This window comes from Platalea leucorodia (genome assembly GCF_965183815.1).
Source record: "Platalea leucorodia genome assembly, chromosome: 4".
Classification (NCBI taxonomy): Eukaryota; Metazoa; Chordata; class Aves; order Pelecaniformes; family Threskiornithidae; genus Platalea; species Platalea leucorodia.
Window position 1 is genome coordinate 23,513,872 of NC_138826.1, and position 238,614 is coordinate 23,752,485.

At 43.5% G+C, this 238,614-nt stretch overlaps 3 protein-coding genes across 3 annotated transcripts; 1 reads left to right on the plus strand and 2 right to left on the minus strand.

Moving 5' to 3' along the window:
• The first annotated feature begins 533 nt into the window (after positions 1-533).
• HELLS (helicase, lymphoid specific) lies at positions 534-26,108 on the plus strand. The gene is made up of 22 exons (XM_082308452.1): positions 534-725; positions 811-932; positions 4,488-4,610; positions 5,984-6,043; positions 7,003-7,039; positions 7,133-7,197; positions 7,681-7,722; positions 8,519-8,743; positions 10,176-10,358; positions 10,620-10,763; positions 11,376-11,572; positions 12,261-12,357; positions 13,331-13,492; positions 13,993-14,135; positions 15,714-15,852; positions 17,293-17,376; positions 17,474-17,593; positions 19,395-19,511; positions 20,451-20,610; positions 23,759-23,855; positions 24,072-24,148; positions 25,796-26,108. The coding sequence occupies exons 1-22, from the start codon at positions 695-697 to the stop codon at positions 25,891-25,893; spliced, it is 2,523 nt and encodes an 840-aa protein (XP_082164578.1). The 5' UTR covers positions 534-694; the 3' UTR covers positions 25,894-26,108.
• Positions 26,109-31,804: 5,696 nt separating this feature from the next.
• On the minus strand, positions 31,805-77,251 carry PDLIM1 (PDZ and LIM domain 1). Its single transcript, XM_082308806.1, has 7 exons — positions 77,107-77,251; positions 65,186-65,337; positions 54,977-55,061; positions 44,052-44,242; positions 37,254-37,408; positions 34,013-34,130; positions 31,805-32,351 (listed from the first exon to the last, which is right to left on the minus strand). The coding sequence occupies exons 1-7, from the start codon at positions 77,200-77,202 to the stop codon at positions 32,165-32,167; spliced, it is 984 nt and encodes a 327-aa protein (XP_082164932.1). The 5' UTR covers positions 77,203-77,251; the 3' UTR covers positions 31,805-32,164.
• Positions 77,252-79,679: 2,428 nt separating this feature from the next.
• Positions 79,680-160,292, minus strand: SORBS1 (sorbin and SH3 domain containing 1). Its single transcript, XM_082310113.1, has 35 exons — positions 160,189-160,292; positions 151,332-151,387; positions 150,019-150,084; positions 147,837-147,932; positions 144,700-144,819; positions 142,842-142,957; positions 138,684-139,055; positions 135,663-135,810; positions 130,485-130,514; positions 126,489-126,664; positions 125,628-125,691; positions 124,410-124,484; positions 124,012-124,074; positions 119,925-119,972; positions 119,685-119,814; positions 117,540-117,654; positions 114,246-114,329; positions 110,807-110,821; positions 110,242-110,307; positions 109,565-109,666; positions 108,177-108,226; positions 105,117-105,292; positions 102,001-103,521; positions 101,182-101,267; positions 99,488-99,655; positions 97,996-98,042; positions 96,150-96,264; positions 95,917-96,042; positions 94,660-94,854; positions 92,009-92,737; positions 90,568-90,684; positions 84,870-84,929; positions 84,056-84,246; positions 82,647-82,759; positions 79,680-81,838 (listed from the first exon to the last, which is right to left on the minus strand). Exons 1-35 carry the CDS (start codon positions 160,218-160,220, stop codon positions 81,771-81,773), a joined length of 5,736 nt encoding a protein of 1,911 aa, XP_082166239.1. The 5' UTR covers positions 160,221-160,292; the 3' UTR covers positions 79,680-81,770.
• Between the last annotated feature and the right edge of the window lie 78,322 nt (positions 160,293-238,614).

Genomic DNA, 238,614 nt, shown 5'->3' on the forward strand with positions numbered 1-238,614 from the left:
AGACTTATGTTTCGGGAAAGAGGTTTTCCCGTCGGCTGAGGGAAGCACCGCTCCCGTTCGGGTTTTAAGCGTTCCCCTGCCCTCTCGAGGCACGAACGGGAACTGCTCCAGCAAACACGTAGGGCCTGCACTAACGGGCATCATCAGCCCTTGCCACGTCCGTGCTCCCAGGGGGATCCAGAGACGCGCACCGGTGCCGCTCCTGCTGGCAGAGGGACGCAGGGCGATGGAGCCCGGGCGGCTTCATTACGCCGTGCCCGCCCGGCGGCTGCCTCCGGCCGGGCTGCACAGCGCCGGGCGGGAAGCAGGCGTTCGCTGAAGCGCCACCGCCGGCACGGCCGAGGCCCCGAGGGCCCAGGGCTCCCTGCAGCCTGTGCGGCCCCCGCGCTGGGCAGGGAGGCCCGAGAGCGCTTCAGCCCTGGGGCCCGAGGCGGGCAGGGGAGCGGAAGGACGCCCGGACGTGCGCGTCGCCTGCCAGGAGCCAAGATGGCCTCCGGGCGGGGGGCGGGGCGAGCGGCCTCGCGAGAGCGCCGCTGCCTCTCGCGCGGCTTGGGCAGCGCGCGGTTTTTGGTCTCGCGAGGCGGGCGGGCGGCGCGCGGCGAGACAGCGAGCGCGGGAGTTCGGCGGGGCGCGCGGGACGGCGGTGGCTGCGCGTGCCGCACCGCCTGCCGCCCAACGGCCGCGGCGCGCGGCCATGCCGGCCCAGAACACGGCGAGCAGCGGCGGTGAGGGCGCGGGGCGGCGGCGGGCGGGGGGCGGGCCGGGCCGGGCCGGGCCGGGCCCCCGTGGGTAACCGTGCGCTCGTTGCAGAACCGCTGGGAGCGGAGATGGGGGAGCAGGCGGAGGCGGCGGTGATCACGCCGGCCATGCTGAAGGAGGAGGAGCAGCTGGAGGCGGCGGGGCTGGAGAAGGAGCGGCAGATGCTGGAGAAGGTGAGGGGCGGCCCGGGGGCGGCCGGGCCCCGCACGGCAGCTGGGGCTGCCCCGCGGCTGGGGGGGTTCCCCGGGCGGTTGGGTTTGCCCGGGCCCGAGCGCCGCGCCCCCGCGGCGCTGGTCCGCTCGGCCGTGGCTTGTGGGCCGGGGCCGCGCGTCTGCAGCTCCTTTGATTTCAAAACAAACAAACGTGAGAGGCTGTGAAAGTTCCGGGCGGCGGCTGTGATTCACGGGCGCCTTTGATCAACCGCCGGAGGCTTCTTTTTTTTATTTTGAAGGCTAACGGTGGACTCTTGCAGTCAGCAAGAAGCTTATTGCATTTTATACTCATTTAAGTTTGCAATGAGAAGATTGTACCTCTTTGCTTCTGTCGTTCCGAGCCTAGAAATGTAAGAGATCGTGCCTTTAAAGTAAGGTGATTTCAGAAAGGGTAGTAAGTTCACATTCTTCTGAATTTCTGTCTGAAATATTAAAGGCAAGATCTTTTTGTTTGTGTTTTCTGCATGTGTACATAACGCTTCTTTTCCTCTTTTTGCTCCTTACGTTATTAAAAATACCCACCAAACAAACGACCTGATTAGAGCTCTGCAGGACACTTTATGTAAATACCATTTATCCTTTCCAGAAATAAGCCCGGTTATGCGTTTCTTTTGGTAGCAGGTATAGTTTAGGCAGCTGCTGTCACTGGCAGCTCATTCTCTTTGCAGTGGTGTTTGAAGGCCGCAACTGAACTGCATCAAGGAAGCAGCCTAACTTAAAAAGCCTAGCCAAAAAGGATCGGGTTTATGCCAGTCGCTTTCCTGGTCTGCTCTCCTGCACTTCCCTGCACGCAGTTGTGCAGGCACCCCTAAGTTGCGGGGAGCAGGAGCTGCTTGAGCTGGCATTGCTACCAGGACAAATGTACATGTAATCATCCTGAGAGCTGATGTTTGGTTTATGTACTTGTGTTAGCTTATGTTGTGGGAAATGTAGAATGCTTCAAGGAAATGATACATCCCTAACACAAATGACATAATCGCTACTACATTTCACTTCTCTCTTGCTGTGAATGTTTTCAAATGTTGATATTAAGCAATCTGTTTTGGAGAGAAAACATGAAAACATGATGTTGAAAACCTATGCTGATACAAATTATTAAGGTATCAGAATGCTATATAAGGTATTGTATTTCAGGCATAAGGAAATATAAGTTTGAAAGAACTCTTCTCTTAAATGCTTTTTTGGGAATTGTATTCTAAAGAACTAATGCTATTACTCAAAATACTTGAGAAATCAGTGTTTGGGTTTTTCCGTCTTTCAAAGTCCTCTCATTTTCCCCTTTCCTGTTAATTGTGTAGCTTTGTATTCAGCCCACAGGAGACTGATGTCTTAAAAATTGAAGCATTATTCTAAGGGCATAAAAATACAATTTCTAAGGCCTGGAACTAATCTTAGTTACTCTTTTCACTAAGAAAAGTTGTGATTTATAAAGGTATGTTTTTAGGCTGCAGCATTTTGTGATACTGTAGTTAGAAAATAATACTTTATTCTCCCAGAAGTCTCATAATCTTCTTTCTTGCAAACAATAAGTCATGACAGAGCCTGTCTGAACTCTTCAGGTGTTCTTTGATCAGACTTGGAACTAAAAATTTGGAGGCAATGCTTTTGGAGAGTACAGAGGAAACCCCTGTAGAGCAAATTATCTCATTGCACAGGAAGTATTGAGAAAAGGACTTAGAATTTAATTCCTTTCACAACCAACCACTTCTGTAACAATTCTATAATGTGATAGGGCTGCGTTTCTTCTGTGTTCTCTCCATTTCTTGAGAATCCACAGAGCTTACCTCTAGCAAGGGTATCCCTCCATTGTCGTGTGTGCTTCTGTCATGCTTTCTCTGTGCAACCTGGGGCCAGTCAGACCAAGGGAAATTATTCGTGTCGTTAAACCCAGGCTTACCGACATCTTGGGGGCAGTTGATGTTCTTGAAGCTTCTGGGGTTTTTATGCTTGTCACTTCAGCAAACCCCCTGCCAGGTGATTTGTACAGCAGTTCAACAACAGTCACTTGTTCTTTCTGTGGGCTGATGGCAAAATACCACTATGCAAATATATAAGAAGGTAGAGTGATGAAAGAATGGCAATTTTTTTACCTTTTCAGTCAAAAAGGGACACCCCCCCACACACACACGTTGTTACGCTTGAAGATTGAGTCAAAGGACAGTGGAGAAATCGTAAGAGTTCAATGCTGTTCATCACCTTTGAGGTTTTTTTTTTTCCTTGAAATTTTCGCAGTTGGTCAAGGCAAGAGTTCTTCAGATTGACCAGTTAATGGAAAGATGCTGTGTTCACTCCAATAAAAAGTGAGCAATAGCAATTTGCTAATGAAGTAGTTTAGTTTTAATTATATTCTCTCTTGGCATTGCCATCAAGGGTTGATCTTTCTGAGCTCAGCTACTTTTCATCTGAAGGAAAAAACCTGGATTGAGGAGAGCAGAAGCGAATGAAAACTGAGAATCACAAGAAGGCAACCTCTTTCCCCAAAGTACTTGTCGAGGTCAATCTTCCTCTCAAAGAATACGGTGATAGCTACCTGATACTGTTTGGAAAACAAAGGTGTGAGTTTTGGGGGAGAGAAACATGCTCCCCTGTTTCTGTGTCACGCAGTTTGTTCCAGGATTCAGCTAATATCCTTTTTCCCTGCCTGTTGGTCTGTTTAGTTTCAGAAGATTCCCTTGCCTTTCTGTCTCAGCGTGCCCTTCCCCCAGTGTTTCTTCTGGAGGCAATTGCATAGATAAGCATCTTGTAAAGCTCTGCATCTTGGCTTTCTGGGGTTTCTCTTGGAGATGCTAATTTTACTTTTTTACTTGTTTGATATCTCAATCTAACAGGCAGTGTTAGATGAATGCAGAGGGGTGAATGCTTTTTTACTTTTTGAGGAGTCTTGATCTGAGCTTTAAAGAGTAATTTGCAAACTTCTAAATGCACAGCCTTGACTAATTCAACAGAAGTTAACTTTTAAAAGCATGTGTGGATTTTGTAAGCAAAGCAAGGAGAAGTTACTGTTTTCACACTGGGAATTGACTTGACCTCTGTAAATTAGGCATGATGTTTTTTTAGCTGTCTGACTATCTTGTTCCTAATGAGAAACTGTACCTTTGTGCAAATGGCATGTGGAGGAGTCCTAACTAATCCTTGGGAAACTGCTGAATTTTGCCAGGTACGGTTGTTTTTTCCTCCCAGATATTGCAGGCTGCAAATAAACCTTTGCTCTAAATCTATAAATTGGAGTTGGGACACCTTTGGGCCCTGAATGCCTTGTGCTACTGCACTGGAAGCATGTGTGTTGCAGAGCTCTGTTTACATATGCAAGTGAATGCAACCCTCAGTTACTTTGATCTTACAGCACTTCATAGGTACATGTGAGTCCATATGCTTGTGAATCATAATGTATAATGACTACAAGGGAAAGGTTTTGTGTGTGTGAGACAATTGTAGTTATCCTGTAACCCTTCATTATATTAAAAGCATTAACTCTGAAGCATCTATAAATACTTGATATCTCTCTGTGTTGGCCAGGCTCGCACTTCTTGGGACAGGGAGTCAAGTGAAATGCGCTATAAGAGGCTTCAACATTTGCTTGAAAAAAGCAACATCTATTCCAAATTCTTGCTAACCAAAATGGAACAGCAGCAACTGGAGGTAGGTCTATTCTTGTCTGCAGTGGGGATTCTCAAGATGGACTGCCATCTGTTTGGGGTTTTTTTTTTTTGCCATCCAGCTGTTTGAACTGAAGTAAAAATGCTGTTAAGATTGCAATAATAACATGAAAATCTACTGGAACTACTGCCCAGGAACAAAGTGGTGTTTTACATTGTTTTCAGAATTTGTTCTACAAATTAATAGATAAATCAGACTGGAAAGAGCATGAATTATAATTTGAAATCACAGTGTAAAGGTGCACTGATATCTTTAGAATTCTTCTGTTGGCCTGAGTGCTAGGAAAAGAAAATAAATATTTGAAATAAGAAACAAAGTTTAAGGGAGCTAGAAAAACTGGAGGGAGGATAGAAGATGCAAAGAATTGACAAGTAGGAAGTTGTGCACCCTATTTGTGTTAGTTACTGAAGGCTGAGGATGAGGTGTGTTTTCAGGATGCTAATGCAGGCCTCTCTCAAACAGACTTGTAAATTACAGTGATTTGAGGCCATGGTGTTCCCAAACAAGAGCTGCCATAAAATGATTTGATGTATTTTCTTTTTTTTAATCCATGGGCTGCTGAGTTCGTATCTAGCTTTATCTTGACTTCCTTAACTGTACTGTTATGGACAATCTTGTAAAAGTTTATGCTTGAGAGAGAGGGAGAATCTTAGGAAAAGATTCAGGGCAACAATGTTCTCAGAAAAGTGACACTGTCAGACTGCAGGAACCTCCTTCTAAAATACGTTTCTAGTTTAACTGTCAGCTTGAATTCATGGTTACTGCATTGAAAGAATGCGTGTTTCAGTACTAAGTCTTGCTCCATCTGATAAATACTGAAGTTTTTTTTCCAGGGTCCTTTTGCTTTCAGCAAGTAGAAATAGTAGATGAAATGAAAATCTTAAATTCTTCAAGACATGAAAGCACTTCTTCCTTAAAGGCATTGTAGGCTACTGACATTGCTTTCTGTTTTGCAACAAACACAAGTGGCAATACATAGAAGTTAAAGGGGGGCTGCATACATGGAAAACTTACTGCAATAGATGTGATCTTAAGGAGTTTGCGATTGGGAATGTTTTTGTTGGAGTGTTTCTGAATTACTGTATTTAAGTGTTTAAAGTATTCACTGACAAGCAATTCAGAGCAGTTGCACTTTCTTGTCCACGTTTTGCCTTATCATTATTATCATTATTGCATATATCAACTATGTTAGAATAGAGGCTTTTAGTGAGATTGCAAAAACAAAGCCTGTAGAGTACACAGAACTCTACATTACCAATGTAATCTGTGCTTGTTATCACTTCTGTAATGGATAGTTCTCTTCTGGATGTTATTGAAAGATAAGAAATGTGTGTGGTTTTGGGTTTTTTTTTTAGGAACAGAGGAGGAAAGAGAAGTTAGAAAAAAAGAGAGAGATGATGTTAAAATCTGCCAAGGTAAGATTAACTAGCTATTTTATGCAACTTTCTGAATAAAAGTCTGACAAATTACAATGTAAATTTTGATCAAGGTAGGTAAACTAAATAAGTTAGATTAGCCAGTATTTGACTTGCAAGATCTATCTAGTATACCATATTGGTTTTTTAACCATAATCTGATCTGAATTCTCTCAGTGCCAGGAGGCACACAAGGCACGAACATCATTCTTCCACTTCGATCGGTCTGCGGCTGCGTGCTCTGGAGTCCCAAGGCCACAGCGCAGTCTTCTGTTGGTTTTTTCCTCAAGACATGACCGATCCAGTTCCATCTCCTCCTCCTCACTTCATTACTGATTTTCTCCATCTCCGCCATTTCGTTTTTTTTTGAAAGTTGATGCTCGTCGTTTCTGTAACTTTTTTTTTATTTTTTTTTTCCGGGAGGAGGTAGTTGGCCTCCTGCCCAACCCCCACGACTTGGAGGGCCAGTGGTTTTTCTGTCAGGGTGGCCTTCCCTTAGGCTGCGTTGGTTCGCGGCACCTTCTTCAATTTTATCTGGTGCACCCTCCAGAGAGGGATCCCCTATCCACCACCCAGGGGACGCGCCTTCTAGCCGTGCAGCCCCAGCCGAAGGTTTTAACCATAATAAGACTGTTTAAAAGTGCTTAAAAATTGCATACCGTGACAGTCATTTTAAGGAGATGTTTCTGAATAATTTATACTAAAAAAATGGTTTGCATTTGTCTTGAGGAAGTTTTTAGTTTTAGCAATGATTGTTTATTCAGCCAAGATGCTGAATAAGTAATAAAAAAGATAAGCAGGAACTTTTTTTTGCTGTATTTTTAAAAACTGCTTAATAGTAAATGTGTTTCAAGAAGCTTTCAAAGGCAATGGTTTGAGGCTGATTACATCTGTTTATCTGTGTCATGATAGTTAGAGATGCATAAGATGATGAACCTCTTCCTACGTTTATTTTCTAGGGTCAAAATCCAGTTGACGGCAAAGAGGAGAAATCAGGTAATGTATTAGGCTTTGCCTTTTGTCAGTACTGGTGGTTTTAGTTTTTTTTAATATTTGATGTGTTGTATAAACTCAAATGTTGTCTTATAGGTGCAAAAAAGAAGAGAGGGAGAGAAGATGGGACATACAACATCTCAGAAATTATGTCTAAAGAGGTAGGCCATAACTATAAATAGGCTTGTCTGGATTTTTGTAGCACAAATTTTAACTGGTGCGGCAATTGCTGTATGACATCTGCATTTTAGAGCAATGCATTCTCGTACATTGCCATCAGAGATTACCAACCAACGGCCAACAGTAGTCTGTCTGTAACATATGACTCATCCAACAAAGATCTATGTAACAAGCAGTGTTGTCAGAACTGTAGAATTCAGATGTCTTTTTTTTTTTTTAAGTCTTTGGGGAGGCCAGCTGTGACGAGACTACATTGCCAGTTGAATTTTCAGTTACCCTTTGTAATTAGAATGCATTCTCTGATGTGTGGCCTTGTTTAGAGTCACTTGTATGATTAATGATGTTGTATGGAAAGCTTTTTAAAGTATGTCCAGATTCTTCAATTAAAAGATCTCATGAAATAAAAATTGTAGTAGCCTTTAAAGTTGAAAAGTGTATAAGCATAGTTTTTTCTTTGTTCCCAGGAAATATTATCAGTGGCAAAAAAAAGTAAAGTGGAAAATCAGGTACGTTGGCACATGTTATTGCAGTTTAAGTGTGTTAAGCCCAAAGGGAGGGAGGGCTTTTTATACTTTATAGCATATCTTTAAACATCTCTCTGCTAGATATTAAAGTCCTGAATTAGAAGTTTAAAAAAGTTGTGCAAGCGAATGCATATAAATACTTATTTTCAGAAATCTGAGATGAAAACTTCTAGTTGATTTTTTTTTTTTTAACATGTAATTTGAATGTATTTATACTTTATAGAATGCCTGTAGTTTCAAAAATAAAGGAAATAGGAATCTACTAAGAAGTATTTGTGCTGGTGCATAAGACCTTAAGGCATAGTCATTTTTAAGCATTCAAGCATGGAGATAACAGGTGTGGTCTCTTCCGCTTCTGTTGTAGTTTAAAAGCTACACGCACAGTATGAATTTCTTTACAATGTTTTCTAGAATCCACTTACAGAAGGGAGATAGCTGCATTAAATGCCAGCTGCTGTGAGGAAGATTTTAAGTCTGCATGCTTTTAAGGGTAGAAAATTACAAGCCCAATCACTTCAGTAGCTATCACTGCTCTTCAATTCTAAAGTAAAGAATGCATATAAGGCATTGAAATTTTGCATGTTGACCTCTACCTACATAGTAATATTAATCATAAAAATAAATTATACTCTTGAGTTGACAGTTACTCTAAGTATTTGTCAGGAGGTAGCTTACTTCACTGCACATTAAGACTGGTGTACACTGGGCAAAAGTATGTCTTAGCTGGCCTTTGATGTGCATTCCACTTGTCACGTGTTCCTTGAACTTTCCTCTGTAGGATGAAAGCTCTTCTGACAACCTGTGTCCAGAAGACCTGCAGAAAAACGGAGACTCAAATAGCGTCATTAAGGATAGATTGTGTCAAGCTGTACGACACAGTGCCAAGCAATTCCTTGATCCAGTACGGAAATTTAATGGACAACCAGTACCTTTTCAGCAGCCAAAGATTTTTACTGGAGGTGTGATGAGGTGGTACCAAGTGGAAGGCATGGAGTGGCTAAGGGTATGGAGTGATTGTTGAAATTCAGTATGTTGCTCATGGGAAACAGAGAAATGGAGGGGACAAGACAGTAGAAGTCTGTCATCATAGTTGGTGCAGGGAAGGTGAAGAAGACAGACAGTTCTTTATGATTTCTCATGACACAGGAATCTGATGTTATCATAAGTTGTCAAGCAGCAGATAGAATGTTTCGGCGTGGGGAGGATATTTGTCTTTGTAAATGTTTCTTTAGACTTTCTGGTTGGTGTTCTCCGTCTTCCATTTCTTCATCTGTTTTCTTGTTCAACTCAAAACAGAAGGGCTATGCATACTACTAAGGGACAGTCTTACTATTTTTCTCTCTCACGGGCTTCAATACCTACCCCATAGGTGTTTAAAGACCCACTACCTTGCAGGCCTGACACAGATGAGTTTTCCATTCTCTGCATCTTGCAGTCTAACTAGTAATATTAACATAGCATTTTAAAAATGTTTTGTCTTTAGCCTTTGAAATCAAAAACTAAAGAAACTTGCCATAAGAATTGCCTGCATACATATTTAGCTTGTACCCATTTTTGCTTGCAAGCCAAATCAGAACAAGTTTGCTTTTTAATTATCAGAGCCAGACAGAACCAATTTTCATTCTGCTACTGATCTCATATTTCCTTTAGATTTTTTTTTTTTTTTTTCTTCCCTACAAGCCTATATATCTTGTTTTAACAGGCTTAGACTGGTCTCATAAGTGGGTGCCACTAAACTCACTTTGTTCTGTCACTGGGAAGTACGTAGGGAAGACAGGCCTGCTCTGGGAGGGGAAGAACAGCTTCCTTGAGCCCTTAGTTTTCATAACCTTCTTTATGAATCTTTATGAAGAGTAGATAGAGTAGCCAAAGAACAGTTTTGTGTCTGTCTTTCTGTTCTTTTGTGAGAGGTCGCTCAGTCACTTGTCAGAATAGGCAGTGTCTGCGCAAAGAACTTCTGCTGGACCAGCTGACTGTTGGTCAGGAATTGCACCTTTTTCCTATGGTGAATTAGCTGTGCCTATAGAAGCTACTTGAACAGATAAAACTGAAACATCAGCACAACAACTTGGTCTTTTGGGGGGGGGCTAAGGGAATTCTTTAGAGCTGGGATGAGTAAAAATTTGGGTAGTGTGAGCTGTACTTGCAGTTGGAAGTGCTTTTTGATATAACACTACATCCTTTCCTTTGATACTGTTCTGGTTTTTGCCTCCTAGTCAGGCACTTAATTAACTAGAAGCATGTACACCTATGTATGAATGTTTGGGGTTTACGGGATGGTTGTATTGATTTTCATCATGGAGAAACGTTATTTGTCTGTGATACAAAATGTGCCTAGTAGAGAGTTTCTACAGGTGTTACATTCCTAAAGATGTCTATTGTTCTTAAGTTGTGTTGGCTATTTTGCATTTAAATTTCTTTTTCTGTGCATGCAGATGCTTTGGGAAAATGGTATCAATGGCATTTTAGCTGATGAAATGGGGTTGGGGAAGACAATCCAGTGTATTGCAACAATAGCACTGATGGTGGAGCGAGGAGTCCCTGGTCCATTCTTAGTATGTGGTCCTTTGTCTACTCTTCCAAATTGGATGTCTGAATTCAAGAGGTTTACTCCAGAGGTAAAAGAAATGGAAGATTTTTCTTTTTCTTCTTAAGGTGTAAAAGAACAAATTATTTAATTCTTATTCTAATTATTTGCCTTGAAACTTTCTCTATGGAGAACATTAGTTTAATTGTAGTTGTTTATGTGGTTACTACACATTGTGCCATGACTTGCTACGCACTCACAGCCTTCTTGTGACAGAGCTAATTATCTCTACTATCTTCTGTTTAGGTTTAAATGAGCTTAGTTCACCTGACTTGTAAACCTCTTTTTTCAGATTCCACTAATGCTCTATCATGGAGCTCAGCAGGAACGTCGTAAACTGGTTCGTAAAATTCATGGGCGACAAGGATCACTGCAAATCCATCCTGTGGTCATTACTTCCTTTGAAATAGCAATGCGAGACAGAAATGCCCTGCAGGTATGAAAGTTCTCCTGAAAGCCCTAGGACTGGTGGAATGCTTCATCACTAATAGCAATGCTTTTGAATATAGTAAAAAAAACCAACCAAACAAACAAACAAAAAAAACCCGCATGCTGCCTGTACAATGAGTGTCATACTGTAGCATTTATATTGGCATTCACTTCTGTTTCCTTGGTAGCAGTGGCTCTGGAATTTTATGCTTAAGAAGTTCTTCAAACAGAACACTATCCAAAAAGTGAAGTAAGCAGATAGTTACAGCATACGTACACTTTTCATTACCTCTCTGTAGGTGATGGTGAGGGGGACTTGGAGTAAAACTATGCTTAGTGTATAAATATCATGGTTAACATCATAATGGTGTTTTCAGCAAGATGAGTTTCTTGTAGATGTTTTATTGTAATCACCTGAGCTTTCTAAATGCAGTCACCGTGAGGCACATGTATGGCATTAACTGTTTGGACTCAGCTCTTCTAGTCTGGCAAAGTGAGAAACAACAGTAAAAAATCTTTGTAATGGGCAGCATGAGTCAGTCTTATTAGTGCTGCTTATTTCATCTGGCACATGTTTTGATGGAGTAAAGCTAAGATTTTCTGAAATATCTTTTTGTAGCACTGCTTCTGGAAATACCTGATAGTAGATGAAGGTCACAGGATTAAAAATATGAACTGCCGCCTTATCAGAGAATTGAAACGATTTAATGCGGACAATAAACTCCTGTTGACTGGTACTCCCCTGCAAAACAACTTGGCAGAGCTTTGGTCCTTGCTTAACTTCCTGTTGCCAGATGTGTTTGATGATTTGAAAAGGTAGGTTGCGATCTGATGGTGAAAACTATTCCCGTTTGTTCTGTTTAGGCATTATTGTGACTCTTTAATTATTAAACTTGCATCAGCATGTGAAGAGCTATTTTATGGTATGGTTGTAATTTGGTATGATTATTTGGTGGTAAAGGCTTTGAAATGTGTCTTGCCTTCGCACTTAGTTTTTTCAGAAAGTAAGGAAGTAATTGTCGGCTCTGTGGGTAGTGGAAGCTCAATTCTGAGCTAAGACATGAGCATTTGGGGGGAGAGATGTTTGTCTAATTGTAAGTGCCTGGTGCTGCTTGAGATTCTCCGAGGTGCTGGAGAAAGCTGTGTGAGGCTGGCAGACATGGGACCCATGGGAGACTGATCCTTTTCTGAAGCAGTAGGGTGGAAGCACATTGCCAAAACAGTCTAGACTAATTTTGGAAAAAGTTACAGAGTAGATAGAATATAATAGATCATAGTGAATATTCCAACTAATACAAGTATTTTTAGCAATCACTTAAAACTTTAAGCATCTGAATTGGCAGGTATATTTCACAAATACCTCCTGTTCACCCTTTGTTTAAGATGGATGTTAGCACTTTGTTTTTCTTAAATTGCAGGATAAGAGAAGAATAGTATACTTAAATAATGAAGAATAATAGCTATGAAGTAAGCTATTCCTCTTTTTTTTTCTTTGTTTTTATAGCTTTGAATCCTGGTTTGATATTACCAGCATTACAGAAACTGCCGAAGATATTATTGCTAAAGAAAGGGAGCAAAACATCTTGCATATGCTGCATCAGGTTTTCACTTATTCTTTGTGTTGGTTTTTTTTTTTTCATGGTTTATTTCTAACATTGACCGTTACTATGATGTATGTCAAAATCTTGTTTGTGGAGCTGAATTCTGGGCCTGAGGCTTTTATTGTGCGACTCCTGGACTTCCTTAGACTTGCTGGGTTTTTTCCAATCTTTGCGGCACTTATAAATGTTGAAAGGAACAATATACCTCTTTGATAATGACTCATTTTTATTCTTGGAACTGAACTGAGTTTAGTCAAGCTTAATTGCAGTTCCTTTCTTCTGTTTGCCAAAAGATTTAATTGGTATATTTATTTTGTTGAAAGATAACTTTGAGGGAATTTATGTAACTTTTAGGTGTTGAACAGAATACCTTTTGACAAATTAGTTGTATAATGTGCCTGTCTTCAAAACCAAACTAACACTCAAAACTTTTTTTTTTTTTAAGGGGGTGTGTGGAAATAAATGCTTACAGAACTATCATTTTGCCATCATAAGCTGATGGTGAGAGATATAAATTGTATCTTCTAGATATAATTGTCAATGACAATTTATTATTTGTTATTTGGGGCTTTCCTGGAATAACTTGATTTAAGAAATATAACAATCAAAATGAGCTGTTTCATAATAAAATTATTTTCAGTTAATTAAAATTATTTGAAAGGTCTGTAATGTAGTTACTACTGCACCCTTATTAAACCCTTCAAAATTTTTCAAATGTCAAGGGATGTGTTGTTTGTTTTACCAGCAAAAAGTTTTGGAGTAGGCATCCATATTAAAATATGAAATGTGAAACTCTGCAAATTAACTCCCTTGCTTTAAATTGTCAAAACAACATTATATCAGTAGACCTGTGTGTGTTACGTGGTTTTGGGTTTGGTGTTTTTTTGTTGTTTTTTGGGTTTTTTGTTTTTTTTTTTTAAACTAGCCACGTTGAGAGCTTTGAGAACTGTAACACTTCTGCTCAACATTTCAGATTCTGACACCTTTCTTACTGAGAAGACTGAAATCCGATGTTGCTCTTGAGGTTCCTCCTAAACGAGAAGTTGTGGTATATGCACCACTGGCAAAGAAGCAAGAAACTTTCTATACTGCTATTGTAAATCGCACCATTAGGAAACTGCTTGGAAATAATGAGGTATCTACTGATATGGATGTTAGAAATGTGCTTTCTGTTAATGGTTTGTAGGCAAGAACACATCGGTATTGCTCCATTGTAACTGAACGCACTTTTTGCTTAAATTTTTAGTCTGGTCCTTTTGTTGTCTATTTCAATGGCAGTTATTGTGACTGGCCTCAGTGGGCACAGAACTAATACTATATGAGTGTAAATATGTTCTTGATTACTTGTAGCTTGGGGGAAAAAGAAGACAGTTTTCATAGTGTTGACAGTTTCTGCTGTAAAGGCACTAATGCAGCTTTTAAAAATCAAGGAGAAGCTTTCAAAATATACGCTTATAGACCTGTAAAATTTGGGCTGCATTTTCTACTTACTTAGACTCACCAGCTGTAAGTTTTGCTAAGTATTGCATGATGCATAGCACTGAGACCTCTTCAGTATTGAGAATTCTTGGGTCAGCATAGGCCTTTGAATCTGAAGCTATCTGCTGTTCATGGCAATGTTACAATTTCCCACAGGAAGAAGTAGTTGAGTTGAGCCCTACAGGCCGACCAAAACGCCGCAGTCGAAAACTGGTTGATTATTGTGAAGAACATAATGGTTCACCTGATGACTTGGAAAAATTGATCAGCAAAATGCAAGAGGAAGTAGAAAAAGAGAGGTGCCTGCCCTAAAAGATTAATTGTTTTTTATTATACTGAATATCTCCCTCTTAGTTTGCTTCCAGAGCTTTGCTTATTCAAATTGATCAAGAAGAATGTCATTTCATAATTCACTATCCTTTTTAGCTTTATGATTTGTTTTTTGCTTTTACATAATATTCGGTGGGCCATGAGCGCAATGATTAGGTTGTACCATCACTCACTGACTCATTAGAGTTATAGTTAACTACAAGGCATTTACTCCTAGACTTGTGGCCTTTGCAGGATCTGGTGATAAAATTGCTTCTTGAGTCCCTGTTTTCATTAGTCGCAGTCTAGGTAGGTCCTGTGACGATAGTGCTATTGATAATCCATAAAGAGCTAAAATGGTCTAGTGTGAAATGCAATTCCTTTGGGCGGTCAAAACATTTTGTTAGTGAAGAACTGTGGTTTCACCAGAGACTCAAGGTCTAAGGTGGTGTTGGGTGCCAGCCAGGGAAGAACTGCTTCATCTTAGTTATTTGGTAGTTGAAATTTCATTGTAATAACTTAGGTCCTGGCTAAAGCTAGTAATGAGGGCAAAGAGCTGAAGAGCTTGGTTTATTGCTAGGTTTTGCAGGCTTTGCAAGGTTCAGGTAAACCTTTTGTCTCCAATGTCCAATTACGTTCACAGGTGTATCTTTCATTGGCTCAAAGACAGGACAAGGGATAGTGGTGGTGTGCTAACTACATTTAACTCCTAGGTTTTTGTGGAATTACTCAGGAATACTTGAAGCAAAGTTTGGCCTCAAGATTGGAGAAAAGGGAGGAGTAGTTTCCTTGCTAAATTTTGTAAAATATGTAGGCTTAAGCTGAGGCCTGGAACCCAAATGGCCAGCATGGTTATTGCTGTTTTGGTGATTAAGATCACAGTTGAGGTTCAGGACTGAGGGAGCTGAGGAATCGTGTTCCTTCCTGGGTTTGGCAAGGTCTGTTGGTTGCTCTAAATTGGTTGGAAGTCCTTTGGGCATAGGGAAAACCAGGTTAGTCTTCAGAGTTTAAATTTATTTATATTGCTAGATTTTTATTGTAGTCCAGCGTACTTTGCAAGAACAGACACTTATATATATGTTTGTATTAGTTTTATGGTATGCATGGATCCCTTTTGTTGGAGATGGTACTTAAACGTGAAAGAGCTAAATAGCTGTTCTCGTTGTGAATCCTGCAAAGTGTATGTGTGGCAGAGAGCTGATTTTGGAATAGCTTATGTATTGTTCCATGGGAGATCTGACCATTTGTTCTAGAGAGGGCTTGCCTCTGTTCCCTTTTCTGATGGGTGACTTGCACGAGTTTTTTTTTCTGCTTCTGATTACTACTGACTGCCCTTTTGTATTTTAAACCAATAATGGCAAACCCTTGCACCTTCGATGCCAAGTGTGGCGCTAAAAGAAGTTTTGTCTGGTAATAGCTTTACTAACTATGAGGGATTCTGAGGACACTTGACACAGCATGTGAATCCATTGCTTGATTTTGGTTTTATTATTTTGTTTTTCTCTTCGGTATCTGTAGCATCATAAGGTGACACTTTCTGTACTAATAAGATGACGTATCTTTTCAAGGCCAGTGGTAGAAGTGAGTATTCCCATGGATTCAGAGGTGAACCTTAAACTGCAGAATATTATGATGTTACTGAGGAAATGTTGTAATCACCCCTATCTTATTGAATATCCATTGGACCCTGCTACACAACAATTCAAGGTACATATTTTAAAAGGATTATGAGAAAAATTATTCCAGGCATTAAAAAGCAATAGACTGTGAGCTGACAGGAGTAAAAAATGACCTTTTCAATGTATTTGGCATATGCCTCCCCATTGAATTCCAGCAGTGTACTGAATCATTATTTGAAGCTTCCTGCAGTAGCAGTTGCAGAGACCAGTTCAGCCTCTGTGCCTAATTAGCCTTTGCATAGTGATGCCGTAGTGTTCTTCATTATGGCAATGCTCATCTGCTGGGAGCAAAGTTATTGAATTCAAACAGTAGCTGGGTTCCGTTGACTCAGGGTGTTTTAGGATCTGCCTCAAGTTCTCCTCACAAAGGTTAATTTTCAAAACAAAAAATGCTGACCTTGGTTAACTGTTCATGACATAGATTGTACACACTGCAGGAGGTGTGGTGGTAACTTTTAAGTGTGAGGTGTTGAAGGGCTGAACCAAGTACAACAGAGTTGTCTGCTCAGAGAATACAGCGTCCTTTCTCTTCCTCAAAAGGGAAAAAATCCAAATTATATCACAAAGGCCAGCTGGTAGTTTAATTGCACAAAGCAGTTGGCAATATAGGAAAGTATGAAGTAATTTGAATTGAAAAAATCTTGAAGAACTGGAAGTTGCTTGCACATTTTAAGTGTAGGTTTGTGGACGTGTGTAGTCATGTTTCCTGTTCAGTGAGTGGTAACAGATTCAGCTGCGCTTGGGAGCAAGCTGTTGAAGTTTATCAATGTAAAGTCAGTGCGTAAAAAGCAGATAGCCCAGTCTGCGTGATGAGGGAAAATTAGTTAATGTGTAGAAAACGAAGACTCTCTGACAGTTGACACCACTTGCAGGAGCTAGTACCGGCTCAGGAAAATGGATTAGGAATTATCGAGGTGCCTGCTGTATGGCTCAGACCTGAGAAGTTTCTACATCCCTGCTCTAAGCCCATAGCAAGAATTAGATCTAACAAATTCTCTTGAGCAAAAGAGGAGTCTAAGGTAGCAGTGTGAAAACTTGTTCTGTGAACTTTTGTCACTTGGCTGAGGTGTAGGAACTTGTTCAGCAGTGCTTCGTTATATCCAGTAGGTGGAAGCCTTGTGCATTAGTTACAAGCTGGGAAAGAAACAGCAGTGCTTTTCCACTTTGAAAAATTGAAAACCATCAGGGTTTCTTCCTCCAGAAAAGGGATGAAAACTAATTAGTCTTTTTAAAAATTATTTGGGCATATGAAATAGTGGGGTTTGATTTAGTTTCATCATGATTTAACTGATTCAATGTAGTTTGCTAAAATTAGTGTTGCTTCCAGTCTTAGGGCTTTTAGTTAAAAAGATGGTATAAGCTTGTTTCTGTGAGAAGCTTTCAGACAGCTTTTGTTGGTGCTTCTGAGTTGGGGAAACGTTTGGTATCCTTCCTTCCTAATATATGATCCCCTCTCCCTTGTTCCAAGGTTGATGAAGACCTAGTAAAGAATTCAGGCAAGTTTCTACTCTTGGACCGAATGCTTCCAGAACTGAAAAAGAGAGGACATAAGGTAAAGCTAATGATTCGGGGGGGGGGTGGGGGCGCACGGGCATAGTTGTCGCCTTATGACCAAAAAATGGCATTAAGGAATCTTCCTGGTTTTGTAGGTCTTGTTGTTCTCGCAAATGACTATGATGCTTGACATTTTGATGGATTACTGCTATCTGAGAGACTTCAAATTTAGTCGATTGGATGGGTCTATGTCCTACTCGGACAGAGAAGAAAATGTAAGTAGATGTACATGCCCTTTGAGCCTGTTCGCAAATTCTGCTTGTTCCTGTGACACTGGAATACGATTTTGCACAGCATTTAGCCTTTAATAGGCAGAAGGCATCTATGGTGAAAACTGACATCCTTGCTGCTGCTTTAATATCCGCAGCTCAGAAATACTGAAGCAATGAAATGTGTTACTAGCCAATATCTTGGGATATGCCTAGAATGATGAGTGCTCACGTACTCTGTTGCCCAAATGTGAAGTATGTAATATGTCTAGATTGGGGCAGATGCTAATCCCAGTTTTACCCCTGCATGTATTGTTTCCTAGCACCCAGGATGTGATGCCAGCATCTATGGGAACGTACTGCAAGTCTAAAGCCAAATAAAGTAGATTTCCAAGAAATGAGTTTTTGTACCTAGTGGGACACCTGTAACTTCAGCCTGAAATTGTACATGGATTTGTTCCAGCATAATCCTTTGTTCCTGCATGCTGGTAATGGTTTCAGATAACCACAGATTGCCTTACCACTGAGGTATATATTTATCCTGAAGAGCAGCCACGCAGGGTGGTTCTGGAAAACCACCTCTCTCAGGGTTTGCAGGGATGTAAAAGAGCAAGACATATATGGAGGAAGCACACAGGATGTATCTAGGGGATGTGCTGCAATTGCCATCTGTTCTCCAAAGTATGCACTAGTGTTTATGAAGATAGGGAAAAACAGTGGCAGATGACAGATCTAGCTCAAATTGTGCTTCCCTTTGGCCCATTTTATTTTTCTTTGCTACAGTGTGGCTGAGGAAAACCAAACCCCTAAACACTTATATTATTACTGTTAGAGCTGATTCATAAAGAGGAAAGGCTAACTAGCAACAGGTCAGCAAACTATAGCGACTTCTTTTAAGCTGGTAAAATTTTGTACTGCTGTATGGGAAATTTTAGGAATTGATTCTGTGCCTACCACAGTGTGGTATGGGTGCAGAATGAGAGAAATCTTCTAGGTCACCAGTCGAAGTTCAGCAAGGCTGTTCCCAGCTCTGTGATTTGCTGCTGCTGCTGCTGCTGTAGATGCTGATGTCCAGGAGAGCCCAGAGGATATGGGGCTTCCAGAGAGCTTGGGTAGCTGTCTCCACCTGGCAGTGGAATGATGGTTTCTTTTTCTCTGCTTTGATCAAAGTCCTGAAAATTACTATACACTTCCAGTTTTCTACCAGCACGTGGGTGGTCAGACTAAGTAGACTAGGTTTTGACTGGTATTGCAGACCTGGTAGGAGCTGTGCTGACACTTGGAAACATCTTGGAGGGAAAGTAGGCTAGATGCTGAGTAGCAGGCCAGAAAATTACTTTTAGTTTTGAAGTAAGAGGAGGAGGTATACAGGGTGGTTGGAAGTTACAGTCAAGTTGGCATCGGTATTTTAAATTGTTGCTTGTGTCAAGAAGTAGGCATGGTTTTAGGCTCTGCCAGCTTGGACTGTGCTCACTTTGCTCATCACTGGGTGGTAGGTTACGTGGAGGGAATGTGATTTGGACCATACCTCTCTATAGTCATCTCCACTCTCTGTGTTAGACAGCTCGTTGACTGGAACCATCAGATAAGAAAATACAGTTGCTTCACTTCTTGGTCTTGTCCTGTCCCAAATGCAAGCAATGTTTCTTAAAGCCTTAGTTTGGCCTCTGGCAGTGTGTGGCCTCTGACAGTGTGTGGTATATTCTGTCTGTGTTCATCTTTTTAAACACAGGTGTCTCAAAATAAAACATTAGCTATGTTGTCTTTGATCCATCTGCTGTTTTTTAATAGACAAATTCTCTTCCAGATGCGTCAATTTAATACTGACCCTGAAGTCTTCCTGTTCTTAGTGAGTACAAGAGCTGGAGGCTTGGGCATTAACTTAACTGCGGCAGACACAGTTATCATATACGATAGTGACTGGGTATGTTGACAGATCGTTAACCTAGTGATATGTGTCATAAAATGCTTTCTCTATTGCTGCTTTTGATAATCATTTACTAATCTATTATGGTATAGACCATTTCTGTAACTTTAATGAGGTGTTACATGAAGATAACAGTAAGTAGTGTATGCAAACATGTTGTATATGAAATGTGCAGCCCCATTTGAAAAGTCCTAGCTTATCAAATACAACATTAGAGTTGGTTTCCAAAACTAGCCTGTTTGCCCCTGAGTTAAACCAAAAGGAGGGTTTTTTCTGTTACTGTTGAAGATTCATTTCCTTCTTTCGATCTATTATTTGTCTGAATGTAGCCAGACCTTCCACAGGTTCCTTGTTTCCAACAGCTGCCATGTTAGTACCAGCCCTTTGAATTTCCTTCTGTGACTTGCCACATGTGTTTTAGCCAGCTAGGATTCTGCTGCTCCTGTGAGTCTGGAGGCTGGGAAGAAGAGAGGCATGGAAGGAAATGACTGAGGACCCCTGCATCTTCACTTTGTTTTAATAGACAGCTCTGCTGTTTGCATGACTATTCAGCTTCAGGAGAGCTCAAGCAGCTTCAGAAATGGCTGAAAACTTTTAAAATCCCTTTTCTTATCCCCCAACGAAAACCCCCACGAACCTATAACTAACACACTCAGCTGAATTTGTGATACAAAACATGTCCCTCTATTGAAAACTGCAGGACATAGTGCAGGAGCAGTCTGAGCTAGTTGGGTTACTCTGGCTGTGCAGCTACAGCAGCAGAGCTTGTCATGGACGAGTTTAAGAGTAAAGAGATGTAGAGTTGTGTTATACCATGGCTGCCCTGCTTATTTCTTCCACTCTGACTCTTAGAGCTCACTATTGAAAACGCTGCCTGTGGTAAATCTTCTAAAAAAAGGTTAATGATGTAGCTAACTTGTTCCTTTATCTGCTCAGAACCCCCAGTCAGACTTGCAGGCCCAAGACAGGTGTCACAGAATTGGCCAGACAAAGCCAGTGGTTGTTTATCGTCTTGTGACAGCAAATACTATTGACCAGAAGATTGTGGAGAGAGCTGCTGCCAAGAGGAAGCTGGAGAAGCTGATTATCCACAAAAGTTAGTATCTTCCTCTTATGCCTTCCTGTAGCATGTGTTGCTTCTTTAAATCTCAAGAGAGAACTCTTACTGCTCTGTTTTGTGGCTGCTTAGTATTTTTTTCTTAAATGCAAAAAGCTTCATCCTCCCAACAAGTATGACTTTTCAAAATGTATTCTTAGACACATTGTAGATAACTTCTGCAGCAAATTAAAGGAAAGCACTTCTAGTATTTCTGGAATCACCATGTTATGACTACTCTTTTGCTAGTAGGTAAGGAAAAAAAGAAGGGTGATGGGACAGCAAGCCTACCTGGAAGAAATATAGGTAAAACCAGGCAATAAGAGTAGAGCTCTGGGCTTGTTGGCAGCTTGTCAGCAAGATGATGGTTTGTTCAACCCAAATGTTTTTGGACTTTTAGCATCAAAAATGCTAGGGGTAGATGACAAGTCTGAGTTGATTATCCTTTTAAAATCAAATTAAATGAACCCAGAATATAAATGGAAAAGCAAATAAAAACATTCTTGCTGCTTGCAGTAATTTATAAAAATTATTCATTTGGAGCAATATGCCTACCTAATGACATCTAGAGCAGTGTTTCATGATGTGAAGTTTTGCAATAGATTTTTCCAGTTGCACTGGCAAACTTGCTTGAGTAGGGAGTGTTCCTATTAAAATTGGTAAAAAGAGTAGAGACTATAGAAGGTTGGTTTCTGGGGGGTTTCCTACTAAACTTGGTTGAGACTGCAAATCCTAGAGCTGTAAAATCACTGTAAAAAATTTCAGCATCCTGTTTGCATCTATCCTTCTGAATTTAAGAACAGTATAACCACAGTAAAATAGTCCTGTTTGAACAATTAACCAGTGCTGAATAAAACAATAGTCCTTGATTTTATGTGCAGAACAATGGTGATTCTTGTTGTGTTCTTGATTATATAGCTGGTCATACTCAAAAGTCTTTAGAAAGTGGTTGGGTTGAAGTGTCTCTTTTGGGGGTAAATTTTCTTGTTTGGGTCCTGTAGGAATCCTGCTTTGCTTCTGTAGCTTATACTGTTTGTGATATTTGGACAATTGCTTCCTATAGCGTGTTCAAAACACTAAGCTCGCTTAAAAATACAATTATTGTAACTTGGTATGGGCTTCTAACAATACATAGCCTTATATTAAATTTTAAAGGAGGAACTTCTCATAGTAAATTAATGGGGAAAAAAAAGGTGTTTTTAGAGGGCATAAAGGGGCAGAAAGGCCACACCTGTAACTGTCTACTGCACAGTTAACTGCTTGTCAAGCCTAAGCTGTGGTTTACCTCTGGTTTTGGATGATGTTAGCTAATCTTTGTTAGATGCTTTCTTTATCCTAGCTTTAGCCTTTCCCTTTGTAATCTGTTTGCCACTGCAGTCTTGGTGTGACTGCCAGGACTGCCGTTTGACTCTTTGTAGGCGTGTTAATGACCAATTTCAGTAAGAAAAAATTGGTTTTTAATGATTTGATTGTGGTCCAACCTGAAGTTAAAACCAAAGTAGCAAGATGAGCGCACAAAACAGAATGGGCTCTCATAGTAGATGACTGCCATATACTAAAGTACCAATGGGAACTGGGACTGGTTGTGCTGGAAGGAAGCAAAGTGTCAAGTTGGATCATGCCTTAAGTTTTGCAATAAGTTGAATATTTATCTTGGTAACTGTTGGTGAATCATATCTAAATCTTGCAGCTTAGGTAGGGGTGTCCCCTCCAGGAACCTTTGGATCCACTGTGTAGATGTAAAGGTGATGTAATGAATCCTGTAACTTTGAATATCTAAAAAAGTGTTGGAACTTTGGAGGAGTGAACGAGGAAGGGATATCACACAGCTTACTTAAGTCAGGCCTTTCAGTGGTGTCTAACCATGTAGGGTGTGTGGAGTACTGGAGCTTAAGAACTGGAATTTGTTGCAAAACAGAATGCTTTTTTGGCCTCAGCACCAGGTTACTCTTTCTGTCTTGTGCTTCTGTTTTATTGAAGAAAGTTGCCTAGGAAACTGTATGAGAACCAGCATGATTTTAGTTAAATTAGTAGATGTCAGACTAAGAGGAAGTGATGGGCATAAACTTCTATTTAAAGTGTTAAGTGCTTGATAGGGTTTCTCTGTGTCACTATTCTTGCAACCCAAGACCTGTACAGCACTAATTCAATGCCATGTATTTTGTGAAACTCTGAAAACTAAAAGGGAAAGATGGCATCACTAATAATGCATGACAGGACCTGGATCCTGTGTGTCACAGCAGGAGATATTAATGGGGGAGAGAATCCTATAGCTCAGACCCCTCTAGAACTTGCATCTGATTTGCGCTTCACAGAGAAACAGGCAGTCCTTGGAGGGAGATGGGAAAAGGTGTGGGGAGGACTGCTGAAACCAAGATATAGGAAAGAACAGCAGTGAGTGTGATGAAAGGGATCGATGAAGACTCATTAATAAAATGGGTACATGTGTTGATAAAAACTGAGGAGACTTGGCACAGAACAATAAGCCTTGCCTGTCTCCTTGAAATGTGCAAGACTGAGCTTGACTTCATCCGTGCTCAGCTTTAATCAAGTAAGAATCTTGTATAATTTTTTTGGATATTTGGGCTGACATCCAGATTTGTGTGTAGATAGGCATTAGCATAGTCTCTTCAAGAAACCAACCTGTCAGGTGTATTGTTTTGTCATCTCTGTCTAGTCCATTAAACTGAGGGATGTTCTCTCTGCAAACCACATCTTTCACGTATTTCCTGTCTTGTGGTTAATACTGCTTACTTTGTTTCAACCAGCTTACAATACAAAGGGAACAAACTTCACCATCCACCATCTAACTTTATTTACAGTGTTTTTACTGTAAGTAGAACTAATGGCTTTTCTGCTCTGTGTGTGCGTGTGTGCATGTCGAATTGGCGTTTCAATCAGTTCTTCTGCATACTACAGCTAGAAGGTGAAAGGCCTGCATGTAAACTCTTCATGTACCTCTGACTTTTTTCACCAGTTAGGCTATTAGCATAAGGTGTGTTTACCTGAGGGCTGAAACAATGAAACATAGCATTAGTTTTGATGTGCAAGAGTAATTTGTTTGATATGTGCATCCAGCATTGATTTAACAATTTACAGAATTTGTTCCTGTCTCTATGTACTTTCTTAAAATTTCTCATTTCTACAGATCAGTTTAAAGGTGGCAAATCTGGTCTAGCACAGTCAAAGAGCTGCCTGGACCCTCAGGAATTAATAGAATTGTTGAAATCCAGAGACTATGAGAGGTATGCAGATTTCATATTTTTCTTGGACCATGAGTTTGTAACTTGCAGCTTGCAAGCAGCTGTCAATAGCTTTCATGTCTTATGAAGTGGTATGTGGATCTTCATAGTGGAAAGAATGTCCTAGGGATTCTGCTATGTGGGAAAACTGACTTCTATGCAATACTAACTGTAACATGCTTTTATCTGTATTAAGAGAGATTATTTCTTCTTCAACAGGGAGGTTAAAGGATCTAAAGAAAAAGTAATCAGTGATAAAGATCTAGAGTTACTCTTGGATAGAAGTGATCTTATTGGTAAGTCAGAGTTTTCATCTGGTTTTGTTCGTGTTTTTTTTTTTTTTTTTTTTCCCTGTTCAACAGTAAATTCATATTTTGTAAGAGGCTTTATATGTAGAAAGTTGCCATAGCTTCACTTCCCTACAACTGTGTTGTACATCTGAAGAAGGACCCTTTGGCTCCTTTGCTGACATTTCCAATAGGATTTGCTGAAGAAGAAATAACAGAACTTAAACAAAAGTATTCCAGAAACCCGTATTCGTGCATAGTGTGCCCTGAGCATACTGTGAATGAAAAGCATAGATTAGGAGGTGTTCTGCAAAGCAGCTTTCCCTGTAAGTTGCTGTAATTGATCAAAATAGAAATTATTCTCAGAAAAGATTTATGTCAGCGAACTTGCTTAAAAACGTATTTTGATACTATCATAATTCAAAATATAGTCTCACATTTTTTGGGGAAAAAAAATTGAGCTTTTCAGAGTTACCATGGCTTGTCAGTGGATCAAATATTTAAAAAAAAATAAATTTTTGAGGTTGTCTGCAAATTCTGTGCTTGACATGGCCAAGGCATTATAAAAAAAACCCCTTAAGTTTTCTGAGAAAGGAAAAAATTCTTGCCCAATTCGTCTAAACAGTAGATTTAGTATGCTTTGTTTCCTTCAGCATCTTCAGGAGAGAGAAGCCTCAAAGCATCATAGATACAGGAAAAAATCAGTCATTACAGAATTTGGAAGTAAAAGTGATAGCTAGCCTTAAATAAGTGTGTTATGTATAGTTTGAGTAAAATAACTGCCATAGGAGAACTGTTGCTATACTTAAAATTTTTTTCCTAGATTGTCTAAAGAAATTGTTTTATAAAACTGCTTAGTCAGTTAACTGACTGCTGATATAGAAAATTATTCTGGATGCCCTGATAGTATGGTCTATCTCTATCTTTACAAGTTCAGGCTGTGAAATAATCTGATTTCTGCTTGCATGTTGGAAAAGGTGCTATTTATTTTGTTATTAATATGCATCATGTTTATAATGGTTGCTTTTTTTCCTTGGCTATACTAAGCAAAATTAGTATATTAACATTATCGAAAAATGTTTATACAAAGATATTAGTCTAGCAATATGTACTGAATATTTACTACAGCTAATTGCAATTAATGCTTTAGAAACTGAAATGGCACCTCCTACCCCTGTAAGCCATAATTATTAAATTTGATATAAAGACAATACTTTTTCATTAGCTTTATATTCACTGGAACGGCAACATAGTGATTGCAAGTGCTAGGAAAACAAGATGTAGTTCTTTGAATATTGCTTAGCAGAGTCGTACCTTTCTGTGTTTCTCCTAGTAACGTCACTAAATAGGTTTACTGCATTCTGTTTTCTTCTCGGGAAAATGAGACTAGTTCAGGCAGATTTTAAAACTGCTTATCTCCATTCAGATTTAGCCAGAGGTGCTGGATTTTTTTTTGTTGTTGTTGTTAAAGTACATGACTTAAAAATATTTTCAAGCACAAACTTCAGTAGCAAACTGTTGATGAAGGGAACAAAATGTTTTTATTGACTTGCTTTCCAAACCCAAACAAAAATACATACAACTTTTATGTCTGCAATAGTAAGGTTGCAGACACTTCACCTATTATTGTTGATCTTTGTTTTGTTTTAATTCTAGATCAAATGAAGACCTCTGAAAAAATGAAAAAGGAAAAAATGGGTGTCTTCAAGGTCCTAGAAGAATCGTCAGATTCCAATGCAGAATGTGTGTTTTAATGCGCAAATGTGGCCTGTAGTCTTACAGGAGAAACGTATGACTGACCTAAGATCTTCCAGAGATGTCACTTACACGTACTGATCCTTTACACTGACTTTCTTTAAGGCCTTGTTCAAATCCCTCGTTTTCTTTCAGTGAATTTTAACATGTTCTACAGTATAATGCAGGTGATAGTTTCATGTTGTAGCTTTGGTAGGCTCTCATAAAGAATTAAAAAAATGAGCGTGTTTCACATTTGCAGCTAGCTCTTGTGATCAGTGGTAAAAACTGGCAAATTTGTTTAAAAAAAAAAAAAAAGCTTCCTGTGGAAGTCCTGCACCACTTTTTTTAATATGGTGTCAATTATGGTTTTATTTAGAAGGGAGAGAACATGTGCCTTTGTTACAGCCAATTGTGTAGCTTCTGTTTTTAACTTCTGTGAGTATTTTGATTAAATAAATGTCTGGTTTGTCCCAAAAGTGTAGGGTTTTTAGCATAGCTTCTTAAATAAGCAAAGCATATGTTGTGTCCATTCACTCTTTCCCTACTCATTTAGCACAGTAGCCAATCTCACACATTTAAAAAAAAAAAAAAAAAACCAAAAACAAAACAACCCTAAAACAACCCCACAAAACAGGCAGCTTGAATGAGCCCCAAAACCCCTGAGTTTTTCTGGTGCAGACATTATTTCTGTATTGACTGGCTTGTCAGCTTGCACAGCTAAGGTGCCTGTTTGAAGCATGTGGAGGGAGCTAAGGGTACTGGAAGGGGAAAGTGCAGAATGTCTCTGTGAGTTTGTGGGTGACCGAGGAGTACTTTCTGGGAAGGGAGGGTTTGAGACTACAGTGGAGCAGAAAAGACAGGTGAAGGATATTACTTGCATATGTAGCCTCTAAGAGCCAGCTGTAAGCAATGATTTTCAACTTGGGCATTAAGTGGCTTTTAAACTTTCAATTCTGCTTTGTGAAAATGTCATCTACGTGCAATTAGAAGCTGCAGTCATGGAATTGCAGTTGGAGCTGTCACAGTTGCAGTTGTGCTAGTTATGCCAAGGCATAGGTAACTTGGAATAAAATAAAATCCTACCTAATGTATCAGACTTTGGAAACTAGTTTCCAGTCACTTTATGATCATTCTTACTCTCCATAGAGAGTAATGTTAGCCTGATTTAGAGAAAGTTATTTTATATTAGTGAGAGATGTTTATCCGTACCTCTATAAGGGAACAAATAAATCTGTTAATGAGTAGGCTGGCTTTGACCTTTGCCTGTTGAAAGCCCTGTCTTGTTTCTAATTGCTGGAGACAAAAGTTTCTAAGTTTTCTGCCCAGTTACTTATTAGCCTGAATAATGCAAAGTCCAACATGTGCTGTCTCCACGTGTTACTTATATTTGCTGGGCTACTATGCTAGTCTCCTTCGTGCATTGTTTTATGCTAGCGAAGACCTACTACAAGATTTAAGAGTAAATGATGTATCTACAAAAGTATCTAAGTGGAATAATTGTAAAAGTTTTAATAATAACTGACATAACTGCTTCCATGCGGGCTTACCTAACTTCTGAAGACTGATTTACCCTGCTCAGCCTGCACAGCTACCTGAATGTCACTGCAGAGCAATATGGTGGAAAATAAAAATGAACAAGAGTTTCTATCCCATAGCCAGCACAGCTAGGATTTAATAATAATTTAATAATAATTACTGCCTTCCTAAAAATGCATAAACTGGCACTAATACTAATGGTAGCATTAGTGAAAAGTGGTCACTGTTTAGCAATGTGTGGAGCTTGATGTTATTTAGAGAGACTGCAGATCTGTAGCTGTTTTTCTAGCCTACCTTCAAAAAGTGAAAGCAATGCATTTTTTGCTTGCTGCCAGAGGAGCCCATCTCTCTGTCCCCCCCCCCCTTTTTTTTTTGGCTCCCAAAGTACTGTGAATGTTGTTGATCAAAGCAAGCCCAGTACCTTCTTGGCATGACCTTGCATGTCTTATTCCTGCAGTTGAGAGTAATGTTCACGCTTGCTATCCGCCTGAACTATGAAGGGGCAGTCCAGTATTTGTGCCCTTAATGCCCAGGGGCAAAGCCTGGGGCACGCTGTGAGGGATGCTGGTGTTTGTTTCAAAAAGCCATCTTCCTTTGTACAGATGGGGGGAGATCAGAAGCAAATGCAGTAATGACAACGTGAGGAGGGTTGGGGTGAGGGGGGTGACTGGTGCTAACATTTTTAAATTGTTCTAGGTGAAATAACATCCCCTTGATATTGTCCATTAAAGGGAAAAAATATTTCAGTAGATAGAAGACAAATCCTTGAAGCATAGATTTGTCGTGGTGACTTGGAAGCGGTGCTCTTGCCCCATGCTGCACCCAGGTATGCTCAGTTGTTGTTCCTCCTGTTGGGGGTGTCTGTGGATGTTTGAGTTGTTGAGACCAAATGTATGGACAGAAAGATGGGGTCTCAGCTTGCTTGTGTGTTGCTACTGTGTGTCTATATGCACGTTTCTCTTTTTTTTCTTTTTTAAATCTGGCAAGCAACTCATATTCTTTGCCAGGGAGAGCTGGGGAGAGGCTGCTCATGGTTTTTCCAGGGATGACAAGAAAATGTGTGGTAAACCTATCTCACATGTTAGAATCTATTCAATGGCATTTCACCAGTACTCGAATGCACTCCGCACATACCATCATTCAGGTATTTTTACTTACCTGCCTAGCAAAGATGATGTTTGAGCTGCCAAGACCCCACCTTGACAACAGTCACAGGGTTGCCATTAGCAAATGAAACTTAAATGTGCAAGCCGGAGCAACTGCCCATGCTGCTCAGTGCTGAGGGGAGTGTGGTGGTGATGGGGTGGGGTGGGGTGGGAGGAGGAGACAATGAGAGGTCTGTCTTGATGATGCTGTTTGTTTGTTTTTAACCCTTTTCTATCTGCTTTATCTCCTGGGGGCCAGCTCTGTTGAGTCACTGCCAGCAGTGGGGTCTTTTCAGCTGTGTAAAAACTGTGGTTTTTAAAAGTAGTGATTTGTGTTCTCGGCTTGGAAGGGAGGTGTGCTCCTTCATCCCACGCAAGCTCTCCTCTCCAGCCTGCCGTGGCCCATGGCTCATGCTGTGCTCCCCGGCTTTCCACTCCAGGCTGAGCTTGGCACCCCGTGCCGCCGGGCTCCCACAAGCCAACAGGGAGCAGCAGTACACAACCCCCGTCTGCTGCACAAGGAGGAATGGGAGATGTGGGGTGGCAGGGAGAGGCCACAGCCAGAAACCCAAGTAATCTGTATTAAAAATGACAGGTTGTGCTTTGTGCTGTGCTGCACACCTACGTGAGACGGTCGCTCTTTGGCAGGATGCTAGCTCACTTAAAAACTGCCTGACACTCTCCAATAGGAACCTTTTACACATTATCTTACATTATTGCTAACTTCTGGAGCAGGCGGCTCAGTGTGGTTGCAGGCGTGACCCCATTTAACCTATTTTGTTATTGTTGACAAACTCCAGATGCCAACTGTTAAACTCCAGAGGAATTTGGAAAGTCAGACTACAGTGAACACTGCAGTTGCCAAATATTTTGTCCTACATTCTTTTTTCAGCAAGCTACAGCAGAGAGTGATGGAAGTCCTCCCCAAGTAACGATGTGAATTGCCTCGCTAGCCTGTTCTCATAGTAATAAATTGGATCAACACTGGTATCTGCATTAGAAGCCTACACCTCCAGAGCTATCCCACAAACGTTTTGTAGTTCCCGGCACCCCGCACAATCAGTGTTTTCCCAGCAGTGCTGCCAGGCTTCACTGCAGGGGCTCGGCCTGGGCGATAAAGCACACAGCCCTGGACAAAGCAGAGCTTGTGGTCTGTTTGCAGCGCGGGGCCGGGGTGGGGAGGGCAGGGGAAATGCCAGGCATGGTTCAGGCTCTTCCGTCCTGACCCCCTGACGCAAGAGCAAGCTCGTGAGGTTATCTGGAATGAGCCACGTTTTGGTGATGGACGTTTGTACAGTATGAAAACAGTTGGTGACTTTGCACACGCTGGAGGGCTCAGCCCACACCCTGGCGTTGGGGTGCAGCACACTAGATGGCCCCAGCGGCCAGCATTTTCTTCCCACAAGGCAAGCAGCCAGCCAGGGGTGGCGGGCAGCCAGGAGCCCCCAGCCTGCTGAGAAAGTGTGCAGCACGGAGCGTGCAGTGCTGGGAGCAGCCATGGTTCCACACCAGGGCAGGGCCTGAGCACCGATCTGAGATGCGGCCAGAGCAATCTGTTCCTACGGGTTTACTCCTTCAGCCCTTTTTGGCTTTTTGTCCAGTGCAGCCTGCCTGCACCTGCCAGCGCTGCAGCACAGAGGGAAATGCGCTGCGGAGGGGAAAGAATTAACCCCCATTAGCAGCAGCGAGGGGAGATGCCACCCCAGCAGGCCAAAAAACCCACTCTCACCCTGAAAAATAAAGCTGCTTGTGCTAGCATCTGGAGTTTGCGCAGGTCGGTGTGCAGGCATGTGCCGGCAGCACAGAGAAGGCAGGCTTTTCCCAGGGATGAGCTGGACAAGGAGTTTGCTGGTTGAGCTATGCCATCCTAGCTTGCCACTGCCCATAGAAGGAGCCTGAGGGGATGAGCTAAAATTAGCTGGGTCGGTGAATTAGTCCCCTCCCAAACCTGCCAAAAAGCTGTACAGTTGAGCTGGACAGTGGGAGGCTTATAATCTTGGTGCCAGGTCAGCTTTACCTTAGATAAGGATTTGGTTTTGGGTTGTGTTTTGGTTTGGTTTTGTTGGGTCTTTTGGCTTTTTTTTTTTTGCAAGGCAGCTGTGCTGTGGTGTGATTCATCGTGAAGGAGAGGAAACATGGGGCGCAGCAGTAAAGCGTTGCTGGAGATGGCCAGGACTTTCCAGGACAGGCGCATGACCCTGTCCATAGCTGTTGCAGATGCACCCACTAATCCCAGGGGTGGAGGCGGCCCTGTGCCTGCCAGAGAGAGACTGTATGCAGCTACAAACCCTTCTGTTTTCAACCTCCGGCAATTTGTTTTAAAGCAAAGATGACACTACATCTTAGAAACCATTTATTTTTACACCAGAAGAACAGCCATTATCTCATTCAGAAGTGTGAGCAGAGAAGTAACTTCACCGCAGACCAGCTTTTTGCTATACATGGGTGGAGGCACCGTTGCTCGGGCACCATCAGCCCCTCATCCAGTGCACATGGGGCATGTGCCCCCCTCCCCACACCAACCCCAAAGGCACCCTCCAGCAGCCATGCATGTCTGGTGGCACGGGGAGCCGGGCGACGCCTCTGGCAGCCACACGGGGCCTTGCACAGGGACTGTCCCAAATGTCTGCAGACAGAAACAACCATGGCCATGGGGTCTGCCCTGGGTTGGAGCAGGGGTGTGTGGTGGTGAGACTCACCCTGACCAACCTATACCCAGCCCCGAGCCTGCGGTGCGGGGGCGGGAGCCGGCACAGAATGGACAGGGACAGATGGAACAGGGACAGGGACTATGGCCACTCAAACCTTTCCCTCTTTGCTCCAGGACTCCCTGGTTTCCAGCAAGCATCAAGTGGACATTTTTTCATAGAGCTCAGTTTGTGACTGTGGGGAACGGAGGGGCGCCTGCGTGATGCAGTAACGGAAAGCATTGATGTGCCCAGTCCCGTCATCGTGAAGCAGTGCTGGACCCAGAGGATCCAGCTATCAGCTGCCTTGCACCAGGGACAGGCCACCAGTGCCAGCTATGGTCTGTGGCTTGGCTGTGCCCACCTGGCCCTTGCTGGATGCCAGCAGGCATCTGCTAACAGCAGCTGGGCAGCATGCGAGACTAGTTTGACTCAATTTTGTAATTCCCTCCCACTGTTCTCCAGGGTAAACACAGCCATGCACACTGGGCACCTATTCTGCTGCCCCGGGAACTCTGGTCCAGTGCAGAGGGATACCAGGAGAAAGCAGACACATCTGCCTTGTGGATTCACCCCGTTTATTGAATGCAAGCAGAAGGCAAATAACTGGGACACAGAAGAGTTGTAATCTGACTTTGGCCTCGGATTTTTCTGTGCAATTGACAGCACAAAGGAGGAGAAAAAAAAATAATTCTGTGTATTAAAAAAACCCAAACAGTGAAAGAGGAGACGAAAAGAATGTTGAACAATTAGTGACATCTCATGTGAACAGATGGAGGATTAATAATGGCAAGGAAATTCAAAGCCATGCCTAGCATTCCTTATTGCAAACAAGATTCAGCAGGGGGGCAGGGACAATGCTTTCCAAGGAAAAGCAGCAGAGGAGAAACCATCCACACTGGCTTTGTGAGCAGCGCAGTTTACTTTGGGAAGACGGTGACCACCTCATAGCCCTCTGGGGGAACCACCCGCTCCCGGGCGTGCTTCTCGCAGTAGATTTGGTCTTCCACAAAGAAGTGTCCTTTCTGCTTGAGGTTGGTGCCGCAGTCACTGCACACATAGCACTCGGGGTGACGCTGTTTGTCCCGGATCTTCACAAACACCCCTCTGGGGAAGGAACCAGCACCTCTCAGCGCCAGGCACCCACTGCTGCCTCCCTCTTTCCCAGCCACCTCCCACCCAGCCCAGACCCACACCAGCGCTGAAGGTGGACAATTTTCTCCTGCTCCCAACAAGTCAAAATATGGGCCCTACCTCTGGTCAGGCAGATGTTAACAGCACTTTTAGAGTCCAACATGTGCCAGCATGGGAGCCCTCCTCTGCAGAGTGTTTCCTAGCATTGGCCTGCCTAAGTTTCACGGGGACTTTCCTATCACCTGTGGTGGCAAGAATCACTGTGATGGCATCTTCGGCTGATGGCTGGAGACAGCGCAACAGCCTTCAAATGCCCAGGATCGAATGACAGGCATTGGCTTGACCATCTGGGGGAGCAAAATCCAGGTCCAAACCAACTGGATTGCAGAACAAATCCAGAAATGACTGCCACCACCAACTGAGGGGGATGAAGGCTGCACAGCCAGCCACTGCCCTTTTTTGCTAGTGATGGATGTGCCAGGTATATATGGGAGAAGCACAGAGACAAGATCCTGGCTCTGATCTCAGACGCTGCTGCTCGGGAGCTTCAGTGAATGGATACAGCCAAATGTGGGCCAGCTCTTACTGGAAAATTTCATAGCTTAGCCTGGCAGATGAGGAGGAGAACTACATAGCAACTCGTTAACTACCACCAGCAGCAACACAACAATTTGCCAGGAGTATCATTTTGTTCCAGCAGCCATCTATATTTTCCATAATTCATTAGCTTTTAGTGCTATTCATAGCCTTGTGCTTTCTCTCTAGAGCTACCCAGCTGGTAGAATAATTGTAGGGTTTGTCTTTGATTCATATTTTACAGGCTAGGATTGCCTCTGTAATGACTCTGCCAGTCCTTAGTGCTCCAGGCATGCCAGGACCATGCAATCACAGTGTACTTCGTCTCAGCAACAATCTGATAGCCTGGGAGAAATCTGAATTCTTCCATGACAATGCAGGTGGGCTACTAGCACTTGCCTGCTGGAGTCAACTGGTAAGCTAAGGGGGTTGTAGGGAAGAATTTGTGGTTGAGAAACTGAATGGTGAATCAAAGGTGTGGGTTGGGTCCCCTGTGCTGTCACACTTATGGTACAGCAGCTCTGTATCAAACTCATGCCCCTGCTGTGCTGGAAGTTGGATATACCCACATGAAGACAACTAAATTATGTCTGCGTAGACACAGCAGAGGTGTGTGATCTTAGAGCAGAGTGGGGAGGGGAATGCAGCTTTCCCAGTCCACATTGCCTCTGACCACCAGGGCAAGTCCCCACTCCACGGCTGGGAGTGCCAAGATATGAGTATCATTAAATACACTGGCCCTGAATGGAAAGGTAATTTGGTTTCTGGGTGCTGTAAACAGATTTCAGGTAGGAAGCAAAACACTGCAGCAACTGTCTCACAGGGACTTGCTTTGGTTTCTATCGATATGGATCTGCAGAGGGAAACCCAACTCCTCCCTCACTGCAGGGAACTGCAGAATTAGCATTATCAAAGCTGGTGAGAATAAACGTGCCCTGAGCTGGCTCCTGGATGCACTGGATGTGGGTAGGTGGTGTTTCGGGTGCAGCGCCTCAGCCCCTTGCACAGGCATGGGATGCTCAGCCACGGCCTGCAACCCCAGGTACAGGCTTACTTACACAATGCCAGATCCACACTTCTCACACATGGGCAGCTTCTGGGCATTCCCAATCGACGAGGCCACCTTTGTGGTGGGGGCTTTGACACTCCTAAATCCAGATGGTTTGGTAGGGTCTCCTGGGGGGTGGAAGGAGAGTGCTTCAGAGCATGTGAGATGCGTGGCTCTAGGCTCTTCCTCCCAAGCAGATGCTCTGCTAGGGAGGGGTGATGTTCTTTAACCCCAGATCTGAGGCAGGGATACATGCATGGAAAGTGGGGGGGGGATTTAGGGTGTGTGGTGAGGAGAGAGAGAAGGGACACAGCTGAACCTGGCCCTGGAAACCTGAGGGCCTGAAGACTGTGGGCAGTCAGACGAGACGATACTGTCTCTTCTCATCTTGAAAGCCTATCAGACTTTAGCTGCTGTGTCTCGCATGCACAGATGCACAAAGCAAAGCAAAGCCTCAGCCCCAGCCTTGGCAGCACCAGAGTCTGCCTGTTGTGTCCTGATCACACACACAGGGTCAAGCTGATCGCCGGATTTGGGCTCAGAAAGAGGAGGTGGGTGTCCTGGCAGACTAGGGAGGACTGTCAAAGTCCTTTTCCAGTCTGCTGTCTGGTGTACAGTGGGACTGGCTCCCCCAAGACTCCTGGAAGAGTTGGTTAACAAACTCCTTGCTGTGGCAGGACCCTGGGACACTGGGGATAACCTTGTGCTCTCCTGCCGCTGCGTAGCATGCTCCAGGGACAGCATCTCCCTAGTGCAACCTCTCTGGGGCAGGGATGTCCTGCAGGTCCTTCACAGGAGACATCTGCTGACCTGGATGCCTACAACAGCAGTGGATCCTAGATGCAGGATACACAGCAAGTCTTTCTTTACATATCTGCAGTGAAAAAGGAGCCTCTTCTTACAAAATGGCACCATTGATATGACTAGTCCTATCTATATGACTTTTGCAAGAGGTTCAATAGCAGGCAACAAGGGAAAGACGGCTGCAGAGACTCTCACAATGTTTCACCAGAAACAGAGGGGGGTCGATGGGCAGACCCGTGCCACCTCGGACTAGGAGGGATGCTGATAAAACCCTTCTGACTAATGTCAAGCCAAGAGCACACTGCACCGGTTGTTCCTGGTGTAAGGGAAGGACAAACTCTCCAAAGGCACACCCTGGTGACCAGCAAGGTCAGGCACATGTCACAGTCCAGGGCAGCACCACTGACAGAAGAGCTGAGGGGAAAAGCTGGGGAACTGCCCACTGCACCTCCCTGTCACCCAGCCAAGCACAGAGAACAGCCCAAGTGCCACTGCTCACCCGTGGGGCGGGTGACACTGCGCTGCTTTGCCTCTGGGGCAGCCTTCAGCTCAGAGGTTTGTACCCAGCTCTGTGCAGAGATGCTGGTCCCTCCAAACACAGCAGGAAGCACCTGGCCTCTGACAGAATACCGCAAGTGACCCTTGCTGGGAAGGAACCGGCAGCAACCACATTTTCAGGCTCTTCTCTATCACTGCTGCTCATTCCCTCTGCCTCAAACAGCACTTCGCTCACATCAAAAACATCATTGACAGCATGTTTTTAAATCTCTCTAAAGGAATGAGCTTAATCAAATACCCACAGGAAACATAACCTGTTCTGCCCTGCAAAACACCCTCCACCTAAGAGCGCAGGGTCAGGTCTAAACACAGACCAGCCGTGGTGCTTCCACACACCAGCACCCACACACAGACCCCGTGTCCGGGGCCAGGCTCTCAGCTGGTGTAAGCCAGCACAGCCGATGCAGTCAGCGATGCCCTGAGGGACTTGTCCCAGCTGAGGAGATAGCTCCCTGCTGCTACTCACAAGCCACTGCCTGAAGGCAGGCTTGGAGAAGCAGCCAACAAACATGCTATTTATCTGCTGTTTATCGCTGCAGACATGAGCTGACTCAGCAGCAGTGGTGTTTGAGCCCGGCCGAGCAGCGCGGCAGGCCGGGGCACTGTCTCCTCGGGGACAGACATTCCTTTGGGGCTGCATAACCTCCGAGCCCTGCTCTGCATGGGTGATTATCAGCTCACGGTGGAGCAATGCCAAAGCCTATCCTGGCCTGTGATCGGGCAGGCAAACCTTGTGCCAGAGAATCCCAATAATGCTGCAAATAAATCTTCAAAGAAAAAGATAAAATAGAGTGGGTTTTGCTTCTTATCTTCTTCAGCACTACTAAGCACAGAGGAGGACCTTGGATGCGAGAGAAGTCACGGTTACTCCAGTCCCTTCCATGCAGGAGCTGAACCCTGAAGGGCAAGTTGCAAACACTCAATATTTAAGAGATGCTTTCAGGTAGGTATTTTAACAGCATATTAAAGACTACAAAATCCTGGTTTCTTTCTTCCTATTGTTTCCTTATTTCCTTCATTTTGCTCTTTCCTTACAGATCCCTCAGACTTACCAGCACTTGGCTGATCTGTTTCCCTTTGTGGCAAATATCTCAGCAACAGGCTTTTGTTGGATGAAACTGAATGTTCCACTGCCAAGCTAATAACACAAAAGACAAAGTCTCAACTGGCCTAAGGAAAAAAAAGTCATTCTTGGAATTCTTTTCCTATTTATTTGTTTAATTTATTTTATTCAAGGGGAGAAGAGCGTATGATTTGGCCCCCACCTAAGTTAACTGGCTTTTTTATCTTAAAGTCTATAGCCCTGAACCACACAAGTCCAGATGTCAGCTCAAGAATGCCAAGCAGAGCGAAGTTTCAGAGATTAAAAGCTATGAACTGCTCACTGTAACCCAGCCTCCATATTTTTACATTCAGCTGCAAAAGTGGATCCTTTTTCTTGTGTAGAGGGATGGAGATCAGAACCTTTAAGACTCACTGAAGAGTGCTGTATCTTGTGGTACCATTCAAAGTCTTGAATCTAAGATGGTCTTTAATCAGTGAATATTATCTTAAAGGGCAAAACCTTAGAAAGTAGAGTTTTTGCAACTTTTAAAATTCCTTCTTGACAACTGAATGGTGTAGGGATTTATTTCTTGAGCACTCACTCAATGAGTAAGCAACAATACGGGCCCATAGACACTGAAACTAATCAAGGAGAGGAAATTTAGGAGTAAAGCTAGTGAAAGGGTCTGTTTCTGTGGAAGCCATCTACACACGCTACCTTGAACAATCACCAGCTAAGGAAGAAGGAAAACAAAGTTTTAGATGTTACTCTTAAACACTGTACACAGCCCAAGGAATGGCAAAAGGGAAAACACACTCAAATTAGGCGTGTAGTGAGTGCTTACCTTTCTCTTCTGACTCCAAAATCTCTTGCAACACGAGGAAGGAAGCAGATTGTCTGGGTGGCTCATTTGACTCTTGATTCTCCTGGAGCATCTTGTAAACCTCAGATTCTCTGTCGATGACAATGCCGCCTGGGGGCTGGTTATGCTGAGCTAAACTGTGGAAGGAACAGAGAATACGCTTGTTGAATTGCTGAAAACTAAAGCCAGGTCCTTCAGCAAAATTGTCACAATGCATCATATGAACATGAAGAATGAACATGCAAAACAAACATAAAACAGGACGCCATAGAACACAGAGGTGCTAGATGTGCTCGCACAAAACAGCTGCAGCCCGGGCGGGATCCAAATGCTGGGCTATCCGTGTACGCCACTGTCAACAGGTTCTCACCGACCACCTCCAGCCAGTCCCCAAGTGTTCTTCCTGCATCGCAAGTACTATATACTCCAGAAACTAAAACTTTCTGCCCAGGAAATCACTGCTCTGTTCTTCCTGCATCGCAAGTACTATATACTCCAGAAACTAAAACTTTCTGCCCAGGAAATCACTGCTCTGTTAATAGGAAAATAAAGAACTCGTACTGGGATAGGGATCCCACATGGTAGCTGTGCCATCTATGCATTTTCCTTGCATGCATAAATTACCTTAGACTGCTACCTTACACCACTGTGAATCTCAAATTAAGTAAAGTTTATTCCATTAAAATGAAATCTTTGCAAATACACTACAAATTGGTCCTAAAGGCCACCTTCACAAAGTAACAGCTGTAGGATCTAACTAAAAGATCCTCTGATTGCAATAATTTAATTTGGTTTTCAAGTGAGTGTTATTTCCATTTTATAGGTGGAGACTCTGAGCCACAGCCCATTTACAGCATTTAACTAAGGTTAATGAGCAGGTTAAGGGCGGAGGACATTTCTGCCTGCTGAGACTAAGCCTTTCTTTCAGCTGCCTCCTGAGGCACTGCGGCTGCCACTCACATCACCAGGGACTTGCACCTCAGCCTAGAGCCCGAGGTGCTTCAGGGGCAGCTTTTCACAGTGCACGGTGGCTGAAAGGGTGGTCATCATTGTGCCACTGGAAGGGTCTTTAGGGGGAAAAAAAAGAGGCTGGAAGCAGTACCTAGGATGTTCTCCACATCCACTGGGTACAGGGTAAACTATGGGCTTAAAACTGCAGGAGGATATTCGGAATATCCCTTGGGAAAAGCCTTCCAAAAGACAGATGCTGAAATACCAGAGGAGATTGACGTGGACTGGTGAGCAACCTCCATACGAAAGGATTTAAAAAGAGTCTGGGCAAATATCCACTGGGAATGATTTAAATCAATGGTTTAAATTGACCAAATGCTGGGCTAGGTGATGGACTAAATGACACAGGACGTTCCTGCCTGCCTTGTATTCTGTGGCTGGAATAAAACATCTCTGGAAAAATGACACAACTGACAAGTCTCCTCTGAGCTCAATTACATAACGCAGCCTTATAAATGTAAATGGTCTATTAGGTTTCACCATCCCTGCACCCTGTGATTGCCTGAAAAGTACATAAACATCCTGAAGTTCAGACTAAATTGCAGAGGGAAATCTTCTTCTTGAGGAGGCAACTGCATGCTTTCCATGCCAATGTGCAATTGAGTCATCTGGGAGTTACTCTACATAATAAACTCTTCAAGCATCAGAGGCAAAATCATAGCACGTGTTATAAAATGCTATTTCCATAGAAAGAATTTAATAAAATGTTTCCATCTTTAGTAATTTTCAGTGGAGCAGGAAGCACATTAGACTTGCAAGCAGTTGAACCCTTGAAGCCTGAATCTCATTTACTGAAGCCTCTCATTGAAAATCAAATAACGATGTGCCTTCTATTACACAGAAAATGTCCTAGGTTATCCCAAATGAATCCATGCTCCACATTACATTCATCTTATCTAAATTCATATACTCCCACCACTCTATCCACCCATAAAAACATTAGGCGAGAAGCCTGTCATTCATTGCAGTTTGCATACCAAGAATGTTTCACTAACATGCATTCAAAAACCAAAGGCTAAATCATCTTAAAGCGCGCTACAGTCAAACAACGCCATCACATTTCAACCATGCATTGTGACAGTGTGCAAAACATACAGCTCAGCTCTCCCAAGGTATGCACCCTGTAGATATACTTGCATACACAAGACTTCCAAAAGACTATAAAAAAACCCAACTCCTAGAATTTGTCCCAGCATAGTGAAATACTCAACTTGTCAGGACAGAAGGCTATGCTGCTTAAAGAAAAAAAAAACACCAAAAAGCACATGCATCTTTTGAATGGGCAAGGCCACAGGCATTGGAATTGTGCCTGCAGGATAATGAGTCTCCGTATGTCAGCTGATTTATGGCACCTCCTGTTACACAGGTACTTTATCTGCAGTAATCACCAGCAACTGGTGTCCTTTTCCACACACAGGAGTTCCCCGATGCAGAAACTTTGTAAGGGACAACTCCAACAACCTTTACTGGATTTCAGACTCACACAACCGTTAGTGGATTTCACTGCTTCTACGACGGGCAACTTGCAATGCTGGCTGAATAAGACTCGATCACTGAGCTTTGAAAATCGGCAAGAAAATGGTAATAAAAACCATAAAGACACAGCCTTGTACAGTGTCTTCAGAAAAAGCACAGTTTATTCTTTAGTAACGTCATTTTACTATTTTATGCTAGCACAGTTTGTAAAGTCTACAAGGACTTCAAAGCTGGGCTACAGGAAGGCCCAGTACTTGGAGCGCTCGCTTTTGCCATGAAACAATTGCTGACGCCTGGGGCTCCTTTGTCAATGTTATCAGCTGTCCGGACAGCACAGCCAGCCAGCAGAGCGTGACCGCTCCTGGCGTGCATGCTATCTACGAGCCAGAGCGGTGACTTACAGCAAGTAACTGTACTGACTAACAAGGCAGGGGTAAATCCACAGCCTCCCATTATCTGTTGGCTGCTGGCACACTGCAAAACTTGGCTGTGTGGGTCCATGGGTGAGGACGCCAACTTTTCTTCTTTGAAGCACGTTGTGCTCAGCCCAGGAGGAGACTGTGAGCAACCGAGGAGCTATGAGATCTGGCTGTGCCCTTTTGCTCTGTCCCACAGAGGCCATGGGACTGACCACCTCCCTGGACCACACGTCACACAGCTGCAAGCTGCTTGGACACATAGTGGGGTAACTCTGCTGAAGGTTCACATCTACTGAAACAACTCAGCCTTGATTGGAGCCCTCCTGTGAGATGGCTAAATGTGCTTTCTGCTTCACCCATCTCGATACTGAAGTCCTCCCTGTAAAACCCTGTGGGCTGTCATTTAGAGGCACAGGCCAGCTGGTTTCCAACTGCCACAAAGCAAACGCCAAAGAGCACCCAGGCCTTGTGATGCTGAGGCTCTCCACAGCTCCTGCAGACTTCAGAGCATGTTGAGCACCCTCTGCTCCTACAGGCAAAGAAGCAGTCCCAAGAGCAGCAACTTGTGCAGACAAGTGGGCAGGGGAGGGAACACAGACTGGGTCCTCCATGTGCCTGGTGCCTGCTCAGGCTGCTCCAAACTCATGAGTGTTATCAGCCAAAGATGGAGACCCATGGGGACCTGCTTCAGCCTGAAATAAAACACGCCCAGCACACGTCCATGGCCCAGCCCACAGCCAGTGAAACAAAAGCACAAGGACACGTGCGGCAGCACCTTCCAGTCGCAAACAACAACAGTTGCTTCAGTGCAGGAGAAACACCAGCTTTCAGGATAAAGCATCCTCCTGCCCTCAGCAAATCCATCTGCTGCAGGTGGCTCCTCCAGGAAAGCCACCGGCTGCTGTCAAGGCCCTGCTGCGCAGGTGCGCAGGGGGCAATGGACACACTGACAGGCTGAAATGATGTTTTGGTGCTTCCTGTGGTGTCGGACACAGACACAATGCAGAGAAAGCTCCTGTGAAAAGTCATGCACTAATGTCAGAAAGGTGAAATGTAAAAGCTGTTTCCTTGTGACCAGCCAATGGCATGAGCCACAGACAGGGACGAGGCATTCGTGTACACCGAGATGCGGATGAACGGATGCGCCGAGCCGGCCGCAGAGGCAGCAGGCCGGTTACCTGGGGAAATCGGGGCTAATGGAAGAGATCTGCCCCTGCAGGGAATCCATGATGTTGCTCTGCGAATAGAGCTGCAGGGGAGAATTGAACTGCACATGCAGCACTTTGAGTCCCGGCACCTCCACTTCCACGGGGCTGTTGGGGCAGACCTGGGCCACGTGCTTCAGCTGCTCTGGCCCCACTCGAACTTGGCTGGGGACGGAGGAGGTGCTGTGCCTCCGCTGCGGCAGCTCGGAGCTCTGCGCCTGCAGAGGGTTATAGACGGAGGCGAAGGGAGCCTGCATTGCGCTCGATGGCGATGGGCGCCTATGGGCCCATGCATTCACATGGGCAGTTTGAGTTGTGGTTGTTTGGGGGGTTCATTTGGGTTTTAGATTGTGGAATTGAGGGAAAAATGCAGAGGAGGAAGAAAGGAAAGAAGGAAGAAATTAATGAAGGGCTAAACCAAATACTCCAAGCGACACAAACAGTTGCAGAATACTGTCTGTTCCTTGTGCCGGAGGGACACACCACTGAATACATGACTTTATATTAAACGCTTTTGGCTAATGCTGTGGCTCTGGTCTCACATTCCAGGTGTGTCCATACAAAAACTAAAATGCATTCGCTCTACTGATGAGCAAATGCAGGGGTTGTAAAAGCAACGAAGACATGGCACAGCAGGGGTTTCACTATGAACGAGCTACCTGAGCACACACACATGGCCCCACTGTCCAGCCAAGGAATGCCACCTTCACTGCTGCCCTTCCCAAAGCTAGCCTGGGCACGCTACTGAGGGGCAATCTCACCTCTGATCCCAAAACAGATGTGCTTAGCAGTGGGGCTTCTCCCTGCCCTCCCTGCCTGCTTTGCGACACCAAATCCAGTGAAGATGTTCGCTGGTGTTTCTGTCTGTACCACAGCCCTGCATTTACATCACGCACCCTCTAAGGATGGACCATGAACCACGTCCCCACATCACCATGTGCAGTGGCAGGATCAGGCTGCTGGGTTCAGATAGGCTCTGTGTCTGCTGGGTGCAGGATGGGGATGCAGATAAATGCCAGGTAAACCCAGAGCAAGATTGGCCATGTACAAATAATTCGGCAAAACAGACAGCCAAGAATTTAAAGGCAGCTGGAAGGCTGTGTGAAGGGAGAACCTATACATCCTGTGCTTGTGCACTGGGGAGACCACAGTGGGTTTTTAATGGCAGGGTGAGGCCCCCCGGCTCCCACTGAAAAGCAGCAGCAATTCATTTGCTTTTGATGACTCTGTAAACAAAAGTGTATTAGCATCAAAGGTCTCATCCACAGTCCCCCCAGCATTCCTTTGCAACTTGCTGTATTTCAGCAAGAGAAGGACGAAAGTGATGCCATCTACTCCACAGGCAGCAGGGCTGGCAATGGACCTTCCTGCTAGGAGGTGAGCCACAGCACTAGAAGAAACCCACCTCTTTGCTGATCCCTGCAAGAAAAAGGGATCACCCACAAGTTTCCAGCCAAATATACCTGGCTTCCAGGGAGTGCTCTCACCTGGAGAGGACTCCAGACTAGACCAGAGGTGGTATCTGACTGCCAAATGGTCCCATCGGGTTAACACAAAGTCAGATTTCCCTTGTCCTTGCTCTGCCTTTGCTCAGCCCCTGAATGAGGCTGCTGCAGTCTACCAGAAGCAAATGAGGAACAAACATCTGTCACTTCATCTGCCAGCTGCAGCACTGTAACTCTGCCTAGAAGGGCCCATGCTGCAGATGGGGCTGCCAGTGCAAGAAGCCAGTTTCAGTCAGGGGCAAGTTTTCAGCCTTGTGTTAAACCACAATCTCAGGTCTTTGTGCCCTGCAAAAGCAGAGGCTGAAGTTACTTTTGTCTCCCCATTCACAAGTCAGGAATTTAGCAGAGTATCACCTAAAGCATTGGTCTTGCATCTTTCGTTGTAAAAGCGGCCAAAGTCTTCCCGGCAGTTTGGTACTGCTATACAGACACTTAGGGCAGTTAAACAGCTTGACCAACACAGCCGGAAAGATTTCAGAAAGCTCCTGGTTTATGCTTCCAATGAAAAAAAGAGGAACTTTGGACTTCTGGGATAAAGTAATGTCTCTGGTGAAGCTCAGATGCAACCACAAAAATCAATAGGCCCTTTTAAGGTTGGGACCTCTTCCAATCCCATACGCAAAATCACTCACACAGGTATGAATGTTTCAGCTACTTTTTAAAACTCCTGTGAAAAGCAAGGTTCAATAATAAAAAATAGAAAGATCCAAACTTAGGCAGAGCCTGTCAATGAATCCCAGGACAGCCAGGAACGGGGACGTGTGTGCTTCCTGCGCTAGCTGGTACCCTTCCTGCCCAGCATTGCCCGCAAAGCCAGCACAAAACGCTATCTCTACAAAGTGCTCGTAACAAGCTATCATCAGGCACCTGTTCAGACCAGCAGGCTGGTATGTCATGCTGAACGCACGCGGAAACTGCGTCGGTCTCTGCTAAACAAAGAAACACAATAGCATTAATTTCATTTCTGCATCTCATGAAATGTTCCCCACTCCATCCGAGCCCTGCCCCTGGGAACCACATCCATGCTCGTGCCTCTGCTCCTTCCCTTGCCCTGAAAGAGAGCTTTTCTGGGTTAACAAATTGGTACCCTCGCAGCGAACTCACGTCTCCTGGAGCCCTGCCCTGCGGGCACGGGCAGGGAGAGGAGACGAGGAAGATACTTACGGCTTGGTAGGCTCCAGGGCCCCAGGTGATGTCTTTGACTCCACTGCACTGTTGAAGGTCTGGATGTTCTCTGAGGAGTAGAGGCCTGCTGGGCTGTTGTACTGAGCAGTGATCACTCTGGGGGCAGAAGCCGTGGCAGCAGTGAAGGGCACCGCGCTCCGGTTGTGTGCACTTCCTATGTGCCTTATTTCCTGCATGCAAAGGAGCAGAGGCAAAAATCAGAGGTGCTCAGGCGTGCAGGTGGGATGTGATGGGGCAGCTTGGAGCGAGCAGCTGCTGCAATGGTGGCCTTTGCATGTGGTGTCAGCTGAGGAGCACGCAAACATGACCACCAAAGCAGGTGAGTGTTCTCCACACATCATGAGGGCCTCCGGCCCCGTCCTGGATGGCTTCAGGCTGACCTTCAGGGCATTTCAGAGTTGAGATGCTGGAAACTTAAGAGCTCAGAAACACTGCCAGAGCTATTAGCTCAAGCTGCCACATGCCTGGGAGCTCCTGCAAGCCTACAGTAAGCCACAGGACCCACCTTCTCATGCAAGACTACAAATTTCAAGCATTCCTTGCAATTCCTGAAAGCAGGACTGATTTCTATGGAGAAGTGAAGATGAGAGGCAGAAAGAGAAGCACTCTTCAACGACATCTGAAAGCTTGGCTTTCCTTAGTTAAGGGGAACCCAGAAAGAATGGCTTTGGCATTGCTACAAATGCTCTGGAGCATGTCTGCTCCTTCAGCCAGGACTGAGGTTCACAGCTGCCTTTGACAAACAACTTTGGCCTTTCTGGACAAGAAATTCCCACAATAAAGGTGGGAAGATGATTCTTGTTAATACAAAAGACTGTCCACAGACAAGTGACAGCTAAATGCCAGAGATCTCTTCAGTGCCAGAAGTATGAGACATCACCCAGACGTTCTGGGTTTGCTGCATACTGGAGCCTTCCAGAGGTACTAGTGGATACTTAGAAACACTGGTTAGAATTTAATAAGAAAGGGGCCAAACCCAATTTAAATAAGACATGAGGTAAGACTCTTCTGAATCACAGGCAGTGCTAACAAAAATGGGGAAAATTGTAAGCCACATCACCAGTTCAGCAGGCTGGGAATTAGCAGCCTTGGGGCAGACATAACAACATCCAGGGCTTATTTCTCCCGAGAGAAGATGCTTGACCAAAGCAACGAGTAAGCACAGCGGGACCTCACTAGAGCAGGCAGAAGAAAGGACTAACATTCACAGAGGTGGCTGAAATATCCAGGGCTAAAAGACGGCACCAAAGTGCGTTTTGAAATGTTTCAGCCAGCTGTAGAGATTGGGAATGGCTTCACTACAGGGCTAACACCCAATGGCACAGGATGAAACAGGGCCCTTCTTAACAGGCTGGGCCCACGGTTCCCAGCTCTAATTAATACAACCAGTTCCCCCTCCCACTCCATACAGGCACTGACTTCTACAGTAACGAAGTGAGCCTTCACCACCCTTTGAACATCTCATGGCATTTGTTTGATAAAGCTATAGTTACAGCATAAACACTCACTAGAAACAAGGATGACTAAATTCCCCTATAGATTTTTTTTCGTTAAATCACTTTTATGTCCCCAGACTTCCTTAAGCAGCTGGCTAGCGTTCCCAGACTGACAGATGGGAGTCATCTCGCTTCATGGCACTCAAATGCTATTTATGGCATCAACCACAGCATAGGATCCCTCAGACAAGAGCGGCGTGGATCCAAACGCACTCATGAGTTACAAGTCATTTGAAATCAGTGGGGTAGCTCAACATGTTCAGGTGTGGGGTGGCAGGACTGCTCCCCACGGCTTTCTGGCCGATGCGTATGGCTATCAGCCATGAAACTTTCCCACACACCAAAGGAAGAAAGACCCTGGAGTAATTAGCTAATCTCCCTTTGTTGCAATCTCATTCAGAGCACATAATAGTGCTCATAAAAATAAGTCTTTCCCATGGCAGAAACTGTGGGTTTTAGCAAAAAAAAAAAAAATTACTTCAGCCTGTATATCACACCGTGGGGAAAAGTATCAGTGATCTTATATCAGCATTAAATACACATGTTAGCTCACCATTCAGAGGCCACAAGTAGGAGAGGCTTTCAGATGTGCACATAAATAGTCAGTTTAATGAAAGACAGAGGCAGAAGTTTTAGGCTAAAGGGGTTATACTCTTAGGTCAAATAGGCTCAAAGTTGAAAACATGTCACAACCTGTATTGTAGAAATGTTTAAGTATTAACCAAGAATTAGAGAAAGGGAAGTAATTTAGAGTATTTTTTTAAATTCTGATTTCCTAAGGAAGTAAGGTGTCTCAGTTACGTACTCCACATGCACGTGGGCATGTTCCCACCCCCCACCAAGGACCTTCGAATCTGTCAGCCAAGACCAAATCAGTTTGACAGTGATGGAGGCCTCAAGGATGTTTAAGTTCCTACAAGTGCTGAGAACATAGACAGCCAGATGGAGGAGAGAGACTGAAATCACATTAGTGCCTTGACTCCAAGAAGAACTGCAATGTGCACTCAGGCACAGAATCCACATAGGAGATTTTGGCCTACTTTTGGCCACCAGCTGGGTTTTCTGCTGTGTAGTAACATCCAAGACCATAAATGAAGCTTTCAAAAGTGTCAGGACATCTGTAGTAGCTCTCGTGGATAAAGTCCGCTGACTATAAGGGAGTTTATAACAGGTTAAATAGAGATATCGGTGCAGAAGGTGGTATCTGAAGATTAGATTAGAAAAATTCCATCTGGAGAACAGCACAGGTGTATAACCCGAGAGTCTACAGACAAGTATTACAAGGGCAGTAACATTATAAAAGGCATTTGGATAATCCAAGTTCTCCAGCACTTCCTGTCACACCGTGCTGCTCTTCCTGCTCGAGCTGTGGAAGGAATCTGCAAAGAACAAGTGCTTTCATGATCCCAAGATCAAAAGATAACGTGTTCTCACTGTCAAATGTATTTACCTAGGGATTTGCCAGAACTGCCAATCCAGGCCCTGTGCTGTGCAGCAGTTTTGTTAAAGCCCCAGCTCCTGGAATCATGTGTTTATGCGAGAGCCTCTGACTTAATACTGTAAAAAAAAATCAGAAATGTGACACTCCCAAAAACCTGTCAACCAGGAGGCAAATGAAAAATGTTAGTACAAAAAACACTGCTATGCTGTGTACATGTGTGGGGGCAGTGCCTGGTTTATGCAGTTGAGATGCCTGGGGTTTGCAGCATCTCTAAGGCTGTGGCGTTCCCAGGACAAACGCAAGGAAAATGGGGCAAGCAGCATTAAACAGCATCCCTGGCTGGGGCACAGACTGCAAGAGCAGTAAGCAATGGTCTGTTTGCAAGGGAAGAACTTGCAGTCAGACACAAGGACATGCTCTTATCCAGTCAGAGCATGACCTGCTCTTTCTTTGTCAGTAGTACGGAGGAGTGTGACTAATATTAGATCTTTTCGGAGACATCTTCAGTGGGCATCTGCAGGCAGATCCGGAAGCGCTTGCCTCACCCTTCCTGCAAGTCATGGCGATGCCTCAGTCCCCTGGCGCCGGCCCTGTCTGCAGTGGGCTGCAGTCAGCAGCGAGCAGGGGTACTGGCAGCGGTTATTTTGGTCTGAAGCTGGGGTATGGAAGCTCCCAAGCCTCCAGGTAGGATATTCAAGAGCAATATTTTACTACTATACTGTGATAGTTAAAACACTTTGTCTGCACAGATACCAGTCTCCTTCCTTTGCTGAGGTATGTCTTCAGAGGGGCTGGTGGAGTGGCTAGCCCAAGCTACAATGGGTTAGCCCAGATTTCTCTGCCAGGGTGCGGCTTCTGAACTCAGAGAGGTCTCATCTTGCTTCACTTTCAAAATGAAGTGGATTTCCAAGGAGGAAAATAAGCCACTTAACATGAGGACATTGTAAACCAGAAGACAACGGGTTGAGTACAAAGAGGATTGCGGCAGTTCCACTAATCCACTTGCAGTTTACACACTTAGTTCAATAGATCGATCTTCTGCAAGTCCCCTGTTGGGCAGAAACTGACTTCCAACATGAGCAGGGCCACTCAGGGAAGCACTGCTGGAGGAGCCATTCCTCCAATAGCCTCCTCCCTACCAGAAACTAACTCCTCTATGCCAACAAGCTCCAAGTGTCTTTGAAGCATGATCCTGTGTGCTGCCAAGTCCTCCAGGCACCAGGGCAAATCCCCCCATCCAAGAGAAAAAAAAAAAAAAAAAACAAAAACCTCCCACTCCCAAGGACAAACAAGGTTTTTAGTACCCCAGCTTCAGGTCAAACACACAGGTCTCCTGCCAGATGGGTTTTCTGGTGCCAGCTGTTGGTGGCAGGACACCCCCATGCACTGCAGGTGTTGCACCACAGTCCTTCCAGCTGGGTGCCAAGGGGCTTCCCCTGCCACCCCAGCCCTCCTGGCAGGGAGCTGCCAGCCACAGTGCCAGGCTGCTGGGATGGGGAAAACGTCCCTGTGCCGGGGCAGGAAGCGGATCAGCATTTCCTACCGCACCGGCTGCAGGCTGCGTCATGGGGAATTATCTGGGAAAACAATGGCCCCTTCCTCCCTCTCGTCCCGCTTGCGCCAGGCCATGCTCAGCGACGCTGAAGCCCAGCCTGTGAAATCCCCACAGCTGTGCCAGCCATCACCTCCATGCCTGGGGCCGGCCAGTGGCTGGCAGCATGGGCGGCTGCTTCCTCCTCACTGTGCACCAGAGATGGATGTGGTTGCCACTGTAGGGCCTGCTTTTCCCAGGAATCGCAGCACAGGGCTCCAGGGAAATTCCCAGCTGTCAGTGAAGCAGACGGATGGACAGCCCAGAATGAGGCCCCTCCAGCAGCTGAGCTGGGACACATCCCATGCACCAGGGGCATAAAGCCACCTGGACGCCTCCATGGCCCCAGTTGCCCTCGGGCAGGTTGGGGGCAGTCTGGGGTGAGGGTGGGCTCTTGGGTCCCATCCGCTGCGCAGTGACGTGGCCAAGGCCACCCCAGCTGCACTGACCTCACCGCCACCAGAAACAGGAAAAACCTGGAGGCTTTTTGTACTTGCTAAATAAACTCAACCGAGACGTGAGGGGTCAGGCAGCCTGTCCCTGAAGCGGGTTTTTCTTCTCCCCACAGCACAGTCTGAAGGCAGCCGGCAGGGCTGGGGCCTCAGAGGTGCTGGATACTGCCCGCTGCCACAGCACCCGCAGCACACCCGCTCCCCTGCCTGCCCCCTGCCCCTTCCCAGGCCACCTCACTGCAGCCCCTGGAGGAAAGGCAGGTCGAGTACGACGTGGGGGGCTGCTTGAAGCCACCAAAAACTAGTTTCAGGTGAGAAGTCGTGATTTAGAAACTGGCCAGTGTAGTTATTTCCTGACGCTCCAACTCTCGAGTCAGGGGATTCACTCCAACCTCATGTTACAAATTAAAAAAAATTAGTACCCAGGCTCTGCAGTTGCTGGGAGAAGCGAAAGCCCCCACGGCCCCACAGGCCCCCAAAGCAGCTGAGTGAGCCGGCAGAACCTGCTGCTCCACCAGGCCCCATAAACGCGGGATGTTTTTGCGTCCCAAGTCAGAGCCCGGAGGCTCGGGGCGGGCAATCCTGGATTGCACACCTCAAGAGCCACGCCAAGAGGAAACAAGATTAAACATTTCTCAGTATAAATGTTTACTCAGCTCTAAGAAAACGGGCCCCTGACCAAACCTCAGCGAACGAGAGCACTCCGGTCCTGCGGGCAGGGAAGGAGAGCAGATATTGGCAGCCAAACTCCCTGGCTCCATCCTCACCCTTGCGAAGCCGCCCGGGGAGCTCTGGCCGTGCTCGTGCCCAGCCGGCGTGCCGGGGGGAGGCTGTTCACACCAAACATGCAGCAATAGCTCAGAAGAGGACGTCTTCATGGCAAACTCTACCCCACGCTATGTTTCATCAGCTGCAATCACAAGTATTTAGAAGTGCCTTTACTTTCACCTCTCCCTCTGTTATTTTTTGGGGTTTTTCAGCTATGGAAAGATCTTTTGCAATGCTTTGAAATCCGATTAGAAATTAGGAAGGGTTTGGGGTTTTGCTATTGTAGGGGGGTAAAACAACAAGGCTGGCTTCCCACATCCTCTCCCTCTGCGTCCCCGACACATTCCACATCCATGCGGTAACGCCTTTTAACCAAAAACAGCAGGTCGCGATACGCCAGCGAGGTTCCCTCGTCCGAAACACCATGTTGTTACTTTATATGCCTATTGATTCATGCATTGCCCACACACGCACAGCCTTATCAAAGGCCAAGCCAGCCACACACCCAGTTTCTATAGCCCCTGCCTTTGCCGTATCCAAGGAGACAGAATACACAAGACGGAAACAATGACATCACTCTGCGAGGACGAGGAGGACAGGGCAGGCACTCTCAAGAAACCTTGGGAAGACAGAAGTGGCTGTCTGTCATTGTCATCCCACAAATACCACGATTCACTTCCAGAGCTCCTCCGGCTGCATGTCTGGAGGTTATTTCTCATTTAAAAAAAAAAAAAAAAAAACCTAAACAAAACATCCTCACGTTTGAAAGCCCGTATCTACTGTGGTTAAGAAGAGCTGATCTATCCATCTCAAACCAAGAGTTTTCACTGACATTCTTGAGGGGTGACGTTAATGCTTGTGCCTTGCTGCAAATGGGGTATGTGGCCTTCAGGGAGATGGACAAGCTTTTTTGGAGACAGTCCTGGTGCTGACTGCCCTCAAAGCTAGTCTCTCAGCTCATTCCCTACATAAGCTCACTCAGTGCAAACAGAGAGCTAGGCCCCATTGACCTCAGTATCCTACAAATACAATACAAAAAAAAAAAAGACAAACCTTCTCCCACAGAGCCCAGGTCTGACAAGACATGGCACAGTCTGAGGGATAAAGACTTTTATTGCTCATTTTACCAAGAGGCAATACAGCCACGCACACCAGCGCATGGGTCCGGAGCTTAATGCCTGGCCCACGGTCACCAGAGAGCATGGCAGAGTCTGAAAGTTATGCTCGTCTCGGGTCAGTGTCACAAGCATTAAAATTACCTTAGTCACCAAGTAACTTGTTCTTTCTTGCTGTGACCACTTTTGTCAAGAAAAGTTAAGCAGAGGGGAGAGGCAGATGTGTTATTTTAATCTTTCCCACTGCAGTGAGGAAAAACTCTTGATGGGAAAATGACACTGAGTGATCGCCCTTAGGATCTGGGTGAGAAGTGCAAGTGAAATAATTGAGTAAATATACTAAGACGACTCCATCATTTCCTTCCCCTAATGTTGCCATGGTCACACCCAAAACAAAGCTGGTTCAGCCGCTGAGCCATCACCACCGATGGGCTGCTGCACCTTTTGATGAAATGTAATTTTGTCATCACTCTTGCCTCAGTTTAAATTAATTTAGAAGAATAAAGATAATGGTAATCAAATAATAACAAGGCTGTAGCTCTTTCATGGGCAAAGGTCAGCTTAGACAATGAAGTCAGTCTTGGGATTCAGGACTTTGGGGAATGCATGGGAGGTTGTGGAATGCCTTTTTATTTTCCAAAGGCAGATAAAAGTATCTTGAGCTTGCATTCCAAGTAAGGGAAAACACTTCCACAGGATGATACAGCATTTCACCAAGTATCAGCCTCCACAAGTAAGCAAAAAGTCAATTTCAAATGGGGTAAAAAATGCGTAAGCGGCGATCTTAAAATATGGATTTAGTCATACAGTTCTTGAGACAAACTGAAAATTAATTTCTCTTCCAATAAAATGGGAAGAAGAAAAGAAGGTGGACAAGTGTGAGAAATTTCAGTTAAGATACTGAAGGTAGGAGAGGCAACATCAAACTACCCAATTTTAAGAAAGGTGGAAACTTATTTGAATAAGTGCAGTCCAATTCTACAGCAAAGGTTTTAAAGCTTTTTTTTTTTGAGCCTGAAGTACGTCTATTCACATGTATGATTATATTTCTGCATTCAAAAGTCTGTGTGCAAAACCAGTGAGAAACATCTTCAGAGGACCCTGGATCAGGACTTAAATGAACCACTTGGACGCAGTATGTCGTATTTTCTTTGGTAAGTGAATTAATAAGCATTCTGTGCAAGACTATTGCCAAGGAAAGCAAACATATTGTTTTCACTGGCGAGCGAGTTAAAAAAACCTGAACAGCTCAGACAGCGCTGCCTTCAAAGATTGAGCTCTACTCACAACTTCTACCAATCCTGTTGGAAAAATGAGATCAGCATCTTTGTGGTAAAATTCATAGCAGTTTGCCATGCCAGTATATATATACACAGCATCTTCTGCACTCTGCTGCTGCTGATTTGCAGCAGGCCTGGCTGAAATCTCTGGTGATGCTGCGAAGACACAGCCCCAGAGTGACTTGGCCGATGCCTGCCACGGCTCTGGCAGGAGTCAGCACGCTCCGCTGACATCACGCTCCAAGCAGACAGACCTCGCCACAACCCTCCCTTGCTGCAGTCAGCTACTGAAAAAGGAAACGGGTGTGTATTTAAAAAAAAAAAAAAACAACACCAAAAACAAACTTAAAACTTGATGGTGTTCATGACACTTTTCCTTGGCACAGTGGACTAGGATGTTCAGGCACTGTTAAGCAGGAAAGGTAAATGGGAGCTTGTGGTTTGGAGACATGAGACCTATATCGTCCCTCATGCTGCTAAATTCCTCTGCTTGAATATGCAGCAGGCAAAGCCCTTTAAAGGAAAGCCCCATGCTCTGAAAAACAGCAAGCACCATTCATGTAGACAACTGCAAATGACTTAACTGGCTTTTTAAGGAAGGGAAGAAGAAAGGCAAGACTTCTGTGAGAGCTTGAATGTTCTTTTACACCAGGAAATAAAACTCTTCTAGTATCAGCCATCACAAGGGGTCAAAAGCCTAATTTTCAGGCAACAGTTGGTTCCTAGTGCAAGATGAAGACAAGGGTCACTGCTCAGAGATAAGGTTTGTAACAGGAATCTCTCCACAGTCAGTTTCCCACCAAATTCCCCTGCTCAAGTCAGTTACATGCTGGTATCAACAAAATCAACAAAGTGTGTGGCACCACACTTACAAACTGGAAGCATCGGGATATCCATATAATGGCCAGAGCTAGAACCAGGATTAGGACTAAGGTTAGGGTTTAGGAGGGGATATGCTCCACCATCAGAATTATTGCCGAGTCCTGCACAGTCTGACCTTTGTGATGCCGTTTATTTGGACTTCAGAAAGCAAGAGATGACTTGTAAGTCAAAGACTAGAGTTAAGGTTAGTCACTCTCACCCATGTTTCTTATTGAGTTGCAGGAGGCTCCCTGAAACAGCCCAGAGCTGACTTATACGCAAACACTCCACCCAGGGGACAGCTGATTAAAGGGGAGCCATTGATTACGGTTAAAACTGCCAGAGCAAATGAGTTTAAGTAAGAGGTGGCATCAGTTAATTAAAAAAGCCTATATGTTTAGTACTTGACCAGCAGTGGGTATCTATTCCGTCACCCAGGCTGGACCGGGGGGAAAAGTGTCGTGGTGCAGCTAGTGCCAGGGGGGCTGCAGCTGCAGGTTACTTGCTTCGGTTAACTAAGCTTAGTGAGCTACGTTAAACTCCTTCCTGGCACGCGTAGTGCCCTGTGTTTAATTCAGGGCATTTAGCTAAATTCCGGTTAATGGCTGGGTTCGGGACTTGGACTCCAGGATCAGGTCTTCTGCTGAATTAAACAATAGCCCTCTGCAGCCTTGCAGCAAAGCCTCAGTGCAGACTCTGTCCCACTCCCTGGGCAAGAGATAGCCCCCAAGGCACAAGGTTTGCAGCAGCACACTTCCAGAGCTTGGGCAGCAGAAGACACGGACCAGATCTCAACTCAACAGTGTCACAGGCAGGTGTCACTGCACGGCCCCGGCCCAACGTAAGTCCAAATGGCTCAGTCTCATGCTGTGCCTTGGCTGAGTTGTGACATACCTGGAGAATGCTGCCTCGCATTCTCGGGCCAAGCAACACACAGCAGCTTGGCATGAGAGGGAGCACGGACAGATCCCAGGCCAAGGTCTGGGCAGGGTGTTGCTGCACATGTGCTACTTTAGGTTCAGATCCTTTCCAACCCAAACAGACATATTAGCACTTAATTAACTGCAGAGTCAAACTAGTTTTATCTCTACTTATTTTGCAAAATGACTTACATGGGATGTGTGCTAGGGCCAGAATCCACATCACTGCCTCAGTGAAAATCAAGAGACATGCCATTGATTTTAGTGCAGTTATTGTAGATTTGTGCAGCGTAATCCTCTAAACCTAGCCCAGGCAACGTCCTCGCACAGGTCACTGTTATTACTACATTTACTTGACAGAGGCAGCAGACCGATGAAGCAAGGCTGCCAAAAGCTTACAAAACCAACCTCCTAGACAGAGGCTGCAAGATCTGCCCCACAGATACAAATATGAAAGGCTGGTGTGTTTCTCTTCCACTGTCTTCACGGCTAGACTGCTAGTAAGAACCTGCTAATAGGAGGAAAAAACGAAAAACACCTCCCCCCCCCCCCCAAAAAAAAAACACAACAGAAAACACTAAGAATGGATCATTTTCCTCCCCTCTTATCTATGAAAATCAACAGGCTTAGCAACAGCAGCGACGATTTATTGAGCCACACCTCTGCACTGCCTTCTGTGCCCTATGGTAGGTGCGAGCATGCAGATGGCAGGAGACAACTCCTCTGATCCAGGCAGCTTACCCTTGGCAAGGTATCCGACTAGCTCTCGCAGCAGCAGGCTTCTGACCACGAGGGAGGGAGTCTGCCTCTGAAGGTTTCCAAGGGCCACATGATTTCTAGGAGGTACGGGGCACATGCTATCCCCAGTGCGACCAACGGAGTGACACACGCTCAGCTCCTTGGAGGACCAGGCCAGAAACTGCTCCGAAGTCAGACAGGAGTAAGCGGGAACAAGAGCATGCAGATACTCCATTACTTACCTGCGGCTGAGAGGCCAGATTCATCTTATAAGGATGTGTCTTTCCCTCCTCATTTACAAGCGGTGACCAGACTTTTGACTCCGTTCTGCAACACAGATTTTTAATAGTTAATCTACTTTCATCACTGAGCATCATTACTGTTATTAAAAAACATTTCCCCAGTCTTTTGTATACAGCACTATCCACACCAGGAGGAATCTAGACAGCCTCATTTTAGGCACGTAACTTGGATGACTTAGTTACGTTGTATGAGGTCCTTGGAGAAAGACAGGATCTCAGCAGCGACTGCCCCGGCTTATCCTTTGGGACTCCACTGGCAACACAACAAGCATGGGCTCCAACCCAGGCAGCAGAGTTGGGGGTCACCCAAACAGCAGAAGCTGGAGATATGCCTTAGATGCAGATCCTTTATTTAAGTGGGACAATTCAGATTACTGTGTGTTTCAGCTTTTATGGGTAGCCAGGAAGAGGAACGATTCTTGTCTGTATTGACTATACAGAGAACATTTTGTTCTTGAAGTTGCGCTGCCTTGGATAAGCTAGAAATATTTTTTGGTTTGAGTCTCTGGAATTTTCTTCTTATTTATACAGTGGTATCCATGCTGAACAAACAGAGGCTTTTGGGAATTATGAAAAAAAAATGGGTCCAAGTCTGCAATGGGACTAAGAACTGAGATGACATAATGTATCCAAGAGAAAGTCTGCATAACCTTTGCTGGTCTGTGGTCTGACCCAATTACTGACAGAAGCCTGAAACACAAATCTGTGACCAAAACCAACCACTTTTACCAGCATCATTCTGCAGTTTTGCTATGTCCCAAAGAACAACAGTCAAACAAGCGGTGGGAAAGAAGTGCTTAGATTTGCTTGAGATACTTGATGGGAAACATGCTACCTACTTTTCTCAGAAGTACAGACAGTAGTTAGCATCTCAGATGGACTAAACAATGCCGCTTTTCCCAAACTTTTTAATAGTAGGGAATGAGTGACTGCAGTACTACTGAATGAAAACTGTTGTTCAATGCTAAACATTGCATAATGCAGCAACCAGATGGCTGATAAACTCTTAGGATGAGTTTTGAAAAACCATGTCCTGTTTTGACAGGAGCCCTTTGTAGAATCTGCAACTGCAGATAGATGTACTTCCTAGATATTTGTGGGCCCCAGGGCCAGCTACAATTTGAGTACTTAGTTAGCAAAACAGGAATGCTTCCACTGAGAATTAACTGGATAACTGGAAGGACACTTTAAACAGAAAAGGCTTATAAAACTGGCAAGGATAGAGAAACAGGGTGTAGAGCTACCCACGATAAATTCAATCCGTTCTACACCATTCCTCTAGAAGCCCTCCAATGTCAGGACATTTTTTAAGCAGCCCAAACTTCACTGTGATGCACATGTATATCCCAGACATTTCCTGCAAAAATAGTATTTTAAGACTCACATCCAGAGGGCAGGTCAGTGGGAGGAGACAGGAAGCAGCATTCTCACCCAGGGAAGAGGAGAAATTTTATTGACCAGCTATTGCATCTATTGCACTCTGGACTTTACACAGAAAAAACCTGAAGTCTGCTGTGCTGTACCTCCTTTCACAGGAAAGTACAAAGGCACAGGTCACACCAGATATCATCCTTTACAAGCATTCAGGCACAGCAAACCTTTGACTCCAGGCTATTGCACCCTGTGGGCTCAGCTGCAGGGCTGATACCTGACAACCTGTGGCACCCAAATCCTGGCGTCTGGCGAGCTGGGGCACACACAGGCTAACAAAGATGAATTTAACAGCTAATTGGGATCAGATCTATGCCAATCTGATCACTACCTTGTCTCAACAGCTGCTGTTACTGGATGCACAACATACCCCAGATGAGTATAAAAAACCATTCCCTCCTTGCTCCTGGCAACCCATGCTTTAAGGTGCCTAAGGAACCAGACAGTTTACCCAGATTATGGCTGTCAAGCCTGACAAAGTCACAGCCATCTTTAGGATGGTTGCATTTTGCACTTGAAGACTGTGTTCGCAGAGGAGAGCAGCCCATTGACCAAGGCAAAGCCTTATTCCTTAAAAGTATTTGGAGATTATGTGTGGAAAAGTTTCATCTCCTCTGGAAAAACAGGGGACACAAAGTATATGGAAATCCAATACCTTGTGTAAGCAAGTGGACATTGGCTGGAGATGAAAGAACAGTTCAGAAAGCATTAACACTTCAGCTGATTTCTAGCATGAGGCATCCCCATACCAATTCTCACTAGCAGTGATCTAAGTACTTTTGAGGTAAAATTTTCGTTTGCAGCAGCTTAATATCATCAGATTTCAGAAGCCCCCAAAGGCCTTATTCAGACTGCAAATTTAAGCTTAGAGCAGGCCAATATATGAACACAGAACAGAAACCTCCTGCTGCCCCGGGCACTCACTTTCGTCCCACTGCCCCTCACTCGATGCATTTGAGGTGAGGCAGCACGTTGGTCTTCAGCGTAGGGGAGGCAGCTATGGCCAACTACTGCAGCCAATGGGTTTTTTTTGGACCTGATTTTTCTCCCTTATTTATTAGCAAGGCAAAAAGCACAAGTTTGTTTCCCAGCCTGCTGCCATTCTGATCTGTCACTGGATATAAATGGAAGCAGCAAGGTCACTCCAGGCTTTAGTTTCAATCCAGTTTAAAAGCTATCCAAACAGAAAGGTTAAATAGCCCACGCGGTTGTCCGTCTAAGGCTGGGAGGATAAAGCTTCCCTTTGTCTTCACAACAGCTGCAGCAGAGCCCTTCAGCCACTCTCAACAGCCCATTTATGGCCCCAGCAAAGCCACAAAGAGGAGACAGCTTTGCTCTCCCTGGCTTTGCCTAGCAGGGCTTTCAAGGCGCATGCCCTATCCCACCGCACTGCCTGTGGAGACCACGATCTGCGGGTCATCGGTAGGACTGCTATGGTCCCAGCTCTCAGCAAGGGTTTCCTGGCTCTGCTCCTGGTGTCACTGCCTGCACTTTTACTGAAGTGTAGCAGGAGAAAGGTCCTACTGCTGGACCAGGACTTATTTTCTGAAAGACTGGGAAGTGTGGGCACAATGCACGGACAGTAGGGTGGATTGGTTAGATTCATCATGTTTGTATCTTACCTATATGTTTTCATATCTTATTTAGATGAAGCAGGGAACAGGCGGCAGAGTAGATAGCTCAAACCCAGCCTTGGCAACGGTGCCTTCCGTTCACAGCAGGCTGCCACAGGTAGGACGGTTGTGGCTTTCTGGAGGAATTTTTTCAAATTTGGGGGAGAGGACCCCCAGCCACAAAATCACCTCCACGCTCCCCTCGGAGAGGCTGTACCCCTACCACAGAGCATGGCCACGCTAGCAGGGCTGCCAGACCTGCCACCCACTGGTGGTGGGGCTAGATGTCCAACAGTCTGCTGGGGAATCGCACCCTGTCTTCAGTGAAAGCCAGCAGGCTTCGGCATCCCCAGCAGATCTCACAGACTCGTGCTTAAATTGACAAATATTTATTTTAGAATATGGCTTCTAACACATTCTTTCAAATGAGACTCCAGCAGAGAGCAACACTCAAACAGTGCAGAAAGAGAAGACAAAGCCATGACACTAACAAGCCTGGGAACAAGTGCCAGACAAATTAATTGTAGGCACATGGATATACAAACTTCGTCACGTTTGCAGTTTACATTTCCATGCTATTTCCTTACTACAGGAGAGAGCGCAACCAAGACAGGGCCAGGGAATGAGCCATGCATTTGCTGTTTCATCTAGGCAGAAAACAAGACCCAAGATTAGAAAGTAATTTCTCTGATGCTGGTTTGGATGGGGAGGTGCTGGTAGGTAGGGGAGGAAGGAAACTGCATGCAAGTCAAGGCAGGAATCTGGAGAGGTATTTATTAAATACAACATTTTTCAAGAAGCTTGGCTTGAACATGGTGTAATATAAACATTACAAGAGCCTAGATTTTGCTATCAATGCTTTGCGTGCAAACTGGGCCATAGCTTCAAGGGAAAAATTGAGAGCCGGAAAATGAGGATCTAATTCTGTGTGTCAGGAGCTGCGTAAGTTGTGTAAAGGAGAGAGGCACACTTACATTCCCATTTCAAACACTGGGATGGACACAACTAAAACACCAAAGTAGCAACTAAATCCGTAAAGACAGAAAAGTTCCTTGCGCAACACAAAGTTTACTAGCTGAAAAATGAGGAAAGACCAAAAGAATTCCTCTTTCAACCCTCCCCAGAGTTTTCAATAGGCATTTTAATAATGTTTAGAGACTAACTACAAGAGCTTTCAGGCTAGCAGGAAGATACCTTTTAATCAGCCTTTTAGCTACAATAGCTGCAAAGTACATGCCCTTGGATTTAAACACGAGCAGTCACTCTTAGCAGCCATCCATTAAAGGACATACTCACTTTCGTAAGCAAAACTGTACTTGGGCTGCATGCAGCCTATTGCCAATTCAAACAGCACTGCTAGTCACAACTTCCTCGAGACAAGAGGCCCCAAGGCCACTTCTTCATGCATGGCCCTCTGCTCCGTGCATTTCAGGTGTCTCTTCACACTGGCCCTCTGCTCCGTGCATTTCAGGTGTCTCTTCACACAACCACTAAAACCAAAAGGGATACTCCGGCTACACAGAAGCAGCAACAGAGGTGCATCACAAGCAGTTTCATTGCAGAGTTACGAAGGATAAAACACACCTGACTGCTCAGACTCACAGTTCTTCCACCAGCCAGCTACAGAGCTAACTACTTCTGCCTTGCCAAAGAGGCTATAAAAACATGACAAATGCCAGGCTTGACTTGCCAAAATTACTTTGAACGTGCCAATCATTAGTAAAAGCTTCTGGCATGCACTCAGGAGGGCTGGGGAGCACCACACCAGCCATGGAGAGGTTGTGAGCTGCCGTGGAGGGCCAAGCAATCTCCATGCCCTTATATAGCTGCACACAGAGCATCAGGCTTTTCCCAGGGCCAAAAGAATTATTAGAAGATGACAGAGCTGGAAAACTCTGGTTGGCAGGGAAGCAAAAAGCAAACCTAAGTGAGTCAATGGATTCCACCGACTTCCTAGAACACAAATTCGAGCCTATTGTGGCTTTGTGCAACTAGTCCCCACGGCTGAGAACTAGGAGCACGCGGAGCAGGCAAGAGTGCAACCGAACCTTCCGAATAAAATGCAGATGACAGTGCACACATGCTCGCTTCTTCTTCATAAGCATCTACACATGATCCCTTCTGAACAATGCATTTCACGTGTGCTGGTAGCAGATCCGACTTCCCTGATCCTAGCACTTTTCAAAGAACAAATACATGGCTTCATTCCTTGGCATCATTTTTAGCAGAGTAACAGACTGTTTTGCAAACAAAAAAAGGTACATTCATATATGCTGGCAGCGGAGCTGCAGAAAAGCAGCTTGAAATTTGAAGAGAAGGACAGTAGCAGCAGAACAAGAGATTACATGTTCGCAATCCCTTTTCACAAATATTCTTCTCTTATTACCACCCACAACCTGCCTCCGGACATAGAGGGAAAGGCAGGCTCACTGTAGAAACACTTCTTTTCTGCTAAAAAAACCCATAAATACACACTTTAACTTTGAGTTGCTCAGGTCTTCATATGAGCACAGCTCTACCACCCATTGGGTGACTACAACCACAGGCAAAGAGCCATTTGTTTTAGAAACAATTTTTACCTGTGCTGCAATGAGCATTTGTCTGCTTTTGTACATAGAATACAATGAGCATTTATCTGCTTTTGTATATCTGCAGCTACAGCTACACAGAGCTGTCTGCAAATTCATCATAAGCATTACCAGTGACACCAGTGATGCCTGGAACTTTTGCCTATCAGGTGAAATTTGTGGTAGGAGAACTTGTTTCTCTTGAGCCTTCTCTTCTTTGAGTGCTCTTTGTCAGAGCAAGTGCTTTTCCCAAAATACACTAAGTTGCCAAAGGAAGTTGATAGCTTTCTCCAGTCTGTTGGACACGTCTTGCTGCTTACCCCCATTAAAGGAAAATCAGAGGTGTGCTTGGAAGGGGTGCAGCCTGGCAGGAGATTTTGCTCAACCCTAGAATGTCAGTGCTACGATGTACACACCCTAACTGAAGAAGGGGAAAAAGAAAAAAGAAAGGCAGCTCTTCTCAAAGGCTCAAGATCCAAAGCTTCCTTTTTCCTGTGAATGGGAGAGGCTTGAAACTCTGCCTGTGAAATTTCTCAGTTTAGCAACCAGGTGGTTTTGAGTTGCCTGAAGTACACGGTCTGCTGTAGGTCAGTCTTTCTGCACACACCATACAAAGCCATGGTGCTAGGCTTGATTTTACACCACTGAAGGCAATAATGGAACCTTTACTTTGGTTTCTTGGGCACTACATTTCTAAAAGCACTCTCTAGCCTGAAACAAAAAGTAAAATGAATGAACAAACACAGGCTCAGAAGAGAGCAGTGAGCTGCTAGACATGCTAAGTTCAGCAGGAATTTGGTGTATGCGCCAACATTGTTGAACACTCACTTTTGAGGCAGAAAACAGACCTTTCCAACTCTGTTCACATGTCAAACAGCAAAGCACCTGGCAGTGCCGCTTAGAAAAGCATTTTCAGAGAAAGCAATTTGTGGCTGGTTTTAAATCCTAGGAAATTAACAGATTTGCACCTTTGGGCGAAAAAGCAGACCAGGCATGTTTTCTTCAGCTAGTAATTTGATCCATTTTTAACGGTGACATGTGTTAGACTAGATTTCCTGCCTACAACCTGATCCGAAATATTTTTGGACTGTTACCATCGTTAAGGAAAATACCGAAACAGGAAACATTGGAATGCTGTTGATATTCACAATCAAGTACACAGTGCAAACAGCATTTCCTTTACCAGAAGTGTTTAAGTCCTTTCAATTATCTACATTTACACTTCTCTTAAGTAATCATTAGTACAGCCAAACATGAAGACATTTTAATTGCTCAGCTACCATTAAAAGAGAAGAGGGTTGCATAGATGCAAAACACACACATATAAGGTTTGTTTTGGTCCACAGAAAACTACGAGAAAACAAGCATAGCGCAATACTTCCCTAAAACACTCTTCCAGCCTCCAGCTCCTTGCAGTTTAAGGGCTTTCTGCAGTAGAGATACTGCCATATAATATCTTTTATAGATTTGTCTTCCCTGAATTCATCCAGTCTCTTCTTGAACCCACATGCACTTTTAGCATTCACAGCACAGTCACAAATGAAGTCCCCACTGTCACAACAGTGTTGACCCTTTGGTGGAACTGAAATGCCTGATGTGAGCTCAGACCCATGTCTGTAAAATCCTGCCTGGCACAACCCTGCTGCCACCCCAAATGCAGGTCAGAGAGCATTTTGCACATGAAATCATTTAAATGAGTAATCATTTAAAATTCATCAGATATGAAATTAAAAATCGCTAAGGATTTATGCTTTCACAAGACATGTCTGTGACAGTGAGTAGAAAAGAAGGACTGGAAGATGTCCTGCTCCAGAAAACCTGCTGCAGCTGTGCACACCCTCAGTACCGGCTGTGTGTGATGCTCCAGCCCATGGAGCTCCTGCCCTGTCAGACCAGTGGTCCTTGCCAGCATGGCTACTTTGTAGAACCAATTCAGCTAACGAGCTATGACTGCAGAGCATGGAGATCAGACCCAAGAGTTGGTGGTGCTGAAGTGCAAATGATATACTTACCTTTTTGTACTTGGCCAACTACTTACAGAGCCACTTCAGAGAAAAAACCTCCAGCTCTGACCTGATTGTACTGTCAGCCTTCCCGACTGACTGACTGTCTTACTGACAGAGTTTGGCCCACCAACGTTCAGGAAGCCTAGGCCATACCACTTGGCCAGGTGGCACTCATTTTCCCAAATGCCTTCCACCCTCTCCACCTCCATAGCAACGCTCTTCCCTTCTTCACAGAGGAGGGCTGACCACGGACCCATAGTCTGCCTTCCCCACCTATTTCCTCTGCCCTAAGTTGAACAGGAAGATGAAGCATGGGCTCCAACTGATACAAAATGCCTTCTCTGTCACCCCTCAAGGCCTCCTCTCAAGATCTACCATTTTAAGGTCTTGGCCTTAGACTGCAAAGTAAATAAGGGCTCCAGCCTCAGCAACAAAGACTACGCTGCGTTTCTGACCACTGAGTCCAGCTGCATTTGGGACAACACAGTTATGGGGGCCCAGGAGACAGCTGGGTGCTAGGGATAAAAATATTCTCAACAGAGTACAACCAGGAAAGACCAGATGATGATACACACAACTGTCTCTTGGCATTAAGAGAGAGCTATCTCCTCTGAGAAAGTGCTCTGCAGTATCATATTCCCCAATACAAACACACCTCTAGCAGCTATCAAATCTCCAAACAAGTAAGCAATTCTTCCCTAAGCAGAACTTTACTCCCACAGAAGGAGGACCAAAGACTTAAAGTCCCCTAGAATCATCTAAAATGGATTTTACATAGAGCAATGGGTAGTAATATCAAACCCTAATGTGGGAAAGTCATTAGATCACTGCTTTTCACTTGTGGTCTTGACACTCTTGCCCATTTTGTCAGCAGTACTCATTGATCAGTACAGCAGCAGAAGCGTCCAACACACGCTCATGCTACCTCTTGAAAGGGGGTCTTGAAAAAGAGTTCGGTTGTGCTAACTCAAAGCCCCTACATGGTTTTACCCAGCTGCACATCCAGCTAGAAATCTCTCCCTAGGCAGCTTCCACACCCAAGGCCAATGAAACATGCATGGGGTAGCTATAAAGATAACGACTTTGTAATTAACATTAGCAAACACATTTTACAGACTCAATGATCTGGAAGAGCGAACTTGCCCGCAGGCTGAAAGAGCCCTTGCCTCCCCCTCTCAGCCAGAACCACATGGCAGTGGTTTGCTAAGTCAAGCAGCCGGATATTTTGGAGAGGAAAAGGAGGACTCCTTCGCAGGAAGATTACAGGCTGCCAAGTTAGAGGCCAATATGAGGAACTCTGGGGCTAACAGGCTGCTGCAAAGCTCACCACCCATTCACACTGCCTGCACTGTGCTCTGTTCTTCCCTCTGTGAATTCCCTCAATGAATTGTCAGGCTTTTTTTGGCCAAGACCCATCACTTCTTCCTGAACTGGGAAATGCCTGCTGAACTCCTGGCATTATCCAAGCTACGGTAAAAGATTTCTGTTTATCACAGAAAAGGCCTGAACAACTGAACTACCGTGTCATTTAAGGCATGCTTTTGCACTCCTTCTGAAAGCACTTCCCCTGCATCTGCCATGAAGCTGATGTACGATCGCTCTGGGGGAAGGCAGCCGCAGGAAAAAAATCACTCCAGAGCAACTAGAAGTGCCATGATGCATCTACTATTTGACTTCAAGAAGTGCTGGTATCCATGCCTACAATTTGAACCAAGAGGAAGGCTAAACCCCAGCACCCCAAAAAAATAGGCTCCAGTACTTTTAAGAAGCAATGGGGCAACGCAAAGCAGACCCCTGCCTTCCCAGGCTCCATTTCTTCTCTGTACAAAGATGGCCCACGAACAAAGCACGGCTGGGGCAAGAAATGAAGCTGTCCATTGCTTTGCAGCTCGAGATGGTGGGAAAGCTGAAGCCAGCTCGTGCTCTACTCTGGTGACAGAGACTGTGGCTCAGCTGCCTCCTTCCTTTATTTTTTCAGGACTCACGAGAGATTGATGCCTGACAGGCACTTTGATGCAGCCTGGGTCATCACTATTTAGCACTATCAGTGCTGTTTGATCAAGAAGCTCCAAAATGTACAACATTTCTGAGTCTGTGTCTGGCAAAAACTAGGCAATTAATAGCTTGGACAACACACAGCCATATATTTCAACTATTAAATTAATGCAACAGGAAGAAGGGTCATCTCTGGTCACACCTCCTCTGCTATGAGTGAAGTTTTCATGAGACCTGTCTTTGCTTTCTTGCTGTCAGGAGCCACAGAATAGGTTGACAGTCTCTGCCACAAATTATCAGCCAGTTTCTCACTGGGAAAGTTGTTTTCAGTAGGTCAAAGTGCAGCAAACGCAAGCAGCATTAAGATTAAAGGCTGAAATGCAGTTCCCTCTTGCAATCCAGCACCTGGCCAGACAAAGCACTAAAAGGTCAAATTAAACAAACCAGCCAGAGAGGTCTACTGTCAACGCAAAACATAGCTACTGCCCACCCTGCACCCCTCCCTCTCCCCATCCCCAGTCTCGCTCAGCAACGTACCTGCTGACCGTCAGAGTTAGTTCATCTGTGCAACCCTTGATTTTGTTCTGCGCCTCAAGGTGCGTCATGTCCTCTGTGTTCACTCCATCAATGGCTATGATCTGGTCTCCTATACACAAGTTGGCTATTGCAGCTTTGCTACCTGGAGTCACCTAAGAGAAAACAAAAAGAATGAATTGGACTTTCCAGGGAGCAGCTTTCCATAGCAACATTTGAAAAACAGTTGGAGCACTCAGGACTTCTCTTGCTGGTACCTGGAAGCAAGGACGTGAAAACTGATGAAAGTAAATTCTCAGCAGAAAGCTATCTGGATCTGGGCCTCTTGGATACTCTCAGTACTAAAGTTAGGGGCAGAATTCTGTTTTGGCAGCCACAGATAGAAACTTGGGGGAGACAACAGGTGAACAACAGAAATTGTATTTTCACTCAAGGCAATTGGCTTCATGCTAGAGAGCAAGAACACATAGAATGCAACTCTGTTCTTTGCTGGACAGAGAAGTGCTCTCCAAAACATAAGGTGCTGAGGACAGCCAAGAAGCCTGAGCCTCTAAAACAGAGGTGACAGAAGAGAGTATCGGAGTCATTGCAATACAGTCAACACCAATCACAAACACCTTCGGCTGCATCATGATCTCATTTGCTTCCCTCCTTGCAAGAAAGGTTTGGGCTCAAGATTTTTCATTGCTTCTTTAGTTTTAATCTATTTTAGCCCAGGAACAGCTGCAACAGACTCTGACTGACTTCAGTGAGATCAATCCCAAAGCAGTGTTTGATCTAACAAGCAGACTGGGAGGGAGAAAGGCATCAGAAACTTCACCATTAAATCACAATCTGACCTTACTTGCTGAAAAACTGGAAGCATCATCCCCAGCCTGACCACAGCTCACCTTGATACATTCTGCCATATACATCTCCCTTTCCTCTGCATTTGTGGTGCTTTGCTTCCCAGGTACACCACTGCACTGCTAAAGAGGTGTTGTGCTCTGCCTGAGAAATGACTGATGGGAAAGAGCTCAAGGTAATGTCACTGAGATCCCAGCCAGAAGACACTATGCAGCAATGCCACCAATATGATACCCCTTGTGAAAAAAGAAGGTGCCAGCTAAAACTTGGCATTTTCAAGCTAAGCAACTAAACAGATCATTCATTTTCCCCCTACTTCTGCTGAAGAGGTCCTCTTAACAACAGAGACCTCTCTGGGCCAAAATTATTGCCTGGGTGTAGGGTGAAGAATGTCACATTTGTTTGTGGCTTTGCAAACACTACACAAGATTTTGTGCAGGTTTAATGACTTTGTGGAAGGAGCATAATGACTACTGTGGGCTTTCATCCATTATTTAATAGGCAGAGGAAATGAGAAGGGTGGACTGCTCCCAGACACGAGTACGGATTAAAACATGCCTTGCAGCTGGGACACACCTCATTTATGAGTCCGTTGCAACTGGTATTCATTCTACACATTCATGCTAGGTTTCAGCATGCTGGAAAGCAGCTGAGCAAACACAGCAGAGCCGTCAGACATAAATAAGTATTGTTCACAAGATATAGAGAGCCCTCCTAATGTGGGATTGGATGGCAAATCATTCCCCCTAGGGAAACATTCACCTCCTAGAGGTGTCACACATGAGCTGCAATCACTGCTTTCCCTGGGCCAAAACCGAGGCTGTTCAGCACATCTCACAGCTGTAGTGGGATATTTTCCCTAACCAGAAGGAAGATAACAAGATGCCTTTCTTTTTTCACCTGTCTACTAGGACAATATTTCACGGAAAAGGGAAGGACACAGATTTGTATCACAGATGTCCAGGTTGGCCAAGGTGCTCAACATTAACCCAAAGACCTTCAGATGAGTCAACTGAATAGTGCCTGTCTACCCACTCACTACTTCAATGCTGTAAGCAGACTACAAACTGACAGAGTAAGTGCTAATGAAAAGACCAGACAAGCCACCAGACAGATATAGAAAACCTACTTTAAATGTGAAGATCATCACCTCCCAAGCTGCAGCCTGCAGCTGACTGGTGGCCTACAAGACCACCAAGTGCAGCCTGCTGCCACTCCACTGGACCCACTGCCCTGAGAGTACCTTCATGTAAATGTGACAGGGACAGCTAGCAGCCATGAAGAAATCTTGAGTACTGGAAGTGGCCCACACTCCCACTGGATTTAGGAGCTGCTGCTTCAGAAACCATGAGACAGATCCCTGAAGTCATCATTACACTGAAGGGAGTCCACAAGGGACACGTGGTGAGTCCTCTCCTGGTCACTGGGCCTTAACCAAGTCACTTGGTTTCTCAGTGCCTTTATTTCCTCTGCTACCAAAGGAGGGAGAGGGGCACATTACTCCCCCTGTGAGGAGCACCGAGCTCAGCACGCTATTTACCGTGATTCATTTTCGATCAGACAAGACTGCCAAGGAGTCAAAAATAACGGTGGATTAACACCACCGCGGGAACACTGCTGGAGGCTTGTCTGTACAGCTTGCATTTAAAGGCTGATAATCGACACAACATGTGGCAGGCTGCTAGAAATGATCCCATACCACAAGGAGCAGCTGAGCCAGAGGAGCCAGGGACACTGAAATACTGAAGCCTCCTGAAGAAACCCCAAGAGCCACCAGGATGAGCAAGTGGCATTCGCAGGAATGTCTCAGCGCTTTGCCAGCACTTGCAGTGTCACGTTCCCCTTCTGTGTCCACTTTGGAGGAATCTGAAATTTGAGTGCTCTTCTCCATCAGGTAAGAGCCACTCGTAGCACAAAGGTGATTACATCAACTCAGGTACTGTACAAACCTCTCCCCTAAGGGGAAGCCACAAGGATGCACAGTAATGAAAACAATAAGTGAATTTGCCAACAGGAAACATGTTTTAAAATCCATTTTCTTCAGTTCTGGAAATAACTTGCCCTGAAATGCAACCTTCCATAAACCGCTCCCCCGCAACATCGAGCTCGTACTCCCTGCCAGGATTGCTCATAGCAAACATGTCTGCACAAGGGCATGGTACTGCAGGGAATCCATCCCCCATCCTTTTAGGATGATTAATAGCTACTAATAACGTTCCCTTCCCCCTTCGCAGTAAGGTCTGGGCTTATCTCAGTACTGTCAATGCTGCTTTTGAGATTTGCTCACCTACCAGTTAAGTCATGAAAGCAAAAAGCATTTCTGTTATTAAGTGAGGAGCAGAGAGCTGCCACTGGGAAGACTTATTCCTGCTTTTATTTTTGTCACGTCCCTCCCTGGTCCATGGGGAGCAGCAGGGGCAGGTGTGTGGCTGGGGGGGAGGTAGGCAGTGGCACTCAGAGCACTGACAGCTACCAGCCAGCTTACACAACCCAACCGAAACAACTCCGAAAATGAACAAAAGCTTTCAGGCTCACAGGTATCCAGTAAATGTTGTGCTGCCTGAAACTGCTGTGCTCCTGCTCTCCTCTCAGATGACTTAAAGCCTCTTTCCTTTCCCTCCCCTCCTGACCAAGCATGGAGCAGACACCAGCAGGAACCGAGGGGATTGCACACCTTGCACAGGCAGGTGACCCAATAATGAGCAGATACAGCTGCACTTCTGCATGGGAAGGTGAGGAGGGCTGAAAGACACTGCGAGGAACAAAACCTGCAAACACAACTTTACACAAGTGTCATGCAAAGGCGTAACCTCTTGTCTCCTTCAAGAGAGATCCCTGCCTGGCTTGGGCTTCCCCCACTGGGGTCAAGCAGCCTCTGGCAGAGGGGACACGGGCAGCATCACAGGGCCCCAGGTGCCCCGCAGCTCTAGAGACACTATCATCGGGTGAATAAAGCTTTGTACACCTTGTAACATCATTCCCAAGGGTTTCCTTTGGAAAGGAGGCATGCCCTACCTTGTGGTGATTGCTCCCAGGCACTTGTGTAACACTTTGCCATTAGGTCATTTCAGTGTTGAACAGACAATGCTGAGACAGGCTGAGCAGCACTGCTTCATCCCGTATCCAAAATAAGTCCCAGAGCTCACCAGAGTGTGCCTGTGGTGATGCTCTGTTTGCCTGGCATCTCTGTGTAAGAAATCTGGGCTACTACAGAAGTAATCTAGACACTTATAACCAGACACATCAAACTAGGTCCCTGATACCAGCTCAGACACATTTGCCAGCATACGGATGAAACAAATAATCCCCATAATAAAAGCTCTGCAATCATGAAAAGGGTAGAAAAATTATCTGCCCCCCTCACCTTCCCTGCACACACATCTTGGGCTCCACCTTGCCAACACCACTGGGACTTTGCGAAGTTCAGACTTCTGTCTCCCAGGTGGTTTGCCTGCTATTGTTTCCCTGCACCGGTGGCCAGGCAGCAAACAAAGGACTCTGCTATGACATGTCAGGTCTTCAGCTAGTCTTTGGGCAAGTGTGTTCACAATAGAAAAGACAACGGACACTTTCATTTAGCAGAGGGAATGAGACATATTTGGCTACTTACCCAGCTCCCAGGCCCTCTTTATAAAACTTCTGTCTGTCCCAGAAGTAGCCAAACACAACCACATTTTACATTTGATGCAATTGCCTCCATACATGCTACCTAACAAGCTTTGCAGTCCCCGGACAGGGATATGTGGTGCCTTTTTTCCTTCTGCAGGCGAGGATCTGAGAGGCAGCAATGGGTTTACTAAGGGAAGCTGCGGCCCTCAGCAAACGAGAGGGAGGAAGGGTGGGAAGCATTTCTTTGAAAACCAGCATAACGCAGCTCCATGTGAGTCAAGATAGATGGGTGGGTCTAAAATTCATTCAATTCTTTCTGGCCTTCTCCCCCCATCTATTCAGGCACACTACTTGCTCACTCCATCAGCCCTTCACAGTTTCTCACAGACCCTACAGCCTCCGGCACCACCTATCACTCCACACCTAGACACACATTGCAAGGAGTGATGAAGAGATAAGAAACGAGAAAATTAACATTGGCCAAGAAAAAGATTTGGATAAACAGCACCTATCTGAGCTTGAGAGGAAAACTCAGCTGCGTCTTTGCTGGGCAGAACAGACATGCAGCAACATACTTCTAAGGCCACCAGTGACAACTAGACATCTCTGACATGCGGTTTAATCCTCCCCACCCACACACACTGCTGTTTTACCATGAGTAATGTCCTCAGCGCTGGAGTATTATGCTAAGCAGCCACAGTTTCTCCCAGCAAAAGCATGCAGCTGGGTCAGCAGAGATCAGAGGCTATGAGAAAATTCAGGCAAGCACGTTCCTCACCCCTTGTCTTTAGGGGAGGGGGAACGACATGCCAGTTCCTTACAAGCAACTCCACAAGACTTTCCTCCCAAGCTGCTACTGCTCTCTGCACTATTACGGTCCAACACTGCCACAGCCCAAAGCTCACCAGCTGCTCTGTGCTGGCCCAGGCCACACCATCAGCCGGAGAGAGGAAGGGGAAGGGGGACATGCCTCTGGCTGGGGAAACCCCTGAGCATCAGCCCGCCCCAGCAGGGCTGGGGCTCCCACTGCACAAGCCCTTCTGGCAGCCTAGCTCGCCCTCACCCTCCTGCCTGCCCTCAGCTCCTGCCTATTTCTGATGGCCAGATGAGGATTATTAACACAGAAAAGGCATTAGACACAGCACAGAGAGGGCTGACCTCAGGAAGGCAGTGTAAAGAGACAGGTGAGATGATTTGCTCAGACGGATGCACAGTCAGTGGCCAAGGAGTCACTCAGCCCCACAGCTTGCTTTGCAATATGCCTCACATTAAAAAAAAAAAAAAAGTATAAAGATTTATTACAAGACCTCAAAAAGGTTACATAGAGCTGCTCATCAGCTGAGCCTTTCCTGATGGTTTATTTCATCTTCTAAATAAAACAACATGTCCAGTAATCAGCAACAATCTAAGATACTGTGTCACTGTCCAGAACAACATTAATTGTTTATGCAGTTAAGGCCTCCTTTAATTTCCCTGTTTATACTGAAAAAAAAATATATAAATCCATTTGCTGCAGTTATTTTGATGTTGCACCCTTCAAACCCAAAGCATTTTACAAGCCAAATACATCTCTTGACGGACAAAGTGATTTTTGAGGGTGAAAGGGAGCTTGCAACCACATATAACTTGACACCTGGGAACAAGCAGATCAGGGAACAAAAAGGACTGTCTTTCTCCCAAGAAGTCCAACATTTACCTTTGTCAATTTAAGTTCTGAGACTTAAAGCTCTCACATAGGATTAGGGCTGGTACATCCCCTCCCAACATGAAGTTCTCTCTCTTGGTTCTTTGGAGAACTCATGAAGAACAAGGCGGGCCAGATGTAGCCCACCAAATGATGCTGGACGCAAAGAGGGACGGAGAAAATGGTACTCTGAAGTTTGGTGACATCAAGCTACCGCACAACCCGTGGCAAATTGGTCTGAAAAGGTGAACTGCAGAAAGTATAGCTCTGGCTCCTAGGAGAGGCAAGGGTACTGCTCCTGCATGTAACTCTGGCAGAAGGCGTTTGATTAGTATCCTGATTCTCTTAAATGTTTTTCTAAAGATAAAACTGTCCCCCAGACTCAGGAAACAGTGCTGGAAAAGATCAAGCTTGTCCTGTGCCCCAAAGCACTCTGTCTTTACTGCTAGAAAATTCTGCTGCTTTCCACTTGCTACAATTAAGGACTATTTCTTCTCATCTGAATGCCAGCAATCAGGTAGATCAGCAAAGTCCTTTCCTGTCCTCAGCAGCTGTTTGTATCTTTGAAGCCCAGGCTTGTCCAGCCTCAGCAGCTGCCTGAGAAGCTGCCAGGGTTCAGGCTGACTCTGAAGTCTGTAGAGGCATTACTAGGGATGTGAACCTGTGCTCTCCATACCCCACACGCTCAGAGAGACGAGACAGGACTCCCGCCAGCAGCAAACGCACAAGGCATTGTGCTGCCCTCTAAACATCAACCCAGCTACTTCTGGAGGGCCAGAAGCTCTTGGCAGGTGACCCTAATGACCGGTTTATGTGCAGCTCTGCATGGCATGGCAGGGCTGGCGCCGCTGCAGCCCCCACCCCACCCGGCAGCCAGGAGCAGCAGTGCAAGAGAGAACATCAGTGCAGGAAACGTAAAGCCACGTTCACCTTCCTATAAACCCCAGCAGCTTTCCCCAGCTGGCTCCCTCTGCCAAGCCAGCCTCAGAACAAGAGCCAAGTGTAACGCCGGCGTATTTGCAGTTACGGGCACAAAACCTGGGCCGGGCGGCAGAGGAACTGCAGTCATAGGTGTCCACAGCAGGGATCAGCCAAGGCTCCCCGGGCTGAGGAGGAAAGCCAGCCCAACCCTAAATCCTATCGCATCCACCATGGCCCATGTTTCCTTTGGCAGAGGGGGAGGCATTCCAGCCCTCCAGGCACGTAAGCCTCCCGTCCAGCCTCGGCTCTCCCTGTGGCTCAGACCATGGCCGCAGTTTATTTTTCTTTCTTTCCGTCCAGGGAAGATGCTGCAGCCCGGCTGCCCAGGCAGGCACTTGTACCACACAGCTGAGCCCCAGCACGGTCCAGAAGGAGGACGGTCTCCATGTGGCCACTGCCACACTCGTCCCGCTGAGCGGCTCGGCCCCCACAAGAGATGCCCGTTAGCAAGGTGTCCTGTACCACTGGGGCTTTCTCTCACCAGTGGCTCATGATACCTTTGCTCAGCTGCTTCCTAACGGGGTGACTGGCTGAAAGCAGGGGTAAGGACATCAGCCAGTACCAAAGTCAAACCCGATGTCTTCTCACACCATGGCATTCAGTCCCGTGCCTGATTTTGGACTATCAAGTCCGGTTTTATCACTAAATCAAGTTTTAAGTTACTAAAACTGTCTCAGAGGGCCATGCTTAAAAAAAAAAAACAAACACCCCAAACCCAAGAAATACCTGATTATCTTCCAATTCTGTACTTGCTATAAATCCTGAGCTTTTAAAATATCATGAATAGATAAAACAGACTAAACAGGGATGAATTCCTGTTACTGTGGTTGAAATCAGCAACAGGCACAATGCTGAGATTTCATCTTTTTAATATATTTGCAGAACCAGACTGTCTTGAAACCCCTTTTTCATTGGGAAAACGCTCAGTTTCATAACAAAATGTAGCTCCAGAAGTGCACCAGCTTTGGCCTGTTTCACAGACTTTGCCAGATTCCCCTCCTTAAAGGGGCTGGGGGCTCCTGACATGACAAAACGTAAAGCAAAACTCCCCTCTGCCTGTATTTTAGGTCAGATGTTCAAGATCAACACACCACTAGCACAAACCACAAAAATCATCTCAAGAATAAGGTTTATCCGACAGTTCCATGTATACATTCAACTGGAAACAGAAATCCCCAATGTTTATAAAAATTAAACGCAGCCAAACAGGAAATTGCTCACGTTACCTGAGGGATGGAGGGGGACGGGGTCTATCAGCTGCGCTGCTTTCAGCCCGCTCCACTTCATTGGCATGTCTCCTCATGCAACACGTTGCTTGCTTCCTCCACCAGTCTCACAGGGATTTGACTAGGAACTACCCTGTGCACAGGGCAGCTCCACAGACACTGTTATCCTGCAGCACATCCATCCACAGCTCAGAAAGGATTTGGGAAAAGCTCTACCCCATTGACTCATTGCATGGTGTCATCCAAAGGGTGACAAAGACAAGGGTCCCTCCTACTCCCATAAGGCAATCCAGCAGGCTTTGGTCTAGGGTTCATTACACTGATCAATAGAAGGTTTTTTTCTGAACAAAGACTGTAATAAAGTGTCCACCATAACCCTGCAGTTTTAAAAATAAACATAAACCAGAAACATCTGTGAAGAATCCCTCCAGAAGAGACTGGGGACTCCACAAGAAAGTCTCACACACAGCATTTGTGAAATCCCCACACTCGTCTCTCACCAGGAAGACTGGTCCAACACAACTGAGAAACCAGAAGCATTTGCACGAGAAGATACTCATGATCTATTTGAGCCCAAAGCAGTTTTGAACACATAGTTCAAGTGGAAAGGGGGGGTAGGGCAGTGACAAAAGATAAGAGCAGCTGTGGAAATACCATAATGTTTCATCTTCTGTTCTCCTGAGGCACAACTGGCCATTGGTGCCATGCAGCAGCTGCCAGCCAGAAGCTCTCGGCCAGGCTGCTCTGCTGGCTCCCACATTCATGGCACTGGTGCTCCTCACCTGTCTTGGAGCCCGGACTACAGCACCAAACTCCAATGACTCCGCCCTGGGGAACAAGCTGCCTTGGCAATTCAAACGGTGCCGCCTCCCACCAGCACGACGGGGATAAACCCCCCCTGCGTCAGAGGGGAGCCTGAGAAACCAAACTAGTAAGGAGCTGAGGTATAATGGTGATGAGGGCCATAAATACCAAGACAAGCTGAAGAGCTCACCATGAGGACAACACTGCCAGAAGCCAAATCTGAGCTCCTGGCAGGCAACGCAGGCTGAATTTAGGCACCTTGGTTCAATGAGAGCTGCAAGACACCCAGTTCAGGCCCATGACTGGATGGGTGTCTCTCTCTTGGCACCCCACCATGCCAGCACAGGCCTGGAGCCGCAGGGTGACCCCATCAGTGCATCAATGGGATGGGCAGCCCTGGATGAGGCAGAGCCAGGCTCCACTGGCCACACGGGAGGGGGCTTGTCCCCCACGTAGCACACACAAATTGCTGCGCTCCCAGCTGGCAGCGGCAGGACAACGCTGCTCCCCGTGCAATCAAGGATGCATGCCTGCCCCGGGGCGGGCAGCCCAGCCCTGTGCACCACCGCGAACAGCGCTCCCCACGAGCGCGTCTGTGCCACGGACCTACAGCCTACCTGCTGCAGCACAAAGCAAACACGTAACAGCGCTGGGGAGGGACAGCCGCATTCTCCCCTGCTCCCAGGGCGATGCTCTCATCACAGGCTACAGCCTCCCCACCCTCTCATTCCCCTCAGGTAGCCCACCCATCTCACACCTCAGTGGGACCAAGGCCCTCATAACCCTTGGCAGATGCTGGTCCTACAGCTAGAGCTCGCTGACAGAGCTTGCCCCGTCCTGTGAGAAGAGGGGGGCTCCACGCCCAGAAATGCTCTCTGGTCAGAGCACAGGTGCCGAATGCAATAAGCAAGAAGAAAAATGAAGTTATAGCCCCATAAAGTCACCACACAAGGAGGATCAGACTCTTTAAAACAGGACCAGATCTTTTTTTACATGGTGAAGGAGGGATCTGCTGAGACCTTTTTTCCTGAGCCAAGGGGACGAGCCCAGTAGCCTTAGGAGCAGAACTACAGGAAAGATTAATGGCTTGAAATCTTGGAGGGGAAATTAAAAATGTCAGAGGGGCCACAAGAGAAAGCCGTGATAAGAGCTGCCAATTGTCAGCATTTACGTCACTGCCACCAGAGAGGTTATTTTATTACATTTTAGTCTACAGGGTCACAGTTTCTCATGAGGTGGTTATTTTTGCCGCTTTGCTGATCTATGTCCCTTGGTATGTACCCATAAGCACTGACAAAGGCGACGAGAAGAGGTAAGAGCAGCGAGGTAGGACTTCAGACATACTTCTGCCTGAGAGCCTTTTGCTGGAAGGAAACGGCGCAATTACAATAACAATGAAGTAAATATCACTTCCCTTACGCTAAAGCTGCTTTCATGTCCAAAAAATGCTTTAGAAGAATGAAGCATTATTACTGTAATTGAAAGAGCTTACACAGAAAATTAATAACCTTCCCCCCCTCTGTGTGTTTGACAGCACTCGCCAGCTCAGAGCCAGAGCCAGCAGCCGCCCCCGTGGCACCCAGGGTCCTTCAGGCAGCAGGACCCCGTGGCAGGAGGCCACAGGGCAGGAGGTATTTAGAAAAAAATCACACGTGTCACCATCCTGTTCTTCTTTAAGGGCAGTTCACAGAAGTTCAAGTTCTTGTACGTCCCGCTTCCCATGGCCCTTCCTCACCTGGGGCCCACGGGGACTTCAAAGCCAGGCAAAGGTGGCGGCAGAGGCCAGAGCTGCCAGCGGCTCATCGGACGCCTCTGGTTTGCAGGATTGCTGGAAATCGGAGCAATTCCTTCTCGCCTAGAGGGAGGCCAGCGGCCAGCCCCAACAAGACGCTGAGCAGCACACCCCACGCAACGCCACGAAGGGACGGGGAGTTTGGGGTTTATTGCCCCCGCGCAGGAAGAGACGGGGACGCACCTGCCCTTGCTTTTTGTGGGTCTGCAGCGAGCAGCTCGGGGCAGGGCCCAGCTCCCTGCCAGGAGCAGCCGGCAGCGGGGCGGGAGCACCTGCGCACAGCGACGCTTGGGCGCAGGTGGGTACGTGGACAGAAAAGTGAGGTAGCTGGAGCCGAACCCTGACGCTTTACAGGCAAACGCTGGAGCAGAGGAGGGCAAATTAAGTTAGACCACTAAAACTGTTTGGATGTGAAACTTTAATTGTTATTTCTTTACTAATTTTTCTTTAAGTGGGGGTAAGACTTATAACAGAAACAGGCAGAGGCACTTAACATAGGTTAATACGGCTTCTGTAAACAAAGGCTTTTCTTTTAACTATACATGGCAAACAAAAGCAGGGGAGCATTCACCACCACCTCAGTGTGACGGCTTTCCCATAGGATGGGCTGCAAAACCCAAATTACGGGCTGGCGGGAGCAGAGAGGATTCCCTCTGCTTGCGGGAAGGGGTTTGCTACGGACAAACTGAGGAGGGAGGGTCGGTAAGAAGGGAAGCCTCCAGTCAAAGCCAGGTTAAGGGGCTGCGTGGGCCATTACAGATTTCTCCATAAACATTGAGAAAAAATAGAGAGGGGGAAGAAAAAGAAAAGATCCCCCCCCGCCACGGCTGTGCCACCAACCCTGCCTTTGTACCACCAGCCACCTGCCAGCCCCAGCCTCCCCCGGACGCGGACGCGGACCCGCCGCCGAGCCGAGCCCACCCCGGGCGGCCCCGACCCCCAGCACCGGCCGCCCCCCCGAGCCGCCGCCGCCGCGCCCTACCCGGGAGATGGTGAGGGGCTGCTCGAAGTCCCGGCCGCCCACCAGGCGGAAGCCCCAGGGCCCGGGGCCCGACAGCACGATGCGGTGCGTCCCCATGTGCGCGGCTGCACCTCGCGGGACGCCCGGCAGCCCCGCCGCCGGCACCGGCCCGGCCCGGCCCCGCCCCGCCGGCCCCGCCCCGCGGCTGCCGGGCCCCGCCGGGGGCGGGCGGGCTGTCCCGCCCCGCGGGCACCGCCGCGCTTTGAGCCGCAGCCCTCCCGGGAGAGGTTCGCCGCGCCGAGCCGCTGCCGGAGGACGAGAATTTCGGTCTTCGGAAGCCCCGACCGTCTCCTGCCCCGTCTCACCCCCCACCGGCGGAGCCGCGCCGCTGCCGCCGCAGGAGCTGACCGCGGTCGGAAGGCGGGACGGCTGCAGAGCAAGGCACCGGCGGGCAACCGCCTGCGAGACTGCCCCGGTGCGGCACCTCCCGGGCAAACACGGCTCGTTCTGCCCCAGCCCCGTGTGGTGTTAACTCTGAAACCTAATGGAGGCGATGGAAATAAGTGGCGTTGTGTGCAGTTTCCCAGCTGGGAGCTGAGTGAGGGCGGAGCCTGGGAAATGTATTACCTTTCCCCTAATTTAGCTCTGATTCGTCACTTGTTTATGCAGTTTTGTTTACCTCTAGCCCCTTAGGGGTGGTACACCAACAAAAGAAGGAATTCTTCTGTATGGGTTTATCAGCCAACCTCCTTAGCTGTGATTCAGGAAAAAGAGTTGCCCCCACCGATCTGACGATGGACAGGTCGGAGAGGTTGGTTACAGCAGCGGTGCTGGCATTTACAAACTGAGCGCAAGTATTGCTGCTTATTTAGTAAATAAATACAGCTCAGGCACGGCAGAGCAGCTGGGATTCAGCTACCGCCAGGGAGTGCGGAGCAGTCAGCAAGTGGGGATGAGGTGCATCACCCAGGTGCTGGCCCTACAAGACGCAGCCATGAATGATCCCGTCGCAAGGCACGCCTTTGCCTCTGCAATCCCCTTTCTTGGCTTCCTCCCTTTTCCTGCATTAACTTGTCATTTCACGGGTTATTTCCTTCCAAGTTACGTGCATCTGGACTATTAATCTCATCTCTATCAGAGAGCCATAGTTCTTCCACCACATTGTTACACATCTCGTGGCAGCAAAGAAAGTGACACTGAGAGCTCCTTTCCCCCAGGTGCGGGGGATTGCCAGAGGCCTGTGACACACCACTGGGTCCTCTTCCCCTCTCTGCACGCCCAGCTTCTGCAGTCACAAAAGCATCTCTAGCTTGCTCCTTACCACATATATTAGGATAGAGAGCAACATCAGTAAATATCGAGGTACGATAGCTATAGGTCAGTCCCTCTTTCTCCCCTCCCTGGCCGCAGCACCGTAAAGCAAGGGCTAGCGATGCTAGTGACTGCAGCAAAGCGGTGGTCAGGCTGCCCTTTTGCTTTGTTTATAAGATAACCTGCAAAACAGAAAAATGGGCTTGTGTCTATGTGCTTTCTAAGGACACGTAAAATAGCGTGAGGCTTTTGCTGTCTTGTTAGTTTGGTCTGAGGATTGGCTTGTTTATAATTTGACTTCCTAAAATCATTGCAAATGCAGCCACGATGTGTATCTGTCTGCCTGGCCATCCGGTCGCATCACCGCAGAGTTTGAATCTGTTGCCCAATTTTGGCTCAGTCTGAGGTGGAGGTCTCAAGGAAGTTAAAACTCCTTGTGAAAGACCAGCCTTCAGGGTGGGCACAGCCCCGCGCGAAGGCAGCGTGCAGGAGCCAGACGTGTGGAGGTGCAGGGTGCACTTTTGGGGTACTTGTGCGTTACTGAGCCCCAGTGAGCCCACCCAGGCAGCTCAGCTCTGGCCTTCCCTCGCTCTGCTCCTGCAGGGACTGTTCCTACACGAGGCACATCCAAAAAGCCCGGGCTAGCTCTCCTGCTGCAGGGCTGGGAGACGTGATGTGTTCGTCACAGGCCTTGCACAAACCCCTTGAACTCGTGCTGCAGCCATACCTGCCTGGTCAGAGTGCAGCTACCGCAGAAGTCAGTGTCTTATGGCCTTTGACCCAATCAGGGTTAAAAATGCAGATGTAAACCCAACATCAACTGACATCCCTTGCCACAGAGGGTGGCATTTGGGGTGTCTTGTCCTACTTAACCTGTGTGGTCTTCTTATTTGAGAGAGACTCACAAAGATCCTTTGTAAACCAGTGGGCTTGGGTGTGCTCCTGCGCTCCCATGTCTGCATGCATGCCACAGTGGCTGCACCCTGACCCCGCATTACAGTGAGATCTGGATGGAAACCAGCTTTTTCTCTGCTTTTACACCTTGGTTTCTTCAAGAAAAAGTCACAGCCTTCCTATGGCTCAGGTGGGAGAACCGGTGAGGTCAGGCCAAGTCACGAGCAGGATCCTCAGGTGCAGGATGCTTGGGAAGCCCATGGCAGACACCTACCGCTCAGTGTGGACACAGCCAAAGACAGCCACAGAGGGGCACCAGTACAAAAGTGCATTGCTACAGGAAGAGCAGGAATAGACTTTATTTAATAATTTGTACAAGGAACACAATAGTAATTCAATAATTCCATTTATTAATTGTCAAATAGTAATCCACTGCAATAAGAAACAAAAAAATCAACACAAAAATAAGTTGCAGTTTGTGTGTGCGTGTGTGTGTGTGTGTAACTTAGAATGGCAAGAGCAAGAACAAAAAATAAACCTTTAAATGAGTATGTTATATACAGTCAGTATCATCATGTTACTTTGCTGGATAGATTAATTTGGTGTTATCCAATCTTAGCAACAGGCCTAAATATTGCTGCAAATAACTGGAGGGCAAACCCAAAGCAGAAAAACAAACCCATAAATAAGATGCAGGATTAAAGGTATCTCCCGCAGAAAAGAAACAGTGGTACTTTGTGTCATATCTGAAATCCTTTCATAATAGATATTTTGTGCTGAAACTCTTTATGTGAACATACATGGAATTCCATAATTTAAATAAAAGTGGAAAAAAATCCCAACCTTTCACAACTGCCTTTTTTTTCCCTCCCTTCACTTAATGTGTTTAAATTATTTTTCTATACAAGGTAAGTACATTGTCTGTACAAAGTTAAATATACATATTTACAGTCAAACTTCTGAGACAGTGAGTCTTCTCTTCCACTGACCTAGGTGGAAGACAAGCCTACTTGATTTCAAACCCAGGAGCATGGCTAGTTTATCAAAACATTGCAAGTCCTGCTAACAGTTAGTAGTAGTTACTCTTAATAAATCTGTATAAAAGCGTCAGCATAAAAATAGGCATTTTATATTATTAAATACGGCTTATGACAAAATAGCAATCTAACCCTTTGCTATTTGTATGGTAATTGTAGGAAGCAGAGTCTGATAGAACCGGTTTTGTTTATGCTTTTTCTTAATAACAAAATGTCTATCAAAAGAGTATTCATAGTGGATTTACAGGCAAGCATACAGCCAAGCCATGTTTTTTTTCCTCAAGGAAATACAAATCTATGTAACTGGTAATAACTGCTGGGAACAGCTTTCCAAACTGATCAGACCTTTTTGTATGACTAAGAGGCAGCCAAAATGCATGTATGTATTTGAGACCTACCATCGATACTGTAACCAAAAAGGAGAGAAAAAAAAAAAAAAAGGCACCCTCAGTGATATGTTGCTCAGATTTATCAGAGCCTCTAAGATTTAATGCCAGAAAAGAAGCAAAGTCTTCATCCCAAAGAGTACGCTTTGAGAAGTGTGTGATCCTTTAGGGCCAGCAACAGGGCAGGAGGAGCAGAGAAAGTGAACGGCCATAGGACTCATAAACAGGATTTGCTCTCACGGATGTTCTGTTTATTGGTTCTATTCTTTGTGCAGATAAATGTCAAAGCCAGGCTGATTTCCCTTTAAAAAACAGGACTCGGTTCGTTTTGATGCACACAATACACTCACACACACACACACACCCTGCACAAAAGAAAAAAACCCTGCAGAGATAGGTAATACGTTATTAAAGGGTTTGGGATTTTTGCGCACTTGCATTATGCTTTGGCTGACCTCTCTGGATTAAACCACCAGTCCCAAACTCCTTTTCCACACAGAGCTCTGCAGTTTAACCATATCAGCTGTCCTCTGCCTCTGCTGGGCCTTAAGGTGCATGACATGAAGGAAGGGTTTTCTATGGAAGTTGAAGGCAGAGCAAAGTGAGTCTTCAGCGAGGCAGAAACCGGGCAGAGCGCCGGGCCTCCCTGAACCTTGCCAGTGAAAGGGAGCGGCTGCAAGGCTGCATACTGCCCCAAAGCACTATCCTACCTCAACACACAAACAAAACCTATACCGTGTGCTTCCCTGAAGCCTTCTCAGAGGTAAGTACTCCATACAAATTAAGATTATCACCAGAACTCTTGCTGGGGAGGGGAGAGGAATACACAAAGGCAGCACTGTAAACTAGAAACTGTCTCTTCTTCAGCAAACAAATCACACCCTGAATCTGTGGAAGCAGGGCTACACATTCAACTCAATACTGTACCACATAACCACATCCTCCTAACACGTCTCATCTCTTGTCTATTACATTCATAAACTGTCTGTTTCTTCACTGTTTAAAAACACCATCTGGAAAACAACCCCATCACTGTCACGGTGGGATCACTGTTATTTTACAGGTACAGAAGCTTCACGTAGTTGCCTGGGAAGGTGCCGAATTGCCTTGTTCTCCTGGACGTACCTGTCGCAAAATCAAACACAAGGAAGCCAGAGTAAGATGGAGCCATGCAAGGAAAGCTTAGGGGTTTAAAAAGGTGGCAATCTGCAGGCATTGCTTTCTAAAACTAAATAGAGGTCCCGGTCAAAGAGCCTTTTGGTATAGACAAGATCACAACTAGTTCTGCTACTAATCATCTTTGGTCTTCCCTTTTAACACTTAAAAAGGTGCTGGTGAAAGCTCCTGGGCCTATAGGCTAGGAGCCAAGCTCCTATCAGTGTAAATGAGCTAATCTCCCTTCAGAAGAGATAACAAGCCTAGATTTGCAGTGTTGAGATGGAGAACACTGTCCAGACTTGCATTCTTTGAAGGTAAAGGGCTTGATTTTGCTAAACATACATCTACAGATGAGGCTGGATTTTCAGGGACTGCAACTCCCATCCATGTGTTCCCTTCGTCTCTTTCTTGCCACTTTCTGTAACTTGCCATGGCTCCCCTCAGCTTTGGAAAAGCTACAGAAATCCAGCTTTCTTTGGTTCCCTCTGTTGCTCTGCCATCTGTGCGAGCAAGAAGGATCAGGAGGAAGAGGGGAACAGGGAAATTAAGAGACAAAAAAGGAAAAACCAGAGACCTAGCAAGGAGAACAAAGCTCCACCACCCTGCACCCTAATTTTAGCGTTCTTGGTGGGAAAAGATGAGAAATTATGACAAAAGTTGAGCTGATTTTTTTTTCACCATTTTGACCCTGCAAATGAGAGCAACTTGAGATGCTCTGCAAAATTGCTCATCTGTGTCTCAAAAAGCTCTGCTGACATGCAAGTGTCACACTCACCCACAAACCAGCCGTCGTCACATTTCTCCATGACATCGACAATGTCACCATCCCTCAGTTCCAGCTCATCATCGTTCTGAGGAGTGTAGCTGTAGAGGGCTTGGTAGCTAACTCTAAAACCAGAAAGATACTGCACATTAGCCATTGGATTTCCCTGACATCCCTTCAGAAGGAGACGTCTCCCTTCCCCTTTCTAATTCCTATTATATTGTCTTCAATGCAGTCTGGATCTGTGTTTTCCATTGGAGAAGTGGAAGCCAACTGCATTAAACTGGCTGTTGTCACAAGGCCATGGCAGTAAAAAGTGTCATGCCTGCACTGTGTGGGATATGTGGAGAGCTTCCGTTTCTTTTTTGCCATATAGACGTCTCCATAGACTGTAACATCCAGAGTCTTCCTAATGTATAGCACCTAGAGAGCATGAGTGCAGACACCCTACTGAATGCAAGCCAAAACCTGGATACACTCATTCCTGGGCTGAGACATCTGTTCCCTTGCCCAGACACACAGGCAGGGCCATGAATGACCAAATGGCACAGTGAAGGACTTCAGAAAAAGATACTGCCTACTCTACTGCACTAAGGTTGCTGGATAAATCGTGGCTGAGGAGGTACAGTGCAAACAGAATCTAAGGTTGACTGCTGCCCTGAGATACCACTTGCACCAGAGCCACTCTGTATTTATCAGAAAGGAACCTTATGGAGTGGAAACAACCTTTGGGCAAATTTGGGGAGTCTTGGATCCGCTGCCTGTGGGGAGTGACAATAGAGCTGCTGCGAGACTTTCCGTTCTGCATAAAGGGGCAGGGGAAAGCAAAGGCTCCTTTCAGGAGCCAACTGCCTAGGAGCTTCAGTCCCCAGCACACAGTGCAGGCTATCGTCAGGGAAAGGCCCCACCAAGCTTAATGGCAGCTCCAGATTTAAACCCACCACACAGCTTTGAAAATCTCAGCCTTGGTCTCTCAGATCATTCGGCCATCAATTCATCTGCAGAACTGGCCAGCCATGCACCAAGTGGCATTGGTGCTGGGACTGCTCGCTGCACTCTGAGAAGCTAAGAACAGGGGTGAACACATTGACCCACGCCATATGAGCTGGGTGTAGCCAGTGGATATTAATTTGTCTTCAGCTTCGGGATACAAAGCCATTGAGATCGTCTCCATAACCAGTATGAATCAAGTGCCCAAAGGAGACCCAGTCCTGGATTATGAGGTCACTGTTTCAGGTGCTATACAGACACAAAGGTCCCAGTTTTAAACTACTCATTATGACGATACATGGCTATTTTTGGAAAAGCTGACACTTTCCCATAATTCTAATTTAACTCCTGAAACGCTGAAGCTTTCACACCATCTTCACCACCAGTCAGAGATAAGGCCCCTGGAAGAGATGGGAGCCAAAAGGACTTACATGTCTCGTGGTGTTTGACTTCTGTCAGGGCTGGCTCCTTGCTGCTGTGCTTGAGGTTGCTGAGAAATGATGAGAGATGGTTTATGGTCATTAGAGGTCACCTTGTGGCGAGAGTCAAGAGGCTGAGAAATAGTACTGCAGTAATGAACAGACTTTTCTGCAATGTTTATGATCTCATTGCAAACAGCTTCCTGCGTGGTAGGCAGCATTGACATCCAAGAACACCCAAAGGACAGTCAACAGGGGGGAGGGAGGGGAAAATATAGACAAGAAGAGATGGGACATCCCAGATGCAGCACATAAGTCCAGTAAAAAAAAAAAAAAAAAAGATTTGTAGATCCGGGTAAATATCCAGGTAGTGGAGTGCAGAAGGGATCCAGGTGTAAGCATGGAAAAACAGGCAAGATACAGAAGAATTTGGCATTTAGTTTTAAGATTTGTAACAAATACATATACATATATTTTTAAAAGCAGCAGCATAAGAGGTTGCAATTAGTTATGCAGTGGCACCATTACAAATGCTACGAAGTCAGTTCAAGAATGCAAGGCGGGCCGCTCCATTCATGCATTTTGCTTCATTTAACTTATACTGAGGGACTGGCAGCACAATTAGCTCAACTTCTCATTGGCTATGACGGTTTTTCTAATTGCTAAATTCCCCTTTTCTGTTGCAAACAAAACAATATATGCAAGTAGATAAATATGTACCTACTTTGCCGCTAAAAATAGTGCTGGCATTTTATCTCTACTGAGGTGTTACTGTCTGGGTGAAGAGAGTCTAGGACTACACATCTGATTTAAACAGTGGCCTTACCACATAGCTCTTTTCAGACTCTGTGAGATCTGGTCCAGCTCTCAATGAATGGTGGGAAGGCTGTGTGATCACCAAGCAAATGATAAGGAAGACATTTTAGCAGATGTTATATCGGTCAGAATTAAAAAAAAATAAATGGAGTGCAGACAACAAAAGAAAATGAACAACTCTTCCCCTCCCCACCCCAACACCATGCTTCTTGGACAACAAGGTCTTTCATTTACACAAGAGACATTAAGGCTACAGTAACACCACTGCACTGCAGCACACAGAATGCTGCCAAGAGAAAGGTGACAGCGAAACAGCAGCTCAGAGCAGGGAATCAGAGTGGAAGGTTATGGACACCGCTACAACCAGAAATGGTACATAGTGTCATACTGCATTCCTGTAGGGGAGAAAAAAAAACAAGGACAGAAGCACATACTTGAGACCATCAAACTTGAACGGCCAAAAGCATGCTGAGAGGAATGTGCTGCTGTTTTTAGCAAAGTCCTCAATGACTTTGACACAGGAGAGAACCGTAACTTGCTTGCTTCTTAAAAAAGACCAGCTCAGGTCCTCGGAAGGCACAATGCCATGTAGCCCCATGAAAATCACTCTAGCTTGTACCAAGCAAGGATCTCAGCTGCTCTGTTAATTCCCACAACGAGGCAGAGCTTCAGATCAGAGGAGGCCCTGACTGGAAAACCCAGCTCCAAACACCACCACCTGTGAAGCTTCTGGACTCCGCCCTGCCTCTCTCCCCAGCCACAACTCTTCACAGGGACTCGCGTGTCCCAGGGCGCAGCACGGAAAATCACGGTGTTTGGGGTTGGAGGTTTTACAGGGAAAGGGAAGGTCACTGAGAAAGTTGCTCACGTATCCAGAGCCTGGTTTTGCACACTTTTTGCATATTCAAACTCCTACTGAAAGCAAGGGGCATGCTGTGAGCAAATGGGACGTCTGAACTAGCGTAGGGTTATTTGTTCTACCTGCAGGACTACTTGGCAAAGTGGATTGGATAAGATATGGAGCATTGCCACCCTCTGTGATCATTCAACACAATTTTCAACCCAAATTCCAAAGGCCTCAATTTTTATGCTTTCCCTCCTCCTCTTTATTCATTTCAACGATGCCCTTCAGTAAAAGGCTTGCTTTCTCACAGCATCCCGAGACAGAGCAGAAGCAGAGGATAAAGAGGTTTGTGACACCTTCAGCCCAAGCACGCTCAAAGAGCTTGGAGCAGTGCAGGGCGATGAGCTCATCCCTGTGTAATTCCTGTTCTCAAAGCTCCTCTGAACCATATCTTGGACCTCTGGAGCTGTGGCCATCATTGTATCAAAGCAAACCATCTCTTCTCTCGAGGACTGTGACCCACTCTAGGCCAACCCAACCCCACAGCAACTCCTCTGTAGTCAGCTGTACTGTCTGGGGCTGGAATCTGGGATCGCTGCCCTAAGAAACAGTGCTCTGTTACCATATACATTTCCATAGAGAGAAAATTAAATATAAGTTGGATGGGCTAATTGCAGTGGAATTCGCATTCACAGCATTTACTGTGGAGCCTGAAATTGTCACAGGCTTTCTAGAAATCATTCCTGCCTATCATCAGCTCTAAAAGGCAAATTAGACATTTAATATTGTGTAGGCCAACTGGATATAGTGCATCAAATCTGATGAGATCAGAGCTAACTCAGGTGGTCAACTAGCTGGGAAAACCAATTTCCAGGCTGAGGTGAGAGGCAGCTGTAAGAATGATTTTTTTTTTTTTTTTTTTAATTCAAGAAAGTGCTTCTCTGCTCCACACTAATAAATTGACTGCTGGAATTGCTCCATGAGCTCCTAAGACCACGTGGTCCATTTCTCATTGATTACTTATGACCTCCCTGCCCAGGTTTTCTTCCAAAAAGCATTAATAACTATGAATTAAATTAGTTATTTGAAAGCTAAAAAATTGACACTACCTCTGAATGCTCCATGGTGCAGGCTTGTATGTGTAATACCAGGAGGTGCAGTCTACCAGCATCAGAAACTTGGCCATGTTCCCTTTCCTGGAAGGATCCTCACGGGGACTTCCATGAGGCAGCTGGGCAGGGGCAGAGGCCAAGCTGTCCCCTGCCCTCCTAGCAGCCCCCAGCTCCTGACAAGACGCACGACTAAGTGGATCCTCTCTGGCCTCTGCTCCAGAGATCCAGGCAGCTCCTACCAAAGCAGTGGGGGTCTCTGCACTAACTCCCAGGGCTACAGCAGAGTCCTACAGTGAGATGATGAAACACCCCAAAGTCAGCAGCTATGTAGCATTAGCCAAACAGGATGAAAACCTGACCAGTTCAGATCCTATAATTTTAGGCTGTAAATGTACCACCTCACTGCTTCAGACAAGTGACAGTGATAGCATGGCCTAGATAGCTTTTTTTTTTTTAAAAAAAAAAAAAAAAAAAAAACCTACATTATTCTTGCAGGGAAAGAAGAGAATAAAGAAAAAAAAAAAGGTGTTATAGGCCCAAATGCTCTTCAAACACGGGTTCAGAAAGCCCATGTACTACCTACAGCGGTGGCTCCAGGTGCCAGAGGTGGCTGAGGAATCAGCGAGTGTGGGGCACAGCTCCAAAGTGTAAAACGCAGAGGTTCCCCCAAAACACTGAGCCAGCCCTTCTGCTGCTGGAGATAAACTGAGGGCCCTAAAAGTGACCAAGTATTCACAATCCATGAGGACAACTCAAATCCTACCCCCTCAGTCACACTACGTCCTTTGTAGTGAATAAAGTTAATAAACTTAGTAGTGAATAAAGTTAAGTGAATAAACTTAAGCAGGTGCTTAAGTGTCTATATCTCCATGTCTACAAACTATACAAATATGCAGTACTGTCAGTCTGAAGCACAGCTGGCCACTGTTTCCACCTCATACAGAGTTTGAGGATGGATCTAAAGAGCACCAGAGGTTTGTAAGAATATCAGAAAAAGGTTCTATGTTAAGAGCCTAGAAAAGCCCTGAGAAAGATGCTGGGGCTACTCAATAGTGCTCTCCCTGCTCCTAGCAATGTCAAGTGTCATCAGCACGTCATTGCAGCTCTTGTTTATGCGTCTTCTTCCATACCTTTCTGGTGGGAGTTAAAGGACTACATAAGCAAAGAGAAAGCTAAGCAGAACAGACTAACAGACAGACAAGACAGACAAATTGGTAACCCCTCAGAGAAGGGCACACATCAGCAGTGATGCTCCCACACGTGAATGGAGAACCATGAGCAGGCAGGACTCCCCAGCCCAGCCAAAAGGAAAACCTCTGCACACACCAAGCCCCAGCTCTGGTGAAAGCGAGGGGAAAGCTGGCCAAAGAGCTCTCACAAAGGACCCTGAAAAGGCTGCAGTGCGGAGCAGCCTGATCTAAAGGCTGTCAAAGTCAGTGGAAAGACCATGCTAAGTCTGTGCTGGGGAACATGGGGTCTGAGCATCCTCCTCATACGCTCTCCTCTCTAGCAGCACAAAGTGGGTGAAATTACTCACCGCTCTGCCTGAGTGGTTTTGTACAAGTGGAAAGGAGCAGGCAGCCCCCCACCGACATCCCTCACACTGCTGGGCGATGCAGGGACCTTCGTCCAGCCACTCCTGCCTTCCCCACCCCACGGCTGGCTGCAGTCCGGCCCCAGGGCCAAAGCTGCTGCACTGCTCACGCACTCACTAGCACCACTGCTGACTGTCACACTAAGAGGACCTCAGAGTAAAACAGGAATTAAACCAGAAAATTTCTGAGGGTCCCCTGAAATAAATTAATTTGATAGATTACATTACTGCTTAATATCATGTTTTACTGGAATACTGAAACAAATTATCTCTAAGTTATACTTGAAATATCTTTCACATGCTGTAGGGTTGTTCTTTCTTCTTTTTAGTTTAGACTGTGAAACTAAACAAAAGGGAATAACTTCAGAATAGCTAAAAGAGCCGTTACACTTTATATTATTACTCAACAGAACAGGCAAGAACACAGTCCTTACACCAGTCCTGTACCAAAGGGGTCTTAAACCTGCAAAAAACCCTGGTTCAGAATTTCATAACTGGGGAGGTTCTCTATAATGAGAAAGAAAACTAAAATTCAAAATGGTAAAATACCTCAGACACCAGGGATGGACAGTAATGGAAACAAAAACCAAATGTAATGTCTCATTTCCATGTCTACTAAGTGCTTTTCTCATTTGATTAAAATCAATGAAAAGGTGACAGATTTTTGAAAAGGCCTCCAGGGTATTACCCGCAGTTCTGCTGAAGCCATTAGCCTCTGTATGGGTCACACAGATAATGAGAAGCCATTTGCACATATAAATACTGCTCCTGCTCCCTAAACAACTGTAGGCCCAGAGCTGGAAAGGAGGTCAAGACTACCGATAATGTCACATACAGCTTTAACTTGACACTGACAATGCTCTGATTGTCAAGGCATATAAAATACAAATTTTGGCTTGACTTCGACTCCAAAGAAAGGCCACAGGGTCCTATTACAACCAGGTGCAACACCCAAAATAGAACTGCATGCTAGTCGCCACTCAGGAGAAACATCTTTCCCTAAATGTGGCTCTTTGCTCCTGCTCTTTTGAATCGCATACATCCAGTGCAAGCACCAGCAGGACCAAGCAGATCAGAGGTCAGGAGAAAGGCCAACACAGAAAACTTTTGTGGATTTTTAACATGAAGCAGAATATGTATCCTATTGGACTCAGATATTGAAACTGAAAGGGAAGCAGGAGGTGGTTGTTCATTAAAAAGTTGTGCAAGCTCACGATCAAAGGGAAATGAGGTGAGAGGAAAATTTCAGGGTTAAAGCTGTATCTCACTCTCACAAACTGATCAAGAAAATAAGTAACATTGGCAACTACTTCCCACACTCATCCTGCATGAGCAGCCTGCCCAGTTCACTGATCAAGCCAAAGATTGCTTCCCCAGTACCAATCACTACAAGCTCAGTCCAGTTTTTGCTAATTGCGAGCTTTCTGATTCAAATATTGCCATCTTGTGGAAGCTGCCTGAAAGGACTGACAAAGACACCAGGAGCTGCGAGCACTGCTCGTTCCCGGACCCTGGACATCCCAGTCACACAGCACTGAGGCTGAGTTGGTTATGCTGCACAGACCCTACCGCATTCCTCTTTGAAAACGTTTGTAGCTCTCACTGATAGAGCTGAGAACCTCTGAATCCTACCTGAGAAGGCTGGAACAGGTGCCTGACATTGTGGATATCAAGTTGTGCATGCCTTACCCCCCAGCTCTGAGACACTCAAATCCTCAATCCTGATCTCAGGTGGTTAAACAAAACCTGAACCAAAGTATCTCACACTACATCATTCCCACTAACAAGACCACCAATACTGCCTTATAATGCAATTGAGCTGTAAGAACTCAAGGTCAGAACTAAGTAAGCCCTGGGTTAATCCTTTGCAGGAACAGAAAATCAGATCCTCAGCTGGTACAAACTGGCAGAAACCCAGACTTGAGCTATATGGATTTGCACCAGCTGAAGATTTTGCCCATACCTGCCCTTCTGCACAGCCTGGAAGTAATTTTTAAATGAATTTTTTTTTCTTTTTAAATAAAAATTCTGAATTAAATGACAGGAGAAATATCTCACCTGTGGAATCAATGAATGTCTAAACAAGCATATGATAAAACAATGGCATGGCATGGAATCAACTGTAAGTAATGGAACAGTAATCAGGAAAGATGATTACCTGTGGCTTATTGACTCTGCGTGTAAGTCTGGGAGGTGGCTGTGTTGTGACAGTAGAGGAAGAGAGGGCAGAGGAAGAGAGAGGAGCAGATGAAGAGAATGCTTTTGAGTCTGCAGTCTTTTGAAGAAAAGAAAAGTTGGTCAGCTTGGCACACACTCTCTTATCACAATCACTGCTAGTGATAAGAGCATCTACTATCCAGTAAATTTGATGCACACACAGCAAACATAACTCCATGCAAGGACAAGTGCAGTTTCCAGTTGGTTTGTCTGAGCTGACCACCTCATTCCATTTTAAACATGCAGGTTATGCCTGTAAAAAACGCTACTAAAAATATATCCAGATGGTAAACAGCACAGTCTTTATACAGCTTTCAATAATACTTCTGGTTATGATTCAAGCAGAAATCAAACAATTTGTCATAAGATTTCCCAGTGTGAAATGTGTCATCTTAGAAACCCTAGTTCCTCATTATTTAACGTTGGCTAGATAGGGTATGTCATGGAGGCTATTGCAGTGCATCCAAGACAGTATTTATAATTCTATGATTTTGAGCTCTCCAAACTTCCACTCTTATACAAGGTAGCATGGGGGTGCTGTAATGTATTTTGGCTAGCTGTAGCCCATAATGGACCCCAAGTCAACTGAGAGCTGCAAAGGCAGATCTCCTATACAAAGACTGGGGGCAGAAGATACATTGTAGAATCTACTGGAAGGTTCCTCTATGTTCCTTCTCCTCGTAACATACAGCTACTTATAAGTAAAAGCTCTTGGGGAAAAATATCACTAGGTCTAATTCTCATTTGTGGCTAGACCCTTTCACATCTTTTTGGAAACGCAAAGGTAATAAATTCTACTCAGTGCATAAATAACAATTAGGCCTCCCTTAGTCATGCACATCCCAGACTAAGGTTCACTAAACCACAGGCTCCAGGATCAACAGGGGACAGCTTTTGTGATTCTAGGAGCCAGGCTGACATTTACAAGGTTTTTCAGTCCTTAGCTTTAGGAGGAACAAATAAATTCTACCACCAAAGATGATCCATTGCACACTGGAAAATCTCTGAATAGCAAGGAATTGCCTGTATTCTACACAGTGAGATATATGGGCATGAGGCCTGTGCGATACTTTCATCTGACACATCTGGTAATAGCCGCTATCTGGGACAATCACCTCATTAGATGTGACCAATTGAGTCAGTCCTGTGTTATTATCTATTCTAAAATAATTTTCACTACACTGCTGCTGAGCCCTCTTCTAAAACTTTTGATCTGCTATCCAGTGAATGCCACTGGTGACCCCTGGAAGAAGGTCTGATCCTAAGACCAAAACGACACGTGGCAGCCACTGGCTCTGCCTGGCCGGCAGAGCAGCACAAACCTCAACACACCAGTCAAAATCAGGGGTTCAGAGCAGCACACACACATGCAGGAGAAGTACCTTCTTTTCCCCGCTTTGAAACTTTCCCAGATCACCTTTCCTCACGCCTCTGTTCTCTGTTTTACCTCCCTGCACAATAGCCATTAGCTCCTGACACAACTGGTTGTCCTCAGAGGAACCCACAGGTCTCTTTTCTGGGCTCACACGCATGTCTAGTTGGGATGGTTTCAGGCAACGCTCGACAGAGATCTTGGGAACAGCATGAGCACCCTGCTCAGGGTTGCTGCTGCCCTCTCTAGTCTTTTGGAGCCAGGCTTGGCTGCCAGTGGTGTCACGCTGCTCTGCGAGGACGCTTTTGGGGCTCTCCACTGCCCAGCCGGGGGAGTTAGAGTAGCTCACGCTGGGAGAAGCGGAGCCAACAAACTTTTCTTCGCTTTGCGGAGTGGCCTGATAGGAACTGCGAGCGGAGGACTGAGGTCTGGATGAGTAAGAGGGCCATGGGGATTTAATGGACCTGGGAGTCGAGGAGCCAGAGAGATGAGAATGGTGGAGGCTGACCGTGGGGGAAGGGCTGGCTGCAGCAGAAGGCGAGAGATAGTCAGTGTGAGAGAGGGAGGCTTCAGGCGGAGGAGGCAATGGAGGAGTTATGGCAGGAGTGGTGCTAGGAGACACTCCCACGGTCAGAGCAATCCACTCAGATGTGACCGCCTGCACCTCTGGAGATAAGGCGCGGCGCGCAAAAGGCAAAGGCGGAGGAGTTGGTGTATGGAGCAGCTCAGAGCTGGGAGACTTGAAGGAGACAAAAGCAGGAGAGAAAAAGAAAGAAATGAACAAAAAAATAATAAAGGAAAATACAAAAAGACCGAGCAAAAGTAAAAGGAGAGAGAGTGAGTGTGAAGAGGAGCAGATCTGTGACCAAGCATGGTGCATAAGTTTTCCATAGACAGGTGCACTGTGTTGGAGAACACGCTGTCCACAGCTACTCCAACCACAGAGCCCAGTCTGTATCTGTGCTGCTAATACCCTTCTCCAGCCTTTTCCAGGACCCCAGACACAAAATGTCTTGTGGAAGACCTTAGACTTCATACCATATGCCCTAAGTCCCTCAGGGAGCAGTTGAAGCCACCATCCATGATGGCAGTGTGCAGCATCTGACTGGCCTGGCAGTAATAGCTGGGGCCCCAGCAACTCACACTGTGGACCCAGTCAGAATTCACTGCTGCAATGAATTTTGACTTTATCCAACTCTAGCACAAGCAATGCCTGCTCCTCAAGAAACCTGCACTGCTGAAGCTGTGGAGGAGAAAGGGATCAAAAAAGCCAGCTGTGGCTATTTGGTCTTTAGGTGATTAAAGTAGGTCCTATGTCTATAAAGGCAGAACACATGACTGAGTTCTGCCCTTAGCTATTACCACCAGCAACATCAGTGAGATCAGCTACACTAGCACTGATCAGAGCATTTCTCAGTCCTCTGCCAAGTTAGGCAAAAAAGTAAGGAAGAGAATTGATTTGCCAGGGGAGGAATCAAAAGAATAGCAAAGGAAACCAAAAAAGGGTGGATACAATCCCTTCCATCAAAGGCAGAAGCTTGCAGAGAGCTGGTGGCAGACAGGTCACAGCTATGGAGAGAGTGCCAAGCTGAAACAGAAAAGCTCAGCTGAGGTCCACTTTGACAGGGAACCCCAAACAAGCAACAAGTCTTTCCTCTTTACACAGCAGCTAAGAATAAAAACACTCCTTTTAGGGAAGACCCAGACAGACACCAGGCATGAGCCATGGCAGCCTGTCCCATCCGTCCGGTACCGTATGTCCCTTCCTCCCAATCCCAGTTCTCCACTTTTGTTCCTTGCAGTCTTGACCTCAGAATGACCTTGCTTTGGTCCCGTGGGTGAGAGGGGGATGCACCAGAACCTCATGGATGTGACCCAGACACATATGCTGACCTTCAAAAGCATGAGTATTTGTAGGATGAGAGCAAAACAAAGGGATTTAGAGACTCACTGCCTCCCTGATACGTTTTCCATGGCAAACATTCTGGGATACCCATACAATTACCTGCTGCCATTTTGATTTCTGGTTTGAACTGCAGTATGGTTTACAGTGAATCTAATATTCATGGAAGATCCCAGACTGGCCTGCTCTCAAAACCTGAATTCATTTAGTACCAATTTCAAATAATACAGGCCGCTCTCCTGACCCTGTCTCCCAAAACCATGGTCGTGAGTTCAGGAGTAAGTATACAGCTTGATTCAAGCTGACTGGGATCAACATAATGACTCCTACAGACTGTAACAGTCTGTGACGCCCTTTTAATAGTCATAATGAAAAATTCATTCATCACAGTGGAGGTCTGTAAAGTGTAAACACACACTCAGGAGGAGCTGGATCACCAATTCATTCCATCTCTGGCAGTGAAATTTATTCAGACAGCTGTGAACTGTGGCCCTTTCAACCTGGCCTGAATTCAAGCTACAGATGAGAGATGAAAAGCTGAGTCTCCAAATCCCTTAATGACCCATTCATTAACCTTTCTGGTAAACAAAACATCACCTTTTCCTGCAGTTGCAGCATACTGCAGGGAGCACATGGCTTTTACTGTGCAAAACACTAGTCTTAGCTACAGCTTTTTTCAGCTATTGCTTCTTGCACAGCAATGGCAACATCCCTCTGTTCTGCAAGGTGCTGTAACTGGCTGCATCTAGTCCAAATACCTGTGGTGAAGCTGTCATGCTGCGGTTAGGGGAGAGGGACATTGGTGGGTCAGGATAGTCGATGGCATTCTTGACCACTGGCCGTTTTAGCACCTCCACGTAAGTGACAGGGAAGATGCCTTGACGACTGGTGCCAGAGATTTTTCCTTCATACCAATTCTCATCCACTCGTCGAATCAACGTGATCCTTTCACCCTATGGGAAGGAATAGTAATGCAGTCCTGACTTTAACATAGTTCATCGTTCCAAAGCAGATTACATATTTAATCTTGTTGCAGCCGACGTAAAACAATTGGTGGCTCTCAGTCTCCCCTGTTTCCCAGTTATGTGATTTTAACCCTAACCTCTGGGTGGGAATGATATTTTTCAATTCAGAGAAGGAGAAAATGCAGATCTTTTGGTGCTGACTTGGGCTGTCTGCAGCCTCAGTTACGCTCACATTTTCAAGACCCTTGATGAACTTGCTAAAGCCAGTTAAAAAAAGGGAAACCAGCAGTTTCAGGCTGACCACGAGACTCTCAGGGGTATTAGGTGTATAGGGAGTATGCACAGGTCTGCAGTTTAAACTAGGTCTCTCTATGCTCTCTCCTGTTCTGCTGACAAATGAAGTGACTTCCAGATCCTTAATATAAACTGCAAGCCCCACCTTCATGTATAATTAAAAGACAAGACAGACAAGATCTAATCTGAGCATCAAAACAGAAAGCTGTTTGAGATGGAGAAACGCTGCTACTTAATCTAAATACAGCTGACTTTGCTCTGAACAGCCATTACACAACCCACTCCTATTCCTTCACTCTGCAGTCAGGTCTAGCCAGTCACTTCAATACCGCAGAATCTCGCTTGCCTGTGCTCAATGATTTGGCTTGTAGTATGGAGGAAGGTGAACCCAGTTTCCTTCTTTTCTATATCACCATTCTCATGTGACTGTGTGCATCTCCACTGGAGAGGATCAGACTGGAGACTTGTCAGCAAATACCTAATTTGCCTTGCAGAGCCAGGCTTCCAAGCACTTGTGCTCAAAGTATCTTCTCAGCTAGCACTAAAGAAGCAGTTGGCGCTTCTTCATTCAGCCTACCTGCAACACTCTCACTGCAATGCACTAAATAATTATGGAGTAAAAACATGGGTGACAAGAAGGAATCCTTCCTGAATAGGGAGTTCATCTTATTGGAGCTTTGGAAACTGCAAGTTACTAGTGTTAAAAAGCTTCAGCATTTGTGTGGATTCAATTCATCAACAGAACAAAAGTCCTACCTTTCTGAAGGACATTTCCACTTGGGTATCCCCATTGAAGTTGAACTTAGCAATAGCATCTCCATATTCCAACACTTGCAATGGTGATGGCTTTTTGGGCTGAGCTTTCTCAGCTGGTGGGAGGAGCTAGAATCAAGAAACAGAATCAAATGAGTTACATACAAAAAGCCCATAAACTGGTCACTGGTAGAAAGGGAGCAGGCAAAGAGAACACCTGCAAGGAAAGCAGCTACCTCTATGTATGATCGTGGGAAGATGCCAACTCTGCCATGGTGTTCACCTTCATACCAGTTCTGGTCAATCTGCTTGTAAATGTAAACAATATCTCCTTTTTGCAGAGGAAGTTCCCTGTTAAAAACACAAGCACTCCATCAGAACTTCACTGGAGAACAGATGTGTTCTTTTTCTGTCCAGCAGGTACCAAGGTCTGCATCAGCCCTGTTGATACAAATCACGCTCCACCCAAAGTAACAGCTACATGTTGAGAATTATCCTGTTCATATCGTGGTGTGCAGGGACTCTCTTGCTCTTTGGGCATCCTGTCAAAAAAGCTGGCCTATGAGGGCCCTACTAACCACACAACCTCCAGCAGCAATGGGGTCAAGCTCAAGCAAAAGATGCCACTGGCTGCTTTCCACGTTGGATATAGTGAGCAATGCTCAATTCCTGTTTTGAAACAGGTCATGTCACAAGTGCCTTCCAAAGAGACACATGATTTTAATGGAAGCTAGTTTGCTGATGAGATGAACCCCTTCACATGCCAATACTGATTCTGCAACAATTACACTTCTGGTCAGCCTGTGATTGTGCAACTGCTGACCTCACCTGGGCTAACAACTGGGATTTCAATCTACTGTCTTCAGTGCTAAAATTATGAATGTCTGCAGCTCGGGGAACTCCCACTGTGGGCAGCTTGTATTAGGCTCATAAACCTACTACTTGCATCCCCACAGGACAACAACCAACCCAGCCTTTCCTAACATGATTTTCACAAGCTCTCCTTTACTTTTGTCTGGCACCCTGTTATGTTTTGCTCAAGGGACACAACAGTTACACCTTACATCTGCCTCAGTTTTATTACAGGTGCTGGGGAGATGCTGTGTAAATCATTACAAATCATCACCTATAGAACATATAACAAAATATTCCCAAGATATTAGCACCTGGAAAAAAAAAAAAGGCAGGTCCTTCACTGAATTTTTTTCTTCTTTCTTCCCTCCTCAGCAATGTTAAAATGAGAGCTTCCCCAGGCTCATGCAGAGGGAAAGGCCTTCCAGGCCTCTTCGCAGCAGTGTTCCCCAAAAAGAATGAGTAGTGCTGTGTGATTCACCTGAGCAACCGCAACAGGGCTCAGAGGTACAACAATGCCACCAGAAACATCCACTGGTGTATCCACAGATGCCAGGGGAGCAGTGACCACTCTGTACACTTGTAAGTCCCAAATCAGAAAAATCTTGAGTCAAGGGCCCACCTACGTGCTTAAAGCTAGGCATCTCTTTAAGTCCCTTGCAGACTTTGGGCTATGCTTAGCATAGTGCAAAGGATGCTGCTGTTCTGTATATCTATGTTCCGACCATCTGTATGCCAGATTTACACAGTAAGCTACTGACCAACACAGTTCTTCCAGCTCCTAAATTGGAGCACAGCCAGGGATGTTAGGCAGGGGAATCGCATCCTTCTCCAGTACAAAGGCAGTGACAGAGCTGCTGCCGAAAGGTCTCACACAGCCGTCCTGCTTACAAGATGCGAGGAGGAACATCAGCCAGAGCGCTCCCCCATGGCTCCACCCACCCTCAGAGCAGAGCGCTTGCTTGTTAGAGTAAAGAATGCGGGTTTGCCCTAGGAATCACATAGGATACAGATGCACTGAGAAAGAAGACATTTTCCTAAACGTCCTTTAGAGGCTACGACTTGCAAGATTCCTATTACTTTTCCCTGCCTTACTATGGACACCTTTGCTTTGAGCTCCTGGAAAGACACAAAACATGAATCCAATTGCATGACACTTCATAAATGCTGCATCCTAGGGGAAAAAGCAGAGGAAGAACACTCAAGGCAGTAGTAACAAGCTGTACTCACTTTAGCGTCTGTGCTTTAAAGTCAAACTTGGCTCTAGCAGGTCTCATCTAGAGATCAAAAAAATCAACACATTAAAATAATAATTAGGTTTTCAACCCTCTTCTGAGGAAAAGCATCCAAACTCTTCTATAGCTAACATTAGCCTGGGGAAGAAATTGAATGCAGGTATTCTGCTACAAGCTTGTGTGCAGCTGGTACTTCAGTCCAAATATGCTGGATGGGTCTCTCCCACCAGGGTAAAAAGTGCCAACGTCTGGTATAACAGTAATTAAGAGCTCTACAGAAAATTGATTTAACAGCAGTAAACTTTTAAATGTGGCAAACCCTGGTGAATGAAAGCTGCTCCAGTAACTACAGTTACTGGGGCTCTAGGACCAAATTTCCCTCGACATGTGAACGGAAAAGCAAAATTTACTAGCTGGGAAAAAAAAAAAAAGGTAGGATTTTATTTGATGTGGCTCTTATTGATTATTATCTGGCCCTGCTGAATCCTGCAATGGGACCCATGTACTCTGTATAAATTGGTAGGAAAGAGACAAAGGTGAGGAGGAAATAGGAATAAATTAAGCAGTCTAAAAAAATGTCTTCAGTGGCTATAAAGCCAAAGAGGACGTTGACAGCAGGCCTAGGCTTTAAGGCTTGATTTACTTGGCTGGTTTTCTAATGGCCACAAAATATTCAGACAATTTTAAAGTAATTTCAGTAACAGAGCATAAAATAAGAAGTAGTCATATTCGTGTGGCACCAGACCATTTGAAACTACATAAAGGGCAGACAAGGGTACTCCATCCACGTGGTTACCGCTTCATGCACCGCAGCAGTGCAGCACCTCTGGGGAAACAGAGCTGCTGTCCAGAGCCCCCGGCAGGAATCCCTAAGGCAGGAAAAGGCATTTGGCCAGGACATCTGGACTAGCATCCAGCACTTGGGAAAAGTGCCCTGGGCTCATGGGAAAGCTGCCTACCTCCTCCTTTGTCTCTTTCAGAAAGACCGACCACGTTGTAGGCAGTGAAACATGCTGAGACTTTTTCCAATTGTTTCTAAAGGACATTAAGCATCTTTCAAGAGGAGAAGAAACAATCCATTTCTAAAAAAAACTATGAGACAGTCACATGGCCAGGATCAACAAGACATGAAGTTTCTAAGCATAAGGCACAGACAAGAAGACAATGTAGCAATATGATGCAAAAGATATAGAATGCCTTTGATTCACTAAAAGTAGCTGCTATTTAAAGGCATGCATCACAGGTGTGCACCAGCAATTCTCAGCAGGCATGCTTTAACATATGCAGCTTGGTAGAGATACCAATTAATTTACCAGGCACAAGAGTCAAAGCAGATCTAAATGAAGCCAGAATGGGAAAGGGGAAGGTGGAAAAAAAAAAAAAACAAACGACATTCTCTGAAGAGCTAATGTCGGCCTAAAGCACAACATTGTGAGAGGCAAATATTGCTTTGGGTCAAGCAGCAGACTGAGGTAACTAAAACAGACCTCTGACCCAGATTTCCTCTTTGCTGTATCGTCTACATTTAGGAGGTCCCCAAATCGCTCATTAGTGATAAACTGATGGTGCGTTGGAATGACCCCTGTGTGCCTTCTAGCTGCAATATCAGCTTCTTCTTGCTCACGTTTAAGCCGTCTCTGGTCCTCTAAAAGTTTCTGCCATAAAATTGCATAAAATGGGCAGTAAATCATCTAGTTAAAGGCATTCAAAAGCTGCCATAAATGTGACAAATAAAATTTCTGAGGTCCCAGCAAATAGCTGGGATTTTACAATTCAAAATAAAATACTGATTCTAATAACTACACAATATCCTTTTGTTTTGCAAGCACAGAAAGTACATCACCACTATGGTATAACTGAAATCCAGCTCATCCAGAGGATCTATCCAAAGCTGATGGAAGTCAGTGAGTTTTTCTAAGTTTTGGGCAGGTCCTGGGAGCTTCTAAGACGACTGCTGAATAATGCAGAGGGCTGATTCAAACCCCCCTCCACCAACACCGAGTTTCTCTCATTGACTTCCAAGAGACCTAAATCAGCCCCACAAGCAGTTCCGAGGCACCAAAATCCCCTGAGCTTTGCAAGGAGCTTGGGAAAGTGCCTAACCACCTTCAGGTATGAGGTTCTCCCATACTTCCTTTGGGCTCATATAATACACTTCGTAAAATAAAGTAAATAAAGCCCAAAGAATTATTTTGGACTTCTGAAGCCTCTGGCACAGTAATGGAAACGTGCATTCTTGAGTACCTGGGCAGAAGGATTCTTCCACCTTTTGGGGCTGACTGTAGGCTGAAGAGTTCAGCTCTGTGCTAACTCATTTGAATCCAGCAGGTCTTAGTGAATTCAGAGTTTTGCTCTTACATGAGTTTTTGTGCTGGATTTTGGAAGAGGGGGGATTACTAACTGTTTCACAGGAGAAGACAGCAAAAATATATTTTTCACATAGGAATTAAGAGCAGGTTTCACCATATTTCAAAGCACACATAAACATTATTTTAACTCAGAAAGTTAACACTAAAAATCTAACTTCTTTTTTTAACTCAGCTTGAATACAGTCAGTGCTGAAAAGTCTATGTGGTTTTCCTACTATTTCAGCTTGCCCCAGTGTTGCCCGGCCATTTCGAAAAGGACTGGTACATTCTGTCATCAACAACTTGACACACCACAAAGAATTCTAGTTTGCACTGGGGGGAAACTTCACACTTTCTGATAGCTTAAAATATCTTATGTTTGCTGTTCAAAATCTGAGGACCCCCACAAGAAAAACACTGTTCTCACCAGTTTGATTAATACCGACTCAAGTGGCTTGCTTAGAGAACAATAAAACCTTAACTCACTTACAGAATAATCATTTCATCTTTATCTGCGAGTACTAGGGTGTTGTACCACATCTCACATACATCTCCAACCTTTTAACATTCTTTAAAGCCCCCATGCATAATTTTGTGCAATTGATAAGAACTATCAGGTTCATTTTAAACAAAAGCTAAACTGGACTACACATTATACATTAAATCAGTGGCAGAGGTAGTATTAAAATTAAAACATACTAGTTCCAGCTTGTTCCTCTAACTTCCAATATACATAGCCATGGACATACAAGCTGTCCTTATGTACGGCTAAATGCTATATTTCTTGTATGTGGGGCTGCAAACTGTTATCAGGCCATAAAGGAGGGCATTACCTCTTTATCGTCATGCCGTCTGCGGATAATTTCTTCTGGAGTTTCCATGTAATCAACTGGTGCAAAATGCCTTGGTGATTCTGAATCTACTTTGAAACAACATAAGGAAGTTAAAATACAGATGGGCTTACCTAGCATAACCAGAAAGGAAAAAAATAGATATTTTTAAACAATTTGTTTCCATTATGACAGTAAGGATTCTCAATTGCCATTGACCACATTGCCAATTAGATATTGATAATTTATCCATTTAAATTTTTTTCCCTTTTGGGCTGTACTTGTGAACAAAGATCCAAAAACAAGGAGAAAATAACAGTACAGGAAAGAGTAAAGACATAGAAGGACTTTGTGAAGAAAAGATTCGCTGCCATCAAAGTATGATTTGGCATTTTACTGTTGAGAAAAGTTTAATACACACACACGCACGCACACACACAACTAGACCTTGAGAAACTGCTCCTTAAAGCAAATCGTCTGGGTTTGTTTTATATTCCCATGTGTGCAAATGATATAGGACTAGATAGATCTCATGTTGAGATTCTTGCATCCCTGGAGTTGCTTGAGAGAGAAACTGAACCCGATGTGATTAGAAAGGCAGCGGAAATCGTTTCTCAGAAGTGCAGCTGTTAACAAGTCCTGAACAAAAATGCTCAGCAAGACACGCAAAGGACGTTAGACACACTAGGGGGAAAAAAAAAGAGAGAGTCAGGGGATGCAAAGGCAGGGAGTAAAAATGCAAGGGTTGTGGAAGAAAAGTGGAGGAGAAAGGAAAGCAAGAAGACAGATGAAGGGACACTGGTAAAGAACACAAAAAGCCACCTCCTAGGTACGTCCCAAGTTCACTTTGCGGGTTGTTGTTTGTGTCCAGGCTGTGACAGAGAGCATATGGAACAGGGTTCCCATTGTTTAAGGAGTCAGGAGTGCCAGCCCGGCCCATGAAGCTATCTCGGCTAGATCCCATGGTGGGGAAGTAGCTAAGCCTCTCCACAATGTCAAAGGAAGACAGGCGCCTGGGGGCTAGAGGCCTGCTTCTGGAGCACAGTTGGTGCTGGGAGTGGTGACTCTTGTCTCCTATGCTCCCCTGGAGCTGTATGGGATCATCTGGGTTCTCAGGGCTGGGCACTGCCAGGCTTCCTGGGCAGTCAGGGGGTGGAGTCCTGCAGGATTTGTGTTGGAAGGGCTTTTTCAATCGGAAGGGAAGCGGGCTCATTAGGTAGACGTTTCTGGGGAGCATGTGTCTGTCCCCATAGATGTCCCCTTTGCAATCAGGGTTCCTGGAGGCCTGCTGCTGCTCATGCCTTCGGATGGTAGTGAACCTGGTGTAGGAAGCTGGGCATGCGCCTTTGCATCTGTTGATTTTATGCTTCTGAGGCCCATTGAGGTTGCTGCTGCTGCTGCCGCTGTCATTGGATGCATTTGAGAGGAGATCTATCTCATCCGTGCAAGCTGAAAGTGTGTCCATAGGGATGGCATCACTGACATCCGAAGCAGTGTCCTCCACATTACTGCAGGAGTGGGAGGATTTATCTGCCAAGCTGGCAGCATCCTTCTCTTCTTGGTGTGCTTTTGGCAAATCCAGAAGAAACTCTGCAGAGTAGGCAGAACTCAGACAAGTTTTAGACTGCAGAGAAGCAGTGAATTTGGTTTGTCCAGTGGAAAAGTCAAGCGAGGGCATTGATCGAGATCTCTGGATCAGCTGCTCAAAGGCACTGATACGGGAGGAAACGGTGTGTTTGGGGATCTGCTCTGAATCCTCTCGACTAAGGTTGTGCTCCATCCTGTCCATTGCTTCATTCTCAAACTGAGATGCAATATCCCTGACGCTGCAGGAGGAGACTGTGCCCAAATGGATCCTGGACCGGTTGATCTGATGCATGTCTTTATACAGCATTGTAAACTCCATCCCACTCTTCCTGGAGGTAGGGAACAGGTAGCCTTTCCTAGAGTTGGTGCCATACTCCTGCAGGCTCATGGTACTGCCGGACTTGATGGCATACTCCTGCTTCGACTTCATCAACATGTTTTCTATGCTTTCCCCTATGTCTACCATGAAAGCTTTTTTATTATCGAACAAGGCAATGGAGCTACGAAGGTTTTCGCAGCTTTGAGCTTTCTCATGAGACAGCAAGATACCCTTCTTGTCCTGCACAAGAGCAGCTGGAGCTGCTAGTTTGGGTTTGAATTTAGAAGGGAGGATTTCAGTAATGCAGGCTTTTGCAGCTGATAAGGGCTTCTTATGTTTACATGCGTGACCTAACATACCGGTATAACTAGCGTTAAAGGTTCGGCTATTAACTGAAGAGGGTGCGGTCATATGAGCATTCCCACCTTTACGATCCACTGGTAAGCATGCAGAATAAAATAAATACAACCTGTTAGCTTAAGTGCTAGAAAGCTATTGAGAAAGGAGAAAGAACATGCTTGGATTTCATAAAATGCACTTTAAAGAAACACAGTTCCAAAAAAAGAAAAGCAGGAAGAAACTGCACAACAAGCCGCGCTTACAGGAGCAGGTGAAGTGCTGCTAGTATCTCTAAAATGAGAGGCTTGGCCAGAAGCAGATCTAGAGCACTTTGAAGGTACCCTCCTAAAAAGTGCTATGCATCATCAGCTTCCAGGGAAGCTGCAGCACTATGGAAAAGGGTAGCTGAACTCTGGGCAGCATCAGGGTGTCAGCAAGAATGCAGAGGCACTAACATTACAAATATGGCTTAATACCAAGCCTGTAATCACACCTGCTATCGTCTCACCACACTGCTTGCCAAACAGTTTATTCCTGGGAGGGAGAAGACAATCAGTGGCTGACTGTGGTAGCACAAGCAGGCCACATCAGCTGGCCTTGCCCAAGAGCTGCCTGCTTAGAGATTCCCCATACTAGGAATAAGCTGAGTGTCCTTCAGACAATGTGGTTGGCCATGTTTGCTTTAAAAATCAAGGAGTCAGATCAGGACATTATTGTTTTTTAAAGTCAGATCCAGTCTGGGTTCAGCTTAGACTGTAGTTTTTAGGTCTGTTTCCGATTTGAGTTCAAACTCAAATGTCAAAATAACCATTTGGGTTCAATTGCAGTTTGGGGAACAATAACTGTTTGAACAGATTTTTTTGTCCAGATCCAGTTTGACTCCCTGCCCTACAGGCCTGACATAATGCTGGAAAGCAGCTGGAAGACAGAGACAGAGAGAGAACTTTTTGGTGTGATGTACTATTTTTAGGGAGAGCAGTTCAGAAACCGAACACATTCCTTCCCCAGTCCTCTCCCCATCTCAAGCCATTTTTAGGTTGAAGTTGGCTCAGAGATACATTCCCCAGTACAGCTCCCTGATGGGAGTCAGGCTCTTCCTTGTCCTAATCTTCTAGAGAGCCCATGATGCGGGGAGGAAAGGGGAGGAGATGCAGCCGTCTCTGCTGCCTCACTTTCTCGGAGCCCGCAGGGCATTGCTGGTTCACAGTGTCCTGTGCATTCTCTGCAGGCCCCTCGCAGGCAGGAGGCTGTGGAGCGCACGGCGCCAGCTACATCAGGGTAGCCGGGCCAGCAGAGATGGTGTGGCCTGCTGAGATACCACAGCAGGAAGAGCAGAAAAGGCAAGGAAGGGCTCTAGCATGGCAAGGCAGTGGGAGCAGATAGATAGCAAGGCCAGCCTGAGCAGCCTCGAGGAAGAACATGAGGGTGTGGGGTGTGGCTGAGGTGCTAGATGGAGGGAGCTGGTCCCTATTGGCAAGGGGAACCTGGATCAGATTAAGGGGTCATGAAAAATATTGGCCAGTGTGGGCTGAGAGAAAAAAAAGGAGGGAAAACAGAGGATGGCAAAGAGGAAGTACAGAGGAAACCTCAACTGGCTTGAATAAGACTCTAAACCCTGCAGCAGTTTGCCCCATATCACCTGGCTTTTGACACTCTGCAGAATGGAGAAGAGGTTAGTGCCCTGACCACCTACCTTTTGTGGAAGCAGAGCTAGAAGGTCGCTTGAGACCACTCAGCCCCTGGAAGGGGATATCTCCACCTTCCAGCACACTCTTGTAAATCTGCCTTTCATTCTCCAAGCCAGCAGGGTCCCCCAGTGCTGGTTCTGACTCCCTCTTCACTGCATGGTAGTTGGGTGAATATGTGGAGCTGGAAAACACAAAAAAGGGGAAGAGACACCAGTGGGTCACTTCTGTTTGCTGAGAGCTTCATGCAAAGTAAGAGAAAACCACACTTGTGAACACAGAATAGCCTGTGTATGAAGAACGGGTGCTGAATGAAGAAGTTATGAATACATTGAGATAATGTTCTAGGTTCGGCACTACCATAGCATTCCCCACCTGAGGGAACTCTCCCAGCTCAGCCCCCCAGAAAACAGGTGGCAGGAAAGCACTCCTCCTTTATTTTACAGATGAGGCAACAGAGTCACAGAGCAGATGCATGATTTCTTTGCAGACACAAAGAAGTTCAGTGGCTAGCTGGAAGTAGCACAAATATCTTCCAGCTCTCAGTCATCTCTCCTTAAACACTAGCCACATCTGTCCTCTGGTTACAAAGCACAGCTGCTCAGGAGTTCATCTCAACCAGTCCAGCCTCCCAGTTAACACTGTAGTTCAAGACTCCCAGAGCAATTTCTCAAGCCCATCAGTGAGGGACCATGCAGAGAAGTAATGGTACAGGGCTATAGACACTACTGTTTTAAATGCCAAAGACGTTCCCAGGTGTGCACAGTTCTGCTCAGCTTTGCCTCAGGCTTCCACTACAGGGCATAAAAAATCCTGGACTTGAGGTCTACCATGCAGATATATAAATAAAATGCTGTTAAAATGCATACAATTTTAATTTCTCAGGCCTTTAAAAACTGGACATTTATTACAAATCCCTTTCTTCAGTCATGAATCTAAGCACAAGTATGCCTCCACATCTGATTTCTAGATTTCACTGTTTTCTCTCTAAAAAAATAACTGACAATGCCATGGCATAAAAGGCCTTTCCAGGTACAAAAGACTTGCTGAGCAATCAGGCAGACAATGTTCTCCTAAAAGCTAAGCTCATCTGATATCAGTTCTTGTGCTCAACCAGGCTCTTCAGAATAAGATGCAGTCTCACACAAAGCTATTCTGGGGCCAAAGCATGACTCCTGGAAAGTTTGAAAAAATAAAAAAATAGTGCATTTGCAAATTCATGGAAACATTTTGAAAGCTGGTTTACATCCTGATGTCCAGGATTGATTCAAATTTATGTGGGTGTGGAAATGCTTGTGGTTACGCCTGCTTGTTGTGGATAAATCTGTACATGCATCTCTTTATTTTGGATAGACACTGTACTTACGGGGTAAAGAGAAAGCTTTCAAAAACATCAGAGGACTGTCTATGGAGGTGGAATTACACAATGTCTGGATCACAAAGAAGATTTTAGTTTCCGGACAAGGAAAACTAGGTCATATGTGGTCCCATAAATTACTTTCTGGAGTAAAAGCTCATGAAAAGCACCACAAAAGAGATAGGGAACATGGTCACTTTTTCAACCTAGGCAATGTTCAAACAGAACCACAGCTACAGAGCTGTGTGTCTTCTGGGGGTTATCCCAGTGTCTCTCTTTGTCAGGTTCCCAAGGAAGCCCTGCCAGTTGCTGCAGGGAATAATGACTGCCTTGAGGTTCCTCACCTGGGAGGTAAAAGCATTTTAGCCTAGTTGTTAAAAACCAAAGGGTTAAAATGATCCTCCTTTGGGAATACACCTGGGGGGAGAGAGGAGGCATTTGGCAGAGTCTCTACCAGTTGCTCTCTCATTAGGGCCAGCAAGCAGTACTGTGGGGGCCAAGGCAGTCTGCAAGATCAGAATCAGGTGAACAGAGGGAGGAGCAACACTGCAAAAAAGACAATAAACTCCAGGTAACTTTTCTCCCTGCTCTGTAAAGGCAGGGCAGGGAAGAATGTATGACTCCACTGGGCCTCACTGTTGTGTCCCATTCCCAGCCTACCCAGGTTGCTTCCCCTCCACTGGCTCAGATGCTGGCACTCCTACATGCTTTGGGTGGTGTCAGAAAGGGCACAGACAGTGCTGCTGTGGGCAGAAACCTTACCAGTCTTTGGCAAATATAAGCTATTCTTTTATGCTAATCTCTGAGATTTCCATTTATTTTATTGCTCTCTCAGGCAGAAGGGAACTGAGTTGAAAGAAGTACAGGACACCTCTAAGGCAGACCCAGAGGGGTGGTGAACACATGTGGTATTAATGGGCATCTGGAGAACAACATGCCTTTCCTAACAAACCATCCACACAGAGGGGATCACTGTCCCTGTGGACAACATTAAGCACTCAGTCCAATTACAAGCAGCAGCAGGTTTGCAATAGGAGCTGGCTCCACGGCTCAAGTAACTCAGTACAGCTCACCATCTTGCTCTGGATTTTTTTTTTTGTGTGTGTGTTCCTCTTTTAAAACAAACCAGCTCCATGTACAACTCATTTAGACAGAGTACACTGTTTATCACGTATTCCTCCAGAAAAGCAGTGCCACATAAGATCTTTGAGAAATATCGTTACTGCTACCACTGTTCCCTTCCTAGAAGCTGGAAAATTATTGCCTTCCATCAACAGCATCCTTTTGATCTGGTACTCGTAACTGGGAATATCTAACGGAAGCCAATATATCATACATGTGCAACAGAAACAAACTTCATTTATTCCACACAATAAAGTTACTTGCATGAAGTTACAGTCAATTTGCAAACTTCATCAAGATGGAGTTAAAGGTCTGTTCTTTCTTTTTTTTTAAGTCACTGCGTAGCACAATCTGCAGTTCTTACCTAGACAATGCAATCACTCATGTAATCACTTCAAAATTAATTCAAGATCAAAGAGCAGATATTGTACCTGGACTCATCTAAAGCATGTGTATAATTCTCATGGTACATGCATTTGTCTATATCCATCACCAAAAAATAAAGCCAACCCACTTCCAATGCCCTAAACCCTGTCCTACATGCCCTCCAATTGTAAAAGAGACATCGAAAAGCAATTGGAAAACTTACTAGGAAGAATGGTCTGTGGAAGTTTCCAGAGGAGTAACACCTGCTGTATTCTGCAAAAGTCCAAACAAAGGAGTCACTGATACACACTTACATGTGACGAGAAAGAAAAAGGCTTGCTTAAGTAATTTTCCATCTATTGCTTGAATATTAGCTTTTAGGAGACATTGAGGTTTAAGTCTAAATGCAATTTAAGCTGTCAATGTCTTTGCAGAAAAGCGACAATTTTCCTGAGTTCCTTCAGGGCAGTGACAGGTTTTTAGCACAGCCGATGCCTTTTTGCAGCGCCTATTCTTTTGTCTGCAAATGAGTCTTTGTGAATAAAGCCAAAAGCAAGAAGAGATAACCAGCTGGGCCATGACCAGGAGACACATGCTCATAATTATTTCCCCAAGCTTTTCCCCCAACCCGTCACTGCCCGCCTTTGCTTTAAAGGTATATTACATTTCTGCAGCACAATACATTCCTCAGCGTTCAAAAAATATCAAAGCACTAACAAGAAAAGCAACATTTCAGTTCCGTTTCCTTACTTAAGAGAAGCAATGCCAGCTGCACAGGTTCAATAGCAAAAGCTAGTTCTTATCCGTTTGCTTTAAATCCACCTAACACTTCCTAGGCACATTATTTAAAAAATTAAAGGCAATTCTAGAAGAAATGCTCTATTTGGCGTCCCCTCATCTATCTGAGGATTCCCACGTAGGAAGAAAAAGCAAATCTTGGGTTTGAAAAAGCAGCTTTTTCAAGTCCTGGTGAAATGCCGCAGCTTCAAAAAAAAAAAATCAACAACAGAAAAAAATAGAAAAAATGGCATGTTACCAAATTAATCTATCATTTCATGATTCGAGTCCTGCAGACCCTCAAAACAGCAGCAGCAGCTGACCTGCCCTAGAAGGCCATGGCAAGGTGCAGCGTGAGGAAAATTGTGTAAAATCTCTTGGGAATATCCAAATCTTGGGTAGGCGTGAGCTCCTAGCAGAGAGCAGGGCTTGTATGAGGGGAGCGTAGATGGCAACACGCTTGAAAGGCACGAGATGATGACGTGACCCAACCAAGAATTTTAAGCTGATTGCTGCTGCCTATTCATGTGAAAAATAGAGAGGGGTATTTTGCAGACACTGAACTCAAAACCCTAAAGGAGGACGGGGGTGGGGGTGGGGGGCAGCTGAAAGGGAACAGGGGGAGAGAGGAAATCACTGTATCTGAAATGGATTTCAAGCCGGATTCTCAGCATCACGTTCTATTATTTCTGACAGCGACACAGCAAGCCATGCAGTCAGAATGGTCAGAACCATTATTTATCCCAACCTCATTTAATAATCATCCAGCAGTGAATAGATTAGAGCAGAGAGTTTGGAAACAGGGATTGGCAGCATGAAAAGAATAGGAAATACCTTCTGTGGCTTTTTATGTGGCGCTTTATAAAGCTTCTCCATTTTTTCTAAATCTGCCTCTAACTCAGTCTGGTAGAGGTAGAGGTCTTTTTCTAGATCAGTCTGGTTAAAGAAGGAGAAGAAGAATGGGAAAATAATGCTTAGGGTTAGGGGAAACCAAAGGAATGTTAATTTTGAAAAAATAAAAAAAGGCGAGCCTTTTTAATTGAAAAAAGACAAAGATGGTATGGACAATACACAGAAATTCACTAGTAATTAATCACGTTTCAATCATTACAGAGGAAATAGTTTTAGGCATTTAACAGTCAAAATTAAGAGATGCACAGGCCTGCTAGAATCTAATTCTACAAACCATAAAGTTATAAAACCCACCTGTAAAAAAAAAAAAAGATACTGTAACAATATGCAATATGCTGTTAGTATAATTATCATTGCAAGTCAAGATAGCAAAACCACCACTCTAAATTATGGCTGATTATATTTTAAGAATTGCTTATTAAATCAATTTACTAGCTACTTAATTGTTAGGCTAATGAGCTCAAACCCAATTAAAAAAATCACTCACAAGCACACAAAACCCAAGCAATGCTACCAAAAAAAAAAACGAAAAAGAAAACCACATACACACATACATACGCGCTAGATGCTGTAGTACAACGTATGTGAGACACAATTACCTTTCTATCCTCTCTAGTAAGGATAGAGCAATCTCCAGGAGTATAATCCCAAATCTTTTTTGGAGGCTGATGGAAAGCAGAGGAAGGAAATGAGGAAATGAAGATAAGGAAAGACATCACAGAGAATATGGAAACTGGATTAGAACAGAGGGGGAATACAATAGGGGATTTGCATCAACACTGAAAAGAAATTAAAAAAAAAAAAAACCACAACAGAGAGAGATTGAAAGAGGGATAAATCTGCTATAGCACAAATATCAAGAGATCATGAGAGGCAAAAGGGAGCATACATGCAGTCTGGGAGGGGCTGTTTTCAGTAGTGTTTGAGGAAATTTCTATTTTTGCAAGGTGCTCTAAGGGATTTTGGACTCTCTAGAGGGAGCCCACAGCTGGTGGTTAAAGCATTCTTAACACAAAAACAAAGCAACACGGGGAAAAAAACCACACAGTCATAAAAAGCATTTGTTTTGCTCATTCTTCTTTTCAAAAGGAAAGGGTAAAACAAGGGCCTTTGATAAAGAAAAGGGAGAATCTTTCCCACCCCCGTCAGACTATGAATACATACCATGTGAACAAATGGCTGAATTTCCAGTGGTGGCATTGTGGGGCAATGAGAATGCAGAGTTGTTATTATTTCACTGGTTTGGGGGTTTGTTTGTGGGAGGGGTTGGTGGAGAGAGTGGGAAACATGGAAGTTTGGGAACTAGTTATTTAAAATTCATCCTATAGGTGAAGGCACCAATTTCAAAATAGGATTTTCCTGTTTGGATGCACATGTAAATATCCAGGAGGATTATTGAAAGACGTTTGTCCTGACACTCCTATCCAAATAATGCCACGCTAATATCCTCATTTCACCAGATATGCACCTCTCACTGATATGCTCAAGGAGACTTTGTTCTTACTTTGTGAAATCAGAATACATTTGCTGTTTCCAAACAAAAATAACCTCTGTTGGTTGGCAAGCTTAGCATCATCCTACGTGTCCATACTGACTTCTGTGACTAGATTGTCTCTGAGTCACTGACAGGGGATCTCCTAGTGTCAGTTTATCAAAGGCGAGACTGAGCTACAGCACTTGGGTCTTGGTGCAAATTCCTTCTGGTTTCTAGACTGCCTGAATCGGTAGTTTGAATCCAGCCCACTTCTACATTTGGACAGCCACTATGTGGATTGCAAACACTGTAAATACCTATTTCTTATCCATCAGATCAGCAGCTGCAGGTAGGCAGATGGTGCTGCAAAGAGTTAGTTTTGAGATTTGAAGGGAGGAACTGGAGGCAAGGAGGTGAGAAAGCAGGACATGCACCCCTTTTTCCAGTCCCCCTGCTTCTCCATTTATAGCAAAGAGATTACTTAGTGCTGTCTCAGGAACGGCTGGGAGAAAGTGCCCGTGTGTGTGAGCCCGCAATCACAATGGAAGACAACTGAGCTCTAGACTGACCGAATGTCAAGTTTTGTGGATGGGCTCCATGGAGCTGCGGAGCTACAGGTCAGGAGGAAGGAAGGACAGACTGCGTGGGGATTCAGTCTCAGCAGCACACTGAAAAAACATCCATGCTGCAGAGACTGGTCTACCTGTCTGCAGGGCACGTGCCTGTCCACGGACCGGCCTAGAAATGCATCTGGGATGCTGGTCCAGCAAAGTGTCACTTCAGCTGCCTTAGGAAGCGCATGTGCTTTCCTCAATGGGGAAAGCCCCATCCTGGTCATTCTGATATGTTTGGAGAGCAACACCCACAGGCTCAACAAGAATCCTGTGCTCCCTTTTATCAAGGATTTTCCTGCCCATGTCATATAGCTGCAAATAAAGTCAGAAAGCCAGTGGACACCATCCTGTATAAGTACACATTATCTCCAGCATTGGAAAAAAAAGCTGGGACAAACAGAGAATCTTTGAAAATCCCAGGTGCTGGTAAACATCCATTAAAATGCTCTGATTAGGTATGGGACTTAGCCACTAGCTGGTCACAAAAATCTGGTCCTGTTGTGACCTGAGTAAGCAAAGCTACATAAACCATGCTCTTTTGGCTCAGGTGACGAAGGTCAGGCGGAGCTTTGCTGAATTTCTGTCATGTTCCAGAGCAGGTAGCTGTAAAAGTCTGAAATGACATCCTCAACTCAAGTGCCTGATGTAATGCCAAAGCGCTACGTACATAGTAGCACATTCATGGGTTGGCGTAGTTGATCAGGGAGCATAGTTGCATGGCTTTGGAGCTAGAGTAAGTTGACATGGGATATCATTTCAACACAAGCTGTAAGAAAGCAGCCCTTGACAACAGTGCCCTGAGCAAGGTGGGGAACTTGTCACCAGAAAGATGCTCTGCTGAACGGGAGATGGATTGCTGCTGTAGCCTGAAATGCCCTCTTCTAAGTAAGGCCAAGGCTGCATAACTAAAAGCACAAACACACACTTCTAAGGAACAGATATACCCTCACTTCTAGAAAGGCCCAAGGGCATAAATGTTCTCCTTTCTCTGACACGTTTTCCATTAATTTACACTAACTCGAAGGATCATAGAGATGACAAACCTTCATTCATTGCAAAAGCATATGGCTATTAATTACACAGTAGAAAAGAGAAGCAGGTTTCTTCTTGCTTTGTGGAAATCTTAAACCATGACAACTTGTGAAGGGTTCCTTAGGCTGACATCACTTAAAAGCCTCAGTGAGGTGGGATTTACCTGACTTCTACTGCCTAAAAGTTAGGGGGGTCTCAGCTCCTTCTTTAGCTTAGGAAGGAAGGTCCATAGCTATAAAACATAGTTTTCTATGACAGAATGGACTACCCAGCCACTGTACATGTTTGGTTTTCAGCAAAAACTACACTATTTCTATGATATGGTCAGACTGGGCACCCAACCTCACGCAGCTACATTCTGTGCAGAGGAATTCTGTTGCCTCTGGGAGAACAAAGACCAGATTTAAAGAAAACCTGCTCTCTGATGTCTATGTGCAGTTGCTTTTGAAGCCAGTACTGAACCTTAAGATGTATTTCTGTTTTGTTGTACATGCAGGGAAATCTCAGCAGCACTCAAAAATGGTGTGCATGGGCATTTGACAGCTGACCTCAAGGAGAAAGGAGAAACAACCACTATACCTGAATAGATGCAAGAGGTTGATACTGACCCTCTGGTGCAGTAAGAGTAGCTTATCAAACAGTATTCAATAATGAAGTCAGTAGTGTTTAATCAGTAAGAACCAGGCCATAAAATGCTTTAAAGTCACATTTTTTCCAGTAGCCATGACCACTGATGTATTCCCTCCATCAAAATGTCCTTTGTCCTATGGAATAATTAAGCTTTCCTTCATCTTTTTCCAGAGTGGGAAATCAAGGCTTTTTTTTTTTTCCCCTACACATAGCAACACAGCTCCATTTGAAAAGAAAGCATGCTGTTCTCAGACTTCTTTGGTTTCAGGGAATGGCAAGGGCTATTCAACACAGACTGATGCACTCTATTTAGGCAGTGGACAGCTACATGTATAAGGAAATGAGCAGGAAACAGGGTCATGATCTGTTTATGTATAGCTGGAAATTACTGACCTACAGTTTACAAGCCAAGGCCAGGAATAAATGAATGATTCTCCTTGACTTAAAGCTACCTATCAGCCATCCTAGATCTTGTTAGGCAGAGGGAGAATAAAGGCTTTGAATAAGGACTTTCAATCATGAGAACAGGGCATTACTTCTAATGTTAACAACAAAAATGCAGTTTGAACTATGATGTGTGAAAAAAAAAAATTGCCTTGTTGATACATACGGCTGGAAGGTGGGGAGTGTTTGTAAATGGTTTCAAAATACTTAAAAGTGGTCACAGAACAGCTGCTTTACATCAGTAGCGGGATGATATTACGAACAATCACATTTTTAAATGAATAAGGCAACTGTTCCAGGTTTAGGGCCTAGCAAAGAGATGTGACAATCATTTAAAAAAAAAAAAAAAAAAAAAAAAAAAAAAAAAGGGCAGGTTGACTTCATTGGTCATCGCAACTATCAAACTTACCGGTTTCCCAAACTCCAATTCCGAAAAGAATTTATACCAAGGTTCATTCTTTAAATCTATCTCTTCTGGGCTTATTTCCCGAGTCTAAAGGAGTTGGTGATAGGGGAATGGAAGAAAGAGAAGGATAACATTATGCAAAGAATACACGAAAAGGGACTGTTAGAGATGCAGATCCCATGGTTTCCATTCTAAAATGTAGATATTTAGCCTTATAATTTGGAATTTCTATAGCACCTCTCTCACAAGGGCCATGAACTGCTTTGCAAACATCAGTTAAGCCTAATGGCATCATTGTGAGCAACATGAATATGAATGAATCGCATTTTACAGATCAGGAGACCCACACAGAGAGAGATTATGCAGCTTGCTCAGAGTCACAGGGAGACTCAATGGAAGAGCTAGGAGTCACCAGTCCCTCAGTCCTACTGTCAGACACTTCCATCAAGTCCAAAGCTGCACGTACTTTAAAACAGATTTTTAATCTTCATTTGTTTAAAAAAAGAGAGATTCAGTGAGACCTGAATCAAATACTGCATCTTTAACAGCACATGAATATGTGAGAAACCCTGTTCTATACACTGCAAACAGAGTGAAAGGTGGTTTTCTAAATCAAAGCAGACACAAGTCAGAGAGAGCACATCCCTGAAAAATCTCTGAAGAGATGGATAGAGAGACAATATTACTTGTTTCTTCACAAATAAATGTTAGAGAATCAGACAAAACCACAACAAAGGAAAATCAGACAGGACAGAAAACAGTACAGTTGAAAAGGAAATTCCCTTTTGTTCATACAATCTGTTTTAATGAAACAAAAAAAAGTTGAAATAGTTGTAGCTGTTTAAAAACACTACTGGTGAGATAAGAGAATAAAGTCCACTGCTGAGGGATATGAGGTGTCACTCCTCAAAAGATATCTAGCTAACTCTTACATTTTCGTGTACCTAGTCTTAGACATAATGGATCTCAGTGCATTAAAAACAGAAATACATTATGTCTGATATGCCAGTGTGATCTCAAGTGCTCCATCACAACAAGCGATGAGCCACACAGATGCACAGAAGGCCAACACAAAGTGTCCTGATGCAAATCGTCCTGTGAGGGGGTTACTGAGGCAGAGGGGAACTCCCAACAGTGCTGGGCTTTGCTAGGTGTCCCAGACTCTGCCACAGCCATTAGGCATCACAAAAAAAGCTCTAGGACAAGAGCCCAGGATTGATGCTGAAAGAGGGGCAATGCTTCAATCTGAAAGATAAATGGTTACATCATGTTTGATCTCCAATGGCCTGGAGGAAGATTTGGCTATTCCTTAAAGGCAAAACAGAAGCAATGCCTCCATTTTTGTCGTTACTGTACTCCAATAAAAGTACTCATCTTGTTATGTAACTACATTAAAAAAAAGCCCACTGACATCAACAGGAGGCTCTTCATTGCTCTGAAATGGTTTTGAATTGTGATTTTGATAGTCACAGCTCTGGGTGTGATTACCAGGAGATGTCCACAAATCTCCTGCAGCCTCCTTGAAAGGTCTAGTCGCTAACCACTGTATTACTGTTGTATTTAATGAGACTGATGGAGACAACAAAGCCACTATTTCAAGACCTTCTTTCTTCTGTGATCTATAGCTTGAAATTAAAGCTCAAAAAATAACATTGGAAGGAACACAGCTACCTCATTCTTCTTGTTTTTGATGAGCTCTGTACAATTTTTCTCAATTACACTGATGATGGTCCTGCTTGTGGCTTTTAGACTCCGATTCAACAGCTCAATTAAGTACCTGATGAAGTCTGAACATGTAAACAGTGCCACTGGTGATGACAGACCTTTTGCAAAGGCTTAAGTACACAGATGAAGCAGGTCTTTTGCCACAAAGTTTAATCTTGGCTGTTTACCGTGAGACAAAATTGCCACTTAAGTCAGCAGAAATCTTGCTCCAGGATGGACTGCAGGAACGGAGATGTCATACTGTGTTCAAATCACTCCTCACTGGCACTTCTCTAATAGGCTGAGCCAATGCCCAGTAGCATCAAGAGTCATCCATCGCCCATTTCAATAAGCACTAGCATCACACTCCTATCAGGAGCAACTTTGTTGAAGTCAATGAAGGGACATGGGTGTGAAAAGAAGTTGGTTGCAGGATCTTCAAAAAGTGATGGACCTTGATTGCACTTGGAAGGAAAAAATAAAACCCACCAAAATACTAAGGAGAAACATCAGGTCCCAGAGCAGACTTGATTCTTACATTTCTATTGATTTAAATTGCTGTTCACTCTTGTGTAAAATCCTTGGCAGGTTTTTCAGGAGCATTCCTTTACCTGCTCCATGCATGGATCAATGACTGAGCTGTTAAGGCACAAAGTCCAGTTTACATTTGGAATCTCACATGCAGTCAGCGCTTCTAATTGAATCCTTCAAATTAATGCCTATATAGAACAATTATATCTTTATGTACTAAACTGGCTATTCACTAGTAACCTCATTCAGTATTTTCTAGCACTTACAGTGTCACATTTGTACCACTAAAGGACACCTTAAGTGAGCTGTGGTGATTTATGCAGGACTGGCTGACCAGGTTAGCACCACTTCTCAGCCATGCCTGCAGAATGAGACCTTTGTATGTCCCCTAGCTGTCACAATTCACAGTATTACTTACTCATTCAAGCTGAAATTGGTAACAGCTCACTTAATGCTCCAGGTTAAACACTGGCATAGCTGGGGAGCCAGCTCACATTCAGTTCTGCCACCTCTGCCACAGAAGTGGTGAGATCCAGCTGAGGAAGAGAGCAGCCCAGGGGGGATGGCCATGTCCTAATGCACCTCAGAGGCATCCCCTGAGGCACATTACAGGCACTCTAAAAATTAGTCGTTTGGTGTTTAAAGCATCAGAGGAACATAGAAACTGAACCAGCCCGCTTTGTTGCATAATGCCTTCAACCCTCCTGCATCAACTAATGCTGTGCCCTAGAAAAAGTACAGCTGGCAAAACAGCTGCTGAACAGATCACAGTGTCAAACATGGATTAAAAACTAGGGTTAGTGATCCATACTTAACACAGAAAACAACACGTCCAAAAGGAAAGAAGCCTCTCAATCCCCCTGGATCTTGCTTTATAGAGAACAAAAATGTTAGGAAGTTATGCAAAACAGTTTTCAAAACAAAATATACAGGAAATACATCACACGAGCACTGCAATATAAGCATAAGGAATCCTATCCAAATGGAACTGGACAAGCACTTGGGGAGTATTTTACAATCATAGGATAAAGCCACAAACTAGGATTAAAAAAAAAACATTACCATCTTTTCATTGTTCAGAACTGAGGACTTTCCTGGCTGATAGTCATAAATGCTCCTGGGCTCTGCACGGTATTTTCTGGTGTCCACCTTCTTGTCTGGAGGCTCCCAGTCAGTCCTGAGGAAACAAAGATCAATTAACCCAGAACACTGTGGTTTCTGTGGAGACAAGTACTTCCTTTAGACAGACGCCTTTCCCTGTTAATCGTGGTTTAATCAGGGTACTTTTTTTTAATCTAGGAAAGGAGCCTGCTGCAAGAGGAACAGTTCAGATAGGGCTCTGGGCATATATTTGTTTAACTATAGCAGGCAGAGTCTGATACAGCTCAGCTGCTGAAACTATTGGAGCAGAGAGGGAAGAAACTATTGCAGCAGAGCAGAAGAAATTCCAAGTACTTTCAATAAACCTCCAGACTTCCGTATCTGATTGGAAATAGTTTAGTGATAGGCTTCAACTAAGCTCACAAATATGAACTTTGAGCAGAACTCAGATTAAATCTCTTTTGCTAAACTTCTTCATTTTAGCCACATCACTGATTACCTGACTACTACTGCTCTGGATTCTGGGGCAACTCTGAGGTCCAAGAGGGGGTCTTTTCTAGAGACATGAATGAGTTATCTCAGACTGGTGTATCTAAAGGTGGCTAAGAACAGTCCATTGACTATCCAAATCACTAAGATTTTGTGCAGTGTCCACACCGGCACAGTTCAGCCAATAGTAGTCACAAAGCACTCAGGGTCCGTATCCTACAACATCCAGCTCCTCTGAAAAGTAATATATTCGAACACCTCATACAGAATAACCAATGCCCCTGAAAAAGCCCAGAAATCAGGCCATTTAAGCAGGTAAACTAATTCTGATCTTGCTCTTGATATGTTCCCTTTGATGAGCAGTGTTGTACGTGGATTCATCTCACCTAGCATTCACCAAACAAAAGTGAGGCATCTAACGAAAGCTGCTGCTCCAGGTTTCCTCCTGCTTACCTTACTGACCTCATTTAGGATAGGAACAACCCACTGAGTTGCCCAAACTCTCTCCACTGGCTTAAGAGGGGCAGAGACAACCAATTTAAATTTTTAGTTGTTTGTTTGTTTGTTTGTTTTAAGTAAGGCAAGATGACAGCCAAAATGACTGGCCTACAAACAGTGTACAAATTTCAACAAGGTTGATCTTTGCTGTCTAGAATAAACTTGATTGCTTAAGATTCCAACCCCAGAGAAACTTCTCCCTCATGAAACACTGTTCTGTCACTAGATAACAGGAAGCACTAATTATTGTAATCCTTCCATTTGCAAGAGTTTTCTCAGAGGGCCAATGTACTATGGCTTCAACTCCTATGTAAGGAAGACACGTTCTATCAGCAAACTTTGTCTCCTGATCCGGTGGCCTGAGATACTCACTGAAACAGCAATCTCAAATTATAGCGTTGCTTATTTGAGGCAGCAAGTGAAAAACATTAAGAGCATGTGGAAGTTGGTGAGGGAGGGAGGAGTTCACAAGCTGAGAGAATTCAGCAGGACATAAAATATTAATTGCTCATTCTGCTTTCCCTTCATTTGTTAAATGCATTCATTACTGTCACAAAAAGGTTTAAAATACATGGTAATAAACAAAGCAAAAAACCAGGAGGGAAGTCATCCTGAAAGACCAGAAATGACACTGCTAACTAGAACCTACTTCCAGTAAATTTCATATGGGTGGGACTCCTCAGAGATGGAAAACGTAACAAAACTTTTACCAAGGCTCAACATAAATCCAAATTTTGCTTCTTCACAATTATTGTTACTTGCTTGTATTCTGAGGTGTCTTTACAGTGTCACACTGAGCCAAGAGTTTCCACTGTGCCTCTGTGGTAGGCACTGTATAGGCATGACACCCAGGGAAACACTCTCACCCAGGCAGGAAACTATGCAACAGACTGTGGGATGCCTGGTAAAAAAAGACAGACAAAATGGGGGACCGTGCTGTGACAATGAAGGAGTTCACTGCTGCCTAGCAGAAGAGTCAGAGTCAAAATTACATCTCCACTTCCCCCAAAAAGTTTAACTGGACTCCTGGACCTAAAACTTCCACCTTTGTTCCCTTCCCATTCGCAGCTTTCAGAGATTCTTCCAGTACTGATCCAAACATATCTTAGTTCAGGTCACCTTTCTGGGCTTGATTTCAGCGATGAAGTACGGTTTGGCAGTGGCAAAGTGGCAGACCTCTTAACAACCTTCTCTGAATCAATATTGTCCGCCTCACTCTTGGAGCGGGGAACTGAAAGCTGGGTTCTGCCTGTAGGATAAGTCAAATATAGGAATATTGGTGAACAGGATAGGAGGCAAATACATGCTTTACATGCCCTGTCTGTTTGACAGATTACGCAAGAAATGTCAATTACTTACTGTCCTCAGAATAAGAATAACGAGGAGAGTATGAATCAGAATCTTCATCTGAAAGACAAAAGCATTTTGCAAGTGAGCTGAAAAAGCCCCAAAGAAGCAGCGCCAGAGATCCTTTTCATTTCTTCTACTAATACATTGGCCATAATTTGAGTGATATGCCCAATACTTACCACAGAGAGAGGATCCTAAAAAAGAAAATCCCAATGAGGTTTAAATTGCATTTAAATATAATTCCTAGATTAGATATAAATATTAATGTACTACTTACACTAATACGTTTCTCCAGGCTCTCAAAACACTTTAGAAAACAATCACTTTTTAATCACAAAACTCCTCTACAGCAAGGGCTATTAGATCCACTTTATCAAAAGCTGAAAGATAAATAGAGGATCTAAAAGCTGTAGTATATGCCTAAAATAACTCACTAGGTGCTAGACACAGTAACAGAGCTGAGGAGCCCTTCTCCCAGTCACACATGATAATCGCTGGGACATCTTCCTTGTATTAACTTGCACACTGAGTTGAAGTATGTTCACTGACTCAGATTATCTTTTAAGTGCAGATAACGTTCCTGGCACGAGACACACATGTATACTTGCACCAAGGGACTGTCCTTGTTCTGAAGAGCTTACTTTTTAAATAGGAACGACACATCTATAGAATACAATAGAGATATTCAAGCAGCTCTAAAAGAGCTAGCAACGACATCAGTGTAACTGAGTGGTGTGGTCTGGCCCCTAAGCTGAACAACCTTCTCTCTTTGACAGAGAAAGCATTACACTGCATCAACACAGCAATGTCGTTCCCAGGACACAACTGCTGCCTTGGGCTGCGGAACCACATACTACCTTATTCAAAGATAACATGGTACTGTAGCACGCAAGGCAGATGTGCCCAAAAAGAAGGTGGGAGGATGGCAGCATTACTACCCCCCACTCTACAGGTGATGGCCAGAGAGACTTTAACTTGATCAAAAACCTAGCGGTATCTTTCCACCATCTTCAACAGGCTTTGGAATGAATCCTCAATGAATTGCAGGTAGTAGCAGGGGGAGTTGGGATCAGAGCTGGAAACTGGACCCACAGGCCCATCACCTTTCTCTGTTGATGAGGGTTCAAACTTGCGGGGATGTGCATATGAGACATCTACAGGACTTCCAAGGCAAAATGCAGGAAAGTACAATGCAATGACTGCAAAGAGAACTGTGAGCAAAGGTATTACTAACACCTCTGTGAAGAAACCACTAAAAGTGACAGAGATAAAAAGACAGAAAAACAAAATAGATGAAGCTAGAATAAGCTAGATAAGAAAAGAACATACTAAAAAATTGTTGTGTGAATTTAGCGATGCCAATCAACAAATTGAAACAATTTCCAGATCTTGTCTCAAGGAGGACATCAATCAGCCGCTACAGCCAATCTCATCTGCTGGAAAAACCAATCTGGCTAACACAGCTGACCTGAAATTGCACTCAAGTCTTAATCAAGCCTTTCAGGAAGGCTCAAAGAAGTCTTAACTTTTAGCCTCTCTGCTGAGTTCTCTTGGTGAATGAATTAGAAGGTTTAAGTTCCAAACAGATGGTTATTGACTCTGGTGTGCTTATCATAACCTTCAGGTTTAAAGAATAGTGAAGGTTGATTTTCAGGCCAATTCCCATATTTTAAACCTAAATGACAGAAAACAAATATTTATTTAATGTAATTACACTGAATTGTTGACAAAATTGACTGGTATTCCTATATAAAAGTTGAGTTTATTCAGATAGCAAAATACTTCGTAAATCACAAAACTCTCGGTCCCTACAAATACAGATGAACAAATGTCTAAAACTATCTTCACAGCCATTCACCTCTCACAGTCTTATTTAGTGCTGGTGATCAATGAAAAAATTGATGTACTTACTTGAAGAGAAATATCAGTAATCGTTATAGCTCATCATTCAGATAGGAAAACGATACAATAAAAAAATTCACTTCAGATAAGTGCTATTTTCCAATTGCTATATTCTAATATCTACAATAATAAGGAGAACAGGTATGTTTTGTCTCTTCTTCTCATGAAAAAGAGTGTCTACATTTCTTCCCTTTCTACAGCAAGGAATACTGAAGCACAGAAATCTGGAATGACTTCATAAAGATTAAAGTGTAAATCAGAAATGAGCATTAAAACAAGATCTCTTGGCTCTCAGAGCTGCATTCTACCTGTGGGACCCTCCTTAACGGAGCAGGGTATCACCACTTTGTAGTTTGAAAATCTGATTCCTTTAGCGAGAAGAGGCTGTTCCCCTGTAGTTCCTAGAGAATCTGCAAGTTTGGTTTTTTTTTTTTCATGGGTTGGCCATATTCTCTATGTTTCTAGAGACTCGAAAGGTATTTTAGATGGGAGCCCAAATCTTGATGTTTCTAAGAGATCCTATGCATCAATCCAAAGCAAAAAGCTCTGACACTGATTGTATGAAATTGAGGCTTCAATTCATCTCTGTATAAACACTTTGCCACCAAGTATGTAGCTTTGAAATGTTTTCTAAACATGAAACGTGCACTCCAACCCATCTACATCATCAGATGTTCCAGATTCCTTATGAAGGAAAGAATCCAGGCAAATACTAGAGAAACATTTCCCAACATATTGAGATTTTATTTTCAGCAAGTGTTTCGTCCAAAAAAACTTTAACTACCTAAACCAGCAAATTACTTTCATAACGCACATTTGTAAGTGCATAGGGGACATTTACAGGAAACCAGACTCTTAATATATTGTCATCATTGGTTTTGCAAACTGTGTTAGTTCAGACAAGAGCAAAATGCATTTTCAAACTTCATTACAAACATGAAAATTGAGTTTCCATAAAACTCCTTTATCAATTAGTCACTGGGACTCTTTGTTTCTCTCTCATCCATACCCACATACCATTCTGCCAATAGAAAATAATTTACACTGCATTACGATTTCCAAGACAGGACTCTTCACCTATAGGTTTCACCAAGAAATGAGCAAGTATCTTAGATACCTGTATGACACTAGTCCACATTCATTTTAACAGTGAAATGCACCTTACATATCCTAGTCGTCTTTAAGCATCTCAGCTAGAACACATATTGTACGTTTTCTTCTTACACAGTACTCACCAGATGTCTAATATAAACATTGAATGAAATGGTTAATTAACAGTCTCGCCAGGGTTGCCTTGAGGCACAGGCTAAGTAGGCAAGTTCCTAAATTGCAGGATCTAAAGTGACACCAAAGCACCAAGTCAACAAGGCTGTCACCAACAATTTCCCAATCAGGAAATGTCTGTTTGTCTGTCCAATGTGTGCAGCGGATTGCAGTGTTTCTCATATATAAGTGTTTTCATGCATACGCACACAGTTACACAATTATCACTGCAATAGATGCTATTTCACCATCCCTGAGACATGACTGCAAAGGATTCTGGTTTGTACATGAAGTTTAAAGGAATGTGCTGAGCACATGAAGAGGATAAGACAGCGTTATTTCAAGTCGCAAGATGTGCTGATGAGACTGTCAAACTCTGCCCTTGCCTAGATATGCCAAGTGCACCTAAGGCCAGCCCTGAACCTATGTTACCAAGTTATATTTATTTTAGAAGACTACATTGAGGGACTGATCCAAAACCCACTGAAGCAAGCAGTCTTTTTACCAATAGACTTCAGTGGCATTTTGGGTCTGGCCCTAATACTGTGTTAATATTCAAAATCAGAAGTAAATAATTAAAGAAATGTATTGATGCGAGGGGGGGGGAGAAATCTCAGTTAAACCACATCTTTACATGTAAGTCAGCATTCTAGGCATGTTAAATAATCACTGCACGCACATGGCTCAATATAACTGATAAGCACACAAAACCAAGCAAACCCCAAGTCTGTAGCATTAGTCAAATACTAGTTACAAAGCCAGAGGAGCACTGCAAAGCCAAAAAGGCATCATACAGTCAAGGCAATGCTTAGAGTGCAGCAAATCATTATGAGGCAGCATAATGCTCAGCAACTAGAAAAAACTCCAGGAAGAAAATAAACGGATAAGGCAGCATTTGTGCAGAAAAATATATATGGTCCTTTATTATTACCTTCAGAGATAGGACTAGGAGTAGACGCAGGAAACTGGTATGTAGGAGAATAAGGATTGTCTTCTGCAGCAGAGAAAAGCAGTGGATTTTGAGACTATCCACAGTGAAGTGGAGGTACTGCTTCATCCCCCAATTTCATATCATCGTATGATTTTATTGCGTACTTTAATAATACTAGAGTAAATGGCATCATACTTTAAAAAAAGATTAATGGATTAGCAAAAATTTAGTTATTTTATGCATCACACAAGAAGGTATACTGGGTGTAACTGAATTTCCAGCCAGTGTAACACATGGGTAACGGAAATCTAGAACCTGAATCTAGTTACTATTAGGGTGCTATAGTACAGTTAACTCAAAGCACAAGACAACAGATACTCTGACTAAACTTCTGGTACCTTCAGTTTTTTGCTGGATTTCAGGAAGTTCAGGAAATATGTAGGTAGGGCAATAAGGGTTTTCTTCAGGAGTGTCTAAGGAGAGGAACATGATTTGCAAAAAAGAACAGAGAGGACAGATTTAAAGGGGAAGAAGGGAGAGACAAGAATCCATACAAGCTGACTGCAGAACAGTCCCTCTCGTGCTGATGTTCTACCATGACACAACCTAGATGCCTCTCTGCTCATTGCTGCCTTGCATGTCTGGGCCCTGCGAGAGATCCTGGAAGCCAAGGAGACTGAACTCATTCTCCTCCTTCTGAAGCACAGGCTCTGGCTGAGCTGAAGAACCTCTGTTAGGAGCACTGGGATTAGGAAACAGTTCAACTCTTTCTCATTCCATCCAATACAACACAGCATCTATCTATGCATAAAGCTCATCATGAAAGCACCTGCAGCGGCAAATACAGCTCCAGTTTTGCATGCTCTATGTTTTATTATATAAGCGCAGTTCTGAATTGCATTTGCCTGCACATCAGGCTGTTCAGAGGGTTCAGCTTGCAAATGCTACTGCAGCCATTTCTCACACGAAGAAAGAACATGAATGTATCAGCAGCCAGGCATAGACACGCCCCGAAGTAGGGGATCCCTTGAGAGTGCACCACTACCAAGTTTGCAAGTGCTCACCACAATTTTAGGTTTTGAAAGGAGAAAATTTAAGGTTTTGAAAAAGCAGGGTTCAGATTCTGAACTCACCAAAAATCAATGGAAACCTTTCCATTGGTTTCAGTGAGCTTCAAATCAAGCTTTGTTATGCAGGTACTAAAGCTTTACAGTGTAAAAAGTTTTCTCTTATGCACAGAGCAGTTTCAATGATAACCTACTGTCCTTTAAAACTGTGCGGGGTGGGGTTAGTTGCTAAAACTGGAGTTCAGGGATCTATTTTCTCTAAGTATGGAATTATTAGCAGCTTTCTGATCTCAAATAGCACTCTTGATTTCATAAGGGCACTGCAGTTCACCTTTCAGAACAACTCAGACCTTTCTTTGGACTTCACTGTTCTCTCACCTTTGACTTCAGAGATTTCAAATACATTGGTTGAGTTCTGTGGTGCAGAACAAACACTAGTTAACATAAAACACTTCCATTTAACATCCAGTATAATTCTTCACGTGAATGAAACAAAATGTTGTCGAGGTGGTCTTTTAAAGTAAATAAAAAACATCTGTGTTACAGTACCTCTATTTAGCTTGTGGATCTGTTTGAACATCGTCTTGTACCAGTCCTTTGATCTGTCTGTGTTCTATTGGAAAAATAAATATACACATAAATAATCACAACCATGAATTCTATCAGCCTTTCAAAGTTCTTACGAATCTTTCAGCAATGAAAAACGTTTACACTCTGCTATATGAAGGCTATATGAAATGAATACTTTGAAATATGAGTGATTTCACTCAGATATATAATCTCATATGTAATGAAGCTACAGGTTTCACTCAAGTTACTAATAATGCATAAGCTTTGCAGGGCTAGATTGTAACCTGTGTAGAACTGTAGATTGTGTGGAAGGTTTTGCATATTAATCTGATTTGACATCTAAAAGTAGACATCTTGCCTATTTTAGTCATATGTACCAATTTCTTAAGTATCCAATGAACAGTTAGAAACATTTAGTGTTCAAGTCACTCCAGACACTAGTTGTAACAATAGGTTAATAATTCTTTTCATGATAATTTTCCCTGAACACTGAATGAACTTAAACATGTTGTATAAAAGAGATATCTGCCTTTAAGATGGCTAAAATGAGACAAAACTCTTCCTTAGCTGCTAGCTGTGAATAACAGAGAAGAGCAGAAAACAATATTCTCAAATATTATGAAAAGAGATATTAGTTTTTAATTTTTTTCCCGCTGAGGCAGCTGAAACAGGTCATTGACAGCAAATGGAAGTGTTCATAATAAAATACATTGGAACTAGAATTCTATCTTCCCTTAAATCTCTGCAGTCTCTGGAGCTTTAGTGAATTCCCTGAGTGCTCAGGTAGGCAGAACCTGGCCCAGATATTGTGCATCGACCACATGCTCAGTGTTGTCTTACCCTCAGTGGAATGCCAATATCATCAACAGAGGTATCAGCCATGTGCTGAGGGCTCTTGACAATGCTTCTCTTCTCCTCCATTGCCTTCTTCTCACTTGGTACTGTCTCCTGAACCGGCTTGTCCCGTACGAGTGCTGAATCAACTTTATCAGAAACTAGTCTGTCTGGCACTGAATCTGGAAATGACAATGGGGGATTCTTATCTCATCCCAGCATTTCACCACATCACCATATTCCACTCTTTTAAGGCAAAAATTCTAGCAAGTAGTTGATGAGACAGACTGTGTCACTGCTAGCTGTGGTTAGCATCTGGACTGAAGGAAATCTACCAAGGAAATGTTTGATGCCAGCAAGAGCAGGCTAGCATCCCTCAGGTAGCTACCTTCACACATCTCATGACAGTCTCAGCTGTCACATAAGACAATGAAAAATTTTGGTTTCAAGGACTGTTTGGCAGTTAGTTTTTTGTGTCTTTTTGACTAATTAGCAACTCTGCAATCTCATTCTTCATCAAAAAACATCAGTGATACAGTCTCCTAGACATCTTTTTCTGCTGGTGATTTCAATCTAATGGAGCATCCTATGTGGTAGTGGAGCACTACTTTTTAACAGCTTGCACTCACCTGCCTGACAATCCCATTCATTACAGTCAGCATATGATGCTTCCAATTCATCTTTGTGCACTAACCAGAATTTATAAACAACAAATTTCACTGTTCTTTAAGCATACACATGATTCCTCTTGATCGTGAGTCTGCAATGATGGGGGGGAGACAACTAATTGTTCCAGACCCCCTTGCTTCCACCTGGAATTCCTTGACACTGCCTGCCTGACACCCACATGTAGCAGCAGGCACCACCACCACCACCGCCACTGGCCAAGGAACCAAGGGAGCTCAGGTTGCTCTGAAGCTCTACTGTGCTCTGGAGAGCTGCAGCACAGCAACCCTTAGGCTCTGCTGAGGACTTTTTTTGTGTGGATTTTCTGGAGAGGAAATACCTGTGATTTTACAGTCTGCCTCATCAAGACTTTGCCAAGTCCCATCTTTTTTACATCACTGCATGCATTGAAAAGAGAGAGAGAGAGAGAGAGATGTTTATTCACATGCACATCACCATACTGCCCAAAGCCATTAAATGTGCAGAAATCCAAAGGGGGCAGTTAGCAGAGGAAAGGCTCGTGCATAACAAAGCATCGGTCTGTTGGTACCTTGAGCAAACACAATTCTGCCCTGCAAAACTCAGTACGTGAAGGATTTGTGTTTGAGTGGTTGGTTTGAAATTACCATCAAACTTCAAGCCTTCCTCCTCTTTAAGAAAAAATGAAATAATGTTTATAAATGTTCAAAATGGGGCAAAGCATCTATTAAATTCTTGTTTAGCATTTTCATCCTATTTCCCTTCCCTGTGAACATGTGTGCATTGTCTTTTGGTCCTTTCGTGTTCCTGGTGTACAGGGCTCTCCATTTTGTAGGAAGTATTTGGTCCATTTCCACTACTAAACTACTAAGCCTCTAGGAACAGACCATGGAGAGAGCAACTGAAACTAGACCATTCTTCCATGACCTTGAAGACCAAAAAAAAGTGAGTTTTTGGATGTGGATGAGGATGTGGAAAGGATGCAAACTTTAGGAAAGGTCACAGCTTTCCTCCATTACTTATCGTTGTCACTGCTGATGTTACAAGTCCTGAGCTTCTGGTCTAGAAAAGTCATTATTTTCTGCAGACTAAAGAATTCAATGCCAGAGAAGGTCACAAAGTCCTTCTCTAACAGGACTGGCAAATATATTTTTTTTCTCTTTGATTCCCTAGCTCCCTGCACTGGAAAAGTAGTTGGCTGTTTGCCAGGCAGACTCCATCTGAAACGATGATGATAATATTCAAAATACCTAATATAGATGTAAACAACAGGGTAAATGTATCACAATCTGATTTCCCAGTGCCACAGCCACGATCTAAACAAAATATTTATTTTGATGATTTAGCAAAAATAAACCCCACCATCTGGCCTGTGCCAGCCATGTCCCAATCATGAATTCACATCTTTAATACCATAACATGAAGGCTGGGAGCTATCTAGCGTGGCGTAGCTAGGGGGAAAATCTACCAGCCAGTTAAATGTATTTTGAAGGAGTTTTCAAAAATATTTTTTGGAGTGCACATAGAACTGGTTCAAGGTGCTGGACTGACAGCCCTGGAGACAGGAAAGGTCTGTCTGACAGCATGAGTTGTATTAGGGCAAGCCCTCCCTCCCTGAGCACCCTGCCAGGTAAGTCCTGCCTAGGTCCATAGGACTCAACCAAGAGGTCCAGCTTAGCTGCTGGTCCAGTTTGGCTGCTCAGCTGATACTGCAAACACAGACACCTGCTGCACGGGTGTCTTTGCAGGGGGAGGAACTAAAGCAGACATCTTTCACCACAGATTTCCTACAATACCCTACAACTTGGAGAATGACAGGTAAACTTCACACTGACTTATTTGCCATGCAGTTCCAATGATTTCAAAAGAGTTTATGGAGGTATATATCAGGCTTTGAGGTATTTAAAAATCAGAGAGCCAAATTTGGTGCCTAATCGCCCAAATAACCAGATTGCACCAGTCAGCACACTCCATGGCACCTGAGCCATCCTTTTTCAAGAGCAGCAGCAGCAATATATGGGGTTGCACAGCAAGAAAGTTTTTCTGCTGTGACCAACAGGACATAAAAAGCAGGGGGAGAGGTGGCAGCCAGCAGCTTTGTCTGGTTGTTTTGGTACACTGAGAGCAGGTGCAGACCCAGCTGTGCCACAATGGGCTTCACCCTCCCAGACCGAGGATCATTCAGGCTGTAACAAACTGCTCTGTGGCTATCTCTAGTTTAGAAAACAAAGGAGTTCCTGATAATGAAGGGAAACACCTTGCGAAAGGGAAAACCAACAGGAAACCTCTGTCCAGACTTGCAGGCAAGTGTTAAACTCGCAGCTGAGTGGTGTCCGATCAGACAACACCTACACTAAGGGAAGCAACTGAGAGAAACCGGTGTAAGCTGTTACGCAGCCTGTCACCTCAGCAGGGTGGCAGCAGAGAGGAGGGACAGGCTGGTGTTGCAGCCGAAGGAACCTGGTGGATGAAGTCAGACCAGGTCAGCAGCTGCCTCATGGGCAGACGCTGTCCTTATGGGACACGCTCCGCTAGTCCACGGCCCACGCAGCAGAGCAAGAGCATGCAGTATTGGCTTCCATGTGTTTCTATTTGTGATATTTAAAGTGCTTAGGCACTGTCTATGACTGCCTTCTCTCCCACCTCTTCATTTACCCTGCCATGGCCATAACCAAAGAATAATAATATGGGCAAGTGGTACATAATGCAGTGTTCCTACAATGTCCACTGCAGACTGAGCTACTTCTGTTTGGGGTGTGGGGAGGGAAAGATGAGCAGGAAAACAACTTGCTCTTCTTTCAAGGAGAGAATCTCACACCCATTGCAAGAGCAGAGAGCTGCCCAGGGAGAGGAGGGTGACAGCACACGTGCATACCTGCACGCTACAATTTTATCATCTATTTCTTGACATCTGGCACAAATACTTCTGCCCTTGGAGTCATGTAAATACTTATTTTTATTTCTCTTCCTCTCCCCTCACCACAAGCAAAACGAACTCTAATGGCTGTGTAGAGAAACTTGAAAATATGCCCCAAGGGAATAAACCTAAACGCTCAAAAGCCAGCCCCAAAAGTCAGCTAGAACAATCAAACTGTATGAAAATCTTACGACTTAGGAGGAACAGACGAGTAATTTAGGGTTTTGGTATATTAACATGTGGCCACACAGGTAGCATTTGGGGAAAAGACTGAAATTGAATATTCAGTGACATAGGCTAAGCCAGGACAAATATTTATACTAATTCCTCTGCAGTTCTTGGGAAGTGTGTTTGCTAAAGGTACTCCACAAGCTAACACAGCAGCAGCTTTGCTCCAGCAGAGGCAGCAGCTGGGGGGTAGCAGACCTTTCACATCATACCTGCCAGGCTACTAAGCCTTTTTTGCTGTTCTGTGGTAAAGGAAGAAGAAACAAAACAAAAAGAAATACAGAACAAATGGGTGAGATAAACAGCAAGTGCTCTGGTGCTGCATTTCTGACAGGCAAGAAATACGCTGTAGACAGAATGGCAGCAGCTGCTGGAGAGAATCTGTTTTCAAACACCCTGCCAAAGTGACAGCCCACAGTCCCTTCTCCACACAGCAGCCTCGTGGAATAATATAAATCTCATGATGCAGCAACCAATACATTTGCAAAGAGCACTTTTTTTTTTCCTTAATATCAGAGAATGAAAAAAGTTGGACAGGAGACAATTCGAAAAACAGTAAGGACTCAGAGTCAAAACAACTTGACAACTAACTCTGTTACCATTAGCATGAAGTACATTTTGAAACAATAATGCCGTAGCATTTCGAAGGGATATAGGAAAGGATCGAGTTGTTGTTGGTGCTTGCTCAGTCTCATCACATACTACCAAGCCACAGATTCAGTGATTTGCACACAGACGCAGCTTGGTTAAGGCTTTGATTCTCAGAATGGTCCCCTTGGTTTAGGGTCTTTCATACTGAGTTCCCAGACTGGGACATTTGTGGTATCTTCCAGCACATTTGACCACCCTCAAGTTGATGCTCACAGCTGCTTTCTAAAGGGATGCCCAAATGACTCGCCCAAGTCAGGGCTGGGAATAAACCAAGAATTCTTAGTGCTCTGTTCTCTGCTCTTTCTACTCCCTAGCAATTAATCCTTTCATTTAAAGCATGGAAGCCATTTGAAAAGAATAAACTATTTTACTGACATACAAAATACAAACACTCTTGAAAGCTCATATTGTTAATACAAAGATTTCAAAACTTTAATATATTAATCACATCTGTTATATATTCATAATAAACCATGCCATGCAATGCCTGCGCAGGAAATAACTGTGCTTTGAGGTGGCGTGGGACACTTGCCAAGCAAGTCTGCAGTACTAACGATCCTCCAGGTGTACGCTGTTTGCTAGCAGAACCCACCATCACTGGATATTTGTACTAAGTGGATCATCTCAGCAAGGAAGACCAATATTTCTCCTCACTAAGTGCAGCTCCCTCACTAATACCTATGAACTTTGTTCTTTAACCCCAACACTTCTGCTCTGCTAACCACCGATGGCAAGCTGCTGGTGTGCCTTATGCTCACATGATAGCTGCCAACATATGAACCAAGCCCCTACGTGCAATGGGTAAAAGGAAGGGTTAGCAATCTGAACTTGAAAAGTAGATGGGAACCACCTGCTGCAGGGTTCACTCTTCTAAGCAGGCCATCAGGGGTAGGCTGCTGTATTATGAGAAAGGAGAAAAGATGTGAGTGAGGATGATCTCAGCTTCAGCCACCACCTTCGCTAAGGAGAACTGTGTTCAGTCACTATGGTCTCCTGACAAAAACATGTGGTTTAGAGAGTCAATGCTTGAGGGCTCTTTCCTATCTCTTCTTCCACAGGGAAGAGAATACCATGGATGAATAGACTTTTCATGAAAGAAAAAAAAAAAAAAAAAAAGTACTTTTTACATGAAGAGGAAGTTTCCTTCTCACTTATGTCTCTGAGTAGGAAGGAGAACTGCTGATGGATAGAAGCAGGAGTAGGAGGTGTCTGCTATTTCACTCTCCCACCTGACCAGAGCCAGCTTGTAGCCCCAGGCACATACCAGCTAACTGAAGCTTTCACCCTTGATCTTGTGTTTTGGGACTGTAAGCAAAGGCCAAAAACTTGTAGGCTTCCCGCTGAAAGGGTCGAGCAGAGGAATATAACTGCTGGCAACAGTGAAGGAATGATTATAGGTGCCTTCGAAGTTCCCCAAGGGGGGAGCACTGGAGGAGATTAGCACTTGAAACCAGTAACAGAAGGGGAAGAGGAAACAAGTATTTGAGTACATGCACATTTAGTGCAAAATAAAGGTGTCAAAACGAAAATTAATCAAGACACCAACAGATATGAAGGGAACAAATTCTTACCTTGGTGCTAGGAATGAACAAGAGGATCTGAAATTACTTGTTTATAAGCATAAATCTTATTCAGTTGGTATTACTGAAATCCAGTAGAAAAAATTCTGAGATGTCTCATCACAACTTACTGAGTAAGATCGAGCAGACAAAAAAAGGATATAGTGTAGTTTCTGTGCTTCAAATGCTGTAACTTTTTTCTAAGTATCTGATAGCTCCAAATCAAAGGGTCTTACATGCTTACAGATTAATTAATGAACTAGCAGGTAAAGCATAAAATAGGACAGTAGGTGATGTCTGCTACAACAGTCACTCCAGAGAATAAGATAACCAGCTTCTTAAAAAAGCAGTCAATAATCCACTGAGGAGAAAGCAAGCCACATTATCCATCTGGAAGACTAACTAAACTACTGGAGATCTCAGACTGCCAGCATTAAAATGACCTTGAAATTTCTAATTCAGAGGGTATTTCATAGCACACAAGAGGAATTTATATTAAACCTCATCTTGACATGAAGAAATTGATTTCAGCACAAAACATAATTAACCATTCAGGGGAAGGTGGATCATAACCTAGTAACAATTTGTTACATGCCATGAGACCAAACCAGTTTTGAATAGATAAGGTCCATAAAGATGAAACCAAATATGAATCATGTCAGCCAGACAGAAACATAATAGATAACTAAGATCCGAGAATTTAAAAACACTAAGTTAGCGCAAAGAAATCTTAATGCTATGCTGGGATAAAGCCTAGATAGGAATGGAAGCATAAGGAACTGTAAGAAGCCCTCAACACATAAAAGGATGGAAAACTAAGAAAATGTATACCTATGAGTAGGTAACATATGCTGGGATGTGAAAGAAAATGACAATGGAAGTAAAAGAATTAACAGAATGTCTCAGAGACTCAAAAATAGGTTTTGAGGTACATGAAGAATAAACAGAAACCTAGCAATAATCTTGTTCTTTTACCAAATAAGCACAGTGGAACTGTTAATAAGAAGGCAGAAAAGATGACACATCCAATTACTATTTCCATTCTGCATTTGAAAGAAGAAAAAAAAAAAAAAAAAAAGGAGAAAAAAGTCTGACGTCCTGCCACCTGATGGAGAAATACTTTCCACTTCAACAGTAACTAAGGACTATGCTGAATGACAACAACTGAGGTCAGATGCTTGAAAATTAGCACGTTCATATAAACTGTACTGAAGAGTTTTAGAGCAGTTTTCTGCTCTTAAGAGAGCAGTTATGGAGAGAGCAGCTCATTGGACCATTAACATTCATCCTCAGTATGTCTTGGAATACAAAGGAAACTCCACAGGACAAAGAAGAAAGCAAATGTTGTGACAGCCTTCGAAAAGCATTAGTGTGATGGCTGGGACATGTGTCTGTCAAGTTGACAATAATGCCAGAAAAAATATTGTAATGACTTATGTGGGATTTTACTAATAAATACATAGTACAACACATGCGATACAGATTTATAACTAAGATGCCTTGTTATATCAGTTCAATATGATTCTTGCAAATTACAAGTTTGACTAATAAAGACTGAAAAACACACATTAGAATGAGATACTTCACAGACTTGATCAGGTTGCTTATCAGGCCACATATCACAGTCAACAAAAATGTGATGAGAAAAGGCTCTTCAGTCTATCAGGATACAGTATCATGAGTGCTAATGGTCAGAGGCAAGACATATTTGGCAGGACAAATTGTTAACTGTGAAGGTAATTAGTACACAGAATAATTTGACATCAGTTGTCTCAGAGCCAGTGTGTGTGGATCGTCATATCGTGCAGATTTGTGTCTCTTAAAATCTACAGATAGAAAATATCCTTGTGTGGTACACACTGAAATGCTCCAGATTTAATGCAAAAACAACCAAAAGAGTATCCCACCTCAAGAAAGTCAACAAAAAGTTTTGAGATAAAAAAGGATGCCTCAAATAATATTTTCTCCTCTTCAAGCAGCTGAGGAATCCAGACACCCTCATTCAGAAGCACATAAGCAAAGTTGCTTCAGATGCTGGCAAAAAGGAAGAGACAACCCAGTTGTTACCCCTATAATCATCTGGGCTACAGTGAGGACACTATCTTCAGGGTCAAAGACTGAAGTCTGTTTTAAAAAGGCACTGAAATAAAAATATATGAGGGGCTGCTAAGGAGCACATCAATGCATGCCTGTAATTAGAATGACTACAATATAAGGAGTGCAGGCCTTGCCCCTGTTTTCTGATATTTTTTTTTTTTTCTTTGCAAAAGGCAAGTCATAGCATTGTAGATTAGAATCTGCCTGTCCTGGAGTTTCCTTAGTCCACTGGAAACCAAGGCAAATTGGACTTCATCCGCGTGGCCCTTTATAAGCTACAGTCTTTAGTGATGCACAGTGAACTGGGAGGCTGTGGTAACGCCAATCACCAGGAGAACTAAAAAGGAGAAGCAAAGTTTCCCTCTAATGCCAGCGGTAAAGAGATGCAACTATCCATTCAGAGGGAACTGCTGTGAGGCAGAGAAAGGCTTAGATTAGTAAACATGGGAGTGCTCAAACAAGGTTGTTTTGTTCATATGCAAACCCAGACCTCAAGAACTACTGCAGTATGAGTCTGAGTTGATTCAGTTATGGATACAGGAACAAATTGCCAAGTTGAAACTTATGGGCAAACAGATTATTTACCATTGGGTAAATTCAGCTGAGAATTCAGAGGTCAAATCTCTCCCACAGTAACTGAAAATATGGCTGCTTGCACAGTGCAGTAGCTGGGAAGTAACACATCCCCTTTTCCAGTGAGGGAGAACCTACCTCAAGCTACCTTGCTTCTACTGACAGATAGATGCAACCATACCCCCTTTTCCACCATGACAGGACACCTGATGGGGGATAAGCTGTTACCCTGCAATAACTTATTCATATGTCTATAGCCCAGTTATAAGCCTCTTCCCCAACCTCAGAATGGCTTCTGACCTACAGGTTTTAATTAGAAAAAGTAGGCATTGTCCCACGCCTCTAACCTCTTACTTGCCTGTTGTATGCCTCAGTCACTACAACTTTCTGGAGGCAGCTTTGTTAGCTCTTAGTAGTCTGGACTTAATTGTCCACAGCACACACATTCTCCAGTTCCTTGTAGCATAACAGGTTGCTCAGACTGAGCCACAAATATGCAAGTCTCCTTACCTCGATTGTGCTGCAAGAGGACAATAGTGGGATTGACGATTGTGGTAGAGGGATAGGCAGAGGAAGACTTGTTGATTGAAGTGAAGGAGGTTGGATAGTCAGTGCCAGTGCCAGGCTGGGGCACTTCGTTTAGCACAGGACCTGGGTCCTGAAAAGGAGAGCAACACATCATTAGCAGCATATAGAAGGCTGCTACGCTGGGAAAATCTGGGGGGGGGGGGGGAAAAAGCAACCAACATTTTAAGCTGAATGAGAAGCATAATCACAGCAAATTTTAGTAAAAAAGGCATAAGCACAAGTGTTACCCTGCTCCTTGTACGCACCCTGCTCGTTGTTAATGCAATTAGTTTACTAAGGCAGTACTATAATTATTTGGTGTTGGGTTTCACAACTCCAACCCCAAAAGGAGGCACTATGTTCATCCAGCAGACTCCCTGGAGCAAAGAAAGGGTGCCAGAAATGAGCAAATCTGGTTGGGGGGAAGACGTAGACGTCTTTCCCCAGGTATGTACACATACAAACATTTGTTTTAGAAGTATTCCTTTCATAGCAAGAAGTCAGACATGCAAAACTCATGCAATTCTGGAGTGAAACATTACTGCAGCTGGCTGGGTCCGAGGAATAAGGTTAGCACCATCACTGAGGAAACGGTGTGACACCTACCTGGTTAAAATAATGAAATACAAAAACGCCAAAACTGATAGAGGGTAAAAAGTAGGACTCTAGCAAGGAAGATACTCAACATGGCTTTGCTGCTGGAGCACAGAAAGCATCCAGCTCCAATGTTTGCTTATTTCAAACCCACCTCTGGTATCACCACAGCTCTGGCTGTTCTGTACAAATACAGGCTGCGTCAGTAGGGACACTTTAAAAACTAGTTCATCTTTGAAAAATCTCAGTCCAGGGATACCAGGCTTTTGTTGGTAGTAAAGGGAAAAGACAAAGAAGGGACGATGACTAAGACTGTGTGTACCAGTTTAGGCTGAGATTTTTTAAAGCTTCTTAAGGAATTTGGACACACAATTACCGTTAACAGGGAATGAGCATCCAAACAAAGAGAGTATGGAACAGTGTACCAGATTTCTGCACCCCTGCGCCTCCACTGTCACACTGAAATGCTGCAGGCCACTGATGTGTAAAATGGAGCTGAGCATTCAGGGGAATTTTCATCACTATTAAAAAACCCCTAAATATGCACAGAATATTGCTCCAGAAGAATCCCTGCTCCTGGCTTTTCTGGCCAAGTGCAACTCCATGGCCTTCATAACCACCAGTGTCAGGGGAAAGGACTTACAGGATCAGGCAGTGGGCTGAACAGGGGCCAGAGTGAGGCCTAGCACCAGAGCTCAGAGATAAATCATGGTGAGAATTGGCCATAACCAGAACAAGCATCTACAGTCTCTCCAACCTAGAGGGGAAATAGGGAAGAACAATCCTGTTCTGCTGGATGGAGGCGACCTTGCTCCAAGCAGCATCTGATCAGGCTGTGGACATTTCATGAGGACAGAAAAGAATCAATGGTCTTCAGAAATAGATGTCCCTAAGAGAGAGATCCAGCCCCATTTTGCTGTCTGTGATAATATTCCAAATAATGCAATTTGGGAAAAGGAGTGGGAGTCAGGGTGAAGTATGAGAGAGTTGGGTTTGAGCTTCATTTTGATAACTAAAATATAAAGAACTCCTCAAAGAAGAGGGATGTCAGATCAGGATAAGCTCAGCAACCCCAGCTAAGTCACCAAAGTGGGTGAACAAAGACCATTTAAATCATTGTGGAAAACGGCTCTGTGACTACATGCCTGAAGTGAGCATGCCCAAAAATGTTTCAAAACTCTCATCTCATGAAAATCAGGTACAACAAAATTTCCACTACTCCTCCTCTATGATTTGGATGCCTGCTGAATGTTTCTGGAGCTTGCAGATAGGCTCCATTTAAAAAAAAAAAAAAAAAAAAAGGAAAAAACCAAAAACCAACAAATTTTCATTCGTCTCTGCAGTAAAAACCCACCAATTTCAACAGAAGCAGAAAGGCCAATGCCGAGAGCTTTTGAAAATATCATCCTTGGTTGTTTTTTTTCTTTTTTCCCCCCACATGCTTGTTTGCTAGATCCCTATAGAGTCAGAGGGAAGAGAAAGCATTATCATGAGAGGAGGGGGTTTCTGGTGAACTTCTTACTTGTCCTTAAAAGCAACCATATTAAAAAAATAGTGGTTGTAAAACTTCCAGTACAAGGAGGGTCAGATACTTTTTGCCTCCTCTGCAACTTTAACTGAGAGCTACTTTTCCTCCTTGTCCTTGAGGACTTTTTAAAACAGGTGATGAGCTTAAAGAGAAACAAAACCTAATCCAAGAAGAACACAGTAAATTCCAAGCTAAAACTGTTGCGGATTGAATTCTTCAAAATTTTCTAAGACAAGCGATTCCAAATTGAAGAGACACTCTCCCCCTAATCTATCCCATAGCATCTACATGCTTGGAAGACTCTTAGCTCAGTAACTGATATTATTGCTTGTAGGTCATTGGATACTGGCAGCAATCTTAAACTGATTTCAGCAGGGATTTGTGTAGAGACCATATGGTCTTGTGGCTCCAAGTGGAACAGAAAGCCAGCCCTAACCTTTAACTGGTCTACTGTTGGTGCTTTAAATGTTACTCAAACACAATTAAGGATGCTATTAAAAGAGCCCGAAGAGATCAGTTAGTTGCAGCTATTCTGTTTATACAGATTTCATTATTCTGAGCAAATCCTGTGAAGACTCTTAAGGTGTGCATCCCCTAGCAGAATGGGCACAAAGACAGACAGGCAAATGTTGTTGCAAGAAGTCAATAGAAAGTTCAAAGCTGCACAAGGCAGGCAACACGCATGCACTAGCACAGGACGTAAACAAGGTTTCAGTTGTCATGCTGCTGGCAGGGAGTGAGTCATCACTCCTCTCTCAAGTTTAGTATTGCAAGGAGAAAGTAATTTTAATCTGGGAATATAAATTTAGGAAAAGGGCGAGGAAGGTACTTGGCAAGCTTACTGTATGTGAGATGACTCCAGTGATTTCAGGCTTCAAGCCCCTGTGCAAAGCCCCCGTGACTGGAGGGACAAGTGAAGGTGGTGATGAGAAGAATGGCAGTTTCGGGTAAACAGAGGGTAATGTGCCAGATGCAGAGGGTGCTTGGTTATGGTGGGAACCCCTCTGGAGATGTGGGGGAATGAAATCATCTAGAGTCGGAAAAGTCAAGGGTGAGCCAGGAGAAACAGTCTCAGGGAATACGGAGCCTTGCCCGAAAGGAACCAGAGGCGGTGGTGGAGTGCTGGAGCTGCCTTCTTGCTGTCTGTCTGGATTAACCTGGAGGAGGGGGACTACTATAACCCCAGGCTGAGCTGTGGTGGTGGCAGTGGCATCCTGTAGGAAACAAGGTGTTGTTATGCAACGGGGGAGATTGGTACTTTAGTCTAACGCAGCCATATAGCGTCATGCAAGGATGCACCCAAAATGATATGAAGCCCAACAGATTTTCTTTCCTTAGGGAGACACAATTCTTCAGGCTTGCAGCCCTGGCCTCTATGAACACACATGGTTTTTCACAAAAATCTTCCTTCCCCTCACCACCCCTCTTCCCCAGTTCTGTGCAGTGAGGCTAAACCAAACCACAGAACAGCTCTGCATTCACCATCACTTGAGAAGCACTAACCATCACATTACAGAGTTTGCTTCGTTTACACCTCCCTAAAATAGAAAGATCCTCGCCTGCCCAACCCAACCCCCTACAAACACCACACACGCACAAACACACAGATCAATGTTGGGGGGGGGGGGCACGCATAGGGTGTTACGTATTATCAAGTAGAAGACCATAAGACTCAGGTGGCACAAGGAGTGCTCAGAAATTAGGTAGGAGGGGAATAAAGCATTAAGGGAACATTTTAATGAATTAAAGCACCGTTCACACGGCTGAAAGAAAATAAGGTTATGGAGAAAACATGTACCATGCTGCGTCCCATTGCCTTGTATGGTGGCTGTCGCTGCTGAGTAAGGTAAGGCTCTTTTCTCATCCTGTCCTCTGTGGCAGCTGTGCTCTGGGGCTCTAGCACTCTGTCCCTCACAGCTTGCGGAGGTGATGACTGAGTCCAGGAAGGTTGGCCCGCATCATAACTAACTGCGTCTTTACTGAGGACAATGTAAAAGTACGGCCTGGGAGGAACAGGAGGAGGAGGAGGAGCAGGAAGAGACTTTCCAGTATCTGTTACAGAGGAAACAATGTTGGTGGCTGGTGCCTGAGTGAGCTCAGCGCCCAAACTGGTGCTGGCTGCTGGGTCATGTGCAGTGCCAGTGGAATTTTCAGATGCGGCTGAGCAAGTGCTGTTAGATAAACAAGCTACATATAGTTTGGTGACCTTTTTATCCGCCTTCGTCTCATGACTGGAATTCATTCCAGCCTTACTACTGGGATCTGCCCTGTCAGGGTTACGTTGTATGGATGATGCATCCGATGAGGAGCGACCTCCCAAGAGTGGCTGCCCAGCATGCACCTCATCTTTGGGGCCTGAAGAGGGAGAATTCCCTGCTGGCAAGCCTTGCTTCCCACTGGGGACAGCCCCATAGGGGGTAGGTGATGAGAAATAACACCGTGCACTGGCACTTGGTGATGCACGTTGCGTATAAGGCTTGGGTGCATTCAGGTACACGCAGTCCATGATGGGCACTGGCAACAGGTTGGTCACTTTAGTGTCAGTGCGAGGACGCCATGCAAAGCTTTCCTCTTTGGGAAGAGGAGGACGGGGAGGAGCAGGGGCCTGCCCAGGCAGAGTCAAGAAAGAAGAGAGGGAGAGAGGAAGCAACACCAAATGAAAGGAAAAAGGAAGGAAAAAATAAATAAATTTGAAGAATGAATTCGGTCATTAGACTTGGGTTAAGCAGGTTTTAATACAGCAAGAACAAAAAGCAAATACAGTATCTGGAAGGCCAGTGCAGAACTCACTCACACACATCATCTCACACATTCTCTCTTTCTTAGCACTGCTCACTGCAGCAGGCAAACCCTACCCAGCTCTCAAGTCCCTGCCTGCATGTTTCTCTCTCTGGGCTAAATAAATCTCAGTGCCATATTGTTTTGAGAGGCCTGCACAGCAATACCCACCATGCCCCTGGGAAAGCCTGAGTCAAGATTTAACATCCTGCCTAACTAAACCCAGGCTCATGCCTGTGTAACTAAATACTTCCCAGCACCGGGGACATTTGAAGCGCAAAGCCACATTCAGAGCTCTAGGCCATCTCTGCTTCATGTTAAGTACACTGCCAAAAAATGAACATTGTGAAGTTTCACCAGTGCTAATGAAGCAGACATCATGTGAGTACTACAGCCTGCCACAGCTGGCTAAGTAAAAAGTCAGCATTTCTTCCTTCTAAAAGCTAGCTCTTGAATTCTCTTCAGGATTTTTCAGTCCTGAAAATGATTTCAGGAAGACCAGAACAACTACAGTTTCTTGAAGAACTGAGTTCATAAGAATATGCCTCCAGAATCAAGATCACTGACAGAGAAATCCTGCTTCTAGTAAATAATAAAAAAAAGCTTTATTGTTTTTGGTACTTTGCAACATATAGGTTGCTAACTCCACAACTGCCTGCCGACTGCAACTCCAACTTCAATTACAGTGAATTTTTTCTAAAAGCCAAACTGTTTTGAAGTAAAATAACTTAGCAATAGAAAGGTTTCCTTTTATTTATTGCTTTGTTGCCAGTAGCTGAAAACTATAAACTACTGAAAGGAAGAGAACTAAAACACCCACCTAGTGAACAGTAGTTCCCTGCATTCTTGCAAATTAACCCTCTGGAGACTATGAAAGTAGGTTTTACCCACACCCTGTTTTCATATCTTTATAGGCAAAGGCTGGCTAAACTGTTGCTAAAGTGGCCAAAACCAGAGAATGAAGATGCCTTTAACAGCTTGCAACATTCAAATCTGAAAAAAATACCTCCTTTAAAATTCATCCACATATGACAGGTTGTGGCCAGCACCTCTTATTACATAGATATAGACCTAGAGTAGCTTCATAAAATCACAGGTGCTGTCCCAAGATCTACTGTCCTCGTGCTGCCCCTCTTTCCCCCCCTTCCCTGATGTGTAAGGGAGTAGAGAAGTGCATTGGTAAGTGCTCCTTCTGAAAAGCTTCTGGTTCTGGAACAGGCTCACTCCTTTTGATTCCTTAAGGACAGTAGTTTCAGTCTGGAGTCTTTAGAGTGCCACAATATTTCCCTAGGTTAGGTGAAGCCTCACTTTACCACTGCGTAGTATTATCAGGAAATACCAATTAATCGCCTGCAATTGCTGTTTTCCATTTTCTTCCATTTCAGCTTAGTTTGGACAGCAGTCCTTGAGACTTCTATAAGAAGTACTATGTGCATCAGCACTCTCTCTGTTCATCAACAAGATCAATGAGGGACTACAGGACAGCTGTAAGTATCAGGCAGTAAATGGGTCTCTCCTTTAGGGTGCCGCTCCTTCCCATGCCTTCATCTGAGTTGCGCCTTCTTCCACTTTCACTTACAATTTCAGGAACGGTGTCTGTCCTGTGGCATTGCTGTAGGTCCCTGATGATGAGAGCAGTCACCCTGACAGGGACTTTGTTTCAAACAAGAAAGTGGTTTCTAACAAAGGGTTTCCTTATCAGCTTTCAGACTGCTTCTATGCAGACCAACCATCCAAAAGAAAAAGGATGAAATTACACTTCTCTTAAGACATTGACTTCAACAATTCACCTTCAGGTACAAATAACTTTTCTCTTGTTGGCTTGTATCAGTTACAGTGTTAAAAATGAAAGGCATTTCCCCAATATCTTTTTTTTTAACATAGGGTGTAACTCTGCTTTCAGCTTACAGCAACCTCTAGGAAACAGACCAACAAAAAAGCAAAACAGTAATAGATGACTACTTCACCTTTTTTCTCGCAAACAAATAGCGTTGTCCTCCTCCTTCATCCACCAAGGAAACACTGTGGTGTGCCTGAATACACGAGCTCCCCAGCACTCTGCTGACATCAGTGTTGCCCCCATTTTAAAGGTAGGAAAAGCTGAGGCACAGCAACTTACCCAAGATTGCAGCAAAATTTGGAGTTCAACCCAGGACTCCTGACCACGAATCCAGTGCTTGAACCCAGAAGATCACCCTCAGGGTCACAGAAGAAAGGCTTACCTGTGGCTTGCTGTCTGAGGAAAGGTTCGGACGCACACTCCTATAACCCTTGGCAGCCAGAGAAGATGGCTGGGCATCCCCATTGGCATCAGTGTTAGATGACGACCTCCAATCATCTACGAGAGGAAACAAAACTCAGATTACAGAGGATTCCCTCCAGCTACAGAACGAGCGAAAGGAGGGGACTCTTTTCTTCCCTTTTTTTTTTTCCCCCCTTTCTTTTTTTTTTTTTCCCAGGCAACAAGAAATATTTCCAAGAAAGCAACAGAAGCAACAACATAGCAGCCAATGTTTGTACCTGTTTCTGGGTTTTCTGGCTCCAGACCTAAGCGTTTCAAAGGAAGGAGGGATAGAAGAGGTGGGGGTGGAGGACAGGCATAAAGGAAAAGAAAGGGGAAAAAACAAACCATTACATTTACAGAAAACACGTACCAATTGAAGTGTCGAGCTACTTCATTTCACACATAAAATGCTTTCTGACAGGGCTGCCTAATTACCATAGAGACCAGCCCTAAACATGATGCCCTCCTTGTTTCTGACCTTTGTAAACACAAGGCAATTCATTCAGAGCAATGAAGAAACAATTGTTCATTGACATTCTTATTTCAGAGGCAAAAAGGCAGCCCAGCTAGCTACTTTCTAAAGCTGCAGCTTGACATCCAAATTACTGGAAATGTAGGGACCCCGTATTCAGCCATGATACAGCTATGAAGACATATCTATCCCTTATTAACATCACTATATATTATTAACTGAGATAAAGGACTGCCAACAAATGGTTCAGGTTTTGTAGACTAAGTGCATGTGCATGAAGGGAGTTATAAAATATGATGTCACTTTACTACCCAGTCCCTGCAGGTAGGTGCACTGGTCTCATCACCTATTTACCCACCTCCCACTGGGCACCTCCCCACCCCTCTACCCATTTTGCTGTTTAAGTTATATGCAAAAAGCTCTTCCAGCTCCAAAGTACATTTCACTAAGCGACTGAGAGAGTAAGAACAGGAAGTATTAATGAGCTGATTTCCATAGTAATGGGCTCATTGCCATTCAGGCTGCTGGAAATTTATGAAGCCATCAACAGAAAGGAGAGAGGCAGTGGTGGGGGGTAGGAGTGAAGAAACAGAGAATGGCAAGCATGAAAAGAGGGTAGGTCATGGGTGGAGCAGAATGGGAGGAGAAGACAGAGCAGAAAGTAGCACATTGGGGCTGGAATTAATGGAATTGCCCTTTGTCCAACAATACAGTCAGAAACGATGTATGCTTTGCTTTCAAGAGCAAGTTCGACCCCCTCCCCCCTTAACGGCATCTTCCCTTTGGGAGTTCATCCTCTCTGCCAGACCCACGATGCTGGCCAGGTTTGTTATGCTTTGCCTGTCTCCTACAATTAAGTAATTACATGTCTGCTATTGAAAGATGGCAGAACTCTGTGACAACACTGTCTGTCTGGGACGCTGTCCCCGCTCCCTTGACAACCCAAGTGAATGCTACAGTGGCAGTAGCACCACTTGCCCTCTTTCTGTTCCACCTCACGCCTGGGATAAAAGGAGGTGACATGGGCCTTCCAGGAGAGGAGAAAAAAAAAAAAAAAAAAATCTGAGAGCTTTTGGCACTCCTGACAGCAGAAGGGAGCTGTAAACAAACTTAAGCCAATGAGTGAGTAGTCACGAAACCTGCACTAGGAGAGAACAGGAGTCAGTTTCCCTCCACTGGTCTGGTTCTCGCAAGAGGTTTCCAACTATGCTATGGGATTTTGGGCTTTAAATCGTAGCTTAAAAAAGTCACGCCAAGACCCCAGACTGAGCTCACTTGATCTTATTGTGAGTAACATATTCCAGTTAACCTTCCACCCACTTACTTTCAGGTTGCTCAACAACCTGAGGACATGGCGAAGTGATATTCTGATTCTCTTCGTAGGCTGGAGATGCGCGGAGGGTCACAGCTCCTTTTCCGCTGCAGACTTTAGTGGGATCCGTTTCTACAGGAAATGCACATACACAGTGGAGACACATTGAAACAGACGATACAAAGCTATTAGGAGCCATCAGAGCTCTATGGAGTAATTTTAGCACGGCTGCCTCTGGGTGAATCAATCTAGTAACGTTTATGGAGATGAAGATTAGCTCTGGATTTAAAGCATTGAGAAATCAAAGCAGTTTCATATTCATGTAACTGATGAATGTAGAAGTAAGTTCTGAGTCAGTGTACCAGAGCTGCAGAAAGGAGGAAAAACGGATGAGTGCTTGAACCAAATTTCACAGGTCCATTTGCTTTATTTGGTCTGCTTTGTGTGGAGATATTGTACTAGCAAGGACATACTACCATTATACCTGTGGCTCTTCTATAGGGATGTCCCAGTGGTATAAAGCAATACAATTTGCGTGCTGAAGCCTTAAAAATGCCTTTTGTGCAGGATTGAAAGAGAAGAAAGAAGTCTTATGACCACTGGAGGATAAAATCTTGTAACTATGCTGAATATGATCTAAAGGCAGGGTACTGCAAGCCACCTCCTTGCCATCTCTCCCCGTTTCATGGCAGTGTTTCACCTTCTGACATAGGAACCCAAATCCCAAAAGCTAGAAGGAGATTTAACATATACCTGTTCAGATCACCCTGTGAGCCAGACACCAGATCATGATAGCATCCTTTCTGAGGCCCGATCCAGCACAACTTCTGTGCAGGCTTACCTTTGTGCACTTCAGTCCATGGATTTGGTTTTTTTTTTCCTCCTGTCATCCTATGAAGTAATAACAAACCAGGACTTCAAGGCTATCTTCCTTCCCTTACTTAAAATCCTTCCAGAGAGTTGTTTCTGCTAAGATACCTATAGAAACAATATGCCTAAAGAGTCTCTCACTTAACTTCCACAGGAAAACACATCACCTCCCTTTCTCATGCACTATTACTGACCCTGCAGCTGCCATCAGGCTTCACTTTGACCTACCTAACAGAGGTACTAGCCCTACCACGACACCGCGCAGGGAGCCTGAAGAGGTACTGAGCATATGCTGCGTAACACAAATGATAACACAATGATTTTTATTTTAATGGGGTGAGGATCATGCTATCTCTGCACGGGGAGGGATGCAGCTCCTCTCTAGGAACTGTTACTATAATGAAAGTTATGCCTTCAGACTGGACAGAGGGAGCAAAGACTGCTTCTTATTGCCCTGACAACAGCCCACGTTTGTGCAGATCAATATTCCCTGGCTGATTTCAGTACAATAATGCCCCATTAAATCCACACCAGTACAGTGCCTAGAGACCATGACAACACCTCAGCTAAGGTTGCAAAACACACAAACCACAGCCAAGGTGGCCACAATATAGAGAAACATCAATAGTGCCAGATGGACAACAGCAGTAGGGGGAAAGACTCAACCAATGTCAAACACCTGGCTCACATCGAAAGCCCTCTACGCTGGAATCGCCACAGTTCAAGCTTTTATGTGGGCTTCCAATGCTTTAGGGCTTTCACAAAAAGCATAGCTTCAGATCCACACTTAGGACTGAAGAAAGGATGGAATAAGTAGCGAATCAGAGGATACTTCCTACAGTTCAGACTTTACTTCCTTCAGGCAGCATTGAGGCAGCCTCTGTGAGGGGAAAGACTATCCACACAGAGATATCAAATGCCGCTTAATCCTTAAATATGCCACATTTGCACTCATACCACACAACTGATCATGCCTTAAGGTCACCCACATGCCTGGTGAAATAGAAGTTGACTTCTCTGACTGATTTTTGCATGATCCAGATAGGGTCAGGATTCCTTTTGTCCAGAGTCCAGTTCCAGCTATCGTTCCCATCTGCACAACATGCAGCCTGAGAACTCTACGGACCCACTTTCAAACCAGAGGACAAAGGTTTAAGCTCTCGGACTCCAGTTTCAAGAGTGCTGTAACTCTGAGGCATGGACACACTGTTGGGAGTCACCAGGCCTGATTTAGACATCCACAGAGAGTGCAGGGTAGCTGTTCTCCTACGCTGCTACACCTAGATTCCCTTCACAGGCACTTGAGAGAAATGGAAACACTTAGTTCACCATGCCATAAATGTCTCCATCATATTGGAGAAGAATCAAATTTGGGAATCAAAACACTTTTTATTTTCATATAACATATTAAACCTGTATACTGAATCAAAACAATAAGAATCAGAAAAAATGTTCTGAACTCAACAAAATTAAAATGTTTTGAAAAGGTTTGAAAATAAAATAGTCAGACTATTTCAATTTGGGAGAGGAAGACAAATACCTAAGATGTTGAATTCCCTCACAATTTAGGTGAAGTGACAGAAAACAAAAACCTGAATCTCTCAGCAATAGAAATCCAGCAGATGGTAATAAACGTATTAGCACTGTACTAGTCCAACAGAGGACGTGTGACATATTAGGAGAGACAAGCAGTATCAGCTAGACTAGTCTGACTGTCCAAATCCAGCAAAGTACAAAAATAATCTTGTACTTTTAGTGGGAAAACATGTGCTTGGGAAGGGGGTGACAGACAGCCTAACATCCTTATTTATCCATATAAAGATTCTGTAAAGTCAATGTATATACAGAAAAACAAAACCATCCCACCAACATTGAATGATGCTTAAACCTATAAAATACCATCTCTGACATCCATTTACTTTCATAAAGACTAAAGATAGGCAGGAAACATTCTTTGGTTCATCAGGAGTTTGGTTCAAAACAAGGCTGTAATAACAATATTATTCATAACCAAGCATTAGCAGAAGAGCTTACAATGATCCCAGATTCAAGTAGACACAATTATGTCTGCAGAGGAGCAGCATAATTGAGAACAGTGTATTATGCCATCAAGAGCTAACTTTATTACCTACTGATGAAATCTGCAGCTCTGGAAACAGTGAGAAGAGGACGAAGCTGAAAACTAGCCAAAGCGCGTGGGTGAAGCGGGGCGGGGCGGGAGAGAGAGAAAGAATGATGGCCAACTAATGCATGGCGGGGGGGAGAAAGGAAGAAGATACCTGTAGGCAGCACTAGGTGAGGAGAACTTTTCACTTTCTTCACAGGGATTATTTTAACGGCAGAAATAGAGCGTGTACATAAAGGGACGTCAACAGCTGCAAACACAAAAGTGTAAATGGCACATCCAAAAAGGGAAGAACAGAGTTTGGGAAGCATGCCACAAAATTTTCTAATGTACTTGGAGACACAATAGCAGGAAATTTCAAATACAAAAGCAGTCCAGAGAGCAGTGATGCAACCGTTAAAAATATCCCTTCGTTCGCCCTCATTCAGGACGTGTCTGTTTTATGCAGCATACAGAACTGCTTGCTGAATTGACTAACTGCTGACTGCCGCTATGCTGCAGGCGAAAAGAATCTGGAAGCATTAGTTTTTAGAAGCCATAAAAAATTTTAGTGTAATCATTTAGCTGAGATACACTACATGCAAAAATAAAACTGTTAAGTTAACATTAATATGGCTCAGTTAAAACAAAGTGAAAAAACAAGGATTGAAAAGTTGAGAGAGGAACATTAAACTAGCCACATTACATGAATTCTGGATTTTATGGCACATATTTTACAAGTTCAGCAACAGAAGGAATCAAAATGTGAAATAATCTTGAAAACAGTCCCATGTCAAAGGGTAGCATGAAAATACCCCTTAAAAAAAAAAAAAAATCCATCCATTTAAACAGTAAATTGAAGAGATTTCTACTGGACTCCATCAGCTAGCACACTAATTATACTAGATGTAGTAACATAGGGGAAAACCATACGTCACACTGTGCAAAACTGTAGCAATTGTTACAAAACTGTCCAAAACAGTTGGTATTTTCTCTCTCAGCCTCTGTACTGCAGCTAATGTGGAAGTCTTAAAAAAAAAAAGGGAGGGGAGCTGGTAAAAAAAAGCAAAGGCAAAACTACTGAGAGGTGAAGCTCAACAGGATCTGGCAAGATAAACATCTTGTAAATCATGGCTCTACCAGAATAACTTGAGTTGCGCTTTTGATTTCTGCAGAGCCAGGATTTTCTCCTTTAAAACCTATTAGCTTTCTGCACGTATTAACTGAAAAATGCTAGATGCCTCCTCACATTCCGTGCCATCTCTCAGGCCTGCAAGATCAGGAGTAAGAGGAACCACATTTCTAATACTTTACACACTGATACTGGGCCAGCTTGAGGGAGGCTTTGACACCAGGGTGGCGTGTACACCCCCTCTTGTGGCAGATCTTTCTGGTCCCTAGCAAAACTGGAAAGCACAGACTTCACCAACTTAGAAAAGGGCTCTCAAGCAAAAGGATGGGGGAAGAGCTTCACAGAATTTTTTCAAACCTCATAAAATCATTAATTTTTAATTTGATGGGATTGTTCTAAATTCTTTTTTTTTTTATAAAAGAGAAACCCAAATCAAACCCTGTTCTCCATGCTCCTCCCTGAGCACCAGAGACCCTGCAAATACAATAGATCCCAAATCCAAACAGCCTGTGGTTTAGGAAACAACCCTAATTCTGTTCTGCTCTGTAACTGACTGAATCCATCCATCCACAATGCAGTCAAAATACTAACCACTATAAGAAGACATAAAAGGAAAAGAAAGGAAATGAAACCCGTAGAAAACCAACCCATACAACCACATACTTTCACCCTGCCAAAACACACACCATCACTATACAATATTGAATGCTATAAAGGACACTGCAAACCTGCTGATGTTAACATGAAGACTGGTTTGTTTAGGTAACTTTGGGTTTTAAATCATTGTTGCTAATGACAGATTTTTTTTATTACTTAAATGGTTAGTTCCTGCCCTTTAATCCTGGGCTCAAACCTTCACCTCCTACTGAAGTTAACAGGATTCACACATAGGCACCCACAAACCCATGGTGTCCAAACACACTAAGATATTGATTCACAGGTGCCCACAAGTACTACAAGTACTGCACAGCTTTCCTCAAAACAGCACTAAAAATATACAAAGAGGCAAATCCAGCCTGCCACCTTTAAGAGACAAAGAACGCTTGTTCAGCTAAGAAATGCTGCTGCTGCTGCTATGGTGCAGCACAAGGCTTTTCTTGTATCAGTCGCCAAGCAAACTAAATTTGGAAACCCCTGCTGTAGTGAATGTCCGGGGAATTCAACCACATCACGCAGCTGACATGCAGGGGGAGCTGCAGAGATGTCTCTGAAGCTCTTAACCCACCTTTTTCTTGTCCATTGCTGCTCAGCCCATTGACAACAGTTTTTGCAACATCAATTTCTTCGTGTTCTGTAAGATAAATGAAGAAGCAGATTACTTCTGGGTTAAAACCTCTGCAACTGAATTTAACCTCTGACTATGAGGGGATGCCATGGGTCAGCACTATTTGATTCAGGAACTAGGAAGTATTCCTGCTATCTCAGGAGACGTTGCTTGGAGACACAAAACTCCCTCGGATGACACCCCTGTTTCTCCTTTCCCTCTGCCTACCTGGATCGCAGCCTCTTTTAAACAGGGACTGTCTCTGTATGTGCATATGGCATCCAGCTCAGTGACGAGATTTTCAAGAGAGATTTTTCAAGTCTGCAACATCCTCAGCTGACACGAATAAAACTGGCTCTTGTGAATTCAGAGAAACACAGAAGATAGTGCTAGAAAGGACCTCCAAGGGTCATCTAAAGCTATGTTCCTGACCCATGACAGAAACAAATCTACCTCTGTCACTGCTGACCAATGTTTGCCTAACGAGTTCTTACAAACTTCCAGCATCACCCTACAGCAACCTGTTCCAGTGCTTCACAACCTGGAAACCTATCAATGCTTAAGCCAAATTCCCAAATTCATGGTTTTCAGACCCCGATTAGTCTCCTACCTTTCCTCTGGACTCTGTCCAAATGGTTCACATTTTTCTCAAAATGTGGTGCTACAAACTGGACACGATACTCCAGCTGAGACTTAATAAGGTGCTAAAATCGAGTGGGAATATTATTCCACAGGTCCTACATACGGCACTTCAGTATGGCATCTGCTTTGTTTTTCACTCTGATTTAGCCTGTTACCCAGACAAGCCCAAAAGTTTTCCTCTTCCCAACCAGCCCCCATTTCCTGGTCCCTCATTTTTCTTTGAACAGCTGACTTTTTCCTATCCAGATGTCAAACTTTGCATTCACCCCTACTAAAACATATCAAATTCTTTCAGATAATTTTTTCAGGTAATGGATACTTTTGAATTCTTGTATTCCAAAGTGAAAGAAGCTAAAGTGACCTACTCCAGCTCAAGATGCTTCTAGTCATTTTTTGAGCATTATGGGCCAAATTGAAACCACAAACATGAAGCCAGGACGCTTTTTACAACGAAGCCATTTCACTGTTGCTTTAATAGTCAGATTCCCTGAGCTTTCAAGGGCTTTGACTCTTTTCTGGAAGGCAGAAGAAGAGTCCAAAAAAAAAAGTAATTGCATCAGAAACAGACAGGAATATTTCTTCTAATAAAAAGGAATGCCAATGAGGGCAAGTGGAAAACAACACAGACTTACCAGAGCTCATTGTGGCGGAGGGACTTGCCTTTTTCACTTCTGGATTTTGTTTATCTCTGTTTAAAGTGAAAGGCAGAATGGTTACGCTATATTTCATGTCTGCCCAGACAGCACTGGACATGATGCTGAACATTCATCACAAAAGTCAAGGTAATAGTCACGGTTTCTTCAAAAAATTTAGTTTCAAAACCCAAATGGATTTATGTAAACCACCAGTTACATTTTTTGCTGATAATTATCAGAAATTAAAGAGTATTTCCACCCAATATAGGAACTACTTTCAGACTTTAAGACTAACCCTCAACATTAAATCATAAGATACTGGTTAAAGCCTAAGAGTCCATACACAGCAAAGCGCAAATCTGGCTAGCTTCTAATATATAAAGTGTACATCACCTTTAAGAAAAAATAGAAAAAAAAAAATCTCAGTGAGACTAAAAGCTTTAAGCTAAAACCCTCAACTTAGACCATTGCCAGGTTTCAAGGCGATCTGTTGCTCAGATCAAAGTCAGTCTCTCCTTTGAAAGATGTTACAATAAAGAAGAGATATATTTGCCGAAACACATAATAACTTCCGCACCAATCATTTCGAGTCCTGCAGTGCCGCTGATATTTTCAGGATCAGACTCCAGTAAGTGAAACTTTAAAATTAGAAGCTTTAATCCTCCTGGGACCAAAGGCAGTAAAATTACCAACCCAAGAGAAAAACTACCAGATGGGGACCGGAGGAGAAAAAAGTCAGTTTTCATGGTCATGACAGTCTATGGAGGACAACTGTGGGGCCTATTCGTACCCAGTGCCCACTCCTGCAGGGACTTGACACCTGCAGCGAAAGAACAGGTTTCAATGTCACACCACAGATGTTGGTTTGAATAGTCAAAGAGCGGCATTTCTACAAAACAAGCCCGTGTTTGCCAAGATGTCTCAACTCTCTGAAGGTCCTAGGCTGAATTACAAACCCTTCAATTTTGTGTTCCGATCTTTTTCCCCCCTCAAAAGTCAGCACTAAAGAGAGTGAGATCAAGTGTAACTCCAGCCAATTAATGGCTTCCAGGACACAAATAGAAATAGGTATCTGAAGCTACAAAATCATGCACAAACAAAGACCCTAATCTGTGAAGTTTAAGGAAAAATTGCTCAGAGAAACAAGAAACTAAATAAGAGACTTGGAGATACTTGTTTTCCTGTTACATGAACTGGAGGCAGCAGTGGAACATTGTAAGAGGTGGAAACCGCCTTCAGGGAATTGAATTTGCTCTCTTGCCTCAGGCATCCCCATTCTTAACTAGCATTTGTTTCATACCAGCCAGAATATAATGAGCATGTTCAACAGATACTCAAAAGGAAAGAAAAGAAAATTCAACAAGCAAATATAGTAACAGAGCAGCCTGTAAAACCAGCCAGTATCTGGGCTCTCCAGCATACCACCCTAGCAAAAGCTGCCAACACTTAATTATTTAAATATTTCCTTCATTAAAATATCCACATAAGATCTACATCAGGAGTTCGTGAAGGCTCAGCAGGATGCAGCCTAACTCCAAGCTGATCCCAGTAAAACACAATGTGAAGTGGAGGGCGCAGTCTAAAATGGGTCAACAAAAATCCTAAGCCCAACTTAAAGGTCTGCTGCCTGACTTTGCCTGCCCGTACAGTATCTGCTTTTTCTTTCTACCATTTCATACTACCAGTAAGTACTGTGAAATTCTAATGGGTGACACAGCCTGAAAGTTTAGGCAAATGTACTTAATAATAATGGTCTTTCTGATCTCCATATGCTTCTGTCACAGCAAGATGCCTTAGTTCAAGCAAAGCAGAAAGAAACAGCCTAAAATGATAGGCTATCCAGGCTAAGGAGGTTTGCAGCAATATCACACTCTTCTACGTATGGAAAACTGTTACGAGTTAAGCTCACTGGATAAATACAAGTCCCTCCATAGGGCAGGGCGCAAACTACAAGAAGGGGCAGTATTGCAGTAAGTCTCAACTCAGCTTTAGGATTAAAGCCATTCTGAAGCTGAGGAAGTTGCTGGTACCCAGAAATTTTTCTCGGCACTGGCCCTCTCCATGGGCTTCATGCAAGTCAACAGAAAGTTTCTTCCACTCCAAGCATCCCCAAGAAGTTGCATGCTTTCCTCTGGTATACAAGATAAAAAAGGTGGGGGGTGGGGGGAAGATCTAGCATATTACCTTTTCAGGAGACGAAAGAGTAAATACTAGCTCACATGCCTGGGCAAAGGCAGCGTCCACTGCTGCTGCAATCCCAGAGCAACACAGGTCCCCTTCCACAATGGCAGTGTCCGAGCAATTAAACTTGTGACCCCATGCTTTATACTTTTAAAACTGTCTCATCTCTGTTTAGAAACAGTGACATCACAACTGCCACAAAATTCTGATTTCAGTGATGTCTTTTTGACTCAAGAGTCTTGACGTTGCTTACAGTGTGAAGCACCGGCTTTCATTGCATTAAGAAAAGCATTAAGGAAAGAATTCAGACCAAGAAAAGCACAATTATTTGGCCTTAAAAGAACAAATTACTCTTCACAAGAAGTGATTTGAGGTTAAAAATAAAGTGATAATTAAAGAAGTAAGTTTGCTAAAATTAAATGGAGGAGGTGTACAAACTCATTAGAGCTAGATCTAGAAAAGTGACTTTTCCACATATCCCCACACTTACTAGCAATTATGGAATTCAATTAAAATAAAAAGCATTCAGTGTTCATTTACTGTGAAACTAATCAGCATTATTCAAGCACTCAAATGAACTTAATGCAGGTTCCCATACACAGAACGGATTCAGTGTGCTCGGGGTGAGCACAACCAATGCTGAGCACCGTAACTCCAGAAACTCCATCTAAAAGTTGATTTTGATCAGTTGAGGATCTGCATACAGATTTGCTGCATGCAGGTAGAAATAACTGTTGTTTAGATTGAGGAAATTATGGTGCACATTTGGAGCTGCAAACATGTTTCAGTGCCTTTTTGCATCAGGGCTACAGAGTCATTCTACCTGTCTCCCATATGCTTAACCCAAACCACATACTGAAGTCCTATTAGGACTATCTTAGCCTTAAGGCTGCTCTTGGGACCAGATACACGGTCCAGCCAGGTAGCACATCTGGCTCCACAGCCCCAATATAGCAAAGCATTGCCCTCTGTAACAGGCGGGAAGGTACCTGCTGTAAGTCAGTGTGCCGTGAGTGTTTGGATGGTACAGCCATAGACAGAGCAGTCCCTGCCAGGTTGGCCAGACAGGCTGGCTGTGGGAGCAGGTGAACCTGGAAACATTTGCTGCTCCCAGTTCCCCTCAAGAACATCCTGTAGACACGGCCAAGCCGTTCCTGGACACATACATGCAAGGATGCACAGCAGGGCTTCAGAAGGGAGCCTTTCAAAACGAACCAAAAATGAAATTCCCTCGTATCAATATTAAAAACAGAAACCGGTACTGCCAGATCAGGCAAAACAATATAAATTCAAAAACAAGCAAACAAACAACTCCAAAACCTCCCAGAGTCTCCCTCCAGCTCCCTGCTCTAACCAGCTAACCAGTGTCTCCTTGCCAGACTGGAATTTATGCCTTTCCTGAAATGTGACAGACAGAGCAACAAAGGCTTCAAAGCTGCAGACATTCAAAACACAATGAAAGGTAATGAATTCCTCAGGGCATAAGCCAGCAGCTGTAACCCTGAACATGCCAATGTCCCTATGTAACATCCACCAACTCCTTGCCAGTTCGGTCATACCTCTAGACAGACGTTTAACGCTTCCTTCCTCCCTTTCACCCCCAGCACATTTCTTCCAAGGCTGCAGCTCCTTCCCTACTTGGTGTGGAAAAGAGAGCAGTGCATTTAGAAGCCTATTTAGGAAGAATGCAGATAAGTGGCAACTACTTCTGCACAGCACATCTCTGGATTATCTCACATGCTCTAAACATTCGAGTACTCCCCCTACAACGGCAGGGGGTAACAAACAGCTCATTAATAGTTCCGAGTAAGGACACACACTCTTAAGTCACTGGTATCTCAGCTAAGAGTCGCAGGCGGTGGTTATTTTTGGTGCTCTGATGTGCATGGCGTGGGGAAAAGTCATTTCCTTTTGTTTCTTCTCTTGTTATTATTGACAGCTCTGATGACTTGCATAGGATTTTAAAACAATTGCTAAACATGAGATGAGCATTCAAAACTTATTGGGTAGGTCCTTTATATTCCTGAGATTTGGACTCCTGCTTTATTTTCTCAGTTCTGAGTTTTTTTACATTTCAGCATTTTCTCTCCATATACAAGAGCTTTGTACATATACAAGTGTTTTGTGGCTGCACTTAAATGAAAAATCAAGTTCTTATTTATGTTAGTATAATCTAGGAGTTGAGACTTTTAGAAAAATGGTAAGCTTTCAGACTTAAGGGATGATCAGCAATCACAAAACTTACTTTTCACCTGGTCAGGTCTCACACACCACTAACAGCACTCATTTGTTTATCCCCTGGCTCAGACCCTTTCTCACATTGCCACCAGTGTCCCCGACCCAGATGATCTGTTCAAGCAGCCACGCCAGCAATGTGGAGTCCCAAATCTGGAAAGTGGGCAAAGGGCTGCACTGCAGCCAGTGCCTCCTACCAGGAGGCTCCTCTGCTTAAAGGAACTGGCTGGAAAGCACATCCCTTCCGTACTTCTCACTTTGTATCACATAAAATGTGGCAGGAAAAAATAACTAGAATACAGGAGGCAGCTCCAGGTTAACCCAGGCAATCAGCTCTCTCTCCAAATATCATCATTCTCTTATCCTGAAATACAGAGAGAAATATATTGCCTGTCATTTTTATTTTAAGGGTTAAAGAACATCCTGTCATTCCTTCAGAAGACATTGCGCTCCTAAGAATAAATGTCATGAAAAGACTATGAATAAGCAAGCAGTGCACACAGAAGAATCATACCAATTCTGTACAAGACAACAGCCTTCCCACACTCTTCAGTGAGTGTTAACACTGCAGAGAGAGAGAGCAGTGAAAGCTCACTAAATGAAACAAATGGCAGCAGAGAACACGAGCTTGGATAAGGTGTTCTTATAAATAATTGAACTTACAGCTGTTAGAATAAACAAACATAGCACATTTCATATGCAGTATCGCTGCTTTTTTTTTTTTTAATATGGTGCATGTTTGTTTCCTTCCTAATGGGCAAAATCAAGTTATCTGGGGCATATGTGCCAGTTTTTGTGCAATTCAAGAGAAATGTGCCACTCTGAATAATAAAAGTCATAGGAAATGTAAACTAGGAGATGTGGCTTTAAGAACTCAGAGATGCTTTTGAACTAAGTCATCTTACAGTCATCAACTTCAGAGTAAACAAAGTTTAGCTGCAACCTGAGTTAACTCAGTTCAAGGTCACCGCTTTTGGAGCAGGGGGCAGAAAAGGATCTCCTGGGTCATCAGGCCTACTCCCATGCTATTGCAGGCAACTGTGTCATACAATCCTGTGCAAGAACATTTCACGTTCCAGCTTAAAACTGGTAAGGTTTCCTGCCTCCACTGCTCCTCCTGGAAGCCTGCTCCAGAACTCATTCCTCTTATGGCTTGAATGCTGTTTCTGATTTGCAACCTAAATTTAATTCATGAACAGCTACAGCTAAATTGTTTTGCACTAACACGATTTTTCTGTTTAAGCAGCTCTTCCTCCTTGCACTCACCCCCATCCACTCATTTTTAGAAAGTGATTGCACCTCTGGGTGTTCATTTTGCAAGCCTGTAAACAAGCATTTCCAAAGCAATGGGTCTGCATGTTGTCACCCATCTCATTAAAATCTAGCAAATAGCGGAAGATTTTAAGAGGTTGGCGGTCCAAAGTCTAAACTCTGCTTAATGTCACAGAATCAGAGAGCAAAGCCTACAGCTGACATGCCGAACAGCTGAAAAGCAAAGTTTAAAAGGTAAATCAGCTTTTTTGGTCTGTTCTAATTCTGCCCTGTCTACTAAAGCCAATTCTACGGTCAGTGCTCGTTCAGATAGTGATTTGATGTCTCCAGGGTCCTCCCTGAAAAGAAACAGGCTGGAATAATTTCACATCAGCCACTGAACCTTCATTAAGTGACAATGACTTATACCTGCAGGGTTGTGGGGGTGAAAGGTGACTCCTGCTTGAGCCAACAGCCTCCTGCTCTGCTACAGACACAGGGCATGGAAAACAGCCATCCAGAGGGTTGTTTGGCACAAAGTAGACAGAACAGTAACTTGACACGCAGTGCATCACTGGTTCCCTCTGGATAAGTTAACTGCTCTTATCAGTAGCCTTACAGTCAAAAACATTTCTTCTCATGACAATAGATTTTAAATACACTGTAACTGGGCTTTGACTTCCTCCCCAGTCTGTCATGACTGCCTTCTGTTTTTTGTATTTGATGCCTGAGATCATGGTGACAGTAGCTGTGCCCTGTTTATCATTCACGTCTGCTGAAGAAACGAGTGCCTTTGTGCCACACCCATATGCCCAAGCAGCTCACGTGTACATTTTAAAGCTTCTGAAAGAAAAATAAAAATTTCTAGGATATTTTAAACAAAAATCTTGTATTCATCTTAGCAGGAGACACAAGGCAGAGCATCTGAGAGCAGCAGAAGCTGAGATTTCTGCTCAGATTTATCTGTGATATGTATGCTAACGCCTCATAGACGGAAGCACTTTACAAACAAGCTCATGTACATTCTGTACAGGGGAACTCACCGGGCACAGCTCGCAGGTCGCCAACTCCAGAGGGAAGGCTGTAAATGATTTAACAGCATACCGCAACCTGGGACCGTTCAGGACACTTAACTCAACTGAGATTCATACAGGAATTTGGGCAGGGAGCTTGTTAACTACTGAAATTGGGATTTGTTTACAGTTAAGGCGTCATTAATTCAATGACACCAGATTTACCTTTTTGCAAAAAGGAAATCTTTCAGACTCTGCAATGACCGCACCTAGCCAAGAGGATGCTGGTTTTATACTACAGCTGGAAGAAACAGAAGATTCAGTGAGTTCAAGCTGTTGTGAGACAGCGTGTAAGAGCTGTGCAGCTGGGGTGCTCAGCGTACTGCACTTAACTCTCTGTACACCTCTGATATGGGGCCACTTGTGCCTCTGCGGAACAATGGCTGTAAATAAACAGACCCAAATTCCAGAAGCCCTAATTATGTATAACAATGGATCCATTCAGCTGACCACCGGATTGAGGGACACGAACACTACATTGCATTTACTACAATGAATGGCATTCTATAAATATGATCAATTAGATCATCTAAACAACATCCAGCAGCTTCTCTTGCATGATTTTGTATAACAAAGACTACAAAGGCTGTCTTCACCTCTGTCACACACTCTCAAACAGTGAAGCAGTAAATAAGAGGAAGTTGCATTAAGTAGAAATACTAATTAGAGATTGACTAGTGTCACAAAGTTCAAATCCAGATTACAAACAATTCACAAAAACAAGGGTAGAGAGAAGATTCTGATGCACCTCTGACATATAAACCAGATACTTTAATGCTACAGACCACCTTATACCATCCCAGACACATCCCGAGATTCCTAGTTGTGTAAGGCAGAGGAATTGCACAGGCATTAATGAGTGCTCACTGCAGCAACCACACCAAACATTAATTTTCGGTTATGACTTCTGCTAGCAGTAGCTGTTTTGAAGCTCTGCACAAACACTCACTAAGCAACAGCTAACACTTTTCCAGGTATACAGGTGATACTCCTATTTTACGCAGAGATGGAAGATTCAGGCCTCTATTCTACACAACATCTGAAATCAGCTGAGCTGGCACAGTGTAGTAAAGTGCATGTATCAGTCTTACAGGTTGCTTTTTATATTTTCAGAATAAGCAAAACCAGTTTGAGAGTTGGTCTCATTTGCACACAACTGCAATGACCTCCAGGGAACCACATAAAGCTAAGTCTAGCAAACGCATATGGGGAGCCAGGCATACAATACTTCCAACGCACCTTTGACAAGCCTGGGGATGCAAGTTGAAATTAGACAGGGTCACTCTCCTTAGCCTTTGCCAACCTGGAGGCATTGCTTCACCAGAAAAATTGCCAGGGAACCGATTCATGTACCTGAGTATCAGGCACAAAAAGGTTCCAGTAAAACTCAGAAGGCTGGCCACTGTCACGCATCCAAGGCCAGACAGTGAACTCGTGCCTGCCAGGGAATTCAGGCTGGAGTGCTGGCTTGCTAGCCTTGTTGGACTGTGCTGCCTCTAAAGGCACCTACATGCTGGAATGAAGAACACAGTGACTGCTCCCCTACTCAGTACTGTAAACGCTCTGAGAAAACCAAACTGCTGGGTTAAGCAACAGTCAGACATTAAAAAGTGTCTCCAGAAATAGCAGAAAGTCACATTCCTGAAGCCAGTCCTCATTTCACTTCCCTCTGACTCCTCTAGCCTCAGGTGATCGAATTCACATATTGCTGAGAATTCCACATCCATTTCTCATCACTTTCATTTTAGCAACAGCCTCAGAATCAGCGTTCAGGAATTGCTTTCAATCCCCCTTCCCATAAAAGTAGTCAGGAGAAAGATCCAGTCATTAGGGTAAGGAGGCAAGGACCTGCCTGTTTCCCTTAATGAGAACACAAACCCATGTAATGACTACCTTGGTAGCTCCTCTCTTTTCAAGCAGCAACTGGAAATACCTATCCAAATGAAAGAAGCAATCTGAAAATCAGTGTGTGCTGCCCCAACAGACCTACTCACTCAGTGCACATTAACATATGCCAGTGCCATGTAAAGTCCTGGGAGTTCAGCTCACAGCAGCTCTAGGAGGGCTGGCTTTGACCAGTGTCAAAACATAAAAAAACATACCAGTGTCCTTACCTTGATTCAGGCTTTTCAGTTAATGGTGCCATTTTCTTAGTCCCTTGATTTCACTCCATAAGAGGCACGAAAGAGTTAAGGAAACCTTTCACTGTGTGGCCCAGTCACTTGGCTGCTGAGGTGTAACAAGAAATTTGTGGAGGCATCTCTCTCTCTCTCTGGCACCCTTAAATACTTTGCTCCTCCTACTGCTGTGCTTTAATTAGCCAGCTGGTTCTTAGTCACCCCATCCTGTCACTAGGCTTGCTCACCATCAACCACCCCCACCCAGCCTGCCTGTCACTCCCCTGCCACTGTCATCAGGAGAGACACTGACTCTTCCTGCAGCTCTGGAGCTGGGGAAAGGAAAGAGAAAAAGGTTGGAGGTGACACTCCATGCTAGCACGGGTATGGAATGCACTTCAGAAGGGAAGTGACAGGCAGACCTTGAAGAAATATTGAAGTACAGAGAAAGTACTTGAAAAAGCACCTTTTTTTTTTTTAAAAAAAAGAAAAAACAGAACAAAACAAAACAAAAAACCACAAAAAAAACCCCATGCAGCATCTGCTTGTCAAGGCAGGAATATTTTCATTAGCACTGGACATAGCAGATCCTATTTCAATGGCTAGGAGCTGAAGGGGCAGCTAAAGTTTCTGCACTTGGCAGCTGAGATTTGTAGCATAAGTACCTGACATGACACAAAGTGAAACTAACTGCTTGCATGGCTATTACATGCCCACTCCGTGGGCATCGTAACAGGCATCAAGGGAGCTTTTAAGCCACAAACTGTACTAGGGTGTCCCTAGAGTGGAGTGTCCCCACTACAGTGCAGCTTGGCTCCCATTTAGAAAGCCCAAGACTTGCTCTGGAGTGGAGCTGGTGCCAGCTTTTAGGAGGGTGAGGGTATACTCACACATCCCCAGGTCTGGGCAGCATGTTGGTAAGGAAGGTGAGTAGCAGCACAGGATTGCCCTTCCTTCCATGGTGAATGTCTCCAGAACAAATGACTGGGACCAAGCCTTCCTGAAATCAGACCTTGAAGGCTGGTTCATGCAAGACCAAGTGGTGGCTTAATAGTGGAAATAATTTGAAAGAGAGAGACTCAAGTCTCTTGGTACTGTCCTTTGTCACCAGACCACAGCAACCAGTGCACCAAGCACTGCTGGCTTTCATGACTGACACTCCAGAGTGTCTCCGTCTGCAGCCTGTCTCTGGATTTTGATTCCTCAAATATGCATATACAGGCATTGATCTGCTGCCAAACTCACAGATTGAAATAATGTACCGAAAATTATTGCAAGGTGAGCATCTCAGCATTCAAACAAGACCTAGAAAGCAAGACAGATGGCAAGAGTTGCTGATTGCAGAAAGGCATAGAGCAAAGGTTACTGTGTGGGTCAACGCTTACTCTACCTTCAGATTCTTTCAGTAAAATGTTAGTGAAGGACACAGAACAAAGGTCGCCAAATACCTACACACGTAAACCCATACTGATGCACTGTGAAATGCTGACTGAGGTTCTGTCAGCAACACAAGCTCCCCTTTCTCCTCCCCAATACACCTTTTAGCATCCCAATACTTACCTCCCACCAAATGAAGCATTTAATTGTTAGCCAGTATAGCCACAATTCTGACTTGGTATATTGATTAAGGGGCTAGACGAGGTTGGAAAATGCTGCTCTATCTTACTCCATTTAAGACCAATTCCATACCTCAGTGGTAGTTCTAATTAGAGTAAACAAAGGGCCCCCGAGCCCACATTTACTACCACGTCCCAAAAGACTAATGCTGGGGAGCTCGTATCTGGGGTTTTGGTTTCATTTACCCCAGCAGATATCAGAGGCTATTTGTAAAATTCAGGTCTGGATCTAGGTTTAGACTCCAGCCCCTTTAAAAGTCAGGTGTATTTGGTTTGGGTGGAGAAGGAAGAGTATTATTTCAGACATATCAATAGTCAGAATAAAGGATGATGGAAAATGGTATGCTTTGAATGGTCAGACCCTACTGTCCTCTCTGCAAAAAAACCAAAAAAACCCCATGTTGTTCTCAACAGCAAACCAGGAAAGCCAACAAAAAAGCCTGCAACATTGTCCAAAGTAAGCTGTGCAGTCATCACCAGCTCTAATTACTTGAAACATACTTGTTTATACAACAGTACACAACAGGAGACCTCCCTCACCACCCGAAGATAACCTCCTTGATCTCCTTCATGTCTGTTGGGGAGCCTGGACCACATGAGAGAGTGTCAGTTGGAAGCCCTGCGTGCTGTGTAGCAGGGGTTTATAAACAAGCCTCTGATAGTTTGTCTTCAGGTATTAAAAATGACCATGATTAAAATGTTGAGAGAGTAGAAACCATACTGTAAAAACAACAGCTAGTGAAGGAAAGAATGGCACCTAGGGAGAGAGAAAGTAGGGAAGGATCCAGGGGCTGGCTCAGGTCCAAACTTAGACAGGAAAGTTCAGGTCAAGGATTGGGTCTGAAACACTTCTGGTCTTTGCAGGAACCAGCTTAGACAACCTCCAAACAGCTTGGCGAGGAGGGAGTAGTTTCTGCTACAACCACCTGGATGGAAAACTGAATTTTCACAGAGTTTGCTATTCCACTTGGGTGAAGGGAGAACTGGGCAGCAAGCTTTGCACGGCTGTACAGCCACATCGCTTGGTTGTTTCCAAAGTCAACCTTGAGCGCAGGATAAAAAGCTTTATGAAGTGTTGCTGTTTTACCATCAACCCACAGTAATAGCGTACTATGCATTGCAATTTTTTTGGCACCTACTGCTGCACAATCACTGCTGTATTTTTCCCCCATAATAGCCATCTCTTTGCGAAAGACAACATCACGGTAACAGCTGAAGGAAATAGCAAAAGGGACAAAACAATTTGCACAACAAAGGAAGTCTTGGCATAACAGGGGCAGATGCCAGTTCTAGGATGTTCTGGACCACTGCTCTAGTAGCCACTGGACAAGCCTACCCTCCTCACATCTGTTTTGCTACCAAAGTCATAAACAAATCCTTTCACTGGAGGGAGTAGGTTGTTCCAGTTATAAGCTACCCTGGAGAGTTTGCTGCATAATCCATGCAGTTTCTGTGTTTTGATAAATGTCACACAGCCATTCTAGTTCTTTTATGCCACCTCAATATGCCATAGGGCTGGGCTTTCCAGCCACCAGAAGAGGTCAAAGAGGTCCTATGACATGCAGTTTAGAAAAGGAGTTACTTTTGACAGATCCAGGAGATGCTAAGAAAAAGTGCTTGAGCTTACTTGGTTCTGCAGACGGAGAAGGAAGGCAAGCAAACTTGCATCATGCTCGTGCTTTTAGTTCAGTTCCCTCCGACTTCTGAGGTTTGAATTGCAAAACAAAACTCAGCCAAAATAACACGCTGCTGCTAGAGTTCCACCCAGTACTGTGAACGAGCACAAACTCATTCACCCAGCATCCTCGCCCTGCTGGGCTGGAGCTTCTGCTTTGTTACAAAACAGCCACCGATGTTCTGGTTAGGATAGTTTTACAGCACCCTCCCTGCTATCAGAGATGAGCCCTAGCTTGCCCCAAAGCTCCCAACACCCAGATCCCCTTGGATGCCTCAGACCTGAGCCTCAACTCTGCAGCTCAGTCCTCCCCACCTGAAACCTATGGGAACCAGTGTCACCACAGAATGAAATACTGCTGCCAGCAGCCCCTACAACCTGCCAGGCAGCTTAGTGCAACTGCACAAGGACTCAGGAAGCACTTAGAGCTGAATCTGCATGGCATGAAGGGGTTCAGACTGTCAACAGAGACTGAGCAAAATTCCTTGTAAAGATGTATAAAGGCCTTTTAAGAGCTCTAGATAGGAACTTAATCTGCCAGTAGGAGCAAGTCTGCAGGGCAGAAGAAGTTAAGGGCTAGAAAGAGGCCCTTGTAACAATAATGTGTGTATTAATCCAGTGGAAGCACATAAACTGCTAAGCGTACAGAAAGAACAGCACAAGCTACAAGACAAACTGTTAGAAAATTTTCTCAAATGGCTGAGAAAAGCAAATGCATAATTTGGCTTCCTTGCTGAAGACTGAAGAACTGTTCTAGTGTCCCTTCTGGCTGTTGGAGATAAGGGATATGCTGTAGACTGGTGGTCCCTCATTTAAAACTAAAAAAAAAATACTATGTGGTAGGATCACAGTTTACCAGGATTTGGGATCTACAGCATCTTAAGGGAGACGCCTGTGAGAGGCATGACTCCTGCTGCTGTCTTCTACTGACTGGAGAACTCAGCAGGAGCTGGAAAGCACTGCCTCACACCAACACAAGCTAGGAGTGATCAGCTGTTTAGCAGTCACCTGAGTAGCAGTTTCTCCCAGCTCTCACTGATCTGCTGACCTATTTAAACTCTCATGCATAAAAGAAAGTACAACCTTGCCTATCTACCTTGAGCAGTTGCTGACCCTGGTCCAAGCGATTTTTTGGAATTCAGGACCTGCTAAATACAACACTGCAGGGGAAAAACTTAGGGCTCAGCTATGCTTACTGAAGTTCCAGGGAAATTAATGGCAGTTACAGCATGCAATCAACAAAACATGCACCCCCACCTGCACATAAGCATCTCCAGCCCTTTATACCCTATGCTGCCACTTACACGCAGGCAAAATGGAAAAAAAACTTGCATGCTGTGATTTGTGGCATATGTGCCAAACTGGGGCATGGGACACAAGGATTAGGCTCATTGATCACTGGATTGCGTGTGGCAGGAGAACCCAGGCTCTGTTCCTCTACTGCAGAAGACCATCAATGGCACTTCATATAACAAGTTTAGTTTAGGCCAGAGCCATCTTTACTGATCCAACCAGCACTTCATTCAATGAAAGGCACTGCTGGCTGTGAAGGTAACAGAATACAGCCCAATCAATATTAAAAACTTTTGTAACGGAACTAGCTGTTTACCAGTCCTTTTAACCTTTGTGCTGTAAAGCTTAAATTAACCCTAAGGTACGGTCAGGACAAAATCATGTCCTGTATTGCTCCTATGCAAGGAAGACGATTTTTGTAAAATTCTCTCATTCTTCTTCAGACACAAAATACTCAGATATTTAGCATAATCTCTGGGCCAGCCCCAGAGCCTACTGCCTCTTCCAATGACAGCAATTTGGTAGGTTGGTGAGGGTAAAAAAGGAGAGGTAGGAGTGCAGTAAAGAAGGGAACTAAGCAGAACTAGCAGAAGCAGCAAAGAACATTCAGACTGTGCTCTCTCTCTCCATCTCAGTATTTTCCTGCGATGCTTTTCCCTGCATCCTAATTGCTAAAGACAAGCAAATATCAAATCAGGCTACCCACAGCTGATCCTCTGTTCTCCAGGAACAGAACTACAGAGCCAAAAGAAGCAACATGTCTTCCAGCAGACAAGCCTGGGCATTCACGGAAATTAAGTCCCAGCAGTTCTACCCAACGTACTTGCTGTGTGCGTCATTAGTAAGTAGAGATCCAGCCCAAAACACCAGGCTGAGGAGGAATCTGGATTTGCCTCTAACTCAGCCAGCTGGCTGGGATTATTAACCAGTTACATTTGTAACTATGAAAGCTAATGAGAGAATAATCATATCTCACAGTTCACAGCCAAAAATCATTGCCTTTGGGAGTTAATGAGGGTTTAAGTTCCCCCTACTCGATGATTCCTTTCCCTCAAACTGTGGCTGCCACAGAGTTTTGAAGGCCTCTCTGACTTTAAATCTATCCTCTAAGGTCAACACCTGGGTATAGGTGTATTGAGAGGCAATGTGCTTGAACCTCTTAAAGGAGAGGAAGACAAAAGCTAACCTTCGCCCATCCTCTCCACCGCACCATTTCTTGTCAGAGCAAAGAAACAGCAACTGGATGACTAAGTAATGATAATGACTGCTGCTCAGTGCACTGCTGGGCTCTGATTAGATTCTTCTTGGCTTCTAACGAGATTAAAAAAAAAATAAAATTGGCCATTTAGAGAAGCAGGACTGGCCTATTAGCATCAGTACAGGGCTCAGTCAAGATGCTCCTGGGTCATTGTCTCTATCCAGAAAGCCCAGATTCTTCACTGTGGTGACTTGGAATGAAATAAACAACGACATTGTCCATCAGGCCACGAGCTGCTCCCACGACCCTTTGTGTCAAAAGTTCCTTAGCCCAAAAAACACAGCTCAAAAGGCCTTGGGGAACATCCACCTCTGGAGGCCCGGGGGCGTTGAAGTTTTCACATCCTATACTAACTGCCCTGTACTGAACAGGCAGGAGCTATGAATCTATGAGCAGATTGGGAAGACATTAAGGAAAACATTTGAAACACACTGTCCCTTCCAGCATCTCTGCCTCATCGACTCTCCATCTGTTCCCAAAAGTTCAACGGAAAAAATGAAAACTCCATCTTCCTGCTTTCTATAAACTCACTCTCACTGTTACTGCTCTGGTTTCTGGCACAGCGCTGCACCATTTAAACCTCTTTTATAGCATAAGATGGGCAGAGCCAGTGTGGAGCTGGTGTGACCAGCTGGCTGGAGCCAAAATGACGTTCCGGGCAACACCTTCCTCTAGAAGACATCCTGCTCTGTCCCCAGGGGAAGTAGCAAAAGGAGGACTCGTTGCACCTTACAGCAGCCTGTTTCTTGAAGCGATGAATTCGGGAACTGAATAAGGCAGCAGTTATTGACCAGCAGGCCCTGGGAAATCTGGCCATCAGTGAGAACAGCAGCTCTCTAGCAACCTCTGCAATAGTTCTGCACATGCACTAAGGGCAGTTTTTCTCCTTTGCGGGAGAAACAATTAGAGAGCTTTGGACCTACTTGGTAGCTTTTTCTGCGCTTTGCCTCCCCCACCTATGACAGCAAAAGATACAGTCAAGATTTCCTCACTGTGTTTTCACAGACTTACTTTGTTTCCTGGTGCACTGGCTAGATAGTTTTTTTCCCCCCTCTGTGCCTTTGGTCCAGCTTGTCAGGCCTGGAATTGTTTTATCTCTGCTAAGTGCCAGATGCCCGGACTAAAGGTCTGAAGTGAATAGTCGATCTGCAGCATGCATTGCAGGTCACATTAAAAACCAACACAATGCCTTAATTAGATCTTAAGAAAAAATGCAAAATAGTGTGGTATACAAGCACTACCCTGCATTCCCATGAGCCTCCAACTAAAGGAGAAGAGTCATCAGACTACAGAAGAGCAAATATTTTCTCTCATATAGAAAGGTAATGTAAAAAGAGCCATTTAGTGCTCCACCTAACCTGGAATGGGGGTCATGTAATGAGTAAGCCATTCTCCTCCAAACTCCTACATGGGCTATGCAGGCCTTGGTACTCAATGCTATGTACTCCTTGAAGCACAGATGTGCCATGCCTGGATGTCACTTGACAGCCAGTAGGATTGAGCAGGCATCAGGGATAAGGGAAGAAAGAAAGATGTCATCACTTGGTTGATGACATAGGTCAGCCACAGCACAACCATGAAGCACTGCAGCTCCTAAGCATGTCTCTGAGAATCAAGGCTTCTTGGATATGATCATTTTCCAGATCAATGCCTGACTGCATCTTTCTGGCTGGAGGAGAACCAAGTACCACATTCCCTTCCCTCTAAAGCAGCCACACTGAGGGGAGGGAGCTTCCCTCCCTCTTGCAGCCAAAGCACAGGATCATATTCAGGCCTGGTGTAAAACAGCCCATCTCTAGAAAAGACCAAGTAATTGTGCCAGTTCAACAGTGGGGTCTGTGTGATTTTGCTTATAAGGCAGCAGGAGAAGAACGACATAAAACTTGGCTTGCTACTTCCCAAAAGCTTCTCCAGCTTCCTCTTCAACAGCCTGGACTTTCACTCCTCAAGAGAGGACTAGTTCATAAAAGACACAGTGCAGTCAGGCCGACAAAAGCCTCTGCATGTTCAGCATGCAAGAGATTCATGCAGCCTTACTGGAAGGGCTCTGTATCACTGGAGGAGAGAGAGATAAGCAACTCTTGAGAATCACAATGTCAGTATGGATGCGACTCTGGCATGGAGACAAACATCAGGTACAGTGTTATATGGGAAAGGAGTTGAGATGATCATACGGACCTGAAATTTGAGACCACGAGTGCACCCATGCAGAGGAGAGGGAAGGGGAGAAACAGGAGAGCGCTCCCCTGATGCTTTCAGCCTTTTTAGAAGCAAAGAAAGAAGTGGCCCAAAAGAGCTGTATTTGCCATTTCTGGGATGCCAGAGATTCAGTCTTCTGTAACCGCTGCTTTGACCTCTGCCTTCCTGATCACAAACAGGCTCCATATCAGAATCATCCTAAGGGGAAAAAATGGTCTCAAGAGCTTGACATGTGAGCCTCAGCCTTGATTGTGTCTAAGACTTCTGCTTCAATGCAGAGTTCTTAAAGGCTGAGGCGCTTTTGCCTCAGGCAAGTAAGAATATCAAACCTTATCTCAGAACTGTCAAGTCTCTTTCAACCCAGGACTTAATCTTAGACCAAACGGTACCAAAGACCCCACACCATCTTCTCTAAAGAAAAAAAAAAAAAAAAAAAAAAAAATCAGCTTCACCAGTCTTTGTAGCTGTCCTGTCTGCAGCTACTCTAAATCTAGCCCAGTAGCCCCTTGGGGATCTGACCTTATGTTATGTCATCAGCTCCATAATTCCCCCCAAACTCTGATCTTAGTCCAACAGCTCCTGTCTGCTCCAGAACTACACCAAGTCCAGTCAACACATCCCAACACTCACTCAAACCTAACCCAATGGCCTCTTACAGATCAGGCAATGAATCCAGCTCACTATTGCTGTGCAGGAAAGCACCAGTGCTAAACCTGATTTTGTAGCCTATTCAAGGCCAACTGCTAAGCTTTGGTCTTTATCCTAAAACCTAACCCTCACTCCAATTCCAAAATCCCACTACTTCCGTATGTTTCTGACCTAGACTGAGTCACAAAATATTTACTGGCACCAGCATCAAAATAAACAGAAAAGGATGTCACAAATGCAGATAGTAAACCAGGAACACATCTAATGGTGGCAAAGGTGAATTTAATCCTTGCTGGGACTGCTATGTTTTATCTAATGCATCCGTGATTCACCACAAAAATAGCACTTGGAGCTTGATCCTCTTTCAAGAACTGGAGCTTCTGACTGGCTCACCTACCAAAAAAACCCCATATAATACAGCGGTGCTCTCACCAACATGTAGCTTTCTGCTGCACAACGCAGGTAGGCTGCTAATAGGAAGAAAAACTCCTTTACTGCAAGTGATAGAGACAAATGCGATTTTGGTGCCCCAAGTCAGGATGAGGTTTCCCAGTAACGTGCTCCTTCCCCTCCGCTTCAGGGTACTCACACCAGTCAGCTTGCTGAACTCTTCAGGCCCAGCTTAGAAGGACAGGATCCTGTGACAGCGACTTCCACTCCGTCTTCTCTTCACATGCAACTGCTATGTAACAGCACATACCTACAAAAGTCAAAGAGGAAGAAAATGCAATTAGTGCCACTACTCCTGCTGTCCAACACAATTACCGAGATGTCTGTACCAAAGCGATCAGCCATGCACAGAAATGATGTTACTTTTAGATGAAGCATTTCCCTCCACTTACAATGCAGGAAGCATAGTTAGTATAAACAGCAGGCTGACCAGATCCACATCCTACCATCCCCTATGTGAGAACTGATATTTACGGTTGTCTCCAGGGAAGGCTGAAACCACATCCTTTTTCCTGCCTTTCTGCTAGAGATCCCCCTGCAAGCAGCAAGGACAGCTGAATAGCACAAATACTCACGCCTCCCTACAACCTACAGTCTGTTTACTAATGTAAATCACTGCTGATTTCAGCTTAATTTAGTATACTGGTTTGCAAAATGAGAAGTGAATACAAAAAGACAAAAATACAAAAATACACATCTTATGCAGCTATCCCTGATGCATAAATAGGCTTGTCCAATACAGAGCCTGGGCTGGGACCTAGGGGTAGCAAGAGCCATGAAATGTAACTCCCCACTGCCAGGAATAAAAACCTTCAGAAGGAAGGGCAGGTAGAAGAAACATACTAAGAAGCATACATCAGATTGTCTTTGGACAAATTCCTTGGTGAGGGTACACAGCTAGACAGACAGCCACAGAGGCGGAATTCACAGAGGACAATTTGGTTTTTTGCATGCATTGACAGTTACTAAATGTGACTACTTAACTCCAGTCCAATATTAAATCTAAATGGTTAGATTTGACATTGATTTGATAGATGGCTGTGCAACTTTATTGTTTCACTCAATAACATTAACAGCAGCCTGGCTTTAGCGAGATGTCTTTGCAGGTTGATTTATAAGGTAGGTATTGACACCACTCAACTTTAATCATGTCATTTATCAGGCTGAACTAGTCAGCCAGTCACCCTAAGCTTCTTCTGTACTGAGTGAAGAGAGGGGTTCTTCCAGAGGGCCACCCAGCCTCCTTCTGCATTACCTTCTTCATACTTCTCTGTATTCAACAACTTTAAAAAGAACTTGAGAAGACCAACTAGCAAACTTACATGCCTACGTTGGATGACTGAAAAAATCCTAATGTGTGTTTTATTCAGGCCCTGAGGGGAGTGGAGACATGTTTCTTTCAACAAGCAATGCAAGACCAGAACCTTCAAGGGCCTGGTACAACCAGCCTGTCAGCCAATAAGCCTTACCAGTCAGATGTCCTCACGATAGTGCAGGTGGGGCATAAACGACACAGAGAAAATAGAAGGAGATGCTCAGAGGTAAAAACTCTCATAGAGTATCAGGGACTTTGCCTGGGAGCCATCTCAGAACATGCTCACAGAGCTCCACTAATATGATGTTTTTACAAGCCTCAAGACTTCTTTCAAGACGCGCTACTATCCCCAACAATGAGCCTAGAAGAACCAGGCTAGTTTTTCAATAAAACTAGAATAGTCCTAGGAAAACACAAGTCAAAACAAATTAGAGTTTTCTGTCCAGGACAGTCTAGTGGTTTCTCCATCTCCAACAAGTAGAAAGGAATCAATGAAAGGACACATGTTTGAAAGGTGTATTATTGCTAGTACTCAGAAGAAAAATTCTTATAAAGTTGTCCAGAGCATGCACCAACAGAGAGTTAATATTCCAGTGGCAACGTCAAGCCTTGTATTTGCTGTGACACAAGAAGCTGCCCTGCTGGCATTAAGTACAGTTTGTTTGCTTTCCCAACCTGCCCTGTCCTTGTGAGTTGGCAAAAGGCTGAAGCTGGCTGGCGTCCCAGCTACCAAAAGCTGCCCAAACCAGAGAACTCGTTTCTCATCACAAGGACTAAGAGCTAGCTTCAGAGGCGGAGGAGAGAGTAAGAGGCATGAAAAGCAACTGCTAGAAACTCCTCTGGTGCCGAGAGCTGTTACATCTAAGGCTCTAACCTGGCACATAGCCAGGGAGTGCAGCAAGACACGGGAATACAGATGCAGGTTATGTCTGGTCTGTGCCCCAGTCTAGAAGAGATAGCTAAACATTCAAACTTTCCCCTTGGAAATATGCCCCGCATTAGCTCCTGGAGGACCACAAGAAGCTATTTTTGGTGAAATATCAATGCAGGACTCACAGAAGGATTCAGTTTGGACAAACTGCTGTAGTGACAAAACGTCCCTTCCTGTCAGTGGCAGCAAAATTAGGGCAGCTGACAGCGTCAGAGACGAAGGACACTGCCAAAGTTTTCAACATTTTTTAATTTTAATTTTGTTACACTTCAGCTGTGTTCTGGCTTTATCTGCTATTAGAGTTTGATTTCCACTGTAACAGAAAAGTCTGCTGAAAGACTTTCCACTGAATAATGCAAAAGGTACTTGGACTCTTCCTGCACAAGCAGCCAGCACACCAGGCCCCTGACGGTGACTGAACTGCTCAGCAAACTACAAAAAGCAGCATACAACAGGATCAGCACTCCCACCCAGAAACTTTGAAGGAATGCACCCATTTAACAGGTGAGCTGAAACCAAGCAAACTGAGGAGAAAACAAAAACCCACCACAAAACCAAAAAACCTCACCACACTGCTGGTAAAGAGGTTTCCTGTAGGGTTTTTCTGTTTGTGTTTGTTTGTTTGTTTGTTTGTTTAAGACGAGGTTTCCGTAACTCTAAACACTCCTTGAGTTTAGAGTGTTCAGATCCACAGTCAAATAAATCACTATGGCTTAGGGAAAACTGCAGTTTGTGTAGTTCTGATGCATCGGGCTACAGCCTCAGTGTGTCCTGGTAGCCAAACCTGCCGTAAGGGGCTTTTCAGAGTGACGAGGGAAGGGAATAGCAGGAACAAGATGGGGATGAGCCTAAAGTACAAAAGTACCAAGGTCCACATTTTTACGGGTGTTTCTGGAGGCTGCTCTATTCATGCTGAGGGCTGATACAGTGGCTGACAATACTATGGTAATGCAGAATCAAGCTATCCAGCTACTTCTCCCTTTCTCAGATCAACAGCCAGTAACCTGGCACTTCTTAAAAGGGCTGGACACAGGCCACATTCAAACTGCATCCCCATGGAGAAAGGGACACTGCCAAAAGCAAAAAGGAGAGGTGAGAAACAGGAGAAAAATTCCTTGTTGCAGACAGGGGCCAGGCATGATCCAGCAAGACAAGTCTACGTGTACGCTTGTGAGCCCTGGTAATGGCACCTAGTCACAACTAACCCACTGCAGACATGGACATCAGCTCAGCACGCTCCTATTCCTGCATCACTTTTCCACACTTCGCAGCTCAATCTCACACACGACCAAGCAGAGAGCACAGCTTCCAGTACCCCCAAAGGCAGCAATGGAAAACACTGTCCAAGTGATCTCGCACCTGAACACGACAGGAGGGCAGCAGACACACACAGCTTTGAGCTCAAGAACTGGAGGTGCCAAGCAAAAGAAACACAGGAGTTTCACATTGTTTTCAAGGTAAAAAGAGAAAGGGGCTGACCCTGCTTGACTTCATCACGTTGTTTGTACAGCGCCCTATGCTTTGGGCACTGAACTGCAAAAATCAAAGCAAGTACAATGGCAATGAAAATATAATCAAACACATCAGTGTGGGGCCAGCTTTGCAATGGAAAAGCAAAGGGTTGGAAAGAAAAAAAAAAAAAAAAAAAACAACAAACAGTACTCAGATCTAAAGGCCATTTAGAAAACAACAACTTTAAGCAACTCTGTAAGACTAGCAGGATAAAAACAATATTATTTTGCCATTGTCCACATAAGAACAGCCAGCCCCTTTTCCAAGGAGTTTAAATGGACAAGACAGATGAAGGGGAAACAGATGCATGGATGAGAAGTGACTTGACCTGATCACGTAACACCAGGATCAGTGCCAAGAACAAACTGTAGCTCCTGCTTCCCTAGCACAATGCTCTTTTCACTGGTCTATACTGCCTCTAAGGCTGGAAATTGACACCCATCTTTTGAAGGCGTTTCCATTGAAAACTGCTTGTCACCATCCCACCTGCTGGAGGTTACCACTCCCTGTGGTGCTGGTAGCAGAAGTGTCCATGTGAGCACTCCATAATACGCAGAAGACAGAATCCACCAAGTTAAACTGAACAATCAGTGAAGATAAATTAAGCTCATCTATTTTCTCAATGCTGATCAGACAGTGCTCACATGCCCTCTTCAGCTGGCAAAGCTATGAGTGAAGTCAACCATCAGTATCGGTACAGCAATGAGCAGCAGTGTGGAAGGTAGGACAAGGGTCCCTGTCTTCAACCTGAGCAACAGTTTGCTAAGCTGATGCTTGTCCTTGGTCTCAGATATGGTTACGTTCTTCCACTCCGGAAGGCGTAAGACTTGTGGTTCAGATAAGAAGAGCTACCAATGGATTTTTTAAAAATTTCTCATCTGAGCCACTCCATCTTGTGAGTTCCAGCTTGGTAAGTATCAAATACAACAAAAATGCCATCTTCAGCTAGTGCAAAGATCACATTCTGGTAACATTTTTGCTAATTACAATTAATAATAATACTGAGAATCAGCCTGTTACTGACAACATCTCTAATGTTACTAGCCTTTGGATAGTTTATTAGATTTTACCAAACAAGCCATTTGTATGCGACCTATACGGACTGCTTAGGGAGAGATGGCCAGAGTTCAGCCTCTGTCTATGGACCGGAATGACTCACAGAATATTGCTTTAGACCAACAGGAAGAGTGAAGACAACAGTGATGCTGTTACTAATCTACAAGCCAAGCCAAATCCTGCAAAAGCATGTGATTCCCAGTGAAGTCAACAAAAGAGGTACAAGTACATTCCAGGGTAGATCTTGATCTCTAAAAACTGTTTTAGATTTTCTCCGATATAAAAAAGAACCCTTTTAACTGACAGACCTTTCATCTTAGCAAGCTTATGTAAACCAGTGGCTTTCCTCACCCACTGCTCAACAAACATGACCCATATATATGTGATCTCCAAATGCAAATTCCTCACACAGACTGCTTGGGTTCAACTCTGTTCAGAAAACACTGTCAGCACCTAACAGACTAGCTCAAGCTGCCTTCTCAGAAGAAGCAACTTCTGGCTGCTGCTGGAATTCCTCTTTCAGGTTTGTTCAGTCCATGCCCGAAAGTCTGCTTTTACCTGCCCAAATGAGTCAGCAAAATCCATTTCACCTCTTCTCCAAAGCAGTGCAGGCAACGTACCGCTTCATAGCACTAGCAGTGCACCCTGTCCAGCAGCAGTGCCCGCCTGGTGCAAAGCACCCCTCTTTGCTCAGGTGTGGCTGTCTTTCTGCTTTGGCATACCAGCAGGCAGCATACCAATGTTGCTTTGCAGAGAGAAACTGCTCAGAAGCAGCTAATATATACCAGTAAGGAATACAATAATGCAGCCTTCCCCCCCAAAAAAAGCCACATAAGCATGCAGGAAGCTGGGGAGAATGGTCGGTGGCAGCTCTCAGTCTAACACAGAGTTTAAGAACACATCTGCATACAAAGGGAGAAGAGAAGGGGATTCCTACGGAGGAGGTATCCCAGTTTCTCAAGTCTTCTGCATCTCCAGCTCAAAGCTGAGAACAGGAATAAACAGAAAACAAACATACACTGCAAAACAAAGGAACAAAGTCATGGTACATCTTCATGACAATCACAGAGAACCAAGCTTGTAGATCAACACTGATCCACTCTCAGATTTGGTCCTTAAGATGTAATTTCAGCAATGTGCAGTTGCTTACCCCTATGATCCATTGGTTACCACTTGAAAAGGAGAAAAAAAAAAAAAAAAAATAAAGGTGTCACCAACATGTAGAGGGTGAACAGAAAGAACAACACTGCAGCGACGCCAAAGCTTAGGGCACATTCTCACTTTGTTACCATTTTCCATTAGCTAATATTGTCAGCTCTGCAGAGGTGAGATATGACCTACCCCAGAGTAATACCATCCAGATACAGAGGTTACGCTCAACTGACCCCAACCTAAGTGAGATTAGAGTCAACCCCTCCCCTTCCCACCTCTTTCATCACCTCTATATTTAACTGCAGATTAGCTCATTTCCTCTTTCCACATGTGAGATTAAAGTGCACCAAGTGCTGTCAGCTCAAGCAGAGCCTCAATGCATCCTCATGTAAATCACCACTCAGTACATGTATTAAAGCATGTCAAGGAGGAGAATGAGTCACACACTTCATACTCACAAAACTAAGCACTTGCTTCTCAAGAAGTAAAACTGGCAGGCAGCCCAGGCCCCAAAATAGTAAGAGATACCTCCAATTCTAATCTTCCCCTGTCTGTTACATAAATCTTAAAGACATAAGAAGTGCCACTATTTACCAATGTGTTTGAATGAAATGTGGGTCAGTGACCAAGGAAAGGGGTCAAACACATAGTGACTTGGCCTCTGGGCACTGTGTTGATTACACTTCTCTAGGAGGAAACAATAGCTCCTCATTCCAGAGAGGGGGAAAATAACGCAACAAAATCTCACCGAGGTCACACTCACCATGTCTGGTTCAAAAAGGCTGAGAACTATGTAACTGCCTAGAGAAAAAGAAACCACAGCAGGGAAGGGGGAGAGAAAGAGAAGGCAGTGAATGATTTCCCCACTCTGTGCAGTATCACCCACGAAAGGCTTTGTACCAAGGATGAAAATGCTGCAGAGAGGTACTCCATGCAGGGAGGGGGGTGACAGCCACAGCTCTGGAGGGTGCAGGGATCCCACCCTTGCTGGGTCACAGCACCGCTGCACTCTGACCCTGGCCATAGCTAGCACCCAGTACTCCCATGGAAGGCAGGTGCCTTTTCATCTCGCAACCTTCCTTTGCATCTCAAGAACATTGTGCAAGAAAGACAGTATTTTATTTCTACCTGACCTCTCTGCAAATCACTTGGAGCCCTAAGGTATAAGATCTTTATCACAGCTTGAGGCAAACATTAAGTGGCTGTAAATAAAGCTGGGACTTTAAATCCAGCCACATGAGTTAACTCCACGGTGAATATAATTTTTCACAGCTAACAACTATGGCAATGAATTTTACCTCAATGAACACGGAAAGGGTGAAGCATGCAAAATTCAGAACAGTAGTAAGTTTTTTTCGCCTTAGATTTTATATCGATAATCCTTTAAAGTACAAGCACTTATTTTCCTCATCTCCCCAATGCTAAAATCTGTCTTGTTCTAACACTTCAAGGGACGAGGCTCCCTTAATTTTCAGTGGCTGCAATAACGGGCCTCAGCATATCTGCCAAGAATAATAGAAAATCAATGCGGACAGCGAGTGGGGAAACACGCAGAAAAGCCACTGGCATTTGCTTCAGCAGAACAGCTGGAATAAGTTGTCAATTCCCCTTACTGTATCCTCCAACTGCACTGCCTGGCAAAGGAGGCTATTAAAGGAAAGAAAATGCTTACAACAAGTTTATAACACATCTCAAAAGCAATCACTGTGTCTCCGTTATTCAAGAAACTTCAGAACGACAAACAGATGGAAATGAGAAAAGGAACAGTGGAATGACATAAAGAGGGTTCGGCTGTAGATTGCTGAAGCAATGGGGCATGTCAGGCAGATGTACCATTGCCAGAGCAGAATTTGTCTGATCTAACGTAGGGACTGCATTGCCTGCAAATGAAATCACAACATGCTGGACAAAGACAGATACAACTGTTACGGCTTGGTGCTGCCATGCATATACCAAAAGAGAGACGATCATACACCAAAATATAGAGAACAAAGGGTAAGGTGGCTGAATTCTCCCATGAAAAGAAAGATCTACTCTGCAGAGATCAATCACCACTAAGGTGGTGGTGATTCTTTTTCAGCTCAGGCATTCCCAGAGGGTTATAAATAGGTTGCAATGATTTGCAAACATCTTCCATTTATTTAAGGGTAGATGTTGGGCTGAAGGTGTCCTGAAATCAATTTTTCTGGCAATATGAGGTCACTGTATAAAATTTACGGCAAACTTAGGGCACATCTAAAAAACAATAGCAGGCTTCCAGCGATTTGAGAAACTGAAATGCTGAACAGATGGAAATGAGAAAAGGAATGGTGCACTGCATGGGGTCACTATCAGCTCACAGAAAAGCTGACACAGGCATACTGTCCATGAGCTGTGTAACTGATGTGAAATGCCCCTCTGCTTTCTCTGTACGTTAGCTCCATGTTGTGATGAAGCTGCAAGCGTGTCTCATGGAAGCAAGTGGCATTGCTTGCTTCTATCCCCATCTGTGCATGTGCTTACACACACACCCCCCGCATTTGCATATGTGCCTATTTTATTTTTGCACTGAGTCTTTATAAATTGAGTTCTTTTTGTTGCTCTTCTAACTCAGAAATTAGACTCAGACCCTGAAAAACATGTTCTGTTCTGGGCAAAACAAAGGGCAAATGCTAAAGCTCTCGATCAGGACTACAGGAAAAGAAAAACGCTTCCTGTTCTAAAGAACAAATTCATGTTTCATATTTCTTTAAACCTCATGTTGTTCTGATGTCTTTATACATAACAGAAGAAAAGAAAATCTACTGTAATCACTATGAGAAAAATTCACATGAGATTCCCTGCCAGCTTTTATCTTGTGCTTGAATACTGCAAGTGACAAAGTAGCTGGCAAAGTTACATCAGGTATGATTGCATCCTTAAAATGGGTGAAAACATCTCAGTAAGAAACATCTCCTGCTCAAGATGGTCTTTCCAGGAGTCTACAACTGATTAAACAGCAGCTCTCACAGGATCAGTGCTTGGGCCAGAGCACGCCGAGTTACAGCTACTACACACTGCAGGGTCCTGCTCTGGGACGCTGACGGGGGGAATGCAGAAGGCAGTTTCAAGGCTGCTGTGGTTGCTGCTGGACTACGCAGCACCCTGCCTATGGTGGTAAGGCCCCAAAAACATGATTTAAGATAATGCCTACTTGTCTCAAGCACAGGAAGGGAGTAATGGAAGGAGCAGCCCTAGACCAGGTACATGGAAGCTGTTAAAGTCCCGAGGACCGCATCGGTACCTGGGCTGGGATTCGTAACGCTCCAGGCAACAGCCACAGAAGAATCAGGCAGACTCTTGGAGCAGCTGCCCAGAAAATCTGACTCGATAACCAATGTATAATTCAGTAACACCAAGGAACCTTGAAAGATTAGACAACTGAATCAAATCAACGCTTAAGAGACTAAAAATTATAAACATACATTGAGGTTACACAGAAAGATTAGAGGAATATTTAGCTGGAAAAGACAGAAGGAAAGAAGAAAAGCTGATTGATTTCAGGCTGCAAGTAAAATAATGAATGAATAACTGTGAAGCAAGATTGGGATATGCCGATTTATCTTGCTCCATGCTATAAAAAGGCAGTAAATGTAATAGATATTCTTTTATAAAAATAGTTTTTAAAAGGTGGCATAAAATCAGCCTGAGGAATTTATTACCACAGGGCAAGGAGGGAATACTGTAGGGAAATAGCTTTACTGGCTTTCAAAAAGGATTAGACAATTATATTAACATAAATAATACCTACAGCTGGGAGAGCTACATGAAGAGTTACAAGGATAATCAGCCCAAAGGCATTGCTCTCTTCCATTTGCAGCTCCGTACTTGTGCCTTCAGGCAGGGTCTGCCCTTTCTGAGTCGTTGTTAGAATTAAAAAGGCTGTAAAATTCCTATTTGGCCCTTACATGGTCTTGTGTGTGACGGGTGCCCAAACCGTGGGGGAGCACTGGTTCAAGTTCTCAGAAGTTTTGGGTTGTGCCAATGCCAGTGGGCAAGCCTACGGTTTTGTCTGGTACAACGACTGGTATTTCTATTCATCTAGCAAGCTGGAAAGCTAATGAGCACAGCAGCAAGTTGCTTACTTTATCTCAAGAGTCCTTCTCCCCCTAAAGTCTGCCCCAGCTGTGACTCAGTCTGCTCCTATGAATGAAGATAAGCACCAAAAAACTCCATCTTTGGTCTTCGTACTCAGACCACTACAAAATGCACAAACTTTGACAGAGGTTCATTTCTCGTAAAGTGGCTTTAAAAGCCACCCTGTCTTCAGAAAAGCCTTGGTGCTAAAATACCAGCCCAGATTTTTAACATCCACTGTTCCAGTAACTGAAATAGTTCCAAAACGTCGCTACAAAAATCCTGAAGTCTTCTCACATAGCTCTAGTCAAGTAATAACATTCAGTCTTTAACCAAAAATCTCCTGGGGGATTCTCGAAGCTTGAACCCATCCAGAATTGCCCACAATCATGTATGGAGCTGCTTTACATCATATAAAATCTCCCAGTCAGTTAAGAATGGCCACAGCACAAAGTGCCACCTCCCTGTTCGATACACCCTTGGGCACTGCATGTCTAGCATGGTGTTGTCAGCCCTTACAATGTGTGATGTTTTCATAAAGCCTCACCTGATGGAAACAGAAGATTGCATGAGAATCTCAGCTTTCATCTAAAATAAATAAAAAAACAATCCTCAAAATAAAATCAGGGAGTTACTGACACTCACGGTGAAGAGAAAAACTTGAAGAACCAGGAAGGATCAGAAACAGAAGGTAAATAAAAGTCATTCTAACATACATTCTTACAGGGCAAACAAAACCCCTTCATGATTCTTTAAGTTCCTATTTTAACGCAAAGGCCTACAATATCAAAGGACAAGGGAGGGGAGAGTCATAAAATAAGAAGCTGAAATGCTGCCAAGTAGAAGGATTTTCTAAATACTTGGTGACATTTCTCAGGAGCCACCGCCTCCCTTTGATCATCGCACAAGGGTGCTGGGGGCAGGACGATGCTGTGCTCAGCTGATAATCCCCCAGCAGAACTCAGTCACTTCCACCTGTGCACAGAGACCCAGAGCAGCAAACACCTCAGACTGCCACTACAACGTGCCAGGTGTCAGGTGTAGCTAGAAAGAGCCAAACCTGAATAAAATCAGATATTTTCTTCAGTCTCCTAGCATTGAAGCCTAACATGTCCACTAATCCCAAAAGCTCAAGAGAGGGGAGAGTTGAATCTCAAAGAGGACACTGCTTTCCCATCTGTCTTCCATGAACATACTTGATGGGAAGTTCAGTCCTCCTCCCCTGATGCAGGAGGACGCGCCTCAGTCAGCCAGGACTTGAGAAACGTGAGAACAGGGTGTCGAGCTCAGCGAAAAGAAGGTGTAAGAGTCAAAGCAGTAGCTCTCCTTGGGTCCAGCTCCTTTCACAGTTTACTCTGCAGCAGGCATGAAACAGAATTTAATCCTGCCTCCCAGGAGGATTCCCTTCCCTGTGAAGTCCAGGGACACTAACCAGTTGCAAGCGTGGACGGAACACAGAAGGCCTAGCCATGCCAACTCTTGAGCTTTGACTGCTATTCCCATGATAGCTGCTGGGTTTTTCTGTGAAGTCTGAGCTGCTGGAGCTCACACAGTATCCAGGAATCTTAGGTTTCAACCAAAAAAAAAAAAAAAAAAAAAAAAATGTTCTGGGAATGCCTACTTCGCACGACGCAGGGCTATAGAGAGATACATGAGCAAGCCCTGAGCTAGCTGCTACCTAGCTATGTCAGCACTGTGCTCCCAGGCACGAGGCATGCTGCTCCAGGTCCCCAGGTGAGATCAATTAAGTGTTCACGTGGTTATTTCTACTGTAAATATACACCAGGCCTAGGCAGTGTTTACTTCTCACATTCCTAAAGACTGACTTCCCTGTAGAGGCCTCATTTATTGCCTCTGAAGGCCCAGGCTGTCAGCGTCATCCTCCAGAGCCAATAACTACCTGCACTTTCTGCAAAAGTGAGCACTGTTCTTCCACTGCAGAAGAGCTGTAATGGTTCCATCACCTTGCAGAGTATGTATAGCCATCCTTAAAGGGCTATTTCCTTTTTCTTTGTTTGCTTTTTTTTTTTTTTTTTTTTTTTTAAATTAAAGAACTATATGAATATTTAAGAACCCCAGTCGTCTTTGTGGCTACAGAAAATAAGTTTGAAAAACATTATCAAAGACTCGGAAGAAAACAAAAATCGAAATGGCATAGAAAGATCCCGGTGCTATTTAAAAATCCAAGTACCTCATAACAGATTAACCACAACCACCTTGTTATTGCATTGAAAGCACTTCTATTCATTCTTCTACTTCACAGCTAAACATCCCATGGGATGTGAGATATAATGGTAAGCCAGTTAAGAATGGAGCACACCTGCTCAGGCTGTGCAGAACGTCTCTCAGAATTTCTCTATCTACAAGAAGAGCGCTAACAACAACATCACTGCTTCCTCGTCCTGCACTGATATGTTGGCCCCTCACTTAGAGTTGTCACTCAGGATGGTGAAAGGATAGTACAACGGCATGACCTATGTATCTTTGTACCTACTCCAAGAGGTTACTCACCAGAATAGATGCTATCCATGAACCTAAATAACCGGCCTTTTTCTTGTATTTCCCATGAGATATTATCAAAGTATTCATATCTGTGAACCAGCCAAGCTTTGATTACTCTCCTCTTGTTTACAGCTTTGCATAAAATGCAAGCCATCACGTCAAGTTGTTTTTCAAATTCTCTAAGCATACTAAACTTTCAGAACTAATCTTATAAACTAGATTCTCTGGGCTTTCAGAGCTTCCCTAATATAGTCATTAAATATCTGAGAGATGAGAACACCTCACAAATACTCAAATGAACTATAAACTCTTCAGACTTATCATTTAAAAAAAAAAGTCAGAGACAAAAGATATGGCAGATTACAAATTGGTGCCAAGAGACAACTAAGCCATGTGCTTGACAAGAGCAGCAAAGATGTCTAGGATAGCACAGACAGAACAGTCAAATACGCTTGCAGAATTTCAAAAGGGAGGAAGGATACTGTTGTGAGGCTGACTACGACAAAATTATTCAGTACTCTTGTGATTTGTAAAATGGTTCTGAGGTGACATTGCTCTATTTTTAAAAACAAGAAAAAGTATTAAAATCTGAGAGAAGCACATGAGTAACTTATCTGGTATTAGACATCCAGATCAAACTCAGCTTGTTTCTTATGCAGTGCTGCATAAAATTCTAGCTACTCTTACCAACATCTTTGCAAATGTTCATACATTTAATCCAAGTCAAAACTTTCAACCTGAGACAGTGCTGCCATTTATGAGACCACATCCTGGTTCGATGAATTCTCTATTAACCCTGCGCCAGATCTTGTGCAGAGCCTCTTCCCCTTCAGACCTAAGGACTGAAATTTATACCTAAAGACTCCTTTGACTTCATGGAACTTCACAGGCTAGACCAAATCAGTGCTGTGGAGACACAAGCATGCTAATAGAAAAAGGATAAACTCTCTTCTCAGTCCTTTCACTCACCCATCATCTATCACACCTGCACTTTTTTAACAAAGGCAGGGAATTTAGCAGGCACTCCCCGTGTAAGCAGCTCGCTTGTCCTAGCCAAGGGGCTGCTAAATAGAGCCTGGCCATGCATTCCGAAGTGTAGAATGCTTTGGCTCAAGCAGATAATTTCCTCTGGATGGTAAGGGCTAGAAAGACCTTTTGAACATGACTTCATAGTAAAAGTGACCCATGTTTCAGAAGACCAGTAACTCAGCTGCTTTGTATTTGGCTATAATATGATAAGATATATTTTCTCCCATCCATCCATTCAGATAATACAGGGCTTGGCTTTATTGTAAGACATCTGGGCTAGCTATAACAATGCTGGGCCAAAACATTTTCAACAAGTTATTCAAACATTATTAGCTTTGTCCTAAAAAGAGCAAGGTACTCACTTGTCTTGGGTTTTACTAACTAAACAGATGTTCAAACACTAACAAAGACATGCAATGTCCATTAGCTAAGCTGCCAGGATCTTGGGAACTTCCATTGCATTGTACTCCTGTTCTCAGCAAGTGTAAGCCAGCATTGTTCCACCACATTTCCCTATAATCAGAGCAAACAGAGCTGCTCCCAGCATGACAGGACTGGAATGAGTTAGGAAGATATCCCCATTCCAAAGATCAATATCAAGAGGCACACAGCATTATAGACTCATTTCTTTGTTTCCTGACTGCTAAAATCTGTGAGGCCTGTACGCAGTGAGGGTGACCATGCTTAACTGTTATACAGTCATTTGTAATGTGTGCTCATGGCCAACATATTTCACTCCTGAAACATGTTCAAACCTTTGAAGAAGAACTATTTCATTCTAAACTCTCCATAGCTCACATATGGTATAGAAGCTCCCAGCTGTGTTATGTGCCAAGAGAAGCTGAATAAACTTCCACAGTAATTATTAACATTTTTCTCCTCATTTCCCACATTTTATTGAGCCAGACACTTCCTGTGTTTTTTAAAGTAGGGCTCAACAGAATAGAGCAAGGAGGCTCTCTAACAGTTAGAAGTATGCACTCCTTAGACCATCAAGGCACATCCATGCCATGGAGGTAACTACATGAACAGTCTGTGTCTGTTGAGCCTTAGCTTCACCCCAAAGTCACCTCCACACTGGAAGAATTACTTAACCAGGCCCACAGCTCCTTGAGCCAGCAATTATCACACCTCTTTGTCTTGTTGATGATGTAGTGATGATAAGCCTTTTATGTTCAGGAGATGAGCCTGGCATACTCTATGGCAAAACACTCATTGCTTTCCAGGCACTTTTACGTAAGTGAATTCTTGAGCCCCATGTCAAAAGCAATAAAGCAGCAGCTCTTTGTTTAACAGGAATAAGACCAGGACCCTTGAAAAAGGAGGGAGGTGATGAAGGGAAAGCAGATCTGCTGTGGTACTGATATAAAGTATGATCCATGACTAACTTTACCAAGGTTGTGTCAGTGCAGTTATATCCATGTACTGAGATCCTGCTGTTTCTTTTTAGAGAATGAGGGAGTGATCTCTGTGCAGGAGGTGCAGTTCTTCCATAACTTACATTCACAGTATGCACACATTTCCGTCACAGTGTACCAGTGATATGTTCTTCACATGGACCTGACCTGACTTCTTGTACAAATTAATCCTCTCTTGCTTTGCTATTGGAAAATTGTCATGTAATAACAAGGAAAGAGGAATGCTGCATATGCTCTCTGAAGAGGCGGGTGACTAAACATATTTTAATGCAGTTTAGATTACATATCTGAGAGTGAGTTATCTCAGTTGTACAGAGTGAGATCTTCCATAGAAGACTGACTGATTCGCTGAGGTCACTGGTACATGTGTTTCCTGGAAGGAGACAGAATTCTGCAATACAAAGAAATTCTACTCTAGTAACTTCTGTGAACCAAATTTGGATGTATACTGGCCCATTTTATTCTCCTTGCCATTTGCGTAATTCATGGGAAAGCATTCAGGAAGCCTAACTCCAGATAAATAAAAGGACAAATTCTAACTTACAGCTTCCAGAAGTCAAAAGTCCATATATAGAAGATGATACAACAGATTTGATACTGGTAACTAAATAGTATCTGCAGTTAATTAGCTTGCAGTGTTTGAGATGTTTCCTGTGATAGCTTTAAGGAAACAAACAAGACTGGAACAGTTGACAATTTATCTTCATGCATAACTAAATTGTATCACAAATCAGAGACCTCCTTATCAGCAGAAAAGCAGCACTGGCCCTAACCGTATCAGGAAGTTCCAATAGCACTCTGCATTCAACAAAACACTGCAGGAGCTCTTCTGAAACAGGAGCCTAAACTCACTTTCAGCTTCTGTCAAATCTCATCGTTTCACTGTGTCACACAGAGAACTGTCCTAGGGGTTCAATCCAGAGGTAGGTCTGTCACCACCACACGCTGGTCTCAAGCAGGTGGGAGACAAGGCATCTCCTTGGGGGTTCACAGCTTTTCCAATCTCCATTTGCCATTCAAAGCTCTGTGCTTTCCTAGCCCTAGGGTTCCTCCTTAGCCCAGACTGAGTAGGATGTATTTCACATCTTTGCTGAAGTAAATCACACAAATGCTTTGCATATTTGGCAAGCGATATCCTTCTCCAATCTCTTCTACAACTAGATGCCAAGTCATGCTGTTTTACTGACTCAACTGCTAAAAATCAGAACAGCACTTTCCATAAAGCCCACATTGCTCTAAGACCGTAGTTTGAGGGGTTGGAGATGTGTCTTTTATTCTGAGGATGACTTAAAGTCCAACTGCCTCACCATGAGGCCCTTTTGGGGGTATCAGTGCCCTTAAAGCAGTATTTTGTCACACATCCCGCTCCAAGTGTAAGCCATCCCTCATTCTTGGCTCCTGCACACGGAGAACAAAGGATGTCTTCTGTGGGCCAGAGGTAGCCATGTCTTGCAGCAAGTTGGCTTGCAGAAGGCAGAAGGCTGTACAGTCAATACTGTTGTTTACTGATCACGGTACGTTATAACACATCTTGTGACACACATAGTAATTGCCCAGAGTTGCAGAGAGGCCGTATTTGATTATGAATTGTTTGTGACAGGTGACAACGCTGTTGGCAATTAGTCCGAATTGCCATGCAAATTGCCAACAGCAGCCTATTACCAGATATAGACCTGTGAGGAGAATCACTGTGAAAACAGACTGAGTGCACCGTTACCTTCAGGGCTGGCTGCCAGTTCCAAGTGTCAGGGCTGTGCTACTGCAGGCCTCAGAATCCTGTCCACCGTATGAGCCACTTGACATCTTAATAGGCTTGCCAAATCGAGGAGGGTTAGCTATTCAAACCCCTGTCTCTCTCTTGCATCAACAAGTCACTTGTATTTTAAACACTGCTAACAGCACTTACTGACTATCCAGAAGGGTGATCAACATTCAGGAAAACAGCCTTGCGTCTGTCAATGCCAGCATGATAAGTAAGGTGAAGAGGAAACAGAATGAAAATATTTAAGCCTTATTTAGTCTCAGCAAAACCTTGGGTAGTTCAACCTGATCTACTGCCAACCCGCTACATCTGGACTTGGTTTCTGATGAAAGCATCTACAGAAACAAATAAAGTGATATAATCCAGTCCTAAATAATAAGCAAAGCTTAGAAATAGTCTGTCATGACAAATGGAAACTATGCTGTTACAAATAGCAAGAACTTGCCCGTGATGCAGTAAGAGAACTGCTATCAGTGCTAAAGTCCTGGCACTCTCTTCTTAAAGAGAATTATGAGGGGAATGGTAATGCTGCATTTCAGTCAGAAGAAAATGATACATTTCTATAACATATGTCATCTCAACAACTTCATAGCAACTCTAAGCCGAGAAGTCCCTATTGCTATGACTATGTAAGAGTTGTCCCTGCTCTGTCAATGGAGAAATTGAAGCACAGGCAGGATGTTTTGTCTGAAGTCCCAAAGGAAGCCACAAGCGGCCTGATGAACTGAGTCCACAGTGCAGTCAATTGCCAGTAGACTCCTGAAACAACAAAGAGCATCCTTAATAATACAGCAAGCCTTCTCCAGGCTCTGCTTCTCTAAATAACCAAAGTGATTTGGGGCTTCATGTCTACAATCAAGATATTAAGAGTTAATTAATATGCTTATACAGTAAAGCGCTGACATCCTTCAACAGACACGCTCCGCAAGCGTGCCTAGAAGCACGTAAACAACCTAATAAAGAAACTGGATGACTGGGAAGAGAACCGCTCTCCATGTAATAACCACTCCATGACAAACGGATCTTCAAACCAGTCCAGGAGTGAACAGAAGTCACCTCTATATCGTAACTTTGTTGGAGTGTGTGAAACAAGTTAGCTGCCCTTGCAAAGAGGAACTTGTCACACACGCATGGAAGCGCCTTCCATCCAAACTGGCCCTATCAGGAAATGGCTCAGGTCGCATCAGCGTAGCGGCTCAGCAGACGGCAGAGCGGAATCTCACATTGCTACTACCCATGGTACACCAAGCCCCTGATTCAAGGAATTCAATATGCCTGGCAATCAAACCAGAGTTTCTTACCCCACCAATGCAAAAAGAGGAGACAAGGACAGACAGTATCTTACTACAACTCCTTCCTCCCACCCCTGACAAAATGAATGCAAACAGAACGCCAGCCCTCCTACCAGAATGATAAACCGGGTCTCTCCACATACCATCATTAAGGAATCCTCAGCACAGCTTGGGTACCAGCAGGTCCAGGTTTCAAAAAAATCTACAAAACTAGGATTTATTCCTGCAACTACTTAACTCTTTGCACATGATCACTTTCACTAAACAGAATTAGGTATTACCATAACTTTAAGGATGTAAACAGCTACAATTGCAGGTGGCTTCTGAGGCAGCACACCATTTATGCAAGTGCCATTGGACTTTACTAAATGGGTTTGCCTCCATACTTAACTTCCTCTGGATACTCACATTCTTTGCTAGAACAGAGCTACATTCACATCGTATGTCTTCAGTTCTCATTTGCATACAGATCTGCAGTTTATCTTTTCAAACAAAAACGTATTGACTGAAGACAAAGACCAGAAGGTAAATCTAAAGAGTTTTCCCCTACTCTATGTTAAAATACACAGGTAAAAAACCAATAGGTATAGCAACTTCTGGTTAAATATTTTCTTTAAACAAGGGTGTTGTTTGCACAGTATCTTACAAAATAGGCTCAGCACCAGATCTTTCAACTGCTGTTGTAATATAAATATTAAATAGTTATACTAACATCATAGGAAGGCCCTTTCTATTACAAGAATATTTACAGGATAGTTTTAGAGCCACATAGACTGGAGTAATACAGTGAAAGACTACTACAGGCCTCAGAAACACAAATTCATAACAATAATTTCTCAGAACAATTATGTGATATGTTCAGAGCAGAACTGTCCATCCCTAATTAGCAACTTTACACATGCAAAAAGGTGAAATCCCATTTGGCTCCAAGTAAACACCAAGTGTACCATGCATTCAAAGTATCTGTAGCATAAAACTCTTGTATTTTCAATTTTTTCCGAAATTTTAGAACCTGCTGAGAGCTGCAGTTTTAATTATCTCTTTATGACCGTCTACTTTCTATTTCCCATCAAGACCAGCTATCCGGTGCTTTCCAGCAGCAAGAATCTCCTGAAAAAGTGTTGCCGAAACGTGGCTTGCACACCAGCATGCGCATACATGAACTTTGTAAAACGTAATCCTCACTCAGGATAAAATTAGTGATGCCATGGATTCTAAACATGGGCATTTCCACATGTACAAACATGAGGGATAAATAGTAATGACAGGATCCACTTCACCTAGCTAGTGTTAACCTAGACCTCCTATTAGAGGAGTGAGATTTACCTCCCCCTAGCAAACACAGCAATAAACCCTCTGTCACAGCTTCAGGTGGTAATAGCGGAGATCATGGCAACTAGCTAGATTTAGATCTCAGCACATAGGCAGTAGCCCCTATTTGCAGGGCTTCTCCTCATTCCCTGCTATATGGAGATGCTTATTCCTTTACAAAAGGAAAGGCAACAACTGGCACTGAACAGCCATGCACATTTCTTTTCCCACCAGAACGGCATATATATAGTTAGATAGTGTCAGCTTGTAATAGACTTAAAGTTGTGGGTTTTAAAGTTGTGGCTTGCGTTTTGGCAGAGATGTTGTTTGGACCCAACCACATTTGGTGCAAATACCACAGCTGAAGGTGTTAATTCCAGACTGGAAATGTGGTTGCACTTAAAATATAGACCAGGCTATGTTGGAATATTTGGGATCCTGTGGCATTAAGATAACTAATCGAATGCCAGATGGCACAGTTCCTTGGTGAAAGTGGTGGGTTTGGAACGCTAAAACAGCAATTTCATAACATGGCCACCCTTTCACCTTCCCAGAGGTTCCATGGAGGCTGTGTGGCTGAGTATTCAAATGTGACTAAAATCCTGGCACCGCTCTCTACTCTGACACAGATGAGGCCAGGGCCCTTTTCTTAAAAGCTGGGTTTGGGTCTAGATTCCTCAGAGGAAATCTGCACCCTGGCTGCAGCCATAGCCCTAAGGATGGTTATTCACCGTTGGTGGTCTCTGGATACAACCTCTTTGGAGTACTGGGGGATCTGGACAACTGAGTCAATTATAAAATACTGTAGCCAATAAAGTAATGCATTTAAACACAAGATGCTTAACATAAGCTGCACTGGACATCAGAGATGGTAAGGTGTCCCCTCAGCTAGCTACACAGATATTGGAAAAGTGCCGATTTACTCATTTCCAACCTGCTTTACTGCTCCTGTGTTAACAAACCTGTTAGCTTTTCTAATTGTAAATCAGGTTGCATTCCAGAAAAAGTCAATATTATTACCTGTATTTAATAATCTGTTCTGGCAGATCCTGTTTATTCCAATGTTGACAGAGACAAAAATACACCAAGAAAAGGAAATACAGATTAAGCCCATGAAAGATTTGTGTACATTATTGATCGTGTAAGTCCAGAAACAGTACTATGGAAAGGGAATGAAATGTTTCCTGAAGTAACATTTTAGACCATGATCATTTTCGCACCATACTCATTTAGTTAGAAACAGCAAAAGACCTATGCCTCAAGATAACGCCCCACTTCCATAGAATAACCACGTTGCATTCTTTATTTAGGATCCGATTTTGCAATTTCATACACAAACAGCCTTTTCATGAACAAGTCCACTGACAGCAAGGCAGTCGCTCACATAGGCAGAGATTTCTCTTGCAAGCAAGGGTTTGCAGGCATCTGTTCATATGTGTTTGTATGGCAATCCATGTTCCTATTAAATTGACACTTACTATTGTGGTCTCTTAATTTATCTAACAACCATCTCAGCTCATGTAACAAGAACACCCTTAAAATATATTTTTATTTTTACTTGTTAGCACTTTAATACAAACTGAGTGATGTTATCCTGAGCTACAGGGTGTAGTATTAATTTGAGCTCTAGAACGTCAACAGGAGGAAAAAAGGCAGTTCATTGCAGTAACAAAACGCTCCATTATCAGTCTGCAAAATACACGTGGCATTTAGAAGACAGCGATCTTCATATCCCCGTGAACTTTCGCAAGAATCTGTTACAAAATGCCATGAGCAACTGATAGATTGTTGCAGTGCTGGGACGGAAAGAAATTGGCTCCCATCAACAGTCTTGTGACCTACAGCATGATGAACATGGGACTGAACACCCTCCCGCAATGATGTGCATCAGAAATCCACACCACACTCGAGGCTCTTAAATTCACAATCAATACATTGTTTTTCTTAATAAAACTAAATTACTTGGATTTGGGGATGTTCCTCAGAGAGATGTAAAACACCATACAAATTTTTTCACTGATCAGCAGACAAATTGGTTCAAGTTAATGATGCAAGTTGACACTTACATAGCGCTTCAAACATCTTCAAACGGCTGTGGAAACATTAAATTTGCTGCATTTGTATGAGGTCAGTATGTGTTATTAGGCTTATTTTAACAATGGGGAAATGAAGAAGCACAACATGAGATTTTTAAAAAGCTGCTGTGTTTGTTTAATTTTGCTTCCACTGATGTTTATGGAAAAATTGCCAGAGCCAAATTTGTATTTGCATGGGGTCCCTTTATACCCCTCTGGCAGGGCAAAAAGGCTACTTTTAAAGATCCTGACCTTGCCAGGCAGTGTAATGAAGCCTTAGTGGAAATAAGAATTAGGCCTCCATCAGCTTGAATGGGAATGGATTTGCGTAAGCGCTATGTGCTTTTGAAAATCCTACCCACAGCAGCTAGATGATTTGACCAATACGACACAAGAGGCTTGTGGCAGAGACCGTATGACAACTCAGTTTGTCCGACATTAGTGAGCACTAGACGCACTCAGCCCCTCTGATTATGTTTCTTGCTTGGAAGAGGGGTCAGTCACACAGAAAACTTTAAATTATTTTAGAGGATATTTTAAAAATAGAAGTGGGTGCAAAACATTTGATCTGATAGTTCTGCTGACCATCCATTACTAACCTGCTCAAAAGTAAGTGCCGCCTGTGCTAAGCTACTTTAAGGGGATAATGAGATAGATCTGCAATGGGTGTCCACTGTTAAAAGAAGGTGATATTAACCAAGTTACTTCATTAACACATTTGTAAAAGGTGGACAAAGGCAGAAAGGCTGAAGGAATCTTGTAGAAATAAGAACCCAGAAAAGGATCCTGACTAAGGAGATGGGCCTGGATGGAAGACTGAGGCTAGCTACCTTTGCTGGATGCAAACACACTACATTCACTGTATATGGATACTTACTTCCACTTGCTTCCAGCATGATGGAGGCTGAGAAATGCCCTCTGTGTGAACATAGATGTATCACTTAGGACTGAAATGCTGTTTCAAGAAAACCACCCAAGTTTGTTTAAAACTCTATCAGTTCAGTAAGTTGTTCCCTCCGTCCTCCCCCTCCACCCCCAACCAGTGGTTACACTTTAACCATGTATGGAAGAGATTTCAGAGGTCTGAGTCATTAAAACCTACAGAGAATAAAAGAACTTGGCAAATATGAAAGCAAAGCATTTTAAATGGCTCTGAAACAGCCTGCTCTCCCTTGCTACTGAAGATGTGATAGATGAGTTGCCATTTATGTGTAGGAGCTGACAATTTGAGGTTTTGGACAAGTCTATAAACTTAATTACATGCAACGTGCCCCAAAAAGGTTCAGATACAAATTATCATGTCAAAAACTGTGGGAAACCTTTTGATCTTCTTTAAAAAACAAAACAAAAAAACAACAACAAAAAAACCCCACCAACATTTAAAGTAGTATTGTGTGTTATCTGCAGACAAACTTCCTGCCAAATATTCTTCTCCCTGCCAAAAACTATGGTATTTTTGGATAGTTTCTTATTTACAACCCTTCAGCGTGCATGAAACAGTGACGTTTTGCCATTTTTAGGAGTGGCTGATCACATGAAAAGCTCTAACACAATGTAAAGTTACAATCTCCTCTTACAGCATGAGTTATTGGGAAGAACATTACAGCAGTCTTCCTCTTCTCTGTAAGAAACAGACATTTCAGGAAGGGGAAAAAAAAAAACAACCAACAAACCAAAAAAACCACAAACCAAAACAAAACCCAAACCCACGACTTTGAGGAAAGATCCAGGATACAGGAGGTGTTGTGTAGAAGCTTACACAAAGGTAAGACATTACCCATAAGCATGTGGGATTTACCAGGGACAATATCCTGCTCCTGGTAATACTGTAAGATGCAACTATAATTAATGGGTATGTTTTTTTCTGCCCCTCCGTATTTTTAGAAGACTGTTATCCACACATCTACCAGATTTGCCTTTATGAAAAACAGATTTTCTGACACGCAACTTCCAAACCTTTTAGGATGTTCCCATTCAGAGTGTTCCTAACTAATCACAATTCAGTGTAAGTTTCCTCTCTGAAGATCATTCAGCAGGACTCAGATTCTCAAAGAGCTCATTGAAGAACTGGGATTCAGGAAATCTGAGCTTTATTCCCAGCCTTCTGCAATCACTACACTACAGAGCAGTGTCTCATTTTCTCAGTTAAAAAAACAGAACTAAAACCACCAGTCTCCTTTTCAAGCATTAAATTAAAAAAAAAAAAAAAATCTATCAATACAAATTTTTAGACTTCTATCACCATGTTAAGTACTCAGTCCATCCACTCCAAAACAACCAGATTTTGACATTTATTTGCTGTGTGCTCCTGTAATATTTCAGCTAACATTTATACCAATTCAACCACAGCATCATTTCTCAAGAGCAGAGACTTCACTTACTCCCGTGTCAATCCACAATAACTGATTTCAAATGCAGTTACACCAGGTCTCAGTTCTATTGCTGTAAATCCAAGCTATGGTCCTCATCATGGAATCTGATCCATGCCAGTACTCGCAGCCACACAGATCCCCACCCGAAAGAGTACCTTCATCTGCCCGATCACAAAAAAAATTTGGGATGAATAATGCAAAGAACGAGAGGTCCAAGTGATTCCTAGTGCCATTTGATTTCTGATGGCATCATTAATGATTACTTTACTTCTACGAATCCCACCTTCCCTGCTACCCCAGCCATTCCCTGATTCACAATATAAATAAATTGGGAAGAATGAGAATACTGAGCACATTGAAAGAAAAATCCACCTATACTTTTTTAAGTACTTCATGGATAACAGTCTTTCTATGCAAACTATCTACAAGAAAGTATATCATTACAGACAATTAGTACTCTGTTCTCCAAAAAATATATTCATTTCATATAATCTTTAAAGAATCACTCACACATCATGCAGAAAATCATATTTAAACAATACTCCCTACAAATCTTTTCACATTTTACCTACTTTCCCTTACTCTTTAATGAGGACCCAGATTTGCTGTTTACCCATTTTTCTTCAACTTTTTTTTACTCCAGCATCGGAATCAGCAGAGTTGAAAATTATTTTGTTACACAGAATATATCAGGACACTGAGTGAGGATGAAGACTCTGAAGAGGTATCTGAGAGTGAGCTGCAAAACAGGTTAGCACAGACTTGAGTGCCAAAGCTTCTCATAACCTGGCACGATGACGAGAGGTAGACAAAAAAGAAATAGGCTTCAGAGTTTATTCTCTGTGAAAATTAAGTGGGTCTTAAGAGTCTTGGGAGCTCATAACATACAACTGTGGGAATTCAGAAACTAATCAAGTCAGGGGCTGGATGGGGTTTCTTGTACAACAGGACACCCCTGAGTTATGTGCTTTTGGCCCTGGAGAATCTACCACATACAGAGCCAGCAGATTTTAAGGGCACCTAAAACTAATTTAGAAAGTTACATTGAAACATATTCATGTGCTAAACATTACTGCAGCTTGCCTAGTAGGGGACATCAACACATAAATCTCTGCTTCCCTCCATTCAGATATTACCAGAACTTAAAAATAAGAGACAAAGATCTCACCTCTGTTGATTAATTGGAATGAAGTAAAACAGACAAGCTCTATGTGATAGATGTGACTCTTTCCTAATTAAAGATCTGCTGAAAGCTTTATTCAGCATATGCCTTCTCTATGGATGCATACAGATGATGTAATTACCTGAAATAATCTGTTTTCCTATTTCAGTATTTTTGTTACAGCATTATCTAAAGGTCCAGTGAAATCCTATCCCTAATGTGCTAGGTGTGTATAAGACTATGGTCCTTATCAGACTAGTTCACAGACAAACGAAGCATTATTACATTCACAGGTGGGGAAACTTAATGCAGACAGATCAAATAACAGAGTTAGATATTAAACTTATTCCTCCCAGCGAGCCCCAGTTCACTGCCAAAGCTCATTTTTATCTGCCACAGGGCAGGCTGGACAAGGCTGCTGTGCCCACTTATGCCTTTGTCTAGTTATTTCTCTCTCTCTCTTCTTGGCCAGGAACTATTGTTGTGCAAGGCAGTAAATTATCATATGATGGTTGCATAGAGAGGATACTTTGTATAAGGGGAGACAATTCAGCCACTTCAGAGGAGTCTTATAAGAGAAGCCTCTCCTGTAGAACAGGCAGAAACGTCTCTACAAGGTGCTTTAAAAGCTATTAACCACGCTCTGGGTTCTGGCTCTTCCTCTAAACGACGGCCTCTATTGAGCTGCTTGCCTCAGGAAGTTGTGGAATAACACGCTTTGTCATTTAAACTTCAAGGAAATCATCTGGTAAAGCTTAATGGGAAACTGAGGCACGGTGTTCAGTACTGTTCAGCCCTCTGAGCTCAGAGCATTAACAGCCACCTCCAGTCACTGATGGGAGAGCTGGGAAGGCACTCATGGGTGCTTGAGAAGGCCTTGCAGAGTGGGACTCCTCTTCACTTGGGAGCAGCAGTAGGCAGCCCTTTACTTGCAACAATACGTAATATAGTTCCAGCCTTTCAGAACGACCATAAATTACTAAGCCAGAAGATGAATACCTGAAGGAAACATTAAAGTTGAAGTCCATCATGAGAAAGAGACAGGGTTACTATCTTCAGCTATCACCCAAATTTACCTAAATCTTTTAAATGATCCTGGAACTACTGTAACCTCTATCTGCTTAATTTAAGCCTGGTTTTCCTAACCAGAAATACCTAACCCAGCCATACCCCATTTTGGGGAAGCATAGGCTATTTGCTGCCATGCAAATCTCAGGTGTGGTGAATATTGCAAGGACAGATGCAAGTGATTACTGGAGTAGAATAAAATTGCAAAATGAGACTGAAGATCCAGCCCAGATATCAACCACAATGCTTGTCTTAAAGTCCAAGCATCTGCATGCTCACAGAGACTGGAACTTTTAAAATGAAAGGAATTCTCCCATATTTATACGAGCATAACCAAGACAGACCTAACCCTAGGTCTCACGTCAAATGTTTTAAGTGTGCTACTAATTATTGAGTCAAATCATTAAGTTTGAGTCTGGCCCTAAATGGTTCCAGCTGCAGCAGAGAAATCTAGAACCAAACCCAAACTTTAAGTTTCTAAAGCTTAACATCAGCCTCGATTTTCTGTTAATTTAAGATGCAAAATTCTATTAAATTTCAGCCCCAAATTAAGTTGTTAGGAAGGCTTGAAGTTGAGCCCATCTTACTCCCAGTTTTAGTAAAAAATTTCTAAACTTGAATTTGCAGTTAGATGCATGGCATCTCTTTTACTTTTGTTTCAGGATATTCATTTGGGGAAAATTAACAAGCAAGAGATGCCTATCTGAGAACAGAATCAATCAGGAATGCAGTTACAACAGAAAGAATTTCAGCAGACCATAAAAGAGAAAGAGAAGAAAAAAGAAAACCCTGCTACAAGAATAGTCCAGCAAAATGCAACTGTAGTGAGTTTGGGCTGCTTCCCAGTACTCCAGAGGGAATTCTGCTATTTGCTGAGTTTAGTGAATGTAATCCAGTGCCAAAGGAAAACCAGAAAGAAAAAAAAAGTGCCGCTGCTTTCACCATTTTCTCAGTTCTGCTTCATATGAGAAAGCATACAAAAGACAGAGAAATTATTGTATTACTGTGAAAGCAGACAGAAACTTGCAAAGCAGATGTTCTCAGCACACATAAGAGGGACCGATTAGACATTGAATAAAACTATACAACCAGGATAAAAAAAAGTCACTCAGCAGGCAGAGATAAATCAAGAAATAGGGGACTCAAAAAGTAGTTTGGAAACAACATCTGTAGTAACAAGTCTCGTTTTGTTATACAGTAAAATGGAATCAATACTTTCCACTATACATCATACACAACACCATTTGAGTTACTTTCTTCCAACAATCTCAGTATGCAACTTTAGGGAATTTACAAATCATTCAAAGAGATATAAACAGTTAACAGGAAATGTAAAATGAAGTAATTCAAACAGAATCTACCTCCAAAACCAACAGATACTCTACAAGTTATTTGTAGCGGAAAACTTAGAAGAGATTGGAAAGGTCTTAAATCTTCCAAGGTTTTAAATACTTACTTCTTGCAGCCAAAATCACATCAGTTGAATATCCAGGAAAATTTTAAAAAGCTTGCATTACGGAGCTTAACCAGCTGAGAACATGATGTAGCCTTTCCTTTGGACTGTCCAGCCATAGGCATTTACTCATTCAACAGAAGCACAGAGCGCGATACTGTAGTGCAGCCTTTCACGTAGGGATGCCAAGGAGGGGGGAGGGAGGGAAAAGCCCTTCCCCAAAGGTATTAGTTCAGCCCACTCATTAAAATACAGAGTGGAAACAGCTGCCGTAGAAAGGAAGAGGATGTCCAGGCAGTTTTTTATCAAGTTTCTTAGGTGTAAAATGGTTTTGTTCTGGAATCTCAGTAAGAAAAACAATTTTTCTTCTGAGTTTCATTCTTCCTCTGCATTGCTCTTAAAGAAACTGGCTCTAACTCAGCTCAGAAATAAGTATAACATAGTGGATAGTCAGCTCTCCATTTTCAGAATTACAGCTCACTTGGGGAAAACAGATCCCTAAAAGATCCTCCCTCTCCTCCCTGCAAGGACTATACGAGTACATGTGTGCTTTATAACACTTAAATCTACATGTAATGTAATAATTAATCTCGAATGATTGCCCACCAAGAAGTCCCAAGCAAACAATAAATACTAGCTCACAAACAGCAACATTTAGAATTGATAGCATGCCTCTTACAGATTATCACCTCAAAATTAAAACTAGATAAGGAACAGAGAAGGGTGGTAAGAACAATGAGAGCTCCTCAACTGTTTCTTGACATGGAGACATTGAGGATCCTTCAGTCTGAGAACGTGTTGGCAGAGGGGAGATGAGATAGCTCTTTAAATCTTGAAACGCACCAAAAATGCTCATCTGGGAATGGCGGCTCATTCCTTCTGGGAACACAAGAAGTAAGGGGCACTGAAGGAAATCTTTAAGCAGAATTTTTATAACGAACAAAAGGAAGCACTTTTTCATGTCATACATAATTAGATTGCAGAGCTCCTTGCCCCAGGATTTTGTGGAGGTCCACTGTGTAAGCAAGCTCAAAAAATGAAAATTGGAAAAATGAAAGAATGATCTTAAGCTAAAACTCTTAGCTTGGGAAGTGACTAACCACAAGTCACTAGAAGGTGAGGATATCTCGGGTGAAGTAGCAATTTGCATTTGTCCTCTACGTTAACCCTTCCCCTAGACCTGTGACACTAGCCACTGTCAGAGCAGCAGACCGCATTAGAAGGATCTTTGAGCCACAACTGTACCCGTTCTTATATTCCCATTTACCTAATTTTCACAACAGCCCTTAATGAGAAATTGTCTGTATTATTAGGTCCATTTCACAGATGGGGAATTAACTACGTACATTAAGGCCCAAAGCATCACAGCTCTTTGGAAATTTTGACTAGTAACCACAACTCAACAGTTAGGTACTACCCTTAAAAATCATCCTCAAGTGACTCTGTACTTCTCAAGGGCAGCACCTGAGGTGGCCTGCCTTTCAAATCACTGCACTTGTGACTCTTCCCTATTCACTCCAGTATAACTACTCCAGTATAACTACTTTCATGAGCAAAGTTATTGACCAACAGGAGTTTTTCCATAACAGATTTCAGCAGCTATTACTCCTATTTTCTGCTCTCTGTCTCTTTGCCTACAGTTACAAAAACTAATGTGTTCTTACAGTGAAATCCTATTGTACCAAAGCTATTTTAAATACATACGTGCCTTTTATATATTGTCAAATAGCATTTTTCAATGTAAGGCAAGCAGACTGCTGCTTATAGCAGCAACTAGCAAATAGTCTGTGCAATCAAGGTTGTGGGTTTTTTTCAATAAGAGACAGACTTTAAAAGTACCCTTGTAGTGGCCAAGCATTCACTGTGTGGCAAAAGGCGTAACTGCCTGCTGGTTCAACAGCTGGTCTTAATTAATATTGAGAAACAAGATACTTCTATGCAAAATAAGCGAATTGACTTGAGATCCTTTTCAGATCGTGTCTGAGAAAAGCAGCCACAAACTCTGCTTCCCTTCTCTGCTCCTAATTTTAAACAGGGGCTTCATAGCTGTTTGTCTTTGTGTGTTTAACGTTTCCTGGAGGCCAGCAAAGGCATGCAAAATATTTTAGTTCAGGGCCTCTATATGGTTGTAATAGGAAATAGATGTCTCCCTTAAAGAGATGGGTTAGTATAGAAACAGAGATTATCTGAAAGACAGCAGAGTCTTAAGCGTTTATTTCAAAGGGAAGGAAAGGACAAATAAATATTTACTGCTTTCCATCCACATCATAGAATACAGATGCTGCCTAGTTTTGGTTACTTCTTGTCCAAATCATCCAGGTTAAGGTCTGGTACTGTTTTCTTTGTCAGAATTTTTCTTCATATTAAAAAGAAAGTTCTGATGCTGTCTTTGCCAGATAGTTCCTTTAAGCTGCAGAAGAGCCTCACAAAAAGAAAGCTGGTTTCTAAATCCCAGGCTGGTGAAAGTTTCCTGCTTGTACAAGAAGTGTGGTCACCAGAAATTAGCAAATCACAGACTTTTTGGTCTACCTGAGAAAATGCATGTTTCCTGTGCAAGGCTTCACACCTATGTTGAAAAAGTCTTTTGGAAAACTCTGAGTGCTTCAGCACTAACAGGTTGAGAAATGGTGAAGACGTAGATGTAAAGAAGGCTTCGCTTCTTACTCCTGTCCCCTCTCTCACTTCACCCAACCTAAAGAGTACATACCATCCCCTCCCAAGCAGGGCAGGGGATGATAGAACAAGAACAGATGTTCTCTTTCCTCCTGCACAGGCTCTAATCAATAATCTTCAGGTCCTGATCTTTGACCCATTCATGGCAGCAAACTGTGTTCCTGAGTCTCCTTCACCACTGTTTCTTGATAGGTCCATCCTTTCTCTCTTTCACTTTACCATGTACCTACTGCTAGAGAATCAGCAGAATTAAAAATAACTTTGGGACAATTTGCCTTTCCTAGGTGCAGTCTTACCTTTCCCTCTTCAAGGCTTGACTAGAACTGATGAGATAGCTCTTCCTCACCCATTCTTTCCCTCTTTTAATTAAAAGTTGCATGGTAAATCAAGAGGAATCAAGGGGGGCTTAGAGGAAATCTCATTATCTTCACTTAGTTGCAACTACACCTCTTATGTCAGAAGACATTAAGGAAACTACTGATGGAGTCACTGAGGTAGGTGCAATACAGTGGAATGCTGGTTATCAAAACAGCCACCAAGGTAAAATCAGATACTCTGTTCAGCAGATGAATGAGAGATCAATACACTGATGGGACATGTTCTGGGATGCTTCTGTGTTCACAGGCATTCCTCTTTGTACAGCAACTCCACCAAAATCTCCCAAAATAACTCAATAGCTGGATAGGAAGTCCCTTAGGTGTTATGGAGGGAGATGGTGGTTCAATAAATGATATTTTCCTCTGAACAGGTGCCTTAGCACAAAGCCTTCAAACGCAAGTGTTTTTACAGGCAAGGAAAGTCCCCAGAGTGGTCTGAAGGTGCAACCAGACAGCTTTCAGCTGCCCAGTTGATGAGAGTTACACCTGCATTATGAGCTGAAACAGTGTAGCAATTTATTGCAGCAACTGCAATCCAACAAGATTTTGTGTGCAGTTCCTCAGAGTTTTCATCTTGTCTCATTTAAAAAAAATAATATTTTTTTAAAGCAATAAATCAAGTCTGGGATATCAGTGAGTTTCTCCCAATTCTGTTTCCTCCTTATCCTCTTTCCCACTGGATGGAGCAAAGAGATGAAAAAGAAAGGAGAGCAAAGGTATTTAGGTTAGGGAAGGAGAAACAGAAAGGATGGGAGAACAATTTTTCAAGGGAAAGAAGGGATTTCAGAGCTAAAAAGTGAAAAAGTTTTTGTTCCATTCTGAAAACATAATGCACTTAATCCTGCCATTAAAACTTAAGATCTTCTTTTGCCACATTTTTTTTTTTACAGTTTTCATCAGCAATTGCTTCTTTCTGGAAACACTCATAATTATTTCAAATTAAATATTGAGTTGCAATATAAATGGACTGGATGGCTAAACGTATCAAAACAACTACCTTTCAGCTTTTGTTTCTGGAATGGCATGCACTGTATTACTAGTGATGCTATTATCTTTGGAAAATTCACAGTGATTTTATTAATACCCAGATTATTAACTTTGGCTTTAGACCATTGTTTCTATCACATAATCAGGGGGTTCATGGGATATTCTAATATCCATCCTGAGCAGAGAAGGCCCAAATTTATCAGGATCCATTAAAAAAATGCACATGCTTTATAGAACCAAACTGAGATTAACCTAACTCGGAAATCTGGCAGGGTGAGGCAACGTGATCAAGCATCAGAGTTGCTGAACAGAACCTCGACAGTCTCAATCTGTTCTTTGGATTGTGAAGCCTCTCCCTTCCCCACCCACCCTGAAAGCACTCTGCTTTGGGAATGGCTTTTCTCAACAGGGAAGCGAAACTTTCTTTTAATGTGGTTCATGGAAAGTTTTGTTGGTTTTCATTCTCCAGCCCATCTAGGCTGGAAAAAAAATATTAGTCCCAACCAAAACACAATATAACTCTGCCTATCTGTGGACAGTTCTTTTCAACTTGCAAGGAAGCAATCCCACAATTGCAATTTCTTGTGGCTCATTATGGGAACAGTGGTGTAGCACAACCACAGAAAGAGTTGTGCTGGAATGGTTTAAGCATAGTTATTGTAGAGCACTTTGAGATGCTTTCATCCAAAAAAAGGTTTTAAGAAAACAGGGATTAGATCAATTCTAGGGCAATTGTCGTCTCTAAGTATAGGAAGGACTTCCCATAAATTCAAAGGGTAACAGAGACAATTGGATACATAGGATGAATTTTATTCCAATTTGTCTTTAGTGGTGTATCATGGGATACAGAAACTGAGCTGTGGAGTATAAACAGTACAGCCCCCAGGCATAATAACTGAATTTATTTCTGATCCAAAGTCTGCTATCAGTAACATGAATCCTATTATTGCTTTCAATGGGCTTTGGATGAGTCTCCCATGAAAAAGATAGGAACTCAGACAACTAAAGAAACAAGGACAGGACAGTGTAATTTCAGCAATGTAGGGGAAAAAAAATTACTTTCCAGAAAAAAGGACCCAGGAGATGCCACAGTTGGTCAGATCACTGATTTACTTAATCCAAAAGGCTTTATCAGTACCAGAAGTCTCAGGGTCACATACAAGAAACCAACCGGCAATTCTGGGAAAGCTGCAGCTGGGCATCTCTCCTGTTTGAGAAGACACAAAGCAGCTTCCCCAGGTCAGTGAGGCACCATTTTGTCTTTGCTGGGTAAGTTTTTAGCTGGACCAGTTCCCAATTTACCTGACTATGTCCCATCAACACTAGAGCTAACACAAGGTAAGGGTGAGGTTGGGGTAGGGGTAGAGTGGGGCATATTCCTTCAGTGGCAGCCAGGACTTGGATCAGTTTACACCAGTCACGAAACCACAGCTCCATAGAAGAACTTAAAGTGAAATCTTTTACAGTTCAATGCAAAAAAGTAAAAGCCAAGAGAACAAGTCAGGCTCAGGTAAACCAGATATTTGGGAACAAGTATGATTGTCTGTACTGCCAGAGCAATGCACCTGGCACCTCTGAACACCTAGAACCAAACATCTGAATGTACTCTCAAGTGCTCTGCTCAAGGTCACCTAAAGAACCTGGGGCACAGTAAGAAGCAGAGTCTGGAAGCCCTAACCTAGCACCTCCCCTCTTTGGGTGGCTTAATGTTCTCTGGACAATTCCTTTCCCTCCTGATTACAGGCTATGTCCCCTCCATGAAGATCACACCATTTCTGATTAATCATTCAGTATATTTACCACCTACCCTGCTTTCAGCACAAGTCCAAAGTGCTCTGTTCCTTTCCCTGAGCTGGGTCTAGGTTAAAGGCAGTGTACTATTCACAGACACTCCAAATTTTCACTTTCAGTCTAGACTAGAGAGGTGTCTCAGCCACAATGTTGCAGTCTGCGTCTTCACTCTGCTTCTTTCTTGGATTTGGCTGAAGCCTTATCACTAGCTCTGCCTCCTCTTTGGATTTGGGTGAAGCCTTATCCTAGCTCTGCCTCCTCTTCTCTCCTGTTTCTCACTGCAGCCCTGGTGGTCCCTTGAATGCAGCACAGCTGCTTCTCCTTCCCTCTTGCTGAAGCTTATTTCTAAAGTATCTCCTTGGAGCAGATGTTTCCCATGTGTTTCACCCTTTATTTTCTTCCCCACCCCGACTTGTTCCAATGCAAGTAACAATTTATCTCCTTGATCTTTCAGATCCACTCCTAAAATAGTGCAAGCATCCCTTAATTGACCTGCCCAGCTTGGTTCTGGGGCAGGCAAAAAACAGCAGTCTCTGCCTTTTCCCCTATGATAATACACGGGGAGGAGAAAAAAAGAAGGTTTAACCTTGGCACAGCCTTTGGCTCCCATTTCACCTTCAGACTCTCAGCTTTGGCATTTTTTGTTTTTCTGCTAGGGATGAAATCTTATTTCTTGGAAATATTCTGTTAAGCAGGATTAATATCTGCATCGTTTGCCACTTTCCCTTCTACCTCATCCCCCTGTTTTCTAGCTGCCACTAAAGTCTCACTTACAGATACAAATCTTAAGTTTGTAGATAATTCACAGGTCCCATCCCCCTTCTCTGTGACATTTCCCTCTCTCCAGCTGTCTTTTCTTGGCATCAGTGCCTGCAGTGGCACTAGACTTTTATACAAATTACCTTTGCTCTGCTTCATGCTTCCAAAATTCATTTCAATATCAGGCCAATTCAAGCCAGTTTCACAAGCTTATGTTAACTGTAGATCAAACCTAAAAGGAACACACTCCAGCTGGACTGGTACTATGACCCCAATTTTAGGGCACTACAACTTCTGCTCACTTGTATGTAGAGACAGGTTTTATGGGGAGAGGGACGGGTGCAGCACGTCCATCCCCTCCCGTGAAATGTGTTTCTCTGAGCAGGACTACTCACTTTAGGCCAAGTCCTGAACACTGCCATCGGTCTACAAAAGGAGCACGTACCCGCGCTCCGCAGGCTGGTCAGCCAGCCCTGCCCCAAGGAGCAGGTGAGCATCAGACTATGAAGTGCTAGCAGCTGCCGATAGATCAGATCAGCAGAAGAACCCAAGCACCAGGAAACGTGACACTAGAAACTGAAGTCATGCAGATTTTGTCCAAACTAGGGTCAAAGCCCTCTGGATGGAGGCTTACACAGAGACAGCCCACAAAGTACTTGTTGACAGGAACTTCATTCTTTAAAGTTCTCACTCCGATCTCAGTCCCGAGCAGGGAGTACCCAGTAGCTGTGCTGTTTCTCTCTGTCCCACAGCCGTGGCACTTGTCACGCTGCAGAACCGCTCACTAATGGACTTGAGCTGGCAGAGTCGGCAGGCAGGACAGAGGGCACGACCAGCCCCCTCGCTTCACTGGCAACTGTGTCGGAGAACAAAAGCTGGTGACAGGACATCCCTTTCCTGACAGTATTACTCCTGAATTTGCTGTCTCTGTGCAACCAGCACTGCAGCGTGTGATTTCCCACATTCCACGAGTGCTCTGATAAAAATTGCTGCATTCAGCCAAATGTTTAGTAACTTCTCTGATATCTGTATATTAAAAACAAGCATGGGGGTGAGGAAAAGCAAAGAGAAGTGTAATGGTCTGACAACACTAAGTGCAGTGCTGGCAAAGAAAAATTTTCCTCTCCAAATGCCACATGCAGATTTGTTGCAGGGACAAAATGGGCGCATAGGCACTGAAAAGCCCTAGGCAAAGACTTTCATTTCATTTCCAGCCTTACCCAGGGTCTCTCTGCAGGACTGGAGCTGAGTCACTTCACCTTCCAGTGTTTCAAAAACCCGTATCAAGGTTCTATATTCAGAGTGGCAATTGTCTTTCACTATACTTGCACTACGCCCAGATCTCAGGTGAACTCTCAAGGCAGAAACCAACATGATTTTGTAGCACTGCCATGAAATTATTTTTACAAACTACTAAGAACTTGCACTCACTAGTTTTAACAGGCTAAAAGCTTCCCAGCAATATAGACAAGATTGAATGTGTCTGAATGATGGATCTGGCTGTGTCAAAACTGCTGTGGAGCCCTGCTGTTCCTAGTACTGCAAACAGACAGCAAGGAGGAAAAGTAGCAACTGCTGCTGCTGGAAGGTGCCACTCCTTTCTCAACACCAACTATCTCTCCGTTTCACGTACTCCTTCTCTCAGACAGTTTTTGTTTTCCAGACCAGAGAGGACCTGGCTTTCCCTCCCCCCCCCCCCCCCTTTTTTTTTTTTTTTAAAAAAAAGAGCAATCTAGTGCCCTAGACAGCTTTGCTTAGAGCCAGCCCCAGATAATAATAAAATTATTTCTCTCTTCCCATACAGTCCACTAGACCTATAGATTTACTGACATTCCATTTGGCTGGAAGCTCATTATGCAGTGTTTCCTGCAGCTCCCATATAGGACAGATTCCAGGCAACAGATAAAAACATCTGTACCACCCTTTGTTTTTCAATTCCTTGATATTGCTGTAAAAAAAGAAAAGGAAAAACTACAAGAAGCCTCAATAATTCAGTATTAACCTAGAGAAAAGAAATCCAGTTCTGGAAGCACCAAAATCAATAAAAGAAGCTTCCCAGGTGGAGCACCTGGGGCGGGGGGCGCAGCGCACGGAAGTGCAGAGCTCCAAACCAACAGGTAATGAAGGAACACTTGCATTTTGGTCAGGGCAGACCAAAGAAACTATACTTACTACTTTTACAGGCAGACACTTTCGCAGACTTTATTCCATTCTGCTGGTATGCAGAGGACATTGGTAGAAAGCCACCCAAAGTGCCCCAGCCTCAAAATCTGCAAGATGCTTTCAATCAGATCTGGATACTGAAACCATCTCTGCTTGAATGTTAAAAAGCGGCAACAGAGAATTCTCCTATCCATTCCTGCCTATTTCATGCTCAAGCTTATCTCATAGCTAACAACTTATTTTCCATTCTTTACTACCTCCTAAACTTGTTATATTGCTTCAATTCCTATTTTCACTCTTTTTACACCTTCTGATTTGTTAGTTCCTAGACCTGCAAATCCTCTTCTCCAGTCACCATCGTCTCAGAAATCACTTTTCCTTCAAACATTTCTCACCCTTCCTCCTACAAGCAGCTGTGCTGTATGCCATCATCTAGGCATGATTTAGACTGGAGGCTCTACAGTGCAAAGAACAGGTCTTATTTATGTTTGTGAATCCGTGTCTAACTTTATGCTGCTGTATAAATGTTTAATAGGTAATAATGCATTTGCTGGAACAAGCTGTGCAATAATACCCAGTGAGACTGTCAGAAGCTTCTGGAATTAAAAAAAAATGCAGCTGTTTGGTGACACTGCAGTTTCAAAGCTAAAGGATGCAACAGTTGAAGTGGTCTAAGAAAACATTGTAGCACTGGAAATGGCTCTATCTACTCTTTCCATGGTTCAATCAGGATAGAGTTTGGGAGCTCAGCACTATGGACATGAGCCTATGCTTAACTACAACCACTGCGCCTTATCTCCTTTACGTTATCTCCCTCCAGACCCCCATGTTAACATAATGGTAAGCAAATATTTCAAATCTCTACTTTCTCTTTAATGTTGGCTGAAGAGACAGGAATGGTCCTGTCCATTTTTCACACCGCTTTTGGTGTGATTTTTTTCTGGGTTTGACTGTATCGTGTCCTGTGTTAGAATTAATTGTGAAAGAGAAACCCCAGTGGCAGATCGGATGCATAGTTTTTATTTCAGTGACCAAATAGGAGCTAGGTGATTCATTGCTGACACCACACAAGCAGCAAATGCTCAAACAAACAAGAAATGTGTGATGTCTTGGCCTCGGGGCCAATGAATAAAATATGGCGATGCTAATGGGGCAAACCCAATGGGGCAGCAGGGATGTCAGGCCTTCATGTCATCTAGCCTCAGGTTAGTGCTCATGGAGACAAACCAACCACATCAGAAATTTCCACAGCCTGTACAAACAGAAATCTTTGGGGTTTGTTCCCTCTATATCAGGTTGCTCCTAATGGTGAAGCTGGTGATGACAAGTCTTATCCCATAATCTCAACAATCTGTGCGCTGTTGACATGAAATCCAGGGATATAAATCCAGGGAGGGGCAAGGCCACTTAGAGAAACAAGTTAGGGACAAAGACTTTCAGAAAGATCAGAACAGAAACACTTTAGAAAATCTGCCCCCTGATGACTGGAAGCTGAACCCTTTACAGAAATTCCCACTCAGTTGCAAGTGCTCAGTTCTTGAGACAAAAAACCACCAAAACCTGGCCGCAGCTCTCTACCTAACCTATTGTAACTGGTGTCAAGAACACTTCCCCAGAAGATATAATCATTTTCATGAACTTTTCAGCTCATCAAATATCAGAGCTCACGTGTCAGAGGATTTTCACATGAAAGCTGTGTTCCACAAGGCCAAACTACTTAGTAAAATGAAACTAAAATGGGGAGGGGACCTTTAGACAGGCTAAGTTAAAACCACACTCTTATTCAACCTGGTAAGAGACCAGCAAAAAAAAAAAACCCAAAACAACCCACTTTTAAGCAGAAGAATGTAAACCTCTTGGTGAAGTCCTCACTGTTTGAGCAACATTATTTTCAAATTAAAACAACTATTGTATTACCAGCTGGACAAGTGGTACAATGCCGTCATGCTTAACTATGCTGGTTTAGGTTGGGATAGAGTCAACTTTCTTCAGAGTAGCTAGTATGGGGCTATGTTTTGGATTTGTGCTGAAAACAGTGTTGATAACACAGGGGTGTTTTCGTTATTGCTGAGCAGTGCTTACACAGAGTCAAGGCCTTTTCTGCTTCTCACCCCACCCCACCAGCGAGCAGGCTGGGGGTGCACAAGAAGCTGGGAGGGGACACGGCTGGGACAGCTGACCCCAACTGACCAAAGGGATATCCCATACCATATGAGGTCATGCTCAGCATTTAAAGCTGGGGGAAGAAGAAGGAAGGGGGGGATGTTCGAAGTGATGGCATTTGTCTTCCCAGTAACCATTATGTGTGATGGAGCCCTGATTTCCTGGAGATGGCTGAACACCTGCCTGCTGATGTGAAGTAGCAAATGAATTTCTTGTTTCGCCTTGCTCGTGTGCACGGCTTTTGCTTTACCTATTGAACTGTCTTATCTCAACCCACGAGTTTTCTCACTTTTACCCTTCTGATTCTCTCCCCCATCCCACCGGGGGGGAGTGAGTGAGCGACTGTGTGGTGCTTAGTTGTCAGCTGGGGTTAAACGACGACATTAACTCAAACTAATCTGAAGCAAAGAGGAGAAAATGGATATGCATTTGTTGTTTTATTTTGCCTTTAAAGAACATGGTTTCAAGTACCAAAACATCAAAAGAATGGTTAACTGAGCAACTAATCTTACGCGACCAATTCAGAGCTTACAGCTTGTAGGAACCACAAACCTGTTGCTGAGAGTATGCCCTCCCCACATGCACTGGTTTTGTCAAGGAATCCAGACCTAATTCAAAAAAATGTGTTTCTGTAGAAACCATAAAACTTCTTTCACAGCCATTTTGCTTTCTCTCTAGTTCCTTTAAAATGCAACAAGCTCTGACTCATATATAATTAGAATAATTTGCATTCATTCTAGTACTGAACAGATTTATGATACCTTGTATATTCACAGAACAGTCACATCTTCAAAAGGTTTCAAGGATGAACTGCTAAGCCTCAGGGATTAAAAAGCCCTTTAAGACTGGGGTCAAGCTAGGCATTTAGGTTCAAAAATAATAAATAAATCCATTTGGAGACAAAGGCCTATTGTATACCACGCTTCCAGGAAAACCCACGGGTGGCTGAGAATTACTTGGGAAAACTTTGCGTAAATTAATTCTGAATCATTCTCAGTTCTTTCTTCCACACTGAAAAGAGGGGTCTATGGAGGGAGAAAAGCATTGTTGAGTTCACACAGGGTCAGGGAATATCTGGCTTTCCACATACAGAACTAGAAAATGTTCATGGTTCTTGGGACACTGAAAGAGAGAACCAGCACCTTCCCTGCCCATGGCTCATTGAGAACCTGGGGCACCATCAGCTCCAACTACAAGGAGGGGGCGGGGGTGGGGGTGTTGTGTTTAGAAGGTATGGTGGGGAGTACAAATTGCAGTAGTCAAAGCTTAAGTGGTGTGATGGTTCAAAGGAACCACTTTCCACCCTTTTCTCAAAAGGAACAAAAAACAAGAAACAAACAAACAAACAAAAATCAGTCCCACTGTTCCTCGTCATACATTGCTGTCTCTGCTACCAGGCAGACACTGTCAAGCTGACATGTAGAGTTCATTAGAAAACACAGAATTTTACTTGGGAGTTCTGCAGTGTCCTATAGAATTATACAGAATTATATAGAAATTAATCACCAGGCTACATAGGACAAGGGGTAATGGTCTTAAACTAAAAGAGGGTAGATTTAGACTAGACACAAGGAAGACATTTTTTACGATGAGGGTGGTGAAACACAGGAACAGGTTGCCCAGAGAGGTGGTAGATGGCCCATCCCTGGAAACATTCAAGGTCAGGTTGGATGGGGCTCTGAGCAACCCAATCTAGTTGAAGATGTCCGTGCTTATTGCAGGGGGGTTGGACTAGATGACCTTTAAAGGTCCCTTCCAACCCAAACTATTCTATGATTCTATAATTCTTTGCATTAGTTCAGAAAAAACATAGAAATACCATGGTATATTATGGACTTTTACAGTAATGTTTACAGAAAAACACTATTCTTTATTCTTAACTCTGCAATCATATGTTAACAATTATTGCCACAAAAGCTATTTCATTGCTTCCAAGTTATACAACAAACTAGACAGCAGGGACAGCTTTGAACCTTTGAACATCAGGTTCTTATTTACTATGTTATCCTATTTTTAGGTCAAAATTTTACACATGTGCTGAAAGCTCATTCTCTGTGTCAGGCAATTCTCCTGATAAAACTGCTTCAGGTACCAAGCTGCTGAGGAGGACCAGTACAACCTTGATTCAGTGCTTAATTAGAAAACAAGACCTTCTTACAGAGAGCTAGGAAGACTCACAGACTCAGCAAGGGAAGGACACATTGCTTCCATTATGCCACGTTACTTGCCCGGGAGTGATAACTGAGTTAAGGTATAACCTTGGGAAATCATATTAATTAACAGACACTGGCCATGATTTTGAAGTCAGTGTAGACCTGCTAATAAATAGCTCTGTTCTTGTTCTGGAGTCTCTGAAACCAAGTGTTATCCATTACCAGCCCAACCCTGAACATGGCTTGCTACAGTCAATACAAGCAGGACTGTCACTGTTGTACACATTAACCTGAATTCGCAAGCTTAGTTCTGATTCAGTGCCACTTTCTGGGGAAGACCTTCGTACTGTGTTTAAAATATTGCATCCAAATATCAAGGAAGTAGTTGTCTTCTGCCAATAGCTTTGAAACTCACTTTTCTGAAAGTTTCCATAGGGCATTTGAGATTAATACTGGGAAGAGTAACTATGCATAAAGTACATACCTTTGGCAGAGCTTGGAGAAAGAGAAGCCACAGCTCTACAGGTATGTTCTGGACTCCTCCTGGAAAAGAAAAAAAAAAAACAAAACAGTAAGTGTTACAGAACACAATAATCTAATGCAGCTGTTAGAAAAATGAACTATAAAATGTTCTCTCAGTCTAAAATAAAAGAAACCACCACCCTGGGGTCTGCTAGAAAAAATTGACAATTATTTCTAGCCTATCTACTTCAACTAGTATTGTTATTTTTTTAAAGCTAAGAGTCACCATTTGTCCATGAATCAGCTTTTATGAGGCAAGAGCCTCCACGTCTATATGAAACCCAAGGCAACATCATCTGTGTTTATTGTTCTGTAAAGAGAAACAGTGCCAAACTTCATGCGACACCCACTTTAGCTGCTGAAATCCAGAGAACTGAATGTGCTGCTGTTAGCATTTAGAGACAGGAATATGTTTTGATCTAATACATCAGACACAGGCTCACTTGGTGACAAGAAGGTACGGGATTCCATAACAAGTTAAAATAGAGCCAAATATGAAAACACCGTATGCAACTCATACAGAATAACTTCTACTCATCTTCTTTGAAATTTTTCAAGAGTGTTCTAAACATTCTAAAAATAGCATGGAAGTTGGTAAATAGTTAAATTCTCCCATTTTGTCACATAAATGGCAGCTTGATTTGATGTATACAAATGTTCTAACACTACTCTTACTATGTTGTGTTTAATAAAAAGTTACGTATGAGTCAAGACTAGGACAAAAGTTCTCATGTACAGAGAAGTCTGCTTTACAACTGCGGCCATCACTATTCAGACAGGTGTTTTTCTACTGGTCAAGGACACAGCCTGTGGATACCTATATGTAGGGATACAGTGGGTGTGCCACAGAGCCAGTTCCTTTCTGTGGACATTATGCTGCTGCTTCTCCATCTTGCAGTCTCTCAGGCAAGTGCCTCCTCCTGCCTGAAGATGTTGACCTTTGCCTGTCTATGCCTGCAGGTCTCCCTAAAAATCAATTGAGAGCAGAGCTGCCCAGAAAGACAGATCTGCAGAAGTTATTTGGAGTATTTCAATGAGATCTAAGCCCTGTAGAAGATCTGGTTTCAGGATCTCTCTGCTCAAGGTTAAATCTAGGTTTTTCTCACCTCATTAAGGCCATATAGGGGGAACTCACCTGCCAATCTCCCCACCTGCAACAGGCACTTCTCTACATGTTTTCACGAGCAGGCAATAGCAGCTGGGAAATTCATTCTCTGCTGCTGCCACCAAGGACAAATGATTAGAAATACCAGCAAGCGGCAGAATTCAACTCACACTTTCCGAGTCCGCTGTGAATTACACAAGCAGGGCCCATGCTCGAAGCTGTCTTTCACCTGGTGCTACAGAGCCTCAGGACAGGTAGAGCTCACAGTTTTGCATCATCATTGTATTTGGATCCTGATAAGGGAACATTTACGTCTTCTGTATACCCTCAGGGAAAAGCTGCCTCTTCTCAATACAGAAGAAGGTGCTTTTTGAAACTGAAAAGTTCTTCCCTGCTTCTTTGTTTGCTTCTCAAATGGTAGATCAGTAGCGACCTCTGGACGGGGAAAAGACACCAGCTTCTCCCCAGTGGGGAGGGCACTGTAGGATGAAAAGTATTCATTCAGCTGGATATATCATGTCCAAACTTCCCTTTCTCACCCTGGAAGTTTTACGTGTGAGTCAGGACAGCTGTAGTCCTGAAGCAGGAGGGAAAAAAACCCAACATCTCTCCAATACACCTTCTGTCACTGGGAAGGGCTCCTGCCTACACTGGCAGGTAACTCCTCACATCAAATATTAGTCCATCGTCCTGTGCAGTAGAAACCCTTCTGGGGAGCTGCTCTACACTAGATGCACAGCACACCACTGCTTTTCTATCCTACTGTTCCTTTCTCAGTCACAAGATTTATGCACATGTTGATATGTTCTTGTGGGTACTCCAGTCAGTGAGGGATTTTTCCCTCCCCACAATGTTGCTCTGGGGAGTAAATAAAATTCCCATCAACTTTCCTACCTCTTCCTCCCTCTTAGAAAGCAACCTGCCTCACCAGCTACTTGAGCCCTGAAGTACAGACTAGAGCCCTAGGAACATCTCCATCCCTCTTCTCCCCATCTCCTCAGGTTCTGAGCCTCATTTTCCTCAAGAGTCAATAGATCAAGCCCACCACGCTGGATAGTGCAACCCATAACCATGCCATAAAATTGTTGGGTATACCAATCAGATATCATGTGGTACCATTGATACCCTAAAGCCCCTTCCACCAGCAGAGACATTTTGCCTGCATGCCTAGCCCGGCTGTCTGTCTTCCTGTGTCATACAGCTCTTAATTTTTCACTTACTGTCTGTAAAGCGGGAAGAGTAACACTAGTATTCTACCCAATTTGGGCACTATGATGTCCTGACATCCCTGCAGAGGAACTCTAATGAAGAAAAAAGAGAGGCACACTAGCAGTGGCACAGCTGTATCTTCTTCCCTTTCTATCCTATACTTACTCTGGATCAAATCCCCTGTCCAACGCTTATCTTTTAGCCACAGGACCAATCAAAGCCACACAAGTCATAATCTGACTTTGTCATGCTCTAATGCTGGTGCTGTTATGGAAAACACAGAGGTTACCATTTTTTCCCCTGTGTTAACTTATGAGGGGCAAATGCTGACTACAGGGTGCCTGTAATGTGTCATATTTGGATTGTTTACCTGCACAAAAGCTTTTTGACTCAAATCGTGCCCTCCCCTCAGCCTCACTTCACAAATAAATGCCTCTGAAAATAGAAACAGAACAAAAAAAAAAGTCAGACCTCTTTTAAAAAAAAAGTACTGGACATTTTTGGCTAGAATGTAGAGTCAAAGGCTGAGAACAGTAAGCGAGATACATATACCCTCATTCCAGCAACATCGCTCAAGGAAAATCATGGACTTTCCATACACCACAATACAGCAAAATGCCTAAGTATACCAGAGCAAACATTATTATAAATAGCAGTAAGCGTTGCCATTACATAAGTAACTCTGACATGAACCATTCTTATCTAGTGTTAATTCAGAGCACCAAAGGACTGTTGCTTCCATTGGTTTGCAATGGAGGAGAAATTCTTTGAGAGTCCAATTAAGTTCAGTCACTAACACATGCTTCCTACGGATATCCCTGAGGATCAGACACACATTGCAACTACATTCCTAACAGCTAGGAAGCCAGTAACAGCAAAATGAAATTCTGCTATTAAACTGCTGATTTACAGCTTGAAGAAAGTATCCAGGATGCCATCCGCTCCCTGCAAAATGGTCTGGTGAGGGCAAAATATGCACAGATTTCCTTTCTGGCAAGCACGATGGTCTAACTTTTGCTTAGGCGGCAGTCATGCAGCTTCCAAACAGCTTGAGCAAGATGACAGTACAGTATCTGAATTATTAACTTTTAAATTAAGTAGTATGCAAAATGTACAGAACATATGTTCTGACTAAGGCCCTATTTTAGGGCTCAAGTAAATTTTCTAAATGACTTAAAAGTGTGAAATGTTTGGATATCCAGGTAGGAGCAACAAAAGTACGTATCTTAGATACCATCCATAAAGATGCTGTGATACTGGAAGTTACTGGAGGTAGAAGGAGATATTCTGGGCAACCTTCCCTGCATCTCGTGCAGAAATCTCATTCATAACTATTCCACTTCATTGCCTCCTCCCAAACCACCCTTTGCAGCACTTCTTAATTACTGTTCACCATGAGCTTGTTGCTTTTCACTCATGCTCTGTTCAACCTCCCAGCTGATACTTCCGCCACACCTGTTAAGCATTTAAGCAGAAACAAATTAGAAGACCTGGCAGAGGTCTGCCTGGTATCCAACAAATCTGGACAGTCTCTTGTATGCAAAACCCAGGAGGAAGCTTAAACAGAGATATTTTGTACCCTAATATGAGCTATTCTGTGACAGAAAGGGTACGAACATTTCCCTCTTCTTCTTTGATTTTGATGCAGTGAATATTGTCCAGAATTTACTGCATCGAGAGTCAACTGCTGAATGTCTGCCCCTCTCTAACAACATCGTATCTTCAGGTGGACAACATGTCTTCCTGCCCCTTGTCCTTTCCTTCCCAGAGCACATGGTTCAGTGACAGAGAGGCAGGACTTCAGCAGTGCCCACTCTTACAGGGTGCCAAAGGCAACGTGGGGATCAGCCAGGCTGGTGGGAGGCCAAGATCAGTGCCAGGCTGTTCAAAACTTCACTCTTCATCGTAGCTGCATGCCGGGCCTTTTGATCGAGAGGGGTCATTCAACTGTAGCATTATTATTAAACAGCTCACTTCTGAGTATCTCAGGCAAAATTTTAAGACCCATGGGAACACAGGTTCTTCCAAAATGAGCTCCCGCCTTGTGAAACAGGTCCAGTGGGCTCCAGAGAACTTGGTACTATCCTGTACTATTTTGAGCACTGTGAAGGTGTTTCAAAGTTAAGGATTTACATAGATTCTGGAATGACTGTAGTTCTTAAGTCTTCCAGGGAAAGGCTATGGTGAGATCCCTGGAATAAGTACTAAAACTTTCTGGAGCTGAACTCTGTAGCTCAAGCATGCTGACAAACAGGATACACATTTAAAAAAATTAAAATAATAATAATAAAAAATATATCAGTGCTCACACTATGCAGAAGCACATGCTCATTAGAAAACAAAGAGCACGTATATCCATCCTTCTACCCACAAGAGTCTAACTCAGCGTCAATTCTTGCCTGCAAAAATTAGTCTGGCACATCAAAGGATGGCTGCTGTGCCACTTGAAATAACGTGAAGTCTGTCATTTTCCACACACCTCCTGTGAAGGAGAAACATGCCCAGTTCTGCAGTGTACGTGATGCATCACAGAGTCAGCATTCACGTCTGTAAAACCCGAGTGCAGGGGAGAAGGGAGGAAGGAGAGGGAACAGAACAGAGTGTCACTGCCTCTGCCATTTTGGAGCACTTGTCTCTTTTCATCACAAATGAAAGCAGTCCCTGTGCAAGGTACTGAAGGTTTAACTCACAGCGTACAATGAAATGATATAATTTTCCCCAACTTAGTTACTGACTTGCCACGCCTTTTTAAACAGAAAGCCAGGAAGAGCATCAAGGAACCCAGCAGCAGCGTTGCTGTTGAAAGGTCTTACAACAAACATGCCTCTGGAAAAAATGACTTAAGTAATGCAAAGAAGAACAGAAGATTGCAAAAGGAAGCTGATGATGAAGGGAGACTTTTTCCCCCCTGTAGCCTTATGAGGACTGTAATCCTAAGCAACCAACCGGAGTTGTTCAAAAGCATGTGGAGGAGGATAGGGGGAAGAAAGGATAGCATTGTTTATAGTACATAGACATAGAGACTGCAGCAGGAGCCAAATGAGGAGAAAAACTTCTGTGTAAGAACGGAAGAGTGAAAGGAAATGGGTAGGTAAGGACAATTGTAGGATTTGTACAGTACAGAAGAGAATCCCTTCCATGTAGGATGCAACTTCTTCCATGGAAAAGATGTTTCATCCATGGAGCTGGATGACATAACTCCTCTGGAATAGCAACCTTTCAATGTTTGTTATCTGTGGTTCTGTTACTAGATGGGTTGCGGTTCTTATAATTAGCACTTTATCAGCTAAAGTCAAAACATTCCTTGCATCAATCTATTTAGTATTATGTCACCTTTATGAGATGGGTACAACCAAGAGTGAAAGGAATGTCTGGTGTGAATCATAAATACTTTAAAGGGTTCTCGAACTCAACAGTTTCTGAAAATAAACTTCCTGGAATAAGCTTCTGGGTCACTTCATATCAGCAAGCCTTTCTGATACCCTGGCCATTTCCCCTCTTTTATAGCTAACAAAATGGAGGTGCACAGAGGCACCAGACAGCTTCTTTAAAGAAATCTTATTTACAAAGCTAAAAGGCAGCAGTTGTTTTTTCACCAGTTGTCAAGCACTTCAGATCTCACTAGGAAAATTACATCCCACCTGCAGAATGCTATAGAACAATTTGAAAACCTATTAAAAGGCATCTAATAAATCCCACAGAATTTCAAAAAAATGCCTACAAAAATCCCACTGCATTCATGTAGAGCCCACACAGGCTTCTCTATGGACAGATTAAGGAAAGTGGTCTGCTTGTTGACTTGCTTAAGTATGACATTAATTACTCAGTCCACAAGTGCGAACATACTTTCCTAACTTAATTGCGTCAGGACCAGAAATAGATGCAGAGCCCACATTTTTTGACTAATGGCATTCTTTTACCACAATTACTTCAATGTGGACTCCTTTTCTATAGCACCAGGTAAGTTGAACCAGGCTGCCACTTGCCTATGGTTTTCCGTGGACTGCTTCAAGGATGCCCATGAAGAAAAGCAAGTCTGCTTTCAACAGGCTTAAGTCAGGTAGGCAGGGATCTGGGGCTAACAAAAAGTCCTAAAGGGTCCACACACAGAGAAGTGTTGAAAAACAATTATTTACACCGACAGTATATTAATTATTGCCCTGAAAGTAATTCCATTAAGCTTCTTTACGTAATCTAAATATTCACACCATTATTTGGTGCTATCAGAACAACACCTAAATCATCTGGAAATGCAAGTTGCAGCAAAGCAAAAATACACCAAAATAAAGTGAAAAAGGATCCCCAGGATTTGATAGAGCTATGACCAGCATCCAAAAGAAACACATTTCACCACTAAACTTTTTCATGTTACTTCCAACTGATTTTTGACACTGGAATTGGCTTTTAAGAGATGCAAAGGAGATAAATGTCTCATTACCAAAAATAAATCCGTCTGTTACAGATGACAAAGAGAGGCAAAAGCACTGCACTGCCTATTATGGTACTGAGCAACAGATTTCACTCCCTCTGCTATATGCCCATTAATTAAAAATCTGACAAGCTCTTCCAAAGAATTTCTGAGCTTCTTTGGTCCTCTCTTTAATTCTTCCATAACTCTTTGTATATATAAACATGTCAGGCCTGGAAAGAAGTGGAGTATGCACACAAGTTACCACAGAGCTCTTTTTCTGGTAAAATACAAATACTGGTAAGGAAACAATAACAGACAAAAGGGGAATAATGCAAGAAATTAATGCAATGAAACAAATGTGCCTGCAATTCTCTATCCAGTCACCAGATGAAGCCGCTTAAAACACCAACATGTTTGTCTGCCTTTTTGGCCACAGAGACCTCGTATGTCCATGCCAGAACTAGATGCATCAGCTCGCAGTGAGCTAAATCACTCTGCATTACAGCCTCTGTTTCACGAACATGCGAGACACTACTTTAATAGGAAATGGTAGCTTGCTTTGGCGCTAACAGTGTGTTGCACACAGCCATAATGCAGTGAGGCCTTTGTTCCCTTTGCAATGTGTTGCCTTTGTACAATTCCCTCCCCACGGTCAGGCAGAGTAGCCATTTTATTCTCACAATTGATATAACATGGACAGACCTCTCACGCTGTCAAACACACACACTTGCGCTCTCACAGATAGCCATACTCACAGATTTTTGCCTTTTCTTCTTGTCCTCCTTTGATGAGATAAAAATCACCCCACAAAGCAAAACTGCACATCTGTGCAATCAGAACAGTTTCTGTTCAGACCGTTCTTATGCTTTAAATCAAACAGCTTGGAAAAAATTCCTCTGCGATATTGCTGCTTATGAGGTTCAAAGCTAGATGCAAATGTAAAAATTGAAGCATAGAAGGCCTTCCACCATATCATACAGAAAATGTGATCCTGTGTTTTACTCAGCTATTCATCTGTCCTCTAAAGCAAATCCAGTTGAAGCAATTCTTCACTGGCATGCAGGAGGGCTAGATAGCCTAATAAGTCTCTTCAACCTCTAAGCAATTCAGGCCTTGCATGGCTTGTTTTTATTGACTTATCTTACTGGCTGTTTGTGGGCAGAAGCACGTGCCTCATGCAAATGCCAAGACCTCTCTTGCTTTGGGATGCTATTGCGCAAATGCAAGTAATCGGAATTAAAACAAAAAACATCATTTTATTTCTGAAGGATTTACTCCCTATCATCATGCATAGTTTTTACATATACAGAGAGAAGCTTCAGCAATACCACCTCACAAACATTATATTAACCAATCTAGCCCTTCCAGTTCAGGATCATGGGCTTTACTGCTCCTGCTTCACCACAGCTGATACCTGAGCTGCTCTGCAAAGATTAGAGCTTTAACACCTTGAGGAGGGATTCCCGGTGCACTGAGGCAGAAGTCTCGACACCTGAGACAACCAGCAAGACAGAATAAATACATGTTCTGAATACATCAAACTGTTAAGAGTGAAAGACTCATGAAAACCATTTCCTTTGTGCACCTTTGTATCTCAGAAGAGACTAGTGGTGACATTTCAAGTCAGCAGAAGAAAATGTCACATATGCAGCCTTAGCTAATTAGGTCCTTAGCTAATACAAATGGGCGAGGCTATGTGTCTTCATAACCCAAGAGGAACCCCAATTCTGAGCATGCCTTAAGGAGTTACTGTAGCATCAATATCAAACGACAACATTTATTAACATTGTCTTTCTCACTAAAAGAGCAAGCAATTAAACTTCCGTTTCCAACCCAAAGTACAGAGGCAAGGGGGGGGTAAAAAAAAAAAATCAACCTCTTACCTTGAAAAAACTTATTATACGTTTCAGCACTAATTCACCACATGAGATTCTTCCCCTAAGTCTATCACCTGGTAAGGAGAAGCAGCCTGGGTGAGAGCACTTAAGAAATAACAGACTCCCAATTTCTAACTATTAACCATATTAAAATGACCAAGCAAGCTGTAGTTTTGAAAGGTAGCAGCAACACTTAACTACAGGAAAGGAAAGTCTGCTTTCACTGCTTGGAAATGTTCCTGATTTTTTCAGTGGGAATGTTCAGTAGCACATGTTAATATTTAACTCTGTGTTTTTCCAGTATCACACCAGTCTTCCTCCAGGGACGCAGAGGAAGGCAGTGGCATAGCTGAACTGTTACTCCCCTTTAAAAGCAAGAGAAGTGACCACCACAGAAAAGAGAAAACAGCAACAGAAAATACATGAAAAAGGAGAAAAGTTTCTGAATAGAAATTTTCTGTATCACACATCACAAGAACATCTCAATGAATCAGCAATTCACATAGAAAATAAGTGATGAAAAAGACATTAATAAAAATCACCAACTGTCCTTACAGCTGTTTGGAAAGCAACCGTACTACTTCACTTGGTCACTTAGTATTTCTAAAAGTGCAACAGGTCAATCTCAAGAAAACCTTCAAACGTTGGCCAGTGAATACCTGCTCCTATTTATAGCATTGCTGCTCCAGCTGCCAGGGCAAACACGAGCTCAGCTGGGGATGTCCCTGCCACCCTACTGCAAGCCATTCTTATTGTCTAGTTTTCTCTAATCTTGATATGAGACACACCTTCCTTCTGCCTGCCCATTTTTTGCTGCTTTCTTCCCAAGTGTTTTCCAAGTCCGTTTCCTTGGTTTTTGAGTCAGCTAGAAACAAGACTTTCAAATTAAATGCTGAAAGGAATCTGCCCACATTCACAGTGAGACAGGAGGAGGAAACAACTAGACGTTCAGGGATGGTAGCACCTGTTGCCTCTGGTGAACATGAGTCCCACACCCTCCCTTGTGGCAGAGCACAGGGGCATAGGATAGTTGCAGCCCTGTTCGTCAAACACAGTGGGCAAGAGGGCACGGTACTGGCATTTCTAATGGAAATCAGTGCTACCTAGGAGTGACCACCATGTTTGAAAGGAGAGACGTGCTGTTTTGCTGCTTCGAAGACTCCGGGCAGAAAAAGCCTTTAATGTTAGAAAACACAATGAGCAAATAAAAGTTGGCATGTATTTCCAGATGCCAGCCTCATTGTAATGAGATGCAGAAGGAAAGCCAATACTCCTACAGACAGTAAAAACCTCATCATATCAGTGCCTTCTATCCCCCACCACTCTATTCAGCATCTTTAAGTGGGAGGTATTCTGCAGCCTTTCACACTTGACCTCTTAATTAAACCATGCTAAAATTAACATCTCAGACATGATATACCCTTTACCCACCTACATCAGTAATTAAACTAATTCTCAAGGGAGCAAGAGCATTTGTTATGTGTAATGTAACTTTAGCTGGGGTATTCCAAAGAAGGAAAAAGAGCTGATGTAATAAATGCAGTCATTTATATTTTAAGGGAGCTATTGTAAATGAAAGAAGAACACCTGTGACAGCTTGAGGCAGCCCCAGCCAAATGAAATCTTTTGTGTCACAGGGACAGAACATTGCATATGGCCTCCCCATCTCCAGCTGCAATACTGAATAACTAAGTGGCAAAGCAGACACAGTTTATGCCTTCTCTGACTCTCGGATGCTAGCACTATAATCCGCTTTCAAAACCGATGGAACTGTACCTTATAGTAATTTCATATTAGTTCTACATGAAAAGCAGGATAGGTCAAAGTAGGTCTAAGGTCTTTCTTATGGGCCATACAGTCTCTTTGTTCTGCATTTGTGGAAATCCTAGAAGTAGGAGACCTTGACTCATGACTGAGACAAGTCTAGACTCTATCACAATACAAACAATTGAATAATAATATAGAAAGAGTTTACACAATTAAAGATTAAAATGACACCCCATCAGAGTGGCAGAATTTAATATTCTCTTCACGCTGATGTATAAAGGACCAAGCAATAAGAAAAAGGTCCAAGAAAGTAGCTAAAAATGTATATGGAACCAATGAGGTATAGAGGATGCTTGAAGAGCTAAAACACAAAACCTGTTCATTTAGGAAGTAAGACTGATTGCTGACATCTTCTCAGATCCAAGTTTGAGGGCTTGAGTTTGTGCTTGAGCCTGAAGCATGAAAAACACTATTTCAGTTGTCAAATCTGGTACTTGCTCAAAGGGCCTATTTACTCAGCAGAGAAATAACTGTTGAGAAACATGGCCCAGTAAAGGTCTGTTCCCCTACACAGTGACTAGGTAACCTTTTCTAAGAATTTATCTTAAGCTGCATAGGGGCAATCCAGGCCTCACTGAGCTTCAGAGAGTCATCCTAGGTGTCTCCTCCACTCGAGGACTAAATTCATAGTGTTCAGGTTATAAGCAGCCAGCATGCACATGACATGCTGTCTCTCCCCAAAATACAGCCAAATCCACACCAGTTAAGGTCAAAATTTCCCCAGTCCTTCCTTGCAGTACTACTAAGCAATTAAGCAAACTGTATAAACGACAGTCTAAACCCTCATCCTCAAGTTTAGTTGATCCCACGATTCATCCACTCGGAGCTACTCAGTTAAGACTGATTGCCTGTCAGAAAAAAAAAAAAAATACCAAACACAAACACCAAACACCCAAACCAAAACACACCAATCTATTATTTCAGAACAAGAGAGAGTAGAAACCATTCCCAACTCTCACACCTATGGTAGAACTAGTAAATCACCTGCAAAAGTGAATCCTGACTCATTAAGAGGCATCCCACAGCAGTGTCTATACCTGTTTCTGTGAAGGAAAGAGAGACCATATAATGTCCTTTTGATATAAGCAATAAGGTTGGTAGGGGAGGTTGCTTTTGGGTGGGGGTGTTTGGGTTTTAGTGAGCTTTTATTTGTTGGGGTTTTTTGTTTGGTTGATTTGGTTTGGGTTTGGTTGGTTTTGGTTTTCTTGGTTTTTTGTTTTGGTTTTTTTTGGTTGTTTTTTTTTTTTTTTTTACACAGGCAATAATGTGTTGGTATTGAGGCCATTCCTTGATTTTTAATATAAAAATCAGGCTACAAAATTATTCTCATAAAACTGGTAATATAACAATCAAGACAGTCAAAACCCAAACTCCAGTGGCAAAGATTTTTAAGAATACATTTGTACTTGAGTACCTGAAAACAAAACACTACCCCCTAGAGGTTTTAAAGCCTTCCCTCTCTCCCCCATGCTGCTAAACTAAAAAACAAGAGCTTTCTCACATGCAGACCCCAGCAGCAATCTCCCCGACATGAAGGAGGCTGTTGCTTTAGCTGCTTGGAAGTCTACACTGCAGTGACTCGTTGGCCTCTGTCTGGAGTTCATCAAACGAGTGGCCACCCCTCCAACCCCCAAGGGAAACATATCCACTTCTGCAACTGGTATTAAGCATTTGACTGCTTACTGCAGTCTCATCAAAGACCGAGAAATGGGATCAGCAAATTTAGCCTTGCATATTTGAGAATTGCTGTATCACTGCTCATCCAAATTTCAGGCACACAAACAAGTCATTGTGGTGGTTGTGAATTCTGCACCAAGTTATCAAAATATTGAGTCCAAGCAAGACACCATGAAGAAAAAGACTTCATTTCTGATCTATTTCAACTACCTTTTTTTGGCTTACACCACTCTCTATGACGAATCTTTAAAATATTGCTAAGGAAATGAGACAGCTAATTGACCATTGTCTTAAGTATACACTGAACATCTTATAGCACAGCCAGTTTATTGCAGTTCTACTATGCAAAGCATCAAATACGGAGCACATGACAGCTAAAATAATCAGAGGCATTCACTTGTGAATAAACAAGGCCAAAGCAGAACATGAATATAGGAAGACAGGATTTTAAACCTTTCATAAACAGATTGTTATCAGCCCATGGAAGGCAAAATTGACTGGGCAAGTTCCCATCATATCCAGGGTACCATCTGGAAAATGAAGAGAACATTTTTAGATGTAATTAAGATAACTTATTATGATATTAACAGCATTAATTGGAGTATATACCGGCTCAAAAGACCAGATCCTCAACAAGTACAGCGAGAGTACCTTCTGAAGTCGATGGTGTTACACCAGTGTATAGTGTAATACCATGATACCAATACTAACACATGATTTTACTTCTCCTCTTTCTGCTTTTATTTGCCAACATCAGAGTTTCAAATCCTCAAATACCTGAGTTTCTCTTAGCTATAGATTCTACACAAGCTTCTGATCTACATTACACTGGATCCAATACCTTCCCTCTAAATAGTATTACCCTAAACTTACAGAAGTGTAATTAAGAATGAGATGCAGTATCATTAATACCTGAGGCATTGTAACTAGTCTAATTCCTTAAATTGTTTCAGGTAAAACAATATTCAATACAAGTGTACCATAGGAGTACTGTACAGCCCACATGATCCAGATCTTAAATTTGCAGATTTGACTTTTCACACCATGCAATGGAAATGCACTGATGCCAAGAACTGACACCTTTCTTTGTCCACCTCAGTGCAGAGTCAATTATTTGACCCTTCAACAAATCTTATGAATTATATGCCAGGATAATGCGGAGTCCTTATATTCACAACACTGGGACATTCAGCTGAAAAATCTTATATTTGTATGAGCAAGAGATCTGGGAGGAAAAGACTACAATAATGTAAGGAAATAAGTCAAATATTTTTTTCACTATAGAAGAATTTTTGAAAGTTTCACATTGGAAATGACACAGTGAAACTTGTTCCTAAACCTCCTGACATATAACAGTAGCCACAGACTATGAGACAGTTTAATAAACAAAAGAACTTCAGTGGTCTGATTAAGATAAAGGTTCATAATTAGCCAGAAGATGACATGCTTTCCATTTATGTACACACAGCAAACTGCTTCAACTTCATGGGGAGTACCATGGCATTAGGAGCAAAATTCATCTTTCCAGTGTGTCTGGAGGGACTAGTTTCCAGCAGATGCTTCTAAGGTCATAATTTCTGCTAGAAGTATCCCCAAAAATGTTGGGAATGAAAGGGAGAATAATGCTCCAAAACTACATTGCCAAAAATGTTGCTGTCTCCATCCAGAGACACTGGAGTGCATTAGCTTTGAGGTCACTAGAATATTTCTGCTCTGTTGGAGAAGGAACAGGGCAAGAAACAGTAAATCATTCACTTGAGAAACTCTCCCAGAAATTCTCTGGGGACCAAAAGGACCTAGGCTGTCCATTGTCACCATATGGCGCATGGACACCCCCCTCCCGAAAATTTGGTCTGAAGGAAAAACATGCTGGACTGAACTGCACAGAGCATTTGAAAAATGTATGTGTAAAGAAATCACTGTGTACAAGGGATAACATAAGACCTGTAAAGATTCCCTGGCCAAGTCTTCTTAGGACTTTATACCATCATCCACTGAAACAAACTTCCATAATTTATGTTTTACCTGACAGCAACTCTCCTAAGCTGGCTGCTCTGACTCTATCAGCCTGTGATCCACACAGCCCATTTCCAGAGAGCCCTGACTACCCTCCTGGTTCACCGACAACTAGCTCTTCCCCTCATCTTCCCTTACTTTCTTCTGTAATGAAGCCAAATGCCAGGGCTCTCCTGAGCGACAACTGCAAACTGTTACCTACTATCAAGTAGACCGTTACAGCTTGTATTAGTTTCCCCACACATAAACTCTGCTGTCATGAGAACAGCACAGTAGGAAGACACACCGTGATCAGGTCCCCGGAGAGGGCTTGGGGCTCTGCACCACAGACAAGCTACAGAATGAAGATGATTTTTCTAGTCTTTGGACATCACAGAAACTTATACTTTCAGTGGGGCTGGGTTTAGAGGACAGACGGATCTTTGTCTGGCTGTTTTATAACAGTGCTAAACTAAGTCAGGTCAAGGGCACTACATTCAGCTCAACCCTATTATGAAAAGGACAAATCATGTCCCACACAAAGGGATAGGGCATCCAGGAGCAGCTAACAACTCCATCAGTGTAGAGCTACAATGTTCCTGCAGTTTACATTTCTGAAGATCAAAGGAGTTGCAGGTACATACACCCTTCAGTCATTACTGCAACCATCAAGCGTAGGACACTGTTTGCTTTGCTAGCTCAGGTATGGACAGCAGTGTAGCCACAACTGCAGACAGCTCAGAGAAAGCTGGCAGTCCAGGCTGAAAAGCAGAGTGAAAGCCTGAGAAGTTAGTTCATTTGGAATGGCTAGTACCTGACCCGGTATCTGACCTAACTCCACATGGGAGGGAATGTAGTGGGAAGTCAGAGGTAGCGCACATACTTTATTTCACCTCTTGCTACTTGTTTTCTGAATCTCCTTCATCTAGTCTCAAATAAAAACTTCAGGGGGGAAAAAAAAAAAAAAGGTTAAGTTTCTTGCTACACCTCATCCTTGTAATGACACTTTGATGACATTACACTGAGTGCTTGTGATTATATGCTAATATCACGATTAGATTCCAGCTAATCATCACTTCAAGACAGCAAAATTGTCCACCTTTCCTATCAGAGACAACAGCTTAGGGACTCTATGCCATTTACAGTTTCCTTGTTACTCTGAGGCTGCCAGAAAATGAAAATTATAGTTGCAAAATAGCAGTATTTTTCATTAAAATCCCAAGGAGTTAATTACATAAATACTGTTATACACTGCTCTTCACAGTCTCTCCCCAGGAAACTTGTTAGGCCCTTTTAATAATGCACAAGCATCATCTAATTCCCATGAAACGCAGGAAATCATGTTCAAGCACAGCCACAGATGTCACTGTGAGGTGTTCCTGCACAAAGATAACAAGGATCAACTTCTACACATATCCAGTGGCAGAAACTGGCCTTTATTACAGTTGCATGTCCAATGATATCAGAAAGGATAAAATATTTCATGAGGACAAGGGCAACAGTGCTCCGTTCAAGGGCTTGTCATCACTTCCGATTAGAAGCTCATGAACGCAAAGCCTGTTTGCACTTTAAAGATGCAGGCAAAATAGCACCAGCCTCAGCAGTGCAAGTGAGAAATAAAACAAAAATGAAGGAGAAAAGGAGGAAAAAAATCTCCAAATTTTAAAAAGCAAGGCTGCCCTGCAATCACACTTCCACAGTGAGAAAGAAAACACTTCTAGCCTCCTTTAGGGACTAAATGTACATGCTCCAAAGAATGGAGAATGTTTTCTCATTTTTTCCCAGCTTTGTTTTTCATCCAGGTTACATTTCATTAAGATATAAGAAGGAGCTAGTACATTTTCTCCTCCACAGCCTAATAACTCCTGCCTGGTTTCAATCTTTTGTAACTACCGGGTATTACTACATATTCCCTCAGGAAGTTAGGACAGCCCTAATTAGTCTATGATAATGAAAGATACCTTTTAACTGCTATATCCTTTCTACCACATACTGGAGGCCATCGGAAATTTTCACAAACTAAAGCATGCAGGGATCTGACCCAGACCAGCTGTGCTTGCATTCCGATTAACCCTAGTGGCCCATGGCCACCAGCTGGGACTACCACATAATCCAGGCATGCTGACAGTGAGAAGACACTGGGCACCAATTAAAATACCAGTGGCTATCATCACTGCGAGCACTAGTGCAGCTGAGGGAAGGGAAACGCTACTGCAGATAAGGCCGGCAACTTCTAAGGATGTTTCCTGTTTTTGCCATGCTATGCTAAAGCTAAATAAAAAATGCAATAATAAAGAAAAAGGTGATTTAAGCTTCGTGTTTTTTAGTTCAAAAGCTAAGAAAATAAAAGTTTTCTCCAACTGCACCCACATGCTCCTCTCGAGCATTTTGTGCCTGAACCAAGGCATATAACAAGATCCCTATTTTTATAGCTGAAGAACACAGGAACAGAGCTTCTAATTTAGTTACAGTTCATACTATCACCCAAAACCATATCATCACACCCACATGGGCACCTGGAGCCAGCCTTCAAGTGTAAAGAAGGTGGTTCCATTTTGCAACATGATCGATTCCATTACAACTGAACAGACCATCAAATACACGGAGACTACTGGCAGCAAGACAGTGGAAGGTTGCAGTGCCAAAGACCATGCTGGTTTTGTTTCACAAAGGAAAGTACGGTGACCCTGTGGTGAAGGCTGAAGAGCTGAGTTCAGCTTCCTTGGAAGGAAGCTTTCTGAATAATGCAGACAAGTCATTTAACCTCCTAGTGCCACCCTCCATCTAAAATTTAAGGCTAGCATTCATCTTGTACCTTGCAGCAATATAACACCTGATTCTGCAAAGCGACAGTGACTTAAATCTAAATCAACAGAACAACTGAAGTTGCCCGTCTACTTGCCAACATGATGCACGTGCACAAAAAAGCAATTCTTAAGTGTGGGGAATTTTTCCATCTTGAATTATTTTTTCCTCTTCCTTAGAATGAAGGAGTACCAAGTCTTTGTCCATTCTTTGCAAAAGGGTGCAGAGCACTTGTCTAGGGCAAGCTGTGGATCCTGGGAGCCTGGAACCTGCAGCCCAGAGGCAGTTCACTCAGCATCTCCCCAAGGCAGTGACTCTGGGACAAGGTATCACAGCAAATGGACAACCATGGAACCAGACAAGCACCCAGACAGGAAATGTGTTTGGCAGATAGGATCCTGTCAGCATTTTGTCAAAGTTGAGCTATCTCTGAAGCACATTTCAATTTCAGAGACTTTGTGACTAGCTAAAAATATTGCACTGGAATTCTTCCAACACCTTGTAGTCATTGGAACCAAGCTGTGATGTGCTTTAATGTGCATCAACATTATCTAAGTTTCAGACAGTATTTACAGGTTTAACATGAAGAGCTCTGATGATCAGAATATTTCTTGGTTTCATGCACTGGCTGAGAATGTTCACTCTGATGAGTGATATTTGGGGTTTACCCAAACTGAGGTAAAATTTGGGTAATTTGGGTTTTTTGGGTTTTTTAAGCTGCTATTTTATGTCTTGCTTGGCAGGAGTCCATCAGAGCTAGAATATTCCTATGTTTTGCTCTGGGATGATCTGAATAAAAGACGCATTTACTGTTCAATATTTCAAATAAAAAGGCTTCAGTGCTTTCACAGGATGTAAACCATAACTGACTCAGCTATGCCATTAAAAAAAGAAAACAACACAAAAAACCCAAACAAGCTTCATCAATGTTAGAAGGACAACATATTCCCTACGGAAACATGTTTAGCATTTTGCTAGATAGATGTAACCAAATTTTAATGACAATGAAGAAGGTACTGTAACAGTACAACAAAACATAACATTAAAGAGTATTTATATGCTTTTCCTGACCCCTTAGGACATTACAATTCTGCCATTTTGACAACATATTTTTCCTCTTTATTTAAATCATCACAGAGGTTTGGTGATTTGCCAAGAAACCCGCTGAAGTCAAGGTGATTTGCTGTGTGAATTTAATATATAAAAAATACCTCCCCTGTGTATCTCCTGACAATATTTGTTTCAGTGTATACTGTTGCACCAAGTATCTGGAATGCTACACTTCCTCGGAAAGTTCTCGGAGCCCTGATGCCCAAAGTCATTTTGGTTTACTTATGTGTATTTCGTGGTATGTGTAAGTCAAACAGAGCTGATGCATGACGGGAATTAAATGTTCTTCCCATAATGAGACACTGAAAAATGCTGTGCCAAATTGATTCTAATAGCACAACCATATTTCAACCCATAATTTTATCTGTCCTGTGGCTCTGCACACACTGTAATATGTACACTCAAAATATACTGCAAGTTGAACCAAGATAACAAGATGAGGAAAGACTTCCAAATTAAGTTGTTATTTGAGGCATTTTGGGGTTCGGTTTTTTTCTTTTTTTCTTTTTAAACTCACAATACATCCAGCTTCCATTGCTGAGTTAGTACTGCTGAACTGATAGAACATTTTACTTTAAGAACTACTTTGTTGTTGATGGTTGACAGGTAGATAGACTCAGATTCGGGATGCAGATATCAAAGTGAGAATAAATGAATTGGAAGAGGTCTGAGCCAGAACCAGATAAACTGAGGTTCAGCAGCAGCCATTACAACAGTTTAAGAGTGTGAGAAACTGCTCAATAATGTCATAAGGAAGAATTACACAGTATTGTTTTAGACTAAGTGAAAAGTGCTTTCCATGTCTTCTCAAGCTTACACTTCACTATACAATTCTTCAGCTAGGCAGATAAACAAAGATACTTTCATTTGACCACAGATGAAATGTGTCTGCACTACAACGTCCGGTTGAACTCTAAGCTTTTTGAGGCAAGAACTAAATTTACTTTTGTTTAGAGCCTGAGAAATGGAGGCTGTGGTCCTAACTGTGTCCTACCAGCACTACTGTAATACAAACAATAAAATATTGTCTCCTGTTCAATTGCAATTGAGTCACAGCTGCCTACATACTAAAACCTCTTAGGCTACATACTAAAAGTTGTTCACTGCCTGAAAGTCATAACATAATACACTACTCATTGACAGTTACTGATCAAAACTTGAATGAGTGGTTCCAGAGAAACTGGAAGAACAATGCATAAAAGATGATCAACTAAAGTACAAACCAACTTCATGAATCTATACCTACATCGAAGAAGGAGAAACCGGTATTTTCATAGGAACTTCCTCATACACAGCACTAGGTAGATTTACTCTAGCTGAAATGCCAGCCCAGTGTCTTTATTAGTGCTCATTTAGCTTATTTACACTTAATGTGTAGAAAGAATCCCTTATAGACATATTCAGCCTAGTGTACAATGGAAGCAACCTTGCTACAGACTGCTGAGATGCAATACGATGGAGTGCTGAGGGCAGAAACGTACCAATATACTGATGCTCTGACTAGTTCATTAGATACAGTTCATGACATCCCACATAGAAGAAATTCTGGCTATGTTAACTTTGGCTGAGACTCGAATTAATGATGGGAACCTGAAATGCATCTAGGTAGTGCTCTTTACAAGGAGACAAGATGACAGAACACTTTGCCTAATTAAACTTGGCTGCCTCTTCAGATCCATGGAAGCAGATCCAAGAACTTGGGGGTCACTTGCAGGAACAGTTCTACCAGGGTATCTGAATTTGACCTTATAATCTTTTGCCATGCCATGTAAAATCCATATAAATTACGCAGACCTAGCAAAAAGGCTGACAGACAGGCAGATCAGCGATGCAAACAGGTCTTCACCTTTGTTTGGTACAGTAGTTAAAACAGAGCTTCAGTTTTTCTTCCTAACTATGAGGTGCTACATCCATCAAATGTAGGTATACGGAAATAGGAGATACAACATCCTTACCACCTTTCACAGACATCCAGGTTGCAGTAAAAGACAGTTTTATCATTTTGATTTTAGTAGTCAAAGAGCAGTTAAATTAACTGGCCTTGGGAAAACTGGCCTTGGAGAAGTCTGTAAGCTACTGAGAAAATTAGCCTCTTTTCCTTTGACTCTGTCTCTACAGAGAAGAGATCATGGACTTTAAACTCCAAGATAACAAATAAAGTTAAATACCACTTCCTGAGCCTGGATCTTGTTCTTGGCACTACACAAAGAATAATATCCACAGATCTTCACAACAATAGTGCTTTTTTTTATTGGTGGTGGTTTTTAAACTGTTTTTTCCATGATACGCACATTTCCCACAGCTCACACTGAGGTATCTGATCAGGCTTTAGACTCTTATCTTACAGTCCCTGTCTCTTGTTAGTGAGTTCATCTCTCTGGGAATAGTGCTACAAAAAGCACTGAAAAGAGAAAGACATTGCAAAGGAACTTGTATGAAAAGCAATTTTGCTTCCTGTGTTTTAAACCTAAATGCCTTTTCATTCTGATTCCCCAACAAATCATTTTAGTTCATGTTTAATGAAAAAAAAAAAAAAACCAACCCTGTTCAAGGTAGATTATTATAGATGAACTGCTACTGTCAATGAACCATTCGAGCTCTCAATAGGAAAGCGTAATGCCTGCCAAACAAATAAACATAATATTTAGGACACTTGAAGCATGCTATCGAATGGACAGATTGTTACACTGTACAGATCACCTCACCCAGCAGACACACACAGGAGTTACTCTGTTCTCAAGCTGCAATGTCATTTACCAAAACACTTTGTTTGTCTGAGCATTGAATATCCTATTTGTGAGGACTTTGGACTAATTCGGGATCCCTACCCACAGGCAACCTGATGCCTGTTAAGCAGTGAACCAGACTAGTTAGACCACAGCACAACCTTTTGTTGCACACAGAAGAGAAAGACCACCTTGAAGGACACATTCATTTGAGGATTTAGGCATTAAAGATGCACATCCATATTTCTAATGGTTTGAGTTTGTTTACCCTTCATCCACCTGTACTTGCTCCAGATACCGCACAATCTTAATTTCTGCTCTTGTTTATTTCTAAGTCTTTAACACTTGGTTCCTCTCCTGCTTCCACATGTCTCTAGACAGTAATGAAAGCCGGAATGAGTTATGCATTGCTTGTATTACCATAGCACCTAAAAACACTGTGCAAATACATAACATGTACTGCCTCAAAGACTTACAGCCTACGAATCGGACACCACAACCCTTTTCATTATATTTGACTCTTCCCCATATAGCATGCTCAATAATCTAGCACCGCTTTGCCCCATAGCAGTCACAATAAAAACACAGTAAACATGGGGCTTCCACACCAAGCCATTTCAAAGATAACTTAAACTAGAATAAACTAGCAAACTTTCCAAAAGTGGACTTACAATAAATATTCAGACTTCCATTTCTAGTGTGAGGATGGATCTGAGGCTTTTCTTGTACAATATATTTTCCTACGTAACAGAAGTCTCTGCATTAGTGGCAATTAAATATTCATTAACTAACTGTACTTGGCATGCAAGCCAGTGCAAACCGAAACTGCCAAACTGGCAAAAAAGGAGACAGACGCATTCAAGAACCTGTAGTGGAAAACTTTAAAGGGTATATTAATGGACTTCCATTTAACAACTTACTACAGAGTTTCAGCATTTTCAAATGACAGCAGTATGTCGTTATAACGATGAATACAGTAATATTTTCCCAGCTGTATTTACAGCCTTTTGCAAACTACTGCTCAAAAACAGGTGTTTTGTCCTCTCCATATGGTACATTCTCAGAAGAGTGGTATTGACTTTTTCTATTCAGGATATTCAGAGAGGCCCAAGGTATTTGGGAACCCAACTGTTACTAAGAATCTCATGCCTTTCACCACCTATGAAATTCCCAGTCAAAGAAACAAGGGAATTTATCTTGACTTTTCAAAGTTAGTTTTCGAGACAAAAAAGTTATTTGGAATTTGGAGCTTAAATTTTACGTCATGGTATGCTTCCTTCAGCATCACTGTGCCTAACCAACAACTTTTTGTTGGTATTTTGCTACCGATTACCCTCCTTTGTCCCAATACTAGAATGTGCTAGGAACATCATCCACATAGAAACCAAAGCCGAAACACTTTAACTCAGAAGTATGAACATCCACCGCTTCAGATTAAAAGACTTTGTCCATCAGCTCAGAGGAAGCAGCAAATACACAAAGCTCTACAATGTGGTCCAGCTCTGGGGTATACAGAGCCACCCTTTACTACTGAGAGCCACTCTAGCATGACGTTGTTGCATGTTAGTAAAGGTTTCACTGGCTCTCTACCTTTACCCCTGTTAATAACAGTGTTCTTCAGTATGCAGTAAATTCTGGATATATTTGACAATGAAATAATTTCCAAGGGTTACAGAGGAAAACCAAATATTTGACATTTCAAAGTAAATAAAGAAAAATACCTCTCAACAGTGTTTCTGGGGAATAGTTTTGCATTCATCTTCGAAGAAATCTTAACAGAGAATGAAAAAACATGGCCATGGTGTGATGCTAGGAGATGTAAGACCTAGACAGACCACTCAAAATTTTCCCCTTGGAATTCACTGCTCATCTTAAACAACCTTGTTGAATGGTCACACACAAATCTGAGTTAGATCAGTCTCTCTCAAACTTGTTCAGCAGTCTTGAGACAAATGGCATTATTCAGACTGCCCATTACATGTCCCCAACTTTGGTGTTGTGACTACTAAGCCATTTTAGTTCAGACTGCAATAAGCACTTCAGACTACCTAAAATTCAAGAAGAGCCTAACCCCTTACACCATCAATGGATGAAAGTAAACATAACGTCTACACTGCATACTTATCACTGGCATTTGAATATAGCCCAAAGTGATATCCCAGGTAGGTCATAAGATTCTAAACCCATATAATCTGTATGAGTTTTAAATCTGACATAGGTGGGCATAACACCAAAGTCAAGGACAGATGAGCTGGATCAACTTACAGTTTAGCTGAATTTAGCCACATGCTTGTCTCTTGTGCAAGAACCTTCTCAACTGACTGTTAAGAACTTAGTAACAATTCTCTGATACATACAAAATCGATAATGATCACATTAACTCCAAATATCTAAAAATCAGACTGCTGCACAACTGAATTTTTGAAGACCTGTTCAGGATTTACAGGGCCCAGTCCTGCAACTTCTGAAGTTTTTGAATGTTTTCTCATTTCTCTGCTAGAAGAAAGATCAAGGTAATACTAAGTTTAAAAGATAAGTTTAAAACATTTTCAAGACATTTCTTTGGAAACAAACAGAAGTTGCTAAAGGACAGCCTACTGAACTACTGAACAAACTTACTTTTGCAAGAACTCGAAGCTGAATGAAAGCAATCCAAGGAATGGCAATAGTCGGAGGGGACACTAAGGTTCAAGCTGATGAGATATCTACCATGGATTTCTCTGACAGTTGCTAACATCTCTTGTAAGTCTTTATTCATATCAACAGATGAAGCATGAAATGGCTCCAGACTGTAGCCCAGCTGGTGCTGGAAGTGGCACAGGCTATATATGCATCCTATCAGCCCCACATCCACTCCAGCCCAGCCCTACGATATGGGCTCACTCAAGCTGGTGACTCATAGCACTCTGGAAGACAAAGATCAGTAACAAATTCGGAGCCTTTCAATTCTTCTTCAGTAATTTGAATACTAGTAATTTCAAAAATCTATCAAAAACTATTGTGTTCTGACTGTTGTTTTCTGGCCTTCAGGGATGCTTGCAGGCTAGTTCCTAGTATCCAGCAGGCAGCTATACAAAGGTATTTAGGCACCTAGAGATACATGAAGCCTCCTAATCAGATCTACAGTGTGAATTAGGAGTCTAATTTACTTAGGCAATTCTGAAATCCCATTTAGAGTCTAACAGCTCTTAAGCAAATAAATACCTTTGAAAATCTGGCTCCAAGTCACTTAAAGTATAAAGATTATAACAATGGATGACAGCAGTTGGTTGTCTCGATGCAAAGGCTGCATGCCTTGTCAGAGATGCAATTTGTCCTTTAATTCCAGAGATAAATCCTCTGGAAGAGGAATAAAGGACTTTCTAGAATATATATGGAGGAAACTGGGCAGCCATATTAGAATGACTATTTGCTGCTTACAGCAGGAGAAGATACTGGTTCTGCACTTTCAAAGCAGTATTCAATGGCATAAAAGCCTATTATTTCTAATTATATCTAGTATTCTAGATATATACACCACTTTTATAACATTTCCTCCAAGTTAAAAGATCACATCATATCAATTATTACCAGGTAGAATTCTGAACAAGCAACAAATGGTGTCTCAAACATAAAAGACTCAAAATTATTTCTTTAGCAGGGCATAATGCCAAATGAAAAATACAGTCAAACAAATATACTTTCCTTACCACCCTTTGGGGATCCACCCTAAGGGAAGCTGTCCTGTGAGCAAATACCCAGCTGCCATTCCCAGAGCAGCACAGTTCTATACCATATCCTTACATCGGGCTTCTACAGAACTGCCACGACATAGTCCCAAGGATAAAAGCTTAAACAAAGACTTTTGATTCCACTGCTGAACCAGCAGATCTTCTTCACGTGCCTATCACTCTGTTCTAACAGGAGAAATTAATGAGTTTCTGAAGGCTGAGATGTGAAAGCTGGAACCAGTGCCTGCAATGGTTTAAAAATGGCTTGGTTCTGTTAAAGGCAATGTGGATTAACACCAAAAGGGGTTGTCATTTTTTTAACAGAGCCTCTTCTAGGCACAGAAGGGTTTCACTCCTCAGTAGCTAAACTGAGAACACAGTGATTTCAAGATGTTGGTTTTAAATAAAGCGTTTAAAAAAACACTACCCCAGCCTGCAACTGAAAATTCCAGTCTTTTCCTTGAAACAATGCAGAGCAGAATTGCAGAACAGCGTAGCTCCCTCATTAAACTGGGCAATGCACATAAACACAAATGAAATTATGGCTCACTAAAAAATATTTTCTAGCTACTCACTAAAATAGCTTTGGGAGACCAGGTCCATACATGGAATAAAATGGCTTTCACTGCAGTCCTAAGCCAAACTCTCCTCTGGAATGACATTTTAGGTAATATAAACAGTTTAAAGGCAAATGTAGAGCAGAGCAGCCTAGCTTTATACAATCAGTGCAACAAAACTGAGATTTATTCTGTGCAGAATTAAGCTCTTTATATTGTTTCTACTTAAAAAGGAAAAGTACTGAATGCAACAGTTCCTAGAAATTTATCTTTCACTACAAACACTTTCATAATCTATTTTTGATTTCACCAGGCAATAGCAGGCCCAAGCAAAGTGGGCAGAATTTTGGCCCTACTCATTTGAAAAGAGAGCAAGCTTCACCTTTTCTACTGTTCAAGCAACTTAACTGGTGGCAGAAGTCCTCCCACCGCTTTTCCAATAAACTTTGTAACAATAGTTACATAAAGCTCTTGGAGTGCATGACTTAGATGCAAACTGATGCGTTTCAAAATACCTGCTTACATCCTTCAGCTTAGATCAGATACACAGAATCTGTATTTAGAGATAAAAACCCTTTCAAGAACTCTGTAATGTTCAGAGCACCATGGGATGAGTCATTAATCCTCACGATTTCCTGGTGCACTATGTACAGCAATTCTCATTTTATCTGGGAGCACAGGGGAGAAACGAGAGAAAAAAGTTGATCAGCAGCACACAGCATATATTGCTTTCATCTTTTAGTTCTACTTCACAAGCTTTTCTGAATGTCTGAAAATAAAGTCTAACAGAACTGCTAGAAGAACTGTGTGGATTTACATAGAAACAGAACGACCAAAATTAACTAATGGAAAGCATTGTAAAGCCACCTGAAACACAGCCCGCAGTAGTGCCTGTTCCCTACACCCGACTCCCTTCTCCAGGACCCAGACACATCTCTCTCCTCACGGTATCCTGGCGCAGCATCTTGTAGCTGAAGACTCCGCAGCACACCACAAACATTTGTCAAAGCATGTTTCAACTTATGTTACACGTGCGGGGGTGGATTTGGTGCGATAAATAGCATTCCTCCTCATTACACACGTGAATTAATGAAGGTGTAACACGGTGGGCGGACGTCAACAGGAACATGGGTTAGCGAGGGATGCCAGACAGCCTGGGCAAGCTGGGGAGATGCTATTCAGGCAGAACAACAGCGTGCAAATCGCCGCCTGCATCGGCTACCTGTCACGGCACTTCTTGTTCACGAACCACGAGGCAGAGGAACGAAGGAATTTGCCCAACGTGGCAGTCAGACTCTGACAGAGCTGGTATCAGAACCAGACAGTGATTTAGAGCTCCTTTCTCTAAACATTAAACCACAGGCTTTCTCTATTACCACCTATGAAATACACGTGCAAGTACACCATACAATGCATGTCATAGTGCACCAGAACATGTCTGATAGTAAGTGTGGGGACATTTTATGCCAAAGCCCAGTACCTGCATGCAATAACCTGCATCTCAGATGCATCAAAATAATGGCTAAGAGGCTGAAAAGCCTGTCTGAAAAAGAAATCAGAACAAGGGTCACAAAAGAGAAAAATAAGCAGATGGTTATATCCTAAAACAGGATAGACAAGCATTTAGGAAAAATGGAATGCCTAAGCTTAGCCAGGACAATAGCAAAAACCAGCAAGAAATTGTTGCTAAATACTACTTTAGATAAAATTTCAGAATAGCAGCAAACACACACAAGAACATTCACACGAGCAAAGAATTACAGAAGCAGGAAATTTTTCCTAATTCTCGTCTCTGCAGACGAGAAAACACAACTGTAATAATTTAGAGGGCAAATTTCATGCAGCACATTTGGAGACAGAAATTGCAATCACGGGTTCTGGCCAGCCTGGGTCTGACACACATTTTATCATTATTGGAGAACTTCAGTGGACGATTTTTGCATCTCATAACAGCCATTCAGAACACTACTTGCTGCTAGGACTTGCACTATAGCTCATTAGAGTTACAAGAGTTACAACAATGAGCTCTGAATTAAGATTTTTGTGGCGTGACTGATTCTGGGCTTCAAATTGCAGAATCTGGCTGTCTTAGATGATGACCACCTTGAAACCAGGGCTACAGCTAAGCATTCAGAAATCAGGAGAGCTGGCTCTCCAACTCAAGAATTTTGTTTTAATCATAAGGTTTTGCTTTGTTTTTCAGATAACGTCATAAATGATACATTTTGAATCTTTATTATATTTCTTTTTTTCTTCTTTGGTTCAGAGCTTTTAGAAATCATATTTTCATGTTTTTCTCTGAAAATTTCTTCTGTTGCTTTCCAGATAAATAATAATCCTGCACTAGGACACCTCAGTACTGTCACGAAAATAATTCTTCATTTTTCCTTTTCCAAGCAGGTTAAGAGGGAGGTTGGAAAGGAGAAAAAGACCATATTTAATCATCTGAAGTACTTAACAAATCATTTTAAATGCCTGAAAAACATCCATAACTAATAAACTAATTTAAATCTAACCATCTGAGCCTGAGCCATCCAATTTTTATCTCAATTTTGAAATACCACACATATACAACCTTAAAGGATGCTCAGATAAGGGATTCTGGTTCAGACCTTACTAGTGAAAGAAGAGGAAGACAAAAAGGAATTCTGTGAGCACCCACATTGCTCAGATACTGGGGGGGGGGGGGGGGAGGGGGGGGCAATCAGCTGTAGAGATACCCACATATGAAAGTCACAGAATTTTTTTAGATACTTTCTTCAATCATTCAACAATCTCTTACTGCCACTGAGCTCTTTACTGCTTATCACCATGCTGCGCAGGAGGCGAAATAAAAAGACCAGTGTCTAATGTTCCAGACAGAAACTATGACAATATATAAACAAAATGCTGAATTTAAATTCTAGTACAGACTGATTAGATTGAAAGACAAGCTAGATTGAAATGATGTCAGGTTCAGTGAACCAAGTGTAAGGTCTTTATGATTACATTGGCATTTTTGCCTCAGTGGCAGGCATCAGTGGCTATATTGGATTATGTCACCTGAGAATTTAAATACAATCATACATTTCTAATGAAAAAATGGCACATGTGAGTAATACGGCTCCATATTACCTTAATTACATATTGCAATTATAATTACAGCAGCACTGCTACTGGGATGAAGTTATTGCGACTGAGCC

Bases quoted from the DNA above. Each gene is read 5' to 3' on its own strand.
- HELLS (XM_082308452.1), top strand. From the start codon at position 695: ATGCCGGCCCAGAACACGGCGAGCAGCGGCG. The intron at 20,611-23,758 runs GTTAGTATCTTC...TCATTTCTACAG, and splicing joins GAAGCTGATTATCCACAAAA to ATCAGTTTAAAGGTGGCAAA. The intron at 24,149-25,795 runs GTAAGTCAGAGT...TTTTAATTCTAG, and splicing joins GGATAGAAGTGATCTTATTG to ATCAAATGAAGACCTCTGAA.
- PDLIM1 (XM_082308806.1), bottom strand. From the start codon at position 77,202: ATGGGGACGCACCGCATCGTGCTGTCGGGCCCCGGGCCCTGGGGCTTC. The intron at 65,338-77,106 runs GTAGGGCGCGGC...GTTTTCTCTTAG, and splicing joins AGCCCCTCACCATCTCCCGG to GTGACTCCAGGTAGCAAAGC. The intron at 34,131-37,253 runs GTAAGCACTCAC...TCCACCCCCCAG, and splicing joins TTTGGAGTCAGAAGAGAAAG to GAGACCCTACCAAACCATCT.
- SORBS1 (XM_082310113.1), bottom strand. From the start codon at position 160,220: ATGGCACCATTAACTGAAAAGCCTGAATCAAG. The intron at 101,268-102,000 runs GTGGCTTTTTGT...GTTTCAAAGTAG, and splicing joins ACTTGGGACGTACCTAGGAG to ATTCAGAATCACCAAGGCAT. The intron at 96,265-97,995 runs GTGAGTACAGCT...TGTTTTTAACAG, and splicing joins TTTAAAGCACAGACGCTAAA to GGAACTTCCTCTGCAAAAAG.